This window comes from Brachypodium distachyon, chromosome 4 (genome assembly GCF_000005505.3).
Source record: "Brachypodium distachyon strain Bd21 chromosome 4, Brachypodium_distachyon_v3.0, whole genome shotgun sequence".
Classification (NCBI taxonomy): domain Eukaryota; kingdom Viridiplantae; phylum Streptophyta; class Magnoliopsida; order Poales; family Poaceae; genus Brachypodium; species Brachypodium distachyon.
Genome location: NC_016134.3, coordinates 39,771,654 through 40,045,270, shown reverse-complemented (window position 1 = coordinate 40,045,270; position 273,617 = coordinate 39,771,654). Strand labels below are relative to the sequence as shown.

Here is a 273,617-nt window from a genome sequence, read left to right as displayed (position 1 = left end):
GGGATGTCATCACATTTTACACCACATACTTGACAAACAAATATAGCATGCCGTTTGCTCCTTTTGTTGGCGTAAATCATCATGGAGAATCAGTTCTATTAGGTTGTGGTCTTTTGTCTAATGAAGACACTAAGACTTTTGTTTGGTTATTTAAATCTTGGTTATGTTGTATGTCAAACAAAGCACCTAATGCTATAATCACATACCAGTGCAAAGCAATGCAGAATGCTATTGAAGAAGTTTTCCCTCAAGCTCGTCATAGATGGTGTATATGGCATATCATGAAAAAGATTCCTGAAAAGCTTAGTGGGTATGAAAAGTATGAGAACATTAAATATACGATGTCAAATGCGGTATATGATTCCTTGACCAAGCATGATTTTGATGAAGCTTGGCTGAAGATGATCAAGAAATATGAGCTTTAGGACAATGAATGGCTTGCTGGTTTATACAGCAATAAATATCGATGGGTACCGGCGTATGTAAAAGATACTTTTTGGGCAGGAATGTCTTCAACACAAAGGAGTGAGAGTGTGAATGCTTTCTTCGATGGCTATGTCAATGCTAGAACAACTCTGAAGCAATTTGTGGAGCAGTATGAGAATGCACTAAGGGACAAGGTGGAGAAAGAAAACAAGGCTGATTCTAAGTCGTTCCAAGAGGTCATTCCATGCATTACTCACTACGACTTCGAGAGGCAATTTCAGGAAACATATACCAATGCAAAATTTAAAGAGTTTCAAGAGCAATTGAGAGGTAAAATCTATTGCTATCCAACCCAAGTGAACAAAGAAGGGTCACTTTTTACATTTAGAGTCAGAGAGGACCGCAAGATTTTTTTTGAAGGAGAGGATGGTGAGATTAAAGACAAAAGGATTATTTCAGAGTTCGCTGTCTTGTTCGACCAAGGGGAATGTGATGTGCAGTGTGGTTGTAGGCTTTTTGAATTTCGAGGCATCTTGTGTAGCCACATCCTTTCTGTTCTTGCTCTCATGGAGATCACAGAAGTACCTTCTAGGTATATATTGCAGCGATGGCGAAAGGATTTTAAGCGCAAACACACATTTATTAAATGCTCCTATGATGATATGCTGAATACACCACTTGTGCAACGCTATGATAATCTGTGCAAGCGTTCCCGTGAAGTGGCGGAGAATGGGGCAGAGTCGGATGCATTGTATGCATTGGTGATGGATGGTCTTGGTCAGTTGCAAATAAAGATTGATGCACACCGTGCTAGCCAGGAAGTACAGGAGGAGGATCAAACTAAGAAGCATGAAGAAACAATGTCAAACAAGGAAAAAATCGTACTCAGCCCAATCCCTGCTCGCAGGGTAGGTCGCCCTCGTTCAAAGAGAAAGGAATCTAAAGTAGATCAAGTGGTCAAACGATTGAGAGCGAAGAAGCAGCGGGGACCGAAAAGTTTAAAAAAAATTGTTATATTATTTCTTGCTGTTATAACATGCTAAAGTGAAGAACTACCTTATAGCAAAAGTGCAGCAAGAAATCTAAAAATGGGAAAGACAATAATCTCGGGAGTTCACAGCAGACAAAGGTGATATTTCATTCAGATGTAGCAACTAAATTGTTTTAGCACATTTCATTTTATGAACAAACCTTTTTCTTTAGGGAAATACTCTCTGTGAAGGATATGAGGCTCAAAGTGCTTGTTTCTTTCCAAATGAGTTTCAGGCATTTTGATTTGAGCAGTTGCAATTATACATTACTATACTAATATATGCGATACTCAAGCATTGCTGCTTGTGCTTGTTTCAGGTACTCCAAACAAATGAACCTGCTACACCAATTCAGATCAATTCTTACATTGATATTCTCCAGGTGCTACACTTATGCTATTAGTTATTTATAGTTGACAGAAAGGTTTTATTGATGGCTAATTATGTCATTTAATTTTTTAAGGGAAAGAAAGATGTATTGGATCTGCTATCTGCTACCCTGAACGACTGAGAGAATGCATGCTCCAAAGTACTTCTAAATGAATTGGACAGCCTGATTGATAGCACTGGATGCTAATTTTATTTTTATTAATGTAACCGTGGTTTTATATGACTGACATTAGCATGTATGCTACATGGCACTGAACTATGTTCTCTAGTTCAATATATATATGACTGAACGAAACTGATGACTGAAAAATGTTCTGAAATTCTCGTTCAATCAGTAGCTCTAATTGGAGGGGAAAATGTAATCCCGCACGGACAGATCATGGTCAGAGATTGAGTGCCAGGGTTGGTCCGGAGGGGAACAGATCCTAGCCTCACGCGCGCAAGGTACCTTAGATTCGTCCTGGGCTCGTGCTTAAATTCGTCCTGAGTTTGGTACGGGAACGGGAAACAGACGGGAAGGAGATCGATATGGACGCCACACAGCGTCGTACGCAGACGTACGACGATTTAATCGTCGTACGTATAGCAGCGCCGCACCTGAATATATCCACCAGAGAGATCTCCCGTCCCGTGTGTCAGTCGAACGATCAATAAATCTCTTGTTCCAAAAAGGATCGATGCATATGCTCACCATTTGGTCTACTTCCTGGCGCTGACGTGGACGGCCCGCTTGGACCAGTCGAACTCGTCGTCCCACTCCGTGGTGTGGCCGTCGTAGTGGAACAACGCCACGTCGAAGTTATCCCTGGCGAGGAACTGCATGCATAACCACCACCAGATCTGTGCATGATGAATGATGATGTCACAAAGTTCCTAAAGGGGAACACTTGTTAATTATAAATTACCTTCCGAACAGTTAAGTCGACATTGGCTTTCTGCTCGAGCCCTACTCCCAGAGCCAGGAGGTATTTGCGAGCGGGCTCGTCCTTCGCGGATCAAAACACCGTAGGATGATGAAAATCATCTAGTGCTATGCTAACGCGACATAAAATTGGAGTGAAGGAAGTAATGAATTGTTTATTTCGTTATCTTGATGATAGCGGAACAAGGTCGCGGGATTGTACTATAGGAAAAAAAAGGTAGTCTCTCCGATCTTAAATTGTTGTCGAAATATTACATGTATCTAAACGCTTTTTAAGAATAGATACATTCATATTTGAGCAAATTTGAATCAACTATTTAGTATGAGAGATAGTAGTACGTAGAGTAGTAAATTAACTAAGATTAAAGTCCCTGCTAAAAGAAAAATAAGATTAACGTCACAATCAGGGAAACACGACATACCTCGCTTGGGGCTCCCCACAGCCGGCGCAGGTGAAGATCGTGGTAACCTCCTCTCCGTACCCTTAAGATTTTCTTGCACCTCGAGATTCTACAGCCGGCCACAACAAGACACATTTTGGTCAGTTTTATTCCTTAATCGTTGCATACTTGCACGTATGAGCTATGAATTTTCAAATTTATTCATGTAGTGAGGATTGTTTTTTTTTCGAAAAAGAAAACACTCCCGGTCTCTGCATAGATCAATGCACACAACCATTAATGTAGTGAGGATGACAATCCTCTCGCTCCCTTTCAAAAAAAAAAAGTTTCCTAAAAAAAGATGACAAGGATCTCACGTATTCTCGAGGAAATTAAACAAGGGTTTGTTTTCTCGTTAGGGGCTTTCTTTTAATTTAGAAAGACTCGTTGATATCCAGTTTTGCACCAGCGAGCATTTGGACATTCAGAAGTTCAGAATTTATAGGTACCACCTCTGAAAGTGCGATTTATTTAGAATTTCCGGGTGGCACGTGCCCACGTACCTCCGTAGTACCGTTTGAGCTGATGGAACTCAGAGAGTTGTTCGTGAATGGCGCCCAGAGTCTGCCTAATATGCTGTAGTCACTGGAGCTCGAGTTTGCCGTACTGCCGCCAATGCAAGGGAACACGCCGGGACGTAGCTGCATGCATGCGTTGTTCCGCAATTGTAATGAAGTTTATTAGCTCAAATTAAAATTGACCTGTGTAATAGACAATGAAAATATATACAGTACGAAATTACACACACACACACACATACATATATATATATATAGAGAGAGACGCGCGCGCGCGCGCGCCCCTTGGGTGATCTCTATCGGAAAAGAAATGCCGATGAAGAATCCAATCGCCGCGGCGGATAACACCGTCAGAACCGGGGCTAGTTTCATCCTCGCTGTTCACTAATCAAGAAGGTAATCGTAGATGCATGTTAGTGTTTCATCATCAGGAAAAACTACGTCCTGTGTGTCTGAGTGTCTCTGGCTGCGATCTTTTGTTCATCTTGCATTGGTTTCGCGGTTGTAATAAGGAGAAGATGTACGAGAGGAGAAAGGTTGAGTAGGACAGGTGAAACCGTGAAAAGATCAACCTTTGTGGACGGTTCAATGAGAATATTTACCTTCGACTTGCATTCGAAGCCTCCTTGCAAGCAGGTGACTAAAACTCACCGTATGCCTGTGCACAACTTCGTGTTTCATATGCATGCGTATATGGACAAGAGCTAAATTAATTGTTGGCCACGTCTAAACTTATCAAAATAAAAGGCTAGTCAGACGCCCAACTACTGCAAATATTTCCTCTCTTGCGCGCGGTGAAGGGTGGCATTGACCAGCACAGGATCCAAGAAGGTCAACTATATACGTGAACAAAATACTCCAGTCGGAGTAGTATGATGTTCCGTATGGATCGATCGCAAAGCTGCCCATTTCCACGCCGCAAGTTCGCTACTACCACCAGGCTAGAGCTAGCTAGCTGGCCATCTTCCGGGTCGTCGTGTCGAGTTAAGTAGGTCAATTTTATGTGGCAAACAATTTTGTTTGGAAGGAAATCGGAATGGACTGAGCTAGGCTGCCTCATGGGCTTCTCAACTTTTCTTTTCTTATACCAAAAAAATGCATTGAGCTGAGCGGTGCTCACCACCAAGAGAAATAAAGACAAAACAATTCATAGCCCAATGTATGATAAACAAACAACGGTTATGTAGCTGTGAACCGAAATGGACAGCTTTTTTTTTTTGTTGTTAAGAGGAACCAAAATGGACAGCCTACTCTTTTACATATTGCTCAACAAAAAATCCCAACAAACTTTGGTAGTTACGGAAACGGGCTAACAAACTGAAAACCCACCTAAGGAAATACAGACTAACCAAACTCATGGGTCAGCACAAAAAAGCCCAGATGGGAGACGCTCGCAATATCGCTTCAATTCCAAACAAACGAAACAAACAGTGTGACTCAGTACGAATCCTGACGACACGACAGGATTAGACGGTCAGAAAAACGACTGAGACATAAAGAATTTTTGAGAAACTGCAAGGGCAAAGTTGTGTGCCGATTTGTTTTTCTGAGCACGCTGCGACGCCTTGTACTGCGACCCGGCCTGCTGCCGCATGCAAAAAAAGAAAACGAAAAAAAAACAGTCCGAAACATGCCTTCCATACAAAAAGAAAGGAAAAAATTCCATATTTGCCACTGAAAATTGTCCATATGTTCAAATGCCACTCAGAATTTACATATCCAAATATGCCACTTAAATTTTGCATGGAGTACAAATATGCCACTACCGTTAGTTGACCGGTAAGTCAATTGTCAATTTTTTCAGATTGGCCGAAATACCCTTGGACACTGGACTATTATCTTTTGAACATTACGTTGTTCAAATGCTTGTGAGCACGTATGCTGAAATGCGATTCCAGACCACGACATGCGGCAGTTAACATGCGGGGGCATGCAGTACTTGCGTTAATGTTCGCAAAAATTGTTTTACCGCCTTATATAGGCGTTAAGTAAAATCAAGGAAAGCGTTGCTGAAATTTTTATTTTTTTCATGCCAAAATCATTATGGCTGAAACTTACTTCAAAATGTCATGTTACTAGCATCTTATAAAACTGGAATCATAAGTTCTCTAAAATGAGTACTTTGTTGTAAAAGAAAAATCAACATAATGTCTGGCAGCAAAATTGTCTTTTCATCTCTTACTTAACGGTCAACTAACGGTAGTGGCATATTTGTTACCCGTGCAAAATTTGAATGACATATTTGGAACAGCCAAATTTTAAGTGGCATTTGATCATATGGTCAAATTTTGAGTGGCAAATATAAAATTCTCTGAGAAAAAAGAGAGGATGAAAATGACTCCTGCATACCAAAAACAAAGATGACGTTCCTTTGCTCCCATATGCTTATCGATCGGTTGTAGTATTAAATTCGAAAATCGGTTGTATGCTTAAACCGATTATATGACTTATCGGTTTCATCCTTCCACTTGTCTCCTTTGCGAGTGTAGTAAAGTTCAAACGGTTGAATTAAGCAATTGCAAGTTGCTAAATTCTGCTTTCCGTGCCCAAGTAGCTAGCCAGCATGCATGTCTGACCGGTTCATTAATGTATTTTATCCTAAGCTAGAGCTAGCCTATACACCCATATAGCCAGAGGCGGAGACAGGACCAGGCAGTTCAGGGCGGCGGCCTTGGGCGTCGAATGTTTTTCTTTAATTTTAGTGATTTGTCATGGGTCTTAACTTGGTAATTTTCGTGTTGGCCTAGGGTTTGATGGATTTCTGGCTCCGCCGCTGCATACACACACGATCTCTTAAAATTTCATCTTTCGCTTGCTGGCATCAGTAAAGAAAATTGCAAGTTGCCCCTAATAAATTTGATTTTACTTAATATGTACTGATCAACTCAATAAAAATCCATTGAAAATAGATCGTCTCTCTAATTCTGCCCCCTCCCGCTCCTAACCCCAAATGGCTTCCCACGTGTTGAATTCCTGCCTTCGTCCCTGCCCTGCCGGCGTCTCATATATATCTGCACGCGGTGTTGCGATTGCTTTGCTGTGAGACAGTGCAGGGATTAATTCGATCGATCGATCGGTTCGCCATGTTCACCTTGAGCAAATTGCTCGATGCTAGATAGCACGCGGTCGCTGGGTACAAATTCGAATGGCAAAACGGTAACTAAGCAATCGCAAGTTTTTAAGTGTGCTAGACTAGACTCTCCTTTGCGTGCCCAAGTAGCTAGCCAGAGCATGCATGTCTGACCGGGTCATTATACTTTATCCAAGCTAGCTATACTCCATATAGCTGCATGCATGAATGCCCTTAGTGTAACTTGCACACAATCTCTTAAATTTCATCTTTCGCTTGCTGGCATCAGTAAAGAAAACTGCGAGTTGCGCGTCAGAATCGGATCAGCTGGTTATTCACCGTGGGCCGGAGTCTCATATATATCTCAGCACTGGGTGTTGGGACACCGCAGGGGAGTTCCATCGATCGCGCGCGGTTCAGTCATGTTCACCTTGAGCAATTTGCTGCGTTTCGTCCTGGCAGCGGCGCTCGTCGCGGCCTCCGGCGTGCTGCTGTTCTCGCATTCGTCGTGCCCGTGCGACGTCGAGGCCACGCGCAACTGGACCCAAGCACATCCTGGGATAAGAAGTCCCGGCATGGTACGTTTAATTACGTGGGGTTCCAGACTTCCAGTGCTTTTAAACTGTTTGGTTCATTTTACAGGGATGGCCTATATGTGGCCTTTTCGTGTTTTTCCAGAGCGCGGAGAGGTTTATGCATGTTTGCAAAATAGAAGGATTCCTTAATTCTCAGCTGCCCGATCGACTAGCCTCACGACTAGGTTTTGTTTTAATTCAAGTCAAAAAAATTATTTATTTTCACCAAATGTTAGGGCCCATGGCTTTGAAAGAAATTTTAGAAAGAGGTTGTCCATTTTCGTTTTGTTGAGTTGCCTGAAATTTTATTTAATCTCAGACACTTATTTTCTGAGGACTTTTCCTATCTACTACCTCTGTTACTTTATAGGTTCATGCATAGAAAAAAAAAGCCTGAAAGAGGATTAATTTTATAGGTTCATACGGAGTATGTTATAGCATGAGGTGCATGCTTAAATTTTCAAAAACTTTGGAAGCTTCGCAATTTCTTTATCGATATGGTGAACGTCTAGATAAATGTTTACGCAATTTGCAGTCGGCATGGAGGCTAACAAATCCTCGTAGTCCTATCCGGCGGTCCTAATAAACAAAGACACACAGTCCGTCGCTAAAACAAATCCCCAATCACAACATTCGGTGTAAGGCTTGCTTGTGTGAACCGATGCGTGCTTGAGTTGCAGGCGACGGCTGCACGCAAAGACGACGACGACGACCTTGCCGAGCTGCTGAGGAAGGCAGCCATGGAGGACAACACCATCATAATGACCTTCACCAACGAAGCATGGACGGCGCCCGGCTCGCTCCTCGACCTCTTCCTCGAGAGCTTCCGCGTCGGGGACAAGACGGAGCGCCTGCTGAAGCACCTCGTCATCGTCACCGTGGACGGCAAGGCGTTCGAGCAGTGCCAGCGCGTGCACCCGCTGTGCTACTCGTTCGACGCCGGCGGCGGCATGAACCTCACCAAGGAGCAGGAGTTCATGTCCGGGGACTACCTGGAGATGATGTGGGCCAGAAACAGGTTCCAGAACCACGTCCTGGAGCTCGGCTTCTCCTTCGTATTCACGGTGAACACCACCCGCCGATGCCAACTAATCCAAAACAAATCTTTTTAAAGCTGAAATTAATTGAACTTTTTGATTTGTACGTCTTCATCAGGATGTGGACATCGTGTGGTTCCGGAACCCGCTGCTGCGCATCCCGGTGGGCGCCGACATCGCCATATCGGCCGACAGGTTCGGCGGCGACGACCCGTACGACGTGTGGAAACAGACCAACGGCGGGTTCGTGTCGGCGAGGTCGAACACGAGGACGCTCGCCTTCTTCAAAGTGTGGCACGAGGCGAGGAAGGCGTACCCGGGCCAGAACGAGCAGGACGTGTTCGAGAAGGTGAAGCACGAGCTGTCGACGCGGGTCGGCGCCGCGGTGCACTTCGTGGACACGGCGCACTTCGGCGGCTTCTGCGAGCCCAAGAAGGACTTCCGGCAGCTCTGCACGTTCCACGGCAACTGCGTCAAGGGGCTCAAGTGGAAGCTGGAGAAGCTCCAGGGCGTCATGGACGAGTGGAAGCAGTTCAAGGACGCACGGGACCGGCCAAAGAATAAATAATTATTTAATGCAACTACAGCTAATTAAACATTGATGAATTGGTAATCCACTACAGTTTACATGAGTTATGTACGTATAGCATCTGATCTATACAGGAGACGTGCTGTAACTCAAACGTCACGACTCAGAAATCAGAGAGATAAAGGATGATATGATTGCCGAAAAGGCGAAAGGATTCATTGAGGATAACCAAGGTACCATATGGTTTAAGAAACGTATTTGTGTACCACAGAACCCCGAGACCAGAAAGCTAATACTTCAAGAGGCTCACGATTCACCGTACTCGATTCACCCCGGGAACACAAAGATGTACATGGATTTGAAAGAAAAAATTTGGTGAACAGGATTGAAACGAGATATCGCTGAGTACATTGCTCTGTGTGATGTATGTAGCAAAGTCAAAGCTGAACATAAGAAACCAACTGGATTACTACGACCGTTGCCAGTGCCAGACTGGCAATGGGATAAAGTAGGCATGGACTTCATCACCGGCTTGCCGAAGACAAAATCTGGTTATGATTCAATATGGGTTGTAGTTGACCGTTTGACTAAGGTTGCCCATTTCATACTTGTGAAGACCACTTATACAAGTGCTCAGTTGGCCAAACGCTATATATCTAGGATTGTGTGCCTACACGGAGTTCCTAAAGAGATCGTCTCGGACAGAGGTACTCAATTTACTTCAAGATTTTGGAAACAATTGCACGAGTTTCTAGGCACGAGATTGGAGTTTAGCACAGCGTTTCATCCACAGACGGATGGACAAACTGAAAGAGTGAACCAAATCCTCGAGGATATGTTAAGAGCTTGCGTTCTGGACTATGGATCTAGCTGGGATGAGAATTTACCATATGCAGAGTTCTCATACAACAACAGTTTTCAATCAAGTATTGGCATGGCACCTTTCGAAGCTATGTATGGCAAGAAATGCAGAACACCTTTACTATGGGATGGAGTAGGAGACCGTAGTTTATTCAGACCCGACATGATAAAGGATGCCGAAGAGAAGGTCAGGCTGATTCGAGACAGACTCAAGATTGCTCAATCCAGGCAGAAAAGTTATGCAGATTCCAAGCGTAGGGAAGTCACCTATGAGGTTGGGACAGAGCGTATCTTAGAGTTTCTCCGATACGCGGAGTTAAGAGATTCGGGATTAAAGGAAAACTAGCACCACGCTTCATTGGACCTTACAAGGTTCTAGCATGCCAAGTAGAGGTAGCTTACAAGTTGGAATTACCTGAAGTGTTGACAAGCGTCCACGACGTGTTCCACGTGTCGCAGTTGAAGAAATGTCACCCGGAAATGGCCGATACGCCACTGAGGGATACAATTCCACTTGAAGAAGTCAAGATTCAAAGCAATCTCACTTATGAAGAGAAACCAATCAAGATCTTGGATACAGCTGAGAGGCATACTCGTTAGGTAACTTTAGGTAAAAGCTTTACCTACTAACCGCACTAGGGAAAGAACCCTAGGTATAGTATGGTGGGAAAAGAGGGCTTTTCCTAGTGGCATTTGTATAACTCTAGGGGAATATTTCTTTCCCTAGTGGCTGAAACTCTAGGTAAAGAAATCACATGGTAGCTATGTGCCAACATGGAAAGTTATGATCCCTAGGGTCAATTTAGCTCTAGGGAAAGGAGTGGGACCAATATTTGAATCAGATTTGCCACATCATCATCTTTCCCTAGAGGACTTTACCACCAGGATCTATACTACACTCTAGGGAACCATATGTAATTCATATTGACCATACATAAATTCATGTTGACAATATTTGAATTTGAAATGACCATAATTCAAATATGTTCGAATGGAGCCAAAATTAATAACCAACAAAAACTTCAGAAGACACATTATATTCACTCATTCTAAGTCTTCATTCAAATAACATGTCTGATCAGTAGCAAGCAACAAATGATTACAGCCGTGACAGATCATACATGGCTAGACTTAGCTATGGCCAAAAAAATATGACACGCTATGTCAACTATTGTCACATATCAGTAAGTAGCTAGATTTTGCTACTCCAAAAATCTACATAAGCAAGACCTATTCAGTTGCTGGCATTTGCCTACTCATGAGCAGCGATGAGAAAGTAATTGTGCCTGTTGCAATCTCATTGAAGAAACCTCCAAACGCATCTTGATCTGCAGCATGCGCAGGCTCGTCGGCAGAAAAATTTGAGCTGGCATTGTGCTCTTGAAAATAACACAACAATCATGTGGTAGCATCAATATATACAATGGTAGTAATTAACATCTCATTAGAAATCGAGTCAGTATATACCTTTAACTTAAAAGCAACACTACATGTACTCTGTTTAGATGTTTGGATGCATTAGAGTAATTATGTGGTATAATCAATATATTCAAGCATGCTCGTACTAAACTTACGTTTACATGCATTGGAGTAATTATGCTAAAAGGGCTGCAATCTCTCGAGCTGTACACACAGTTAATATGACATCCTAAGAAAGCTAATAGTATTTCTCTATTGTGAGAAGAAAGCACAGGACAGTGTGTCGATCAGTGTATTGACAAACAAAACTCAAGAGTGCAGATCTAGAAGAAGGCATCAGATTATATGACAACTAGATTCTAGTATTTTTGGGGAGAAAAAGGAACAACCAGCAAAGCACATATGTCCAATTAGCAAACCTGTCCATGACCACAGCCAATAGGGACAGAGGGAGGATAAGCATGCATGTATACCACTGAGCCTACCGAAAGAACTTGACAAAGACGAGGTTGCCAGAGTGCTAGACAATCAACCAACTTAATTTGTAGCTAGAAACAAGTGATAGACAATCAACCAACTCACAATCAGCCAATCTAGAGCACCAATCAAAGAAAAATTGGAATTGTATGCCAATTGAGTTATTGGAGACAGATTTCCCTAAAAAGATACAAAACTGGAACTGAAACATAGAAATACCTTTTGTTTAGATACAAAATTTGGACAGCGTAATGACTATGTTGGAGCAGCTAGCCGCTCCTCCTCTTCTTCTTCCTCCTCGAGCTGCCTCAAGCACCTGCAGCCTGTTTTTCTGCCGCAGCAGAAACATTCCTGCTTTCAGCTTTCATCCCAACCATTGTACATTTAGTCATGGAATTGTTCAGAAGACATGGAATGCTTACTTGACTGCTTTGTAGCTGTAACATCCCAAATTTCAAAACCTTTCATATGCATTGCATTTCATAGCATCATGTCACCTTTGCATTTAATCACATTTAAAAAAAACCCTAAAGTTTAAGTCAGGAAACTCATTAACAAACGTACTTTTATTTGAATCTGGCCTTCTTCTTGATTTGGTTGTTTGCACTTTAGCCCATGAGGGTTTAGGCATAAAAAGGGGTTTAATGCATTTATAAAGCTACCCCATACCTTGACATTTGAATTTGATTTGAAACACTAAATATTTTAATAGCTAGAAAGCCCTAAAGGCTAGTTTATAGGCAAAAGTATTTTAAAATATTTTATTTTGAGGGAATTCTTGTCCCAAAAGTTGAATCATATGAAAATATGATTTTATAATTTTTGTTGCAATTTATTTGGTTTGAATTGGAGCTTTGAATCAAAATTTGTATTCAAAAACAGAAAATAGAAAAAGAAAAGGAAAAAAAAGGAAACAGCGGCCGGCCCGGCCAAATGGGCCGAACCGGCCCACCTACCTAGTGCGCCGACCGCACCAGGCCGCCGCCCAGCCCGCGCGCGCTGCTTGTGCCGCTGACAGGTGGGCCCCACCTGTCAGCATTGTCCTCCTCCTTCAACGGCCGAGCAGAAAACCACGCGCAGGCAACGTCCACGCCGGACACGATCTCAACCCGCGTCGCTCTCGCCCACGACCCCCATCTCCGCAACCGACCGCGTCATCTTAAAGCCTCTCACCCCCGCAGTCTAGTCCCTCTCTCCTCTCGCTCAATTTCGCTGCCAGGCTGCCCGAATTCCTCGCCGGAGAAGCTTCGGACACCGCCGTCTTTTTTGGTCGCTGCCGACTAGCCGGTGAACTCTAACCGCCACTTTTTGGTGCTTCCTTCTCCTCTCTTCATTGCGCACCTCGTGACGCGCTCTTTTTCTTTTGTTGTGCCCCGTAGCGCCAAGACCCGACCCGCCCGAAGCTCATCGCCGGCGCCGCCTCTTCCCGTCGTCCTAGGCGTCGTTCCCGTCGCCCTCGAGGAAAACCGCCGCCGCCTTCGAGTTCGTCTCGCGGAGCCGCACCTTCACTGCCGACTCCCGAGCTCCGAGGATCACCGGAACGCCCATGCCCCTGTTTCCCGCACCGCCGCCGTCGCCGGAACCCTAGCGCCGCTGCCGGAGGTAAGGCAGATGCTCCCCGACCGTCCGATCTCCTTTCCACGGTTGAGATTAGAACACTTAAGTGAAGGGCTATCCGTGGATCTGGGCCATCCATTTTATGTGGATCTGACGGCTGCCTTTTATTCCAATCCTGAACCGGTACCGACCAGTAGGATAGCGCCACGTGTCGCCTTATAAAATTAAAACTTAATTCCCGGCCGAAATAATTAGCAGTTTTGAAGAAAAGCCCCTGAAACTTCAAATCATCATATTATTAAACCATTTGACCAAATTTGAAGTTCTGCACCTTTCTGGAATCCTCACAATGTGTAGAATCTTTTGGCATAGTTTAATTTTGACTTTGAACAACTTTTACAGAAGCAAATTGCAGAATGCTTAATTAGGGTTTAAAATTCATATGAATTGTTTCAAACTAGTTTTGAACATGTTAGCATGTTGAAAAATGTTTTGGGTATATTCTCTGTCCACTAGGCCAGAGGGGAAATTATTTTGTAAATAATATTGCCACACAAATTTAATCTTGCCCCATGCTTTACAAAAATCTAATAAGCTTTTAATTAAAGCTCATCTTTGTTTCACACCAAGTAATTACCTCTTTATTAGTTATAATCTGTCCAGACTTTTTGTAAAGCTCTTTAAAACAGAAATTAAACTTGTTAAGTTTAGAACCAATCTAAATGTGCATCATCATGACTTTTGCATCATGGCATGTTTTTGTTTTGAATATCATGTTTATGTGTGTGTATTCTTTTATTTTAGATTGTGTGGATTGTGAACCTTGTTGTTGCGAAGAGTGCGAGAACTACCACAACCTTGGACAAGGCAGTTCACTTTGATCACTTTCCAAATATTTTTACTATGCACTAGTTGTTTTATTAGTTGCATTAGGAATATTACTTGTACCTCTATGCTAGCTATAAATCTCAGGTAATATAGTTTTGCCCTTGCCAATACCTTGCTACCAAATTGCCATCGATTGTAGTTGAATGCTAGGCTATGGTACTATCGTGGGGGAAATTGTTATGTCTATGGCGAAATGAGATGTTTTATTAGAGTAAGGCAAAACAATTAATTTAATGAACCATCCTGGGTGGACGGCTTTGAGGATTTTGATGTTATGCGGCGTCAGATCCATTTCTATGGGTCCATTTCTATGAGTCGTCTCTCCAGGTCTATGGGAGCGCCTGCGTCGCAAATGTGGAATGCCACCTGGGGTAGCCGAGACTGAACTAGTTTTCTATTTAGTAGCTTCTAGTACAACCACGGTGCAAAATGGGCTCTGGCGAGAATAGAGTATGTTGTATGAACCTAGACCCGAGGAGTTCTACTGAGGTAGCCTGTGTAGGAGGAGCGTGATTCTCTCGTGATTTAGGGAATTACTTCTGAAAATCTCGTAATCGACGTCGTTGCTACTCTACCCTGAGGACAGCAAGGGATTAACCCGTCGGTTTCTTGTGGGGAATGTGTACAAACTCTCGAGAGCGTCAAAACTAAGTACTTAGCCGTGTCCCCGGTTATGGACAAATATGAGCAACTTGATAGTGGAGCTGTAAGGAAAGTCTCACTCATTCTAATTTCTTAATAAAATGAATGGTTTGAACTTGGGTTTAGGAGCATTGATGTGTCTACTCAATGTCTTTAGTTTAATAGGAGCATGGGTGTGTCTACCCCATGTCCAATAGTGTTAAAATTATTTGATTAAAAGATAGGATTAAACAATTAAGCTTTTATGCAAATAGCCTGAACCCCACCTTGCCAGATTATGTATATACTTGATAGGTTTTGATATAACTCCTAGTGATCTTGCCAATATATTCAATGTATTGACCCTGGTGGCTGCATCGTTTAATGATGCAGGAAGCCGCCGACGAGTAAGGGTACGTTTTGGTCTTTGGGTTACGGGCCTACATTCCAACACGCTCTCACCATGGTGTTGATGTAGCCCTTGTATCTTTCGCTTTTCGCTGTTGAACAATTGTTCTATTTCCAGCTAACCCATAGGGTTATGCGAGTTTGTAAGTACTCTTAAATTCTGGATGACACGTTCTAATACTTGAGACTTTTGTTCTATGATATTACATCTTGAAACTGTGTGTGCTAGTGAGTCGATCCAGGGACTAGCACTTAAAGCACAGAGATCGAACCTATGTACGGGGGCGGTCGCTTCAGTAGCACAGAAGATCAGTTTGTTCTTTATTCCTTCAATCTGGCTAGCAAAAACTTGTATTTCTCTAAAAAGAATCGATGTACAAATTAATTAGACAAAGCAAAATAATGCTATAATTAGTACTGCACTTAGTCGTATCTATATTATACATACCTCTGAACGGCAAGCCTTAGAAACACAAAGCTTTCAGAACATTTACTTCTGAACAGCATGCTTCACACAATTGTTCCTTCAAAATACATACAAGAACATCAATACATTATCATTTTAATATTTTTATCAGTGCAAAACAAGGTTAAGAATGCAGCAGCATGTGCAGGGGCGGATCTACGCCCAAGGCACCCTGGGTTGTAGCCCTGGTCGTGGTGAAAGTAGTATAGGTAATCATCACAACAAATCTCTGAAATTTAGTAGTACCAACACCACGGCCTTGGGCTTTACTACAGATCGATAAGATGATAAGGGTGAGACAGTTTCTCCATGTGTTCAAGTACTGAATATACTTCCATATCAAAGTGTAAATGGTGCATTTAGATACAAATTAGTTATATACTTTGGCCATTGAAATTGAGCCCCCCTCATGACAGCATCCTCGCATTGGCCATAGAAATTTAGCCCCCATTGAAAGTTGGATACAAATTAGTTATATACTTTGGCCAAATCGTTGCTTCAGACAACCAAATCAATCGACTGAAATCATTACAAAGACACATAGAACATGACACATAGCAAATAAAATTAGAAATTAGAGCGGGAGAGACAGAGCGCTAGAGAAGATTTAGATGAGAGAGGACGGACCTGAAGGGGGATGGTCAAGGGGCGGCCACCACAAGGAGCCACTACGGACGGCACAGACCCGCTGCAGCCCAGATTCCTCGGCGAATCCCTCCAGAAACGGTCACTGCGACCACATCCTCGCAGGCGGCACGCCCATCTTGACAGCGGAGGCGGCAGTTCTCGGCGGCACGGATATGGCGGGGAGGGGCGGAGACTGCGAGTATGGCAGGGAGGGGCGGAGACACAGGAGAATCCCTCCAAAAACAGTCACCGCGACCGCATCCTCGTAGCGGCACGCCCATCTTGACAGCGGAGGCGGCAGTTCTCGGCGGCGCGGATATGGTGGGGAGGGGCGGAGACTGCGAGTATGGCATGGAGGGGCAGAGACAGAGGAGAATAGCGGCGCAACGCTGGTACGGCGGGCGGGGGAGGGCGGGGCTGGCAGGGGAGGGTGGGGCGGCGTGGGTACAGCAAGAGGAAGAGGGCGGCGAGAGAAGGGTTGCGAGAGGAGGAGGAGACTAGGAGAGGGGAAAGAGAAGCAAATCGAGGGGAGAAGATTATCCAGAGCGGGTCCTTCTCCACGGACCAGAAAATTTTCGCTCAACCCTCTCGCTGTCGACCGGGCCCACGCAAAGCGTCGCGTGCGCGATGGGAAAAAAAGCGCGGGATGGACCCGAGAAGAGAAGCAAATCGCCCGCCATGAGCTTCTTTTCTCAGCCAGGGTGGCATTCTTTACCTAGGGGCCAAATAACTCAAGGGAAAGTTTACTTCATATTTATTTTTGGATGCAAATTTCCTTTACCTAGAGTAACACTATTTGCAACTTTACTTTACCTAAAGTAAGTAAAATCGGATCTAGGGAAACACATGTACCCTAGGGAAACTTGTGATTTCTAGTAGTGTCTACAGAAGATAACCTAGAAAGAAAACCCTAGCCGCCAGCCATCCTCTTCGAGGAAGTTTCAATCTCTAGCGGTTTTCCTCGTCTCTCACGACCGATCTGACCTCTAAGAGATAAGGGAAACCATAAATCAACATCTGGCATCAAGTTTTGCTACCTTTTTTTTGTTAGGTTTTTGTGTGATTCTCGGCGACGTCTTGGCAATGGAGACGACAACGTCTAGAAGATTGGTGTCATGTCTCCTTCATCGTTCTGGTGTAGGTGTTGTAACCTATGACATGGAGTCAATGGTTCTCATGGCACGTATTTTCGTGTTTTTGGCAAAAAAAAATCTCGTTGATTCATCGACGGAGTAACAGTTTTACAGCTTGTGTTGCAAGGGGTATGACCCTGGTCATGGTGCGTTCAATGATTCTAGGTTCTCACCGTTTGAGGTGGGCGGCTCATGCGGTTTTTTAAAACCTCTGATGTTAGTTCAGCTTGTGCAAGCATGGTATTCTGCAATTTTGTCAACGAATACTTGGAGAAGCATCAAAATGCAAAGAATGAATCAAGAGAAGTTCACTTCGAAGGACTACAATGAAGTTTTTAGTTTTGTTGAATATCTTTGTTATCTTTGTTCTTTTTTGTACTTTGTCTCTTGAATCAATAAAGCCACATCGTTCCTCTCAAAAAAATATAATTCGCCCTCAGCGTACTTATTCTTTTTTTAGAAACACAGTACAAACGCAAACGCTCACAACACGCGCGTACACTCACCCTTATGAACGCACACAGTCACACAGTACCCCTGTACGCGTACACTCAGCGTCCTTATTCTATATTGGGGATATCTCTCTGCCATGCAGTTGACCAGGGACGTGCCAAGTAGATCGATCAGTAGTACTACTTTTCTTTTTTGGTGAGACAATGCAGATCAGCAATTAATGACCGATCTAGATCCTTTATAATTTCATCAGTTTGCTCGAAGGAAAACCTTTTCCTTTGCGATCAACCAATTTTTTTAGGTGAAGGTCCACAAAAATTCAGAGAGGGCATGTGCACGAGAAGGGTTCCTGTTCATACTCTATTCCTGATTTTGCTTAATTAATCGAGTACTATATGATTGTAAGTCAGGCCTGAATTGTAAGTAAACGTCGCAGGGCCAGATTCCATCAACGGGCAACGGCAGTGGTAATTTGGAGCAATGTCTCGATCTTTTCTTTTCTTTATTATGTCCTGACAAAAGAAGATCTGAAGTCTTGGCATCGGTACATTAATGGTGGCACATGCATGCAGGGCTCCTGCAAGTTGTCTGTCGAAGCTCAGTTCACCGTCTATTATACTCTTGGCAACACAGTGTGTGCTCTGCACTCTTCGAGGTTGGACAAGGCCCAAACAGGAGCAATTTCTCTCTTCACCATGTCCATGCTGCTGAGAGTTTTCTTGGGTTTCTTCCTGGGAGCAGCGCTCGCGGCAACCTCGGTCGTGCTGTTGCTCCCGCCTTCTCGGTGCCCATGGGGCGTTGAGCCAGCGGATCAGGGTCGGGCGTTGGACAGTGCAACCCAAACAGATACCATCATGGAGAAGCTCAACACGGTGCAGGTTGGCATGCATTTATCTTCTTCTCTTTAACTTGTTTCTTCTCTCAATTGAGGTTTCCCTTTTGGTCGCGTCGTGAGTACGGCTTGCATGCATGTCGGAATTAAGTCTGAACCTTGGCACGTACGTGCATGTATGCGGTGCAGGTGGCAGCTCCTCGTAATGAAGACAACCTGAGCGAGCTGCTGAGAAGCGCGGCCATGGAGGACAAAACCATCATACTGACATTCACCAACGAGGCGTTGGCGTTGCCCGGCTCGCTCCTGGAACTCTTCCTCGAGAGCTTCCGCCTAGGCGTGAACACGCAGCCCCTCCTGAAGCACCTGGTCATCGTCGCCATGGACGCCAAGGCGTTGGAGCGGTGCCTGCACATGCACCCGCTCTGCTATTCCTTCTTCAGCCGCCGGATCAGCACCGGCGCGGACCTGGCGGCGGAGGTGTCCTTCATGAGCAAGGACTACCTGGACATGATGTGGGCGCGGAACCGGTTCCAGGCGCGCGTCCTGGAGCTGGGCTACGGCTTCGTGTTCACGGACGTGGACATCGTGTGGTTCCGGAACCCGCTGCTGCGGATCCCCGTGGCCGCCGACATCGCCATCTCCTGCGACCAGTACTACGGCGACAACCCCTACGACATGAGGAAGAACGCCAACGGTGGGTTCCTGTTCGCGAGGCCCAACGCCAGGACGCGGGCCTTCTACGAGGGCTGGTACGAGGCGAGGGCGAGGTTTGAGGGCGCGCACGAGCAGCACGTGTTCGACCAGGTCAAGTACGAGCTGGCGGCCAAGCACGGCATGGTGGTGCATTTCGTCGACACCGCCTACTTCAGCGGCCTGTGCGAGCCCAAGAAGGACTTCCACAAGGTGTGCACCTTCCACGCAAACTGCCTCCTCGGGCTGCAGAACAAGCTGGACAAGCTCAATGCCGTGCTCGACGAATGGAAGCAGTTCAAGGCACAGCAGGAGCTGCTCGGCAGCAACAGCACCGCGCTCACCTTCTGAATTCTTTTCGGTCGCTGCGTGTTGCTCTTTTTGTGTGAGAATTACGTAGCTTATAGACAGTTTGGTTCACGACAATAGCAATTCCGAAGCGAAAAGAATTCAGCTGTGTCATATAATTAGTACTCCACTGTTTTGATAAAAAAATTCTTTTTCTTTTTTTGGTGTGACTATATATCTTAGGAGCTTGATTGTTAAGCAAAAGTCTTAAAATCTGGGTTAATGTATCTGAACCGTTATATTAATCCTAAATCATAAGGAGCTGATGTTCTATATTTTGTTGTCCCGTGCGTACTGTTTTCATTGGCCCGCGTAATCCGTAGTAATTGCAATGTAATTGCCATTCTATTCTCCTCTTTTCATCGTTCATTCTGAATCTTAAATCTTGAAGCACAAACCATATCCAATGTAATTGCAATTAAGGACAACAAAATGTAGTCATGCTCAGTGTGACTACTCGATTTTTAGTCATCTTGAGAATCACTTCTTCATAAAAAAATCAGTTCTCTTCTCTCTCTTATTTCTCTTACTTTCACATCAGCAAACTCCGAATAAGAGTTGACATATCACATCAGCAAACTCCGAATAAGAGTTGACATATGCAGATACTTTTAGCCAAGGGATGACTAAGAGTCCAAATAGGAGCCAACAATTTTCTACTGTACACCATGGCATTTAATGGTAACAAATTATATAGTCAGTTTAAAACACAACTCATTGTATGTGTTATTTTATCGTCGACTCCACGTCACATTAAGAGATAATACTCTACCATTGTTGATGCTCCAGGAAGCTAACTCTTGGTAAAGAGTAAGTTTTGTTTCTCTCTCATATTTTTCTCACCGGCACATCATCAATTGTTAAATACGAGTCAACTAAGTTTCGACCTATGTGGGGACCCACTTATGGTATAAACGAGTATGTGCACCCATGAACAAGTGCATCACTGGGATGTTCAAGGCACCGTGGTATGGAACACACAAGAGAAGCCGCTCTAAGTGCTTTTTTCATTCATGGGATAGGAAACGACGTGAATGGAAAATGAGAAAAAAAACACAAGATTGCAATGTCATGCCCATTGTGGTTGCACCAAAGTTTGTTTGATTGAACAAGGGGAAAATAACAAACAAAATAATAATAAAAGGTTGGAGTTGATGAAAAAACTTCTTTGGTATGTAGTGCAAGTAAATCTTTAGGAATATTTTTCATGGGATTCAGTATATCTCACAAATCAATATAAGAAAAACCTTAAGGATACAAAAATTCTCCAAGATTCCTGTAGAAAACCTTTGAATCAAATAAGCCCTAAACACTGAAAAAACATATGGATATTCCATTTCGGGTTGTGCCCTTTCAGTTGGTGAGCACAGTGCTGTTGCTGCCGAGCAGCTCCTGCTGTGCCTTGAACTGCTTCCACTCGCCGAGCACTTCCACGAGCTTCTGCAGCTTATTCTTGAGCCCGACGATGCAGTTGGCGTGGAACGTGCACACCTTGTAGAAGTCCTTCTTGGGCTCGCACTGGCCGTTGAGGTACGTGGTGTCCACGAACTGCACCGTAACCCCGTGCCGCTCCGCCAGCTCGTGCTTCTCCTTGTCGAACACGTACTGCTCGTGCGCTCCCGGGATCCGGTTCCTCCCCTCGTACCAGTCCGCGAAGAAGGCCCGCGTCCGCGCGCTCGACCTCGCGTACAGGAACCCGCCGTTGGTCGACTTGTTGAGGTCATACGGGTTGTCGCCGTAGAACCAGTCGCAGGAGACTGCGATGTCGGCGCCGACGGGGATGCGCAGCAGCGGGTTCCGGAACCACACGATGTCCACGTCCGTGAACACGAAGCCGTGGCCCAGCTCCAGCACCCGGGACTGGAACTTGTTCCGCATCCACATCATGTCCAGGTAGTCCCCGGCCATGAACGACTGCTCCCCCGCGAAGTCCACGCCGGTGCCGGCCGCGGCGAGCAAGTAGCAGAACGGGTGCACGTGCTGGCACCGCTCGAACGCCCTGGCATCCACGGTCACGATGACCAGGTGCTTCAGCAGGGGCTGCGTCTTCACGCCGATGCGGAAGCTCTCCAGGAAGAGGTCCAGGAGCGAGCCCGGCAGCGTCCACGCCTCGTTCGTGTAAGTCATGATGATGGTGTCGTCCTCCATGGCCGCGCTTCTCAGCAGCTCGGCAAGGTCGTCTTTAGGCGCATTCACGGCCTGCAGCTGGTTTCAGACATGCAACAAGCCGTACGTGACCACCACGAGCAAAATTAGAAACCCAAGAGAAAAGAGAAGATAAAATGACATGAATAATGTACCATGCTGAGATTCTTTATGCTGGGATCTGCTTGGCTTCCGTTGTCCAATAAGGCCAGCTCCTGACCTGCCGGCAGGACGCCGCTGCACGGGCACGGAGGAGGGGGCAGCAACAGCACGACAAAGGCTGCCGTGATCCCTGCTCCCAGGAAGAAACCCAGGAAATCTCTCAGCGTGTACATGCTGGAGAGAAATTCCCAATATTCCTCGACTTGGACTGTTCGATTTCCCCTGCTTCCGAGACTCCAGACTGCAGAGCACGCTATGCTGCCAGAGTGCCAGTGAACTGACCTTGTGATATATAGACGGTTTGGGGGACTAGCTGTCTAGCTCCAAAGCGCACACCGACTTTCAGGGCCGTGCATGTGCCGTCATTTACTGATGGCGAATTGGCGATCCCGCAAGACTGAATCCTTCTGCTGTCAGAAGAAAAAGAAAAGGAAAATCGAGACGTTGGGCCACCTAACCATCCTACCGTTGACAAGAATGTTTAATATGAGCATGATCGCTCCCGATTGGTCGACCGCATGGTAAAAGATTGTTGCCGCGTTCGAGCAAACCAATGAAATTAAACGATACTCTTATACGAATTGGAGCTAGAGGGCTGACCGTTCATGGTAGCGAATCTAGATAGAAGCGCACCTACTATACTAATTACAGATGCCGAGGTGGAGATATACGGATACGATTATTGAGCACTCTCTTCGGGGATGCATGATGCGCATGGCCGAGAGACGGTCCATGCGCCTATAATAAATTTCGGGTGTGCGCTCTCGGTTGCCAGTGTAGCCTAAAACTTTCAAAAAAACTGTATCTGTAAAATTTAGTTGAGAAATCAATTCAGTTATAGACTGAGCAAAAAGGACAAATATGTGCAGCTATTTGCTATGTAAAACAACAAATTAATTTATATTTTTGGTTTGGCCCAAAAAAAATCATATTTTTGGTGTAGCTGGCATGTTAAATTGTTTGTTAATGAACAAAAATATATAGTACACATCCAAATGTACATACAGACTTGTTTCATAATTTTTTGGAACTTATAAATATCAATATCTCATTATTATTATTGGAAAAAAAAAAGAATCCGCGCAGCCGAGCTCCAAATGTCCACGCTCATTCTTTTGTCTCCCTATTAAGAATTGCAAATGTTGTAGGTACCTTTCTATATTACACATATACTTGTTGACGTCTTCGGTTTTGAATTAGTGGAAATCCTCGCCCTCACCGAGACCATTCGTAGGCATTGTTTGGAATAAAAGACTTTCACGGGAATTTCGCAGGAAAGGAATTCTATAAGAATTTTTTCCTATGCTGACATTTGGATTATAGGATTGTATCTGAGAATTCCTATATGAATGTTTTTTTTCCTTCATGTTTAATTTAGAGGATTCCAAACATCTGCTCAAACCTCATGTTTTCTCTTCTTTTTTTAAGAAGTCCAATGCAACATGTGACTTTACATCCCCTTTTTTCTCCACCGAAGAAAAAATTTCCTGTCAAATTACTGTGAAGCATCTAAACAGTTGTGTTGTTTTAAATTCTTATAGCTAGGAATCCACAAAACATGACATCCAATTCTTGTAATTTTCCTATTCCTGTGTTTTTCATCTACAATGTTCCAAATGAGGCTAATGAATCGGTTGATTTGATTAATGCTTATGTTGAGATAAAGAAAGGTTTAAACAACTTGTGCAATACACTTTCATAGCAGCGTATGAGCATTTATCTGTTAACAATTTGATTCATCTTTACCTCGTTGTAGATACGGATGCCTTAGGCATTCGTAACTTTAACTAAAACAATAGAATAAAGAAGCTACCATGTTCAGCTTCATAGGCTTACCACGGCCACACTGAGATATATACTTCATCCGTTTCATATCAAGTGACTCAAATTTGTTTAAATATGTATGATTTACAAACTAAAACATGTCCAGATACATGTAATATTTGGAAATTTAATATGGGACAGAGGGAATATGTGTTTTCTGATTGGAAAAGATAGGAAAAGATAGATAGATTGTTTTTTTGTACACTGGAGATTTTGAAAAGGGAAGACTGACAGACTATGTTCTGCAGACAAAAGCCTCGCAGTCGGGCTGCCACGGTCTACTTCGCTAGGTGGGCCTGTAGCTTTGTTCTTACAGTTAGCCCATCAAGTTCTGTAACAAAAAAGACCATAGAGTTCTAAGGTGACGTAATGTTACAGCATAACATATCCTTAAAAAAAATGTTACAGTATAACAACCTTTTTTGTATGATCCATCCGTATTCTTGTAAATGCTTGTGCTACAGATTTTTTATTTGTTATTATCTACAGGAAGAACATGCAGTGTTTTTTTTTTTGCTTTATTTTGTGTCTAACCAAATAACTTGTGCAACGTTTTCACATAGGTACGGACTTGTCTTAAAATTGGTATACGACATTTATAAGTCTTATATAAACACTTCCCGTGCTCATAATCATGCACAAATATTACATCAAATGATGCTGATTCGCGCTGTTGCTGCTGCTGTTGCTGATCTAATCGCGAAGTTACTTTATAATTCCTCTGAGATAGACGACACTAAGCATTTGGTTCTCTGATGCCTAATTTTGTTCACGAGAATATATACTGGCTGTGTGTACGTACATGCATGCAAGTATGCAACCCCCTCCGTCCACCCATGTAAGCTAGGCACAAAGGAAAGGGAAACGGCTCCGACCGCGAAAATCAAACATCACACCAGCATGTGGGTCGTGACAGAGGAGACGAACATATATATACCGTGCAGATAGCTAGCTAGCTCTCTCAATAGATCGGCATTCACGGCAAAGAGTTAAACTAAGAGTGCGGCCGGGTCGGAGGAGGGAGATCATGATAGGATGGGGCGACGTGTACAAGGTGGTGGCCGCCATGGCGCCGCTCTACTTCGCGCTGGCGCTGGGCTACTGCTCGGTGCGTCGGTGGAAGCTCTTCACCCCCGACCAGTGCGACGCCGTGAACCGCCTGGTGGCCTACTTCGCCGTGCCCTTCTTCGCCTTCGACTTCTCCGCCCGCATCAACCCCTACGCGCTCAACTACCGCGTCCTCGCCGCCGACGCGCTCTCGAAGCTCGCCGTCGCGCTCGCCCTCGCCGCCTGGGCCGCCGCCGTCAAGGCCAAGCAGCGCGGCGCCGGCGGAGATAAGCTGCTGGCGGCGTCTTCGGGGTGGTGCATCACGGGGTTCTCGCTGGCGACGCTGAACAACACGCTGGTGGTCGGGGTGCCGCTGCTGGACGCCATGTACGGGCCCTGGGCGCGCGACCTCGTCGTGCAGCTCTCCGTGGTGCAGATCATCGTCTACTTCCCGCTGCTGCTGCTGGCCTTCGAGGCCAGGCGGGCTTGCGCTGGCGGCGCCGGGAATAAGCCGGCCGCTCCGCCGGCGAGCGATGATGACGTGGAAGGGGCTGCAGGGAGGATCGAGCCCGTCGACTATCAGTCGGCGTGGGCGTTGGTGAGAGCGGTCGGGCTCAAGGTGGCGCGGAATCCCAACGTGTACGCGGGCGTCCTCGGCGTCGCCTGGTCTTGTGTCACCAACAGGTGCGCGCTCTTGCTCTTCGATCTCGGCTTCGTTCTTACATGTAGTATGTAGGTACACCACTGCGAGCACTAGGTGCGGAAGAAGTAACAACTGAGATGACGGAGCTGCTAGGTGCCACGTAGTGTTTTTGGGTTGGCTGAGGGACAACAAACGTACGTTTTGTTTAATTGATCATAGATAATGGTAATCTTATTGCCAGATCATCTTCTGTCTATTTTAATTTTTTTTAGCTAACCAACTTTTTTCTCGGCTCATAAGTTTTCGGTTTTGCTATATCTAAATCCCTTGATTTTTAGTTAGAGATAGGTTGATTTTTCAGCTGTTGGATGTGATTTGTGCTTTAAGATTTGAAACGGATGAAGAAAAAAGATGGATAAAATAAGATCTAGATATTAATCCAACAACTCTAATTCATCAACTTAGATTTAAACCTTTTACTTAAAAATATATAGCCACAGCCAAGTTCATTGTAGCTAGAAACAAGTCCATGCACGGTGGTGCAATTGTAAAAATCTAATAGCCTTTATTTACAGAAAAATCTGCTCCCTCCGTCCCTTTATTAACTGACGTGGATTTGTATAGATTCCACGTCAGTTAATTTGAAATGGAGAGAGTAATTACCTTTGTCTAGGGCCTGTGAGTGGAACCCTGCCTTTTGTCATATGGAGAAAAGTACAATCCAACAACCGCCACTTAGCTATAATATCGCCGACCAAAGTGAGCATTTGTAGTAAAGATTGACCAATATGAGCATAATGCAAGGAATTCACGGTGACGGCTGTAGGTTGTAGCTATCAAAATATTTTGTCATCCTTTTTCATACTCCATATCGTGTCATATTAATTGTCACGACTTTGTGTAGATATACGTGTATCTAGACGCGTTTTAGTGTTTAGATACATGCGTATGTAAATAAAGTTGCACACTTAATATGAGACGGAAGGAGTATGAGTTTAACTAGATTTTGAGTGAACCAGTCCGGTTTATTGGAGTTAGAAAGTCTTAGTTTCAAAACTCTCAGCAGACACAGTATTTACAAAATATATGTCCAGCCTACATCGACCTTATGTCCAAATCCCAAGGAGTCTAGACGTGAGAGAGTAACAAGCAGCAAAGAGGAGTAACAAGCAGCAACAACCAAATGCAAAAATAATAATGTCTCGACTTACCATTAAGAGATCGAAGTATCATAATCTCGTTTGTCTGACTATCTTTTACACTCTGTCCAAAAAAACATGACAAATTTGAGGGTTGAAGAAACCAAGGAAAAAAATTCTCCTATGAACGAAATTGCTGAGAGAGAAATGCAATTAAGAATCAATTTGGAAAGGAGTAACTTGGACATAAATTGCTGTTATGGGAGCTCAAGGATCAATTTGTCCTTATATATTTTGATTTTTCATATTAGTAGATACTCCTTCCGATCAATATTAATTGTCTCAAATTTGTTCAAATATAAATGTATCTATTCATAAAAAACGTCTAGATACATGTAATATTCCAACAATTAATATGTATCGGATGGAGTAGTTGTCTTGTCACGATATTTTTTTGGATGAAGAGGACACCTTTAAAGCTACCGAACAGTTCGTGGCTATATTTTTCTACATCAAAACGTACACACACCGTTGAATTCTGTCCCTAGTAATTACACTAGTTAATCAAGTGAGTAGGTTTCTTAATTGTATTCCAATCAAGTCAGGGCGGATATGTGCTCCATGTCAAGTGTTAAAGCAAGATGAGGTGATTCGCACTATAAATGATCATTGAAGCAGAACAAATACCATGTTAGTGGAAGGGACGAATAAATAATTAAACATACTTTGAGGTAAAGTAGATTGATTTACTAATAGCATCCGGTGCATTCGGCGACGTTAGTGCAACCAAATAAAAAAAAACACATTGCGCTAGTTGGAGTATAGCCCGGTCGGGAACATTAGGAGAACAACTTTAGTATGCAGAATTATCGGCATGGATCGAGTTCTTTTGGTCTGATTCAAACTGGGAGAATATATGTCTGGTTGCCATAATCTGGTGACGATCTTTCTAGACACAATGATACTATACTGACATTCCCCTGTTATCAATTTATCATGCATGCGTGCGTACAGGTGGCATATCGAGACGCCAAGCATCATCGAGGGCTCCGTGCTCATCATGTCCAGGACCGGGGTCGGGCTCGCCATGTTCAGCATGGGTAAACTAGCTAGTAAAAAACTACTCAAGAGAATTAACGAGATAACCAGAATGCATGCACGTTATAAGCTAGTACTCCATAATCCATAATTTATACTGCTCCGTAGAACAACCTCAAGAGAATTAACGGGATGCGCATATCTGGTCGTCTATCGCAGGCCTGTTCATGGCGCTCCAGGAGAGGATCGTGGCGTGCGGGGCCGGCCCGACGGCGCTGGGCATGGCGCTGAGGTTCGTCGCCGGCCCGGCGGCCACCGCCGCCGGAGCCGTCGCCCTCGGGCTCCGCGGCGACGTCCTTCGTCTCGCCATCATACAGGTGCGTGTGTGTGTATAAACAAACGAGCTGTTCATCAATCGCTGGCACACGCTGTACACGCTCCTTGGTTAATTTGCGTTAGCTTGTGATTGACAGGCCGCGCTTCCTCAATCCATTACCACGTTCGTGTTTGCCAGGGAGTATGGCCTGCACGCCGATGTACTAAGCACCGCGTAAGTTGCTTCACATACATGTGCTTTTTAGACAGGCTTATAAGTAACTAAGTGAGGACCTTTTCGCTGCAGTATCTGAAAGTCTGAAACTGTACTCTGTTTCTCTTTTGTTGTTGAATCTCGCAGGGTTATATTTGGGACACTGGTGTCGCTCCCCGTGCTAATCGTGTACTATATTGCTCTAGCCTTCGTTGGATGATCATTATGCGTGCACAGTGGCGGAGAGATTGCATTGCATCTCAACACAGAACACCTTCATCCATCGGAGGGGTGAACAGACGATCTGCATGGAGCAACGCACACTGAGTGGCTGAAGATCGCCGCACTGCTACTTGATTTCCGTCATCTCCGCCCAAACAAGTACGGAGTACTAGTAACTGTGGTATTGGTAACACTTTATCCATTCCATAATATAAGACAGATTAGCTTTCGTTAAAGACGAGAATTTAAGCAAACAATACTCTATTAGTCTGACTTTAGTAGAAGAGCAGGGGATTGAACCAAGTAAATACGTACATATATGATTCCTGAATCCCGATCGTTGCCGGGTAATCGAACCACTTTTACCTGTAAGAAAACCTGAAGAAAGCAGTACTCCCTCCGTTTCTAAATTGTTGTCGTTGTTTTAGTGCAAACATGAACTAAAACTACGACAAGAATTTAGAACAGGGCAAGTAGAAGAGCAGGAACGGAGCAATGGCAACGATCCTTCCGAAGGTGGATGCCATAGCCAACTGTGGATGCAGAGGACCGTAGCTTCCAGGATGCACGACACTGACACGCGCATGTCAGCTCGCGTTCTTGGGATCTCGATCATATCGTACGCATCAGGTGCGCGAGGTGTCGCACAGTGGCACACGCATGGATCGGTCGATACCATCGAGGACGATTGGTGCCCATAGATTCACATAGCACATTCTAGATGCGTGCGCAATGCCTGGCGCCTAGCACGCCGCGTTTTCATTTCCTCCGGAAAAAGAACCTTGTGGCAATTGGTCTCTACTGCTGCCGAGACCGGCCATCGATCATCCTGTCTCCTTGTGCTCTCATGATGCCATCAACTTGTGACTTGTTTCTCCATGGGTCGATATATGTATCTATTTATTTCCTTGTGTGCCTCTTGCCCCATCGCCGTAACATTTTGAAGAGAACTCGGGCAGCTGGGTGGTCGCTCACTTATATTCATGCCAGTCAGGTACACGAACACGCATATACTGTTGATAGCTACTCCACGCGGCACGCCGTTAGTTGCAACTGTATCTTGACCTGAATGGGGGCAGCTCCGTACCGTTTCAGCATCAGCACTCGCACACGTTTAAGAGCTGCCAGGCCACTTGCATTTATTTTTATTTTTATTTTTGCGGGTGACTGCATTTCTGCTTTTCTTTCAGAAAGGCCTACGCTCTCCCAGGAGGACAGGTGGATGCGCGCCGTTCATCTGTCCCGTACGGCAAAGCATGCCAGCGTGTCGAGTGCTCCAAATTCGTTGTGATCAGTTTAACCCACTAAATGATTTCTTCGGTCAAGAGAGCCTGCAAAAATTCGAGCACCAGCCGAAAAAATATGCCGTGCTGCCAAATTTTTCAGCAAAGCACAATGCGCTCGAGAGTAATTCGTCTATCGCAGGGTTTTTTAGTTCGACTTCAATCATCACATGCCTTTGCATTGCTGCGAACACTGTAGATGACGCTAAAAATGTAGCCTATTTGCGTAAGATTCTAATGGAGATGATAGATAGAAGTGGTGTTATCCCTAAATAGCATTACTGTCCACTCTGTAAACGAAGATCGACGCAACAGTCCCCGAAAAAATAGAAGTAGATTGACGCAACAGTCGGAAGTGCACGACAGGGAGAGGAACGGAACGGAACGCGCTAGATACGCTCCACGGGGTTCGGCCCCTCCCTCTTTTCTCTCTCTGTCTGTTCCCATCTCCATCTCCATCTCCAATTCTCCATCCATCTTAGCGGCGGTCACCATTCACCTCACCACCGCGCGCGCCTGCCTCGTTCCTATCGCCCCCCCAGCCTCCAAGCCAGCGTACGTACGTGCGCCCGGTCCACCACCGCCTCGCCCTCGCTACTGGCCACCGCGCGACCAACCCTCGCCGCGCGCATCCCATATAAACCTCCCCCACCCCCGAGCCCTTCCCCTACCCGGCGGCGAATCTCGGACCCATGCTGCGCTGCCACACGCCGCCGCAATGCCGCCCGGCGCCGCTCGGCCGGCGCGGGCTGCCGCGGGCGGCGGCGGAGGTCGTGCGCTGCGCCGCGCGGGGCTCCCGGCGGCTGCCGTCGCTGATCGTGGCGTCGTCGTCGTCGGCGGAGGCGGCCGTGACTTGCGGCGAAAGCCTGGCGGAGCGGCTGCGTATGGGGAGCCTCCTGGAGGACGGGCTGTCGTACAAGGAGAGCTTCATCGTGCGCTGCTACGAGGTGGGGATCAACAAGACGGCCACCGTTGAGACCATCGCCAACCTCCTCCAGGTGAGCCCGCGTCCAATTCTCCGACTCCCGGGCTCGATTTGAGTCGGCCTCTGATTGGACGGAAGAATAGGGTGTGTTGTTCTCGTCCGATTCGGGGGTGTTTTGGATCTGAATTCTGGAAGCTGCAGGCTTGCGGTAGATCCAGAGCCCCTTTGCTGTACCGCGATTAGCATTTAATTTAGCTAGAGGAATTCCTATGCTCAAACATGTACGTGTCGTTCCTTGCGTAACTCGAGCTCAAGCTTCAAGGAGTTAGTTATCCCATTCTTATTCTAGTCAGTGTTGCTTCTGATTTATGTTGCTGCAAGTGAGAACTCTCCATCCCTAATTGTGGAAACCATGTGCCCAACTGCCCAAGATATCGCCCACAGAATTCTGCTCCCGGTGTGCATGCACTGCATCCATAGTGTGTCACTTTGGAGAAGTACAGCAAGTTCTTGAAATCCTACCTTGATAGTGTAGGGAATCCCAACCCAATCAACTCAGTTTAAGCAATTCTATGTGCTTGAAGAATGTGAGGGGGTTGTTACTAAATCCTTTGGATGTGCTTGCTCCAGCATGTAAACAAGTATTTTAAAAATAATCGAGTAACCTGCCTCCCTCATTTGCCTAAGAAATGCCATTCTAATGGGTTGTAGATGACCTGGAGCTATCTCTCTTGGGATTTGCTGACTTTAATGCAACTCATTCCCTCATTTGCAACCTTTGAAAATTTTACCCACTCTCAAAACTTCTGAACTCAAGATCATCGGATGTGAACGATATGCTCCGTAATCCCTATAAATTCAGAACAAATAGTACTCCGTCCCAAAATAAGTGACGTGGATTTGTGCAAGAATCTATACAAATCCAAGTCACTTATTTTGGGACGGAGGGAGTAGTACAAGTGTTTCCACTTATGTTAACTCGAGTGATATTTATCCACATTAGCGTTATTTATATCGAGTTTTCTCAATAATCTCGCTATTTTCTTTGTGACCTGATTGTGATTAGCTTTCTTGCAAGTACAGGAGGTAGGGTGTAACCATGCACAAAGTGTTGGGTTCTCCACTGATGGTTTCGCCACAACTACAACAATGAGAGAACTTGGACTCATTTGGGTTACGAATCGAATGCACATTGAGATCTACAAGTACCCCGCTTGGTAAATTTGCAGGATTTCAATGAACTTGTTTTCATGCCATTTCCCCTCTATTAAGATTTAATCCTGACTGTTAACTCTTGCTACAAATAGGGGTGATGTTGTTGAGATTGAAACATGGTGCCAAGCTGATGGAAGGATTGGTACTCGGCGTGATTGGATCATTAAGGATTTGGCTAGTGGTGAAGTTATTGGAAGAGCTACCAGGTACATACTGCTCAAGTGCAAAGCTTGAATTTTTGTTTTCTACTGCAAGTAGTGATTATGCTTGCATAGTTGAGTTCACAGTTAGAGTTTAGAACCATATTTGTGTCTATGGGGGAAAAGAATAATAAGGGACAAGTAATTGTTTCATACCTGTTTAACTAAATATGTTTCCTGACTTTTTAAACTTCATCCCAGGCAAATCAGCAAAGTAAGTTGTGTATGACAGATAGAACCCAGGTACTAGACTGTCAACAATCTAAAAACTTGTGTTCAAGAATCAAAATGCCCCAGTGGTCCTTCCAATGGTGCTTTCTGTATCCTCTAGTTGATGTGGTACACTGGACATATTTGTTCCTTGTTGACCTGCAGTTCATAGTACCCTTGATCATCCACGTTTATGAACGAAAATCAACTAATGGGACTTTGTTTTGCTGTTAGTCTGTCACTGTGTTCAGTACAAGTAACTAACAAATCCATATTACTTGCTTTTCCAGCAAGTGGCTCATGATGAACCAAAGTACACGCAGACTTCAAAGAGTCAGCGATGAAGTCAGGGATGAGGTTTTTGTCCACTGCCCAAAGACTCCAAGGTAAGCTGGTACTCATAGATACATACTTAGTTAAGGCTTCAACTGAGAGAAGATGCCATCTTTTATACGTCAAATGGGCTTCACTAAATATTCCCCGGTCTTAAGTTACTTGAAAATTGCTACTCCGTAGAATAGTTTTCCTTTGTAGTTAGTTACAAATAATTGTTTGGTAGACATAATGGTTGCAACAAGTTACCGCTGTGCAGATTAGCATTCCCTGAGGAAAATAATGGTAGTTTGAAGAACATTCCGATTCTCACAGATCCTGCACAGTACTCAAGGCTTGGGCTAGTGGTTAGTTCTTCAGTTCTTCCCTTCGGGAATTGTTATGCTCTGCACTTTGACAGCTTCAATGTTAACAGACCATAATTTCTGTGTTGCAGCCTAGAAGAGCTGATCTGGATATGAACCAGCATGTCAATAATGTCACTTACATTGGTTGGGTCCTCGAAGTAAGTATCCCACCGACCCTTTTTTACTGTAACTACCAGCTCACCGTTCTTTTTATGTGATATAGTTTCTAGCCTGCATTATCTTGTTTTTTAACTATTCTTTATTCAGTGTAGATATCTTGAATAGTTTATGACAAGTTATTTGATTATTCCTTAAGATCATAGTTTCCCTTCTTGATGGAATCATGTATACTAATGTTACCTTTGTAGTTTTGTGACAGTTTCTGATATCTATTTCATTTCCCCGTTTCAATCCACAGAGCATACCTCAAGATATTATCGATACGCATGAGTTGCAAACAATCACTCTTGACTACAGAAGAGAGTGCCAGCATGATGACATTGTCGACTCTCTTACTTACGTAGAGGAAGGAGAGGCGAAAAGTTCGAATGGATCTGCGTTTGCAGCACCACACCCACAAGAGCAGTGCCAGTTCTTGCACTGCTTGAGATTTGCTGGGGGTGGGGGTGAGCTCAACCGCGGCCGTACCGTGTGGAGGAAACTATCTAGATAGAAAATTATATGTATTGCACAAATGTATTCTGCTCTTCCATTCGTTTCATCATTTTGCTCTTTTTACCAGCTGGCTCAGCATTACCGGAGAATCGTTTGTACCCCAAATTTTGTGATAAAGCCAATTTGTGACAGTTCGCTGGACCTCAGCTTGAGTTGTGCGGGTCAACTACACGTTCATTTGGTACTGTAATCTATTGAATGCCTCCTTGGTGCCCACAAGAGAGGTTCAATTACATTCAGTAGTATGTAATTTAGATAAGCCTATTGGTTCAGTGACATTTTCGTAAATCATTTTGATCCAGTGCATTGTTGCAACAATTATACCTTTGCATCAGCGGTTCATATCACTGGTATATGCTGCATTACCTTTTATTATTATCTTGGACAACTGATTAACAAGATAGAGCGTTCTTCCTGAAAAAAACAAACACAAGATAGAGCATTGACTGGGACCAAATTTGCTACTTCATGTCTTCAGTATGGGACAGTTCACTCGCTCCACATGTATTCCATCTTGTAGCTTGAATGCCACAACTCTTAGATAGCTTGCTTACTTGCTTCAATGTTCCTACTCTTGTATGAGTTGCCACTAAAGAAATTCGTGAGAAATGGAGAAATATATTCGCCAAACTTCCATACTGATTCAATTCCGTGATCCCATTAGACAACCTGCTCTAAAATTTCAGTCAAAAAGTTACCAATTGACAATCAGTGCTCTTATATTTAAAAAAGGAAAAAAAAAGAGAGCAAGTGCTATCAGAAGCACTCGTGTAAATTTGCAAAACATGTAAATGTTCATTGCATCTTAACTCATGGAAGGATTGTAAATACCGTAACAACGAAGAAAATAAACAGATGATTAATACGAAATCCACATTTTTCTTAACAGCCAATAGTACCTTAAGTACATAATTCAAGCCTAAATGGTAGCCACAAAGATGTAGTGTACATGTTTACAACATGATCTGGGATACAAACAAGGAGAAGCCTTTTTTTTTAACTGTATATATGATTGCTGCTAAAAAAACAGTATATATGGTTGATGATGACCCGAACAAAGGGGCGGCTAGAATGGTGTCTGCCACATTCTATGGTGGGCAATTCGTTCTCCTGGACAAGCAAGGAGGCCAATGGAACTAACTCTGACGTCAACATTCTGCCCCTAGATTTGTATTGATGAGGCTATTTAGCACTGACTTGAGGAACGGGATTAGGGGAAAATTAGAACCGTTGAAAATAAAAGTGAGTTGCTTGGAAAACGGTGAAATTGTGTTAGAAGGGAACAACATTGTTCCGAAGATTTGGGAGGTGAAGAGAAGTGAAGCCGTCAGTGAGAAGTGAAGCCGTCAGTGAGAACAATCGGTCAAGCCAGCGGACTTGCATCCCCTGACTTAAAAGTTAGTGACTTTATGGTCACTGGCAGGTGGGGCCGGATCCACATGTGACTTTAAGTCAACCATCGGCTGGTGTTTCTTTATAGTATGAAAATAAATTGATTGGTGTGAGCTATAGTTTGTCTATATGTACATTCTTTATGTCCTTTTCTAAAATGACACTAGTCTTTTAGGCCAAAAGATAAGAGCTGTTCACTAATACTAGTATTTTTTTTAGGGAAAGACAGTAGGAAAAACCCCTAAAGTATAATTGTGAGAATCATGATTTGAACCCTGGTGTGTAGATCATTCACTAATACTGGTACATAGGTATGGGCCAGGATAGGCTTCTTATTTGCCGGCATCGAGCATCGCTCATGGCGCGTGCGAGTGCAGGAGGAAGACTACGATATTTACCTATAAGAACTTGCGTGTAATTTTATTTCACTTTAAAGATGGTTCTGAATAATAGCTATCATGTTCAATAGGTCATATACAGTATATGTTTTCAGTTTTCCTATGCGTTTTACAATTCATCTCCTATTCGTATCCGAGTCCAAACAAATGCTTGTCGAGTTCATATGAACTTTTGCCATTCAAGTTGTTATTTTCCCACATTTATTTATACATGTGTTAGATGAAAACCAATGTATGATGCATTCACTCATCAAAGATTCTTTCATAGAGTTGGATGTGATTTCCAGTTTGGTTTTGAACTCTTATTTTGATATAAAAAATATGACGTTTGGATGTGCTACACACAATGATAAAAAATGTCACCAATATCTTATATACTCTACTTTAGTTCTAGGACAAATCCTACTTAAATGGAGTAGAATATGCGTTTCTAGTTCATGTATATTATGGAGTTCTGTTCGTATTTGAGTACATTTGATCAGATTCTCACAAAATACATTTTTTTACATGTATTCTAAATACATACAATCACATGCATATTTTGGTCACCACTGAACTCATATGTGCTTGCTATGGTAGGGTGGACATATTAACCATTAACCAAGGACCGAGCAACCGAACCAAAAAACCGAGACCGAATCAGTACAGACAGAAACCGCATTTTTGTCACTAACTCGGTCATCATTTCTTAGGAACCGAAATTAGCCAGGGAAGTTCGGTCAATTGTCTCGCTTACTCGAAGAAACCTGTTTTTTTGGAATAAAACTCGAAGAAACCTACGAAACCGAACAAACATGCACATGTCACAATGTCAGCCCATGGTCCAACATCGCTAGCTCCCCTGAGTTGATCTCTTCGTTCTCTAGTAGGCAGCCTCATTCTCCACACATCTGCTCCCGTTCTCTAGTCCCGATTCCCCACACCCGTGGCCTAACAAGCAGTTCCCATGGACCGCCTCTTTTTTCTCCACCCCGGGAGGCGGCGGTGACCTGCAGCCTATACCCCTCCCCTTCACCCCGGCGGAAGGTGGCGGTGGTCGTCTGCAGCCGACAATCGTCTCCTCTTCCTGGCGGGCGGCGCATGCGGTGATCTTTAGAGTCGACGGTCTTGTCCACACCGACGGGCGTTGGGCTTCAGCCAACGATCCTTCTCTCCACCCGGCAGACGACGGTAGCAATGCCTTACATCGCGATGATATCTTCTATTTTTGTGATTGGAGAATTTTTTTTTTTGCGGATGTGACTTGAGATTTCCGATGATACGAGATGTTGATGTTCACGTGATCTTCTTTCTAGTAAAATTTGATTTTTCCATATAGGATCTTACTTCTCGTGTGGTACATCATGTTTTTCTTCCAATCAATTTTGGAAGTGTGTCTGTTTTTGTCTCTTTTGGTTAATCTATCGGTCAGTTTGGTTCTAAGTTCTAAACGAGGACCTACCGATTTCTCTTTCGACCGAACTCCTCGGTTAGCCTCACACGACTTATTTCTTCTGAACCGGATCTCTCAAAACCCGAAGAACCGAGCGGATCGGTTCGGTCTAACCGAAGTCCCACCCAAGAAGAGTCTTGTTCGTGCTCCTCTTTCTTATTTTTCCATCCTCACCATCCATGGCCGAGAGCGCTCGGTAAAAGATGGAAAACCTTGCTTCCCCACTTCTCCCCTCTTTGCTACTCCCCTTGCGGCGTCCTTCTACCGCTCTACGTCGCGGCGGCGGAGGGAAACACCCAAGACCAAGCCCCTGGCTGAGACGCCGAGCAGTGCATCCCGACTAGTCGTCCCCGACCTCTCCATCGGTAACTGTAGCTCATCTTTCCCATACTTCCCTCTTCCTCCTGACTTGCCCCTGACTTCTGTGCTCTGACCTACCAATCCAACGCGCGCGTCCCTACAGGCTACAGCCCCGTGTCCTACAGCCGCTGCCGTTCCGTGTTTTTCGCAATCGTCGTTCCCGTTATTCCACATCGTGTTCCTGCTGTCTCCACCCCGTCCGCAATCATTGGTTTTCAGGTATGAGTTTGTTTTCATCCAGTGATTTGTCCACAATATATGGGTGTGCCGGTGCACGCTCGGCACACTAACTAGATCCCCTCCTGAATGCATGTGCTCGCGTTCACACCGGTTCTTGTGTTTCACAAGGGATGGGGAAGAAGCTGAAGACCAAGACCAAGAAAGTGCAGCAGCAGGAGCCGCTGGCCGATGCTGAATCCGGCGATCTGGGGTTGCAGGAAGCGAGTAAGTCAACAGAGGAAGCGGCTGTGTCAGCCAGTGATTGGGAGCAATGCGGCCACTACAGCCGGGACAATCCCCACTTGGACAAGGTTCTCCTGGATTTCATGTCTTCCAAGCATGTAGCGTCGTGTGAGCATTGCCGAGATGATGGCCCACGGAAGAAAGGCGGTAAGCAACAGAAGAAGAAAGGAGGTGGAGGTGCTGCCAAGACGCAGGCTAAGGTGGAGAAGAGTGATATGTGGATCTGCTTGGACTGCGGTCGGCATTTCTGTGGTGGTGCGGTGTCTGAGACCAAGCCATACGGCCATGCCAGAAGGCATGCCAAGCAGGACCGGCATTGGTGGGCTGCACGGTATGATGAACCAACTGTTGCATATTGCTTGTCATGTGAAAATAAGGTGTCTATTGAGATGCCTATAGTAGAGTCAGTTGTGGCTGCGCCAGCCGATGATAAGGTGTTTGGTGCAGTAGATAGCAATGCATTGGTTTTGGCTAATTGCCATGGTAATGTGATTAAAGGGCTGCCAAATCTTGGAAATACATGCTTCTTCAATGCAGTGCTGCAGAGCCTCCTTGCACTTGATAGGTTGCGCAGCAAGATGTCAGGACCGGACGTTCCAACAGGAGCCCTTACTATGTCACTAAAGAAGCTCTTTGTGGAAACGAGTGCTTCAAATGATGCAGGAGGTGCACTGAGTCCGAAGAGCCTCTTCTCAAGTATTTGCTCAAAGTATCCACAGTTTAGAGGCTACCAGATGCAGGACAGCCATGAGTTACTCCGCTGTTTTCTTGATGGCTTACGCACGGAGGAAACTGAAGCACGGAAGCTACTGGAGGAGGCTTCCAGTTCAGGGGTTACTACAATTGTCGACTCCATCTTTGGGGGTCAGCTGTCTAGTACTGTGTCGAGCACAGAATGCACACATGGCTCTGTTAAATATGACCAATTCCTTGATCTATCACTACCTGTTCCATCAAGGAGGCCTCCATCCAAGAGTGTTTCATCACCACCAGCCAAGAGAACGAATCAGTCCATACGAGATAGGAACAGAAATCGCAGATATGGGAAGATTACCACCACCAGAGCATCTCCTACAGTAGTGGAGAATAGCAAAGAAAGAGTCGAAACAGTCGCTGAATGCAATGATTCTCAGATTCTGGGTTCAGAACTGGGACAGGTTGTCAATGAGAAAGAGCCTGAGCCCTCTGAGGGCAGTGAGTCATGTGCTTCTGTTTCCAACCAAGAACTGAAGGCTGCTTCATATGTGGAGGATGACATTTCCTGGTTAGATTTTGTTGCTGATGCAGATGAAACAAGGTCTGAGATTCTTGATTCTGTGTGTTTTACTGAAGCAGGACAGATCTGTGACAGCAATGGTGCGACACATGGTTCATATGACTCTCGAGATGATGCTTTGCCCAAAGAGCAGGTCTTGAGTTCTGAGCACTCATGTGAGAACATTGTTGATGATGCAGCTTGTTTACAGCCTGTTATCTTGCTTCCTTACAAAGAATTGTGTACCACAGCCAACGAAATTTATGAAAGCTCACAGAATCCAAAAGATGTTGGTCCTGCTCCAGACATTTCTCCAGTAACAGAAAATAATGCACATCCTTTATCTGGTGGAAATGGAGAACAAGATGACTATATTGGTCTTGGTGATATGTTCAATGAGCCTGAAGTAACTTCTGAAGCTAAGGAAGAAACTACAGCTGGAGATATTGATGTGATGGCTTGGAGTAGCAACAGTGCTGATGATGAGGTGGATGTTAGTAATGCTCCCGTATCAGTTGAGGGCTGCTTGGCTTTGTATACTGAGCCAGAGCTGCTATCTGAATCGTGGCATTGTGAGCACTGTTCCAGCACTGCTGCACGCCCAAATACCAATGAAGGGAAAGGGGGCGACAAGATGGTCGCTAGTGCTAATGACAGAAAGGACAGTGAGAAAATCATGGCAAGTGGCGATGCAAGACAAGGTGGTGACAAGGTTATGATGAACTGCAGCAAAAAGGAGGATATTGATCAGATTATGACAACTGATTGTTGCTCTGACAATGTAGACCCTGACTTGTGCTGTAACAAAGTGGGGTGTGCAAATCCTGATGCTGAAAACACCTCTAATGGTAATTCTCCAGACACTGGAAATGCTACTTTACTGAATACAGGGTTAATCGTTGAACAGCCAGACAGTAAACATGATGGGAATACCGCGGATATAGCTGCTCAAGAAGCAAGTGCACCAGTGAGTTGTGGTGATAATGACTCTCCCTCTTGCAGTACTACTATCGACAGAATGGTTGAGTCTGGTGCCAATGCTGAAGAAGTTGTCACTAGTAGCCTTTCATCGCAGACACAGAGCATCTTACTGAGTGCGAAAGATAATGAAGATGTCACCACGAGGAATATGGGCAGGGGGAAGCGAGTGAAGATGGTTGGTAAGGCACACAAAGGGCAGGATAACCAAAATAAACAGAAAGAGGATGAAACAAAAGTTTTCAGAGCTGCAATGAGAAGAATTCTTATCAGCAAAGCACCACCTGTATTGACGATTACTTTGAACAGATTCAGCCAAGACTCCCACGGTCGATTCAAGAAATTGAAAGGGCATGTGTGCTTTAAGGAGACGCTCGATGTCCGGCCGTTCATACACCCAAGGTACTAACCTTTTGTTACTTAGTTGAAGTTACCATTTTTGTAGTCGAACCTGCAGCCATTTGTTTTTAACTTGGTTGAAGTTGCCATTTTTTTAATCGACCAAACAGATTTCTGCTTACCTGCAGCTTTGTGTTTCTAAGTAATTCCTAGTAGCACCAAGGAGACACCACTGTACCTATGGTGTACTACATTATTAGTTGGCCATGTAGCACTTTGCCCCTATGATCTGAGAAAGATGAAAAACGACACTATACCTTTCCTCACTCAGTATGGTGGATCTTTCTTCAATAATGAAATCAATAGAACTGAAGGTTATTTTTTTCAGCCATAGAAGTTATCTCATATTTGGAAGTTCCAGCAAACTAGAGAACTGAAATGATAAATATTGTATGATGTTGATTCATGGGCTCTAATATTCTAGAATTTGTTCTGTAGGCATATTTTACAATTCGTTCACAATCTTATTGCTGGTTCAAGTCTGCCATGTTCTTATCCTGAAAGAAAGAGGAATGCGTAAAAGGCTGTTCATAATCAACGTCAATCAGGAGGATAGGGTTAAATTAGTAGCCCAGGTTCACATTCCAACTCATTGAGTGGTGCATACATGATCTAGAATTGAAGCTGTGCTGACTGCTTGCTTACCAAAATTTGGTTTTACACTAGGGACTCAAACTGAGTTTAAGCAGCATTGTAATGTTTGAGCATATATAGGAATATCATTTTGGTTCTAATTTCTAAGAATTACACAGTTTAGAGTAAAACTTGATATATGCCGTTTGATCTCTGTAGACACAATTATACACGTTTAAGTGCCTAAATGTGAAATCTTCAAGTCTGGTGCGCGTAAGTGTGTTATTCTTGACTTTAAAACCCAAGTGAAAGCTCACACAAATTTAGGGACGTATGGTGCACTTTGCTCAACAATTTGAAATTTCCATATTTGTGATTAATGGGTAGAAAGGGTCATTTACAGACTTTAAAATCTAAATTGGCTTGGACTTTGGAGATCACTGTTTTATTAATTATGCAGATCTAAGGAGAACGACAATACCACTTATCGCCTAGTTGCTGTTGTCGAGCACATGGGAACCATGACAGGAGGGCATTATGTTGCATATGTAAGATCTGGCAAGATTGGGGGTCGGCAGCAGCAGAGGCGTGCCTCCAAGTCTTGGTTTTATGCAAGCGATGCACAAGTCAGAGAAGCCTCTCTGGAGGAGGTTCTTAACTGTGAGGCTTACATTCTTTTTTACGAAAGGGTGGTTGAGTAAGATAATTTGTCTGGTGCCTACTCATGGAGCAGTGAGTATTAGGACAAGATCGACGGCAAGCAGACGGTGAGAAACAACAATTTTTTGGACAGGGAGTGTGGCTCAATGATTCTACATACTGCTATCAACCAAGTCTATTATGTTTGTTCGATCAAGTCACTCCATGGTTCCAGTTGGCTTCAGTGCTTTATGCTTGGTTTCAGTTGAAGAGAAGTTTGCAACTGGACTAGAACAGCTAATCTGTTAATGCTGCCTACAGTAATTTTTTGGGTTCTTTTTTAGAGCATAGTTGGAGGTGCTGAGAATGAGATTGTTCAAAATATCGGCGAATAGTTCATACAGATCTTGACAAGGGGCTTTATTGAGCGTTGTCAGTTGTTATTGTTCCACAATCATCATGAAAGATACATTTTTTTGGTATTTTGGGGGGTGCCCCTAAATTTTGAGTGATGAGGGCGTATACTGTAAAATACAGACCGTCATTGGAGGTGATAATGATTCTCTTTTCAGATTTTGCTCTTTTTTTCCTGATTCGCGGGCTGAGTAGCTGTGTGAGCCCAGATGGTTTAGGCACCTAAACGTGAAGTGTGCTACAATCTGTTCTTTGGAAGCGGTATAATACTACAATGTAGTCCAAACAGCGACAAGTATTTAGTAACGGAGGGAGTACTAGCTAGCAGTATATCTCTTGGGCTTTTTGTACACGTTCTGGAACTCTTTCTACTATAGCATGCCCCAAGAGGTCGACTGTGCAATGTCATCTGGATAGAACATCTTGACCCAGGCATTCCTAGGCATGCTGAGAGTCTAAATTGAAATGTTTGGTTGCGTTTATCAGTAAAGACATGTTAAAGTGAGAATATGTTTGACAATTCGTACCTTAGCTAGATTTGGTTACATTCTCAATGTGTTAGAGAAGACAGGATAAATGAATAACATATTGGTATAATCAACCATAGAGCATGTAAGCATTAAGCCATTAACCGAGGAGCACATGTAAGCGCAACAACATAATCATAAAAGCATTTTTGGTCTGCCCCGAACATCAAGGACGGAAGACGATCGTGACACGTATAATTGTAGAATGTACAACAGTGGTTAGAGCATCCTTGTATGGTCAAGTGTACAGCCTGACAGCTGGCTTACGTCTGGGCCAAGAAAAGTACTCTGTATGTTTCTTTCGTGGATTAAGTAAAGACCGACGATGATCACTTGTTGGCATAAACCTGCACTCCTGCAGTCTGCAGACTAATTACCGATATACTCGTACTACTACTGCAGACTAACTACCGCCATGACAGACCCGTAAACCCACGGTAAAACCCGGCATGCTTTGTCCTTCATGTCGCTGCCTGGAAACTGGATGTCATGTTAAGCGACAAGTCTAGACGTAGGTGTCCGTTTGACAAGTTCTATCTCGTCGACGCGGCATGGCATCCTGCATCCAGCCCACCACCGCTCTTCAGAGAAAACTTCCAGACCCCTGCCGCCGGAAGACGGCGCTCGCGGTCGCCGCTGCGCTGCTCCCGACCACACAAAAACTCCGCGCCGGAACCGGACGCTGGAAAAATTGTGGAAACCGTCGGCCGTAGCCGCCCGCCCGTGCTTGCGGTTTGCTTACGCCACTCAAGCGGTCGCCATGTGGCGCCGAGACCAGAACGGCGCCAAAGCGTGCGTACATGCTGGGTGAGACTCCAATCCAACCGCATCGGACGTTCGCCCTCCACAAAAACAATCCGCGCTCTCTCGGCCCGATCAGAAGCCGAACCCCGAGCCGAGTCCAAGGCAATCGGGAGTATTTGAGAGGCCCCCTTTTGCTCTTGCCACGGCACGGTGTCCGATATCAGAGTGAGTCCACATAGTTGCCGCGTAGCGTGGAGTGCTCCGCCCGGCCCCTGGGAAATGGAGCGGCGCAACGGCGGCGGCGTCACGCTCGCGCAGCAGCTCGCGGCGTCCTCCAACCTCCGCGACCTTCTCAAGCTCCGCGAAGACGACGACGACGACGGCACGCGTCTCGCGGCGGCGGGGAGGCGGCGCACGCTCCTCGACGTCATCCGCAGCGGCGCCGAAGACGAACGCGCCCCTACGGCTCCCTCCTCCTCCTCGCGCCGCCGCGCGTCCCCGGCGGCGGCACCGCCCACGCCGCCTGCGCCCGGGGAGGGGGAGAGGAGGGTGTCGCTGATGGCGCTGCTGGAGCAGGCGGAGCAGCAGTGGACGGCGGCCACGGCCGGCGGCGGGGCGTGGACGCGCGTGGAGGAGGTGGCGGCGTCGGAGGAGGGGAGGAAAGGCGGCGGCGCGAGCAGCGTGGGGGGAAGGTGCTGCGTGTGTATGGCGCGGGGGAAGAGCGCGGCCTTCATCCCCTGCGGCCACACCTTCTGCCGCGCCTGCGCGCGCGAGCTCCGCGCCGGCCGCGGCCGGTGCCCGCTCTGCAACGCCGCCATCCGCGAGGTCCTCAACCTCTTCTGACCGCGCAATTTCTCCCTTCAATTCAAGGACCCGGCCCCAACGTCTTCCGAATCCATTGGTGCTGAATTGCTCGCTTTGCTTCGAAGCTGTAAGCCTGTAACCCACCCGTCCTGTCGCTTCCAGACTCCAGAGTTCCAGACAGCATTTGGTGTAGATAACTTTCGGTGTTCTTCTTCTTCCATGTTCTTGGAACTGAAAAGATTCAATCATTCAACACAGCAAAGCAAATCATCGTCTTGTTGAATTGCGGATATGAATGCGCGCGACAGTGAAGATGGGTCCGATTACCGGTATGAATGCGCTCCCGGATTGTATGCTAGTACGGCATGCGAGCACGCCGGATCTGGCTCGTGCATCCACAGTGATTAGCCCGGGAGTCAATGCCGTCATTAAACTCTGCCCGCTAATTTCCTCGGTTCAACGCAACGGAAAATTCTAGTAGTCGCGGCGGTGCTATGATGTCACCGCCGGAAGATGATGGTACTCCAGGTAGATATAGATTGGGGGCGATGAGTTGAGTTGCAGGCCATCTGTCCACCTGACCTGATACGTTCCGTTGATGTTGACTTGGCCGAACGTTTAGCGTACGGCCAAACTGCTGCGCTGTACTACTGCGAGACTGATGCCAAATTGCAAGACCTCTTCTCCTCTCTTCTCGCCTTGTTTTCGATGCTGCCAATTCTACTACAGTACCAGTGACGGATTCTGGATAAGCTAGCTGGAAATGACGTACGGACCCACCGTAACTGAAATGGGAGCGAGAAAAGGGTGCGCTGGGGGACGGCTTAAAAATTGAAAAGTGAAAAATCCATCGATCCTGATTCCTGACAAAGCTGCCCGGCCATATGTTCCTCCGCCGCTATTGGACGCAACATGCATCCACGCACCGCGCACGGTGTACTTAGATCTCGTTGGATGGGTGAGCTAACTTTACCATATCTCTAATTAACGGTGTTGTGGTTCCAAATCTATCGATCTAGCTAGCTAGCCGGGGACCAATATCTCTTTCACCGGCGCGCCGTTAACGGACAGTGACAGCGCGCGTGAAGGCGACGACCTGCATGCAGGCGGCAAGCGGCCAGACGAGGATGGCTGGAGCACGAGGGCCGTGACCTGTAATGACGGCGTTCTGTTGCTTGCAGTATAGTGTTCTCGAGCAAGAGCGCATATATCATGGAGCGGATCAATGATTCTGGGCATAAATTTTGTTTGCTAATCAACGTTTATTTATAGACTTTGCTAATCTAAGTTGCTTGAGATTTTCTATGTCTAAATCGACGTCGTCTCTGCATTGAGATTCAGACAGGGATGGAGAGAATCACGACTATATTCACACACCTAGCACCATCGATCTAGACATGATAAAATATCCGTGAACTTAGGCTTTATTAGGCACGATTGATTTTGCTGGCAACAATTCAGCAACCTGCAAGTGTGTTATGCCGGTCCATATATAATGGTCTCATGAGACAGTCATCCATGCATGCTGCCCGAGTATGAAGGCAACGGAACAGTGCTGTCATGATTAATTAGAATCTTTAAGCCCCAGGGCATCTTAGCTCTCGCATGCAAGCTTAAGTTTTGAGATTTGTAGATATAGCGTACGGAAAATAGTAATCTTGAAGTGTTATGCCAAACAGTGCGTCGATTAACGGATTTGTTAGGGATCAGTCGCCTGAGAAATAAATTGTTTTTCTAAGTCGACGCGGAAACTTAATGAAATAAGCAAATAACTGAAAGAATATAGGAATGGTTGGTTAGTGTAGTGGTTTGTGGATGCTATGCCCATAGAGTAGAACGCATGTTCAAATCTACTTTTGGTTCTAACTATAACTTGTTTTGTTTTCGTTTGTAATTTTTATTTCTCTTGACGTAAAATAGAAGTATAGGATAATTTGTACATTTATTTTATTTTCTCGCGATCCGATTTTCTTTTGGACGAGTTGCATATTCCGACAATTTCAGTGCAATTTAAAAAAATTCATCCGCAATTTTAAAAGTTTCACCTGCAGTTTTTAGAATCGCGCATAATTTTCACCTGCAATTTTTAGAATCGTGCATAAATTTTCACCCGCAATTTTTAGAATCGCGCATAACTTTCACCAGAAATTTTTAGAACCGGACATAAAGTTTCACATGCAATTTTTAGAATTGCGCGTAAAGTTTCACCTGCAATTTTTAGAAATGCGTATAAAGTTTCACATGCAATTTTTAAAATTTGATTGTTATTATTTTTGTTGCCTTTTTCCTTTTTCCATGGCGTTGGTTGTGTTGTGCAAGTGTGCTTTTGTCCGGATCGGTTATTTTTAAATTTTAAGTTTTTAGCACCGTTTTAAAATTGTAGCAATACACATGAGAAGCATATAAATTGAGATTGGATTTATGTTAATATAAGGACGAATGCTTTTTATCGTGATCTCAAACTCCGAAACATACGCACACAATCACACATGCATGCATCCATGCACCGACGGGACTCACGCACAAACACATGCATGCATGCACCGACAGGACCCACACACACATGCATGTGCCTGTCCGGTTGACTGCGAAATATGATTTCTCGGCCGACTGAGCAGCAGGCAATCCCGTCAATAAATTAGGGTTGAAGGGAGTTTTTTTTTTGTCCTAGGTTGAGTAACCAGATGACACGGCCAGAAGCCCAGAATGTTTGCCATCGTGGCAAGTTTTCAGTAGAAGCCTCTTAAGCTGGGAAGGGAGGAAAACAATACGATATTGATAGCTGAGAGACTAAATTTTCCCGATTTCAGAGTTGAATGACCAAACCAAGACTTGTATAATAGTTGAGGGACAAACAAACATACAACATACTTTTTTGTCAATATATTCGTAAACGCTGACTCACCTTGTTCCTATAGAAGCTCCGCCGCTAAATGCGTCGACAGTTTGATGAACGTTGGTTGGTTTTGGAGTTCAGTAACATCAACTACTAAAAAATACACCTTTTCTAATTTGATCACATGCTCCCCAGAAAAACCGTTGCGCCGAGTTGTTTTGGGTGTTGCCTTGGTCGCTAGGATGACTTGGTCTTCAACCCATGACGGGGCATGGCACGGAGCTGGCTGGGTGCGTTCTTTGATGTATGGTTTTCGGATTTTTTTTATATGTACAATTTTTTTCACCTTAATCAATCAATAGCACTGCCTATGTTTGAAAAAAAAGAAGTACGAAGCGCATGGCAAACGGTCTCAATATGTTTTTTTTAGAATAACAGGGGTCTCCCCGGCCCCATTTCTTATTGAATGAGACCAAAGTCGTTCAAACGCTTACAGATATCAAAAGCAAAGAACGGCACGCAGGCCAAATTAACAGAGTTTCGCAAAACGGCCAAATATGGTCCAGACAGCAAACAACATACTCGTACAACATTCAACATCATCAGCTCTCAGACCGACATCTGCCGCCCATCAGAGAACCAATTGGTCGTCGACAGCTGATACTGCAGCTCCTCAATATGTTTGCAAGAAGCTACCACGCATTGCATATGGAGCTGACGAGGCGAACAACTCATCAGTGGTTGATAGCTATACGTATTTGCGAACCGTGCATCGATCTAGGAACTTGACGTCAGGATCTGTTCTGGAGCTTAGCTTAGGTTTGTTACCTGGGAGGAACAGGGGAAATAAAGAGGCCTTTCGCCCTTCAGTTTTCGGTATCTCACCGTTTGAGTACGGTAGAGACTAGAGAGAGTGTCGAGGAAACCTGGTGGTGGTGCGGACGGAGCCTTTCAACGTGCTTTTGCTTGCAATTCCTTCGCGTATCACGTGGTCTTCGGCTTTAGTTTGAGTAACACTCTGACGAATACACGAGTGTGAGCAAGGTATTGTTACACGTTACACAGCAACTTTAGGCATCATGCCATCATCGATCAGCTTCCAGCTACGGAGAGGATACCACTCGATTATACCAGCTGCCCACAAGTACGTGGGAGTGGGAAACAGTGAAGAACTTAGTAACATTGGGAAGAGTATCCGCGTGTGTAAGCAATTCACAGTTTTTCTGTGGTATATATGACCAGAATGTTTTAATTTGGGGAGAATCTCCGTTGTTTAGATGAGAGTTGGGATATATTCATCTTTTATCTCTTTTTTGCTCAAAAAAATCTTGGGGCCCCGCTTGGGAACTTGGTACTCCCACGTGGATCTCTGGCTACCAATGAAACTACTGTACTCCATCCGTTTCATAAAGATTCGAGCTAGTTCAAATCCGTGCCAATCTTTAGGGAGTAATTTATTTTCGCACGTAAAACTGATGTTTGGGAGAAAACGATGGGGCAGGAGCTTGACGTCGAGTAGCTCTGGCCTTCGTCGAGCTCCATCAGGAGCTGCACGATCCACACGGCGGAGGAGCGCCGGATAAAGCACGGGCAAACTGGGTTGAAGGCGCACGCACCACCAGAAAACTCATCGGCGGCAGAGAGCTCTCCTAGCGGGCATGCATGTCGTGCGGCGGCGGCGCGCAGCATCATGAGCGGAGGAGCACCGGACGGGGTACTGGCTAGTTGGGATCGAAGGAGAGCAATCCTCGCCATGCACAACCCAGAGAATCCGCCGGCGGCCGAGAGCTCGGCGGGCGCGCATGGCGTGCGGCGGCGTCGCCCCTTGTTTTGGATTCCCTGTTTTTCTTTGCAGGCCTCTCAACCTCTGTAAATAATTCCGCGCATATTCGATCGAAAGTAGGGGAAAATAAACGGAAACGACAATTCAAGCGCCGTTTTCGGCCGTAGTCAGAATACTTTCAGGCCCCGTATATTACACCGGTATTGGGCCCTACAACGTCAATCCAAGCGGGGCTTGAGCAAAAATAGTAGACTAACTCAAAGAGAACAAAGGTATACGCCACAAAACAACTAACTTGACCACTTCCCTGAAAGTAAGGCTAACAACGAATTTATGTGTATCGTTATTGAGCTTTGGGTCATAAGCTGCTGTACTGTGTGTTTTAAATGTTTTTTTAGTAAGTGTTTCGGTGTTTTTAATGTTCTTTTTAGAGCCTTTTTTTAATGTGAAAAAAATTGAGCAAAATGTAAACTGTCATTTTTTTTAGAACCATCTGGCTTTAGTTTTTTTTTAGGGGAAATGCCAGCTTTATTCAACACCAACTTGAACATGAATACAAGTAATGTCTGGGGTACTTAAAAGCCGAATACGACGGCCAACAGAAAGCGGTAACGCCGCTCTAGTTAGATTATGAGCATCTATATTAAGAGTTCTCTTCTCATGTCTGAAAACAGCATCACGGAACTGCTCCTTCCTCGCCACAATATCCTTTATGATCGCACTATAATAACAAAGATCATCTTGCTGTAGACTCTTGATAATCGTTAAGCAGTCCGAAGCAACACAAACTTTTGAGATGTTAAGTTCCAAGGCCAGAGACAAGCCTTCATTACAATCCAATGCTTCAAGTACTGTAGGGTCAGTCATGCCCTCGATCGTCATCGAAGAGGCTCCCATGAATCTTCCACATTCATCACGACAAACCGCAGCACAAGAACCTCCTGCACCTGATCTTGCAACTCCAGCATCCACATCTATAAACTCTATAAAGTTGAAGCCCACTAAGTGCAGTTAATTTTGCAAACTCAACATGCAGCCTGTCCACGTCACCCCTATTCCTGCGCTCCATTCCCCATTCCCCGTTCCGTTGACGCGTCACAGCCTCAGTTCCGTTTGGTTTTCATCAATATGGGCTTGGCCTGGTCCTTTGCAGCCCACCAGAAAGGGGAAATACAGCCTCTAGGCTCCACCTATGTGGCTTCTGCAGGGGAAAAAAATTCCTGATCGATTTGTCCCGTGATCCCGTTTCTCCGGCCAGCTCCCGTTTCCCCTGCGCCTGTGCCGCTGCCCGCCGCCCCCCTGCCCGCCGCTTGCCCTCCCAAGCTATATGGGCGTCCCTTCCTGGCCGTTGGGCACGCCGTTCCCCGTCCCCCTCACGCCGCATGCCCTTGCCGCGCCCATTTCTGGCCCATTTGGCGCCCACCTCCCGTTCGTCTGTACCAGCGGCTCCGTTGCCGCGACCGATCCTCTACCGACCACCAATGCTCCAGAAACATCCCTATGTATCCAAGCATTCATCGGCCATGATTGCGCTGCAAATGCGGCACAAAAACTGCTCGGGTGAGCCGAACCGTCACCTTCTTCGTCCTTTAAATCCCTCTCCATACCACCTGCGTGATTCGTCCTCTCGCTCACCAGGCCTCGCTCTGGTAGGTGATCTAGCCTGCTCTTTGTTTGCCGTTGTATCTTTCCCAATCTTTGATATTGCCTCCTGACTACAACATGTTTGATGTTTTGCCGGCCTAGGTTTTGCGTTGGTTCTCTGTACTCCTAGCTGAAATTCGGAGGCAGCTGTCATCGTTACATAGGGCCCAAGATTCAGACCTGCTTGCATCGGTAAACAAGTCTCCCTCCTCTAATATGTTTTGTTATTCTTGATGTTGTTCCTGTTGTACCATCCTTGATTGCATTGGATGAGCATATATGAATTGTTTGTTGAAATTAGCTCCTCTCGATCATGTTCTGCAAACCAAAACACGTGTGCTTTCTTCCCTTGATGGCAATCTACAAACAGAAAGGAAATTGCTTGCTTTTGTGTGTGTGTGATTTGCAAATATGGATAGTGCCAAGAATTGCGGGATTTTTCAGCGATGTGTAAGAAAGGAACAACCTGCTTGCATCGGTACACAAGGCTCTCACCTCATAAATTTTTTTTGTTACTCTTACTGTCGTTACTGATGTACCATCTTTGGTTGCATTCCTATATTTTTAGAAGACCGGTGTCTTGCTTTTCTAATTCTTTTGTTGTGTTTATCATAGAATGTTGTTTTCCAGTTGCTTTGGTGATATGAGTCCGGTAATTTTTATGTGAGTTTATATACTGTTTAATACTACATATTCAAATCACTCAAGTAACTTACAAGATTCCCGTTGCAACTAGCAGAGCAAATCAATGATCACAAATGTGTGGGTCGCAGGGAGATGGCAGTGGAATCGAGAATAGTTAGGATCCAGTGTAGTCGTGCAGCGGGAAGTAGAAAAGCACACAAAGATCAATCAGGTAAGATGAGGTCCCTCTCACTCCATCCCTGTCACCAGGTTCATCATGTTCTGTGAATAAATTTTTAGTCTCATCAGCTGTGAATAGTAGCACTAGATGGAAAATGTTGCAATTAAATCATATGATTAGAACAACTGGGTGATTTCTTCAAGGGCAGCTGGCAGAGAGATAGGAGGGAGGTAGGGGATCAGAGTGTTGAAGTTCTACTTTTTTACAATCTTAGTATTATCTAACGTGCGGCCTTTTTCAGCTTTACCTTTTTGATAATTAAGCAATAACCAGCAAGCCAAAACTATAGGATTATAGAAGCATGTGTGGTTCCAGTTTTTAGCTCCAGACTTTTTTTACCGGTTTGCCATTCAAATACCTTTTTGTTTGTCTCAGGTAATATTAATTTCCTATCATGCCATGTTCCCCTTATCATTATTCACATTTTTTAGTTGCCTCCAATGTATTCTGCTCAGTATACTACTATGTTGTATCGCTGATTCTGACATTTCAAGAGGTAAGAGGCGTGACTATAGAGCTCTGGAGAGTAATTAGAGCTTTGGGGTTTGCCGGATTTGGAACAGTGCACTCCGAACTCATGGGAGTGGATTTGCAAGCTTCTCTCCAGGTTTTCTCAGCAACAAAATGCGGTTATAATGATGACCCTTTGGCATATTTGGCACGTTCACAATGATCTTACTCACAACAAACCTGCTCCTCCGACTAAAGCCTCGCGACCGTTCCTAAATCTGATGTTAAAAGTAAACATGTGACTATGTCTAGGTTTCAGAAGGGAAGACACAGGAACCGGGAAAAACCTGCCACTAAAGCAACCTGGCTCTCCGTCCTGTTCGTTCTGAACTGAAACTCAATGTTGATGGCTCCTTCTTCTTCGAAGATGGTTCGGCTGGGGCTGGTGTGGTCCTTCGCGAATCGCGGCCGAGATTGTAAGCCAATTTTCATGGCGTGTAGATATATTTTCCATTGTCCGAATCCATTAAGCGCAGAGCTGGCTGCATGTGAGGAGGGCATCCATCTTACCCAGACCTGGACAAGTCAGCCTTTTCTTGCGGAGAGTGACTGTGAGGCCATTTCTCTTATTGAAGCTACTGACCAGAATCTTTCAAGATACAACAATTGTGTCGACTATTAGCGAACTCATCTTGCTAAGACCAGGTGTTCGAGTAGCAAGATCACACAGGATCAAAATATTGTATCTCATCTTTTGGTTAACTCTGGTAGAATTGATAATTGCACTTTTTCATGGCTTGGGGAATCCCCCTCTTTTATCCGCAAAAGAAAAAGAGCTATAACTATAAACTCAGTGGTTTCGAGATATAGTTAGCAATTATTTTTGTATTCTAATGCAACGATTTTCTCCCTATTTTGCCAATTAGTAGAAGGCATTCAGCTAGGTGGAATATCATGGCATTTTTTAGATTTTGCTTGCTGTTATGTTGCACCGTAGATCTATTATCTACTATGTCCAGTTTATGATTTTCATGATACTTTTTAAATAATTTGCATGTGTTCTAATTTTGATTTTCAAGAATTTTTCAGCAACGCGCACAGCAACGCGCGGGTATCGTCTGGTTAATTTTACACATAGCAGCCGGCAGCAGCCGGCGGAGGAGACCAAACCGTCTGGCTTTAGTAAACTGTGAATAATTGGGAGGCATCTATGTCGATTGTCCGGCCCACTTCAGGCCCTGACGGAACAAGAAAAGGTGGGCCAAAAGCTCGGACAGTTTTTCAAAGCTGCCCTTCGGTTCCGGGCCTAATCCTACGCGGCAGGCTTCCCTGAGCCCCGTTCGTTCCGTAGCTAGAGCCTAGAAATCGACTACTCGACCGCGCCGCCCTCCGCCGGTCCGCCCCCCGTCCGCCGCCATCTCCATCGCATCCACCACGGCTACCAAGCCCGCGGTCGGCATGGCGCAGCGTCAAGAGAGTCCAGGGGAGGAGGGGGAGGAGCAGCGGCTGCGGGCGGCCGTGCGGCACCTGCAGGCGGAGGCGGGGGTGCTGGAGCGCCTCGTGTACAAGCACAGGAACCAGCACCGCAGCGCCGCCTACTTCCAGTACCTCCTCAAGGTACTATCTATTCCTACTTGGTATACCTAGGTGTAAGCCCCCCCACGGCGTTCAGGTGTTTTGGGCGCGCAGGTGAGGAGGGACCTGAAGCTGCTGCTGAGCGCCAATATCGTGGAGGTCCTCAACGCCACGTTTCCCGTACTCGCCAGCCGCAAGCCACCCAACACGATCCTTGTGCCCAGCAGGTCCGTCAGGCTTCACATCCGCCGAGCTATATGACTTTGTGTGTATGAAACACTATTATGGCAAAACTACGTCCTCACAAGCAATACTATTTTTCGTGTTTGAAACATGTGGTTTTGTCATGATAAAATCCTGGTCCTTGCAAGGTAGGAGATGTAGTAAAGGAAAGTGGACTCGCTAATGATTTCTGGGCTTGGTCCTGCTCTGTAACTAGAAGTTTGCATTTGTAACTTTGTATGCACCTTGACTAATTGCTTGGCAGTTCATATCATCTCATCTCATTTGATTTTATTCTTTTTGAAGGGATGCTATTATTTGATTAGGTTGGCTAGTTGGCCAATTGTTTAATGTCCTATTTTACAGGCAGGCTAAGAAGAAGCCTGGTGCAAACCATAGTCACCATAAGAGGCTTTTAGGGGTTGCCCGTTTGTTATCTCAGGTATGTTTTTTGTCTGTTGACTCTGTTGCAATTTGCAAATGATCCTATTTTAGCTTACTCAAATACCTTGGTAGAATCATAAATGCAATGTTTCAGTTGATATAGCACAGCCAGATGTTTCTTGCAAGTAACCGAGTTTGACAATGCTGGAATTTGAAAGTTTAAAAGAGTCTATTAATATTGCCACGTTTTGTTTTACTTCTGTTGTTTAGCTAACGAGGATTCAGCAGCGACGTGTTGTGATTATCCTTGCATGTTTGGAAGATTTCTAATGAGTCTGTATTTAGTATAAACCCATCCTTTCAGGTGTTGTGGTACATGAAGTTCATTACTTGAGAAACTCTGTATTGTTTTAATTCAATGATATGTACTGCTGGAAGAGTCATTGTACTTTACAATCGATTCTTGATCAGTGATCAGCTTCAGGAGAGGAAATGGCTAAGTTGGTTTTCACTTCAGAAGGAAAACACTAATGTTTTGTCTATCCTGTGCAGATGGCTGAACCAGTCATGAAGGGAGCAGTGTATCCTTTTTTTTTTGTTCCCTTGTTTCTGTTGTTTTCCTATGCACAGAAATAAAAGTAAATAAAACAAGGTGTATGCTCACACTTGAATTGCCTTAACGCAGCATGTTTCACCTTACCATCTGTTATCTTTACAAAGAAAAGAGAAACAAATCTTCATAGTTACTTTCATGCCAATTTGGTTGCTAGCTATGCAGAATTCCTTAATCCATACTACAGTCAGATCACATTTTTACTTGCTAGATCGTTTTTTGTAGACCTTTGCGCAGCACTGCTCGCTTTGCTTGCTAGAGTGAGGGTCCTGATCCAACAGGTGAGTGACATAGTGTACAGGCATGTATGTGATTGTATCAAGCAAATTCAAATAATAAATCAGCCACAAATTTGTATACCAACTAATTTTGAATCAAACTGTTACATGTAATATTCTAGGAATCTAATAAATGCCAACTTCGAACTGCAGACTGCAGAGATTTTGCTTAAGACGCTGACCCATCTGATTACCGTGTTCGCAGATGTTACTTGATGTTGTATCAATATATAATAAGGTTACTGATCTTACGGATAGGAAGCAGGCTGTTCGGATCAGTATTGATAGGGTGCAGGTATGTTTTGCTTCCACACTAGTAGCCTGTTTCTTTGTCGGTCATGAAAAAATTGTACTAGAAAAATCATGCTTTTACACATGTTTAGTGACTGAAACTTGTAGTTAGCTCACTACATAATTTTGACTCTTCATTTCCACAGGCTTTCAGAGAGTATTACCCCTCAAGCAATGATCCCAATACTATCCTGGAGTGTGTATGGGTGAAAGATAAATTTGTTTTGAATGAAAGGACCAAAGCTAGCTGTCAGAAAGCCCAAGATGACATTCAGAAGTCTTGTACTCCAGATTTATCAATCCAGTATGAGACTCTTGGACTTGTTAGTGAAGGTTTGAATGCTTTACCTGCTCTGATTCATCATGTATATGAGCATTTGGAGTTAGCTCTTGCATTTTTTTCACGTGACTGCCTGCTGATAAACATAGTGCATCTTTAAATCAAATTTATATGAAATATGTGAGACCCTTGAAGAATCTATCAATCTGCTAAATCGTTCCATTGAAATAGTTGCCAATGGGCACATGATATATCAGCTATCTAATTTTTACTCTTGAAATGGACTGTTATATACAATGATGTAATATAAAAATGGTTAATAAAAATATAGTCCTTTCAAGCAATGTAAGGTGCTATTACTTTCTATTCTAATTGCAAGAATTATAAGGTGCTCAACTGATCATGCCTCTTCAACGGAAAAGAAAAGAATAATCATTGCAATTATGGGCCAAATTGACTCTTCTACTCTGACCATACCTCTCAGATTTTCTCACGGGCATGAGGGGTGATGTACTTTTGTACTGTATGGCCCACAATTTGGTCACTCGTGCAGAGATAATTTGTGTGGAACAGAACCTGTGGCAACAATGATGGGCCCTTCATATACATCTTTGGAAGAGGGCACTGGATAGAGGGAAATGCTTTATCTCGAACAATATCTCACGATACACCTACTTACATGTGGGGTATCATTCCTTCTGGCCCATAAATCAGTGAGTGCCAATGGCCCCTAGCTAGTCTCTGGCAGAAGATTCTAGAGCATCGCTGCACTGCTAGTACTAAATACTCCGTCCCATATTAAGTGATGAAATATTACATGTATCTAGACTCCTTTTGGGTACAAGTACATCTATATTTGGGCAAATTTGAGTCACTTAATATGGGACGGAGGGAGTATATTTTTTAGCAACTGCTACCACCATCCGTCAGGAGGGCATGAAATTATTGGGGTCCCTAGGACTGTTAGATTGCCAAGTCGAAAGGTACTTGCATCTCCATGCAGTTCCAAACTGTATAGTGGTAAAGATTGTTAGAGCATACCTCCAATTGCCTACCTAGAAGTTCTAATGGCACTTCAGTGTTTCGTGGTAACATCTCCATGTCTCTTATGGCAGATGACATTTGACAAGACACTTAAGAGTATGCATTTGGGATATGTAACTTACCGGTGGACTACTGGTGTTTAGCATGATATTTTGGTATAATAGCATTATCTTGATATGTCAGATAACATACTGACAGTTGTTGCTATACTAAGATAGGTTATCCTAGCTGAATAATAGCTGAGATTATGATTACTGGATTACAACTATAGTGTGACTTGTGATCAGTTCCCTTTTTACATTTTTTGTAGGTTGCATGCTCCAATTATAAATTAATGTGCATATGTTGTTCTGGGTGACCATTCCAAAATGATATGTCTTTTGTTACCAATTATTTGTTTTGTATCTCAGAGAATAGGAATGCAAGCAATGCTTACTTATGGTTTTATCACGTCATGCTTTAAGGTTTCTTAAATTCTAATGCTGCACTTGTGGCATATAGAGATGGAAAATCTTGAGGGATCAAACTCCCCAGCCAAGCAACAAGATGCTTCCCTGTTAGACCAATCAGATAAAACCATCCATCACGGTGGCGATGCTGGAGATTCTCATAGTGGGGGGCAATTACCAAATGAAAACACTGTGGATTCTCTTCCTGACACGCTCGCCGCACCTGTGCATTCAACTCAAAATGCAGATTCCAAATCCGAGACGAAGAAGAGAGTGGCATTCATCGCAGTCGGGAAACCAAAAGTTACGGTGACACCACCCGAAACAAGATCATACGTAGTAACTAAGAAGCAAAGACTGGACACGATTTGACACGCCATTGCTCAATCCTGCTTTGTTACTTCGAAAGAACAGCTACAGTGATGAGGCAAAGAAAGGGAAATTTATACACTAGATGTCTAGATCAATGTATCCATTAGATGATTTGATAGTCTTGGCTAGCCTGACATGAGGTGTTGCCAGGCTGCCGCCTGGAGCTTGTTTGGTGCCTGAAAAAAGAAGTTTCTGTGGTGTAGCTATTAAACATCCCGACAAATACATTATCACCATCGTGGTAACTAATACCAACCACTATGGTAACTACTCCCTCCGATCCTAAATTGTTGTCAAAATATTACATGTATCTAGACGCTTTTTAAGAATAGATACATCCATATTTAGACAAATTTGAGTCAAGAATTTAGGATCAAAGGAACTACATCGTTTGGTAAATTTTCCACCAAATGGTTCATCATGTTTTTTTTTTGACTAAAAAGTTGGGGAAACCCCTACAACAATTTATTAACCAACACAAAAGAAACGAAAGACAAAAGGGTTTACACTGTACAGAAAAGAAACCTACCTAGCTTACCTACTGATACAACGAAGAATCAATCCAAGCGACCAGACGATTAACTAAATTAGGCGTAACTCTATACACAAGCAAATAGATGTCATGGGTAAAGTACAGCACGCCAGTAAATAGTGCATCGTTGCATCGTAACTGAAAACTAACCAGTATGATAACTTTTTACCAAAGGTGTATATCACTTAGTATTGTAGTAACTTCATTTGCAATATGAGGGACACAAGCTAGGAATATAGTTGTAGCTCTTCCCATGTTGGTGTTTACACACATAATGCCAAAAAACAATGTGTTCACGTGCCTTGAACTAAAAGTAAGACGTTGATCTCTTAAGCTAACCAAGAAAATTAGCAGGTAATTCCTCGCAAAAAAATATTAGCAAGTACTTGGCCATAACTTTTAAACATGATACAGGTTGATAGCATAAGTTATTTGGCGATAACTTTTAAACGAAAAAAGCAAGTCGTTGAAATACATCAATATAAGATCGTAGTTTCGAAGATCTCGTTGAGACAAAGTTAACAACAAAAATTGATCTTAAATAGCCTACAGCATTTGAGTGATAAAACATTTCAGAATTCACTGGCTATGAAAATTGTTGTCATTTTAATTTACTCTATTATACTCCCTATCTTTCACAAAGGTTGGTGTATTTGATTTCGTTAAAGCAAGCTTTGACAAAGACTTGCTATATTAATGTGTTTTTTAAGACATGAAATTTATCAATTGATTTGTCTTCAAAAGTTCTTGCTGATAATTATGTTTTCCTATCATACAAACTACATGTTCAGAGAGTATCCATGTATTCATTTTTGTTCCTTTGTTACATCCGTGCAGGTATTCATGAAAATCATAGATTGTTAACACCGTCCAGAAAATTGACGGATCAGGATGGGACCAGTTCGAGCCGAGACAGGGGAAGCAAACAAGTTATGTACTAAGGATAAGTGTTCAGCATATTTTGGCTGGCAACCATTAGTTCACTACAACCAAGAAGAAATACACATCCGCATGCAGGCTGAGTTAATAGCTTACAGCCAGGACCAGAGCAGGTGAAAACTAACAAACATTCCTGCTGCTGTCTATCAGGGCAAACTAGGAACTAAAACTTTGTCGAAGGAGAGAAAGCTGACGCGTCCATTATCAACATGGCAAAATTTGAGAGCAATGCCTTCGAACTTGTTTTCCACAGTTTCTAGTTCGGACCTTGAGGGTGGCTTGTCTCTGCACCAAATTGAAGAAAAAAAATATGATGGATGGAAATGCGAGTCAACTGAATCGGAGTAAATGAAAACAACCATAAACTGCTAGACTTCGACCCTATATTGTTGCGAAGGTTATTAATATAATGTCACCTTCTGTGCAGCTCTTTACCTGCTTTTATACCTTATGATAGTTCTGTTCTCTTCAAACTACCAAATGTATGCTTAGAATCAGTTGTTTCTTTATTTGGAAAATGAAAAGAACTTGTGATTCAACTAATGGACACATGATCAGCATATAAATGAAAAAATCATGACCAATTGTACAATTTGATTGCAAGACATAGTTCTGTTTAGAAACGACATATTTCCTTTCAGCTCCGATAGTACTAACTTAAATTACCTCCATTCATACAGCTCAAACATGATACCCGTTGTGAGTGGATATAACAGAGAGAATTAGGCCATGTTTGTTTGGGCTTCTGCTTCAGCTTTTGATGCTTCTAGCCCTCTAAAAAGCACTTCTCCCCAGAAGCTCCTCCGGACGTGCTTCTCAGTTTCATGTGTAAACGGGAGAAGTGCTTTTTAAAGGGCTAGAAGCATCAAAAGCTGAAGCAGAAGCCCAAACAAACAGGGCCTAAATCTATATCCACAGAACACATGTTATGACAAGGAAAATATACTGCCAATGTGGCCATGTGCACAAAAAAAAAATTAATAACATGTGATTCACACATCCTGCATGCCTAAATACAAAAAGTTCAGACCATATATGTGCAAGGGGCAATCGCATACATTTTAAACAAGACGAGCTTACTAAAATCATATCAAACAGACAACCAAAAATTTATGCAGTCATGTCAAGGATAATTAATTAAGTCATTCTAGGACAACCTGAATGAAGATAAACCCTGTCATCCTACACTAAAATATTAAAAAAAAAAAGACATGAACTACTGTAACACAAAAATGCACTAGTTCATAAGCGTGAATGTGTGGTGTTTAAGTGATGGGAGAAGTAACATTACTTTAACAGACATAGGAGGAAACTAGGGAGTCCTGGGGATGACTTTTTAAATTTGCTGTTTGGTAGGTGCACTTCAAAGGATGGATATATATCATCTATATGCATTTCTTTGAACAATTTGGTGATGTCATTGCAGGCACCGTTAGCTCTATCAAAGCTCCAGTCAGTGTCAGTCACACTCTTGGATGAGTCAGTAATTTCAGAAGTACAGCTATGCTTCAGTGTCCAGGGAACACCATGTCGTCCAATAATGTAGCCAAGCAATTTCAAGTGCTTGTAAGCTTGGAAGGCATCCCAGGAGCACCCATAATTTCCTCCAGCAATCTTTTTGTAGATATCCTGCATTCCTATGGTTTCATCCTTGTTATCGAGAAGAACCAATGCCCCTCTTTCTGCCAAGAACCTGCATAGTTTTATCAGTCAACTTGCAAGTCGAAATATTTGAATACAGAAACCCATGACATGCGGTTCATGCATAATCCCTAAGCAATGAGTTCTGGACTTTTAACGAGTCCAAATTCCAATCTGTGGCTAAAACACATGCACAATCAAATATGAGAAATCCGGGACATGCTGCATCGTTACGACATTTCATCAAACAGGTGGTGTACCCGATCTCCTCGACGTTGTAGTACAGCTTGACGCCACGGGTGATACCGGTGGTCAGCCAGAGCTTCCCCTTGCTATCGACCACCTCCGCTGCGCCAGCCTCCTCCATCCAGCGCGCACGCGACGCAACATTCCTGCTCCACACCGTATACAACCGGATGAACTATCCAGAACCAGAAGGGCAGCAGCAGAACAAGCATCACATTAACCGCAAGACGAGCACGCACCTGAACTGGACTCTGGAGGAGGAGGGAGCTGCGTCCAAGAGGAAGGGGTTGAGGTGCTGCTCCTCCCCGTCGTCGTCCGCCGCAGCGGCGGAGGCAACCCCAGGAGCGCGGCCCCTTCGCCGCCGCAGGTCCCGTGCGGCCGCCGCCATGGTTGTTCTCAACTTTTCTTTTTCCTACAAAAAACTCCACGACAGCAGTGGGCCCCACAGTCAGTACTTTACAACCTCGTCGGCCGTCGGGGTCAAGGAGTCGTCGTACAGACTGTGGGGCCCACTGTTTCGTGTTCCCACCTGCCAGTTACTTCCTGGCGGGACCCACAGGTAGGAGGAGAAAGATCGCCTCCTTTTGTTCTCTTTAGGGTTCCTTCGTTTCAAACAGGGGGAAACCAGGGAGGAGAGCAGTCCGGATTAAAATTTGAGTGCGCTAGTGGCGGCTGCCTCTTGTGCTCCTCCGATCGAGCTGGGGATTTCCAGTAAGTGCGATCTCCATCTCTCTCTCCGTCCTCGTGCGTATCTTCCCCTGTTTCGTGTCGATTTGTGCGGGATGAACCTGTAGGCGTTGATTGAACGAAGTAATCCCGCATGAGGACTTGAGGGATCGTTCTTCGATCCGGTTGCTCTGCCAGTTCCCCGGTTCGTAGGTCGAATTCGCTCGTCCCTAGGGGGAGTTCGCGCCCTCAGGCTAGGTTGATTCGGTGCGTTTCTCCTGGGAATCGAGAATTGGGGGTAACTGTTTCGTTTGTGCTGTAGTTTTTCTTCTTCAGGTGTTCAGTTATTCTGCATACAGTTTGCCAGCTTAATCCGTTGTTACGGGTGTTTTGCTTGCTCGATTCGTGGTGATCCCGGTGTCGGATTCAGCAGGTCGCTAGGTTTATGCCCCAATTTCGCTACTCTTTGTGATTCCAGCTCAATTTCCGAAATGCTTTGTTTTCCCATCTCGAACGAGCTTTTAATGGTGGAATTCTGGAGAAGGATTTTTATGTTTGGTTCAAAATGGTGTTGCAAGATGGTCGAAAGTTTGATCCGAGTATTGATGTCCTTGATCAATTATACATATTCTGTACTGCTTTAAGATGGTTGCAGGTTAAAATGTTTACTGATAGTCGACACATAATTGTCAGAGCTGTAGGTAACAGTTAAATCATACCCGTTTGAATTTGGGGTCGGTTCTGAGCTGTAAGGAGGTAAGGGGAGCTCCAGCATCAACTGTAACATGAGTACTATCAGTGGCGCAAGGCGTGCCTCAGGAAGGCAAGGTAGGTCTGCTGATAAGGTTGTTGTGAACTTGGACATGAGCTCCCAAGAGCTGGGCAGCCGGCGTGGGGTATCAACATCGTCCACTGGTGCACGCACCTCACCCATCGACGTGGAAGCTCTCGATGATGAAGTGCAGGCCATATTGCCTTCGCAAGTGCCTCCTCAGGTACATTGCCTTTTGTTTTCTTGAATTGAAAATTCTACCACTGAAAATTAGGAGAACGATGTTACTGTGCATATCGATGTTCTGTCATTGGGGCCATAGTGACATCTAAGGAGCATGGCAGCTTTTGGTAACTTTTGTTGTACATTATCCATGCTTCTGAGGCACAGCTAGCTTTTCTTTTATGGAAGACTTTTGTAACTTGGTAATTATAATAAATAAATAAATAAATATGATGCATCAGTAATGCCATTTATATTGAACTATCTTGCAATTTGCAGAGGAACGGGAGAATAAGGAGGCAGCCTGTGACAGTAGTTGATTTAGAGGTAGATGCTAGCCAGGAAGGTTAGTTGTTATTTTCATAGAATTGATTTGGCTTCTAACGTTACAGAAATTGGGTGATTGATGATCTACGTTGACAGATTCTTCTGAAACTGTCTAACTTATAAACAACACCAATAATTTTTGGGTCATTACTTATATCATGCTGCTAAGATGACTGCAGATGTTGATTATACCATGAGGACTTCAGTTTACTTTCTAGTGGTAGCAGACATATAGGCTATGCTGAAATTAGACTTCTAGCTTTACTTGTTTCTAATTTCTCATTGTAATTTCTTGTTACAAGGTGCAGAGTATTGCATAGATATTGAAACTGACTCTGCAAACCACAAAATGATGTAAAAATGTTTGCCATTATGCTATCTAATTTTTTTCTCCTGTCATTTAAGCCTCATCTACCTTGTGATTTATTCAATCAAGAGTGTTTCATGATGGTAACGCAACTGTGCATTCTCATAAAGCAGGGAACAAACGTCGAAGAGTTGCACCTGTGATAAACATCTCTCCAGAAACAGGCGAAGGGTCCAGCTTGCAGGTTTTATTTTCTACACTTGGAATGAGTAAACTTTCTTAGCCTTAAGGTTCAGTTTGATTACTGATAGTTGTGTAGTACTCTACTCTTTGTTTTATGTAACTACGGAAAAGCAAAAACGCTTACACAACCACACGCTTACACTATCCATACCGTAGATGTGTGCTTTGAGATCCAGAGAACATTTTGGATCCCGACTTGTTTTTCACCAGTTTTTTCTTTTTGCCAAAAGGCGCCCATACGCATACTGAGTTACTGACAATGTATGGACATGTCAGTAACTCAGTATGCGTAGGTGTAGCGTATGGGCCAGCAGTCCTAGACGGCGACAAGACAGACGTGACAAATATAGCCTTGCCCAATTTCTACTGCAGCTCAGGAAAGGAACATCACCGATCTAAAAGCTGAAATGTGCGGTGTGATAGTGTAACCGTGTGGTTGTGTAAGCAGAACATCCGGACTCATGTAAATAGCAGCTGGTACGGTAGACAATCTTCCCTTTATCCTTCCGATATCAGTTGTGGATTATGTTGTACTTTTAGTGGACAAAAGGGGTTAATTATTTATTGATGATGTCATATAGATCTGTCCATATTGTTCTGATAACTGCCAACAGTTAAGATGGCTGGCAATTTTGCAATCACCAAATTTCTGGCAGCATCTTGCCTTCTGCTATATAGGTGCTATGCACAAACATGTTTGTTCTGAACAATATTGTTCTGATATGGTAGAGGATATTTCCATCTGAAAAAGCCACTCTATACAGGCAATCTTTCTGTCCAGTTGCTACTACTCGTGGCTTATTTGCTACCTTGTTTTTTTTGCGAAAATTATTTAGTACCTCGTGATTTGTCTTAAACTCTGACTCCACGTTTCTTGTGGCAGTCAAAAAATGCGGTGAAAACTACCAAAGAGCCTGCAAAGGTGGCTCCGAAGGAACCAATATTTACCTGTCCAGTGTGTTGGAACAAGTTGGAGGAGCCCTCCACAACAATATGTGGTCATATCTTCTGCACAAGTTGCATCAAGCAATCCATCCAGGTCCAGAAGAAATGCCCTACTTGCCGAAAGAGCTTGAGAATGAACAATTTCCACCGTATTTACCTTCCAAACTCTGTTGCTTCCGGTTAGCCCTTTCAACTATCTACCAGCCTCATTCTGGTCAATTTCAGTTCAATCAAATATGGTCTCGTTGGATGTGCCAATGGAACTTCTAGCAACATGTAACTTTTTGATTGTATTGTCAGGGTGAGAAGCTCTCTCAGGGTGTATGACGAGAACAGTGTACAATCACCTAGATGTACCTATGCAAATGCATCCTGATGACAAGCGGAATGGATAGCCTTCTGCCTAAACGGATAACAAATTTGTCTAGTCTTCTATTATTGTTTGCAGCAACTTAAAAATGCTCTTACACTCTGTTGTACACCCTCCGTCCCATGACTCAAATTTGACCAAATATGAATGTATCTATGCCTTAAAAACGTTAAGATACATGTAACAGAAAGTCACTTAACATGGGACGGAAAGAGCATGTATTAGGCTATTAGCCGTGTAACCCCTTTCCATGGCTGGTAGTTGATGTATCTAACGCTTGTTAAATATCTCTGAACTCACTTGTTCAGTGGTGTACGACTGTACGTTCTTCTTAAGTGCCTAACCTGGCATTCTATTGCGATTTAAATTGGCTAGTCAGCTACTATGCTGCTGGAGGAGACATGTATGAGAAGATAAACTCGGTACTTGTTGAACTTTAAATTCATCTCAGTAAGCAGAGACATACTGAGATTATTCTACTTATGTACAATAGACAGATGTCAAGCACTATTACAAGCACATCCAAACTATTCCCATCATAGGGTTCTTTGTTTTGGAAATACGTCACAATCAGATCCACTGGAGCACATCCAATATCAGGCCTTCAAATTTACAAATGTGGTGACACAAACTCCAGTCATGCATGTTGCAACGTGGTTAAACGACGGTACTGACATAGCTAGAAATAGGCACCAAATCTGTGTTAGGCCTTTGCTGGCAACTTGTTCATCACCGGGGCGATTTTGTCCTCAGAGAGGCCTCTTTGAGGGTCAACCTTGTAGGTTTCATAGAAGTCCAATATTTCCATTGATATATTCTTAACCTACATGTTGCAAATGAATGTCAATGAAACAACAGATGAATATGATAAGAGAATCAATCGGTGCAAAAATATCAATAAAAAGGCTTACAATGTTCATATCAACACGGAGTTCTTCAAACCACGTAGTTGTGTCCTTATCTTTAAGAACACTTGCAATGTATATGCAGGCCAATGCAATCATATAGGGAGGGTATATGAGAATAAGATCCATCTTATAAGTATCATTGACAAGTCCCCTGCAAAAAAAAAAACAATGGCTAATCATGATAGAATTGTCAAGTTGAAGATTGAGCATATCGTACACCAAAAAATAGTACTATAGGCATCTCACTTATATTTGTTTCCCATGTGGTTTTGGATAAAAGCTATTTATCTTAGCAACCCACCGTACTTTAGTAATGTAAAATTAGAAGGAAAACGAAGCTGAGGTACTTGCATCATATATTCATATGTGCGGCTCCTTTAACGTACGGTACCTGCTGTGGTGGTCGCTGATACGTTTGACCCGGACCCACACCACGGCAGGTGCCGTACATCAGGCGGTCTGTTTCCATTCATATGTCCCCTACAGGCCTACAGGCTACGGTCTTACCAAAGATATTGCATACAGCATTTCCAAATGTAAATACCCCTTATCATATAAAATATACAGTTCAAAGACATTAACATCCTCATGTAGTAAAATGTTTCAAAAAAGTTCTAGATTTTAAAAACTACTAAAAGCATAGATAACAACATTTCTTGCATAGAAACCTAAAAACCCACCAATAGAATAAAAGGACACCGTGGAGGAATTATAAAGGCCTACAAGTTCCATTCCACAATAACAGCATTCTCTAAACAATTTAACGCTACATTGCATAGTTGCAGCCATAAAGCAGTTCTTACCAGGCAAATTGTGTCAGATCTGTTATGCCAGCATCCTGTAATAAACTGTAAAACAGAAAATCTTTCAAGAGTCAAACACCTTAACCATTGCAGACTCTGTGGAAAATACTTGGGTTCTAAATTAATAGAATATGAACAATAAAAGGCATATTCCACTAATTCCAGTGGAAAATACCAATTGTTACGCTGATATCATGGGAAACAGGATCTTACTGTAAAAGAGGACGATATGGATGGTAAACAACCAAATAATAATCGAGTGCTTCCAGGAGCTTCATTTCCATTTCGAGGATATCCTTGATTTCAAATCGGTACTTATCATCAGAACCTGTAATTCAGGGGAAAGAAAATAAATGGTTAGTGCAGTTCTTCTAGGTAAACTGTATGTCTGTATAAACATCAGACCTACCACACATCTTTTTTATGTAGAAGACAAGAAGCCTTGCTTGCACTGTGCTCTCCTCTACCTTTGATGCCAAATATAAACAAGCCGGTGCTACCAAACGTGGATCATACTCAGTCATGCTTTTTCTGTAAAAAGATTCAGCATTGGGATAAAATTCTAACTACTTACATTCTATTAGAAAAAAAAGAATTAAATGTTCAAGGAAATATGTCGAAACAAGTAAAAAGATATGAACCTTCATGCCCAACTTTTGGTGACAGAAAGTATAGAAACACGAGTTTGATGCTCAAAGTTCAGAATATTCCATGGTAAAATCTATAGTTATGGTTGAGGTTCGATCTAATAGTTGTAGCTGAAGCACATGAGTTCTCGTTGAAACAAACCAAGAAACAAAAACATCTTACAGTCACAAAATACTAGAGCAACATAGCATAATTTCATTTCTCCAGATGATTAAAACAACAGTAAAATAAAAAGAAATTACATATCCCACGAATCCTTCTAGGTAGAAAATGATACCTTGTGTAGACACGCCTGAAGTAAGTGATGGCAGTAGCTATGACTCTGAAATAACAATGATTTAAGATAACCACTGTCATGAGTTAATGCCAGATAAATCTGGTGAAAAATGTACCGGATAACATAACCAGGAGAAGTGAGTGACTCTATAGCAGACATGAACTAAATAATACTCCAGTTCGACTTGTAAACAATACAGGACTACAGGTAAATGAGAACAAAGAAGACGATCGAGTCGGTGACTTCATTTTTTTATTAAAGCAATTAGCTTTCAATATCAATCCTGAAGTTCAAACAAACTAGGTAAAAACGTTAGAAGCAAGATGAAACTGATGAGGGAAACAATAAACATGTTCCAGGTAATAAGGCAAGAGTATATACGCTAATATGTATCAATTCTGTAGATATAATAGTAGCCACTTCAGTAAGTGACAAAAAATATCTATCACAAATAGAAGCAGCCATTTTTTTTCTTTCTCGGCAACCATAAAGTACTATGGAGATCTCCTTGGTTGTGTCTTTGCTAGAGTAAACTACAGCATATACGAGTGCAGGAGGAAAGCCTGCTAACTACAGTAGAGCTATTTTCAGTTTTTGCTTTAGTGCCAAATGAAGTCCATCGGTCGGGAGCTCGGATGGATAAACTTGGCAAAGGGCTGAAGAGACTGGTGCCAGTTGGCATATCTGCAGTATCATGGGCCTCGATGAAAACTAGGAATTATGCTTCTCTTTGGCAATAAATTTCCTGATGATCCCTTATCTGTCATTTACACCATTTGTTTGCTGATGGATTACTGGGGTGGATTGCAGACAATAGCGGTCCAAGACATTGTTCATCAGGGGTCACGCCAGCTGCATCTGATCACAGTTGAGGCATTTAACAGATTGAATGGATGGGTGCAAGCGAGACTTTGACCTGAGTTAATCAGAGGAAATGGAATGGTGGTGTGGACAGGGAGATCTCTCAGGAAATGAACTCTGCTCTTTGTTGCGTTTGGTTGTGTGCTGTAATCCTATTTCAAATTGGTTCTATAATATTTGGCGTTGGATTCCCTATCTGTCGTTGGCTAGTTTTTAAGTTATTCAGTCCTATGTAATGCACTGGTATGGTTGAGAGTATGCCATTACACAGTAGAAAATAATGGTTCAGAGCAGGCAATGGAAATAAGGTCTAACCTTTGTCTAACTTTGACCTGCTGCGCCAACCGCCAAATATCTGAAGGCAGCAAATGCTTCACTCAGTAAGAAAAAATAAATGTAAATCACTTCTAAGAAAGAAATTACGACCGCTCCAAACCAATGCCCTAAGATATAGGGATTGTTTAACATTTGTGTTACAGTGAATTTTATCATAACGGTAATCAAACTTTGCACGGTAAAAGAAAACTAAACTATGTTTCATAATTTAATTTCTCGCGGTGGAATAGGGGATTTTATTAGATTGGAATAATGTTCTTACAATCATGAGCGAGAAGCTCTGCAATAGCCGGGAGGTGACTCTAGCTGCAAAAGCGCAGCATCTACACCTCCATTAGCAAATTGAGCTAAGAAATGAGCAACTCTATTTCCTCCCTTATTCACTACAGATTCAAAGAGAAACCTAACTATGTTTCATTAATACTAAACGAGTAAGGAAAGGGAGGAGGAGCTCACGGGAGGACATGTGGATCTTGACGAGGCGGAACTCCTCCGCGGTGATTCCCCGCTCGCGGTCCGCCGCTGGAACCACATCCACCTCCTCCGGGTCCAGCAGCTGCTTGCTGCTCGCGTCGGATCAAGCACACATGCCACGCAATTAGCAGCTTCAATCCACGGCATCTCAGGAAAAACCAAATCGACTGGGACCGGGAGATGGAGCCTTACGAGTGCGAAGAAGCCCAGAAGTTGGCGGCCATCCTGGGTTGGCTAGTCCGGCGAGCCTCGCCGCCGGAGGGGAGGGGTGGAGTCCGCGAGTCGGAGTTTCCTTGGAGAAGAGGGGAGCACGGCAGCACCCGAGTAGGATTGCGACTCGCGAATCGTACGCGGAGGAGAACAAGTTTCTCGGGCCGAGCCCAAAGAAGCAGGCCTCCGATCCATATGATTCAGCCCACGCAGGAATTCTGCAGTCACTTTGCCCGAATTCCTTCTTCTTTTTCGGGAAGAACTTTGCCCGAATCCGAATACAGCCACTTTGCAGAACTGCGCTACGTAAAAATAAAAAAACTCTATACACTCCATGAATGCAAGAAAACGTTAGCTAGGAAAATGATGATAGGAGGCAAAGAAAAGGAGCGATTTGTCGTAAATCGAAGTGCGGCTCAACTCTCAAGACACGCCCTCGTTCTAGGTTTCCTTAACCTCTCTTGGAATATCAGGACAACAAAAACATGATATCTTTACTCTCAGAAGAAGCATCGGTACATTATAAGCTGCGTCGTCATCTTGTAATGAACGTAGTCGCCATCGTCGTTCCTGAATCTTGATCTCGACAATAATTCGATATCAGGTTCATGTCCAAAAGGCCGGCGAGACCGATCCATCGACTGCCTGTCTACCTGTCGTCGAATGATGCCGGAATTAATTAGGGGAGTCGCCCCTGCACGTTGACGCCTCAACCACCAGTCCACGCTTGAGACTGACCGGTACGGGTACTGCTGCCCAATCCCGGTCCATGCATGGGATTAGATATCTAGTAAGTATATCCCCTATCCAGTTTTACGTAGGTTATTTGTTGGATTGGATGATCCAACTTGGTTTTGACAGAGTACGTTGACATGGAAATATAATTTGGTATATCTTGTTGTTGTTGTTTTTTTAAAGGAGGACGTCCGGCCTCTGCATTGAACATAATCTTAATGTTGAAGACATAAAGACCGTTCAATTATTACTGCTCAAAATGATAACAAGCTAGAGAAAGAAAAAAATCATATTCCCACTAACCTATTGTCCTGGTGTCACCTCATAACTCATCGAAAAGACACCCTTAAGCAGCTTCGACCGAGCTAGAAGTCCCAAGACACTGGTGTTCCTATGTCACTTGCCTGACCTGTCGTCATCGTCATTCTTCACAGCAACGACGCCACCACACCGGTCGCCGCCACGTTGCCAGAAGTATCGCCAATAGTATCTCTGCCTACATGTTTGAGACCTCCGCATGGCCTTCAACTTGCTGTTGACATTGCCCGTTCAGCCGCACCACCAACTCCTCTTGCAAAGTTTATGTTGCTTAAGTAGGAGTAGTTATTGGATTGTTGTTTGCTCTCCCTTAACTTTATATTCCAGAGCCTCTATGATTCATATATAGTACTCCCTCCGATCCATATTTATTGTCTCAAATTTGCCCAAATATGAATGTATCTATGCTTAAAAGTCATCTAGATGCATGTAATATTTCGACAATTCATATGGATTGGAGGGAGTAGGTAAGAACATGTAAATAAGAAAATTTCTATTGGTGGAACTACTCATCCGTTTGATTTAAAGAAATAGAACAAAGAAAAAACATAATAAAATTTCCCTAGATCTTATTTTTAAAGGAGAAAACACACGATTGCCTTTTGTGTTTTTATAGCTTTTTCTAGGTATGTATTTTAAACTCGTGTTGACAAAAAACACTGAACTAATAAAATATATGGATGTGCCATTTGTGCATCCACGAGTCAATGCAGCCTCTTTTTCAAAAATAAATCTTAGTTTTCTGTTTTACTAAGACATTTTCTATATCCCGCGAACCATCCATATTTTAAACGGTTTTGCTATTTCTTAGGCGACTAAGAAATAACTATTTTCTTAGTAGATGATAATAACCTTTTGATTTAATCATTGAGATTCGTGTAAAATTAATGTAGATTCGATGGATAAAAAAATCGCCATTTGATGGATACGATTGTTGACCTAGAAATAACTATACGCTCTCCTATTTTAAAGTTTCAGCACTGCTCCGTATGTTTCTTTTTTACTTTATTCTTATCTGACGGGTTGGAAGAGATGCTAAAGCGTGCATGGTCGCCGGATTGAATTGATTGGACTTGTCTGGATTGGAATATGACGCACGAAATGACCAAGGAGACCGATCGATGGCTGGCCAGCAGAAACATCATCACGTGGATACATGCATATCCACGCAGCGTTCTGTAGCCAATTAAGTTTGAATTCGATGAACAATGTGAAGGAAAATGGCGCTCTCCGTTCGTTCAGAAGTCTGAACTTCTGAAGCTATACTCATTACCCTGAAAATCCAGATCAATACTGCACCGGTGCACCCCCACTTACGGTGCAATGCATGTATACGTGAATCAAGTCTCGTGGTGTTCAGTATACACACATACATGTTTCTCCTATAGAGTTTTCTAGCAAACTCATTCTGAACTCTTATCCACACAAAAAAAAACTAATTCTGAACTCCACGAACAATACATGTGAATGAAAATGGTGTTTGCCGTCAGGTCATGAAGTCTGAATTTCTGAAGCTGCATGCTCATTGCACCGACAGTTCAGACGAGCTTATTTGCCAGACCAAATTAAAGGAAAGTTTGTGGCGTACGTATACGCAGCTCTTGAATGGGACCCTGCGGTCGACAAGCACATGGAACCAGTACCTACTGGGGTACTGGCTACCGGCACTTTGGCTCCATAGAATAAATTTCGGTGCATACATTGATACATATATGTCGAATGTATAGTCGCATTCATGGCAGGAGTGCATCTCAATGAAGAAGCTGCTGGCGCAAATCGATCGATTGACGAGCGTTGTTTACATGCAATGCAGCAGATCTTTGCCATGCCTTGCATCTCCTCTTGATACGTGCATGGCCGCATGTACACTTGTTTTCGGACCAAGGGAGTATACTCCAGTTCTGGTACGGAGTACTTCAACATGATCTGAAATCCGTGGTTTACTTCGAGGTCTTCGACGAACGCACATTCGTCACATTACTGATGATATAGGTTTCGTGTGATATGAGTGATGTTTTTGTAGCTACCATCTACGTCCCCGATCCATGATGTACGTACGTTTCAGCCAAGAAAATCGCATGCTGTCGGCTGTCCCATCGGGGCAGCTGATGGAAAATGACACAAAAGGATTAACCAAGAGCATGATTTGATGGATGCTTCTTGCTCGCCCCCGACTCCTATTGGTGCGGAAACAGAAACATGTGGACCGATCCGCTAGAAGAGCAAGATTAACAGTCATGGTCCTGATGCTGGCTGTAATCGTTGTCATGTTATTTTTAAGCAGTATAATAACTAGCATGTATAACAGCAGTGCTATACGTACGACAAAATTTCATCGGACTCACGTACGACACTACGTGGCAAACATGGGTTGGGTATTAACATATATGGGCTGGACCTTGAGCACGGGGTTCAAGGCAGAGAAAACGAATGAACCCAGCATTGTAAGACTATCGGACGACAAAAGCATCGTATGTGAGGCAGTTTCGCATGTATAATAAGTTGGCTATAAGAAACACTACTTTATTAATAACAGGTCTATATTACAGTCTCACAGGGTGTCTAGGAGCACGTGTTGCAGCTGGCTACTAGTTAACCGCCCACTTTTTTTCTCTTTCATCTTCTTTTTCCTCCAACTAAATATCAAAATAATATTTTAATTCTTTTAACCAGCTTATAGCACACTGTTATTCTTGCTCTAACTTGCTCCTATCCAGTCGCTGCTGCTGCAGAATCTTCGATCCAGAAACTGAAGAAACTGAACTGTTTCTCCAGCTGCTGGCTAAAATTTCTATTGTACGTTCTGATAGAGCATCGAATTTGAACGCGGTACGGGATTCAGACGAGATGTTGCCCTCGACCGATCAGCCCTGTACGTCTGCGTGCATGTTTCAGTTGTTTCTCATCTGCCGGACCACTGGCCAGTGAGGCAGCGATTGTGATGCCCATTTATATATTTTATATATCTTGAAAGCCATATATCAGGATTTGTCTTCCCTCGCAGAAAAAAGTCCTCTCTTCTAATTAATTCCGCTGCATTAACAGTGCACTTGACATTAGGGATAATCCACGCACTCGAGATCAGTTGGCGAATGTAACAATTGTGTCTATATAACAATTGTGTCACAGCTACTATGGTGTCTGGTAACCGATGGCGTAAAAAAATCATAAAAAACTAGTAAAAACTATGGTCTTGTTTTGGAGCACTTGTTGAGTCGAACTCAACCGTCATCTCTGATCTTTAATCAGATTAATGATCTGGGAGATAAATTATTTTGAAGCTTCAAATTTAGCACATGCATGCATGCCTCCCCCTTATAGGAGCTGATCCATTAGACTCTGCCGCACAGCAAAGACAAACAATGCAGTGGCGGAGCTCATATACAACCATTGGGTGCAAAATGCAATAATTAAACCCTTCGCTAATTTTGTCTTTGTGTTTGCTTATTATAAAATAATACACAATAAAAATACTCTGGTTGTTTTGGCAAACACACCCTCTGTTCAAAATTAAAAGATGTCCTATCTTTCTCCTTGGTCAAAGTTCTTAAAACTTGATCAAGATTATTTACAGAAAACTATATCAACATATACACTCTAAATTAGTTTAATTCCGTTATGTTGTATATCTTCGTATGTTTATGAAAAAATTGTTATTTGATATTGTAAATAGTATATATTAGTGCATTTTTCTATAACTTTGCTTTTTTTAATGCCCAAAGATAGAACATCTTATAATTTGAGACGGAGAGGTGCAATAAAAAGATCTGTTAAATTTAACTTTGGTTAAGTACCGATTTCATTTAGGACCTGATTAAATGCAAATGATTTTATACAGCTGAGCTTAATTAACACGGATACTGACAAGGAACTTAACGCGGGATAAATTGCCCCCTGCAGCATCTTTTGTCTGGCCTTACCGTGGACCCGTACACGGCTTCTTCCTCACGAATCACGACGTACCGTCGTACCGATCGTCTTCACACACAGTACGAACCGAGGTGTTGGCCCAGGCTTTGACGTAACAAGCGCAAGTGGGGTTTTGTGGGGTTAGCGAATATAGCGAGCCCTCCTCCTCATTGACGACGGAGCTCGCTCACCCAAGTTATTTGATCCGTGAAATGCATGTTCCCACGAGTCACACAAAGCATGATGGAGATCAAAAACGGACGTGCCAATCTGGCGTGCATGCATGTGTCTCTGTTCCCTGATCGACCACTAGCTAGTGATTGTGATGCGGCATTTACCTTGATTGCCCGTTAGGAAATTGTCTCCTTGAACTAATTGAATTGCATGTGCTCGCCGGCTGAATCAAAAGCCCGAGCTGATGAAAAGTTGCTAGACAATTTACTTCAACACTCATCCTACGTCTTTGCTCTTTGAAGCCGCATATATTTTATTTTAATATTGCGTTGGCCAAGAGTCGAACTTGAGACCTCCCGCTCTACCATATTGAATTGCATGTGCTAGCCATCTGAACCAAAAATCCGAGCTGATGGAAAGAGACTAGACAATTTACTTCAACACTCCGTACTATTCTCTCCGTTCCTAAATATTTGTCCTTTTTTTCATTATTTTGCTCCACGAACCCGGGAGATTAGGCTTTTCTCTCGCTTTTTTCGTTATTTTGCTCCTCCTTCTCTCCGAGGGGTCTTCCTTAGGGCCCCTCCTGTACAGCTATTTCTTTCTATCTAATCGAATGATGGAAACGACCATCTTTTTTCTAAAAAAAAATACTTGTCGTTGTATGGTTACAAAATTTTGCAACACAATTAGCCAGACAACGTGTATACGGAGTATAACAGTATGCTAGTTTTGATTGACAGTTAATTAGTCGGATGATTTTGAAACATGGAGTAGTCAGGAATTTTTAATTCGAGAGTGAAGGTAGATGGTTTCAACCGCTTGCATGTTTGCGTTGCTTTCAGCCACCGACAAATGTGTGTCGACCGGCCGTACGTCAGTACCAGGACCGTATGTGTTTTGTTTGTTTGCCTATGGACTGATCTCTTATACGTATCTAGGAGTGTCTGTATACGTAGTTACGTATACGTATGCACATCCAGACAATTAGGGATCATGCATGTGGTCGTGCGAATCGTCAGTACACTACTAGACTGCATCCAAACAAAGCACACTGGCCATGCATGCATGCATGGTACTACACTTTTGATGGATCGTCGTAGCATGGTACTACTACACTCTTCCAACCAATGGCCTGGTGTCTAGCTCCCCCTGTAATTGTCAGGAATCAAGCAAATATCGATCTTCTGCTGCTTGTGAGTCTTAGGGCAGTTCTTTTCGGCCGAAACGGCTTAAAATTCTCTAGCCTCAGAAACTGTGATGGGAAAAAGACACAATGAAACTGCAGTCCTTTTTTTTTTCGTTTTCTACGTCTCAACTTGTTGTTCGTGTATTCTGGTGAAAAGTCTTGTTTTGTTTTTACGTCTCAGCTTGTTGTTCGTGTATTCTGGTGAAAAGTCTAGAATGCCCTTAGACTGAAACATTGTTGTTTTTACGTCTCGGCTTGTTGTTCGTGTATTCTGGTGAAAAGTCTAGAATGCCCTTAGAGTGAAACATTGTTTTGTTTTTACGTCTCAGCTTGTTGTTCGTGTATTCTGGTGAAAAGTCTAGAATGCCCTTAGACTGAAACATTGTTTTGTTTTTACTAGTTGATATCAATTACTGGTACTAGTATTGTTTTACTGCACATTCATATACAAAAAAATTCTATTAATCCATCGCTACTCATCCACGGAGATTCCGTTCTATACATTCATATACACAAAATTCTAATAATCTGTCACTACTCATCCATGAAAATTTCTACTCATCAGTTGCTACTCATGTAAAAACATGGTCAAGAAGATCAAACACATCCGTTTCAAAAAAGAAAATGAGAAGATCAGCATGTCGTTTCGTTGACAGAATTGGAGCAGCGTGCAACAAGGCAGCAACAACAACGGGGAAGTTCAGGCAGCGGCCGAGCAGGAGTTCGGGGCGACGGCGGCTGAGTAAGGGCTTGAGCCGGCGGGGTAGCGGATTCCCGCGGTCGCGCCGCCATGACTGCCCGTAGGGGATGGATTCCCGCGGCGGCGGCGCCATGGCTTCGGCCCACAGGAATGGCCAGAGCGGCGGCTGACTAGCGGAGCCATGGCTGAATTGAACCAGAAGCGGAGGAGTAGAGCGGCGGCTCATACCGGAGCACGGACAGCGGCTGACTGCCGGCTCTGGGACGAATCCGGCGGTGTCCGGGGGCCGAATCCGCGGCGGCTCGGCTTGAGGAGAAGGCGGCGGCCAGGGACGAATCCGTGGCGGCGGAGCAGCGAAACAGCAGGGCGGCGGCCGGAGGAACCCTAATCGTGGCTGGAGAGGAAGAGGAGAGGAGATAGGAGGATTCGCTCGGGGCTGCACGGGAGAGAAAAGAACGAAGCGGTACGCGGTGGCATTCTCGTGTAATTAGAGTGCCTTTCTGAGGCAAAGAAAGGTGGGATTTTTCAGAAGCCCAGGAAGCTGCCCTGGACAAGTTTTTTCTCATATGAAGGATTTTTGGGGTTGGGCTGCTGGTAGAAACTGATTGGAATTGAGTTCTTTTCGGCTTCACCTGTTCTGGACCTAGAAGCTGTTTTATAAGCCGAAAAGAATTGGCCTTTGCTCGATTGTGCCGTATATATCTTTTAAGTGCAATCTTACTTCTTACGCTTCTTATGCCAGGCCCAGTGCTCGACTCTTAGAGACGTGGCGTTGCATTTAAATAGAAAAACGAATAAAGCGTCTTTTACCGGACATACGACCTCAACGCGTGAACATATGCAAAAGAATCACCCGTGCGCCCTAGCTCCCACCTCCCTTCTCTCTCACTCGCCCCTGCGCTCCTCTCTCCCTGGTCTGCTACCCAACAAGCTGCTCGTTCCAAGCGGCGAGCCACCGTCTCCTCCAAGCCAAAGCTCTGCCCGCTGTTGCATACTCCCAGGAGCAGCGACCAGATCATTGTTGGAACTCTGGAAGAGTTGATTCTCACGCACGGCGTGCGGCATGCGCACCCAGCATCATGGACGAGCCACGGCTGCCCCTGCTGTCCAGAGCATCCTCCAGGCGCCAGCTTTCCTCATGGACGTTGTTGTTCTTCTTATATCCTATCTTTTCAATTTTTCCTCTTTCAGTATTCATAATCCACGAGCTGTTATCTTCAAATCCCACTCTTCCTCGTTCACCTAAGATCAATACAAATCTATTTTGTCAATTCATGAGTTCGACGGCCCTCCATCGTGTCTGGATCTAGCAGGCCAAATTTCCTGAGGTGTGAGGAGAGAGAGAGAGAGAGAGAACGCATGGCTGCTTGGCATATGCGCGGGGAATGGCTGAAGAGAAAACCTTGTGTGTCAAGACTCACGAGGATGCGATAGTGTAGAAGATCCCGGAGATAATTGAATACATAGATGGTAAAAGAGACAGAAGCACTCGTACCATCTGACGTGGCCAAGATGGGACGGCTCATAAAAAATGAGCGCTGGGACTGGCCTTAATTGTTTCCTATTTTGATCTCTTATTAATTGGTCGGAAGCTCAATATAAATGCACGCAAATTAATTAGCGTCGCACTGCATATCTCACTACTCTTTAGTTTTAAGGATATAGGATAGGGAGAAAATTGAGAACTATTTTTGCCCCTTCGCCAGCAGCTTCTCTATACTCCATTTCCTATTTCTTTTATACATCACACTTACATACGAGTACGCCATGTCAGTGGTAAAGTCTTCTTCTTCTCTCTTTACTCCCTCCTTCCCCGTGACCTTGATCCCGGTGCTCCCCTGCCCATCTGCCTCGTCTGCATGGTGTCTGACTTATCGTCTGTGTTGCGCAGCAAATCTGGCCCGAGCACTGCTTCAAGTACGACAATAATTTCACGATTTCCGTACTACAGAAAGTAACACCCATCAATAACACAAGCTCTGAGGTGCTACTAGAGTTGGCCAACAGGTTGGGCTTTTCCAAAAGCCTGCAAGGCCAGCCATCGTGTTCCGTGCATTCCGGGCACGAGACGATACTACATGGGTCTTGCTAGCCCACGACCCGTGTTGGGACATGTCTGGGCCTCAGCCTCGAACCCGTGGGCCAGCACGACAGGGGCACATGGTCCATTTAGCATTTTTTATATATATTTCTCTTTGTATGTTCTCACGGCCCACCAGGCTAAACGGGCGTGGGCCGGTCCGACCCGGCCAGGCATGGGACCATGCCAGGGCTTGGGATTCGTCGGAGTGGGCTGACACGACATGTCCCACTTAAAACGGGCCAAGCGAGCCCAAGCCCGGTTAGCAGGGGTCCGGCCCAGCCGGTTGGCCAGGTATAGATGCTACAATCATCAATCAAAATGTTTGTACACCTTTCGAGCGTGTCTTTTTCCGGCCTTTTCCCGTTCCCCGCGCACGCACGCCTTCTTCCTCGCGATCGATCCACTCGGTCCGGGAAGGTGCTTGTGTTGCGAGCGAGCGAGCATGCATGTGCCACGGAGCAAATTCGTTCCGGTGTGGCAAAGCTTGATCGTCATAAATGGAGATCTCTCGTAAATGGTAGCTGCGCTGCGCTAGCCCACAAGAACCAACTTGGCAAATTGGCTTGTAGGTCCAAGCTGGAGCCAGCGCCTCGGGCTCTCAGTGCATGCCAAGGCGAGCGACCGCCGCCCGTCCTCCGCAATTCATTCAAGTACGTTTTCACGAGCTCGCGGGCATCTCCGATTCTCTTTCAATTCGATGCGTACACCAGCAGTAGGGTTCGGTGCACTACTAGAACGCCGCCCATTGACACGTTTGTGTTATCCTGAAATAAATAGGTCTACGGCTAGCTTGGGCTAAAAATCGACCGCATACTAAAAATGCTAGTCACAAAAGATTGTCCTGTCCCGTGAAAAAACTGCCGCATTCGATATCTGGATGAGTGAACGGAACCCCAAAACCACACCGCACAATAGAGACGGCTTTCTTGCTCTGAGCTGCAACAACCGATCAAAGACCCTGGAAGAAGAACAACACATGCTGCCAAGTTTAAACCAGAATTTGGCCTGGAACAGACGATTCACGGGGTACGTACATTGATGGGTACGACTCTGTTTCGTAGCGCAAACATAGCAGCGTACAACAACGACCGCGTCACTGGAATCTGATGGCCCATGCACGCATGCAAGAAAGAAGCCGTGGTGTAAAGACAGGAGAGGACAAGAATCGTACGTCCTGGAGAGAGGGGCCAACGGCGACACGGACACTGGCAGCGGGAATAAATCGGGTTTACAAGGGATCCAAGGTTCAGCTTCTCTTTACTTCACTGAACCCTACAATCTTTGCATAATTGGACCCATTGATTCCAAATTAGTTCCCCCCAAAAATACAGTATCACACACGTCTGCAAGTGTCTCTGTCACTACCCGCCATTACATCACTAATGCTCTTGCTAAATTCCGTGCAACTGTAGGCTCGTGGCATCGTGCCGACATCCTACTAATTGGCGTCGTCAAAATGTATAATATTACTCCAGCTGGTGCTGGAGTGAAGTCCCCGAGCAAGCATAAAATCTCGCAACAGTGGCTGAACTGGCAGCTAGTCGGCGGGCAAGAACAGCAGCAGCGGCTTTCACCAATGGGCTCATATGCTATGCAATCCTGCCCAATAATAAAGATGCAGTACGCTGGACCATGCAGATGATCGATGTCCACCGCACCAACCAGCTCCATTACTTCGCCAGAACTGCTGGATGAACACAGCCACACAGGCGCACGCTAACAACACAAGTAGAAATGGTCCATGGATAAAGAGCCGAACCAAAACGTAGCAGGAAATGGAAAGCTTGGATTTGGATTTCTACGAATATGGATTCACTTGAGGGAAACAACATGCATGCTAGTAGAACACTGCAAGTCATTGGGCAAAGCTGTGCGGGTTTGGATCCATTCGCCACAGCATATAATGATGGTTCACATGACCAAATGACCGAGAAGAACAAAAGAAGTGACACATTTATGCCCAGAAAGAACAAGAAACAATTTTGACTGAATGGGAGCCAGTGACTTCATCTTTCTTCAGTCCTGGCTCCTCTGTTTGCTCTTATCTATACCCCCCCATCTTATCTAGAAACAGTTATTTGCAGTTTTGCATATGATCCTATCCCTTGCTGGATACCCCCATTATTCACTAACTAAACAGCTTGAGATCAACACTTCTTACATGGTTGCAGACAACTTTAATGCCTCCAACAATTAGCTAGGGATCGAATACACACTTTGGTGGTGCTCTGGCTCTTATCGAGTTCACGACGACGCGGACATGGCTGCGGCCTTCTTCTTCGTTGGCTTTTTGTCGGTGCCTGCCCGGGCGGCTTTGGCGACCTTGGTGTCGAGCTTGTAGTACTCCACGAACCAGTCGACGAAGTGCCGGAGGCCGGCGTCGAGGGAGGTGGTGGGGCGGTAGCCAAAGTCGTGCGCCGCGTGGCTCACGTTGGCGTGGGTGAATGGCACGTCCCCGTTGCTGGGCATGGCGATGACTCGCTTGTTGGCCTTCTTCCCCAGCAGCTTCTCCAAGATGGCGACCATCCGGGTCACGGGCACGGGCGAGGTGTTGCCGAGGTTGTACACGCGCAGCGGCGCCGGCCCGGTCTTCTTCCCGGACCTTGAGCTGCTGCCGGTGCTCTTGCCGGCGGTGTCGAGCGCGCCGAGGCAGCCCCTGACGACGTCGTCGATGTAGGTGAAGTCGCGGCGCGCGTCGGCGTAGAGCGTGATGGGTTCCCCGGCCACGATGGCGCGCGCGAAGGAGAAGTAGGCCATGTCGGGCCGGCCCCATGGCCCGTAGACGGTGAAGAAGCGCAGCCCGGTGATGGAGAGCCCGTAGATGTGGTTGTAGGTGTGAGCGATGGCCTCGCCGGCCTTCTTGGTTGCCGCGTAGAGGGACGCGGGCCGGTCCGTGCGGTGCTCCTCGGAGAAGGGCGATTCCGTGTTGAGCCCGTAGACGGAGGACGATGAGGCCCAGACGACGGCCGGCTGCGGGTCGGCCCGCTTGGCGGCGGCCTCGAAGACGGTGACGAGGCCGGCAACGTTGGAGGCCACGTACGTCTGCGGCGCCTCCATGGCGTAGCGCACCCCGGCCTGCGCCGCCAGGTGGAGCACGTGCGTGAACGGCACGGCCTCGAAGAGCGCGGCCAGGAGCGGCGCGTCGTTGATGTCGGCGTCCAGCACGACGACCCCGCGGGCCGCCAGGACGCCCTGGCGCGCGCGCTTGAGGGACGGGTCGTAGTAGGAGTTGAAGTTGTCGAGCCCCAGCACGCCGTCGCCGCGCGCCCTGAGCGCCAGCGCGCAGTGGGTGCCGACGAACCCGGCCGCGCCCGTCACGAGGACCGACATGCCGCCGTCGGCCTTGCGCGGCTTCGCGCTCTTCTTTATCTCCTTCTGCCACTTCTCGGACCCGTACACCGACGCCGCTGAAGCAGCCGGGGTGGAGGAGGACATGAGAAGGCTCCGGTGCGAGGCGTGCTGCAGCGGCGTGGGCGAGGAGGAAGAGGAAGAGGAAGAGAGGGAGAAGGAGCGGGAGAGGAGGGACGGGTAGTGGAGCGTGAAGAGGAAGACGAGTGCGATCGTGGCGAGCACGGTGGCGCGGAAGAGCAGGTGCGACGACGCCGACACGAGCTTGCCGCTCGCCACGCGCCGGAGCAGCAGCGCGCCGCCGCTCGCGTACCGCTCCAGCTTCACGCCCTTGGCCGCCGCGTCCGCCGGCATTGTACTGTATATTTGTATGTACTATCTCGCGCCTTCGGCGACTGTGCGTTCGTTCGCGGGTCGCGGCGTCTGTGGACGAGTGTGAGTAAAGCTAGAGGCGGGCTAGCTGAGGAGGGAGCAAGGGGGAATGAGGTGGGATATAAAGAGCAGGGGGGATGCGAGGTGGGGGTGGGGGTTTTCACGTTTGATTTCGGTTTGGATGCCACTCGAGCTTCAGCCCTCAGTGCCTCACTTCCTAACCCGGTCGACTCGATCTTGTGCTGGAGTAGTAAACAAACGAAGGGTGACTGACCGGACTAGCTTGGGAATTTCCTTTTGGTAGGGTCGCGGAAAAGGTACTTACATGTTGTCCCTACACGTACGGCTGGCCAATCCAACTTGGGCTTCGCTAGGTGCGCGCACAGTCTGTTCTTGTTCATCTTTCAGTTTTGTACACACAGCACAGTGTTAATTGCCACGGGTAAAGACAAAGATGTTAGACGCAGAAATCTCATGTGAGCAAATCCAGAATGAGAAACTGATGGAGGAGCACATAACATTTTTCGACCGGCAATTCATCCTTGGCGTTGCTCCGATGCTGTCCCGTTCCGTGGTCGACCCGGGGAGATGCATGCATGCACGCATGGGCATGGGCGCACCGGCATGAGAAATCACTGTCGCGCGCATGTGGTGCGATTTAAGTGTTGGCGGTGCGTTAGATGCGGCCGGCGGTCGGTCGATCTCCCGTCGTCCACTGTGTTTCCTTCTCCACCGCAGCCTCTATCAGGAATTCAGGATTCAGGGCGCGCGTGGGGGGTTCCCGTTGAATGCTTGTCGATGGAAAGAACGGTGGTCTAATCAGGGGAGCACCCCCCGGCTCCCGAAAGGAGGTTGGTTAGATTTCCTTTCGCTCATGGATGCATGCGCGACTCGATACCAGGACCCAAAAACAGATATCCTTCCTTGTTCCACGCTTAATAATTGCCAATTTGCAGTTTCATTACAACCAATTCATGCATGCATTTAATCACACCCATATATATGGTCCAGGTATCTCTGCGCTTGAACAATTAACCGGCCAGCTGCCTTGAAGCCTCTGCTGCGCACGATTCTATCCTACTCCGATCCTTCAACTGGTACTAGTACGGAACGCAACAAATCCGGTCCCGTGGACTTCGGTTACCCCTCTTCAGCACTTGCAAGAAGTTACGAGACCGGAAAGAAACGGACCAAACCATGACCATGTCTCACTTCTTCGCCACTTGCAAAAAGTTTGTTCCTTGCCCTCTCATTCCCCAAATCGATAGAATTTTCGTTTGGCCTATTGGACAGTTGCATGTCATGTACGCTAATAAAGCACTCCGACCGTACATGACTAGGTTTGGTTCCTATTCCGGCTTGCTTCCATTACGGGGGTCAATTACCATATATCTAGCCTCGTGTGAGCAACATCCAACATGCATGTTCCCATCGTTCCGGCTTGCTTCCATTACGCGTTAATTACCCGTTCTAGCCTTGTGTGAGCCCCGTGAGAGACCGGCGTGTCCGCACATCTTTTTGTCCTCAGCTAGACTGGGAGATCGATGTGGCTAACTGCCAGACCCATTTGTTTGTGGTTGACCAATGCAATTTACTCCCTACCTTCCACGAGGACTATATGTATGCAGGAGTAGTGCAAGCGTGCCCAAGACTGACCCAGGCCCGGCTTTCTGAAGCAAAAATGGAAGAGGCGTTTGCCCGAAGAAATCGATCAGGAACGGGATTACGTACGCCCGGGATGCCTCGATCCAACACAGTTAATGCTCTATTGATCAAGCTTTCCCTTGACGGGTTAAATCACACACGTACTAGTCCAAAACGGCGCCACTCTCGCCGGCACTGCCAAGTCCATGGTGGTTACCTTTTTTTTTTTTTTGAGGGAAAGTCCATGGTGGTTGCCTTGCGGCAACGGGATGAAACCGGACGATCGGAGTCCCGTTTCGCCAAGAAGACGGGGTGGGAAACCGGGCTCTGCAGAGCAATGGCCCCGGTGGGCCAGAAGCGGTTGCTCTGGACTGGCTGGGCTTTTCAATACAGCTTCTTGGGCCACTTTTCACGGCCGTCGATCGTGCAGCCACGAAAAAGAAAAACCGTCGCAAGAATGCCTACCGTTTAAGTCTTGTCACAAACCACGGATCAGTTCATCTAAAAAAGATCCACCGGATCAAAGCATAGCGTGTTTGGTTCATACTTTTTTCTGTTAGCTTTGTGTATTCATTCATGACGTGACGTTTCGGCAACGGAGACGATGGATGTTGAACCAAATTTTTTTGGTCCTAGTTCCATTTTTTTTGAGTTTTTTTTATGTTTCTTGTATTGTTTCTCGTCGATTTATCAATGGAGAAACAATTTCACCTGGATTTTTATTTATTAATCGATTTATCTTGTCGCACCAGTGGCACCCGGAATACCACCGTTGCCCAACGCGTGGGTTGCCTCGCTCGCTCCCCGCAAGAATGGCACCCTGGGCAGCACAGTGCGAGCTGCCCGGGAAGTTACCAGCCCGGCAAGAGCCTGGAAAGGGGGTTGTCTTGAAACAGGACTAGCCGGGCTGCGGGGGTTATCTCGGATGACAACGTGAATCCCCGTCAGGACGCCCCCCGGGAAGCTCACTTGCCGGGGAAGCTGATCCCTGACGCAGGCGCTTACAACAGGGCCAGTGCCTAGTGCAGGCAGAGTATCGGCGTCACGTGGCCGCTCGGCAGGCTCTTTTCGTACAGGGCTGGTTGGAGCGTAGAGTGTGGCACAAGCCGAGCATTAAATGCTCAGACAGGGTGGTGGTTTCCTGTCTAGTCAACTTATAGTGTGTAGCCCGCAGTGAATTTATGGCACGTATGGTCCTAGCTACAGTGCGTTTTACCGAGCATGCACGCCAGCACAGCAAATGCAAGCCGCCTTGGGTCTTCGTTCGGCGCGTGTCCGGAGGCGCATCCCCATGCAGACCAAGGCACCTGTGGTATCCCCTTAAGTATAAAAGGAGGACCAGCGTCACTGATCAAAGGGTTTGGTCCCGATTTTCCTAAGGTTAGACTCGAGCTGAGGTTACGATCCTTAGAAATTTAGTTCAGAAGTAGCAAGTAGCCACTGAACAGAAAGGAAGAGAGCGCAACCTGTAAACACTTGTTCATTGGTTAATACACGCTCAGAAGCAGGACGTAGGGTTTTACACCTCCGGGTGGCCCGAACCTGGGTAAACCGACTTGTGCATTGCAACGCTCGTCATTGGCCTCGCCGGCGATCGCTTGCCCACTGCCGAACCTAAAAGGGATGCCTAGCATCCCCGGTGTCTAAGCTTCGGGCTACGACAATCTGAGTTTTCAAAACCACGGTGATGTTCATTCAGTTTTCGAGGGATTAAATCTAATCTCTAATTAAAGTAGCATAAATTTTACGGTCTAGATTTTACAAAATTTATCCAACGGTCTAGATTAAACCAATCATCTGATAATAGATGCAGTAAACCAATCAGCCATGACACGGACTCCACATTTGGTACGCCTGATAGCAAATCTAATCCTTTTCCTATTTTACCTCCTCTCGGATACTAACAACCGGAGTAACAAATCCTGCATGTCCGGAGAAACAAATCAATCTGGGGAATCAAACATGGAAACCAAACAAATCAGTCCAATCCGACTGCTATAGCAACAAATCCTGCCTGTCCGGAGAAACAAGGCAAAAAGCAAGATTATGGTCCAGATTTGTCATAACAAAATCGAACCAATCTGACTAATCCGCGTGGGAACAGGTCCAGATTTAAGAGTCCAATATGAGTTCAATTTGGACAAAAGCTATATGCATGATTCAAGAAGGAACTAGATAGATCATATATAGCTGCCAAGTTACGGTACGCAGCAGCCAGTTAACATGCCCTCGGAGGCATATGTGTGTACGCGATGGCACATACATGATCACGACGCGTCTACGGCGCGATGCTCGGAGCTAGACTTCATGTTCCTTGGGGCAGGCCGACAAGCTACTCCCGAACATGCATGCGCGCGGAGCTTCTCCGGGGCTGCGCGCCTCGACGGCCTTCTAGTGGAGGAACGGAGGAGAGATGACGATCGAGGTGGGTGACGACTGACGGGCGACAATGAGTGGAGGCCGGGAGGCGGGAGCTATCAGGCAGCGGAGACAGCGTCCCACTACTACAGAAAAGCTTATTAGTAACGGTTGAAAAACAACATCAGTAACGGTCGGGGCGCTGTTACTAACTTCATGTTACTGATGATACCCATCATCAGTAAGGGAGCGACCGTTACTGATGTACATATACATCAGTGTATATCTCATCAGTAACAGTCGCGTTGCCACATCAGTGTCGGTCGAGGGACCGACACTGTACATTTTCGGTATTTAAAATAATAATTAAAACCACAGAAAATTATATACAGCACAGCACAGAATGTATCTCATCACAGAAAAATACATATAAAGCCGCATCACATCACATCACATCACGTCACATCACACCATTTAAAGCATACAAATGTATATAAGCCGCATCATATAAAGCATATAAAGAATACAAATGTTTCTCACTTCACGACATTGATTCCAAAGTGTCAAAATTTCATAAAAGCAAAATTACAAAGTGTCAAAATTTCATGAAAACATATACAGAATACAAATGTATCTCATTTCAAGCTTAAATCTATTGTCGTGGGTGAACCCTAGACACGACTTGTTCCACGCGTTCGAAAAAGTCCCCACTAGGCTTGATGACCTCATTGTTTATGAGATGGACGAACTCCCTTTGAATGTTATAGACGACCCATTTCGGTCGGTGTCCCATTGTCATTCGGGGCCGCCAGTACTCTTCCATCGCCGCGACTGACCCCTTCCACTCAGGTTTGAACATGCTGGCATTCTCCATAAAGATGTGACAGCAGTAGTACCCACAGAACACACTGCCTGACGGCTGTTGCTGACAAGGGAACCTGTGGTTGTGGTGAGGCTCGTCTTTATATCCTTTACCAGCTGGTTTTCCATTGGTCGCCACTTTCCAGGCAGTGTTAATGAGTGATTTGATGAGTTTCCAGAACCTACCTCGAACACCCTTCTTTGGAAGTAGTGAATTGAAGTAGTACACCGCGGACCAAGGCAAACAAATGAGTAGTGTCACCCAATGGTCTCTGTTTTCAAAGAAACAAACTTTAGTATCTAAGGGTGTCTAAGAAAGACTGATTTACAAAAAACAAACGGTTCCATATATAAAATTCCACTTACTCCAAATTAAGGAAGAAGATGATGAAGTCGTGGTCCGCGTATTTCTCGAGACATGCCACCAAGTATTTAGATGTCATGGTTCTTGAAGCATCCTTTTCAGGCTCAAGACCGATGTCACGGTAGTTGAACATCGCGGGGTCTAGAATGGCTACTTTTTTGACCTCCAATCGCCGCAGTTCTCTTATTTGTTAGGCAGACCACAGCCTTGAGAGGTTGATATCAAGTTTTTGGCGGTTGAAGAGGTGGAACAATTCGTTGAACTCCACACCAAAGGTGATAGGACATTGAATGTTCCCGGTTTCTTGGTCAAAGAAGCCATAGTCTTTTGGGATTCTAACATTGATCTGTTGGGCATGCTATTGAGAACCAGCTGATGCTTGCATGTAGAACTGATGAAGCTCTTGCATCTCTCTGGACATGGCATGCAGGGAATCTTCGGTGACCATCGGTCTTCGGGGATAGTAAATAAGCACCCGGTCGAACTCCCTACCCACGAAATAGGATCCGTCTTCGAATCTCTGGCCTTGATATGGGTTCTTAATGAGAATGCCAGGCCTATTGTCCTCCCAGATTCCAGTTATGTCAGGCACATGGTGCATCTCATCTTGAGTGACATTGGAGGACTCCTTAATGATCTTGCCGCCGCGCCCCCTCTTTTTATGCCTTCTCTTACTGTCCATGCTTTCTGCTCCTCTGCCTTGTACTTGTCATCGATCTTGTGGCCACCCATGGACTCAGCGGCACCCAAGAGAGAGAAGGTGGGAGGGACGCTTTCAGCCTGTGCCGACCCTGTGGTCTGGCTATCTTTGAGCTGTGCAGGCATCGACATTGCTCGCTCTTCATGTCCGCCGGCATCGACAGGAGGAAGTATCCTAGGGGAAAGGCTGAGCGGCGAATAAGAAGTACCTTTGTGGGCGGAGGGAGATGGAGTCATAGAGGGCCGACGCTGGTTGTAAAGAGATACCAAGCTCCTAGGCCACATAATTCGGTAGTTTGGACAACCGCCTGGGATATCCACGCCTTCCTCCGGAGGTAGTGGGATAGCATAATCCCGATGCTCCTCGATGACGGAGTCCACCATCACACTCACTTGTGCGTCGTTCATGAGAATGCCTTGCACCAGTGGCGATGATTGTTTGGGCAACAGGCGGCCAATGGCGCCTACAGGCTTCCCAGGCTTGTCAACGTGGATACGACACTTCACCGGTGCCTGCGCCTAACAAGAAGAAGGCATATGTGTGTAAGATCTTTACTCATGAAGGTAAGGAGTGAAAAAGAGTTTGAAAAGATTGCTTACAAGGATGTTGTCGCTCGGACCCGGCTCGTTATCTCGGCTGCCCTTGCTTGGGGAAGGTTGGCTAGTGGGGGGGTTGTGCATGCTAGGAGCCAAGCTGTAACCTGGGGTGTAGGTGTCTTCGTTCTCCATACGTGTGTCGGAGGCGGCGCTGCTCTTCACCGGGGTGCTCTTTCGCGGGGGAAGAGGAGGAAGAGGAGGAAGGAGGTTCCCCTTCCACTCCTCCCCCGAGTATGGCACCAAGGGCGGGGTGGTCTTTGGCCAATGTCGACACCAAATGATGGACGGCTTGTACTGCAGATTCCCGCTTGAGACACGATAGATGCCTGCTCTCGTGCCTCTGCCTTAGCTTGTTCTATTATCTCAAAAGAAGTGGGGAGCTTTTTCTGGACCCTGCTCTCTTCGGAGCAGGCGGGAAATAATCATCCAAGCAGGCCCTTTCGCCTTCTCCTAGAACACGGCCCGTGTGCTCCGCCTTTTGCAAGCCGGCAGTCACAGCCGACTCCCACCTCTTGCTTTGCACGGAGTTGTCGGAGGTTTCTGACCTCTTGCTCTCCTCCCATTTGTGGTCATTTTCCTATTATCATATAAGACATGACGTGATTCTATATGAATCAGGAGTGTCATAATTAACGCCGAAAACACTAAATGCACGTGAACCCTTACCGTAAATTTTTTAACAGGCGGCTGCATTGGCTCAATGCCCGCCCACTCCTCGGGTGTCATGTGCTGACGTGCATATTCTCTAGCACGTTGGTCCTTCAGCATGTCATGCACTGGAGGCACCCTGCCTGCCGCCTCGAGAATTCGGTCCTGCTTGCGCCAGACCTTCTTCTTCCCCTCTTTCCCTGCACTCCCTAGCCTGTGGTTCAACGGCTTCCTCAAGCGCAGCGCCCTCATGCGTTCACTCTTTGCAATGAAGGCAGGGTCAGACGATTCCTTCTTGAACTTTTCCCATTCGGCCTCATCAGTTACCGACGGCCATTTCTTCTTGATGATCTCGTACAGTTTGTCCATCCACTTTCTAGCGGTGGTTTTCCAATTAGCAAGTCCATTGCAGACTGCTATGTTGACGACCGCTAGGAATCGCTCGCGCCACTCGTCGGTGACTTGAAACCTCTTTGCAACGTCCGTGATGCACGTGTCTCTAACGACTTGGGAGATGTCACTCCACTCGTCGGTGATCTTGCAATACTTGCGTGCAACGGCTCCATAGGTCATTGCGAAGGCCTTCTGTGCCCTCTCAGGTGACTCCGGGCGGCCTCTCTCAGAGTGCCGGGTGACCACGTAACATAACTCCTTCAAGTTGTGGCTCCCCCTCGGCATCTTCTTCCTTTGCTTCTTAGCAGGTGTTTCAGAAGGCTGCGGGTTACTCTCTTCCACCCGTCGCTCGTTGTCGCGCTCTTCTTAACGAGAGCTACCTGAGCCAGAGCTGTCAATTTGCTCTCCCGATGAAGACTCTTCATCGACACGATCTACCTCCTCCCGATCAAGAACTGGTTTCTGGCTACTCTTGCCTCATCGTACCACGTAGGTAACGAAGGAGACTCTTTACTGCCATCCAATGATAAATTCCGGGATTGCTTTAGTATCGACTCACCATACACATCTTCTACCTCATCACTGTCATCATTTGCCGGTGCAGATAATGACACATGCTCCTCAAGGATATCAATAGAACCAACCTTTTGTAGGTAGCAAAACATCTCACTCAGTAACGAAATTAGAGTTCGATCTTTTACGTTTGTGTTGTCTTTTTGCATTTTTGTTTCGATCCGACATCAGATCTGAGTTATTGCTCACTGACTATATCTTAAACCATTGCGATCTCTTTCTTTCGCTTGGTTTTTCTTCCTTCCCTTCGGTACTCCTTAACTCGGGGATACTCCTTCGGTAATACTTGGCTACTACTTGAACAGATGGGTTTAGTCCCTTCCTTCGGGCAACGTTTTCTCCGGGTACCACCGGCTTACCACCGGGTTGAAAGAAATCACTTACTATTAGGACTGTTCGGTACGACTTAAGGCTACTGGATTTACTTTCTTTAATGTTGCATCTGCTTTCAACTATTTCATAGCCTCCCGTCCCGAGCAAACGTCGAGAGCAGGGTGTTGAGCCAAAAAGTAAAATCCATAGAGTTGGGGACTAAAGAGACTCTTTTTTTACAGCTAACCATGAAGAGAAGAGATTCTCAGAGTAGATTCGGTAATGTTGAGTCGATCTAGTATGGAAAATTCCTCGCTGTGCGCTCGCCTTTTGCCTGCTTCTGCTTCATCTGCAGATCGGATTCCTTCCCCAGAGTTCTTACTTATAGGCTTTATAGCCAAGCAGTCCAATAGAATAGCTGCTTCTTCTAAAGCGGATTAGAGTGTGTAACATCCCAAAATTTCAAACTTTTACATGTGCATTGCATCCATGAGCATCATGCCACAATTGCATGTTTGAATTCAAATTTTGAATCACAAAAGGCTTTAAGAGATTTTGTTTACATCCCTGTAACCTTTGGATTTTCAAACCAATAGGGTTGATGTATAAAAAGGGTTTAGTGCATATATAAACTATCCCATAATTTTTGGATAATTATTTGGAGTTGAAAAAGTATTTTATTTAAACAGATATATGGCCCTAAAGGCATTTACAGGGCAAATGTATATTTACATATTTTATTTTGAGGAGAAACTACTTCCAAAAGTTGTATCATGGTAGAACATGATTTTACAAATTTTCTGGATTTTATTTGGGCCAATTTGAATTTCAAAATCAAAAGCTATCAAAGGATTGAGAAAAAAAAAGAAAAAAAAGAAAAGAAAAGAAGAAAACCGGACCGAACCGGCCCAGCCCGACCGAACCGGCTCGGACCGACTGCGTCCGACCGAGCCGGACCAGCCCGGTCCGCCCGCGCGCGCGCCCGCGCGCGCGCCCGGGCCGCTGACAGGCGGGGCCCGCCTGTCAGGGCCTTCTTCCCCGATGGAAGGCGCCGCGATCCCCGCATGCTTGCCGTTTTCGCCACCGCGCGCCGTCTCCGCCGCAATCCCCTCACTCCGTCCCGTTCTCGCAGCCCCGAGCGCGTCCCTATAAAGCCCTCGCCCCCGCCGTTCTTTTCCCCCTGCTCGCCCCCGCTCGAACGCCGCCAGGCCGCCCCGATTTCTCGCCGTTGAAGCTCCGTCCGCCGCCATTTTTCCTCTCTCCGACGACGTCGCGGTGAGACACCTTCGAAGCGGCCGCCCTCTCTCTGTTTCCCTCTCTCTCGCGCTTCTTCTGACGCGCGCGCCGACGTTTTTGGTCCACTGCAGCGCCCGCCGACCGCCACTCGAAGCCTCGCCGGAGTCCGCCGCCCGCGCCGTCGCGTCTCCGCCGTCCTAGGCAAGCCCTCCGGCCTCCCGAAGCCGCACCGACCCCGTCCCCGTCTCCGCCGTGCCGCGCTGCGCCGACCACGGCCATCCCCGCGTCGCCCGCGTCGCCGGAGCACCCCGCGCCGCCGCCGCCCGTGCCGCGCCGTCGCCGGAGAAGGTCGCCGGAACCCTAGGTAAGCCCGAGAGCCCCCGTCCGTCCGATCTTTGATCAACGGCTTGGATTAGATCGGGTTAATTCCCTTAAGTGAACCGGTACGCGCCTATCAGAAGCTGCCACGTGTCACCCGGTTTCATAAAATAAAAATGTAATTTTAATTCTCCGGAATTAATAAAAGGCACTTTTGCAGATAGGCCCCTGTAACTTCAAATGATCACAACTTTAAATCTGTTTGGCCAAATTTAGTGATCCACACCTTTTTGGAATCCTTAGGAAATGTAGAATATTTTGGCACTGTCCAAATTCAAATTTGAATATTTGAATCACATTCAAATTACAGATTAGGGTTTTATGCCATTTAAATCATAACTAATTATTTAGAAGTCCTTTTTGAATGAAACCAGTGCCCAAAATTTTGTTTTAATGTCCTCTGTCCAATGGGGCAGAGAAATGAATATTTTGAATTAAATTGTTTTGCAGATGCAAATAAAACCTCATTTTAGGTTTTAAACCCTAGATTTTGCTTTTGCTTAAAAACCCTAATTACATGTGTTTAATTCTCAAGACATTGGATCAGCAGATCACCCAAATAAAATAAACCAAACTCATGTCACATGTTTTGCATTGCATCATGACATACATATTCTTTTGCTTGTGTGGTGTGTTTATGTATGTGTATGTTTGCCTGATTGTATAGTTTTCTCGGAGAGCGAACTGTGTGACTGTGAAGGGTGTTTGAACTCTAACTACTATCAAGGCAAGTTCACTTTGATCATCTACCCTATTATCTTATTATGCACTAGATTTTATTAGTTGCATTGTCAGGATTATTATTGTATCTATGCTAGCTATGATCTATCCTACTAGTATATGATACCTTTGCCATGACTTCACCACCAATTGCCATCGTAGTAGTAAAATGCTAAGCTATGATAATATACGAGGGTGGTATTATTACAATGTGATACTATTGAATTACAAATATAGTTTTCCTAGTGTATGGCAAAACAAGTAATTCAATGAACCGTCCTGGGTGGGCTGCTTTGAGCTTTCGGATGTCGTGACGTTAGGTCCATTTCTATGGGGCCCGCTGAGTCGTCTCTCCGTGTGATTCGGGAGCGTCCATGGTCGCCTCCTCGTGCGATTCGGGGAGCGCCTGCGTCACAATGTGGGATGCCACCCGGGATAACCAGAGACTGGACTAGTTTCCTGTTTAGTAGCTTCCAGTACAACCACATGGTATTATGGGCTCTGCCAGGATGGATGTAAGAAATATGAACCTGGATCCGAGGTGACATCGGTATGTAGCAGTGTAGGTTGGAACGCGTCCCTCAGGTGGTTTGGGGGAATATGTTCTGAAAATTCCTGTAATCGATGCCGTTGCTACTCCATCTGGAGGACAGCAAGGGATTAACACGTCGATTTCTTGTGGGTAAAGTGTACCACCTCTCGAGAGTGTCAAACTAAGTACTTAGCCGTGTCCCCGATTACGGACGATTTTGAGCAACTAGATATTGAAGCTGTAAGGAAAGTCTCACTCATTCAAATTTCCTAATAAAATGAATGGTTTGAACTGGGTAGGAGCATTGATGTTTCTATTCAATGTGCCTAGGTTAATAGGAGCATGGGTGTTTCTACCCCGTGTCCAATAGAATTCAAAACTATTTGTCTAAAAATGATAGGATTTGAATAATGATGCTTTTATGCAAAATAGCCAAACCCCACCTAGCCAAACTATGCATGTACTTGGTAGGACCTTTATAACTCTAGTGAGCTTGTCAATACATTCAAATGTATTGACCACGTAGTGGCTGCAATTAACAATGCAGGTGGATCCGACGATGAGTGAGGTTCGTCGTTTTGACATGGGTCATGTGCTTACATTCCAACATGCTCTCACCTTGGAGTAGTGTGGCCCTTATGTTCTACCCTTTTCCGCTGCAGTATTTTGAAATATTGTTTTATGATGTTGAAACAGTATTTGTTTTATGATGGCCCCAGAGGTCATGCGAGGTTGTAAGTACTATTAAATTCTGGATGATGCGATGTAATAAAGTACTTTGACCTTTGTTTCTGTATATTTCATCATGAAACTGTGTGTGCTAGTGAGTCGATCCAGGGACTAGCACAGTAAGCACAGAGATCGAACCCTTGGTGAAGGGGGGGGGATCGCTTCAGAGTGCGACGACCAAAGCTACGGAGCGGCCTCTACCGCTTTCCCTACTGTTCTGGTTGAACTAGGGCTTTGGCTGAGCGACCACCTTCTTCCAGTATTCTTAGCTTACCGTCTGCTTCCTGCTTGATCGGTGCTGACTGACTGTTCTTGCTTGTCTTGGGCCTGCTCTAGTTTTGGTGCTGCTAACTAAGGGTCGAATTTCATGACTTGATGAAGAGGAAGCCGAGTATCTTTGGTCTTGAAGAGTCAGGCCAATCCAACCGCTTGCTCCTGCCAAACTCAGTCTCAGTCGTACCATAATGCGCCTGGGCTCAACACTTTTCTTGCTCCAAGACCACCATCTAGCCCTCATGTCAAATAGATGACAGAATTTTAAACAATCATAGAATGATTTAAGCTGAGGAACATAGAGGTCTCTCCCACAATTTTTGTCATATGCCTCTGGAATAGTGTTGAAATCACACGCCACTAAGCAGGGGCCTAAACCAAGTGGTTTATCTTAGTGTGCTAGCCGCTGCTTCATTTCGTATAGCGATAACGCTTTCTCTTTCTTAGTGCTCCACCCCGCGGAGAACTCTGGTTGCGCTTTGGTTGGCTTTCTCTTTTTTGTCTATTTTCTCTGACTTGACTCAGCTTGACCTACTTGACTCAGCGGTTAGAGTATCGCTTTCATACGGCGAGAGTCATTGGTTCAAATCCAATAGTAGGTAAAACCGGCCAAAACCCCCGCTTTTGCCAGCATGACAGCAAGCACAGACTGGCATCAAGGAGTCGAATGACCAAAGCATCGGTTGCTTCCACTTGTTTGTTGCCTTCTTCGACTGACAGACAAGGTACCCCCCCCCCTCTTTTTCTTTTCATGTATGTGGGCTGCCTGCCCCGTCCCGAATGGACGAACAGGAAGAAGCAAGCTGAAGAAAGGCGCGAGAGAGAGTTGATACTCCCCTCTTTCACAATTAGGTGAAGACCAGGAGGGCCGTCCACCTCACGTCAACCTTCCACTTCCCTCCCCTCGATAGGTCCCAGGTGGGCGGACGAGTGCGACCCGGAACAGCCTCTTGAGCCTTGGCCTCCAAACGCTCTGCTAACAGAGCAGAAAATCCGGAAGATTATTTCAAACGAATGACGCGCGTCAGGCGACGATCCCAACCAAGGCTATCGTAAGCCTGACCCGCTACCACAGCATCCGTCCGTTTTCATTTGAATGTTGTTATGCCCCGGATCTACGATGGGACCGGAGACCCGGTCGAGTCAGCTTCGCTCCTTTATTAGTTCAAATTCTTTCAGAAGCGAATGCTTTGGAATATTCCATTATCCAAACTAAGCTTCCGATAAGAATAGTGGATTGATGTTGAGATATCTTCATTGGATTGGAACAGCAGTTTTGATAGGATTTGGATTTCTCGTGGGTTACCGAGTGACCATGCCTCCAGTAGGAAGATCGAGGAACCGGTGCTGGCGCTCCTGGTTCATGGGATCCTAACCGCGATGGGGAGAGACGATATTATTCTTTCGTAAGTCCATCCAATGGAGATAGGTTGAGGAGAAAGAAAGGAGAAAAGGAAAGAGAAAGATGGACAGTATCCGAATCAAATAAGAAAAAAACGTAGCTATTTCATCAAATCCAGATTGTGTGGGTGTTCAGTGGAGAAATCCCTGGAGGTTCTGACAGCGCGGGACTGAAAATCCTCTTTCGCTGGTCCGTTTGGACAAGAAATCCAAACATGGTTCGAATCCACCTCAGAACGAACAATGAATGAATGCCTTTTCGGGAAAGTCAAAGGCCGAAGATTGGAGTTGGAAAAGCGGAAGCTAAGGGCAAAATAAGAAGTGAATAAGAGGATGTGTCTCACCCATCTTCAGAGCCTCTATAGACGCCGGTTTAGTGTGATTCCAGACACGTATTTCTGGCGTATGTAGAGTAGTGTAGTTTTGCTAGTAAATCTAGTTGTTAGCAAGGAAAGATAGATAAAAGATGGTTTCAATTCTCCATCACTAACATCCACAACAAGCTAACACTTGTATAAATCATGCTCTTTAATTTCAGTGAACCCTAATGTTTGTAAAACAGGGGCAGAAATTAGCAAGCTAACACTTGTATAAATCGTGCTCTTTAATTATCAAATTAACATGCTTATGTGGCTCGGGGAACAACTACTAATCCTACAAACTACAAACTACAATGCTAATCCTAAATTAACATGCCCATCTAACTCAATTATCAAATTCACAAATCCTAACCCTAACCCTAAATTAACAGCAACAAATCCTAACCCTAAATTAACAGGAACAAATCCTAACCCTAACCCTAACCCTAAATCAAGCTAAATCAGAGGAGAGGGAGGGAGGCAGAGGAGGCGCGCACCTGTGGGGAGGACGGAGACGGCTCGGGCTCGGTGAGGAGGGAGACGGCGGCGCGGTGGCGTCGGGCTCGGCGGCAGGTGGTCGAGGCGGGGGCGTCGGGCTCGGCGGCGGCGGGCTCCGGGCGCGGTGGCGGCGCTCGGGGCGAGGAGGACGAGGCGCGGGCTCGGGGCAGAGGAGGAAGACGACGCGGGGCCGTTGAGCTTGGCGGCGGCGGGCTCGGGGGCATCACGGCTCGGCAGTGTCGGGCTCGGGGCACCGGAGGAGGTCGACGGCACGGAGGAGAAGGACAGCAGCGGCAGCGAATCCGGCAAGGCTTCGCCCGCGGGAGGAGATAGCCCACTGCTGGTCGGCTGTGAAAGCGATGCGCTGGCGACAGGAATAACGGGCTAGGGTTTCGGCCGCTCCTTTCATACGCCGAAGCACATCAGTGGCGGTCGCGTAACCACGCGACCTTTACTGATGAGCACCTACACATCAGTAACGGGCGGGTGGCTCAGCAACCGTTACTGATGTCCGGGTGGCTCAGCAACCGTTACTGATGTAAGCGTACATCAGCAACCGTTACTGATGTAAGCGTACATCAGTAACGGTTGCTGAGCCACCCGCCCATTACTGATGTGCTACTATACATCAGTAACGGTCGCATAGTAGCTTACCGTTACTGATGTGCTACAATGCTTGTTGGGGCAGTTGTATTTCTCTAGTACTTGTTGGGGCGGTCGTCGGATCATGGAAACCTTCGTAGTCTTCTTGTGAAGTAACTCCGTCCACTCCAACAATGCTTTTTTCCCCTCTTCTTACTACGACGCGGCCTTTATTTGCCGGGTCGTCTATGTAGAAAACCTGCTTGCATTGTTTAGCAAAGACCCATGGTTCCTCTCTTGCCGGGATTTTTCTCATATCAACTTGTTCACGAGGGATCTCAAGAGGTAGCACCATCGTCGTGAACCTGTGACTTTCTTCTTTGTCACCTTTGGTCCATCTTACACGGAACATTAGGATCTTTGTGATTGAGTACTCCAATTCCCAGATCTCCTCGATAACGCCGAAGAACGCTTTGGTTTTGCTGTTGTCGTCGGTCGCGGTCTCAGAATTCATGACTACACCACTATTTTGATACGTGCTTTTACGGTCCTGAGACGCAGTGTAGAAATTATAACCGTTGATCGCATATGATTGCCAAGTAGAGACGTGGTAAGCAGGTTCCCGTGATAAACATGCAACCGTCTCTTCTGATACATTGGTCGTCTCCCTGCCGTACCAATAATTCTTCAGCCACGCTGCGAATGTTTTATTGTGCTCCCAATGGATCCAGACTTCTCTTTTAGGGTTTTCATTTAGCAGTTGTTCCATGTGCATTTCCTGATAAGGCCGGCAGCAACCGACAGTTTGCAACACAACCAAATATGCTCTTTCAAAGTCAGCTTCCCTTCCTCTTCCATAGACATTAAGGTATGTAAGTCCAAGGCCACCTTCGCCATCGAGCTTGCCCTTGTGCCGTGATTCGGGAACACCTATTGATTTCTGATCGGCCAACCAATCCGTGCAGAACTCGATGCACTCTTCTGCCCAAAAGCCTTCCACGATGCTACCTTCCGGACGCGATCTGTTACGAACGTAACGCTTCAGAACCCCGTTGTATCGTTCAGGGCCATACATCTTATGCTGTAACGAGGGCCCTAGGGACAAGATTTCATCGCATATGTGGATCATTAGATGGACCATGATATCAAAGAATGATGGAGGGAAGAACATCTTGAGTTCGCACAGAATCTGTATCATACTATTCTTCAGTATCTGGCATCGTCTAACGGTGATTGACTTCTGCGAGATGCTGTCAAAGAAGTCTGAAAGCTTCATGTTTGTCTCCCTTACGTGCGGCTTCATGATACCTCTGATTGCGATTGGAAGTAATTGAGTGAGTATGACATGGTTGTCGTGAGACTTAATGCCAGATAGCTTGTGACTCTTCATGTCAACTAGATGCTTGATGCTCGACGAGTAGTTCGATGGGACTTTAATGCCCTGCAGGCACTGGCACATCCTATGCAACTCGTCTTTGTACAAGTTGTAACATGAAAGACGACACCGCGTGGTCACCGTCATGAAACCATTCTTGTCGGCTGCCGACACTTGATCTTTGCCCCACAACTCTTTCCTGATAGACATGAGTTCCAGGTCCTTCCGTGCATTGGGTCCATCTTTCATCTTCTCTGGAATGTTCATCAGCAACCCCAGCACGTTGTCGCATACATTTTTCTCCACATGCATGACATCTATGCTGTGGCAGCATTCTAAATGTGCCCAGTACTCCAGGTCCCAGAATACGGATCTCCTTTTCCACACGACGCCTTCAGGTTCCTTATATTTCTTCGCAGCAATCTTTCCGGGGACAAACTCAAGATCATTCACAATTTCAAGGATTTACATACCAGACTTCTCCTTCGGCGCTATCACGTGCTCCGTCTTCCCATTGAACCTTTCCTTGTCATCCCTCCAAGGGCGTTTAGCATCCAACCACTTTCGGTGGCCCATGTAAACAATTTTGGATGAAGCGGGCAACTTCTCCGATGTCGTCTTTTCCCCGCACTTTGTACAGGCCTTGTAGCCATGTGTCACCTGGCATGAAGTATTTCTATTTGCGGGGTAGTCATGCACGCATGTCAGAAGCGCTGCTCTCATCGTGTAGTACTCACTCCTGTTTGCGTCCCAAACCACTCTGCCAGGGTTCCAAAGCTGCTTCAGCTCATCCTTCACTAGCTGCAGATACACATTTAGGTCAGCTCCCGGCTGCTTTGAACCCTGTATGAGCATGCACATGTGGATGTACTTTCTCTTCATGATTAACCATGGAGGAAGGTTGTAGACAAACAAGATCACTGGCCATGTGCTGTGCTTGTTGCTCATGTTTCCGAAAGGATTTATCCCGTCAGTGCTGAGACCGAGCCTCAGGTTTCTGGGCTCTGCCCCGAAATCCGGAAATGCCGTGTCGAAGTTCCTCCACCGAGTCCCATCGGCAGAGTGTCTTAGGACCCCAGGTTCCTCCACACGGTAGTGCCCGTCAGGATCGAATGCAGCCTGCGTCGGATCGTGATGGACGATATACCTCGCGTCCTTAACGTTTTGCATCCAACGTTCAACTTGGCCACCTGCCGTAAGATACCAAATAGTCTTTGCCGGCCGACCTTCATCACTTCTTCCCCATCGTCTTCGCCGGCTCTGGCGTTTTTCTTCTTGTATCTCGATGCACCGCATATGTGGCAGCTCTCATGGTTCTCATACTCTCCAATGTATACCATGCAGTCGTTTAGACATGAATGATGTTTCACGCAATCTAATCCGAGCGGGCATTTAATCTTCTTCGCCTCGTATGTGCTCTTGTGCAACTTGTTTGGCTGTGGAAAAACCGAAGCAAGGTAACTCAACAAGTTCGTGAAGCCCTTGTCTGACCAGCATGATGCTGCCTTCAGCCTCAAAAGTTCGAGCGTCACTTCGAACACGTTGTTTTCTTTGCCAGCTCCATCATACAAGGGTGTGTTTGCGTCCTCCAACAATTTTTTGAACTGAGCAGACTCTGCCTCATCTTCGGGGTCCCCCAGCTGGTCCCGTAGGTACGGGTCATCTAGCATTTCGGCAATCCTGCCACGTGGAGCTCGTTCACCTTCCACATTAGCCTCCTCATCGACCCTTGTTTCTTCCTCGGAATCATTCGCCAGATTATACCGCAGGACATTATCATTTTCGCTACCGCTACCGACATCAACCGCATCCTCCCCGTGACAAGTCCAGCGAGAATAACCTTCCACAAAACCCGATGCCAGCACGTGCATCTGAACATCTTCAGGCTTCATCATGCATGTGTTTCCACATTTGCGACATGGACAACGCATCATCAAAAGTCCTTTTCGTTCCATATCACCTTTCGCGACTCCAAAAAAGACCGTGCATTCGGTTATCCATCGAGCATTGATTCTTTCCTTGGCGTACATCTAAGAACGGTCCTTCGATCTACAACACAATACACAAGAAAACAAACAAAACAAAATAGTTAGCCTAATCATTGACAAGGGGATTAAGGTGTTAATTAACCGAAGCAAACTAATAATTTAAAATCAGAGACATTCGGAGAGAAATTGGAGGTCGGCGAGAAAGATCGGGAGGGAGAGAGAGCTCGCAAGCGAGAGGGAAGCTCCAGGCGACGACGAGGAGGCCGCATTTTGGCCGGCGGCCGCGGAGCTCAAAAATTTGAAATTGGGGAACTTCAGTGTAACATCCCAATTTTCAAAACCCTTCATATGCATTGCATATCATAAGCATCATGTCACCCTTGCATTTGAACACCTTGAAAACCCAAGATTTTGCCCAGAAAACCCTTTTACAGAAACGCCTTTATTTGATTTTGGTCGTTGATCTTGCTTTTGAGTATTTGCATTTTAGCCCATGAGGGTATTGTGATAAAAAGGGATCTAATGCAAATATAAAGCTATCCCATCATTGGCTTTTGAAAGTATTTTGAAAAATAATTTGTTTGGATAACCTAAGGGCCCTAAAAGCCATTTTATAGGCAAATGTATTTTTAAAATATTTTATTTTGAGGAAATTCTTGTTCCAAAAGTTAGATCATATGAAAATATGATTTTACAAATTTTGTTGCTTTTTATTTGGAGTGATTTGGAGCTCCGAATCAATTTTGAGGTTCGAAATCAGAAAATAGATAAAAGAAAAGGAAAACCGAAGAAAACCGGTCAAACCGGACCGGACCGGACCGAACCGGACCGGCCCAGCCCGAACCGGCCGGCCCGCTCTCCCTGACCGGTGGACCCCGCGCGTCATCTTCTCCAACTGCCTCATCCGGAGTCCACGCAGAGCACGCCCCGCGAACTGCCCACGAATCCGTTCTGATTTCTTCGCGCACGAACCACCAAATCCGAAACCCCGTGCATCATATCGAAGCCCCCGAACTCCTCTACCAATTCCCCCAAACTGCTTGCCCAATTTCGCATCGGTTAGGATTTAATTTCTCGCCAAAGTTCTTCACGGACGTCGCCGTTCTTCGCGTTTTGCCATCGTTCCGGTGAGCTTCCGCCCGCGCCACTCCCCTAGCCTCTCTCCTCTCCCCGTCCCGAACGCCGTGACGCGCTCGCCTTTGCGTTTGGCCGCCGCCGCCGCCTCCGGCCGCCCGCGCCGGCCAACTTCCTCAGCGCCGGCCGCCGCCCGCTCGTCGCGCCACCTCCGGTCGCAGCCCCGCGCCGCCTCCGCGTCGCCCGTGCGCCGCCTGCCGTCCGTGCCCGTGCTCCGCCCCACGCCCGTGCGCCGCCGCCGCCGGCCGCCCTCCGCGTGCCGCCCGTGCCCGCGCCGCCCCGCTCCGCCCGCGCGCCGCGCCGCCCGCGCTGCTCGCCCGCGCCGCCACCGGCCGGAACCCTAGAAACCGGCCAGTCCCGCCATGCCACGTGGCAGGGTTTTTCTTTTTATTTTAATTCGGCCGGATTGGATAATGCAATTTTGCAGAAAAGCCCCTACAACTTCAAAACCCCATATCTTTTAAACCGTTTGTCCAAAATTTACGATCCACACCTTTCTGGAATCGTCACAACTTGTAGAATATTTTGGCACTGTTTAAATTCAGTTTTGAACAACTTAGACAGTAGCTATTTACAGAATGGTTGAATATGGTTTAAATTCCAAATGAATTGTTTCAAAATAGTTTTGAGCATGTTATCTTGCTGTAAAATTATTTAAACTTGTTCTCTGTCCATTAGGACCAGAAAATAAATTATCTTGTGTATAATCATGGCATACAAGTTAAATATTGCTCTATGTTCCAAAAGCCGCACAATCTTTTCTTTTAAACCCTATTCATGTATCATGCATATTAATTACCACTTTGATGTTGTATAATCTGTCCAAATCTTTTGAGAGCCTTTTCAAAACAGAAACGAAACTTTGTACGTTAGAAGTAACCTTTGTGTGCATCATCTTGGCATATGCATCATGGTATGGTTTTTGTATTGAATGTTGTGTTTATTGTGTGTGTTTCTTTTATTTTAGATTGTGTGGACTGTATTTCTTGTTGTTGCGAAGAGTGCGAGAACTATCACAACCTTGGACAAGGCAAGTTCACTTTGATCATATCCCATTATTATTGTTGTTTTAAAATACTTATGCATTAGTGTTGTTGGTAGAGATGCATTGATAGGACTATTACTCGTACTCTATGCTAACTATAAATCCCAGGTAGTATAGTTTACCCTCGCCATTACCTTGATACCAAATTGCCATCGATTGTAGTTGAATGCTAAGCTATGGTATTATCGTGGGGGAGATAACTACATTATGATATTGTTATGCCTTTGGCTATATGAAATGTTTTTGTTAGATGTAAGGCAAAACAACTAATTCAATGAACCATCCTAGGTGGGCTGCTTTGAGGATTTTGAGGATTAGCGGCGTCAGGTCCATTTCTATGGGTCCCTCTGAGTCGAGTTCCTGTGGATTCAGGAATGGATCGTCCATGGACGACTCTCCCGTGGATTCGGGGAGCGCCTACGTTGCAAATGTGGAATGCCACCTGGGGTAACTGAGACTGGACTAGTTTCCTATTTAGAAGCTTCTAGTACAACCACAATGCTATATGGGCTCTGGCGAGACAAGAGTAAGTTGTATGAACCTAAACCCGAAGAATTGTACTGAGGTAGCCGTGTAGGGGGAGCGTGATTCTCTCGTGGTTTAGGGAATTACCTCTGAAAATCTCGTAATCGATGCCGTTGCTACTCTACCCTGAGGACAGCAAGGGATTAACACGTCGGTTTCTTGTGGGGAATGTGTACAAACTCCCGAGAGCGTCAAAACTAAGTACTTAGCCGTGTCCCCGGCAACGGGCATTTTGAGCAACTAGATGTGGAGCTGTAAGGAAAGTCTCACTCATTCCAATTTCTTAAGTAAAATGAATGGTTTGAACAGGGTAGGAGCACTTGAAGAATCCACTTCAATGTACTCTAGGTTAATAGGAGCATGGGTGTGTCTACCCCGTGTCCATTAGTTAACATTACTATAACATCCCTTTGTAGTAGGGTAATTTATGTTCTGCTTCCAGGCAAACAGCCTGAACTTCACTTTGCCACATTATGCATATACTTGGTAGGTTCTGTTATAATTTCTAGTGAATATTGCCAATACATTCAATGAATTGACCCTAGCGGCTGCATTTTTTAATGATGCAGGAAGCTCCGACGACGAGTAAAATGTGCGTTCTGTTTGTTGGGTTACGGGCCTACATTCCAACACGCTCTCACTGTGGTGTTGATGTGCCCTTGTAACTTTCGCTTTCCGCTGCTAAACAGTTGTTTTCTTTCCAGCTAACCAGTGAGGTTATACGAGTTGTAAGTACCTTTTTAAATTCTGGATGATTCGTTGTAATATTGAGACCTTTGTTCTATGATATTACATCTTGAAACTGTGTGTGCTAGTGAGTCGATCCAGGGACTAGCACTAAAGCACAGAGATCGAACCCGTATACGGGGGCGGTCGTTTCATTCGGAGAGAAATTGGAGGCCGGCGAGAGAGATCGGGAGGGAGAAATAAGTCGGGAGGGAGAGGGAAGCTTCGGGGTCGAGAATCGGAGCTCGGCGGTCATGGCCGCCCGCCAGCCATGGAGGCGGCGCCGCCGGTGCCGGGGGGGGGGGGGGGAGGAGGAAGGGGGAGGGAGGAGGGGCTACCTAGGGGGCTCGCCGGCGGCCATGGCGCCGTCGAGCAGCACCTCGCCGTCGTCGGAAGTGAATGGGCCGTAGCTGGTCCGTTACGACGTGTGGCGCGACTAGCTGCGGCTCTGCTCACCGTATTTAAATCGCGACGATTATCAGTGTCGGTCAGCGTTTGCGCGACCGTTACTTACTAACAATAGTTGGCACATCAATAACGGTCGCGCTAGCGCGACCGTTACTGATGACTTGTTCATCAGTGGCGGTCGCTTCTTAGCTGAGCGCCACTGATGTAACTCGCGAGCTATGATTATTCATGAGTGGTGGTCGCCTCGCGCGACCGCCACTGATGTGTGGCTGGGCGGGGACGGGCAGAGCCCGCTCTGTTCATCAGTAACGGTTGCGGCCGCGACCGACACTGATGTTGTTCATCGGTAACGGTCGCGCTGGACCCGTTACTGATGTTCTGTTGCATATAGACCGTTTTGTAGTAGTGCCGCAGACGGTCAACGAGCGGCGGCGGCCGAATCAGTGATGAAGAGGAGAATAGATCAACGGTATGGATATATCAAGTCGACTGGTTTTAATTAGAGATATGTCGATTTTTTGACCATTGGATATGATTTGAATTTTAAAATTCGGAACAAGGACAGAGAAAGAAGAATAGAAGGATGTACAGATATTAATCCAACAAATCTAATAAGCCAATTAAGATTTAAGTCTTTTTTTCCTTAAAAAATCAAAATTCGATATAGCCACACCTATAGATCAATCCTGTGCAACGCGATACTATTAGGTGGTAGCTGGCCATACCATAGTGAGGGATGAGGAGAATCGACTTATTTTTAAAAATGGTAAATTCGGTGGAAACGTGTAAAATAACTATAGGGTGGTAGCTGGCCATACCATAGTATCGATGACGATACGCGGCCTCCACGCCATATCCGTGCGATCTTATATAAATCAAAGCAAACAAACTTCGTATGTACAATTGACATACTCAGCGAAATAAGGAAGATTGTGTGTGGACGTCGTCACGTCGAAAAGAAACCCTGAGAAGTCACACATGACAATGGATGATGGGCCTAACAAATACAAATTAGGCTAGATAAAAATAAATGCTTATGGCATTATTAGTAAACAAATAATAATTTTAGATACTTTTGTGTGTGTTCTTGTTAGCCTTCCGGCGGCAAGTATGTATGGACATACGTGGGTGAACTTGGGTGTATTCCGTTATCTCATGATAGTGGAATCCGACCGTATGATCGTTTTTAAAAAAAGTAGATGCGTCAAAAAACTTTATAAAATTATCTAAAATAAAACATTACGACACAAATTTAAATGCAACAGGCGGGCGGCTAATAGACGAAAGGCATCAACCGACAATGAAGGGAGGCAGGGATGCTGGCACCGAAACGCTAGGTGAAGAATGAAACAAAGAATTGAATCTACTGAGTCCCATAGGAAAATTAAATTCTTAAAAAAACTAATATACTCGCGAAATACGGACAAAATACATATGAACCGTAGCCGGACCGACCATATTCGACGGTACGTGACCTAATCTCCCGGACATGTAATGACTACCTAATCTGCAATATACTAATGCGTTATGAATTTCTAGAAATTGAAATGCAGCGAAAACACATCCGTGCTAAAACATATAACGGGTATCTAATCTACAACATAATGTGCTATGAATTTAAACCAGTTTAACCATTCAGAACATTCGGTCTTTTAGCATCCAAAAGATCTATGTCACCAAAAACAAAACAAGTAGTAAAAAACTATATATTTTGGTTAGGTAAAAATATAATTCAAAAAATCATTGAAGTATTGCAAATAGAATACATCTTAAATTGCATAGAAAACGAAACTATTAGAAAAGGAAAATGTACGTGCATAAAAATAGCATTTAATAACATCTAGCCGCGCAGATTGCGCGGGTCACCCCGCTAGTTTCTCTAATTTACAGAGAACCATCGATCCAAAATGTAGACATTGACTACAAAGAAATTTCGATGGAGCTTTTAGTTTTACCGCGGTTCTTGTTTTGATCATTTTGATCCCTTATACTTTCACGAATGTACAGGTCATATCTGGGAATGAAAAAAACGACCGTCTATTGTGTTCTTGCTCGGTGTGCCATACCAGAGGAAAAATCGACCAAGAGCCAATTTATGTTGTTGATAACAGACTAACAGAGTATTGGAAGCACATAGTAAATTCGGGATGTATAAAGGAACGAGGTGTGACAACATCCAGCTAGAGAACACAAACAAAACTGACATTATCAATCTGAAAAAAGTGGGCATCATCCCCTTTACAAGCCGAACAAGCAAAGCTAATCACATGGCGCAAGCTCCACTTTGCATCTAACCGCCTATCTCAACAAATGTGTTGCGTACAGCTTAAAAGGAGGGCAAAATAAAATAAAGTACGAGTAATGTGGCATTCTAAACTCAACAATGTTTTTTCATATATATGCAGAGTATATATATAAACACACATTTCAATGGTCCAATCCCATTGACCACTATGATTACAAGAAAACAAAATAAACAAAAATTCAAACTGCTAGAACCATGCCGTCGAAGTTCCTCTTTTCTTTTTCTCTGGATGCAGCAATAATAAATTAATATAAATAAACGGCCCTCCTCATTATTGTTTTTTGCACTAACAGGGGACAGAATCGACAGACAAAAAACGAGAGAATCCAGCACAGAATACACGAATTCAAACCTTAATTTAGGTTGCCAAGGCCAACGCCGCGACGGTGGCCGCTGCAGCCGTGACCCACCTGGCAAGCATGGGCGGTGCGGCGCCGGCCTTGTCGGCAGCGTCAACATCGGACCCGGAGTCGTCGTCTGGCGAGTCCGCGGCTGAGTCGTCGTCGTCGTCGGAGGGCGATGAGGCGGCAGAGGGCTTCTTCTTGCTGCTCTTCTTCTTGGGGCCCTCGGGCGCCGGCGCCGGCGCGAGGTCCTTGGCGACCTTGAACAGCTCCTTGGGCTGCAAGAACTTGGACACGGCGTAGACGGCGAGCGGGTCGTCGTCCTTGACGGTGGCCGTGACGGACGCCGTGATAACCTTGGTGTCGAGCGCGGCCGTCTCGCCGTCCTTGGACACGTCGAAGCTGTAGTCCTTCTTGGCGACGCTGGACGTGGCGAGCGTGCTCACCTTGCCGCTGTTGGACGTCAGGAGCTGGAGCGAGTAGTAGTCCGGCACGGCGTGGTAGAGCAGGATGGCCGTCTTGGCCTTCGCCGTGAGGTTTTTGTACTTGGGCATGAAGCTGGCCACGGCGGCGTCGACGGGGCAGAAGAGCGTGAGCCCGTTGTCCTTTGTGGCGTTGACAGTGCTGAAGGCGTCGGCGTCGGCGGCCAGAAGGCCCGCGAAGCTCTTGCAGTACTTCTTGGAGAGCAGCTCCGTGATGTTGACGGGCGCCGGTGCCGCCACGGGCGCCTCGGCCTCCGGGGAGGAGAGCACCTTGCTAATCTGGAGCACCGACAGGTCGTAGGGGATCTCCTTTACGGACTTCACAAAGCTCACCGGGGACGCGCTGTCCGACGCGTCCTCCGCCGTGAACGTCACGTGCCCGCCACGGTGCTGCGTGATGTTCACGTAACCTGACATGCCGGGGGCAGCGCCGGACTCCTGCACAAACCATTTGATCGATTATTACTGCCACTGAATCATTTTTGAGCTACGGCAAAACCAGCTACAAGTTTTATTTCTTTTTCAGAACAAGCACGGCTCGGTGTAGCTCACCAAATTCATGCCTGGGTTGATGCAGATCCATTCAATGCAACATTTAATTGCCATACTAACAAGGAATTCATGTCGGTTGAAGTTTGTGGATTCCGCGCGTCCAGGCAGACGTGTACTACTAGTACTACAGTTAGTGTAGGCCATCAGTGGCTAGTCACAGAATTAATTGTTGCGTTTAATTTACTCTCTGAATGAGAAAAGCAGGAGTTAGTTTTTACTGCTCTAAAGCTAGGCATTTTGGTGACATGACATGACAATAAATGAAAAAAGAGAGGAAGGTGGTGACTAGATATGTTACCATAACATCACACAAATCAAGATAAGATGAGTTTACAAAACAATTAATGACACAATACATGACACCACACATAACTTACTAACCACTGCGAAGGTAGTAACATAGACTAGCAAGGTATCCACGTTACTAATCTAAAATCTAAGTTACTCCCCACTCTAAGTTACTCCCCACCCCACTATGACCAGCCAAGGAACGTGTAGTTTGTTGACTCGATGGCAAATTGGCAAGCAGATGCTCTCCGTGCAGGCAGGTTATAAACAAAGCAATCTATCAATCCAAGGTTCAAAACGCCCTGATCTAGCCTTGGGGGTTTCAATTTTCAAATGACCCGATAATAGAGGGGATTGGATGACTATAAAACGGAGGGAAGTCACTTGACTTGCGGCGACCGTGTGAGGAGTACACTGGACAGCATCATAATCGCGACAAGGTCAATAATTTTTATTGTTAATGACGAGACTGGCCGGCATGCGCATGTGCATGTACCTTAACCTTGCCGGCCTACCTTCCAAAGCGACTCGTGTCATGTCGCCATCAAATGAGAAATTGTTTTAACGGAAACGTTCACAAAGATGCATTATTTCTGCCTAAAAGAGCACCGTTCCATATTAGTTTGGGGGGTATACGACATAACTACACTACCATTTCCGTTGTAAACTTTTGCTAGTGCTGGTGGAGTAGTGGGTAGGGTCCGGGCATCCACAAAACCATGGAAGCTTCACTATTCTATCGGAAACCCCACCAACTTGGTTATCAACGTACAATCATGAAGCAGCACTCCAGCTTTTTGCAAACAGCAAAGAACAGGTAGTCAAATGACCCAAAAAAGGGCTTTAGGATGCTTATTTAATTAAGAAACCAATCTGCACCAAGATAGTATTGGCACATCAAGATGTTTAGTGCTAAAAGCAGAGCAAGTATGAGTAGCTTAGCTGGGATGCAAACGGTTAGAGCTGGCTAAACTGCAGTCTCAAGAAAGGCTCAAGCTGAAGCTCAAAACTGTCTGAAGATGCTGCAGATCTAACAGTATAGACTGACGGAGTGTGTGGGGGAAGAAATGGCAACAGAGTATATATGTACCTGGAACATGGAGGAGGAGGCGGTGACGCCGTGGGCGAGCTGGTGGAGCTTCTTGGCGCCGTAGTAGTCGACGAGGACGTGCATCTGGAGGATGTGGCGGATGGTCTGCAGCGTGCGGCCGGCGGCGAGCGCGCCCATATCGCCGTTGGCTACCACCAGCACCGTGATGGTGCGCCGCTTGTTGATGTCCGCCGCCAGCCGCGTCTGCGTCAGCAGCTTGTTGAACTGCGAGTACTCCGGGTGCTCGCCCAGGATCTTGGTGATGTTGTACCCCTCCGCCGCCGCCGCCGCGGCGAGCAGCACCGCCGCGACCAGGCACAGCCGCCGCCGCGCGTCCATTGGGTGTCGGCAAGCCGCTGCCGTTGGCGTGTCGGCGTCTAGGCCTTTTTTTTTTCTTCGCTGCTAGCGCTAGCTAGCGTTGTCTGACAAGCGAATGGAGCGGGGAGCAGAGTGAGTGAGCGAGCTCCGATTGATGGTGTAATAATGATGGGAAGCCGTGGGGCGGTAGTGGATGGATATGTAGCGTGGTGGCATGGCAGCGGCGAGATCTGGCACTGGCAGCAGGAAGTCGGTGCCGTCAGTGCCCTCCAAGGTGTGCCATAATTACGAGGGTGCCATTCTGGTCATCCGGTGTGTTGGTTCTGCTAGGCACGCTCTGTTCTTCGCGAATCTCGGAGGCGTGTTGGGGTCGGAAAGGGACAATTTTGGGGCGAAAAGGAAAGATTGCGGGGCCTCGAACACGTGGACATGGACTGGCTTGTTGGGTGGCGTGTGCCGCCGGAGTAGGTTTTGAGTTTCGTAGACGTTTTATCGGCCATCTAAGTTAAAGCATCGTTAAAGCATCGTGTCCATGCTAACTGATTTTGGAAACTTGTCACAATAGCAACATTTTATTTTTAGTGGTAACAATAGATAAACGAGTCAGTGACCATTTGTTACTTCTCAAGTCTTTTTCCGCAGAAATTCCAAAGGAGTTAGGTACGCTAACCCCTTTCAAGGTTTTGAAACCGGCTAAACAGAGCATTCATTGGCCTCCCTGCTATCTTCAACGTATGGTAGCAGATGGCGCTTCCCAGAATCATAGAAAACCAGCAACATTACCTCATTTTTTTTTAGAATAACCAGCAACATTACCTGACCTCGTCGGCGACGCTGGGCGGGCGGGGGATACGGGCCTATGGCCGTTCTTCGGCAGAGGGAGGAGAGACCGACGGAAACAAAGACGGGGCTAGGAAACCCAGGAGTTCGTTTTCTACTTTTCTATGGGCTCCCTGGGCCGTATGTTTAGCTTGACGGACCATTTTATTCGCTGCGGTAACAAAGCCTGATCGGCTCCTCCTTGTAGTCCTTCAAGCCTGCCGGCCCGCCAGTGCTCCTGCGGGCTGCGGGGGTGTAGAGCTGGGCTTAGCTAACATGGGCTCCTGACTCTCTTGCATGCGTGATCTTTCCGAAACTGTTTTTTTTAGAGGTTTTGGAAACTGCTTTGCGTACAATAAAAACCGTATGATTTACGTTTTTTTAGAGGAACCGTACGATGGAATCTAGTACTGATTTGCTCAGCCCCAAATCCCAAGACCAGATAGTTGCTTCTCGTTCAACGGAATCAGTAGTTATACGCCTGATCTATCTACTAAAAAAAATCTAATCGAATAGAGATCTTTCATATGCTTCTGACTCCTGTTATTGTAGTTTCACAAATAACCACGCATACACGAGCAAATCAATGTCTGCATGATTCTACAATGGTTCTAGTTCTACGTTGCCATGCTCATACGGCGCCTCCAATCTCTACAACGATTTTGCCAGTGGCATGCCCGTCCATGCTCTTCGCCCACGCCTCCTGTGCTCTGCTCAGCGGGTACCTGGAGTCCACCACCGTCCTGAGCTTCCCCTGCCTCGCCACGTCCACCAGCCACTCCATCTCCTCCGTCTTGGGCGCCAGCATCAGCGGCACGAGCCTCTTCTTGGACAAGGTCACCTTCTGCAGGAACGACGTGACGGCGGCGCCGATACCCGGCGTGACGTCGGCGACCGTGCCGCCGCCGTCGTCCAGCGCCGCCCTGAGCACCGACCAAGGGACGCCTGTCGCGCAGTGCGCCACGGCGCCGTACCTCCGGCCGGACGGGCCCCGCAGGGCCGCGCCCTCGGGCGTCCTGTAGTCCAGCACCTCGTCCGCTCCCAGCCCCGCGACGAGGCCCGCGTTGCGCGCGCCGCAGGTGGCCGTGACGTGCTGGACGCCCGCGAGCTTGGCCAGCTGCACCGCGTAGTGGCCCACGCCGCCGGAGGCCGCGGTGACCAGCAAGTTCTTTGGGCCGGACGAGCCGGACGGCGGCGGCCCGCCGTCGAAGCTGACACCGACGGCCTTCAGTAGCTGGAGAGCGGTGCCCGCGGCGGTCGGCAGGCAGGCGCCCTCGACGGCCGACACCTCCGCGGGCCTCGCCACCGTCAGCGACGCCGGCGCCACCGCGTACTCTGCGAGCCCGCCGCCGTGCTGCCATTGTTTGCGGCCCATCTCGAGCGTGTCAGAGATCACTGGATTTTGACTGCTGGGTATAGACTATAGAGACAGAATTGAATGTTGGGCATATGCCAGTGCGCTCGATTATCCTTACCGGGAAGCAGATGGAGATGACCTTTTCTCCTGGCTTGAAGTTGCTCACGCCGCTGCCCAGCTCCACGACCTCGCCGGCCAGATCGCTAACTGCTTGTCCATTGCGAGAGAGGTATCACACTGAATTTGCCAAAGCAATTTGACATTTGACAGCAAACAGTTGAATTAACCAGGCACCTGGGGTGAAGGGGAACTTGCTGGGCATGCGGAAGAGGCGGAGCATGCCCTTCTGGATCTTCCAGTCGATGGGGTTGATGCTGGCCGCCTCCATCTTGAGCAGCACCTCGCCTTCCTTCGGGGACGGGACCGGCACCTCCACATGCTGAAATTGACAGAACCCTCATACCGGCCATCAGATCGAAGAACACGCGATTTCCAGTTCAATTAAGCTCAGTTTAATTCGTCGGGACGGATCCTTGGTCACGTGTGCGTACCTTGAGGCCGTCTGCTCCTCCGCCGTACTTGTCGTACTGCACGGCTCTCATCGTCCTCGGCGTCGCCATGGCCGTGCTGTGCTGTGCTGCGTTCTCCTGCAGGGTGAGAGAGAGAGAGAGAGAGAGACTGGTGGCTTGTGTGGTGTGTGTTTGATATGGTTGTTCACTTGCGTGGATGGAATTGCACTGATGCTGTCGGTACCTGAAGAAACGGCCAATTCATCCACTGCTGCTGCGGTGCTACCCCACGATAACGAGAAGCGTCACGGCATCATCAAACAAACAAACGGCACTCCTACGTTTCTTGTGGATCCTCAGAAAGAAAGAAAAAGAAAATGCGTTTCTTGGATTCTTGCACAGATGGATGGACGTACAGTTCACTAGTTTCATCTTCGACGTAATTTTTTCAGCAGTAGGCGAGAAGATACGGGAACTTTTACAACAAATTCAAAGGCACGAACAGATGAGAGGAGGATGTACGGCGGGTCCGCGCTCCCTCTGTGACACCCATCTCCACGACGATCTTGCCGGTGGCGTGCCCGCCCATGCTCTTGGCCCAGCCCTCGTGCGCCCTGCTCAGCGGGTACCTTGAATCAATCACCACCCTGATCTGCCCCCGCCTCACCAAGCCCAGCAACACCTCCATGTCCTCCTTCTTAGGCGACACCAGCAGCGGCACCAGCCTCTTCCTAGCGAACAACACCCTCTGGAGCGCCGCGACGGCGACGGACGCGACGCGCGCGGTGAGGTCCACGACCACGCCGCCGGCGTCCGCCAGCGCCGGCTCGAACGCCGACCAAGGGAACCCCTCAGCGCAGTGAACCACCGCGTCGTGCTTCCGCCCCGCGGGCCCGGCCCGCCGCAGGGCCGCGCCCTCCGGGGTGCCGTAGTCGAGCGCGTCGTTCGCGCCCAGGGCCCTGACGAGGCCTAGGTTGCGGGCGCCGCTGGTGACCGTGACGTGGTGCTTTCCTGAGAGTTTTGCGAGCTGCACGGCGAAGGTGCCCACGCCGCCCGAGGCCGCGGTGACCAGCACGTTCTTGGGAGGGCCGCGGGCGTCGAGGCCGACCCCGGCCGTCCTGAGCGCGGCCAGAGCCGTGGCGGCGGCGATCGGCAGACAGGCGCCCTCGGTCGCGGACACCTCCGGCGGCCTCGTCGCCGCGCACGACGCCGACACCACCGCGTACTCAGCCAACCCGCCGCCACCCTGACAACAACCACAACAACCACACGCGTCATATGAGGGAAACGGATTAAACTGGAAAGGATCGATTCAGCTTCCTTGCGCGCGGAGTCGTGACTTATGAATGCAGGCGCAATGGGCTTACGGGGAAATTGACGGCGATGACCTTGTCGCCCGCGGCGAAGCCGCTGACGCCGCTGCCGAGCTCCACGACCTCGCCGGCGAGCTCGCAGACCGGGGTGAAGGGGAACTTGCTGGGCAAAATGGGCCTTGCCTTGCCTTGCTGGAACCTCCAGTCGACGCGGTTGATGCTGGCGGCCTCCATCCTCAGCAGCAGCTCGCCTTTCTTCGGCGACGGGATTGGCACCTCCACATGCTGCACGTACGATACACATTGTTGTGAGCATTTGCTTGCAATACTAGGGAGATTATTTGTTTGTGTAGTGAAGTATATATACGTGTGTTCCTAGTTTCGTACCTTGAGGCCTTCCGCTCCTCCGCCATACTTGTCGTACAGCACGGCTCTCATCGTCCTCGAAGGAGAAGACGACGACGACGTCGACGAAGGCATGGCTGTGAACTTGGCCGCCGCTCGCCGGAAGAGAGTGCTACCTGCCACGACTATCTTCGGAAGTGCACGAGCGCCGTGATGCTTTTGCATGAAGCTGGTAATGATCGTGAGAGCGTGCTGCAGCGTGCGGATCTCTATATGGCAGCAGGCAGCTGACAAAATCGGTGGTGGAACGTCGGCCGGATATATGCAGCAGTATTTATTTGACCCAGCGACCGGTGGCTGATCAACGCACGACGGCGCGGCCAACGAAAACGTCCGCTTATAATTACGTGGCCAGACCCCGCGCCGCACGCCGGTCGCCGGTTTCGCCAGGAGGCAGAGATAAAGTCTGCGGAGCGTGATGGCACGGGCGCAGTCGCGCAGAACGACGAGACATCTCGGGGCATCTGGACACCTCGAGAGCTGCCTACATGCATGTATATCTCCACGTGGGAAACCGCAGTCGTCGAGCTAGCTTGACGAGTCTCCGCTCCGTATCGATCGTTCTCCCTTGGACCGGCCTGTTTTTTTCTCGGACGGCTCGAGAGAACGAGATTCGCTACGGCGGTAGCTGATCGCGTTGAACTTGCTGGCGAGTATCATTGTCACGTCACCCGGCCGTGGTTTACGATCTCGATCTCTATCTCGTCTCTACTAATTACAATGGCACCGATATTTTCTTTTCTAAAACTACTCCACAAAACGTACGCAAAACAATCCCATCTCACAATTACCAAACAGTTAGGCCCACAAAATCAGGTTTAACAACGAACATTTGGCCTGGTAATTGTTCAGCCGTGTACGTTTAGCAAATAATTTCCGTCCGACGGCACTCTTCCACCCGATCTGACTGGCCTCTTCCTCCGCGTGTACATAGCCAACCAATTCTTCCAATCAAGCCCAATTATTCCGCTGGCTTCCTCTCTCTTGCCTTCCAGCGCCCGCCGCCGTGCCCGCCTCCCGCACCCGCCGCCGTCGCAGCCTAGGCCCGCGTTGCTGCTCCGCCCAGCCGCCGTCGAAGCCCTGCCCCGCCCCTCCGCCGACGTCCTGGCCCGCGTTGCCGCAGTCGCAGTCTCGCAGACCCGCTCTGCAGCCGCCGCAAAGACCGCTGTCGCCGCCAGTCACTGGGAGGCGTCGGCGCTACTGCTGGACCAATGCCAATCCTAGCTGCCATCACCCCTTCTTCTCCCGTCCGATGCCAATCCTAGCCGCCAGCACCTCCACCAATGTTCCACATCTCCACACGGGCCTGCAACTATGTGATTCTGAAATAATTACTATAAAAAAATTAGGCCACCCGTGGTGAAATCAGAGGAGCTATTCTCTCGATCAAACATCATGAGTTGCCCTGAATCTCATTGATGTATATTTTTAATATAAACTACTTCATTTCTTACGGTCACAATAATTTTGAAGCTGAACTTCCCTTAGTTTGGCGATTCCCATTGGAGCAACATTTTCATTGATGTTTGGATCCATTCTCTATCCAATGGCATTTTGACTGTTGAATCGTTTGCTGCATCAGCCATGGGTCTTACTGTTGGAGGAATCGCTCCTACGACTAAAGTTGCAATGGCTCTTGGGTCATACCTTATCACGGTATTGTCTCTGGAGGATACTATGTTAACCCTGATAATACCTCTGTCATATTTCGCTGGATCCCGAAGGAATCTCTGATCAGATGGTAATGTTCTTTCTTGTGGTAATTCAGTTGGCTCCTGGCAAAGAATTGGGCTGCTAACATCTTACATCTGAACGTACTTTCACATTGATTTTCAGGGCCTTCAAGGACTTGCCATGAGTGAGTTTAAGGGTCTGCAGTTCAAGGAACATCATTCTTTACTGAAATTTTCTCAATCTGATCCCAAATGCCAATTCCTGTATAAGAATTTGAAGTTCGTACCAGAGTTACAATTGGCACTAAATATAAAGAGAAGGGGAAAAGACCATGGGATACTTAGTCTGTAATACGATAATTAAAATTTTGATTGCTCACATATGGTGCATCATGAAATTAACTATTTATACTCATCATTGATTTACTAAAATTTTAATTTGTTCCCTACATTACAGCAGTTCGCTTTTTTTTTTATGCAAGGCAGGGAAGGATTAATTTGTTTCCTATATTGCAGTAGTTAGCTTTGTTTTTTATTACTCCAGCGCGTGTCGTGGCTCCGTCCCCACCTCGCCCCCACCAAGTCCGACGTGTCGGAGAAAACCCTGCCCAGCAATGATTCTCAATGATTTAGCTTTGCACAACAGGCAACAAGTTTTTTATGGAGCTCATTTCCTTGTAATATGTGATTGATAAGGTCAACCGAAAAGCAATAGAATAGTTCAAATCTGACCTATGCTTGTCACACACTAGAGAGCAAAACTACTGCTATGTCATGCCCGCCGTGCCATGCCGCCGCCCCTCGGATTTCTTCTCTGGTATGTTTGATTTCTCCATTAATTTCTGCATAGTGTTGCTAATGGGATTCAGTGGGCTGATTGTTGAGAAAAGCGATATATTGGAGCCGATGCTATATTCTGATAAGGATGATATGTTTTGTTAAATTCAGAATAGTACCGTGAGTTTCATCCCGTGAGATTCTTCGCTTGTGAGATTTAGAATATTTTGGTTCAGTGTATGTAACTTTTTCTTGTAAATTCCATTGTAAACTTTAATTCCGTATCCTTAATTGGTTCAAATTAGATGATTTTGAATATTGTCTATGTTCGAGTGAGATTGACTCGACTTCAGTGTGTTAGGGTGCATTTTTTTTAAGGTCATTGTGGTTCGGATTTGATGATTTTATGAAAAAAAGTGTGGGCATTTTTGCAGGCCCAATTTTAACATTTTGGCTTAATAATAAGATAAGAAACCGTAGAAAGACAAGTCATCATATAGAAAAGGTAGAATTCAAGTTGTCACATGTTGTGGTAACGCACGTGCAAGCTCACTGGTGAACTAACTAGGCGCTATGTATCTGGAACGTGATCCATTTCGTTGATGGAGTTTCCCTGCAAACTAAACCACGTACTCCTTTGTTTCCTTCCATTTGACGTGGCAGTGTGTTACAAGGTGAAAGGCATGTCATATGACTCGTATCCAGAGTTCCAGCCTTCCAGGCATTGGCTAACTTTCGTTTTCCTAGATTTTTTTGTTTTGAACCAAACTTTTATTTTCTGGTTTGACTTTGACACACCTGAGGAAGGAGAGAGCGGAGGAAGAAGACTGGTCTCAGTTTTGTTTGATGCCTTCTCGGATTCTCCCAGCAGCTTTGTTTCTTCAATTTTGTTTGATGCCTTCTCGGATCCAAGCCAACAGATGTATGTTTGGCCAAAGGCACAAGAAGACCCAGCACAATCTGCCACGGTTGTTACGGGCTTACGGCCCCGACGAAAGATTGCTTGCCTACAAACTATGGCTCGCACACATGCATAAAGATCTTCTCTCACATGTTGCAACACTTTGCAGCGCCAACATATGGGAGGAACTAATTGGCGGACGACCGCCCGGCGCGGACGACTGGTCGGCCACCGTTCTGACCGGGTGAGTCACCGCCGCTGCCCTTGACCGGCCGGCCGGCCTTGGCCCAATCGGATATCTCCCGCGACGCCTCGCCGCCCTGCCCTGCCCCAGCCGCCGCCACCGCCGGTCGGCCGCCCGCCCCCGACCATCCCTTTAAGCCCGGGAACAACCCATCTTGTCCGACACCGGCCAACCCACCCACCCCCAACCCTAAGTAGGATCGCCGGACTTATCTCGCCGACTGCTCCTCTCCTCCTCGCCTCCGCCATCGCCGTCGCGGCCCGCCGCGCCGCCGCCGCTTCGGGGAAGTTGCCAAAGAGGGAATCCGCCAACATATGCATAAAGATCTTCTTAACAATGAAGTACGGCCACCAGCATCTGCATCCCTCGTTCCAGAGGCACCAAAGTTTTGCGGCTTTGCCACTGCATAAAGCATGTGTATTTTTGAATATCATTTGTTCGCCAACTAATTTTTGTATGCACACTTTGAGATCCATGAAGTGTCATACTCCGTCTCTGAATTTCGCAATAAAAATGTCCGTGTGTATTGATTGATGCAGACCTAACCTCCTTTGCTCCAAATAGTTTTTACATGATTTTATTTCAAGGCATTAATAATCTTTCAACAAAAAGAATTTATAACGGAAAGAATGTTAAGCATTTGCCACTATTTTTCGAAAGACAAATATCCATTGTAAAGGTTCACCAAAAGTACAAAACAACTCAAACATAATAAAAACTAGCAGAATGTCCCCGTGCGTAGCTACGGAACAACAAAATGAAAAGATGCACTCAATATATATCTACTTCCTAAGAAGACAACAATGCATTCTTTCCGAAATTTATATAACACCACCCAGTCAAAAAAGTTTTTGAATGAAATGCTCCGCTATGTAGGATCCCACACTTCAGTTGAACTTTAACCGATTGCAACATTGAGGAGATAATTTTCCACCCCTGTGTTGCTACAAACAATAAAATACATGATGTGGACCGATGGTTGAGAAGTTTAATAATTTTCAAAAAAAGAAAAGGCTTGGGGGGTTTGTGGGCTGGTTTGGCTTAGGCCAAACGAGGGAGGGAGTGGCCTAAGGCCTTTAGGGTTTTGGGGAGGCAGTGGGCCTTGGAGGGTGGCCCAGGTAGGAGGGCACGAGAGTTCCTTCCGTTCGGGAGAAACAATGGTAGCTGCGGCTCTACTGGCTGCTGCTCGCCAGCGATAGAGGGAGGAGGAGGTGGCGCTGAAGTGACGATGATGGTGGGCGACCCTGGTTTCGAGGCGGCGCAGTACGGTGATGGAGGTCGGTGGTGGCGTCTTCCGACGGGGAGGCGGTGGCGTAGTTGGCGTCGTCCGCGGAGGTGGTGGCGGAGTAGACATCGTCATCAGAGGGGGTGAAGCATGGAGCCGTAGGGGTCCGATGGCTCGCCGGAGTGAGGTTCGGGTGTCTTTCCTGTTGGGGTACCGTCACGATCAATAGAGGGAGACGGCGCAAGAGGAGGAGCCGGAGTGAACAATGACGACGACAGCGACCCGCAGTGGCCGAGCGCCGGCGCGGGCGGGTATGGCAGGCTGGGCCCATCGGGTTACACAGCGGGGGTGGCCGTGCTCGTGAGCTTGCTGGGCATCGCCGCTGTTGGGGGGCCAATGCTGTGCCACGGGGAGCTCGTCAGCGCGACTGGGAGAGACGCTGCCGCGGGGGTGCCGCGGAGGGCTCGGATGCAGGAGGCCTTCTTTTTGCATGGATTGTCAATAGTTAAGTGAAACGGGTTTTTTTCTCGTGCGGGAGTGGCATATCCCTCGTAATTTTGATGAAAAGACCTACCGCCACGTCCGTACCATCTCCACCAACTCCAATTTAATATATTGGTATAGGTTACATAGAAATTTCTCGAACACTGGACGACCGCTACCGCCTCCAAAATAAAAGCCGATGATGTGCCGCTCAAATACCAAAAGTTAACCTGACTTTGTCGATGATAGCAAGAAAGTCCTTGTGCACTTGCCCTTAAGGACTAGCATCGCCAAGTCATAGTCGTCGTTGTCGGACACTTGAATCGATATGAAGAACGTAACGCCATATCTTGCTGGCTCGCACGCACGCCAAACCCTAACCTTGTCGCCTCAAGGGGACAATAAGAACCTATGCCTGATCCGTCCTAGGAACTAACTCAGGAGGAAAAATGAGCCTAATAGACCATCTCGACGACGAAACATCTCCATCCGCCAAGCGCCGCCTCCGTGAGGACCACACCATTTTCCACATGCCTCCCGGTGATGGTTGTTCGAAACGGCACCGGAACTGAGACCAAGTGGGGAGACCATACGATGAAGAAAAGATGACCACAGAGATGAAACTATAGTCTCCGGATGGATTTTCTATGGAGAGTTTGTTTGTTTCTCGTATGTGGGCTGTTTACTTCCACGGCATCCACGAGACGACACCTCGGGAAACAGAGCATCTGATGACAGTGCGGTGGTGACGGCGTCCATTCCATGGCTTCGTCCTTTCGTTAACTCTTAACTGATGCTAAGGCGAGCTGAGAGTGGCAGAGCAGGTGGCATGTTTGCATGTGGCCGATCTTGCCTGTGTGACTGTGCACGGTAAATGCGTTCACGCGCGCGGAGTATACGGCAGGGCTAGAAAATGGTCGACGTGCATGCGCACCGTACCGCTACATTAGTAGAGGAGCTAGCGCCTAGCGCTGATAAGGAGGGCTGGGAAATGGTCAGCGTTTGCTGAAAAGAGAAGGGATAAAGGGCAATATAAAAAGTGAAGGAAACTTCGTGCAAAAAATATCTAGGCATCTCCATCTTCCATCAGTTCCATGAAAGGCACCCGAGTATACTTTACTCGTTTGCAACCGTTGCAAATTATCCTACTCTGCAGCTTCGGTCGACTGAGCTGGTACAGAAAAGAGAAGAGTAATTTCCTGTTACCTTTCGATACTCGCAACTTTTTTCGTGTGCGACAGTATTCGGTCACAATTTCACTAGTCACAGCAAGCGAAAAGAACAGGTCGGTCGACCCGGTCCGCGAAGACACCGGAGCAGGAATGCAGGATCCGATGAACAAAAGCCAAAGAAGCAGGCGCGTGCGCGAGCAACGGCACAATTTCCTCTCGCCTTTCTCCCTCCCAAAGCAGAGTAGCGAAGCGTCGCAGCTCACCACTTTGTCTTCGACGCGGGGTGTCGCGGCCACTCGAAAGCCGCATCATTTCTGCCGACTGATTTGATTTGATTAGTGCATCCGACTGTTTGTGCCGTTGCTGCCGTCGTCAAATCTTCAATTATAAACCTGCTTAAACCCTCCGATACGTCAACGGCTCAACGCTCTCGCTCCAAGGACGACTCCACCACACGACCCACACGCCGTGGTCAGGGAACCGAGCCAGCTATGGCTTCCATCCCCATCCCCCCTCTCCTCCTCCTCCTCCTCTTCGGCGTCTTCGCCGCCTTCGCTTGCCACGGTAAGCCGGTCTTCCATTCACTGGATGCTAGGTGAGCTGAGTTGATCTAGCGACGGACGCGTTATTTACTGTGTGTGTTTGCTCTTGCAGTGGTCGATGGGAGCAGGACCCCCCACGGCCTCGGCGTCAACTACGGCAGGGTCGCCGATGACATCCCGTCGCCCCGCCGCTCGGTGCAGCTGCTGCGCGCGGCGGGGGCCGGGTCGGTCAAGATCTACGACGCCAACCCCGCCGTCCTCCGCGCGCTGGCGGGCACGCGCATCCCGGTCTCCATCATGGTGCCCAACGAGATCATCCCAGACCTCGCCGCGTCCGCCGCGAAGGCCGACGAGTGGGTGGTCCAGAATCTGCTCCCCTACCTCGCGAAGACGCGGGTCAAGTTCCTGCTCGTCGGCAACGAGGTGCTCTCCGACCGCTCCATCGCCACCTCCACCTGGCCGCGCATCGTGCCGGCCATGGAGAACCTCCACCGCAGCCTCCGCGCGCGCCGCGTCAGCAGCGTCAAGCTCGGGACCACGCTCGCCATGGACGCGCTCGTGTCCGGGGCCTTCCCGCGCCCGCCCTCCGCCGCCGTGTTCCGCGCCGACATCGCCGAGGCCGTCGTGCGCCCGCTGCTCCGCTTCCTCAACGGGACCAACTCCTACTACTTCGTCGACGCCTACCCGTACTTTGCCTGGGCCGGGAACAACGAGACCGTCCCGCTCGACTACGCGCTCTTCCAGGGCGGCAGCCGCTACGTCGATCCTGGCACGGGGCTCACGTACACCAACCTGCTCGACGAAATGCTCGACGCGGTGGGCGCCGCGATGTCCAAGCTGGGACACGGGGAAGTGAGGCTGGCCATTGCGGAGACCGGCTGGCCCAATGGCGGCGACTACGACCAGATCGGCGGCAACGCCCGCAACGCTGCCGTCTACAACCGGAACCTGGCGGCGCGGATGGCCAGGAACCCCGGCACGCCGGCGCGGCCGGGCGCCAAGATGCCGGTGTTCGTCTTCTCCCTCTACAACGAGAACCTCAAGCCCGGCCCGGGCACCGAGCGGCATTGGGGCCTGTACTACCCCGACGGCACGGAGGTGTACCAGATCGACCTCACCGGCCGGCGGCCGCTGTGGGCGTACCCGCCATTGCCGGCGCCGGAGAACAACACGCCGTACAAGGGCCCGATATGGTGCGTGCTGGCCACCCATGGCAGGAAGCTGAACGAGACGGCGGTTGGGGACGCGCTGACGTACGCGTGCGGGCAGGGGAACGGGACGTGCGATGCCGTCCAGCCCGGCGGCGAGTGCTTCCAGCCGAACACCGGGGAAGCGCATGCCAGCTACGCATTCAACTCGTACTGGCAGCAGTTCAGGAAGATTGGAGCTACGTGCTACTTCAATAACCTTGCGGAGCAGACTATTAAGGACCCAAGTAAGCTGCTCAAACTCAATACCGCTCCATACATTGTCAAATTACTACTTGCAGTTACTGCTCCATTCTTTGATCTACTCCTAGTGCGTTGGGTTAATGAAACTGTTTACCTTTTGGTTTTGGTTATCACCTGGTGAATGGAATAGGTAGGAGTAGTACATTTTGCAGATCAGCAAAATAAGTGATGTATTTAGGACTCTTTAGCTGGCCGTGGTGATGTACAGTAGACAAGGCTACAGTTTTGGGAACTAGTACTACAGGACCAGGTCGCTTCTAGGTGTCTTTTCTAATGATTGGGACGTGATAAAATTAAACTGTCACCAAGATTATGTTGGGTTATTCAAACGACCAACATAATACAAAATGACACACACTGTGCTCGTTTCTGAAAATAAACTAGGAAATCCATCTGGTGTCGTGCTGAACTACTATGTAGGGTTGATTTATGTATGTTGGATTGATGGTAATCATAACATGAGGATGATAGCCGGGATGTGCTGTCAATAAGAGAACTGTTTAATATGACAAGAGAGTAGACCCTAGACTTGTGTTGATCTTCACAAGATGTGTATGAGATTGTGTTACTGAGATTTAATCAACAGCATATATTGTGGTTGACCCAATGCATATGGATCTCGATTGTTTTAGATATTGTTTTAAGCATGATTAGAAAAGTTGTTTTCTGATGGCTCCAGCGTATCGAATCAGATGAGCATCTCTATAAGACTGTAACTATATGGCGCAGAGAATCAGGTTGTAGTTGCACACTTCTAAAAGATTGATTCAGATAGCACGGTAGAGTTGGCTGGCATTACCCCACAGGAACTGTTGCTTTCCGATGCTTTACTACATGTGCACTTTGATTGACCGAGTCAAAGGATCGCTTCAGAGCATGCCATTGCTATCTGCCAACTGCATGAGCTGATGAGCATCTATGCATTTGCAAGGTTATGGTTGTATGAATCGGTGTCATAAGTGCATTTGGGCATTTGCACTAGAGTGAATACAAAAACACAATTTCTGCGCAAGTATTATCGTAGGTGTTAGCACATATGTATAAGAGTCTATGTATAAACTTTAGGCTTTACTATGCAGATCATCTTACACGTTTTTATAGGAACAATGATAGTCTTTATGTCTAATTGCCATTTGTGGCGCTAGTTTGGTTTCTGAAACCCTTGCTTCAGTGCATTAGCGGTTTCTGCATAAGCAGAAGAAGATGGATTTTTGCAGTTGTAGGCGAAACGTCTGCATATGGTTTCCTTTCAGAGCTGAACTTATCCATCCCTTTCCTTTACTTCTTTTAGCTTCTCACTTTAGCTTAACATGGTAAAAGTCTAAAAGACGTTCTGCTGGATGTTACTTTGGTCTCGAAGTATAGAAGGCCTTTCCATTATTGCTCAAGTGATAAATCAAAATCTCCAGCTACAAACTACTACTCCATTTTCTGGGAAGTGCAAATCAATCAGATGGCATTTCCAGAAGATTTACTCGATTATATTAGTGCTTCCTGCTTGCTCACGCAACTGACTGTTTTTCATATGATGTTGCCATGCAGCTGCTGTTTTAGTGCCTATTCGGTTTGCATGAATCTCTTAGGAATTTTACAGGAATTCAACCCTTAGGAATTTTTCCCATGTGTAGCATTCGTTTTATAGGAATGAGAGTGTTAGATTTCTAAGGATTGAGTCCAAATTGGCCTAATTCCTAAGGATTTTAAGCACTAGGTAGAACCTCATTTTAAATTCCTAAGGATTAGAATGTCGTGCACACTCCAATCCTCTACTTTTTTTATGCCTATGGTTTCAAATTCCTATGAACCGAATAAACCCTTAGTCTTTAGTTGTTAACCTGCTGTGCTAATTCTGCTTTTTGCAGGCCACGGATCCTGCAAGTTCCACAGTTCCTTGGGCTGATTGATTACAAGGGAGGAGTACGGCAGAGGGGTGTGTGATCCCGATCTGTTAAGGGAGGACGGCAGTGGGGGATGTGATCCTGATCTGTGATTACTCTCGTTTTGTCAAAACCTGAGCACGTACTACCTAGCGACGTGTCTGTCACGGTTGAAGTTCTCACACTTGTGATGTAACAGGCGAACAGTGATAGCTTACTGTCGGTTTGACTGTTTTGTTGTGGTTAGGGGCTTAGGGCATCGTACACGTCATCTAGTGACAGATGAAATGATAGCCGCTGTAATTCGTTGGCTCTAGTTATGCCGTAACATTGTTTTCACTGGATATCTTCTCCGCACAAGCGCAGCTGCTCATCACATGTTGTTGCTAGCTATGCCTACTGACAATCTGTGCCCATGTCCGGATAATGCACAGGAGACTTGTTTGCTTGCGGTTACCCTGCAAGCACTCGTCGATAACGACGACACATTGCTTTGCTGGGAAGGAGGTGCGAAGGATTGCAGATTTACACCGTACCGAAGATGATCGGTATTAAGTACTGACTAGTGACTAATGGTAAGATTACTAATGGTGAAAAAAATAACACGATGGGTTTGCTTGCCGTGCATGTTAAGCATGGCAAATACTTACTTCCATGCCCATTTGTGCATTATTGATTTTTGTAATTTAACAACAACTAACAAGGGCAAAGGTGCTTCCATGCCCATGAGACAACATGCCAACACTCTTTGTTGTTTTTTCCCCTAGAGTTTCTTAAATTTGCAACGGGCCGCTGGGTGTTGCAAACTAATTGCTTTTAGTCGTCTTGATCTTGTTACCTTCTATTTGCTTGTTACTACATTTTTATTCTACCTTTGCTGCTAACTAGCACGATGTCGCTCTTTGTTGTTTTTCCCCCAGAGTTTCTTAAATTTGCAACGGCCGCTGGGTGTTGCAAACTAATTGCTTTTAGTCGTCTTGATCTTGTTACCTTCTATTTGCTTGTTACTACATTTTTATTCTACCTTTACTGCTAACTAGCACGATGTCGTGCGGGCTCGACCTGATGATCGTTGTTGTATTATTATTTTTGTACATGTGTCGTTGATGTTTTTTATTTCATTGTACCTCTTTTGATTTCCTGCCATACATGTATACTCTCTTTGTTCGGATTTATAAGGCCCGCACGGGATGCGGAACTTTAACGAAACATTACTTTGGTAATACGACGATATTGTGACACAACAGAGATATCTATCAATCTATGTATTAGTATTGAAACTGTATCAATAGTATAACGTTTATATACATACTTTTTTCTTTCTTATAATTGACTCAAAGTTCGTCACAAAATTCAATGAAGACCTTATAAATCCGGATGGAGGGGGTACAATTCATTGATATTGGACTCTGTCCGATACGTATCTATTTGTAATTTTAAAATCGAACACATGAGATTTGTATACCTAATAGCAACTCGAGTAGATTCTCTAAATTTAAGCCCCCAAATTTCTATATGGGGATCACCTATAAAAGAGTCTTTCCGTGAATTTGTGTTTATTCCGGCAAACTCCTTATCTCACTCCCCTTATTCAACCGCTTTTCTAAACTCACGTGCTTCAAACGACTTATTCATATAACTTAAATTCATGTTACTTTAATCCAACCATCTATTCTATAGCACTTGAATAAACTATATAATATGGAGTATTATAACGATTATAATTTAATTAACATAGTTTTTTATTAGCGGTATGTGTTTTACAAATTGTTCTACACAAGCGTATTATCCACGTGAATGAGTACCAAAAACACATCTGTCAAACTGCATCTACGTCTCTACTACTACTCGAATTGCTCTCCCCTTGATCTCTACATGAAAAAATATCCACATGCAGCAAATGGCTGTTCCCCTTTTCTCCTTCTCCCTCTCTTCCATTTTTCTCATTCTCTTTCTATTCCTTTCCCCGTACAGGCTGAGGCTCACCCGATGCCCAAAATCAACCGCCGCTGCCACCGGCAAGGCTACCGGCCGCCTCTCCCCATCCCTAACACCGCCGTTGTCTCTCCCTCCCCAACACTGCTGCCACCGACTGCCTCAACCAACGCCGCCGCATCATTGGTCGCTGCTGCGCCAACCTCGACGCCACTCGGCACTACCTTCCCCCTCTCCTGTCCAGCAGCTCGACGACGACCCGCCCAGATTCGGCAGCGCCCAACTGCTTCCTGCTGCTAGTTTGGCACGCCAGCTCCACCAGCGGTTTGTTCTTAGGAAGCCTTAACGTGACATATTTAGACTCGGTGTTTCCTTTAAGAGGTTCAACCGAACGTAACATCAAACGAGCCGATTGTAGGACGTTAACATCAAATCAACGTGTAGGACTCCTAGCTCTCATATCTAAGCTAGGGCTGAAAATAATTGGAGTGATGTGAATCAATGTGGAGGCTCCACTCGGTACCCCTCATATTATCAGTAATTGTAACATATTGGGCCTTAAACTGCTTTAATGTTTTATTTTACCTCATCAAATATACCTCTCTCATTAAATCAATCTCGTGTTAATAAATTATAGATCTCTAGAGAAGATGCGTGCAAAGCATATAAATGCAAGATTTTGTTTGATATAAATTGTGATGTAGTGGGACGTGCAAAGCATATAAATGCAAGATTTTGTTTAATATTATTGTGATGTAGTAGGACTCGATTTATTTGTAGCAACCATACGTACGTGCAAAGCATATATATGCAAGATTTTGTTTAATATAAATTGTGATGGAGTGGGACTCGATTTCTTTGTAGCAACCAAACGTGACATGTTTCTTTTTCTCGGTACGGTTGGGATTTGGTTTCCTTTTAGCAGCCACGTCACATGTTTTCAACTAACATGTGTTTCTACAGATATGAATTCTGAATTAAACGTGTGTACATTTTTTACGTCTCTTAGATCTCAGATCCAACGACCAGAATAATTGTAATGGTGTGGATCAACATGGTGTTCCGCGTAATCGCACAGAAAATATCTTTACCCATCTTTAATATTTTGACTCACAAAGATATATGTGTCGTTGTATTATTCTAAAAGCACCAAATAAATGATAGGTGTGTCATTTGTATGCGCTATTAGACCATTGTTAAAATAAATTTTCGTCCAAGATCATGAGCATGCATGATTGGTTGTTACGGAAGTAGAATTAGTAAACTGCACTACACATACACTCAAATAAAGTTCGGACAATGCATTTCTACAGAATCAGGGATAAAAATCGTGCATCTAGAAAAAAGAATTAACTAATATCACACTACATCTAGAAGTACGGAAGTATATCGTGTTTTGAAGCTGACACAATATTTTAATTCTTATGTGGTTTTAGATCATAGTCCATAATTTTAAGTTCACGGCACATTGGTTCATCAATGTACGCATTGAACTAATTCATTGTTTGAGGTGATATTAGTTTTGTATCTGGAATTAAAGTCAAGATCACGTGCGTGAACATGGTCCTTATCTAAGATGATTGATCATTTGTGGTCTATAAATCACACATATTCACAAAAATAAAGCTCGCAAGCTGAATTGGCTAATCACTTGATTGCACCGATAGGTCATGTGTACGCCAAGTTATATTAATAGGTAATTTCTGTAGGAAATCATCATGGAGAGTAAGTGCTTTTACGTGATTATGCTATCAATACTTTGTACCAATATTTGATCAGTAACTGCTTTTTCATTTGCTATCTAAACAGTCGCTCGTATACAATGTTAATTAGTAGCCATATATAAATTCATGATCACGTGTTGGTATATGAAATTATAATTCTTTTAATGACCTTTAAAAACGTTTATAAAATATAGATTCTGGAAAATTCTATAAGCTTTCAACTTAATATTCTCGTTAACCGTGAAAATACAATAAAAATATTGTTGTGTCAATCATAATTATCGTGTAGCACACTATGTTGCGTTAGACACCATACAAATAAATATTTGGCTTAGTTAGCATATCAGGCTTATGTGGGCCTCGAGCCACTTTGATGTTTTGTCCCTAGCCCATCAGATATACCCAAATCATTATATCTTAACCATCAGATATAATATCTAACGGTTTAATAATTCAGATTATGTAGATCATCATGAAGCTTCCCCTCGGTATCCCTCATATTGCTTATATAATATCGGATTAAAATTCTACGTGATTATACTATCAAAACCTGCACTAAAGTTTAGATCCTGAGCTAGGCATTTACGTTTGGACTTCCGTAGCAATTTCATTTGCTATCTTGCCAATTGTTTGTATGCGATGATAATTAGTAGCCATAGATAAATTTAAGATTGCATATTGATATATAGAATTATACTCCCTCCGTCCCATATTAAGTAACTCAAATTTGTCTAAAAAGGAGGTATCTATATACCAAAATACGTCTGGATGCATGTAATGTTTCAACAGTTAATATGGGACCGAAGGAGTATTTATTTTAATGCTCGCTTATAAATCATGTTTACAAAATATACGTTAGGGCGAATTCAGCGAGCGTATTACATAATATTCTTGTGTTCCTGAGAAACAACGAAAAATTTGTCACGTCATAGCATATTTATCGTCTAACGCAGTTCGATGTTGTGTTTGAAGGCATACAAACATTTGGCTTAGTTAGCACACTGGGCCTATATGAGCCTCAGACCACTTTGATGTTTGTGCTTATCCCATCAGATATATACCCACCTTATTAAATCTTAACCATCAGATATAAAATATAACGGTCTTAATATTCAAAATGATGTGGATCTTTGTGGAGCCTCCGTTTGGTACCTTTAATTGCTTTTAGTATAATAGATTTTTTTAAGCATATTCACTTCAATTTATTTTTGTATTATAACCGATTGTTGCCCAGTACAGGCCTGTCAGTAGAGCTGGTTTTGGGCTAAGAATCGATCTCTGTTTATCCAAAAGTCCAAAGCACAATTTACGGTAACATGTTTTGGAGTACGTGGGCTTCGGTTTCTCAGCCAACGTGACATGCGTACGTAACATATTTTCTACGGATCTGAATTTGAACGTGTCTGTGAGGATAAAGGCAAATGTTTTTCACGGCCCTCAGATCTCAGATCTAACGATCAGAGTAATTCTGATGATGTGGATCAACATGGAGGCTCCCCTCGGTACCCCTCATATTGCTTTTAATATATAATAGATTATAATGAATTAATGATCCTCTAAATAAACTGGTGAGCCAGCTGTTTTTGATTACATCATTTCTGTCTCTTTAAGTTCCTCTAGTCTTTTGTACTCATTCATTGCATTATGTTAATAATACATTGAAATTTTACTGCTCTTTTATAGTGAGGCTCCTAATAGAAACATTTAAATGCCTTATTTCAGTTTGTACTGAACCATTTTAGTGGTCTATTTCAAATATCATTGAATGTTTGTTGATTTGTTTATTTGCTGTTTTTAATAGAACATGCTTCTCTAAACAATGCTGCAAGCTGCATTGAAACCGGCCTTGTTGATTGCACCAATAATTCTTCTGAAAATGTAAATGAAGGCAATGGAACCAGTTTACCAAGGACTTGCACGAATGGAAATCAACATAAAGTGGTGAAACATTGCTCTGTAATTGCACCACTTGCAGTTGCACACCTAGCTGAACGAGAAGATAGGATGAGTATCAGGATGCATCTCCTTTTCTTCAGCAATCAGATCGAGATGATGGGGCAGCAGTGACGCCTAAGACATATATTCCTACAGAGATCAAGAATAGTGTTCCATTGGGTACAAGTGTAGCTGCAGATTTAACCTCTGTTGATATGAATGGATTGTGCGAGGATCATTTATCAAGAGAACCAAGCATGACTTATTTCCCCGCTGTCTCTAAATTTGAAAATGTAGTTGAGTGTTTATTAGCGGATAGAGATCCTGAATTGGCTGGTCCTGAAGATAGTACAAAGTTTCAGAGTACAGATGAATGCTCAGTAAACATTGACAGCAATGGTACAGATGTTGAGGTAGACAGAGAATCTGATAAAACATCTGGCTGTTGTGAGTTTGTTGGTGATTCATCTCTTCAGAAATGTTCTCCACTTATGTCCGACACGGAATCACAATCCACGTGTTCCAGAAAGGTAGAAAGCTTCACGGAAGATGGTGTGGATGTTCTGCATATCATGTCTGAAGTATCACCAAGAGCAAAAATAGTAGGAGCGGATAATATTGGATCTGAAACAGTATCTAATTCTGGAACAAACTTTGTGCCGGTTGAAGATGAGTTGAAGCTCACTTGCACCAAAAGTACTTCAACAAATTGCTCCGCAGAGTACCCACGGAACTTGTCTGTTGTAGATACTTCTGGTGCTCAGCAGCCAGTTGAAAATTCATGCCTGGGAGATTCAGTATGCTCTGTACTTGGTTACCAGAATGACCTTGCTGTGGCTAATGCCGATGGCATGCTTAAGTTCATTGCTGAGGACAACTGTAGTGAAGGCATTTTAGTGAAGGGCAGTGAGTTGGATTCCTTTTATGAGGAGAGGCCACAACAAGATGTTAACCACACTATTACTGTGGCGGAAAGAAATCCCTCTTTAGAAAAGCATAATGGATTCTCTAAAGAGGCATCTGCAACAGAGAGAATGATACTGGGGTAGGAAAATATCAAGTTTCTACAAGTCAGGAGCATGTCACTTTACTAATGGATCAAGCGGCTTGCAACAAGAATCCATTTATTCTAGATGACAGCAGGAATGATGATTTATTTGAGCTTGCCTCTGACAGTTTCCATCTAGAGGCACCAAATGCTTTGGACTCCAAGCAGCAAGTTGACTCTACATCTCCGACTGCTTCAACCAAACTATCATTGCTGGAGGGCAACACTGTCTGATGTCAGGTGAGAATTCTGACTATCCACTTTGTAGTAGCGTATTCTCTGCCACAAGACGGTGATTATTATTTCTGTTGTAGCATCGTCCAGTTTGAAGTTCAGAAAGTTCAAAACATTACTCTTTACTAGGCATATTTGATATCATTGTTTGGTTTTGCTCTGCCCATCCCCCCCCCCCCCCCCCCTCCCCCCCTTCAAGTTTTTGGTTATGAAGAAGAACAGTTAAGTGCTAAGCCGAGGAAGGCCATCTAAGTTGTTTAGTCTAGTTTTGGTTGATTGAAGTATTTGAACACTGTAGGTGGTGTTTGTGTCTATACTCCACTTAAAAACATTAAAAGTTACTCCGATCCATAACAAGTGTCAGTGATTTAAAGTCTAACTTTGTACACTACATTATGCTTCCTGCACTAATGTCTAGACGCATCAATAGCCTGAAGTGCTTGCTTGAATGTATCGCTTTGAATGGAAATCTCGTTTATTAATTTTGTAACGGGGTCACTATTGTTTATGAAAACACCTTTTTAGCTACAAAAACGGTCATCACCTTTTTCCTCCTTCCACGTACCACATGTCCCTTGCTTCCCACTTCTCATTATCAAAAAAAATTCCCACTTCTAGGAGGAATAGTGGATGATGGTGATGGTTAACGTGTATGTGAAGTGTGTAAATATAAACACAAGGACTGCAGTCACTTCTTATTTTCATATGTTCAGTTACTTCAAGCCTTGTTGTCGCAGTCTAATTGTATACCTTTTCCCTCCTTCATATCGTAAAAGATTTATATATTTACATGATATTATGCACTGAAATTCATTGAACATTCCTGGCAGATGTCTGCATGCATGCTGTGGCAAGTGAAAATGTGTATGCAGTTGGTGAAGAAGACATGACAGTCAGTACCAGTGCAGATCTCACAAAGGACAATTCCTTGCATGATTGCTCATTGAACCATAGGATGCAGGATTGTGAATCACAGACAGGCAGTACCCCTCCTGTACCATCTCAAGTATTTCTGACAGAGTTTGGCACAGTGCCTGTTTCTCAGGAAATCAATTCACTTGACACATATGTTGAAGAAAAGATTGAGACTGAAGACACCGGTGCAAAAGATATGACGGTGGTTGGAGGCATAAACAAATTTGAAGAAAAGAAGGAGACAGAAGACACTGGTGCGAAGGAGATGAATGCAATACTGGATTTAGATAATATTGAGGAAGAGACGCTGGCTCAAGACACTGGTACAGAGATGGATGCAGTACAACATGCAGATGATGTTGAACAAAAGAAGCAAGCTGAAGACAGAGGCGCAAAGGGAGTGAGTGCAATACGAAGTGTTGGGCCTGAAGGAGCAAAGGTAGTAAGAGCAGTAGGAAGCACAAAAAAAATTCAGAAAAAGAATCAGACTGAAGACGAGCCAAGAAGATGGACACATAATTTAATGCAGATGATGTTGAAGAGAAGAGACAGGCTGATGACACCAGCAAAGAAGAGATGGATGAAGTGCAACACACAGATAGTGCGGAAGAGAAGAAGCAGCCTCAAGAAACTTCTGCAAAGGAGATGAACTCCGTACAAAGCACGGATAGTGTTAAAGAGCAGAAGCAGACTGAAGGCACCTCAAGGTTGAATTCAGGAAGGGTTCATGTCCCTCTGAAGGTCCTCCTCGCCGAGGCGAGCTTGGAGAGTAAAGAAAAGAGGCCCAGCACGAAGGAGCGCGTCCTGTCATTCAGACGACGAGTATCTAAGGATGACAAGCTGGTTCCGAAGACCAATACTGGGACTCACCTGCCAAGCTGCCTCATGACAACATCGACAAGAGGTCCAAAGCAAGGAAACAACCATGGATGCCGTTCATCTGCTGCCACTCCGTGCACTAATGCTGCCTTTCTTCGGCTCCAAGCTCCTATACGCCATGCGAATCTCGTTGTATCCGTGGAAACTTTTAGTATTTGTGCGAGGATTGGAAAACGTTTTGTATTGCATCGGTCATCATCATGTGTCACCTGAACTAATGTTGTGATTGCTGTCATCTTCGCCTCTTGGGTCATCATCATGTGAAGGAGGCCACCGCCCACCGGCGCCTTGATAAGGCGATCCCAGTAAGCTCGAGGAGCATTACCGGTCCGACGTTGGTAAACCTCGGGGGGCGCACCCACGGATCACTACATATCGCCGTTCGCCGCCTAGTCAACCTTCCACCCTTTCCTCAACTTCTTCCGCTTCCCGAGCGTGTTAGGCGGCGGCGCACGAGCGTCAGTGTGATCCTGTCCAGAGTGTAACATCTTTTGTGCGTGAGTGCGACTTAGGCTTCTGAGACTGGTCCCTGACTTGTGGTTAAAGCCTTTAAAGGTTTAAGAATTAGTAACACAACCCGAACTCCCCAGACCCAAACCCGGGCAGGCCAACACTGCCGCTCTATAAACACAACACATCACAATTTGGGACGCAAGTTCGGCCAAAAAATCCTCTCCCCTGAACAAACTCCTGCTGCATCCATGGCGAAGCCGCAGCTTCTTCTCTGCCTGCTGGTCGCCGCCGCCGCGCTGCTACTCGTCGGTGAGTGCGCCCCCTCTGTAGCCTCGATCTTGGGGGCGCTCCCCCACCCGTACGCGGCACTCTCTGATCCGATCTGACTCTGTTCCTTGCAGCCTCCGCCAAGAAGTCGGCCGACGTGACGGAGCTCCAGATCGGCGTTAAGGTACCTGTCCTTGGGCTCTTGGCTCTTTTGTCAGGAAGGTATTTCGTTCAGAATTGTATATTTTCTGCCGGTTTTTGTTGGCCGGGATTCAGTTCAAATTGAGTGGTGTCGGTTTAGGTGGTATGCAGGCGTGGTTTCATCAGATCCAAGTTGTAGTTTACGCAGAATATATTAGACTAGATCCATTATTCCCTTGGATTGTTAGAATTTTGAGAAAGCAAGTCCTGGTAGGAGTGATGTTTCTATGGCAACAAAAACCTATGGCTTTGCTGGCAAAAGAATTTGTATTAATCTAAGAATACATTGAGATCGTGATTTGTAAAGTGTTCTGACTGACTCAACATGCGTGTTGCATTTTCAGTGTAACTGTTTACACTGTATTTTCTATTCCTATTTGAGTTATCTCACAGCAGAGTGCACCTTCTAATTCATACGGTCCTAGAAAATTGAGGCTTATGGTTTGCATTTGGAGCGTAATAGATCATTGTTTTTGTTTACTTTAGGCAGTTAACAGAACAAGGTTTCACACAACCAATACCCTAAGATATTAGCGTAGTGAGCAAACACTACTGCCTCCCCCCCATAAACTGATTATGCAATAAGTGCAGGCTGAATCCAATTTGCCTGAAAGATTTACCGAAGCCTTGCTATGAAAAACAGTACCCATCAGCATTTAACAATAAAATTTGTGCAGTGCTGATCCCAAAGATGCATGTTGATGAATCAAGATAATTTGAAGGAAACAACAGCTCTTAACAAAACAAATGGTGATACATACATATGGAATTTAAAACTTAACCGTGATAGAGCATATATAAGCATTTCGCTACATTCAGTTTCTGTTTTTGATTTAGTCATACCCTTGCATTGATATTATGTCCTTATTGCAATTTTCAGCACAAGCCAAAGTCCTGCAGCATTCAAGCACACAAAGGTGACAGGGTTAAAGTTCACTACCGTGTAAGTTCAATATTCTGTTGTATGACCTGTTTAATTTGTTTTTCTTTGCAATAGAGATCATGAATATTTTCTAGACAGTTTTGACTTGGCAATAACTGTAACACCTTTTTATTTTCTTGAATTAGATAACTGTATTGTCTTCTTTCTCTTCAGTTTGGTTCCCACCAACTTGCATGCCTTAATCCTGGTCTTTTGACTCACATAAGAACTTTGCCAATTATAATTTGTGTAACATTTCTTTCAGTGGACACAAATTAATTTTCTTTGTGGAAGCTACAAGACATCATTTTAATCTGTCCAAAAATAGCATTGTGATTAGTGCTTCTCTGACATCAATTTTCTTCTGAATTATGTTGTTGACCTGTTCTTCTCTACCACATCTATCTACCAGGGAAAACTTACTGATGGCACAGTTTTTGATTCTAGCTATGAGAGGGGTGACCCGATTGAATTTGAATTGGGCACTGGTCAAGTAATCAAAGGTAAATGTGTAAACGGTCCATTGGTAACAATTTCCATCATTTTCGATTTGGTTCCATGCTTGAATTTCTATACAATGCTCTGTAGGATGGGATCAGGGAATTTTGGGGATGTGTGTTGGTGAGAAGCGGAAGCTGAAGATTCCTTCAAAGCTTGGCTACGGCGATGGGGGATCACCACCTACCATTCCTGGTATGACATTTTATGCTCCTTTTCTTTAGAGTTTACTGTTGCATTCAAGTTAGCTTTTTCATAATCATCCAAGTAGATTGCTTCAAAGCCCTCCTCTAGTCAGGCCTTTGTTTCTCTTGCAGATTAACTGAGGCTTTTACTTTTCCTTTCGGCGTGCAGGTGGAGCAACTCTCATATTCGATACTGAACTCGTGTCCGTCAACAGTGAGCCAGCCACCAAATCAGACGATGAAGATGAGCTTTAGACAGCCAGGTGCAGCAAGATCATCTTCCGGATCAAAGAAAGCCTAGTTTTCAAATCACATAGATGAAGAAACCATGAGACTTTTACTTTAGTTGGGCAAAAGCAGTGCCTCAATAGAGACAGGAACGTTCTCTTACCATGATCAAACACAGTCTAATTGTCAAAATCAGATAGATCAGTGACTCTTGTTAGTCTTGTATCTGGCGACCACTTGGTCCTTGGGAACAATTATCCGTCCAATCATATTTCTTACTTGCAGGTTTACCACTGTTACTTCTACTTTTGTTTGTGGAATGGATCTAAATGAAGATGTCCATGTCGGTTAGGCACAATGGATGTAACGAGTAGCAAAAATTAGCCTTTTTATTAGCAAGTATAAAGCAATATTTATATGTTGCGTGGGCCCTGCCTTGTCAATTTTCGTGTGGTACTATCTGTAAACAGGTCGCCCTAAGATTATGTTCAACGGGATACCCAAATTTTGTCCTCACCCCGTTTTGGGGAGGAGGGAGAGTGGACTTAACATTTTACTCGGTACACGGAGAATACTTTGGCTCGTTAAGCTAAAGAACCGAGTAGAGTATCTCCTGAAACTCATAAACGAGCTTAATGAGCCGAGCTAATGAGTCTCGCGAGCATGCTCGTTACCTCGTTATCTGGCGAAGCATTGATCGAAAAAACCCATAGCTGGTTAGGCCCAGCGGCTCCCCTCCCGAATAGGCACGCACGAAGACGGAGTTCCCGCCGGCGAGCACCAGAACCGGATCTAGCCGCAGTCTGTCCGCAATTAAGGTAAGCACTGTCCCTCCTCCTGCGTCCTGCCTCCCTCTCTCTGTCCAGGAAAAATCGGGCGACGGGCGTCACGGCTTGCGGCCTCGTGCGGTCGCGCCGACGGCCTGGTCGCCTCGGCGCCTCTCCCGTCGACGCTCTGCCACTGCATCCTCGCCCACTGTTATTGTGTTGTGCTGCTATTAATCTATTACGGTTTATTATATAATGATGTATAAATGTTTTGATTGTCATTTTTTCTACATACATGATGCCCCTTAGCGCCCGTCGAACGCTCGCGAGCAGTAAACAAACCGAACCGAACAGACTTTGATGTTCGTTAAGGTTAACGAGCATAACAAGCCGAGCTCTTAACGAGTCGAGCGTGCTCGTTAGCCAGGCCTCAAGCATCAGTGGACCGTCCGCCTGGTGTCTGGACGTTTGCGTGGGCCATCATGACTGCTCATGGCTGAGATCGAGGTACAGCTGGCCTGGCCCGGCCCGGCCCGGCCAAAATTAGCTTGGTGGGCCCAAAACCAAGAAAGACGGAGTAGAAAAGCTAAACGGGCCGGGCCATGTTGGCTGACATCGCAGCCGTCCATCACACCAGGACTGAGCCCACCATTAGGGTTTATCTCTACTCGCGGTGCCCAACATCACCCTCGCACTCTCACCACCTGTCCACCTCCACGGACGACCCAACTCCGCCGCCGCCACCGCCACCGCCAGACGCGCTGTCTCCGTCGCTCGATTGCAAGGTACTGCCACCGCGCCCCCGCCTTAATTATATACAGATCTCGAAAGTAGAAGTGACACCCTCCCTCCCTTCTCCTGTTGCAGAATGGCGGTGCCGCTGCTGACTAGGAAGATCGTGAAGAAGCGGGTCAAGCAGTTCAAGAGGGCGCACAGCGACCGCTACATCGGGCTCAAGGTAGCTTCGCTCTCGCAACTTGCCCTGCTTGCGATTGATGAGTGGATCTGATTTAGATGTCGTGTTAATTTTTGCTGCGAAGTTGTCTGGTGGTTGGGGCTAAGTGAGCATAGATGAGATGACTTTGTTGTCTAATGAACTGTAATCCATTGAGGCCATTCATGGTGTTAACTTTCTAGTATACACAACGGATTAGTGTTGCCCCTGTCATGGTCACTACAGATTTCCATCGATGCCCTGGGGTTTTCGTTCTTCAGAGTTTGTTCTGTATGTTGCAGTTATCTTTTGTGCTCTATTTGTGAATGAGGTTGTGTGTGATTGCAGTTAGATCAGTATGATAAAAGGTATTTTACACAGGGCACTCATTGGATATTTTTGGATAAAGAAGTCATATGCCCTCTAATTTACTCATTTGTTGTTTGTATTTGGAGTTTTGGACAGCCTCTTTAGCCAAAATTGGCTGCTGCGTGAAGTTAGTGCGGAGGTCCTTTAATGTGGAGGTCTTTTATTATGTCCGTTTAACAGGTTGTGCTGCTTTGTTATAATTATTCTCGTGAGCTGGGAACATGTAGTTCATGTTGGGATGGATTCTGAATTTCTAATGACCCCTCACACCTGTTTATTCATGTGGAGCCAGGCGATTTTTTGCAACCTGCACTGCTTGCGGTTGATGCTTGGATCTGATTTAGATGTCATGTCAATTTAACAGTACCATCTCCGAATCCTTGGCTGCAAAGTTGTCTGGTGATTGGGGTTTGGTGAGTACAGAGGGGATGGTTTTGTTGACTAATGATCAATCCATTGGGGCTATTCAGGGTGTTAACTTTCTTGTAGACACTAGACACCATAGGTCAGTATGTTGCACTGTCATGATAACTACAGATTTCCATTGATGCCACATTGTTTTCGTTCTTGAGAGTTTGTTTTGTTTGTTGCACTTGGCTTGCGTACTCCTTTGTGATGATGTTGTGCATGCCTGCTGTTAGATCAGTATGGTCATGACGTACTTTAACCTTTGGTACTCAGGGTATTTGTTCAATATTTAAATTAGTCACATAGCCTCTAATTTATGGATGATCTGATCGTGTAAGCTCTACCCATCTGGTGATTGTACTTGGACAGCTTCTTTAGCTGAGATTGGCTGCTGCTTGGAATTAGAGCAAAAGTCCTTTATAAATATGTCCATCTAGCTGGTTGTGCTATTCCTAGTTGCTTTGTCATAAAGGATTATTCAGTTATTCCTTTGCAGTTTGTGCTTGCTTATGTAACATTAGCCACCAATAGCAAGGATTCAGTACAATTGTTCATCTACACACCATTGCTGCTTCTCTAATTTTGTTGTGAATAGTTTCACCATTCTGGTAATACACCAAATGCTTGGATGTCATCTACTTTTCTGTCTTTCTGTACTTATCTTGCTATAGTTGGTCAAGCTGCTACCCTTTGGGTTTATTGATTCACTTGTACCACTGTTATGTATAGACAAGCTGGAGGAGGCCAAAGGGTATTGATTCTCGTGTCAGGAGGAAGTTCAAGGGATGCACCTTGATGCCCAATATTGGATATGGCTCTGACAAGAAGACCAGGCACTACCTGCCCAACAAGTTCAAGAAGTTTGTGGTGCACAATGTATCTGAGCTGGAGCTGCTTATGATGCACAACAGGTATGCATTTCTTAACTCACCGGGCTGCAGTTATCTTGCACATCCAGTGCCTGATCTAGTAGCATTTGCTAATACTAGCACCTTTCTGCAAATAGGACCTACTGTGCTGAAATCGCTCATAACGTGTCCACAAAGAAGCGCAAGGAGATAGTGGAGCGTGCTGCACAACTCGACGTCGTGGTCACCAACAAGCTTGCCAGGCTTCGCAGCCAGGAGGACGAGTGAAATATTCCCAACAGTAGTAGTTTTGGATTGGTTCATCTGTAGGAGACTTAAGACCCGTGTCAGGAAATCTGTTCTCCTTTCTGTTTGCCTGAAGGATTTGGTACTATTAACCATATTGCTATCGATAACGACTATGTTCTCGTGCTATAAGAACATCAATTTTGAAGCAAAAGAATGTGGATTGTTCTTGATTATCAGCAGTGGAAGAGTATTATGGTTGCCTCATCCCTGCCTTTGCAGCTGTTAGCTGTGCCTGTGTGGTTAGTCGGGTGCTGCAGTGTGGGATAAGTGCAGGAATTATGTGGTCATGCTCAAGCATTCCTGACAAAATAAGTTAATGAAGTTTAGAGTAGGTCATGGAGTAGTTTGCAGGGCAAAGTAACCTTGCATAGGTTCATGTGCAGAGGGCCTGACCCTTGCTTAGCAAGTCTCGCTCTCGATTTTCCAACTCTTCAACGTAGCAGTAACGTGTAATCATGCCGATAGCTCGCTGTTTGGATTTGGCCTCCTTTTTGCCTGCTCCTTGCATTTTCAGAGAGGGAATACGCACAAATCAAAGTACACGTGGCAGAAAGACATGTTTAGAAGATGGGTATTTCTTGACTTTTTTTGGTGTTTAGTATAAATTTGACTTGAATACCAAAAAATTACAAGGAATACAGTTTCCCATACAATCTTCAACCCAAGATGGAAGAATCTTGTCTTCGAAAAGGAGAGGAAGATAACCTGAAAAAAAAAGGAAGAGGAGAGATGTCTTATCGATTATCATATGCTGATACAGGAAGGCACCAACCTATTTTCTGTTAGTTCAGATCCAACCACCACTGAGCCAACGACAGCGACAAAGCTGAGAGCACACCACATCAAAAAGCACTATTTACAGGATCTTTTTTTTTATGTACAGTTGCCGATTTTTTTACAACAAAAAAATATCTTGTGATGCGGTAGCAAAGGCCATTAGTTAAAGCATAAATTATTTTGCAACACCAGAGGGAATTAGGGCTAATGGGAACCACCATTTAATCTATTTTATGGCCATGATCTCTCCTTCCCTTCCCTGCCTGCCGAAATGATTGAGCAGAGGAGTGGCGATTAATCAATCAGCTAGCAGCCTGTCCTCTCGCAGGGTCATACTAACTCAGAAGTAGGCGCTATTACGACTTGGTTAAACAAGTACAGTACGTGTTAATAATTGTACCTACTTAACGAACCCAGAATAGGGAGCCTAAATATCTGTACTATATTCCCGGCAGTTGTTTTATATATATATATAGCAGTATAGCAGTACCTAGGCGACCAGTTCTTCCCTAAGGCTAGCAGCATCACGGTTAGTCAAGTCCATGACATTTTGATAAACAAAATTTATGCGAGGTCCATGATTAGTGGCCTCCTACGAAGATCCATGATTAACCAAGGACGGTGGTACGTACGTAGTTGCGCCATTCGTAGATCGATGCTACCCGGCCCCTCGGTTAATCAACGGAAATTAAGCGCACAAGCTTTTTCTAGATTTTACTAAAGGACAATACTATTTTCTGCAGTTCGACTTTCTACAAAATTTTACAATGTAGAGATAAATAATAAAATCAGTAGACGCTGCCAGCTGACGCCCATTAGAACTGAGCGCGTGTGAACTCATCACACATATCGGCTTGCTTGATTTTTTTTTTTGAAAAGGGGACAAATATGTTAGCCAGAGCCAGGAATACAATTGTCATCCAAGACCTTCAAAACAGGACCTGGCAGAGAACCAGGCAGCAAACCCCTCGACCTAGACAACCTGGCAAACTTTGCCAATTCATGTGCGACCTCATTGCTCGTCCGATGAGCCCAGCTACAATTAAAATCAACAAAGAGGGAGCAGGAGTATTGAAGCTCCCGAAGCCTGAAACACACCGCAGATCGATCCGAGCCAGCGTTCTGAAGACCCGAAACCAGACCCAGGCAGTCGCTTTCCAGGTGCAGCCGCTTATCTTGATGGAAGATCATAGCCTGAATACCTTGGCAGCACGCCATAGTTTCAGCTTCCAAAACGGAGTCGCAACTGTTAGCGTCCCCCCAAGGCAGCAGTGATGATCCGCCCATCGCTTGATCGGACCACTGCTCCCCACCAGGTTTCACCCGTATCAGGCAGGAAGCTAGCATCTGTGTTCAGTTTAAACCAACCGGGTTCAGGCGGCGTCCAGCTCTGGGGCGCCCGGAGGCCAGCCGGCTGGTTAGGGGAGGCGCTGGTACTAGTGCCATTGCAGGCCGTGCGGTCGGGCATGCAGTCGAGTTTGGTACCATCATGCTCCTCTAATTGATTAACAGGGCTAAGGTAGCAGTGCATGTGACCCGATCGAGGCTGACTCGGTTTAAGATACCGTATTTACTAAGGACGCATGCGATGATGCATGCAAGGAACTAAGCCGAGCATGCCACCACGATCCAAGTCTAGAAGAACGACTCGACAAGGCTCGAAGAACGACTCTAGCTAGATTGTACCGATTTGCCTCGATCTGTACACGATCGATCGATTGTATACAAAATCTTATCGACATTGACCGTAGATGACGTTGAACACGATTTTTAGAAAAAGTGATCGATCGACCAGCTCTGGACGTACATGCCCTAATTAAACGTACACGGGCCGGTCCGATCGAATTGCAATACAGTAGTCTCAACTTTGTACCCACTCGCGAATCTGCTCCTGTTAATCGAGGCCAAATACACGGCCGGGAACTCTTGTACTACTACACGTACTGATTGCTTGATCGACCGACATGGTTCAAAATAGAAAGAAATATCTCCGTACTTACTGGTTGTACGTACAGATGCCTTTCTCTGCGAACACTAGGTACTAAGCTAGCTAGCAGGTAGTACAAATTAAAATGCCCAAAGGGAAACTCAAGTATGCTACTAGTAGAACAGCGACGTGTATCCAGCCACCGGCCTACGACGTGATGGTTCATGGCACATATTTGCATATGTTTCAGCTCCGTCGACCTCATTTGTATAAGCAGAAAGATAGTACAGTACAGTATATATCTTCCGTAGCACTGACTGAAGGTGCAAGCCAGGGCAGCGCAGGGCTGCTGCTTGACGATCGGTGGCACGCCGGAATTCGACAGGGTCATTTCATTTTGTTTGCTTCTGAGTGTGTGCGAGACGTCGTCAATTTCGGCTTTGCTTTCTTATAAATATCATAAACTTTCTTTTTCGGGGAACTATAAAAACATCAGACTAGTGGTGTAGTAGCGCCTCAGAATCCATGATTGATCGATGAATAGTGTCCGTTGAAAACAGTTCGCCCTTGCTTTCTTTCTTATTCTTATTGCATTCAAACTGCATGATCGATCGTGTTTACACCCATCGATCGCTGCGTTTTACTTCCTCCCTGCTAAATGTGGGATGTCACCGCCTTCGGATCTGGCCGACTTTTCGGATTTCGGGCGAATCCTTTGTGTTTCGGTTGGCGTTTTTATTTGTTCACGCGTGTGGTTTGTTCTTCCGATTTATGTTTCTCATCTCTGATGCGCTGGTTTCTTGAGACCTTAGCATCGACGACTAACCCACCGTCTACTATCACAAACTCTCTTTTTGCAAGTTCTGAATGGCTCCGGTGATGGAGTGGCAAGGACGGTGGCCCGCCTTCGGCTCGTTCTAGTGTTTGCTGCTGTCGCTAGGTGGTCCATTGACCTATTTGTAATTTTTATTATATTTTTAGGAATTTTTTTTACTGCTATTGATGATTACTAATAGATCGGTGATCCTTCGGAAAAAAAAAGTTGAAATAATTAACAAATTAATGTAGGTCACGTGACACGAAAATCATACGGTTAGATGTTTAGTTATATAATGCTTCTTTAACACTAAATTTGTATTGTTATGACAAAGAATTAGACAAAAATAATACACATTTACTTATATATGCTTGGTCTGCCGTGACCATAGTGTCGTGTTGTGCTTATATTCACGATCGTAATGTGGAAAATTAGCTACAAAAGTAGTAAAAAAAGGTTAAACAAATGGCGACCCTGGTTTTGGAGCGCTGGTCTTTAATTAGGGGCAGATGTATGCATGAGGACTTCCTGACTGCAATCGACAAGGAGTATCAACATCGGCGCACCATTGGTTCGTTCTGGTGACGGCAGTGATCCATTGATTTAGATGTAATTTTTATTATTTTGAGGTGATTTTTTTACTTCCAGTGAACCTTTATAATAGATCTATGCCCTTTTCTTAAAAAAAATGGTTAAAGAAACACTAAAATATGCAAAAGTTGGTTGAGTAAAAACCGAAATATATTATATTTGTTGACCACAAACACAATCTTCTAAGGTTTGTCAAGATGTAGATATTCAATGCACCGGAATTGAATTGGCGCCAATATCAAATTGTACCCTTGAATTGAAATGGGCCATAATATGGAATCAAGATAGCAACTGATTCCAATTTTTCTTTAGATGTCCATGCAATCGTATTCAGGCGAAGCTCGCGGGAGTAGTTGTTGGAGCTGGCTAGCGTTCGTCGCAGCTCGCCAAAGTGGTTGCCAGAGTAGTCGTCGGCAGTGGCCAATGCCAACTCCAACCAGTTCAGAGGGGTGAGTTTCCGAACTAGGATGAGTAGTACTACCTCCGTTTCTAAATACTTGTCGTGGTTTTAGTGCAAGATTATATTTTAGTTGATGGTCAGGTACCAAGAAACTTTTTAATTCTATTTGAAGCAAAAATAAATAAATCAGAAGATTCAATTCTAATTTCAAATTCCAAGCTTCAGTATCTACGTCCAAACGAGGATACTTGTAATCGAAAAAAAAAGGATGTTCATATATACAACACCGCCGCCAAATTAACGCCCCCTTTAATTTCCGACTGTTGACCGGACTAGCTCGCGGACCTAAACGGCTAACCCGGATTGCGGAGTGCCTTGCACGAGCCGATAATGCGATCGAATTCCGTGGAAGAAACGAGGGCATGCATGCTAACCAGGGCAAGGACATAAAAGCCTATCGGCTTAATGAGGCGAGCTCTACTCAATCCACTAGGCCACAAGCATGCATTGATTCTCATGTACGTATAGCTTCCTCGTGCGCTAGCTTTTGCATCCGAATTCCATTCCGAGTGAAACAATCGGTCCGGTGAGCGCCCGGATCTATTCAATTCTGTGTCAACCAAGCAGCTTAGTAGAAATTTTAATAGTACTACTAATGCTACAGACTAGAAAGTGCTAATTAGGCTAGTTAATGAATAGAATAGGGGTAATATAGTCTTTTCCGTGGGGTGTCTTAGTGGAAGCGGTCCGTTTGGATCTCTGGCTTGCCCTGCTCAGCTAGGCTAGAAAAAGCTAGCTCGCTGGTCATAGCTAGGAGGAGCAAGGAGCAAGGCTTTTAGTTTGGTTAATACCCATTGCAAACACAACGTCAACGAACAGTTTGCATTGAAGAAAGCAGCGACGTGCGCTTGCCCGCACGGGAGAGCCGAATTGGCTCTTTTCCAATGAAATTCGGCTCTCCTTCAATGGCAAGCTTTTTGAAGCAGTTACGGGCTATCTTGCAAGACAAAGCAAGACTTTTTAACTACTACCAAACGATTATCCTAGCCCAACAAGCCTACGGCTCTCGATATCCAAACGCACCGTAAAACTCAGCATGACACAGACACAGGGTGCTGGCGTGCTGCAATCATGCGGGAGGAGCCCACGAATTTCCCGTCCCGCTCCTCAAATCATGGTCCTAATCACACGCTGCTGTTAAGTGTTAACTTCAATCCCGGAGCATTGTCTCCTCCCTCCGCAGCTGCTTACGGGCAAGGTTACCGCCCCCCGGCCCGTTCCAAGTTTTTGTTTTGTTTTGACCTCCACGGTAGCCCAACGCCGCAAGCATCTCTCCGCGCTAGCTCTAGCTGCCCTCTCCCACCGCCGCAGCCCCAACCTCCAACCCTTTTTTTTTTCTATAAATCGATTCCGCGGAATCCCCCCCCTACCTACCGTCTCGTCTCGCGCAGTACCCACTTTCCCCAAGTCCACTCCTCGGCCCGCTTCATCTTCAGCTTCCTCGCTTTGCTTTGCTTTGCCTTTGCCTTGCCTTGCTTCCTGCGGAATTCTCGCGGTCTGTTGGGAGCGGGGAAGCGGATCGATCGGTCAAGTCCATGGACGGGGACTACGTCGCTAGCCTGCTGATGGGCGGCGGCTCTTCGGGGCTCGACTTCGGCGCGCTGGGGATGGACGGCGGGTTCCTGGAGACGCTCTGCGGCGGCGGCGGCGGAGTGGGGTTCGCGGGACGGGCCGCAGGGATGTCCGGCGCCGTTGGCGGCGGTCAGTTCGGGGTGGCGGAGGGGAGCGGCGCTGCCTCCCGGGAGGGGTCGTCGGTTTCCGACCCCGCGTGGGCGTCCTACGCGAGGCCCGACGGCGCGAATGCGAAGAAGAGGAAGGCGCCAGCCGGGGCCAGCGGGAAGGGCAAGGAGGCGGCTGCTGCTGCTGCCTGTTTCGGCAAGGTAGGGGGAGCAACGCCGAGGAAGCTCTGCCTCTTCTGCCATGGTTTGGTTTAGTTTGCTGCTTCTAGCTGAAAAATCGATGACGCTGGATTTTGGTTTGCAGGTGGGAGAGGCGACGGGGCCGGAATCGAAGAAATGCAAAGTGGAGGTGGCACCGGTGAAGCCCAAGGTGGAGGAGACGGCGAGCGATGGCTCCGCCGGTGGGGAGAGGGGGCGGAAACAGGCCAAGGGGAAGAGCTCCAAGTCCAAGCAGGCGGATGATGAGCCGCCTAGGGACTACGTCCATGTCCGGGCCAGGAGAGGGCAGGCAACCGACAGCCACAGCCTTGCAGAGAGGGTAATATTACTGAAACTACTCTTGTTTTTTGGTCATCTCGAATTCAACTTTAGGAAGACTTCTGTTACACATTTGGGCTTAAGGTGGAAAAGTACTCACTGTCCTCCATTATGGGTTAATAGGTTAGAAGAGAGAAGATAACCATCAAGATGAAAATGCTCCAGGACCTGGTGCCAGGATGTAACAAGGTATCTAAAGCTTTCAGAATGGGGAATTGTTGTGTCAAAGTGTCAGTTGTTACCATAATTTATCTAATTTAAGAAATTCTCTGTTGTAGGTCATTGGCAAAGCACTCATGCTTGATGAGATCATAAACTATGTACAATCGCTGCAGCAACAAGTTGAGGTTAGACACTGTTAGTTGTGTCACGCATTCAAAACTTGTAATTCTCACTGAATCCTAATCTTATCGCTATTATATGTTTTCAGTTCTTGTCCATGAAGCTTGCGACCGTGAACCCGCAGCTTGACTTCAGTACTTTGTCAACACTCTTACACAAAGATGTAAGCTTCGATTATCCAATTTCTCATGCTTTGGGTCTACGAAACAATGTGCCCCTAACATGTTATTTCCTCTGTTTATTCAGATGAATGAAGCCTTTGGACCTTCACCAAGTTCGGTCTTTCCATTGGAAAGCGCTGGTGGAGCATTTCCATTTTATGAGCAAGCAGATATTTTCCAGTCCTTCGGTTCCGGTTCCATGGAGAACCAATGCCCCCTAGGTTTATTAGACACAGTTCTACCCCACGCGAGCAACCCGCAATATGCTTTTCACAAGCAGGTGATTATTGCCTGAAGAATTGCGAGCATTAAATACCTAACTAATGAGAGTTAATTTTCACCTTATCATAACACTCCTTGCCTCGTTTTTTCAGCAACAGAATTTCTGGGACGAGAATCTCCAAAATGCGCTGCATATCGACAATGAGCAAAGCCGAGGGAATGGGGTTTCAGCACCGAATGTTGATGGTTCGTATGATGGATGACTGTTCACTTGTCGCATGCCTTGGGCCTTGGCAATTACCTTAGGCTGACAAACAGACTGTATGTTTCAACTAATGCAGGCCAGTTACAAGCAGCAGATCATACAGAGACCGAGTTCTAGACGATGACTGATAATGACTGAAGGCGCATATTTTTGTACATAGGAGAAGTATGGCAAGTGAAGCTCTTAAGCTAACAGAGAACTGATTGATTTATCATATGCTGAATGTACTAAGACGGTCAGGATCAGGGGTACTACAACTCCGACTGAACCAGCCGACTTTATTCTTCCCGTACTTATGAGATTACATTGTCTCAGCAAGTTTGTAGATCATGTACTAGACATGGTGACAATATTACAATCACCATTTCTCATCTCTCTTCTAATATGTAAGAGCTGGCAGACATTGTCATGAAATGGAAAGTATGAAGATATATATTTATCCTCACAATGCTACCAATGCTTCTGCTCTCTCCTGTTAATTACGATGGAGCTGCCACATTAGCTAAAGTGGTCCTTTCTTGCAATAAGATTACCATTGAAGTAATTCCAGTTGTACATACTAAAGGCTCATCAATCACATTGAACATTTTATCATCAAATATGAAGAGCTTTGCAACCTGCAGCTGTTAAAAACTGTAATCCACAGCCGAAATTCTTACTACTTCATCAGTCCATCACCACCATGGGGTGGTGCATAGCCAAGCCAGCTGCATTCCTTTCTCAGGCCAACTCAACGTCAGGGTTTCATCTAGGTAGGCGAATGGTGCTGCTTTTTTGGTGTCCTGGTCTACGTAGAAACAGACGGGCGTCATTGTCTCCCAGCTTTGGTAGGTTAGCCATCGCTTTTTTCCGCTCCTTGCTGGATCTCACCTAGCGCTACTGGACTGGACTACTACGCTGCCGCAGCAGAATCTCGACCAGCTCCGGCAAAAATGTCAATATATAAAAGTTTCTTCTACGAGAAATTTCCCCGTTTTCCGGCGGGAACTCAACTGTTTCTTCCGAAATTCACGTGTTCTAAACAGAGCGTCCTATTATCTATAGCTGACAATGGGCACCTTGGTTTTAAATAATGGAAGAGAGAAACTCTGTCGGTCTATGTAAATCTGTAATCGAACTAAGTAAGAAAACAAGGGGAAGCACTTTTCCTGCATAGTAACTGTAATTTCTGCGAGGTTACGTGACATCAAAGTCTCTCAGTGCAGTGTCAGCATCAGGTTCAGGCTTTTGCTGTCTCCCTATTCTGGTGCCTAATCTCTACAGGAACCCTAAAAAGACTGGTGTATCCTATACCAATTTCTGCAGTTAGGTTCCATGTCGCGCTCGCTCTTTCTTCCTCCCCAATCGTTCTTATTTACTCTCTGGAGAAATCCCATTCAATTGTACAACTGTTGTAATTTTGTCCTCTCTGAAGAACAGGCTGTTTGGAGATTGATGGCTCATGGCTGCAAGGTATACAGCTCATGAAACTGCATATATATATCTAAGCTGGGTACACTGCACCAGTGACCCCAGGATGGATTAATTGGAAGCCCTTTCGTACAAGAATGGAATACCTGGAGCATGGGCCACTATTCGTAATTGGGAGGATACCTTCTGTCAACAACTAGTGTACTTGAGTGAGGACATTTCGCTGAACTTTTTGGCTTGGCAAGACTGGTTTTGCGCAGTTGAGAAATGAGTTGTAATTCCAGTCATTTTTATTATTCATGGCAACATTAGGGAAGAGGAATGGAAATTTAGAGGACTTTTTTTTGTCAAACAATTAGACATGGGGTACTGATTTTTAATTCCAATCCCCTATTTAGTGTTCGACAAGAAATATACATGAGAATTAGTAGAAAGAGTGTTCTTGTGCTTGGTTGTTAGGAATTCCTGGAAAATTAACTTCGAGAGGGTAACATAAGTTGTGACAAAGGGTCAAGATCCTCTAGCAAACATTCTCACTCACAAACCAAACATTTGATTTAATAACTTAATAACTCACGAGCCTCAAACTCTCGTCTCACCCTCTAGTTTCCTCCAACTAAACAAATATACTTGCAAATTGTCATAATACCCTAGCCACTCACAGACTGGCAGTAGTTACTCCGAGCTCCTCGGTAGGCTCTAGATTGACCTCACAGATCAACATAAGTTTTTCCGGCACATTTTGTCCTAACTTGTATGTACCCTTCCTCCAATAAAGAAGAACGGATGCGAACGAGTCTTTAGCCTAGTGGTTGGAGGCTCTATGAGCACCACTCTAATCTTAGGTTCGACTCCCACTGGAATATCTACAATAACAAATCTGTGATACATCTATGATGCGTCTCGCTAAATATAAGACATGTTTAACTCTATCTTTTTCCTGTCTCCAATGCACAACTTTGATTATGATTTTGACTTATATATAATATGGCTACAAAATTATAGAATTATTCAATAGATATATGACATAAAATTATCCTTTCATGTTCAATTTATATGTTTTCTAATAAATTGGTGGCCAAACTTTTAGAGCAGAGGCCAGAGGGAATAAAATGCTTCTTCCGTCCGGAATCGTAAGGCCTACGTCAGTAATACGAGATTATTGTGGCACAAAAATAATGTCTTTGGATTCACGGCAGGATGCACCGGGCATCACCATCTCCCGCCAACCTTGCCGATCCTAAGGGATAATATGCATATCCGTTGGGCATTAGATGTCCGATAACTTGAAGGCCAACACCAATCATGGCAAAACGGTACGACCGTCGCTAGCAATAGCATTCTTCTACCGTCGCTAGCAATAGCATTCTTCCTCCTCTTCTCGCGCTCCTCATCTCGTGCAGGTCTTCCGCTAACGGCATTACACAGGTCCCTCTCCCTCCCTGGATCGGACTCTCCTCATTCCATGGTTCCATGGAGCGGAAACGCGCGACGTGCCCCATGGAAGGACCAGCGGCGTTCCATCAGCACGTCCATGTCTATGCGGTTGCGCCCCGCGTGGGGGGGCTGGACCGAGGCGAGGACGACGATCGGTCACGGAACAATATTGCAAAGGCATTAGGCATATGATTATGATGGATGATCTAAAATGATATACTCCCTTCATCCAACAAAGGATGTCTCGGCTTTGATTAAATTTGAATGCATTTATACACTAAGTCATGTCTACATACATTCAAATTTTGACAAACTTGAAATATCTTTCGTTGGACGGAGAGATTACATGATCATCCATGTTATGTTATGGTCCATGGTGGAACTGTAGCAAACTGATGAATGAATTGATCGTGGTGCTTAATTTGGATCTGAAGCTCTAGGAGAACAGGCTGAATGTATATATGGCTGCCCCCTGGCCCTCTCTTGTTTCGATCCGATCCGATCCGATCGCTCATCATGCATGCAAGGGCCCGTCGATCACTGATCGCCCATGGCACGAATGAATGCATGATAGGTAAATTAACTGAGCTGGCCCTGAAGCGTCGAGTGAGGCAGAAAAGATTGGGGTTAACAAGGACAGCGTCGAAGAGGATAAGGAGCAATGATTACGAAACGAATGATTCGAGTTGCTAGTGTGGATTTAAGCAGGCCGTCGCCGTCGGAACGATCCTCCCGGGTCTCCCTGAGAGTCACTCAAGCTAGCTAGTTCCCTGGCCTAAATGGACGCGAACAAGAAGAAATCATCCATGCCTTGGACGCCACACACACACACGACGCATGGCGCCTTCTCCCCGTTATCAACGCACGGAAGTCGGAAGCAGGCCATGGGGTTCCAGTGATCCGGCCGGGCTTCATCTTATCCTCCCCATGTGAATCTGCCCGGCAAATCACTGTCGGAACCGGTCGCCGTCTCTGCCCAATCTCTCTGTCTGCCGGCGGATGTTTCATTCTCTCGGCCATTTAAGAAGCATTCTACGATTGACGGGGATGAGTTTGCCCCTTTGCTCGCTTCGTTCCAACTTGCAGCATGGTCCCGGACCTGAGACGATGGGCGCTGTGAATGCCCCATCGTTGGACCAACAGTTCTATAGACTCTGGATTCACCAGTAGCCAAAAGATTACGAGTAGTATCTTTAGAGATTCTTAACTCGAGTGAAATCTGCTCTGAAAGATACTGAATTCTAGCCAGCCAACACCAGGAAAAGACACCGGTAAAACATTTTAGGTACAAACTCTATCATCCAAAACCTGAAATTAAATGCACAGGAAAAGCACACATGCAAGCAAAAGCTTGTGATCGATTTTCAATTGAGACATGTCGACAGATTTGTTGCACAACTCATGAAGAGCGACTGCTAAAACCAGATAGCATTCGCCGTTGCTCGTAGCAAAACGATTGTTGGTACATTAAATCTAGCAGGGACGCAAAAACGGTGGTAAAATTTCTCAAAGCAGGTTGTACTGCCTACAGACAAAGTAATCAGGACTAGTAGTAGGCTAAGTAGAGTTTCACTCGTCCTCTTGGCTGCGGAGCCTGGCAAGCTTGTTGGTGACCACAATGTCGAGCTGCGCAGCACGCTCGACGATATCCTTGCGTTTGCGGGTGGAGACGTTGTGGGCAATCTCAGCACAGTATGTCCTGCATGAAGAATATTGTGCATTAGCAAACAAGGTATTTCAAGAGCTCCAACAAGAGCAGCATAGGAAGAGCACAAAAGTAGAAGCAACAGAACACTAGCATTGATCCCCTCCGGCACATCAATTAAGTAACAATGACTTGCAAAGAAGCCCGAGATGATGGCTGATGTACTCTTTTTGCTTGACAACCTAACCCTAACACTAGCATTGAGCCCCTTCAGCACATCAATCAAGTAGCCATGACTCGCTGAGATGATAGCGGCTGTACTCTTTGTGCTTGACAGCCCAACCCTATCACTAGCATCGAGCCCCTTCAGCACATCAATCAGGTAAAAATGAATCCCTAAGACATTTAGAATAAGCTGTCTTAAGTCACAAATAATCTTCCTAATGTAATTCTCAAGTGAAGCTCCCAGTGTGTGGCACCTTAAACTGCCTATAAAGCTACTAAAAAGTGGGTCAAAGGCAAAAAATTACCTGTTGTGCATCATAAGCAGCTCCAGTTCAGAGACATTGTGGACAACAAACTTCTTAAACTTGTTGGGAAGGTAGTGCCTAGTCTTCTTGTCAGAACCATATCCAATGTTGGGCATCAAGGTGCATCCCTTGAACTTCCGCCTGACACGGGAGTCGATACCCTTCGGCCTGCGCCAGCTTGTCTACAGAAAACAAAATGACTAAAAAATGAGCCTTTTCAACAAGCCAAGCAACAGATAATAACGATGCCACATGAAGCGACTCAATCGCACGAGAAAATATAAGTTTATGTCAGTGTTCTCTGCACTACAGGTTATATCGACACATTTAAGGATGATGGGTCATCTCCAGATACAGCATGGGAAGAAACATGGCAAGGTTATACTTCAGTAGAATAAGTTGAATTTACGCATATATGCATATTTTCATTCTTTCAAATTCCTACAGTACAGCTGTAGAGCTTATCAACCGTCAGTCGCGTAACCAGCAATAGTTTATCACTATATCTCCCAAAATAATTAACTAGTGCGTTAAGACTATGTTGTCATAACATAAGGGAACATCCTAAATAAGCAAAACATCAGTGACATGCCTACAAACAATATAGCTCAAATCAAACTGAATGAACAATTAAAAAAAAATCAGACCGACTCGATGTCTTGCTAACATTTTCGACTGCAAGTAACAGCTTCTGAATCTACAAGTTAACGATCTGCTAGTAGGATCCTCTTGGACTAAAATTGGATCAACAAATACGGACTACAAAACTGAGCACTATGACCTTGGCAGATCCGCCAGATTAGCGAACGCTACAGGATCAAACTAACAGCACAGGCCAAGAGCTTGCGAATCCAGGCCAAGAATAGAAAGGCTTGGGCCACCTTGAGTCCGATGTAGCGGTCGCTGTGCGCCCTCTTGAACTGCTTGACCCTCTTCTTCACGATCTTCGTCGTCAGCAACGGCACAGCCATCTACACATCCGCAAAGCAATTCGAGGTGATAAGGTCCCAATCAAACAACGTCTTCGTTTCGCAACGACGTGAGTAGCGCAGTTACCTTAGCGAGCGAAGTCTGCGGCGGAGCGAGCGTAGAGGCGAGGCGGCGGCGGAGCGAGGAGGAAGAGAAGCCGTGCGTGGGGTGTGACTGTGAGGGCGTCTTATCTCATGGGCCACATGGCCGACGGAGAAGAGAACCCTAGGTGCTGGGATCGGCCGACGGGACACCGTCGCGTTGGGCTGTGGCCTGTGGGCTGTGCTGTGAATTTGTTGGCTGGGGGAGGCTGAATCCTACAGCCCAACGAGACTACAACCGCAGCTTTTCCTGGCCCATCACATGTTGTGAAAATAGGCCGGGTTCTTCAGCCCAAGCCCATGAGAAACCCACCAAGTTCAAGCCCAAGCCCCACATTGTCAACGACAGATTTCAGGTATCCTGCCATGATTCCCTAAAAAAAAGGGTATCCATGACATGAATCTTATCGGGAGGCGGATTAACTGTCTAGCTAACCCTGCTGTCAAAAGAAAAACTGTCTAGCTAACCCAACTGGTAGTACTAAATCTAGCAACCGTTTCTTCGAGGAAGTTAAGTCTAGAAAACTTGAGGGCGACGTAATCCATGAACTGGCAAATCTCGGCGAGGTCGAGACACCGCACGACGGGCTAGCTCGGCCAGCGATCCCCGTGGTTCACGGGTCAACTCGCGGAGCCCCAAGAGTTAATTAGGACGAATCAACCTTGATTAGCTTGGAGGACGGAGTACAGCATATATATGGTTCACGCATGGTGCATGCATATGTATTCTCGGGGTGATGTATCCAACACTCTGCAATGCATGATTAGGCCTCACGTTCTCATCGAGTGGCCAAAGAATGAGTCTTTGTATGTATGCTCGTTTCTCGATCCCGAACTAATTATTGTGAAATCTGTCGGAGCAATGTGCATGTCAAACAAAAGTAGTACGTAGTCTTCATTCAGGCTACCATTGGTAGAAAATGAGGGATGAGTATGCTTCGCTCATTCCCCGACATCTTCGTTGTGATCTTCTGAACACTATCTTGGTTGTTAATTACAATGATTTGAGTATATTATTTTGCTGAATTTTTTTGCAAAACCATGATGTTATGCTAAATAAGGAAATATGTTGCTGAAATTTTCTATTTTTCATATCGATTTTTTTTTGCTATTGTCTCGATGAATTTATTCCAAACTTGTTTGTTAAATTCATGGTGAGAATTATGTAACAACATAATGAATTGCTGTTGTTGAGCATGTTAAAGGTGCTACAGGCAAAATCGTCTTTTTATCACCCACTTGACGGTGAATTAATGGTCAACTAATGGTAGTGGTTTCCTCGCAAAAAAAAGAAAAAACTATCGGTAGTGGTTAATTTGGACAAGGTGCAAAATTTGAGTGGTGGACTATATTCGGGAAACGAAGATTCTATGTGGTATTTGAACATTTGGATAAATTATGGATGAAATATGGAATTCCCTCCTACTATAATACGTGTGCCTTAAGATATGAAACCTCCTTCCTGCTAAATATGTGTACCGTAAGATATGAAGCCACAACTACTGCTACTAGTGAGATATTGTGACGAAGCTTTATTTATGCGGTAAAAGAAATTGTTTGATATAAAATTGACATTAAATAAAATGTGATTGATATGTAGGATTTTGGGCTCCGAATGTACCAGAGCCGGTAGAAAAGTCGTTTTAGTTACAATCATTGTACCGAATGTTACCTCAACCTCACCTTGTTAGCTACGAAGAATTAATGCGTAGTTTTACTTTAGTTAACGTAGGAATTACGTACGGAGTAACAAGAATCTTGGGGTGTGACGCATATGCTTAGGTTCCCATTTCCATTCCTTTTGCGCCATACACTAAACTTCCTTTAGCATATTAAATGGCTGTATTAAATGTGCAAATAGGTTTGGGAGTACGTGGCGTTCTAGGGTTCGATCGTGTACTTTTCGATGTACTCATCAGATAGTTTTGACCACCGAACGTTGAGAACGTGAGGTCTCGGGTCAACTGCATCCTCATACACTGCATCCTCCCATGCCATGGCCACCCCCGCTCGACGGGTTCGTCCCCGGCATAGTTCCCGACCTATATAAACAACACACCTATGTCCGCTTCACCTCGCGCTCCAGGCTCCCAAGTTCAAATAAACCTCCAGAGCCTCTTCCCCGGCCGACCGCGCACCGCGTTCTACGTACAATGGCCTCCGCCACGACGACGCACCACCGCGGCAGCCACGCCATTCTCCGCCTGGCCGCATTCCTTCTCCTGGCCTCGGCTTCGGCCACAGTACTGGCCGCCGGCAGCAGCAGCGCCTGCGAGAGCGAGAAGTTCCCGGCGGGCCGGAGCTACGCGACGTGCGCGGACCTCGGGGCGCTCGGGGCCACGCTGCACTGGACCTACGACGCCTCCACCTCCTCCCTCTCCGTGGCGTTCTCCGCCAAGCCGCCGCCGGGCTCGGCTGCCGGGGCCGGCTGGGTGGCCTGGGGCGTCAACACGGCCGGCGACGGCATGAAGGGCGCGCAGTCGCTCGTCGCCTTCAAGTCCAGCGGCTCCTCCGCCTACGCGGTGAACACGTACAACCTCACGGGCTACCGCCCGCTGGGCGCGGCCTCGACGCCCATCGACTTCAAGGCCACGGGCCTCGCCGCCGACGCGAGCGGCGCCGACGGGAAGGTGAGGATGTACGGGGTCCTGCAGCTGCCCAAGGGCACGGAGGCCGTGAACCACATCTGGCAGGTGGGGGCCGCGGTGAACAACGGCGCGCCGGCCAAGCACGCGTTCGCGAAAGAGAACCTGGAAGCCAAGGGCAGGCTCCTGCTCGCCGGTGCCGGCGCGCCCGAGGCCGCGCCGGCTCCGGCGGCTGGGGGAGAGGCCGTCGAGGCTGCGGGTAGTAACGGTAACGTAGGGACGGGGAAGGCGTCGCCGGCGCCGTCTGGAGGGAAGTCGTCGTCCTCGGCTACCGCGTGCAGCACCTTGGCTGCGGCGGTGAGCATGCTTCTGGCATTGGGGGGTTTCTTGGCCATTGTATGATCGATCTCGGTTGGATTGATGATTTGTCCCGGGAAGGAAGAAAGTAGTGGTAGGATCGAGCTAGTTTTCATTGTTTGAACACTGATATAATTTTCCTTTTGGTTTTTATTGTTTCTCTGGGTTGAAATAAAAGTGATTGCCGTATATTGTGGGTGCGTGGTGTTGATTCAGGGGCTTACGTGTTCAGTCACGGTGTTCTTTGAGTGTTTGTGAGAGAGTGGTTGCTGGATCAGTTTTGGTCAAACCTTTGACCTGCATTCAATTTTAAGCTAAGTGAATATGTACTGTATTCCTTTTCATTTGATCGAGGGCGTCCCTACGAAAAGAATCCATTGATAGATCCGATGTACTTCGTGTACCGATGCTGCACATTAATTCTTTTCTCCTCGACGATTCCGGTTTAGGCTACTGTGATGTTCCATCGCTGAGTACTCATGGAGTATATATACAAGTAACGATCCCATGTGATGATCCAATCGAGGCCAACTGGAATCATGGATTTGGCAGGACGCGTGTATTCCGTTAAGGCATCGATGCAGAGGAAGACAGATGGAATCAAACCCACTCAAAATTGGTTAAGTTATAAAGACAGGTGGAATCAAACCTAGTAATCCCTCCGTTTTATATGAGTGATTCAAATTTACCTAAAAATGAACATATCTATATATTCCCTCCGTCCAACAAAAGATGTCTCAAGTTTGTCAAAATTTGGATGTATCTAGACATGACTTAATGTATAGATGCATTCAAATTTAATTAAAGTTAAAACATCCTTTGTTGGACGGAGAAATATACTAAAATACGTTTAGATACATGTAATATTTCAGCACTTAATATTAGACGGAGGGAGTATGAATTTGACATCCCGCTATAGTTTGGTGATTTAACATGGATTAGCCTGAGACACTTATTATGAATAAGAGGGAGTATTAAAAGCATAATGAAGGGTATCGGAGGGGAAGTAACACATTTATCCACTTTATGTAAAAAAATGGTTCTTTATATCTTATATTTAATGGTCAAGATTAGTGAGAGGATATGCCCAAGATGTTACAGTTAGTTTGGTAAAAAAATGTTACAATTAGTGCTAAATGAACATTACTTTTATAATACCAAACATAACATATTCTATTAGACGATCAATATATTACGTCTCTCAACTTTATTTTTCCTTGTTTTTCTTTCTGAGCAACGAGAGTATTAAGCAGTATGCTCCTTTCTAGTCATAATAATCTACATTCTATATATTTTCAAGAATGAGTTATAAACGGAGAAAAACGTAGCTTGCTATCCAAAATTTAATCCGTGTATCGGTAGTATAATACACGCTATATATATATCAGTGCAAACAACCAATTGGTCAATTCCACATGGAAATTTAATTCACGCATGATAAGTTCGTCTCAGTTACACACCAACATGGCAGATGATCTGAACTTTAGTTCTGCATATATAACTAATATCACCACAAACCAAAATGAAGCAAATAAATCTTGGAAGCAAAAACGTTAACAGAACTAAAAGACAGGCTTGCTAAAACATTAACCCACTCCTCTACTAGGTGGCGACTCCATCGCCGCCATATTACTTGTTATCAAGTTGGGCGCTAACGAAGATCGACTTCTGATGGATGGAATTTATTGTACCCATCATGAATCACCGCTACTACTGCTCCTGGATGTAAGGCGGGAGCATCCCTTTCAGGAAAGCGCTCAACATAACCAACGCTCTCTCAGGCTGAAATGACGGAACCAGATGGCCAGCTCCTCTCACAGATAGAAAGGTGAATCCCCCGGCATACTGCTGAACATAGCCTCCAACCTGCATGAATCCGTGTAGCCATAAGTTTTGAGGCGAAGAATCATTTGAGGAAACTACTGTCTCAAGACCAATAGGAATTTACCTCCTCCTTTGATGTCCATGGACGCCATGGAGTGGTGACAGGGAGGCCGAGGTCTTGAATAGTAAACCTCGTCGCTGGAAGAGGGCACACAGAATCGAAATCGCCACTAAAAAATGTAGCCAGTTTGTTAGTCCTACAATGCTCATTGAAGCACGTGTCTGAGAATACTACTTGAGTTGAGATGATCTGTTACCTGAATATCCAAACAGGAAGCTGGCTCTCGATTAAGAATTTGAGGGTTGGGAGCATGGACATCGGCCCATCTTTCCATGGCAAATTTCTGCAATAATCACATGATCGACTACTGTGGGTGAAAAACAAGACGGTTTCTTAATCAATTAATGATATATTCACATGCAATTAGGGGATCTTACCCGCAACCTTCCCACTTTGTCGTTCTCGCGTGGAGAGCATACTGCACCGCCGGATCGTTGAGGTAGGCATGCGTTGGATAATCACTGCATGGATCATACCCAGGCAACTGCAATATGAAGAGAAAAACAAAGTTTGCAATTCAGAACTTCACTAGTAATTTCGCGGAAGTAAGAATTCTTGCCAAAAAAAATCTTTAAGTAAAAAAGTAGTGTTGTCTTACGTAGCCAATAGGGTAATATGTTCCATTAGGCGCGTCAATGCAAACTGGAGCGTATATGTTGTAACCATCAATTTGGCCTGCGTCGAATAGATCCAAAGCGCCGATGCATGCCGGCTCTGCCAACGTACTGCCACCCAAGCCGTCAAACTCACAGTTTTTGGTGACATTTGCGTAGATCTCGTCCGACATCACCCCGTGGGTCCAGAAGAAGTCAACCTTCCCCATTACATTCCTGTTGGCGTCAAGATACGGATTTCCAACCTTCAAAAGAAACATGATTTTTAGCCCCGTTTTTGTTTTTGTGCGCCATGTTTCGTATCATTACAGGTTGTAAATTTAACGTACCAAGATGCCCCGTAGGTTTACGATGGTTCTATTGTGGTATGTGTTGTGAAATAGGATGGTGGCTGCGAGCTCTGGCACATAGTGCCCAGCATAGCTCTCCCCGGAGATGTAGAAGGCACGGTATTGATACTCAGGGAATCTTTTGAGCCAGTTGACTAGGAAGACAAATCCATCGTCCGCGGTTATTTCGTCTCCGCTAAGATCGTAGTCCGAGGGCGTGTTTGAGTAGGAGAATCCCACGCCGGCGGGTGACTCCAGGAAGATCACATTAGCCACTGGCATGATTTTCGCAAGTAATTAAAACAATCAAATAAGTGCATTTCCTGTGGCCATATCCAGTGATCAATCGAATCTGCTAATTAATTAAGGCAGGCCCGAAAGGGAATGATTTAGTTACCGTTGTTCCAGGCGTTCATGTTTCTAATTAGCGTTTTGTTGTCTTGGCTTACGCGGAACGGGCCGAGCTCTTGCATTGCTCCGTAGCCTAGTGACGAGCATCCTGGCCCTGCGGATAGATTCATATCTCTAGCATGATCAACAACACTCGTAGAATTAACAGAGGCCCATTGTTTAGAAAAAACAATTAACGATGTGCAGAATTTGATACACAAGAGACATGTACGTTTATCGTTCTAACCTCCGTTGAGCCACAAGACGAGTGGCTTCTCGGAGGCACCGGAAGGCGATTCGACGAGGTAGTAGAAGAGCGCGCGGCCGTTCTCCTCGTCGACGGTCACATACCCACTGTACTGGTCGAAGTCGACGCCTTTCGGCTGCCCGGGCAACGCCGTGATCTTGTCGGCCGCCTTCATGGAACTCTGGTCTGAAACAGAGCTCTCTGCACTCAGGCTGGCGGCAAACCTGTCGGTTATATCACGGGCTTTAAACGTGCCGCCGCTGCTGCTATCGCCGGTGATTCTAGACGATATGAACGCCTTCAGGCGAGCCTCCTGGGAGGCATTGGCTGCGTGCAGATGCAGTGCTGCTGCCGCCACGCAGATGAGAAGTAGCTGGGAATACAGGCTCTTCATCTTTGATAAAATCGATGGTTCAATTGTTGTCTGAGGGATATATCATTGACGGAGTTTATATATATAGGCGCAGGAGGAAGGGATCATCAGCGTACTTCGAAAACAAGAGGTTTGGGTTTTTCCCTGTGTGTGTATATGGTTATCGGGTACTTCATACATTCCAAAATACGTCTCATATAAATTTGGAGTTCTTTTACAGTACCCTTAAATTAATGTGGTCCATCAATTACTCCCAATCTAATGGGTGTGATAAATTTGTACTCCCTCTGCAAAATCAGGGAGTACCACCAACGAAAATTGTGGAGTACCAAGTTTTGAGGGGTATAATCGTAATCATGCAACATTAGACCATTACGTAGTGGAATACATGGACCAAATCTGCCGTTAGCTATGCAAGTATGGAAAGTAAAGACTTGCCCGATTTGTTTAGAACCTATTGCCGGGAACTAATGATCTCACATCGGTGATTGAAGTTGTTTTTTGTTTTCCCCACTTCAATTTTTATTCTTTTCTCGAGTTCTTCCCATTAACAGACGGTTAATCATTTGCATGCTTGATCCTTCCTCAAATTAACAATCCAAAACGATCCATTCTGTTAGAAAAAACAATCGAGATTGATTCTAGATGATGATGAATTGAAAGGATGCCCAATTATTGCTTGATACAGATGTGATGTATGAAAAGAGATTCGTATAGAAGAGAGATTTCTTTGCGCTTAACATGTAATTAGAGTCTTAGATAGTTTCCTCGGGCCGCTCCCTTGAGATGATCACGGTGACTGGCGGCCGCCATGAGGAGGCAATCACACACCTAGTACCTGCAACCATGGTTTCAGAGATAGCAGCCACGGATGCATCAGTTGCAAAGAGACTCTGATCATGCCTAATCGATTGATTACACGGTGGAACGAGTTAGATTAAATTAGATTCTTGAAATATTTGTGTGTTGGGAATATGCCCTAGAGGCAATCACGTATGATGTAATTCCCAATGTATTCATAAAGATTATTAAGTTGTCCTTGTTTGAACATCTGATATGTATCATTGAATATGTGATTTGATTGTGGAGCTATGTATTCATGTTGTTCATACTAAATTGTCCTTAGTCATTGAGGTTGTGCTGGACACATAATCTAAACTAATGTGAAAGTTGGCTGATGACTCGGTTCCACTTGTCATGGGCATGGTGATGTCATTCCAGCTTACACGGACTCGGCTAGCGAGTCGGACTGACCCATATTGAGATACAACGAGTAGGTCGTCATTTGCATGTCTCAATGTAACATCCCAAAATTTCAAACCTTTACATGAGCATTGCATTCATAAACATCATGCCACAATTGCATATTTGAATTCAAATTTTGAATCTCAAAAGGCTTTGGAAAGATTTTTTATTTCATTTTAAACCCTAGGGTTTACACCCATTTGAGCTTTGGATCTTCAAACCATTAAAGTTTATATATAAAAGGGGTTTAGTGCACATATGAGCTATCCCATAATTTTTGGATAATTGTTTGGAGTTGAAAAAAAGTATTTTATTTAAACAGATATATGGCCCTAAAGGCATTTACAGAGCAAATGTATTTTTACATATTTTATTTTGAAGAGAAACTACTTCTAAAAGTTGTATCTTGGTAGAACATGATTTTACAAATTTTCTGGAATTTGTTTGGACCAATTTGGAGTTCAAACACAAAAGATATCAAAGAAATGGGAAAACAGAAAAAGAAAAGGCCTAAAAGAAAAAAAAAAGGTAAACCGGACCGGCCCGGCCAAAACGGGCCGAACCGGCCCAGTCCAACCGCGCCCGACCGGCCCAGACCGCTCGGTCCGCGCGCGCGCGCCCGCAGTCGCTGACAGGTGGGGTCCACCTGTCAGCTGCGTCTTCCCCGAAGGAAAGCGCCGCCGGTCACGCGCGCGAATTTCGGTCGCCGTCCCCGCGCGCCCGCCGCCGCAATCCGCTCCTCCGGCCTTCCTTTTTCACGCCCGAGCTCGTCTATATAACCCCCGCGAGCCCCTCTTCTTTTCCCCCCGGTTTTCCCTCGCTCGCACGCCGCCAGGCCGCCGGAATCCGTCGCCGGAGCCGCGCCCGCGCCGCCGCCCGTCTTCGTCCTAGGCGCTGACCGCGCCGTCCCCGAGCGCCGCCGACCGCACCCCCGTCTCCGCCGTGCCGCGCCGCGCCTCCCCGTGTCTTCCCCGTCGCGCCCACGTTGCCGGAGCGCCCCCGCGCCGCCGCGCCCGTGCCCGCGCCGCCGTCTCCTCCGACTCCGGCAGCCCGCGCCACCCGGTAAACCCTAGAACTCCCCTCGTCCGTCCGATCTAGATCGATGGCTAGGATTAGAACATTTATAAACCGAACCGGTACCGTCCAATAATAATGCGCCACGTGGCACCCGGTTTTTATAAAATAAAAATGTAATTTTAATCCCCCGGAATTAATAAAAGGCACTTTTGCAGATAGGCCCCTGTAACTTCAAATGATCATAACTTTAAATCTGTTTGGCCAAATTTAGTGATCCACACCTTTTTGGAATCCTTAGGAAATTTAGAATCTTTTGGCACTGTCCAATTTCAAATTTGAATAATTGAATCACATTCAAATTACAGATTAGTGTTTTATGCCTTTTAAATCATAACTAATTATCTAGAAGTCCTTTTTGAATGAAACAAGTGCCCAAATTTTTTTTTATTGTCCTCTGTCCAATGGGACAGAGGGACAAATATTTTGAACTAATCTATCTGGCTGATGCCAATAAAACCTCATTTTAGAGTTTAAACCCTAGCCATTGCAATTTATTTAAAAACCCTAATTGCATGTGCTTAATTATCAACGCCTTGGACCAGTAGATCACCCAAATAAAACCAACCCACTCATGTCACATGTTTTGCATCACATCATGGCATACATATTTTTTTGTCATGTTTGAATTGTGTGTTTATGTGTGTGTATATGTTTGTTGTTTGTATAGTATTCTCGGAGAGCGAACCTTGCGATTGTGACGAGTGTTTGAAATCCAACTACTATCAAGGCAAGTACACTTTGATCATCTACCCTATTATCTTATTATGCACTAGATTTTATTAGTTGCATTGTCAGGATTATTATTGTATCTATGCTAGCTATGATCTATCCTAGTAGTATAGGATACCTTTGCCATGACTTCACCACCAATTGCCATCGTAGTAGTAAAATGCTATGCTATGATAATATACGAGGGTGGTATTATTACAATGTGATACTATTGAATTACAAATATAGTTTTCCTAGTGTATGGCAAAACAAGTAATTCAATGAACCGTCCTGGGTGGGCTGCTTTGAGTTTTCGGATGTCGTGACGTTAGGTCCATTTCTATGGGGCCCGCTGAGTCGTCTCTCCGTGTGATTCGGGAGCGTCCATGGTCGCCTCCCCGTGCGATTCGGGGAGCGCCTGCGTCACAATGTGGGATGCCACCCGGGGTAACCAGAGACTGGACTAGTTTCCTGTTTAGTAGCTTCCAGTACAACCACATGGTATTATGGGCTCTGCCAGGATGGATGTAAGGAATATGAACCTGGATCCGAGGTGACATCGGTATGTAGCAGTGTAGGTTGGAACGCGTCCCTCAGGTGGTTTGGGGGAATATGTTCTGAAAATTCATGTAATCGATGCCGTTGCTACTCTACCCTGAGGACAGCAAGGGATTAACACGTCGATTTCTTGTGGGTAAAGTGTACCACCTCTCGAGAGTGTCAAACTAAGTACTTAGCCGTGTCCCCGGTTACGGACAATTATGAGCAACTAGATAATGAAGTTGTAAGGAAAGTCTCACTCATTCAAATTTCCTAATAAAATGAATGGTTTGAACTGGGTAGGAGCATTGATGTTCTACTCAATGTGCCTAGGTTAATAGGAGCATGGGTGTTTCTACCCCGTGTCCAATAGAATTCAAAACTATTTTGTCTAAAAATGATAGGATTTGAATAATGATGCTTTTATGCAAAATAGCCAAACCCCACCTAGCCAAACTATGCATGTACTTGGTAGGACCTTTATAACTCTAGTGAGCTTGCCAATACATTCAAATGTATTGACCACGTAGTGGCTGCAAGTAACAATGCAGGTGGATCCGACGATGAGTGAGGTTCGTCGTTTTGTCATGGGTCATGTGCTTACATTCCAACATGCTCTCACCTTGGAGTAGCGTGGCCCTTATGTTCTACCCTTTTCCGCTGCAGTATTTTGAAATATTGTTTTATGATGTTGAAACAGTATTTGTTTTATGATGGCCCCAGAGGTCATGCGAGGTTGTAAGTACTATTAAATTCTGGATGATGCGATGTAATAAAGTACTTTGACCTTTGTTTCTGTATATCTCATCATGAAACTATGTGTGCTAGTGAGTCGATTCAGGGACTAGCACGGTAAGCACAGAGATCGAACCCTTGGTGAAGGGGGGGGGGATCGCTTCACTCAATCAATGTAATCCTTAGACCTGAGGTTATCGCACAATCCGAGTTGTGGATCACCAACTTAGGTTCTGTCAAACGTTGTTCCGTAACAGGGCAGTTATAAAGGCAGAGTTCGGGTTGACTGAGAATCAAGCTGTGTGATGTGGATAACCAAGATGGGATTTTGCCCCTCCGACTGGAGAGATATTCTCTGGGCCCTCTTGAGTGATATGATTCGGGAAGCATGGCCATGCGCGACTCGGTTAACTGTTAACCGGGTCGATCGACTAAGAGTTAGTCGGATGAATCGTATATCACGGATCGAGAAGTGAGTTGAACTATTAAAGGGATGACGATTAATCGCCTATAGTTCAACAAGGTATATTGTGAGGCAAAAAGGACTAAGACGTATGTCACATTGGAAGGTACGTCGTCATGACTCGATGGTAATTGGGAGTCGGCACGTTCTGCTAGGAGCCGCTACCGATTGATCGATTGAGAGTCGGACTCCAATCGTGTCCAAGTCGCCATGAGCCTACGGGGTCACACACTTAAAAGCGGGAGCAAGTATTTGGTCGGGTTGGACCCGAACCGGAAATGGACTGACAATGCGAGTTGGACTCGCAGAGTGGATGGGCCACAAGTGCTGGAGCCCACTTCCACTCGGTATATAAGCAGGGGCGTGGGATGCCCAAGGGGCACGGTTCGCCACTCTCATGCGTTGAGATCTCTAGCCCCATTCAGTCCAACCGTCGCACCGGACCTAGCAGTCCGCCGCCGGAGCTCCTCCTCGCACGTGTGGATACCGGCAGAGGTGCTGTACATTCAGCACTTCGACGATCGCGGGATTGGATCGGCTGAATCGGATCGAGGGACTGCACTGCATCAAGGCGCTGCATCGATAATCCGCAACTGCGCGTCTAGTGGTAATCCTTGTGGCCTTCTACCTCGGCTAGATCTTGGGAGTTCGCGTAGGAAAAGTTTTGTTTATCTCTACGCGCCCCTTCATTGTGATCCTTATACCGGCCACAACAAGCGCCAAGAGTTGCTCCGACGGAAGGGGAGGTGACCGAAGTGAAAATTAGGAAGTGCTTTGTCTAAATAAAAAGACCAAATTATCCCTACAAATGGATGGCCAGATTTGTCTAGTACTCCCACAGTCTTTTATGGAGTACCAGGTATCATAAAATTTCTCTAAATTTGTGCACTTGGACCAAGACAACTCTCGTTTCTAGTGCCTAACCACTCATATTAGGTTAATACTAAATGGATGTGAGTAGTTATTGGCCGGATGCGGGTACCAAGAGAAAATGAGGTGTATTATGGAATTTTCTAGAAAAATCTATACACATTATATTCTGCAACAGAGAGAGTACTTAATACTGTGCATGTGCGACAAGTTTTGCTGGCTTTGGCGCCTGCAGCTGTGTGCGATTGTACTCCGTATGTTTAGTTAATGAGTATATCTGTATATGCTGTCGTGCCTTGTCTTTGCTGGTGTTTTGCTTGATGAAAACAGGCCCATGATCTGGTTGAATTTACATGCAGCCGGCTATTGAAAGCGAACGGTGCATGCACGCATGGTTAAGCCGTTACTTCTGCTTCCAGTGCAGGTTTTTAGCAAGTTCTTTATGCGCACTTCTCTTAGATACGACGACGATTTGGAAGGTAACCCATCGCAACTTGTGTGTGTACGTACTGTGTGTCCCAAGGTTTTTCTCATTGGGTGATTTTTTTTTCCGTTGGGTTAATTGAGTCCAGATCAGATGGTTTGGTTTCTTACGGCGAAAACTTGAACCTGGGTGCTTACATTTACTTGGATTTATTTCAAGATTTAACCCGGCGGTATTCTTTCAGTGGTAGGTGAGTATCCATCAACAGCGAGACGTCTGTGGTGACTTCGTCAATATGTCAATATCCGCTGGCTCAGTATTTCGGATGTGCTCATAAGGATAGGATGTGCGTGTGCGTTCGTAGTAATGATTATACGCAAATGTTGTGAGCGTCTGCGTTTGTACTGTGTTCCTAGAAAATATGAGTTGTACGTCAGCGAGGAAATTTTCATCTGAATGTATATTGGTGTGCCAAATGGAAGTTTAGGCGATCGATGATTTTAATGTATACATCGAGAAAAAATATAATGAACGCGGTTCAGGTGTAGTAACTGAGTTCATGCTTTGACGGGCTTCCCGAATTCTATTTTTATCTCGAGGGTAGCACACTATCAGTCTTCAGGGCCGTCACCGTCTCTTTTTTTTACAGCCTAGGCCGTCACCATCTCGGTCTTCCTTTTGTTCACCTCCGGATGCTCTTCACAATACTTCAAACAAAAAAAGAATGCTCTTCATGGAATAAAACGTGCATTACATTCTTCAGATCCCACATCACCTCTCTCTCCCCGAAAAGATCACCCCTCTCAGTTGTCATACAAACAGATTATTGATTGGCGAGTACTTTTCAGTACTTCTCGGTACTCCCGCAGGAATTAATTCGGCATTTTTCAGATGGCTTGCCTATTCCTGTTCTCTATTTTCATCCATGCGCACCTCGCATCTAATGGTTCATATTGATTTGCTCTCATCCTTATTTTTTCCCCAACTTCTCTTCTCCCGCACGCCTCCCCGTCTTCACTTTCCCTTAACTTCCTCCTCTTCTGATCTCAAATTTACCATGGTGCTTAACCCCTCGTGGGATCATCCGCTCGCAGTCAAGACTAGCCCATCGATTGGTTGCACCACTCACACTAAGGTTGGAAATTAGGGTCGTGGGGGCTGGTCCATGTCCCGGTCATATTACGCACAAGTTTCACATTTCCTTGACGAAGATAGAAGTAGATATCAAATCCTTTGAACTTGCATACTTGCAATCGATCAGGATGTAGTAGGACCGACAATTGATTGTTTGATGGCTATGGAAAAATAATAATTCTAAGAGGTTTGTCGTTGGATCATAGATCTCGCCTGTCATCTGATTTATCCTAGCGCAGACATCAATCTCTATTTTCTTAATTACGATCAATTGTTCGATGCATTCATGCATAAGTACGAACTCCACGACCATCTTAGCGCCATGGATCGACCATCTTAGAGCGCCATGGATTGGGCAGGCAGGCGACCAAAGCGCTCAGGAGCTTGCACACGACAGCCTCGTCGTGCCGGCGTCTGCGGCATTGCCCGGGAGGGAATTCGCCCTCCATCGCGGCGGCGGCGGCGGCGGCATGAACTCTGCTGACTTGCAGAGAGCATGCACCGCGGCATGGCACAGCCAGGGAAGACAAACTCCGTTAACTCTGCTCCACATCCAGCTTCTCCCTGCACCTACACAGCGCACCTAAGATCTCCAGGAGATGCGGCGACACCACAACCTTCGACATGAAGTTGGGGCGGCCTGGCTAAGAAAATCTGAACCGTTGATACCGGACGGGAGCACGGATGGGAGTACGGAAAGGAAACAGGCAAGCCGCACCCGTACTTTTCAGTACTTTTATTTTAGTACTTTCTACTACTTCTTATTTCCCTACCGTTGGATCAACTGGGTTTGACGGTTCATAAAATCGACAACCATTGTAAAACTTGTATTGTTCTTATTGTTCTCTGAAATTAGAAGCCACAACGAAAAAGGTGATAATCCACACAAGCAGCACTTTGTGTTCCTGTACCCTGCTGAAAAATGAAATCAAGGCGGGACTCATCCACGCTGAAACTTAGCAATCAGTTTCCTGGGCAGGGCTGTTTTGTTTGAGCGCATAGTTGCCATGTCAAAAAATTGGTTCTCAAGGTACTGGTAAAATTGGCTTATGAATGAGTTGACCAATTTCGATAAAAAAATTGGTTTACCAAAAAAGTTATTTTTTATCAAAAAAGGAACAAGTATCTTGATCAATGACCAAAATTTTAATACGGAGTAAGTTAAAATTTGGCCACCGCCCAAAGATACCCTATGTGCGAGAGGATCACACTATTCCTAGGTTCTGCTCCAGGTTATTTTTTTACTTTTAGAACAAGCTCCAGGTTTTCCTTTCGTGTGATTTCTCAGACCTGGCCGCGCGCAATTGATTGGGAGGTCCAAAACATTCTATTTGGGCCGAATTCATCGTAGGCCTCTCCTCTTTTTCCTGTGCTCCGTTTTTTTTTCCCAGTGTTCTCGTGTAATCGGGATGTGAGCAATACCATATCGTTCGAGAGAAAAAAAAACTGACCTAAAAAAACCTGACCGTGGTTAGTTGCGACAGTTTTGCTTTACAAAATCAACGTACGTGCGTCACGGGGACTACATGCACGCTGGAAACGCTCGATGCTCCCATGGGAAAGTCACGCCGGACCCTGCCGTGTGCCGTCGGCCGGCAAACAACGGGTCTCCAACTCCGGCCAACATGCCAGCCCATATCCAAAGTCCAGATCCAATAACGAGCCTAGATTCAGCCCATATCCAGAGGCCATGAGGATCCTCCCTTGAGTCTCTTCTCGTCCACACTCATAAGCCACATCTCCGTCCAACTTGGATAGTACGAGACGGGTCGTCAGCAGAGTTGGATACTTGGATAGTACGAGGAGAGGGAGATGAGCAGGTCTGCTGCCGCTGCTGCTCCGTGGTCGTGGCCACCTGCCACTAAGAAAAACCTCGCCCGGGAGGCCTCCATCGATTTTCAGGGACGCTGCTGCCTGCCGACAGGCCCGAAACTGTAGGTGGCACGAGAGGAGAAGATTCGAAGGAGAGCGCAGTGATGACAGGAAGGTGGAGAGCCCGGAGAATCCCATAGCGGTGGCATCACCTAGACACGACCGCAGAGCGCGACGCACTGTCGCTGCAGCCATGGAGACGTGAGGAGAGAGGTCTCCATGGGAAAGAAGAAGAAGACGTGGCACGTGGGGAACTAGGTTCGCGGGGTAGAGAAGCTGAGCTGCCTGGGTATCAGGGTCAAGGTTATGGGCTTTGTGGGTATCCAGATGGGTCTTAGGTAGGATTTGATCTCTAATCAGAGTCTTTGTTCCGCTTTAAAATTCGTGAGATTTTTTTTCCGGAAATCACATAAGCACTACTCAAGAAAAATCAAGAAAAAGAGAGAGGAAAAACTCGTCTGGTTGTTCTCTCCGTGGGATGGAAAGTGATATTTGATTGCACAGTGGCATGGTATCCCAATTAGCACCGCTTTCGTTCCAAATAACCCCGATACAAATAATGGAGTCGACAGCGACCATTTACCGGATCCGCCACCGACCCATGCATGCCTCTCATGCGCTGCCATGTGGCGCTAGTCCAAATTATTCACTCTTTTGTTAGGAAATGAATATATTTGCGGTAATTCAATATGATAGATATACGTATCACTATTTTTTGACTACAATTGATTGGATTGATGTCATTCTTTTTCTATATGTAACTTAACTGTAGGAAAAACGGTACGTGCACAGTTAAGAAAAGGACGGAGAAATTAGTCTCGACAGGGGTAAAATTGTCTAGAATTGAGAGGTTGGGAAGTTTTTTGGTCTTTATGCATGGAAAGAAACACACCACTCTTTTAGAAAAGGAGGAATATATTGTAAGATAATTGTTGTTCAACGCTAAATTTGAAAACATAAGAGCATAATACATGCGTACATTCATCCATATGAACGCACATACGCACACCCCTACCCCTATGCTGTTGATGGGTATGTCATCTACCACTGAAAAAATAACACCAATTAAATTCTGAAATAATCTAAAAAATGTGACACACACGTCAAGTCTGTGACTTGAGCCTGTGTGGCCTGGTTCCACCACAATAAACCAGACCCCCGTGTAACCACGCCACCTTCACAAGCCGTGGCTCGTTTTGGTTACGCTAGAGTTGGCAGCATGTCTTAGTCGTGCTTGAACACAAGATCCACACTATACTGTTTTTCTAGAATTCATCCAAGCGGATCCACACTACGACCCAGTTTGTTTGTGCTTGTGCTTGTGCTGCTTCTAGCCCTCCAAAAACACAATCTCAAACAAACAGCAAAAAAGCTGTTCAATGCTTATGGGAAGCACTTCTCTCATTGCACTAGAAGCACCAAAGCACCTCCTGAGGTGCTTCCCGAGCTTGCCACCTGCTTCTGGCTCTCCATGCTAACCCCTACCCCTCCACTTTCCCGTAATTACGAACAGAATGCCATGGCCTTTATAAGTGAAAACCCTTCTCTTTTTCCCCCTCTCCCCCACCCCCACCGATTCCTCACTCCTCACAGCCCCTCTCCTCTCCTCTCCTCTCCTCTCTCTCTCTCTCTCTCTCTCTCTCTCTCTCTCTCTCTCGTACGCGCATGGGAGGCGACGGCTAGGGTTCCTACTGCCGGTCTCCTCCCCGCCCGCCCCCGCCGGAGCAGCTGTCCTCCCCGCCCTCCCCCGCCGGCGCCGCTCTCCTCACCGCTCTCATCCCCGCCGGCGCCGATCTCCTCCCTGCCCTCCTCCGCCGGAGCAGCTCTCCTCCCCTCCCTCCCCCGCCGGAGCAGCTCTCCTCCTCGCCCTCCCCCGCCGGCGCCGCTCTCCACTGTCAGATCTGAGTCCCCTGCCCTCCACCGCCCCTCCCTCTGCAGTCCCGTGGAACCCGCCACCGTGGGCGCCCCCGACAACGAGCGCTCTTTTGGTGTGTTGAAGATGAAATGGCGCATCTTACTACATGTGCCTTCTTATGCAATCGAGAAGCAAACCCGTATAATAGTTGCATGCATGGCGCTTCATAACTGGACTAGAGAGAGTGCTCTACATGATGACGAGTTCTACAAATGTGACCGAGATGAGAACTATATGTCGGGGAACATAGAACCTACACCATCAGTGGGCCTTCCTGGTCTTCATCAAGGAGTCCATAATGCCAACATGGATGTGCTTCGTGAAAGGATTGCTAATGGTTTGATAGGTCGATAGGAAAGTTGTACGCTAGAGCCAGTATGTATTTTGGACCTCATATGTTGGACTACTTGTTATTATATTTCCTACTAGTGGTTCGTGTTAATGTATGTGCACTTCATATTTTGGACTATTTGCTATTATATTTTCTACTAGTGCCTGGTCTCAATGTATGAGCACTTCATATTTTGGATTACTTGTTATTATATTTAACTAGTCGCTTGTGGTAAAATCTATATGCAATTGTGTGTATTGCACTTTATGTTCGAATTCATTTTTGCGGTTTATTATTTTGCTCTTGAACCCAAATAATATTATTTATTTATTTTTTCGAATCCCAAATGGTACCGAGATCAATCAAAACAAATAAACTGTGTTAAATTAGTACTTAATCATTACATTCAGCATACAATGGCATTTTAGACTTTCAGCACCAGCTACAGCCCCACCAGCTGTTCTCAGAAGCAGGTTGCCAAACAGTCGTTCAGCACCAGCACAATCTGACAATCTCCAGTTGCTTCTCAGGTCTAAGAAGATCCAGCTGACTCAGGTCTAAGAATCTCCAGCCCAAACAAACAGGTTGCGCTAAACTCCTTCCTCATTTGGATACGGAGCAACAACTATTATTGGCACCGGAAGCGCCCTCATCATACCCTCCTAGCTTTTGTTCTCTTTACCCGAAAAGGGCCATCGATGGCAACTGCCCGTCTGGGGCGTCGGCCATATGATGTCCATGCTCGACGCCGGCAAGCGGCTGCTCGCCCGCAGCGGCGGCGCCCTGTCGCTCACGGTGCTCGTCATGCAGGCACCGACGGAGGACTACAGGTCCGAGGTCGCCGGCCTTTCCACATACGCCGAGTGGAAGCTGCTGGACTGGACATCCGCTTCCACCAACTCCCCGCCATTGAGCCCCCCAGCTTCGTGGGCATCGAGGATTTCGTCTCCCGTTTCGTGCAGCTCTACGCGCCGCACGTGAAGGCGGCCATCACCGGCCTGACTTGCCCGGTGGCCGCGCTCGTCATCGACTTCTTCTGCACGACGCTGCTCGACGTGTCCCGCGAGCTCGCCGTGCCGGCCTACGTGTACTTCACCGCCAACGCCGCCTTTTACGCGCTCTGCTTGCGCTTGCCGGCGCTTCACGAGGAGATCACCGTCGAGTTTGGGTAGATGGATGGGACGGTGGACGTTCCAGGGTTGCCCCCGGTTCCGCCGTCGTCCTTCCCGTCGCCGCTGATGGACAAGAAGAACCCGAACTACACGTGGTTCGTGTACCACGGCAGGCCGAGCTCGAGCAGAGCGTCCTCGCTGCCATCGCCCACGGCCGGTGCACGAGAGGGATCCCTGCCCCGACGGTCTATCCAGTGGGTCCCGTGCTCTCCTTGAACTCGAGCCCGGCAGCGGAGCAGCAGCAGCAGCCGCCGCACGAGTGTGTTCGGTGGCTCGACGCGCATCCGCCGGCTTCCGTGGTGCTCCTCTGTTTCGGGAGCATGGGGTGGTTCGACGCCGCCAGGGCGCACGAGGTCGCCGCGGGGCTGGAGCGGAGCGGGCACCGGTTCTTGTGGGTTCTGCGTGGCCCGCCGGCATTATTCCCCGGCGCGCTGGAACCCACGGACGCGAACCTGGAGGAGCTGCTCCCAGAGGGGTTCTTGGAGAGAACCAAGGGCAGGGGCCTCGTGTGGCCGGCCAGGGCGCCGCAGAAGGAGATACTCGCCCACGCGGCCACGGGCGGCTTCGTGACGCACGGCGGGTGGAACTCGATCCTGGAGAGCCTGTGGTTCGGCGTGCCGATGGTGCCGTGGCCGCTCTACGCCGAGCAGCACCTCAACGCCTTCACGCTGGTGGCGTACATGGGCGCGATGGAGGTGGACAGGAAGAGGAATAACTTAATTTGTTGACGCGTCGGAGCTGGAGCGAGCCGTGAAGGCGCTCATGGGTGGCTCTGGCGAGGGGAAGAAGGCGAGGGGAAGAAGGCGAGGGAGAAGGCTGCGGAGATGAAGGCTCTGTGCAGGAATGCCGTCGGGGAGGGAGGGTCGTCGACTCGTCGTACTCTGCGTTGGAGAGCCTCTCCCGGGAGATGATTAAAGACGCAAACAAGTGATCGCCGAAGCGAAGGAAGATCAGTTGAATTAATTGTTGTTACGTGTCTTTTCCCTCAAAAAAAATTGTGTTGTTACGTATCTTCGTTTTTTTTTGAAGCAATTGTTACGTAGGAGTATCTTCTTAATTGTGAATTTAACCTGTATGCCACGCTGACCATACAGTCATGCACGCGATGGCCGGACATGGCAGGTTTTTGCCGAATATCGCGGCAAGGTTGATCCAGATGATGGATGGCCTTGCACTGGTTGTGGTTGAAGTTGCTGCCTGCTGATGGCATCATCCTGCAGCGGCAGTCGGCAGTCTTGCCGCACGACATCTCAGGCGCGCTCCCTGTACAAAGCGTTCTGGACGGACGTAAGCCAAATAGCTGATTCAGGGCATGGGCGATTATTATTGCTGATTCAGGGCATGGGTGGCCATGATATATTGTTTCCCTGTCCACTCGTGAAACCAGCCAAAACCGCCGAGACCTCACCGCCAAAGCCTATCGATATATTTATGAACTGCTTCGCTCCGTATTAGTTGGCCGGATTTAGTAGTACGAGATTTAGTACACAGGGAGTAATGGCTTAGAACAAGTGGAAGTTTTAGAAAAACAGGTTGCTATATCTAAGTCGACTGATTTTTAGTTAGATAGTATAAGTCGATTGCTCAGTCATTAAATTTAGCTTGTGCTTAAGATTCGCATCGAATGATGGAACGATTGGAGTGGATATGCCACATATATACTAATCTAACGGTTCTGATACGTCTACTGAGATTTAAGTTTTTTCTTACAAATCAAGCGACTGAGATATAGTCACACCCTTAGAAAAATCATGTGAGTTCATAAGGTATATGTATACAGTTTTTTTTTTAAATACAAATTTATTATACAAACAAAATGACAAGTTTAGACATGAATAACGTTTGGAATTTTGTATTTTGTGTTTTTCTTTAATGACACTATTCACATCTAAATTTCTCGTTTTTTTCTTCATGTTGGTGGAGGGGCTACAAAATTAAAAGACCAAACATTTTTGGATGATTTTGTGTAAAACATTATCTATGTTGCTGGAGTCAACCTGTCTTTGGTAGTTGGGTGCCAATCAAAACTGACCCTGACTACGTATGACGTGTAATGAATGACTTAAATACCTAAATATGCAGTTTTAAAGAACCGGAACTCATTTGACACCACCAGAGAAGATTTAGGATCTCAATGCATTTTACTGTTTTCCGGTTGTCTCCTCCAGATATATATTTTTCCCAACAATGGCACATGCACGGGATGGTGAGGTGGTGTTCGGCTCGATTTGGGTGGAGAGGAGATGGCCAACATCTTGCGCTTCTCGGCTTCTCCCGTGTGGATCTTTCCTCCCTTCTCCACAGCCACCCAGCACCGCCCGGCCATTATTAAAAAACCAGAAAGAAAATCCGGAGCCCGCCGGAGGATGCAGAGCGGGAACTTTGGTATATGAACCGGTTTGGGCAGCCAGGTTATTAATCTTTGGGCTGTTTGGGCCGAAGTGATCCCGGGCCTCTTCGCCCTTTCCCCGACTCCGTTGCCATCTCCTTTTTGTTTTCTTTTTTTGAACTGGATCATGTTCTTCTTTTTTTTTTGTTGATGACTTGGCGATCCGAGTCGATCATAGCGTTCGAAAAAAGCAAATTTGAAGCCAGATCGATATCATGTACGCATCAGGAAAATATGGTATGATTAGATTCATGTGCCGGCGACTTTGGGAGGAGCGGGGCACACTGCTTTGTTCATCCCGCTAGGATCATGATGGCACAATCTTTTGCGCTTGTCCGGTGGTTAGGTTTCACTGCACGCACACTGGTATAGAAGCTTTCCACTAAAGTTGACGTTTCTGATCCTTCCTCAGTTTTTTCCGTTGTGCGTGCGTGCAGTGCTCTTGTGAGTGATCGATCGATCATATATGCATGTGCACAATAGATAGACTCGCTCCTTCTTGGTTTGGCCTCGATCAGTCGTCGTCATCCTCAAGCAGTCCGTATGAACGGACAAGCTCCATATCTATACTCTTATAAAAAAAAGCTAATTGGTGACGACGGTCCATCAACTCTTTCTGTTGTGAAGAAATAATCTCATCATCTTTTTTTGTCAAAAAAACAAACGTTCCTCTCTTTCTAATGCAAACAACTAAACATATTTGTTGCTGTAAAAAAAAACTAAATATATTTGTTCCGTTATCCGTGTTTGCGGACACGATCATATTTTGGTCGAATGGGAAAGAAGAAAGAAAAAAACTAAACCTCTTGCAAAAGATTGACACGTGGATAATGTTTGTCACCAAAATTGGAATAAGATGGGCAGTGCCGCTAACATGTAATAGTGATTTTAATCTAATTTAGCGAGTAGTCTAATTTTTTCATTCATAGCAACGCATGGGTATTTAGCTAGTACATAGAAGAGGAGTAGTTGACTTATTGCGAGTTGCAACAGTTTGCGGTACACAATTAATTCCAACGTAGTAGTACCTCCATCACGGTGGCTGCATTGCACGAAACGCCCGATGTTCCCACTGGAACTCACGTCAGTGCCACGACCAAAACCAGGGGCGGAGCCAGGATTTGAATATGAGGGGGGCGAAAAACTAAAAACACAAAGTATAGATAAAAATACCAATATATAAAGTCTCAATATAAAGAGTCTCAATGTAGTATATCGATAGAAAGTATAGCAACAAATGTGTGCAAGAACAAAAGAAACTAAATTTCTATGAGCTTAAATTTAACTCTACGACTACCAAGCTCATCGAACAAGTCAATGATCTTATCGGAGGTGACTTTTCTAGCTAATTCCTTCCCAATATAGACGATCATGTAGTGTCGAAGAAAGTCATCTCCCATTTTATTTCGAAGACGCGTCTTGATCAGTTTCATAGCTGAAAAAGCTCGCTTGGTGGTTGCGGTTGACACTGGTAGAGTTATGACCAAGCGCAATAACCTATCAACCATCGAGTATGCATCAGATTTACCTGTTTTAGCTAGACCAACTGTCAAATCAGCAAGTAAAGGCACGCATTTTAGTTCCGGATGGTTGCAGACATCCAATTGGAAATGTGGCAGCTGAGACTCCAGTTGAGCTCGTTCTTGGGTAGAAAAATCAGCCGGATAAAACTTTTCCACCAAAGAACATATATTTGATATGTCAAAAGAGTCAAGTCTTGGATCCAAGGATGCACACAGTGTCAGAAGCTCTGTAATTTGAACACCAAATTGATTATTGAGCTCCACCACTTGTTGATCTATGGCAACGTTGAACACATCTACTTTATAGTGGTGAAGTGTTGTTGTGTTATCATGCTTGTTCCGAGACTTAGTCACATCAGCATACCTGCAAGTCGTATTGTATAAAAATATGAGAAAGTGTACGATAAATAGAATGCAATAGAAGACAGGCGGAATTAAAGAGACATACTTGTTGTTCAAATCTAGGATATCAATCTCATGCTTCAGACAAAAAGATTTAACCTCCTTCATAAGAGGTTCCCAACCATCTTCCCTTAGCTTACCAATAAGCGCCTTGGTGTTTGAGACAGAATTTAATGCATTCAATATGTCAACAGATTTCTTTTGGAGTATTTGACACAAGACATCTGTTATCTTCATAATTTTCTCCATGAGGTGCAGAATAAAAACAAAATCAAAAGAGATGATTATCTTTAGGGCTCCTGCAGCATCTCCTCTAGAATATTGTGAGACGGAACGATCCGTTGCTATACTCCTTAGGACTGCAATTGTAGCACAAACATCTTTCGCAAGCTGTGAATTGACTTGAAGTGAGAGCTCCATCTAGTGTACCCTGGTCTCTGTAAAAAGCCTATTTGATTTGCCCCTTTGCCTCTATCAAGCTCTCCCAATTCAATTTCACGTGCAATCTCAATAGCTTGTTTTGCAAGTAACTCATCATTGCGTTTAGACGACGCACGAACCACATTTATGATGAAATTTGCATGCTGAAAAAAATTGTGCACATCAGGCACTTCTCTTGATGCTGCAACAAGAGCCAACTGTAACTGATGAGCCATGCAATGGACATAATATGCATAAGGGCACTCGTTCAGAATAAGAGCCTTCAGTCCATTCCATTCCCCTCTCATGTTGCTTGCCCCGTTGTATCCTTGTCCTCTGATATCTTGCACATTCAGATTATTATCAACAAGGACAGCACAAATTGCATCCTTCAGAGTCGATGCAACTGTGTCTTTTACATGAATAACATCAAGGAACCGCTCCTTTATAAACCCTTCCTTGTTAACAAATCGAATGACCAATGCCATCTGCTCTTTTTTGGATTCATCTCGAGTTTCGTCCACCATTATACAGAACTTGCTAGTACCAATTTCTTCTATAATATTTTTCTGCACTCTACAAGATAGTAACTGAAGAATTTCTTGTTGTACCTCTCCAGATGTGTACTTAGCATTGCGTGGAGCATTTTGTAGGACAACCTCATTCACCTCCTTGTTATACAAAGCCAATGACTTTATCAGTTCAAGGAAATTACCCTGATTTATGGATCCTGGAGATTCATCATGGCCTCTAAAAGCACAAGCTTGGAATGTTAACCACCTAGTGAAATCATAAAAGAACAGGCTATTAGTACCTTGTTATAGATTTATACTACAACATATGAAGCTGTAATGTTGGACAGTACAAGAATGAAAAATATATTTCTTACTTGATGGAATCAATTGTAACTTTAAGCCTTTGCCTTGCATTTCCAATCATTTTTGCAGATGCTAGTACAATCGCCTTGTCGATATGAGTCATACTATTTTTCAGACTATGAAACGATCGAACCGAAAAGTTATGAGCAGAGTTTGAATCTTTGCCCATGTGAGTTAAGAAAGCACAATTTTTTCCAGCATTCACCTTCTTCCAGTTCGAAAATCCATCGACTGTGAATGTATCCGAGCCACATCTACCATTTGGCTTTCTTGTGAAGAGGAAACAAGGCAGGCAATATGCATGATGTTTAACAAGTGAATACTCTAGCCAAGGAAAATTAGTGAAATAGCTATATTGGAATCGACGACGATGTTCATTATACGGATAATTGGCCACGTATGGCTGAAAGGGGCCCTCTGAAATATAAAATCGACGAGCTTCTTCTTGCTTATCCAGAGGGAGTTCCCAAATCTGTTGGCGTTTATCCGGATCCCGTTCATATGCTGTACTTCCTACTCTAGCCTGTTCTGAAACTCCACCGATGCTACAATATTCTGATCATCAGTTTGCATATCAATTGGATTATCAGTTGAGTTATCATCTACAGATGGATGCTCTTCCTCAGATGGGTTTGCGTTTTCCTCTTCAGATGATACTACAATATTCTGAACAGCAGGAATACTAGAGCTTGAATTTGAAGCAACTGGTACTGGTTTGTACCAACATGATATTGATGGCGTCTTTCCAGACCATTGATTCTTCCTCTTCATCTATTAATAATAGGAATAGTTGTTGATGAATTGATGATTAGTTGATTACCTAATCATCTAAATAATTAAAGAACGAGCAAGTTACTTACCTGTACGTGCGTCCGGCTCCGGCCTCCGGCGACTCGATCAATCGATCGTCTCCCAAGCTGCAGTGTCCGGTCTGGTCGTCCGTCGTCTGGAGATGAAGAAGAACAGAGGAAGAGAACTGGTGACGGCAGGGAATAGATCGATCACGTACCGGCCGGATGCCCTGCTGCTGCCGATTACCCGATTCTCACGTAATCAGCCGTAGCGGGCACTTGTGGGCTTTTTTTCTTTTTCTTGGCCTTTTTCTGGGTATGTATTGGGTTAGCTACTTAATTAGTTCCGGCCATTAGCACCTTAAGTTCATTAGTTTAGCACCTTAAACTCATTAGTACTAGTATATGCACCGTGGAAATCTGTTGGGGAGGGGGGGGTGCATTGGGGGGGGTCTGACCACCGCCCCTGACCAAAACGGACCAGAGTCTCCGGCCACGAAGAGAGACAGGGAGAGAGACCTCGTCAAGAGTCAAGACCTCACCTGTACGTCCATCTCCTGATCTCCCTCGCCCGCGCGCGCGCCCGCCAACTCCCCACCAAACGCCCGCAAAAACTCCACCATTTCATCCCCCAAGCGCCGCTTTGCCCCGGCCCGCACTCTCACCACCCACCACCACCTGTTCAACTAGTCGCTCGCTCACATTCACCGCACACTTGCGCACTTCTACTCTAAGTAGGAGTACAACGCATCAACTGCTGCACAACCCGAAAGAATCAATGGCCATGGCGCTGCTTCTCGGGCTCGGGCTCGGGCTCGCGCTGCTCCTCCTGCTCGCGCCATCAACAACATCCGCGGCGAGCTGCGCGGCCGGCGGCCTTTCCGCGGGCAGCCGCACCTACGCGGCCTGCAGCGACCTGCCGCGCCTGGGCGCGTCACTCCGCTGGACGTACGACCGCGCCACGGGGGACCTCTCCGTCTCCTTCGCCGCGGCCCCCGCCGGCCCGGGCGGCTGGGTGGCCTGGGGGCTCAACCCGTCCGGCTCCGGCATGGCCGGGACGCAGGCCCTCCTCGCCGCCCCTTCCTCCTCCTCGGGCTCGGCCCAGTGGGCCGTCAAGACGTACAACATCTCCGCCTACGCGCTCCCGGGGCCCGGCCCGATCGCGTTCCCGGCGTCGGACCTGGCCGCGCAGCTCGGCGCCGACGGGAAGGTCACGGTCTCCGCCACGCTCAAGGTGGGCCCCGGCGCGGGCGTGCTGAACCAGGTCTGGCAGGTGGGGTCCTCCGTGTCAGGCGGGACCCCCGCGCCGCACGCCATGGGCGGCGACAACCTCGGCGCCAAGGCCAAGCTCGACCTGCTCAGGCAGACCACCTCCGCCGCCTCCGGCTCCAACTCCGGCAACAGCCTCGCCATGAAGCGCAATGTGAGCTGAGCTCCCTCTCCATCGATCATCACCCCTTTTACTTAGTACTTCCTAGCTTAGCCTCGGAATCGAACGCCTCGCTGACTAAACCATTTGACTCAAAGATTCATGGAGTGCTCAATGCCGTGGGCTGGGGGATTTTGCTGCCCATGGGGGCCATCTTCGCGAGGTACCTCAAGGCGTTCAGGTCGGCTGACCCCGCGTGGTTCTACCTCCACGTCGCCTGCCAGCTGACCGGCTACGCCGTCGGAGTCTCCGGCTGGGCCACCGGCATCAACCTCGGCAACGAGTCCGTGGGAGTCACCTACGCTCTCCACCGCAACATCGGCATCGCTGCCTTCGCTCTAGCCACCCTTCAAGTAAGTATCCAAGAGCTTCCAATCCAATGCTTGCTGCTTACTTGGTTGCCATTCTGAATTTTCTTCCATGCATACTTATGATGTTAAATTTTGTCCAAACTGTATTTTTTCTTCAGATTTTTGCTCTCTTCGTGAGGCCGAAGAAGGAGCACAAGTACCGGGTGTACTGGAACATGTACCACCACTCGGTTGGCTACGCCGTCATCATCCTTGGCATCACCAACATCTTCAAAGGCATGGCCATCCTCGGTGTCGAGCAGCGGTGGAGGACGGCTTACGTGGCCGCTGTCTTAGTCCTCGGCGTCGCCGCTGCGACCCTGGAGATTGTCACGTGGAGCGTGGCCGTCAGTCGGCGCAAGGCCGAGAGCAAGACCTTCAGCAGCGCCTCCAATGGGCACCCCATTTGAGATTATCGTTATGCTCTGGCATCTATCCGTCGTCCCTGCTTGTTATAGGTCTAGTGGGTTTTGTGATTTTGGCGCGCCTATTTTTGTACCGTGAGTATGTGTATATGCGTATGTACATTGGAATGTAGATTGACATGTAGCGAGCATGTGTTTGCGAAGGCTTTGTTTGCAGGTTTGCGAGATGTGTTCCATCAACATTCAGGTCAGTTTGATCTGTACTGTTCTTCTTGGAGAGCTTTTACAGACCAGTTGCCGCCGGAGCTCTGAAGTCTGAACATTGCCAATCACGGCGTTGAGCTGAGGCCACCTTTTTTTGCGTAAGTCGGGCGATCTGCTCCCGGTGGATCATGGTTGGTGAAGTACAACTTAGAAAGGAAGATATGGGAGCCGCAGGAAAAGACCATACTGTGTTGCTGTCTGAACTGCATACGCGCTGATTTCTTCCGTTTCCGAGGCATTGGATCAAAACCTTTTCTTCCTCCTTGTAAGGAAAGACCCGAGCCATTTTTGACAGGGCGAGCGGCTCGAAGTGCAATTTCAAAAGCTACTTTCGATCGGACAGCATTGGAATTCTAGGTAAAAAAATGTACTGCCACTGGACCCTGCTCATTTTGATCAGCACCGCTGAGGACAGTGCAAAGGAGGGATGCTCTTGCTCTATCCAGAAAGTAATGGCATGATTAAGGTCGTATACCATTATTGTTCTATATTCTTCTTTCTGGGATTGCTCTTGGAAAATGGGAAAGTGAAAAGCATAAAGTGAAATTTGCTTTGGTGCCACTTTATAATTTTGTTGCCTGGGATATCATCTACTGATTTATCCGGTAAGCTGGTGCTCTTTCGGATGGTGACGAGGGCTGGGGTTGCCTCTTGTTGGCTGTCGGCATTGATCGAAGCTAAGTACTCCCTCCGATCCTAAATTGTTGTCGAAATATTATATGTATCTAGACGCTTTTTAAGAATAGATACATCCATATTTGGACAAATTTGAGTCAAAAATTCAGAATCAGAGGGAGTAGCAAACTGTGTGAATTGCCAGCATCATCTGCAACAACTACAATATGCATGCGCAAATGTTGACGCCACTGAGCATACACACATCAGTGCATCAGATTCCACCTAATCTAACGAGGTAGCTTACCAAATACTTTCCCCTTTCCCTGTCAGCTTTCAATTGCCAGTCTGATGCTTTGTTTCATCGGCCAAGTGACTGCGGGAATTGGTTATATGAACGTGACACTTCATTCATTATGGTTCACATACTTAGTTTGAGTTGTACTCTGCCCAGTTTCCTTAAACATGAAACAAAGCTTTTAAGTGACTATCTTCAGTTGGTTGGTGTAGGGACTCTGAGGCAACCTGAAGCAACTGCAACTTTGCAAGTCAGAGGAAGAGTTGAGCTGTATAACTGAAAAATGTGCGGTTGAGGTAAAGCATCAACCAACAAGGGACGCTTGATATCTCAGACCCATATGTGTGCAGTAGAGCGAAAAACACCAACCATATAGAAACATAGTTATCTTTTATTTTATTTTCAAAGATAATAATCTTTACTCCTGTAAAGGTTTCAATTGGTGGTGGCAGCCCGTCTATCTCACATCCTCCCTTTTTTACATGCAAAGTTTTTTTTTTTTTTGCAAAACATGCGTGGATATTCTAGTAGACATCCTTTTCTTCCAACAATGCAAGAGTCAGAATTAATATCTACTCAACGTGTTGTTGCTCGCAAACAACTCGGAAAAACCAGGCAAGAGTTAAAACAAAACCAAAGATGTGATTGAACGCGGCAACAGTGACTCCGCGTGTCAGAGTTATCTAATTTGTTGATCCGTAGCAACTCAGATGTGTTTAACTAAATCAACAAGAAGAATCTTCACAGCTCAGGTGGTGCTATCGGTTACCAACTACATTGCAAAGAAAGCAGTCATTTGTTGTCTAGTTAAGCTGCATTCTTTGTGCGATTGGCATTTTGGCAGGTATTTTGGTTGATGGCTTGATGCCCATTTTGTCTCTTAGCTGACATTGCAATCACCTGCTGTGCTGCTGAAGATGTTCTATTTGGTGCCAGCTGAACCAGGGAACTTGTACGTGCAGAACGACATGTCCCGGCCTGACCAAATATTGCAGCAAGAGTGTTCGTCCGTTGAGCTGCATTCTGCCTTGTGGGATTGGCACTTTGGCAGCAGGTCCCTGATAGTCAGTTCTCACCAATCCCAGAACTGTCGGCTGTATTATCAACTTATCATTGCTTTGTACCTGGTTTCAATCTTGATATATTCGAATAAAACACTATCCTCCTTGATCCTGAATTCCTGATAGCAGTAGAACCATCCTCCTTGATCCATGTCACTTATTTCCGTCCCAAAATAAGTGACGTGGATTTGTACAAGAATCTATACAAATTCAAATCACTTATTTTGGGGCGGAGGGAGTACTTATTTCTCAAGCCAAAATTAAGGTAAATATAAAATTCACAATGAACCTACAACTGCACTGCTCTGATTCATGTAAGGTGACTAAAGCATAAGACATAGGACATCAGCAATAACTTGCATGCGATTTAATGTAAAAGCCTAACTAGTACTCCGTACTTAGTAACTACATCTATCGACTTGTAAGACATTTTGGCAGTCTTATAATTCGGAACAGAGTGTAGCAACAACTAAGAATTGGGACCATTCCTGCATAAGCATGACTTAGGATATTAAAAGGCCATAGTGGCGAAGAAAAGAGGACGGCCGTAAATGAATATTAAGGACTACTATTCTCATAAAAACAGTAAAAAGGCCAAGCTTTCAGGTAGATATACTTAATTCCAAACAAAAGGATATCGTCAAGGAATATTGCCCCTTAAAATTTACACAAGTAAATACAAAGAAATATATGCTCCATAATGCTTGTTAATATATTTGCCTAGTTCTTCTGGATCTTCAACAACATAATTCAACATTTCAACAATAATAAATTTGACATTTTAAACCAAAAAGACCTGCGCAACATAAACCTTTATGACATGTAAGTTGGGTCATGTGCATGACATGTGCAAATGTGGAAAACATATTTGTGTACTATGCATATCAGTTTCTAAGCCTTGACAAATACTCCCTCCGATCCTAAATTCTTGTCTCACATTTGCCCAAATATAGACGTATCTATTCTTAAAAGGTGTCTAGATACATGTAATATTTCGACAACAATTTAGGATTGGAGGGAGTAGAAGATAAACAACATAGGGCGCATCTCTTTTCTGAATAAATAGTGCTCCCTTCATTTCTTTTAGAAAATGGACAATGCGCTATAATTTGCTAGAAGCAACAGAAGATAACGTTATATTGATATGTAAAACCAAAGGTTCCAAACTAGTATTACAAAAGTTGAAATCCCAAACCTTCAAAAATCTCTGAAACTCATCTTAGGATCGTCATGCCTTGAGTTCCCCCGTCGTCCCCTGCCCCGGCTGCCTCCTCTCCCACGGGCTCTACCCCTACCTCTCCCTCTGCCTCTCCGCATAAAAAAGGATTTCCCATGCTTCATCTCAATGAGTGAATGTAACAGCTCATCACACAAGATGCAACCCTCATGCAAAGTAGCTCCATCTTCAAGAGGGGTAGCTTTCTTATTGAAGTCAACTTCAATGATAGTAGACTCACATGTTGAGCACTTCTTATCTGTAGTGGTGATTCTATGAGCGGCATGTGGGAGTAAGACAACACAGTTACACATATTGCAGAGAAGGCGCCATTTGGGCGCACTAACTGGATCAAGAATTAGGGTACCACTACACTCTGGACAAGCACAAACTCCTTGAGTTATCATTGATTGTTTGCATGTCGGGTGTGGGCAAAGGAAGCAAGGCATGCCAGCTCCTTTCCCAAGCTTGCCGGTGTCATCAAGCTTGATAGCACCAAAAAGTTTGTCGATGCCTTCGAATGGAGGACTATTATAGCAACAGGGGCATAGTGGGAAAGATTTTGCATCAGGGCCCACCATTGAGAACAGAAGCAACTCAAAACCATCAAGCGGGCAAATAATTTCCTTGTAAAGCTGGAAAGAATAGTCTTATCAATCACCTCAGGATACATAAACTGACGCTTGGCAGAACAAAGCATAGAACATTGCACACTTCTATGACTGATAATTGATGATAGTACCAAAGGTATTGAACATGAAGCACAGTCATAAAATATATTCAGCATAAAATACTGAAGTGGGGAACATAAAATAAAGCAAGACAATAATATACAACAAGTAACAAACAAAATATAGCAACTGATTATTGGGAACTGGAAACTGCAAATTGCAGGAGATCAACCAGTCTATATTTTACTGTCAATAAAATATCTATGAGGGCCTCTGTAATAGCATGTTCTTTGCATGATTCTGCAATAGTGTGTTCTTGTGGGAAGTGGTTCAATTCAACATGCTTGACCAAACACCCAATTTACTCAGAAACAAGGAAATAGAATAATAATAAACATGAAATTCACCCGCAAAAAAAACATGAAGTTCAAGCAATCACCTTAATGGTACCATTCTGGGGAAGATAATAGACCTCCTCACAAGTTATACAATACATTCTCATTGGCTGAGTGGAAATATATTTCATATACCGACCACATTTTCCACACTTGCTCAATAGACGCCCAGAGTCTGCCAGAGGTGAAAACTGTGCTTCAAACAACGCATCCATGTTTTCAATCTGCAAGTAATGTAGCTCATTATAAGCAACTAGAAGAACATGATACCAGCAATCACGGAATAAACTCACTACCTTTGTCAATCACTATGGCCGTAACTAAAAAGCAATTAGCAGGAAATGCTATGAAACTGTAGTATCTCAGAAAAACCATACCTTGCAGTTGTACTTTAACTGAAATTAGGTACGAGTAACATTTTTTGTGTATGGGTTACACGAGTCGCTCATTACTGCATTGGAAATGCAATGTGAAGAGGAAAATAAGCAAATCCAACATGGAAGTTTATCGTTGCCAGTCAAATGATTGACATTTGCAAAGTTCGTTGTGCTTTACATTGTAACTGAGGACTTGCCACTCCAAAGACTGAAATTACATTGGCAAATCATCAAGTGCCAACCATAATAGTTCTTGAAACCTAGTCTTAACTAGCGTGTTACCGACAAGTAAAGGCCAGCCCAAGCAACTGAAGGCCAAAAGCTAACTCACTTACTCACATGTACAGAACTGAAACAGTTAAAACTAACCAATAGGGGCAATAAGAGCTTTCGGCTCCTCTCATGCTGTCCCGATGAATTTTGGTTGATACAAACAGGATGGAATACTGAACAGTGTTTAGTAAGGCAAAATGAAGTTAAATCTGAGAGTCATGAGTTCCTTTTTTTTAACAACAGCAACCTACAGGTTGGTGGCCAGCTTAAGCATATGATAAAAACTGGGGTCTACGAACACATCTCCATATGTGAAATTCAAGAAAGTACAGAAACTCTTCAAAAGTTTATGCTTGATGTGGCTTTCAAAAAGGCTTGATAACCCAATCAGCTAATTAACCAGACTTTTTCCGATAAATATGCAAAGGATGCTGGATGTCGGGGCCTCAGGGGAAATTATATAACATATTAACATAATAGACTACCTTCTTCACAAAGTAAGAGTACTTTTTCATAAACTGCTGAATAACATGTTGAATAACTTGAAGATGATCAGCTTTGCCTTTTGCAATTAGAGTAATCTGTTGCTCAATGAAGCTTCGAATATCTGGCAGGCAGAGATCAGCATCAATACACTGATATCCTCTTATCAAAGTAGTTCCCAGGGCAGTTGGTACTAATCTTCTTCCAGAATTTACCTTCAACAAAGAAATATAGATGCAATTAGGCAATTATATATTTACATATTTAAGCATAGACATGCAGTGTAAAGGTCTGCTCCATAAGATGCCGATGAATATCGGATATAGAAGACTTCAACTAACCTGGACATAATTACGTTCAGAAATGTTGTTTATATGCACAGGAATTGATGCATCTGTGCCTATGCCATTCTTCTCCATGAGAGAGATCAATTCACTCTCACTAAGATAATCAGGAGGTGTGGTGCTTCCCTTAATGAAGATTGATAATTTGTCAATAATTTCATATCCAAATAAAAAGATAAGCTCGGGTGATGTGCGCTAACTCATAAACCTTACCTCATATATGTCAACCTTATGAATACTAACAGTGTCTCCATTTTTAAATGTAGGAAGATTATTCTCGGCCACAGCAAGCCATGGCATAATAGATGTAAATCCTTTCGAAGTGACTCGATGGCCAACACAACGGAAAATCTCTCCACCTGAAGTGAACTCAACTGCAGTCCTGAAAACCATTTTTCCAGAAAGAAAGATATTAATTTACTAAGAGTTCGATTGAGAATCAATAGTGCAAGAGCTGGAGCGATATGATCACATTACAAAATAATAATACATAATTTTGAGATATCAAGATCAGGAATAATGCATGAGATGCCGATGGGACAAAGATACATATAGTTTAGACATTTCTGACATGACCATAATGCAAGCATGAATAATCTTGCACTGCACTACCTTGTATATCTACAATCAGGACTGACGGTGCCAATAAAATGCTGGCATATGTACTGGTACAGCCTCCACGCATCAGTTTCCAAAGCTTCCTCTGATGCTGATCTCATTGGAGTAATTGGGGGATGGTCCCCAGCATCATGACCTTGACGAGGCTTAACGAAACCAGCATCCATTAAGGTACGGATGTTATTAGACCACAACGGATTATGCACTAGCGCAGAAAGCACACTTCTAAAATCAAATGACGCAGGGTATGCAGTGCTCTCTGTACGCGGATAACTGCACAAAGATAATTATTAGAACTTCAGTAGCAAATTGGAAAAACTAACATTATTCATCAACTAATTTTTTCAGCTGTAGTAAAAAACTGTTTGTAATTCTGGCAACAATCTACACTCACAAGTCATAACTACAACAACTTTTTTTTTGCGGGTAGATAGCTACAACAAGTGAACTATGGATTTACAGAATTTACAAATTATCCCATGTACTGTATACAGCATTATAGAGAGTAGTACAGCCCGTAGATGAGGCCTAAAATATATCTACTATAACACAATTCACAAAACTAACACTTCAATTCTTGACCTTTGACTAAGGCCAGAATACATGTCTACATCAGTTCAAACAAAATGGTCTTAGGGTTGTAGGTAAACTTCTAAGGAGCACACAGCATCACTACTGTTCTAGTTGTAAGACGAGGATAAGTCAAACCACCTACAATATTTTCCAATTAACCAAATTACTTACTCCCTGCGATCCAAAATAAATGTCTCAGTTTTGAACTAAGCCTAGTTCAAAACTGCGACACTTATTTTGGATAGGAGGTAGTATTTGGTAATCCTTTTTCATAGCGCCAACAGATAGAATGAATCATTGTATATGGTAAAGGCCATGCCAACTTCAAATTAACTAACATTTTCCATAGAAAAGGGAGACCCATTTCTGAAACCTGATGTATCCTTGAGTGTAAAGCCGTTCGGCCATGTGCATAGCTGTCTGGGGTCCAATACCTAGCGCACTCGATGCAACCTGATAAGAGCAATATTCATTAAACTAATAGAATGAAACTCAATTTTAAGCATACCATAAGCAGTATCAAATAGATGCCCTGGTCCACATATTATGATTACTAGCACAACACCCATGTGTTGCTATGGAAACAATATGTGTGTTAAGAAAATGTCCAATTGATGTTTTATGTCTTATAAAATTGTTGTGTGGTCTGAAGGTGATGGACCGCGGCCACTGATTGAGATCTTGATAACAGTAAAGACTATCACCCAGATCATATCCAACAAAACAATCTTGGTATTAAATTTCACTCATGGTCATCCTAATGTAGAAAATGCAGTCTGTACGGACTACTATAATGTTGCAATATCAGTCAAGTAAGGTTTTAATGGAAAGGAGCAAACATGAACCACTTAAAGATAAACACAAAGTGCACTTTGTAGAAAACAAAGTGAAATGGCAATCTTTACAAACATCACTATCCAATGAAGTATGTAACTTAAAGAAAGAAAAATACTGCCAGTCATAGCTATGGGCTATGGCACCTTAAGCAAATTCACTGTATTAAGACCAGATGGGCGAGCTTTGCACTCTTCCTTCACAGATATATCTGTTACTATTAGAGTTCCATCATTGGCTACCATCTTCTGGAACATTACAGTGACCTGCAAAATTGAACCATGAACTCAGTGAGAACACGTGAAATGACAAATTCAAATCACTAGGTACGGGATCTTACATCGAAATCAAAGAGTTTCTTCCTGTCCCATTCTAGCTGTATTTCATCACCATCTTTGATAACATAGGTTCTCAAAGACCAGAATTTCTCTGGCTTGAATGTGTTAATTTGCTGATAGCGCTGTACACAGAATCCAAGTGTAGGTGTTTGACAAGGACCATACCTAATTAAGAAAATAGAAACAATTGTATGACCAAATTCTACAGAAGATTACTAAAACAGAGGGACCAGTTAAAGCATTTAGCAACAGAAAAGTGATTGGAAACTGCAATTGAAAGCTCCCCATTCAAACTCAGATGAATTGTTCAAACACCAAAAGCATACAAATGATACTTTTAAACATAAAAACACTAACAAAACCATACTTGCACTGTCAAAAATTAGTTGTGTGAAAAGCAGACCAATTGATAAGGTGGTTACCAAACTAAGAGATTGGGCAAAGGAATTTAAATATTGTCATATACTCCCTCCGTCCCATATTAAGTGTCACAACTTTGTCTAGATACGCATGTATCTAGACGCGTTTTAGTGTGTAGGCACACACGTATTCAGACAAAGTTTCGACACTTAATATGGGACGGAGGGAGTAGATAGTTATGTACAAAACCTGCAATAAGTACTTGAAGGAGTAGATAGTATTTGTTTTGTTATAAATAATTAAATATGAAACTGGTACCAAATTTTATAGCTAAAGGGAGATAGAGAACTCACGAAATGACTCTAGAGTCGAGATTTCCATATTTTCCTTGAAAATATCGGGTCTGAAATCGAGTAAATGCTACTCCTACCTTCAAGTCTATTTCTTGGCGAGCATCCACAGATAGTGCCTCATCTTTGTTTGGCAACACAAGATTATCCATAGCATTCGATATGTCTTTCTCGGTTACAGATGAAAATTTGGCTCGGAATATTCTTCTGCCAACCTCATTTTCAGGAATCCCAGTGCAATTAATTACTGCAGGATAGGATTGGCATTGTTATTACATTGGTCAACTATGAGATAGAACATATCAAGCCGTCTATATGTAGAAATCATGAATGAAAATTCCGTGCATCAATTACATTAACACAGATAAAATCTCATGTACACCAAGTAATTTTCAAGAGTTACATAGAACTGTATATGTTCATTGGGAGAAAGAAGAATTAAGTATAGCTTGGAGAAATCAAAGCAACCTAATCGACCTAGTAGTTAATTCAGTCCAGCAGCATTTCACCATCTGAAATTTTCTGAATCTTGGTCGAGTTGTTTGAACTTACTGCTTTCTAATTTTATAGAGTCCAGATTGTAGAAAAACAAACATCTAATAGAGTTCTTTGTACGGCACCTAAATTTCTGGTACACAACTGGATAGGACCACATGCACAGATGTTCCAGAACAGGATACTATACCTTCATAGCAAATGTTTTCTCCTTCTCGGTCGCAGTCGAGCCAAAGTATTAGATACGTGCAGCCTCGAGCTTCCTGGGCTAGATGCCTGCGGATATGAACCTTCATGGGATCCATACATCAGTTTGTATTTAGACATGGAAATGACACTCATGTGACTAGTGTTTGTGTGTTTGCTTTCATAAAACTTAAAAAGAGGCAGTTCAGTATTTCACCCACCATTTACTTTACATATTTATGCAGTACAAAAACAGGGAGTTTTTTGTGGTAGGGTGAGCCATTTGTCAATTTCGGTTCTCAAAAAACTAAAACGTACATCAGAAGGCCAAGTAAACACTTTTGACTCTGTTTGATGTAGAGTTAGTCGAAGTTGTTCTTATGTAGAGAAAAAAATTGAACAAGATGTCCGTGGGTGAGCTAGTGCCATCTACAGGTAAACTAGAACTCATATTGGAATATGCAATATTTATGTAGAGTTAGTTGAAGTTCTTAAACTTCTGACTGTTTGATTACTTGAGGCTGCTAACTAAGTTGTATTCTGTAATCAGAGTAACTATAGACAAATGCATTACCTTTGGATTGCACTCAGATCTCAGAACTGGAGCATTAAAAAGGTCTACTGGATCAGTCCCTTCCCAGTTTTGATATGCAGGTGGAAAATCTACACTGCACAAAATTTGAAATCAGATAAACAAAATGCACACCCAAGGACTTGGTGTCCAAGATTAGAATTGCACTGAGTAGCTGCAACGTCTGTTCAGCTAAAATGGAACAAATAATTAAACATTTTGTTTAAAGTAACAACTTTGCAAATATGCAGTGGTCAAACATCTAGCCATGTCTATAAATACCAGCAGTGACATACAGAAGGTGTGTGGACATGAATTCAGATGCATTGCATAGTTCACAATTGACATGCATTAGAACTAGTGTATCAAGTGATGCAATTGTAACAAAAGCTCTTGAAATAACTTAAGAAGAAATGCACGACCTGAAGACATGTCCAATGACTGATGTCACTCTGAAAAATGCCTGAGAACCCTGAAACGTCCCATCAAACTCGTGGACATCTGTACTTCCCTTCCGCGTAGACATCTGCCCAAATGTTAACAGTTTTGAAATGTGCCGTGAGCGCGAAATCTTAGAGCAGCAAACATTCATATGCTTTCAAACCATCCAAAATGTGCATAGCTCCTTCATGCCGGAAGTGATGGCCGGTTCACTAGTACAAAACACTTTGCAATAAGTTTGCTTATTTGCAAAATGGGATCCTTGATTTACAATGCAGTGGAAGCAATACAATCAGTTCTGTTCCAGCCCTGGACTCTCCCTGGAGCTACTCTACTGAGAATCTGAGACAATGACTTCAACTACTTCTAACACAGAGCCATTTACATAGGGCTAAACTTGATCCGAGACCAAACAAACTATCCACACAGACTATGCGAACCAAAACCTCTTCCCCAACACACGACCTTTGAATTCGAGCCAAAACCACTGCCAAATTTGTCACAGGGAAGCAGAGATATCACGGCCGAGAGAGGATTCAGCGCGGGGCGGCGGCGAGGGGGGAGGAGGGGGGGTGGGGCGCGGGGCGCGGGGGAGGAGGGGGGAGGCGCGGGGGAGGGAGGGAGACTTACGCGACCGCCGGAGATGGCGGAGGCGATGGAGAGCGCGATGCTGGGCTTCTCCGCGACCTGCAGCGACGGCGAACCGAGCGTTAGAAGGTTTCGAGAGGTAGGGTTACTGCGGCCGCCATTACCGACGGCGCGGTAACGTGAGCGGCAACGGTGGCTGCTGAAGTGCTGATGCTGCTTACCATCAAAACCTTGGGAGCCATGGCGACGGACGGAAGAAGAGGAGGATGCAGAAGAGCAGGGAAAGAGAGCAAGGCTTTCAGTGGGTTGGATCTAGCCGTTTAGGCCGGCCCCGAGCCGACTGTGTCGAAGGCTTGAAGCAAATTGGATACGGGACATACGGTATTTCACTACTTTTTCAGTCTCTTAAAAATCGCCCCGAAGGCCCCCAGCCCAACAAAAAAGAAGAAAGAAAGGCCAAGGCCGAGGGGCGCAACGGGCCGCCCAATAAAAATTTCGGCGAGGAAGAACTGCGAAAACGCCCTTGGAGCATTGTAGAATTACGAGCAGGACTCCTGGTGGAGAGAAAACCTTGCGGATGGAGCCTGCGCCCGACGAAACCGACGTTAATTCGCACGAGGCACGGCAACGGTTAAATAATTGGCACCGCCTGACAGAGAACCGGAAGATTAGCAAGCGCGAAAAGTTCCGTTCTGACGAGCCGACTCGACCCACCCTTGTAGCAATCTCTCCGTTTCGACTTGTCCCCGCCGCATCGACTAGGCCCAATGGCGGCGGCGACGATGCCGAGGGCTTCCACGTCCCGGCGCGGCCGCGGGATGGCGACCTCGCGGGGCGTGGAGGTGGTCACCAGCTTCGAGGAGATGGGGCTCCGCGAGGAAGTCCTCCGCGGCATCTTCGAGTACGGGTACGAGAACCCCTCCGCCATCCAGCAGCGGGCCATCCTCCCCATCATCAGCGGCCGCGACATCATCGCCCAGGCGCAGTCCGGGACCGGCAAGACCTCCATGATTTCGCTCGCCGCCTGCCAGATGGTCGACACCACGGTTCGCGAGTACGTGCGTCGACCTGTACTGATTTATGGCATGATTTGTATCTGCCTGCTGGTATTTACTTTGCTGCAATTAGGGCAACTTATTTACTCTAATCATTGGAGTAGTTCTGTTTTTCTTATGGATATCTTATGCCGACCGCAATGGAATTAATGCAGATATTGGAGTGTAGTTATCTTAGACACGGTAGCATGAGTCGACTACGTTAAGCAACTTATCGATCTGCTGTAGCTTTTCAAACTTACTCTAAATCAAACTATGTTAATTATGGAATACCGCCTATCCTTAGAAAATATGACTGTCCTTGTAGATTTTGGAACCGCAGATGCATCTAATTAGTAGTAGATCCTTTGTGCCTCAGTTCTGTCAGTGGTGTTGTTAGCTTAGTGCGTCTCACCACATTTATTGGAATTTTTCCTGAAACAAATCAGCTTAATAATTTTATAATCTGCGGAGCATTTGTTCCAAAAGAATAAAGCTTAATTAAGTTGCATTTTGCAGAGTGCAGGCATTGATATTGTCACCAGCGAGGGAACTTGCTTCACAGACAGAGAGAGTAATCCAGGCTATTGGTCAATTCATGAGCATACGAGTCCATGCTTGTGTTGGTGGAAACAGTGTTGGCGAGGATATAAGAAAGCTTGAGCATGGAGTGCATGTTGTGTCAGGAACGCCAGGCAGAGTCTGTGATCTGATCAATAGAAGGACCCTGCGTACAAGAGCCATCAAGCTCCTAGTTCTGGTTAGTTTTTACTCTTCTCATATTGCATTTATTTCTAATTTGTGATCAAGTTATGTGTGGTTTATGCTTTCGTAATACATAGGATGAAGCTGATGACATGCTTGAGAGAGGGTTTAAGAGTCAGATATACGATATCTACAGATATCTCCCCCCAGACCTTCAGGTTGGTGCCAGATAACTCTTCCAGACAGATCTCTTCCCTTCTGCATGGTTTCTCAGTTCTCCTCTCAGAGTGTTGATACTTTCCAGTACCAAATTTGATTTGTTACTGAGTGCATTTTAATATTTTATTCTTCTTTACCTTTCCAACTGAATCATTTCTTACACTTTTGCATGTTTTAGTCTCTCTTCCTTGCATGTAGTCTAATTGTGTATTATTATACTGTCTGCAGGTTGTTTTGATCTCTGCAACTATGCCGGCTGAAATCTTGGAGATAACTAGCAAGTTTATGACTGATCCAGTTAGGATCCTTGTAAAGCGTGATGAGCTGACTTTGGAGGTATATATATCATTACTACTTTTGCTTTCTTACATTTTGTGGTCTTAGCATTTACATTTTTCATGCAGGGAATCAAGCAATTCTTTATTGCTGTTGAGAAAGAGGAATGGAAGTTTGATACACTTTGTGACCTTTATGATACACTCACGATCACCCAAGCTGTCATTTTCTGCAATACTAAGATTAAGGTAATGTATGCAGCGGTTGATTGTTTTTAAATCTGTCCAGTCATGTATCAGCTGATGCTTTGAGTTTGCTATTGTTGCATTGTTAAATTGCAACAACGTGCTTTATATATTAATGGGTAATTTTCTTTTGGCCAGGTGGACTGGCTGACTGAAAGAATGCGCCGCAACAACTTCACCGTATCATCTATGCATGGTGACATGCCTCAAAAGGAAAGAAATGCCATCATGGCTGACTTCAGGTCTGGTGCAACTCGTGTTCTAATCACAACCGATATTTGGGCTCGTGGGCTGGATGTTCAGCAGGCAAGTCTTGTTTTTTTAATGAAAGTGGCAGTGCCGATTAATTAATTAAGAATTGGAATATACACAAGTCTGTTATTTCTTAGCTCCATTTTTTTGGTGTCTTTGTAGTTGATCTTGCATTGTCTTACTATGAACTATTTTCATTTTTCAGGTCTCTCTTGTCATAAACTATGATCTCCCGAGCGATCGCGAGCTTTACATCCATCGCATGGGTCGTTCTGGTCGGTTTGGGCGCAAGGTAAAGTTGCATGTTTTTGTTGCAATACCTGCACTCCTTTTTCATTCCACTGCTTCCTTATATAACTCGGGTAGTTAAGTTTATGCTAGAGATTTTTGTTCCTCATGCATTGGGAGTCCTTAACACAGTGAAACCAAAAATAAAATAGTCATAGACTCGCTAATAATCAAATTAAATCCTTGCAAGCATATGACAGCCAACAAACCTCGTTTGTTTCCATAAGTGGACATAAACACATGGCTGATCAAAATTAATGTTGCTGTACTAGCTCTTTGCATCTCGGATGTTCCTCATGTTCCTCATCCATGTGCTTGTGAAAATAGCTTTTGAGATCACAACATTGTTTCCTGTTATATGATTGGCATTTTCTCGAACACGAGGTATATGATTGGCTTATTCTGATGATGGAAATAAGATAAAATTTGGTGTGTGCTATTGCAGGGTGTGGCGATCAATTTTGTCCGTGAGATTGACATCACGATACTGAGAGATATCGAGCAGTTCTACAGCGCACAAATTGATGAAATGCCAATGAATGTTGCGGATCTAATCTGAGTGTAGGAGATAGAAGAATGCACGCCCTCCTATGTTTCATCACTGTGTCTCGTGAACTACTGGAGTTTTTTTTTTTAATGTTGTTGGGACTTCAACTCTGGAAGGGTTGTGAATATTGGTGACTGACGTGAGCTGTATATATTTTAGCACCCGCTCATGTAACAGTGTTATTGCATTTCTTCCCTGGAAATGATACTTGTGTTCATCTAGTGTGAGATCGATTTGGTAGGCATCATGGAATCATATATTTCTTGTTTTTACTGCTGCTAAAATGTGCTGAAGAAATTGCAGCGTTTAGCTTCAGCATACTTTTGTTGTTTCAAATTTGACTGCTGCAATAGAACATGCAGCACAATTACAGTTCACATTTGGAAGTCAGAGACACTATCAAATTGATTACTAACATAGACCATGGGATATTCTTGGAAAGAAATTTATGATGTATGATTCAAGAGAATAATGAATTGATCTCTTATATTGATAAAAATGAATAGGTCATACAGTTACAAGATCATTAGCAGGAAAAGAACAAGCCTAAGGTAATTCTATGAAACACATTACATTGATTACTGTTCGCTCACTCTCAACATAAGGCAGCTTTCCCTCGTCTCGAAAAAAAGACATATGTCCCTGAATTGAACTCTCTAAAGGACACTCTTTAAGAATCAAGAGGATAGATTCAACACTAAACAACACTCATCAGTAAACAAGGAGGGGAAAAAACAACTTATTAACAGTGGCATGATTCTAGACTCCTTGTTTGGGCTAAGAGCAGTTGGTAGAGGTAAGCGAAGCATATGTACAGAACTGGAGCAACTCCTTCCTGATTTATGTGAGACATCTAAGACTGTACTCATTCTACAGGCCTCATGGGCAACGCATGCGGCACAAGTCATGTACCTCTGAGCTCCCGAACTGTGCATAGTCCTGTTGTTGGCGATTCGTCTGGCTCTTCTTGGAAGAACGCTTAGAAGACACTTCACTAGTCAGAGCATTGCTTGGTGGAGTGGCTGACACTGGTGGGTTAATGATAGTTGGGGGTGCTGATGTTGCTGGGCACTGATGCCGGATATTGATCCTGTGCGTCTTGGTTTCAGTTGAGGTACTACCAGTTATGTTTACGATAAGAACAGCTTCCTTGTCCCTGGTGTCTTCACACCACCAGTTTTGTGGTATCCCATCAACAAATTCTTCTTGTGTGTAGAAGTCTTCATGATGGATTGTAATCTCCATGCTTTCTCCTGGTTTAATAAGACCAACAGCTGGTTGAACCTGTGTGACACAGTAAATTAGAAGTCAAATACATTCAGCATGAAAGGAAAATTGAATTGAGACTGCCAAAGATCAGATTAACTGGTTCCTGTTGAGAATGACTTCTGTTTTGCGACATGTTAGTCAGCACTTGGGCAATGATTCAGTACTGAAGTATTGGTAGATATGGACATAGGGCTACTTGACTTGGTTTATTTGTCTTCCCTAGAAAATTTATGGACTAACAATCAATGGATCATATGGTCCCTATAAGTGTTGTGAGAACCTGCTTTTAGACTGAGCTTCAACAACAACAGTTGGGTGAAGGTTTATAACGAAGTAGTGCTGTAGTATATTTGTTTATTCTAATGGGAAGTGCGATCATGATACCACTGATATGGTTGGAAGAAATAAGCATGAGACCAAACATTGAATGAATTACGATCCACATACAAATGGGTCTAAAATTCAATTGTATGCAAGTATTCATACCTCAAGCCAAAGGGGAAATCCAAACGATGCCCTTGGAACAATCTCCGATTTAGTTCCATCCTCTTTTTTGGTTGACTGGCCTTCACATAGGATTTCAAAAGATGCTTTGCTTGTTTCACAATTATTGGTAATTTGGAAGACAATATTCTCTTGATTTTCCAATATAATTTCATCTGTGCTAACTGTGGTGTCTGGGACAAAACAAGACTCTTTGAGCATAGAACGTACTTCTTCATTTGATTCGATTATTTCTCCATACTCTTGTCTTCTTACTAGCTCATCTACTCGTGCAATATCAACGCTAAATGTGCACCTCACAGGTTTATGATCACTCTCTGTGACCTCCATGCAAGCTACATACCTACCAAAAGAGAGGGAAAACAAGATCCATATGTGAGAAAGAAGGGGTGGGATATCATATCATAAGGACAAAAAAAGAAGAAGTGTTGTAGTATCTGACGATGTAATTGCAGCAACTACAGGGCACTCTAGTGAGCATTCAGCCACTGATACAGCACGACTGTCGCGATATAGAACTCTATCGCACCATGCAGGTATCCGCTTCTTCTCACCCGAGTCATACCCTACAAGGAAGTTGATCAAGAAGCTTCAGCACCAATGATTTTATTTCTATGGTCTAGAAAATTGCAAAGTGATTACACAATAGAGCTTTCTAAGTGAGCCAGTGGAGAGACATTTCACTTGTTGAAAAACTGATCAAACATTTTTCGAATGAAGATAGACATACCTCCGAGGCCTGGCTGGTGCTTTTGGAATTTGTAAGTTGGAGGAAATTTGATCAGACCTTCACGCATTCCTTGAAATACTTTTCCAGCTTTCATTTCTACTCGAAGCTGATCCTTCTCTCTTAGCCAATCAAAGCTTCTTTGGGAAACCATGTCCCTTGCTTCATCATATGTGATGCCATAAAGCCGGTAGTTGAAATCACCAAGAAAGACAACCATATCAGCTTCAGCCAAGTCAGGTCTAAACTCATCGACCTGATTTCCATTGACCTGTCATTACCACAACATCTGGACATCAGTGTACTTCATCAGTATGGGATAGTTTTAAGGTTAGATAACACATACATTCACTGTTCTGTGCAACTGGACAGATGTAGCAGAACCTGCAACAAGACAAAGCACCCGGGTTACAGAAAGCACTTTTTCTGATATTGGAACATTATGTAATATAAACAGCTCCTAAAGTTGAATGCAAAAACACGTAGCGCTCAAATAGGAAATGTGAGAAAGGAACCTGTGGATCCATGAGGTTTATTGAAAGCCATTGTCCGATAAATATGATCAAAGTCAGCATTTCGCCTGCCAACAGCTTCCAGATGTGCAGCAAAATGATTGCTCACAAAACACATTTTACGATCATAGACTCTTATTCTTAATCCTACACCACCCTGCACAAGAATCTATTGTCACGACACAGGAAAATAACTGGGAGGCATGACTTAGATGCATGTAACAGAATACAAATTGGAGAAGTGAGTAATGACTGCAATCTGTTGCTCCTTCATGCAAGCATTTCATCCTACTCAGAGAGACTCGCTTAAGAAATCGTCACTGAGATTTCATGCTCCTACATTTATTCCTATTTACAGAGGCTTGCATATAAATCTTCACTGGAAATTCATGCTGTTGTGGGGAGTAAACAACAAAAAGATCCCTGGATATTTTCTGATGCGTATTGACTACAGTCACTCCGACTTTGAATTCTTCTTGGTTGGAAACTTGTCATCATGGTAAGTTTTATATAAGGACATATCTTTAGGAAATGGGGGCTCGAACGGGGAACAGAAATGCCAATATATCTATATTATGTACCTTATTGCCGATAGTATGTAGTTTACATAAGACATAAACCTTAGGAAATGGAGGATCCAACGGGGAACAGGAATGCCAATACATCTATGTTATCATGTACCTTATTGCCGATAGCACGTCCAAGACCACATGGAACTGCTGCAGCATCAACATCACCAACATATGGCTTAAGGCTCTTTCTTGCCCTTGAAAAGTTAATTCCGTGTTACGCGTATGACATGAGAACAGAAATTCAACAAATTATAATTATGTGGCAAGAGATATTTGTACTGTAACTCTAAGAAATAAGCCATGACAAGCCAATACCATGCAGCAATAAGCAATGCAGCCAACTGCCTAGAACCAACTCGGTGGAATGATGTCCCCTCATCAAGTGCTTTGCCAATATTGTCTATCCACCATTGCCCGTTAGCACTGCCCTCAAGTCCTACCTAAAACCATGAACAACGGAAGTTGAACAAAGTGTGTGATTGAAGCAACAATAGGCGACATTGTGGCAATCTTGATTTGTAAGTTACACAAAGATGGTAAAAGAAAATCATAATAAGTTAATCCCGAAGAAAAGATATGATGCAAGTGACATTTATGATTTATCTCAACTCCCAAGCGATGAATAACATAAAAATTAGTGAAACACTAAATGCCATAGAAAGTATAGAAGAAAAATGGTAGTAGTCAGGAAACAATACAAAAACCATGTTGTGTTGCTGATTGGCAACCAAAAGCTTGGCTACTGGCAGAAGCAGTGAGTCAGTGACTAATGACTGTATTATACATATCAGGATAGGATAAGTGAAACAAGCAAATCCGTGACAATAAACGCAAAACAAAAATTTCAATGGAAGTTCAGTGAATAACATTACAACTTAGAACAGTATTGGCATGTTTTATTGAATAATAATGGCGGCAATTGCTTAGAAGTTATGTAGTCAGAAATGTAAACTAATCTTGGATCAAACTTTTAAAGGAGTTTGCAACTAAATCGGAGCAAAAAAACATAAAATCAAAAGTAAACAACCCTAATGAAACCTCATGACCTGTGAAATATAAATTATATACTCCCTAAGATCCATATTAGTTGTCGAAATATTACATGTATCTAGACACTTTTTAGGCATAGATACATCCATATTTGGGCAAATTTGAGACAATTAATATGGATCGGAGGGAATAAGTAAATAAATTGGTTTACTAGAATAGCTTGAGTCATATACTTTGAAAGTTACATTCCTAAACAGAAATATTTTGTGTATTGCCAACTATTTGAGGCTTCCAGTTCTTGACTGATTGAACAACAAAAGAATAAATGACATGAAGTAAGATCAAGTATCTTACAGTTTCTTTAGCTGCAGAAATTGCAAGAAACCCCGCACCCATCTCGACCTCTTGTAATCCAACAACAACTAAGCCAACATCAGATGATACGCTACCCAACCATGCTTTAAGTGACTCAGCAGATGCTTTCCCCTGTGCTACATTCCAACTTCCAACCATTATGTTTATCTTCTCCATTCTAGTGTATGATAATTCTCTATTTGCCAATTCAGTTCGCAAAATATCATCAAGAGGTCCAGGGGAAGTCAGTGGCCAGCCCCGGATACCACCATGATGTGCCAGTGTGTAGATGTAAGAACCACCGATCGCCATCCTTATGACTGGACAGCTATGTCCAGTCCATCCTGCAAGAAGGGTACCTTCGATATCCATGACTTGAACAGTACCACTGGCATAACCCACCCACACCCTATCTCCAAGGGACTTTATGCACTGCACAGAAGAAGTATGATACTGGAATTCTTGCATTCGGTTCCCATTTCCATCCCACTGGATAATGGAACCATTTGTGCATCCTGACCAAATTGTTCCATCATTTACTTGAGCAACTGCTCCTGTTCTGCGGTTATCTTCGACGAATGTCCCCTTTGTTGCAACCCTGCGCACCGCATCGGCTGCTCCCATTAAGGCATTCCTAGATTTCTGGAAGAAATTTAAAGAACCACCTTGGGACTTATCCTTCTTCGAGGGTTTTACTTTGACCTCTACTTCCTCCATAGGTTGCTCTGGCATGACCGGTGTCTCGAGCCGAGCTGACTCAACTTGGCCATCCATTCCAAATACTTTCAGTAACTCCCTTGTACGAGCATCCCTGTTGCACACATTTCAGCAGAATCTGTAAGTTAAAGGAGCTACTGGGCCAATAAATTAATCTAAATACAACATTACATTGACGTTTCTGAAGGCATACCAGAGAGCAAATGTCATGCTTGTCACGGTCCAAACTTTCGCCCGAGAATGATCGGAAAGCATGTATTTCACATCAGAGGCAGGGAGAGAGCATACATTACCAACTGTGCAATGGTTCCTGAGGTCAATGTATGCTCTCTCAACCAACAATGCAGCCATGTGCCTCTCTTCCGGTGAGAGTGAGAGGGACTTGGCAATGGCATCGTAAGGCCATGCCTTTATGACTCCACCTTCTGAACCCGACCATATCTCACCTGCCAGATTCATACGAGGCATATACAACTTGGTCACGCTTCACATTTGCCATGCGCATGCGTCGATCGAATCTTAATGTGCAAATGTAACAAAAGGTATGCTTTGGCAACACACGGTCGTAGATTTGCATGCATCTCACCATATGAAGTCACGGCCATGGAGAGGACGGGCGTCCGGCCGTACGCCTGCCACGTGAGGGCTTCCCTGAACACCGGCGCGCTGTTGGATCCGCCGTGTGCGCTTCCCCCAACGCTCCCACCGCCGTCACCTGAACCAGGAGGCGGAGGCGCGGGCGCTGTGGCGGCCGTCTCGAGGTCCATGCGCCACGATCGGATCCTCCCGTCCTTGTGCCCCGTCCACAGCAGCCCGTTGGCCCTGTCCAGGGCGACGCAGAGCGCGGGAGCCGCGGGCACGCCCTCGCGGAAGGGCGCGCTCTCCTCGTCGCCGCGGCGCGCGCCAGCGCCCCACCCGGCGAACACCTCGTCGAGCGCCCACACCCTGATCCCGGACTCGGCCCCGGCCCAGAGCTGCCGGCGCTGCGGCTCGGCGGCGAGCGTGCGGAGGAAGGAGCCCGCCTGCGTCTCGCGGAGCGGGTGGGGCCGCACCTCGAGCGGGGGAGGGCGGAGCGGGTGCATGGCGGCGCGCAGCGGCACGCGGAAGATGCCCTTCCCGCCGCCGGCGCCAACGAACTCGGGGAGGGTGCCGTGGCCGCCGCCGTACTCGGACATGGCGCGCTCGAGCGTCATGGAGCCGTCGCTGGCGCCGCCCATGGAGCGGCGCGAGCTGGGGCCGGAGGAGTAGGAGGCGCTGGGGTGGTGGTGCTGCTGCTGCTGGTGGGGCGGGAGCGGCGGGTGGTAGCCGGCGGGCACCCCGGCGGAAGGGTCGTGGTGGGTGTAGGAGAGGGAGTGCGAGGCCGGGAGGATATGCTCGTCGTCGAGGCTGTGGTTGCGGAGCGCGGCGCGGCGGGCCGACGCGGCGTCACCGCGCGAGAGCGGCTGGCTGTAGGAGATGCCCCTCCGCTGCGGCGGGCGGGAGGCCGAAGCCGCAAGCTCCTTGAGCGCCTCGTCGTCGGGCTCCATTGGTGATCGCCGGCCGGCCGATCGATCGATGGAGCGATTGGTGGCCTCGGTGGCGGACGTACGTAGGGCCGGTTGGATCGGTGAGTTTTGGGATTGGGGCGTGGAATGGGAGTGGGAGGGATAAGATGGAAATGGTCAAGATTGGCGAGGGAGGAAGGCGCGGCGAGGGAGGCGCGGGAGGGAGTGGTCGGGGTCGGAGGGGCGCCACCCGCGCGCGGCCGTGGGAGGCGGGCCGCAGAGAGAGGTCAGGGGCAAGTGTGTGCCAGCGTCTTCTTGTTCTTGTCTATGGACAGGGCCCATCGTCAGCACCCAACTCTAAGATCCATAGGTGCCAAAAATGAAGCAAGATGAAAGAAAATCTATGTGATTATCTCTATCGTAATTGGTTCATTTTTCATGATGGATAGTCATTATCATTAGTTTAGTGGAAGATTATCTAAATCTATTGGAGTCAGTTAACAATAAGACACCAATACATGACAATATTGTCCCTGCAGGGGACTCATACTATGTAGCTCGTAATTCTTGTTGATGTCAAGCTCGTCATTCTTTTCTCACTCTTTCCCCTTATTCCACCTTCACAACTCCTCCCGCCCCTCGCATACCCTCTAATCTAGTGGTGCCAAATGGTTCACTCCATATGTCTATCTACGTACGTTTGGTAGTAGAAATTTTGAAAATACATTTGGATAATACCTCATATTAACTCTAGAAACATCATTAAAAGTATATGTGTCGCGCTCAAATAGGGATTAATTTCGAGACAGTCGCCGTGAGCTCATGTGATCTATGTCACATAAACACAAGTGAAAAGTAGTACTACAATTTCTCATAAAGGAGCACCAAGGAGACCAGGTTCCATTTTATTTCATCATACAAAACATGTTACAGAAGTTACCCTTAGGCTAGCTAGTAGCAAAGCACATCTACCAGTAGCATACCCAACACATTCCGTGGCTATTTCTGACTTGTTGATTACTAGTAGTCCATTACATAACATATAATCATCGATCTATTTCTTCACCTCTCTCCAACTCCTCAAGTTTCCTATTTTCCTCACCTTCAACGCATGTTAGAAAATAATATAGATAGTTAATCATACTTGTTGTTGTTCTAGAAAACAACAGGAGTACGGGGTACCAATGCTCGATGGCACAAATGCGAGAATACTATGTAGGAGGTGTACGCCGGCCTTATAGCGAAGTTCGCCGTATACTTGGACAAGTTGACACGTCGATATTTTTTGAATAGGTTCAGTCGACCCTGCGGGCACGACTTAGTCCTATGTTAGGAGAGCCTTCGAAGTGGTCGTTAACCGGGTGTTTGGGCTGAACTCGTCTTCCCAAATCACCTATGGGGAGAGATCTCTAGGGGCCGCCTCGAACTTGGGCCGAACTTGTCTTCCCAAGTAGCGAGGTTGGGATACCCTTGAGACTCTAACCCGATCCCTCTACTTCGAGTCGAGGTCGTACTAGACGGCCCGGAACTTCAAAACCGGGGTGACGCCGGCGGCCACGTCTCGCGCGGCCAGAACGGCTCGGACGCTGGTCCCTTCAGCTGGGCCGCCCCTTTTCCCCCTTTTTCTCTTTTGCTCTGTGTCTCCTGTTCCTTGGTCGGCTTGACCTTGTCTTCTTGCTGTGACCGACCCGACCGGCGAAGGGCTGGGCCTGGACGTCAAGGGGAGCTTCCGCCTATAAAAATGGAGCCATGGAGCGTGAGAGGGGCACAGCCCACTCTCGTTTTCCTCCCCTCCGGTGCCGAAGACATGTTTTGGCGGCATCCGAGGGCGGAGACAAGACCGGTGGCTCCTAGGTGCTCCACAGGGGCTTGTAGCCATTCTTACGGGCTTGCCAGCCCACCGTCGGTGTTGAAGATCGTCAAGTCCTCGTGGCGGACGCGATTTCGCCGAGCTTCGGGTTTTGAACGGTGTCGGCATTGCCTGCAATTTGAGCCGAGAAAAGCGGGTGCCCGGGTGTACTCGTGTCCCTGCCGAGGTGAGTCACGTCCGGAGGTCTTCCCCTGTCCCACGGGAGTGTGTAGGGCGCGCTACCTTGCGGCCGACGGTTGTCAGAGGCTCGGGGCATTTTGTCGGGCGGCTTTGGTGCGCGGCTGGAGCGGTGCGAAGGTGCGCGCATCGCAGCCTAGGCACGCACCCGGGGGGTGCTTGGGGCGCAGGCGCGGAGCCAGGCACGTCTTGGCATCAGAAAAGGGGAGATACGGCCATGGAGCCGGCGCTGCGCAGGGCACGGTGTCAAGGCGTGGCGTAGCAGGAGCGCGCCCGGCGCGAGGAGCGCGCGCGGTGGGATGCGGGGCTGGGCACGCCGGAGGTGCCAGTCGTGGGGCGTCACGGAGCCAGGCGTGTCGGGGGCGCCGGTCACGGCGTGGCCAAAACGCGCGCGCGCGGCGTGTTTCGGGGTGTCGGTCATTCGGCCGAACACCCTACGGGCGTGCAACCCCCTTCTGTCCTTCCCCTCTCCTTTTTTTTTACTGGACCATCCGAACCGCCTCGGGGACTTGGGCCGTGGAAGAGCGCGGGTCCTCGAGCCCATCCTTCTGTCGCCCGAGGTGGGCCGGAAGCGTGTAGGCCGCGTGCTGCGGAGGCAGGTTGGAGCGGAGACGCCATCGGGGGGAGCTGGGCTCATCCCTTCTCATTATTATTATTTTTGCTTCGCCATTGCACTGGGCTTGGGCCGACGGTATCGTACTCGGGCCTGGGGCCGTTTCCGAGGGGGATTCTTTTCCTCCCTTTTTTTTTACCGACGGTTGTACACGATCTTGCGGCATAGATTTTCCCTAGTTGCTTCCTTAGGAATTTTCTTGCAACTTGTACTAATCTTCTTGCATCTTCTTGTAGGCGAGATGGCGGGATCCGACGTGGAGCGTCGCGATGGCGCCAGCGGGAGCGTCAAGAGGGAGGCGTCCCATGGGAGCGGGGCCGAAGTGCGGGCGTCGGGAGGCAAGCCACGGAGGTCGAAGAAGGTCACATGTCCGGAGAGAGGACCTCGGCCGGAGCCGTTTCCGGCCGTGCCGGGACGGGTTCCCGACATCCTTCCGGCGTCGGTGACGACCGAGAAGCACTTGTCGGACCTTGTGGAGGCGGGCTACTTCCACAAGGGCCTTGCCTCACTTCCTGACGAGGGTGAGCTTCGACTGGAGCCGCAGAGGCGTCGAGGGCACATCGTCGTGTTCACCAGCTGGTTCCACGCCGGACTGTGCTTGCCTGTACACCCGTTCTTGCTGGAGTTCCTGGATTCCTATGGTATCGAGTTGGCGCAGTTGCTTCCTTTGGCGATCCTACGTCTGAACGTGTTCAGGTGGCTTTGTGAGACCGCCTTGAGGGAGCCTCCGACCATGAGGTTGTTCTTGTTGTTGTTCATCATCCACGTGGAGGAGCGTCGCACCCCTGACGAGAGCACTTGGAGTGCTTTTGGTCGGTCGCCGTGAGGCTCCGTCCCGGCTTCCACGACGAGTTCCGCCTAATGCCGGCGAAGAGCACGGTGCGTCTGTTCGACGGGTGGGACTCGCAGTGGTTCTTCCTCGACGTTTCGGAGACGAGCTTGCGTCTCCGGTAGGCTCCCTCGACACTCTGGCCCTGGGGGGCTTCGGGATGTCGTCCGTCCCATGGGCACGTCCTTGGTCGAGGAGTGGGAGCTTGCCGGGATCAAGTCGGGTCGTTCGGAGCGTAGCTTCCGCGATCTTCTCGAGGAGATGGTGATGGGGGGCCGCTTCATGATGAGGGCGCGACCACAGGCGGAGTTGGGGATCCCCTTGGCTTTTCATCACCCACGCCGTGCGGCCAAGCATGAGTTTTGTGACACTTGAGTCGTTGCTTCAAGTATTTTTGCTTGCTTGACACTAACCCTGGTTAGTGTTTGTGCTTATTTTTCAGCGAGTGGGCTTCCCAGATGGTTGGGCCGTATAACTTGGTGGAGCATCGGGCCTACGTCGATACCATTAGCGAGGGAGGATGCCACAACATCGTGGCAGCGTGCTTCGACGACTCGGTACCGATGCGCCCGGATCCCAAGTTCAGGAAGCTCATCAAGGCCGGCGAGCGGTAGTCTCGTCTTGCGACTCCGTCGATGATCGCCGTTGGTTCTCACCTCAGAGATACTTGTGGGAAGGTGAAGCCTCAGGTTGTGCTTGGGTTGGGTGTGCCGGTGGACCCAATGCCCAAGATCCCTCGTCCTCCAAGTTCACGCAAGAGGAAGGCTCCTTCTCCTGACCTAGCCGATGTGGCTGAGCCGAGGTCTCCCTTGAGAGAGTCCATGGACATGCACCTAGCCGGGAAGATCGACATTGAGAAGATCTTGCCTCCGTCGCCTCACGAGCGTGCGGTTTTCGCCCAGAGGATCGGGCTTCAGCTTGTGGTGGATACCTCCTCGGAAGCTAGCGGTGCGGGTGTTCCGGTGTTCTCTTTGGCTCATGGGCCTGTCGAGGAGGAGCTTCATGCCACCGGTGAGTGCGCGCGTGTTGAGCGTTTTAATTCCCTTTCGGGAATGTTCTCACGGGGTTCTCTTGTCTTGTTTCAGGTACGAGGCCTGCGGCGCCTGATGCTCCTGAGGCCGAACCCCCGATTCCGGAGGAGGGAGAGGTGCTTCCAAGGGCCGAGGGAGGAGTGAGAGACCCGCTCGAGGCGTTGGAGCTTGTGAGTCCGCTTTCCTCGTCTCCCTTCTTGCTAGGTCCATTTTACCGGTCAGCGCTCATGATTTTTCTTTCTTTGCTAGGTGAGACGCTTGGTCGAGGCCGTGGGCACTCTTCCCGCTCTCAAGGCTCAGGTTGGGGTGCTTTCGGTGGCCTTGGATGCCGAGACCTCGAAGGCTACCCTTGCCCTGAGTGAGTTGGCTTCGGAGAAGGCGTGGCGGGAGGCCGTCGAGACTGAGCTTTCTCGGGTGTCGGCGGAGCTTGCGGCCATGGAGGCGAGGGCTCACCTTGCCGAGGAGGGCCAGAAGGATGCAATCGCGAAGACCCGTCGTGCCGAGGAGGACTTGGTGGTGGCCAGCCTCAACGTGGAGCACGCTCGAGCGGAGGTCGCCTCCGTCAACGCGGAGTCGGAGGACGCCAGGTTCGGACCGGTGTTTGCCCCTCGTGCCCGCGCCCCCTCGAACAGCCATTCGAAGGTGGTCTCGCTCCTGCTCGCCCAGGCTTCGGAGATTCGAGAGATGATACTCTATTTGAAGGGCTCCCCTCAGCCGGATCTTCCCCCGTGTCGTACGACGAATGAGGCGAGTAGGGTGCTCACTTCACAGGTGGAGCTCCTTCAGCCCGTCGTGAAGAGGTGCCTTCTGAGTACGGGTGCCCCACTTGTTTCGTCGGCAATCGCGGCCGTCCTGGACGACGGTGCCGGGATGAGTGGACTTGAGGGTGAGATGACTCACGGGGCGAAGAAGTTTCTGGCGGACCAGGGAGCTCCTCTTCGTGCTCTGGCACAACGCTTCGTGCATTGCCTTGAGCCCGCTCTTCAGGAGAGCGACGATGGGGCTTGAGTCTTGTTGCCTTTTGAGGCGGCAAGGTACCCCAGCTGCTTACTTATGTGATGTTGCATATCCACTTATGACATAGCCTCATGACTCGCATGTTCTAGGTTTAGACATAGAGGTTGTAAGGCAGCTTTTTTGATGTGTTTCATGCTTTGCTATGTAGTTAACATTGTCAGAAATGTCAACTTAGCTCGGCATGTATTTTCTTATGTTTTCACCATGTAGTCAACATTATCGGAAATGTTAACTTGTCTCAACATGTGTTCTTTGGAGTACTATATTTCCTTCTTGGCGAAGTACTATATTTCCTCAGTTTATACAACTAGCGATCATTCGCTATGATCACACTTTTGTGTAATCAATTGCTATTGCCGTTGGGATACGACTTGGCTTCGGTGCCTTAGGCCATGGTTACGAGCCATGGATCCTAGTACCCTGGTGGGGGTCGCTATCGATATGCCAGTAGTGATCCGGTCATTTCGACCTGCCGTTCGGGGAAATTCATGCGGAATTTCTCCTCTTCGGACTTCAGGAAGCTATGCTTTCCCGCGATTATTATGGAGCCTTAACTCGGTTACTATCATGCAGCCCGCGCGCGACGTCTCGCACGCGGGTAGCATGGTTCTCCGAGGTAAGTAAGCTCATGCATGACTCGCTTATTTGCGGTTCTCCTTAAATGCGTTTTAAGGAGCCTCCGGCCCTCGGGGGACTTGGTTCTACTTGGTGGATGGCCTCGAGGCACGCTAGGATCCTCCAAGGAACGGGTCGCTGGTGGCGACTTATGTCCGAAGACATTTTTAGGTGATGCCTGAGCCAACGTAGGCCTTTCGGCGTCCCTTGGTGAGCGGCACTAGGGCAGCGACTTGGTTTTGTGGATCGTCCCTTCGTGACATTGCTGCTCGACGGAGTTCCCTTTACGACGGTGGGTCGTATGAGTGTCTTGTGTCATTCTTTATCAAGGACATGTTTTTATTGATCCCTCGCTTGCTTGTCTTAAGGTATGGCCCGATGGGTACTTACAAGCCTTATGCAGACATGGCCTCGTTGGCGCTTACGATCCCCCGAAGTTTCGTAGGGAAGTGGCCGGTTGGGCGCTAATAGTCTTCTTTCGGGAGCGGCGAGGATCGTCCTTGAGATTCCTCCTTAGGCGTAGAAACGCCGAAGTTTGTCGCCGTTCCAGGCATGGACGAGGTTTTTGCCTTCCATGTTCTCGAGCTGGTATGCACCATTGCCCAACACCGCGGCGATGCGGTATGGTCCTTCCCATTTAGGGTCGAGCTTGCGCTAGAGTTTTGGGTCGACGTTCTTTTTCAGCACGAGGTCTCCTTGGGAGAAACCTCGTTCCCGCACCCTCGTGTTGTAGAAGCGTGCGGCGCTCTGCTCGTAGACACCGTGCCTCATGAGGGCTTTGTCACGAGCTTTTTCCATAAGGTCGACAGACGTCCTGTGATGCTCTTCATTTTCAATGAAGGCGAGTGGAGTAGCTTCTTGGAGTCTTTCGACCCGAGGTGAGCGGAACTCTACCTCCGCGGGAAGAACTGCTTCGGCGCCATACACCAATGAGAATGGTGTTCGGCCCGTGGAACGACTTACAGAGGTGCGTATGCCCCAAACCACGCTGGCGAGTTTGTCCCCCCATGCTCCTCTTGCCTTGCTGGCCGTGTGTTCTATCCTTCGGCGGAGTCCTTGGAGGATTAATCCATTGGCTCTTTCGCATGCGCCGTTGCTCTTGGGGTAGACCACGGATGCGAAGTGCAGCTTGATCTCGAGGCATCCACAGAATTTGATGAATTCCGCACAGTCGAACTGTTTGCCGTTGTCCACAGTTAGCTCTCGTGGGACACCATATCGACATATGATGTTTTCCAAAAAAAAAATCTGGATTGCCTGTGACGTGATCTTGCTGAGTGCGCAGCTTCTATCCATTTCGAGAAGTAATCAATCGTCACCACAAGGTATTTGCAGCCCCCGATGCATGCGGGGAAAGGCCCGAGAAGGTCCATTCCCCAGCGTGCAAATGGCCAAGTTATCGGGATATTCTTCACGGTCGTCACCGGCGCGTGGATTGACTTAGCCATTTTCTGGCAAACTTCGCATCTTCGCAATATTGTGATTGCGTCTTGCACCATGGTGGGCCAATAGAATCCCTGTCGTAAAGCCTTCGCCGCGGTGACTCTTGGCGCAAGATGATGGCCACACACTCCGGAGTGGATCTCCTGGAGGAGCTCAGCCCCCTTGTCAGGGGTTATGCACTTGAGTAGCGCGGCCGCACCCTTCTTGTAAAGGATGCCGTCGAGGAGGACGTACATTTTTGCTTTTGCAAGCAGAGTTTTAGCGCTTGGGCCTTCCGCCTCCTCATCCACCTCTCCTTTCAAGGCGCGGATGATTGGCATCATCCAAGAGGGTGAATTGTCGATGACCATGCTGGTCTTCAAAGTTTCGTCAGAGCCATCAGCTTCTTCTCCTATGGATGGGGCACGGATCACCTCGAAGAATGCGTTGGGTGGCAGAGGTTCCTTGGAACCGGCCGTTCGGGCCAACTGTCGGCGAGGTGATTTTCTCCTCGTGGGATGCGTCGTGCCTCCATGCCCAGGAAGTACCGTTCCATCTTGCGAACTTCCTCAATACACTTCTTCATCCTTTCATCAAGGCATTGATATGACTTGTCCATTTGGTTTATCACCAGTTGGGAGTCACCTTGGATGAGAAGGCGTCGAACACCCAATGCCTTAGCCAACCGGAGTCCGAGAAGGAGTCTTCGTACTCCGCCATGTTGTTGGTTGCGTTGAAGTCGAGATGGGCGGCATACTCCAAGATCTTCCCTTCGGGGCTGATGAGTACGACTCCAGCCCCAGCACTGTTGAGGCGCTTCGAGCCATCGAACCTCATTATCCAATGTGGTTCGGGGGGGGGGGGGGCCTTTGGGCGACATTTCTTCGGGCGGGGCTAGTGGCCGCATGCCACTCGGCCACGAAGTCGGCGAGGACCTGGGATTTTATAGCCGTTCTCGCGGTGAACTCCAGCGAGAAGGGAGCTAGTTCCGTTGCCCATTTGGCGATTCTCCCGGTGGCCTCCTTGTTGCCGAAGACTTCTTTGAGTGGGAATGCCGTCGGCACCATGATGGTGTGCCCCATGAAGTAATGACGGAGCTTCCGAGAGGCCATGAGGAGGGCGTGCGCGATCTTTTCGATCTGGGTGTATCGACCCTTTGCTCCTTCGAAAGCTTCGCTCACGTAGTACACTGGGCATTGCGACCCATCTTCTTCCTTCACGAGGGCTGCACTCACGGCGACCGGAGTAGCAACGAGGTACAGGAATAAAGGTTCTCCCTGCTTCGGGCTCGTGAGGAGTGGAGGAGTCGACAAATAGCTTTTGAGTTCCTCGAAGGCCCTTTGAGCTTCGTTGGTCCACTCAAAGTTGTTAAGGCCCTTCAGGACTTTGAACAAAGGAAGACCTTTCTCGGCTGATCGGGCGACGAATCGTCCTAATGCCGCCATCCTCCCTGCTAGGCGCTGCACGTCTTTGACGGAGCGAGGAGGCTCCATCTCTGGGATGGCCCGGATTTTTTCCGGGTTGGCCTCAATCCCCCGTTGGGAGACGAGGAAACCCAAGAGTTTTCCTCCTCGAACTCCGAATGCGCACTTCTCGAGATTGAGCTTCACGCCGTATTTGCGGAGATTGTTGAAGGTTTCTTGCAAGTCTTCGGAAGGGTATTCGCCACTTGACTTTTGATGACGGCGTCATCAACATAGACTTCGGCGTTTCTCCCCAATTGCTCTTTGAGGATGAGGCTGATGAGGCGTTGGAATGTCGCATCGGCGTTTCTCAAACCAAAAGGCATTCTGCGATAGCAGAAGGTGCCAATGGGAGTGATGAAGCTGGTCTTCTCTTCGTCTTCCTTGGCCATGTGGACTTGGTGATATCCCGAATAGGCGTCCAAGAAGCTCAACCTCTCACATCCCGCCGTGGAGTCGACTAGCTGGTCGATCCGCGGGAGAGGGTAGTCTTCCTTGGGACACGCCTTGTTCAAGTCGGTGAAGTCGACACAAATCCGCCACTTGCCGTTGGTTTTCTTCACCAAGACCGGATTGGCCAACCACTCGGGGTGCCAAACTTCTCGGATGAGTCCGGCCTCGGAGAGCTTCACAATTTCTTGCTTGATGACCTCGCTTCGCTCCGTGGAGAGTTTCCGGAGTTTTTGCTTCACGGGCGCCTTACGGCGAGTCGATGTTCCGTGACGTCGCGTGATACTCCTCCCATGTCGGAGGGAGACCAAGCGAAAAGGTCGGAGTTCTCCCGGAGTAGGTCGATGAGCTTCTTCTCGAGTTCGATCGAGAGGTCGGCCCCGATCTTCACGATGTGCGTGGCATCATTGCCGGAGAGGCGTACCTCCTTAAGCTCTCCCTCGGGAAGGGGCTTAGGGACGTAGCACTCTGGGTGGTCGGCCTTGGACTCCCCCGTGCCCGAGAGCATGTGGACACTTTCGGACGCTTCTCCCTTCTCGGCGCACTTAGTCTCGTGGCGATATAACGTCTTCCTATCGGAGGATTGCTCAGCACGGACCGTGATCACGCCTTTCGGGCTTGGGATCTTCATGCACACGAAGTTGTGGTGGACGGCAACGCAGAGGCGGTTCAAGGTCGTTCTGCCAAGGATGGCATTGAAGGAGGCCTCCATGTCCACCACGTCGAAGCGCACGAGCTCGGTCCGGTGATTAGTGGCATCTCCGAAGGTCTTGAGGAGCTCAATTTGGCCGAGCGGCTGGATGGACTTGCCTGGGATGAAGCCGGTTAGGGAGTAAAGCGACGGTTGCAAGGAACCGTTCTTGTATCCTCCTTGTGGCCTCATCAGTTTCTTTAGCGTGCTCAGGTACAAGATGTCGGCGGAGCTTCCGCCATCCACGAGTATTTTCTTGAGCTCGCAATTTGAGACGATGGCCGTCATGAAGAGGGCGTCATCGTGCGTGAAGCGTGTCCCCTTACCGTCTTCTTCGGTGAAGGAAATGGGTACACTCACCCACTTGGGTGGTGGTGTTGGGGTGAAGGTTCCAACGACGTTGACTTCGCGCACGTACTCCTTGCGTTGCCTCTTTGACCCCCAGCCTGTGGCGGAGCCCCCGAGTATCACCCCGACATGGTGAGCGGGTTCTTGAAACGGGAGGTTCTCTTCCTTGGGTGCAGGGTCGGCAAGGAGGACGTTGGCGGGGCGCGGAACCTCGGGCGCCTTCTCGTCCCTGCGTCGGGATTGCATTCATGCTTGGAACTCTTCACGAGCTGCGACGAGGGTATTACACTCTTCGGTGCTATGGCTCGCCGAGTTGTAGATAAGGCATCTTCCGGCGCCTCCCTCGGCGGGGCGGGGAGGCTTCTTGGGCTGCCAAGTCTTTAGGGACGAGTTTTGCCCTTCAACGGTGAAGATCTTTCGAGCTTGATCGCCGGGCGCCTTCTTCCCCCGCCTCCTCTTCCTCTTGGAAGATGGTGCGGATGCTTGGGGCTGATCTGATGAAGGAGTCCCTTCGGGAGCGCCGCGTGGTGCGTCCTTTTTGGCGATGTCTCCATCTTCGCCTCGTGCGTATTCTTGCAAGATCCGGTACAGCTCTTCGGTCGTCTTTGGAGGGTTGCGACTTAGAGCACGATCCACTTCTCCTTGGAGAAGGCCTTGCATGCAAGCGTCGATCACAGTCGTCGACGGCGTGTTGGCGATTTGGCTTCGGACCTTCGCAAAGCAATGGAAGAAGCTTTGGAGAGACTCTCCCGGCCTTTGTTTCACAGCGTAAAGCTCGTGAGCTTGCACGGGTTCTTGGAAATTTCCCTGGAAGTTTGCGATGAAGACCTCCTGGAGACGCTCCCATGAATGCACGGAATTTTTTCGCAGGTTATAAAACCAAGTTTGTGCCATCCCGGTGAGCGCGAGCGGGAAAAGGTTGCACATCTCGGTGGGGCCTCCACTCGCCGCTCGTATGGCGGTGGAGTAAACGTCCAGGAAATGAAGAGGGTTGGACTCTCCGTCGTATGGCCGTATCGTCGGCGGCTTGAACCTTGGCGGGAAAGCCGCGTTTTGGATCTCCCGCGTGAGCGGGTTAAAGATGGTCGGCCCTTCTGGTTTTTCCGACGACGAGATCCTCCTTCGTCGGGGTCGCTCTCATCGCTAGAAGGATCACTCGGAGAGGGATCTCAACGTCTTCTTGGGGGGTCAGAGCGTCGGCGAGGATTTCTTTCACCGCCGGCGAGGGCTCCGGACTCCGCCACTTGCTCGTTTCCGTGTACGCTGGGATCTCGTTCTCCGCGGGGCATACCTTGAGGCGGAGCTTGGTTGCCACCTTGTTCGGCCTTGGCGGGGGGAGCAAGGGGCGCTTGCGGGGCGCTCGCAAGGCGAGGTTGGTTCGGAGCGTGCGCGACTTGGAGAGCACCATGCGGCGGAAGTCCCCAATATGGGTGGTACCAAGGAGCTCCATGGGCGAGCGCTAATGGAGGTAGTCCCGGGTTGGAGGGGTCGTAAGCCGGGACTCCTTGGTTTTTCCGGCGTGGATCCTCCTGATGCCACATTGTTTCCCTTGTAGGTTCCGAGGGCAAGGTTACCACCGGTTGCAGGGGAGGTGGCGCGAAGCCCATCAAACGAGGCATACCAAGTTCCGCGTCCCTTGCGGGGGCGGTAACCGCAGGTAGCTCGCCGATCCTTGCCACCACGTCGGTGAGGACCGAAGGACCGCCTACGACGGTCCCGAGTGCTTCGGCTCCTTCGGGGACGGCCGGGAGCGGGGGTGCGGCCACGACTTCCGTCGTCGCACCCATGCTTGCGGTGACGTCCGGATTGGTGGGAATTTCTCCTTCCTCGGGAGCCCCCGAGGTGTTTGTTTTCTTCGTTTGTAACCGTGTAGATTTCGCGGCAAGTTGGACACCCGATGAAGTAGGTTTCGTCGGTGCCATCAAATCTTCAATTGCGGCGAGGGTTCCCCACGGTCGGCGCCACTGTTGTTGTTCTAGAAAACAACAGGAGTACGGGGTGCCAATGCTCGATGGCACAAATGCGAGAATAGTATGTAGGGGGTGTACGCTGGCCTTATAGCGAAGGTCGCCGTATAATTGGACAAGTTGACACGTCGATATTTTTTGAATAGGTTCAGTCAACCTTGCGGGCACGACTTAGTCCTATGTTAGGAGAGGCTTCGAGGGGGTCGTTAGCCGGGTGTTTGGGCCGAACTCGTCTTCCCAAATCACCTATGGGGAGAGATCTCTAGGGGCCGCCTCGGACTTGGGCCGAACTTGTCTTTCCAAGTAGTGAGGTTGGGATACCCTTGAGACTCTAACCCGATCCCTCTACTTCGAGTCGAGGTCGTACTAGACGGCCCGAAACTTCGAAACTAGGCTTCCTAAGTTGCGTCCCCGAGGTCGAGTCGAGACTAAGTTCGACCCAAGCACTCGAGAGCGGACTCCTTAGGTTGCTCTAGCCCTCTCCCCTTTGATCTTATTCCAATGGAGAGTGAATGATACATGCCCCATGGGGGGGTATTTATAGCCTAGGGGTCCATGACAAAAGACCATGGCTACCCTTGAGGGAGAGGGAAAGTGAGGGTAAAGTGGTAAATTCATCCCTAGAGCTTTCTTGGCCCCTACTCTAGCTCCTTTGACCATGGCATGAGAGGCTTGACTCTTTGACTCTTTTGACCGGTGCTTAGTTGGCATGGCTATGTCTTGTTGGCGATTTGACCGGTCTTTGGGATTTGTTAACTTGGTCGCCGCCACGCAGGATTACGGGCCGGCCCATGTAAGGATTTTATTATATTACAACAATACTCAACAAGATTAATAGATGGGTAAAATACATCAGAGGTCCTAATTGTTTGGTAAAGGTCCCAAGTTAGTCCTACTTCTTTAAAACTGCACGTTTTAGTCCTAATAGTTTCATAAGTGGTTCAGCACAGGTCCTATTGTGGTTCTAGCACGTGCCCCTTGCCGATGTGGCTATTTAGGCCCACATGTCAGGTGCCAAGGTGTACAATTTTTTGCAAAAACACCCTTGCCTCTTTCTTTGTTCTCCCCCGTCACCCCTCTCTCCTTTTCTAGCTTCTCCCCCGGCCCCCTTTCCCGAGTTCCTCCTTTCTCCCCTGCCGCCGCCGACCTCCCAGAAAATCTATGGCCTCCACGTCCTCGCTCCACTTCTCCAAGCACCTCCACCTCCCCAGAAATACCCACCGCGCCAGGCCTTCCTCCTCGGGGTCTTCATCGTCCTTTGTCCCCGCCACGACCAGGAGGGTCAACGGCGCCGCGCTGCGCGTCAACGGCCCTGCGGCGCCCAACAGCAAGCACATCCACGGCCGCGACCAGATCCAGGTGAGCACGGGCGGTGGTGGCCAGGACGGGACGGGGCTGCGCGTGGTGTTCCAGGGCGCGCTGGGGCCTACAACGAGTTCGCGGCCAAGGAACGGTGGTCTTCGTCTCCGTGGCCTCGGCTTCTCCCTTCAGTGACGATGGACAGTGGTCGGGCATGGAGTAGGGGAGCCGCCTCTCCTGGTCGGATTTGCAGTGCCTGGCGCGGCGGAAGCCAGCGAGCTCCAACGGTCGATGGAAATGGCCGAAGCCTTGCCAAGGCGCTCTCTGTTCCCCATCTCATGATCATTGGGAGACCGAGGACACGGGCAGGCTAGCTCGCCGGGCGAGGCAGGCGTCGGAGCGAGGGCGCGGGCAGGCTAGCTCACCGGGCTTCGGGAGAAGGAGCGGGGGTGGCTCGGGAGAAAGAGAGAACAGAGGCAGAGGGAGAGAGCTCGGGGAAGGGGGAAGAAAGAGGGGAAGAGGTGAGAGTGAAGGGTTGATGGGGAGAAGAAAGAAAAGGACAAGGGGGTTTTTGAAAAAAAAAACAGTCTACCATGGCACCTGACATGTGGGCCAAATAGCCACTGACATGTGGGCCAAATAGCCACGTCAGCAGGGGGCACGTGTAAGAACCACAATAGTATTTTTCAGTTGGGCGTTTTCCACTTGGGTAAGCAACCCATAGGACTCCCGTCTTCTCCCCACCGGTTTTTCTCCCAGCCGCCCAGCGACGGCCAGTCCCCTCAGGCCTCGGCGAACCAACACCTACTACGACGGCGGCGCTGCAGGTCGACGCGGCCACGCGGAGGTACTCCCTCGATTCCACAATACAACGGGTATATATTTTTCTCATTTGTTTCACAATACATCTCATTTTTCTCTTGGTGTCTGCACCCGGCTAATAACTATTGGCATCCTTGGTCAGACACTAAAAACGAGAGCTGACTTGATCTATCTAAGTGCACAAATCTACACGAGTTTGTATAAAGTCGTATCGTGAGTTCCTGACGTCCACGGACCACGATTAACCTGTGCATTTGCTAGAGTTCACCTGAACACACTTGCCCTTACCCGCACCTCTTCTCCCCATCCCCAAATCCTCCAATCCTTCGGACGAGGAGGCGGCGCGACAACCGGTTCCCCGGCGAGTCGGCGAGTGGGCAAAGGCGTAGCGATGTCGAAGCGGTTGATGGCGCGGATGCTGGAGATGTTCCGGTCGCGGACGCAGATTGGCGTCGACAAGGCCGGGAACCACTACTATTCCCGCGTCGAGGAGGTCGACGGCGCCAGTATGTGTCCTCGCGTCCGTCTCTTGCCATCCATTCCTGTCCATCTTTCTTTTTTTCCCTTCGCAACAAGTACCTGCCATCTCGATGCCCTTGTTCTCCTCTGTGAGCATGATCTTGGTGTAACGGTTTTGCTGCTTCTTGATTGTGTGACAGTGAAGGAGAAGCGCTGGGTGGAGTTCAAGGGCGACAGGGATCCGACTACTGTTCCAGGTTCCGGCTTCTCCTGCTTGTTTGGCCTGTGAAGATCTGTAGTTTCCCAATTTGACATGTACTGACCTATGTTTTTGCAGGCATGTATGGTCTACGGCCTTGATTTTGAGCTGATATACTTGGATTTTTATCAAGTGAGTGGACACCATCTGATAGTTGTGCCGTGCTTGTAGTTGAGTGGATTTGCTGGTTGAATGGCCAAAGGAAGAAAGCTCCAACACCAGAGGTGAGGAGTAAGACCATGCCCGTTACATGGTTATCTGAAAATTTTGTCAATACTATTTACTTCTCCATACTTAGTAAGGGAAGCAGCATGTCCATTTCATCTGGTCCTGATGTATTGCTACTGACAGGAATTGGCTGAGCTGGAGGCCAGACGTGAACGTGTCAAGCAAAATGTTGAACGTATGTATCTTGTGATTCCAACTCCTAACCGTTCTTATGCTTTTGATCTTAAGCTCCACTCGCTGCCCATTATGTGTATTGCTTATTCAGAATGTTACTTCATGAGAAAGAGCAATAGCTCTCAACATTTTCTTTCTAAGTATGTCATGGAGTACAAGTCTATCAGTAGTGATATCTATGTTCTCCATATATTGGTAATTTATCTTATGTCATCATTGCAAAGCTTGGATTTGCAAAAAAAAACATTAAGTGAATCAAAGATGTTTGGTGACTGCGTGAAATTATTTGTGCATCACTCTCATAAGTACTGCCTACCACTCCTTCGGTTCCTAAATTTAAGAAGTCCTAGCTTTGTGTTGATAATTAGAATGTCAATACAGATATTTCGCTTTCTTGAATGTTCAATTGATTTCAAAGGAGTAAGCAACAATGTCGTTGCCCCCTTTCAAACAGGAATAATATGCACCTGAAGTTGTTTACTTGTTTATTAGTGTGAACCCTCTAGAATTGGGGACCAGGGAAAGGAAGGTCGATATTGAACTTTTCAGGTTTATTCTGTAGTTTTCCATTATCATCTCACTGACTCTGACCACACTGTACAACCAGGCCCACTCGAATGCCCAACTTGAAAGACTCTGATCTGATAGCGCTTTGTCACCCCAGGTGTGACACATATCTCTAGGTCCACCCGGTCATATAGAAAAGGAAGTGATGACCCAATCTGTGTGTAAACTAACTTTCTGTTTTTATCTTTAAATTCAGTTATAAATGTATTCTTAGATACAATTATACTGGATGCATTTTGCTTCTGTGAAGCTTTTAATCTAGTTTGCACCACTGTAGATCTTATTCATGAGTTCTGTTTGTTCAAGGTCCTCGTACGTAATTCTACATGTGTGTTACTTCTTAGATTTTCTCCACTAATGCATTTAATCTATGTTCAATCAAGTTCTCAAAAAGAAAGAAGAAGAGGAAAGAAGGTCTGGTATCCGTCCAGTCAAGACAATTGGTATGTTTCATTGCTTATTAGTTTCCATCATTGTGCATCAGCATTTATATATTCCCTTGGAATTTTCCCCATTGACTATTTGGTATGTGAAAACTCTGATTACCATTCATTTTGTTCCACCTACACCACTTTCAGGCCTGTGGTTATTTGAAACTTCCTAGTTTCCAGCCTTGTTTCTGGGAAATTCGATGACAGAAAACTAATACTCCCTCCGTCTCATATTAACTGACTTTCTATTTCATGTATCTATATGCTTTTTAGGCATGGTTACATCCATATTTGGACAAATGAGTCACTTAATATGGGACAGAGGGAGTATTTGGCATCATGCATTACTCTCACATCCTGTATGTGATTGTCAAATCGCTCTACTTGACAGTATACACCATCATTAACTTTTCCTGAAGAATTTGATCTATGTGTTAATAAAGGAGTAAACTAAATACTGCCATATTGCATTTTCTTTTTCTTTTGGTTGTTTGCTATTGATGTTTTCTTGCAAATATAGGGAAAACTGAATCTCCAAATCTGAGAAGTTTTACACAACAATTCCCTGGTACTTCACTAGATCAAAAGAAAGGTAACATAGTCTATTCCGTATCCATTGTGGTTGTGGTATAAGTGCTGCTCAACATGCACAATGACATTTCTGTTGCACTGTTTAGGATCTGAGAAGGTGTCTAATCCTGATGTTGCGACTGATGGAGGAGATGCCATGGGAGCTAATGACAGGTGCTTTTTTTTATCCAAATGTTATGATTGGTGATTAGATGTTATTTATTCTCTAGCTATTTCCTTCTAGTCTGTAATGCCAATTATTACATAGCATATGCTCTTGTGTTGTTTATTTGGAGAGCAGTGCCGGACTTTCTTTTTCTGAAACTTGCTGTCATGGCCTCATGGGTGGAAATTAGTAGGACATCAGTTTTGTGACTATGGCTGGCTGGCTACACGAATGGCTTATTGGCTATAGTAGCTTACTAGCTTGTATGGCAGCTACGGCCATATCTATCTATTTGTCATGTCCTTACAATCTACTAAGGTTAGGTTTCTGGTATTAGATAAGCTTTGTTACCTTAAGTTGGAGATTGCTTTCTGAGGGCTAAGTTGACCATCCCTATACAAGAGAAACATGCATTCAGTATATTCAAGCAATGAAAATTCAATCAATTCCTTCCCAAACTCATATCTCTTCTCTATCATCGAATCTCTTCCCCAACCAAGCCAACTCCACCCAACCATCTTCCTGGTGGTGTTTACCCTGTTGTGTACCCACACCATGGCTTCTGCTTCCATGATATCTAGTATGAGATGGAGGTGAGAAGAATCCACCATGTTAGGATCCAGTACGTCACATGTCATGTCTCTGGGGATGTGCTTCATCAAGTCTTTGCCTTTACCTCTTCGCCAAGGAGTATGAACTTGTTGCCTTTATCACATATGGATCAGCCCATGATGTGGCACGAGCACTGGAGCAGCTGCAAAGACTGCTGCATCTACAACAACTGCTGCTTGATGAAGATAGCGCCGCTTTGGGATCCAACAACATCTACAGAAGCAATGGAGGATGCAACTCCGAGGACTGCGGTGAAATCGGCTCCGTTGGCAACATTGACCATGACTATACAAATCGTTTCCGTTGAGGCACCTCCTCCAGCAGCGTTGGAGGGCGTGTGATCAGTACCACCCCTTCCAACAGCGGCAGCGATCGCCCTACCCTAGCCAATATGGGACGTAAAAGAGAAGACAGCAAACTGCTGCCTGCTATTATCTTCATTTAATTTTGTTGATTTGAATTCATGTCCATTTTATTTCAGGTCTTCCGAACCAAAAGGATCTGGTGCCACTTTTAAGCCAGGGACTTGGCAACCACCATCATGAATGCCAACCTATAATTCCAGCAGATGGAGATTGCTGTGCTTGAGCATTTTGGCCTATCTGCAGATAGCGGACCCATTAACCTTTGCTGATAGATTCTTTCAAGATTATGCTCTCCTTTGCCATTTGATGCCAGAATTGGAAATTTTGTATGTTGTGCAACAATATACTACTTTTGTTAGTTGTTACAATTCAGAGATGCATTCTCTCCTTTGACGTCTGCCGAAGTCTTGGGTGCTACTTTTGATGGACAGTGCCTGTTCAGCACCTTATTAGTTCGTGGAAGACAAATCATCACTTTGTATGATTTTCTGAAGCTACGAGGGCTGCTTTTGGTTTGCATTGATGTATGCTCAACAGCTGAAGTTGGTGCAATATCGTGGTGATATAACTTATAAGAGCAAAGTTTCCGTTGTATGTTTCCAGTAAAAATGTGAGAAGTGCGGTAGATCCATGCAAGAAACTGAACAAGCTGTACTCTTGTTGATTGCTCGTATGCGTAATATGATCGTCGGAAAAGCATTGTACTCAATCCCTCCTGAATTAACTAACGTGGATTTGTATAAGAATCTCCACATAAATCCACGTCAGTTAATTCCGGGCGGAGGGTATTATTTTTCGGTTTTGAGTTTTCTCATGCATGTCAATGAATTCTAGTGACATTTACCGTCAATAAAAGTAGGATCGTGTCTTTTTTTTTTTAGAATTCATGGCTGTTAAAAGGGAAAAAATATCTACTGGAACCCAGAGTTTGTTTTACCGGAATACAAGAATAGGATCAGGGGTTTTGTTTTTTAATTCAGCGAGCGGTTGGTAAATATGGTTTTGACTTCCCTGATCCTATTCTTTTTTGACTGGAATTCAAAAACCAAATTTACCGACCGCTCGCTGAAAGGCCTGAAGCCCTGAAGCGAGTACTCTGTGGCCATGGGGCATTTGGGCCATTCCAAGTTCAGCTGTCCACATTGAATTGGGCTGCCGTTTCTTTTCTTTTCTTTTCGGATCCTGACGGAAGTGGCAGCCACATCCCCCCGGTAACCGCCGGATTCCATGGAAACCTCGCCGATCTCCGCCGGTAGCCGCCGCCCGGTCCCACTCCCACCCTGAGGCCCCGACCGCGGCGCTGCGGATGACTTCCTGTTTCCTGTTTCTCTTCCAACTCCATCCAGATTCCTCCCGGCATCTCTCTCTCGGAGCTCGCCGAAAGAGTCCCGCCGCCTGCGAGAGCGCGCCACCAAGGAGGAAGCCGTGGATACCGGCGAGCTCGAGCTCGACTTAATTGACCGGTTGGTCGACGAGAGGTGGACCCATGCGCCCTACGCTTTGTCTACTATATTCATTTTGATGCTTGCTAAATTCCTTTCCGTTTCATTAAAAAGCATCGTTATTAACGTGGGTTCAGTTTGTCTGAAACTGGCGTTTTAAGATAAACGACGCGGTCCGGATTGCCGGTTTCCACCGGGAGTACCACCGTGCTGTGCTTTGCGACCTTTGCTGCATTGCTGTTTTAACTATTCCTCCGTAGTTAGTTACAGTACAATGAAGCAACTGGAACCTGCAGGTTGCTTTTTCTCTAGCTGGGTCCATTGCTTGCTCTGTTGCGGATCTTGAATAAGAAAGCTGTGCTGCTTAATCGTGTAGCAAGCAAAATTACATGTTTCGGTCAGCGTTTTCAGTCTTAAACTGGACAAAATTGTGCTAGCAATGAACAAGATGTGCATGCTTATTTGCTGATATGCACTAGATATACTGGTGCCATCAAACTGGAAAGCTATTGCGCTCGGAATTTTACTGGTTTTGAGTTTTTCCCGTGTATGGTTAGCCACGCAACAAATGTGCAGTGGTACAGTTATTATGGAGTAATAGTTCTTGCAACATCTCTAGCAGATTTTACTTTGGTTCCCTGTGTTTTAGAACCGAGGTACCCGGTGCTTTGTCAATTGGAGGCACCTAAAATGGAATCACAGTCGGCTTCCTCAAGAGCACTAGATCCTGCTTCGAGCCATGCAAAGGCAGATGCCACTTCAAGGAATGCCATAAGTTGTCTTTATTGTGGAAAGAAGATTGGTGGCGATGGCATTACGCGGTTCAAATATCATCTTGCTGGAATTCCTGGCCAAGTTGAATCTTGCAAGAAGGTGCCCAATGATGTCAAGCGTCATACATGTCAAGCGTCATATGAGACAAGTAGTTGATGATCTGGGGAGCAATGAAGAAAGGATGCACAGGGTGGGGCATGAAACTAGAATTGGACACATATCACGTTTTGAATATTCTTCGGATGCTATTTCTCGACTGAAGGAGGCTCCGCATTCCAATTTAGACTGTCAAAGAAGCGAAGAACTGGGTACTTTCTCCACAAGCTGTTATATAACAAATCAGTGCCGGACCTGTGGCTCCGGAAGACATTATTCACTATAGCATGGATGGCTTAGAAGCTCCAAATGATCCATTACACGATGCTAAAATTGCTATGGCAGGATGCTAATGTACCCTTTAGTGCAGCTAGATCTCCTTTCTATCAGCCAATCATACACGCCATAGCATCTGCTGGACTGAGCTTCAAGGAACCATCATATCATGACCTACGTGGGCCACTATTAAAACCTATTACTGAGGAAATTTGTGAATAACTTCATAATTTGAAGAGAGAATTGAGTCTATATGCAGGGACGGAGCCAAGAATTGGAGATGAGGGGGGCGATCTGGGCTTAGGGGGGGCGAATTTAGAGAGTTGAGCTATCTTTAATTTTTAATTAGCTGATTAGTATATATTAAGTAAAAACAAATTTGTTAGGGGGGGCAAAGCCCCCCGGCGCCCCCCTTGTCTCCGTCCCTGTCTATATGGTTTCTCAGTCATTGCTAACAGACAGAAGGATCATGGAAAGTATAATATGATAATTTTCTTGTATGCTGTCCACGAGGTCCCATGTTTTTGAAATCTGTTGATACGTCAACAAAGGAATGATATTTTCTTGCGATCTTTCATCAGGTTGTTCGAGAAGTTGGGCCAGAAAACATTGTTCAGTTTATCGCTGACATAGATCCAACATTCAAGGCTGTTTGTGTTTCTGGAAACTTCCTTCTCATGATTTACATCTTTGCTTATTAGTTGCATGGCGGTAGAACTTTGGCATTGGAACTTTAGAACTCCAAAGTCTTGGGATGCGAGCCCTTAGCCAATGTTGTAGGCTTGTAGCACAGCAGGCCGTGAAAGGAATTGGGATGTTTTTGGGTATCTCCATTCCAGAAAGCTAAGCAAGTTTGAACAATCAAGGCTAAGTGATGTTATCTTTGTTCACTATAATGTGAAACTTTGCGGAAGGTGTAACAACTGGAACTTGTATTCTGTGTAAATTTTCCCGGTGTAACCTTCACTCACTCTTACTATCTTGCAGGAACTTACACAAGTGCAGACATGCCACTGATCCTATCAGCCTGGAAAACGTCGATGTTTTGGACGAATGGATCTGTGAAGAGCCTAGCCTTCTTTGCAGACCTGAACTGGGAGAGCATAAACACACCATTTGCTGAACCGACTTCAGATGATGAAAAACTACTTGCTTTTGGAGATGCCGATGAGGCCCACTGCCCTGGTCAGGAGCTGATGATTCCTGCTGCCCACATCCAGATCAGGATGCTTACCTCTATGTGACTCAAGATCGTGAATCATATGCCTATATCATGACAACTGGAAGCTATGTTGCATAGCAAAACGCTATTAGGACACATGCACCAGATTCTGAAACTTTACGGAATGATTGGTGGTGGTTCAACTGTATCTGTTTAGTTTTGAATTCAAAATATAGTGCTGAAACCATTTCCTTGTTCAGTTGTTCTAAGCTGTAGCATGACTAGCATCTACCTAATTTCTTCCCCTTATTATCCTTTTTCTTTTCTTGCCTTTGGGGCTAGTGTTTCGCATTTAGAATTGTAGACTGCAATATATGTGAGCTGCCAACAATTTATAGCAAGCTAGCAATCATTTCTTCTAGGTCTGGATCAAGAGTGCGGAACTATAGAAATACAGGCAGAAATATGTGAAAGGGAAACCTTGCCCTTGTATGGGTTTTGATGAATGATGACAACATGGTTAAGAAACTAATGAGTTACACGGAGTGTTTCAGGTTTTAGTTCCTCAGAAGAGTTGGTTTAACCAACATCGATGACCCCTAAAAATTGAAGTACAGGTACTGGCGTGAAGTATGAAGAACTCGGTGAAGAACGGTGAAGAACATGAAGCGTAGCATTCTTCATAAGTCTTTTCGTAGCTTTTTCCTTCATTTGAGTATAGGAACACCGTACTATTAAGAGAGGTTTGAAGTGTGGAGCTGGTTTAGGTGAAATCTATTCTTCATTTTCAGCTTAGGCGAAAACCATTGTCTGTGTGTGTGTTTTTCGTCGGAGTGAAGAATGAAGCATTTCAGGCTTCACAGAAATTTCCGCGTGAAGTCTTCACTCTGATTTCAAATGTGTTTGAAAATCTGTCGCTTTCGTGCTTGACCACCTAATCTAACCATTGTGAGACAAAGTGATAAAATGTGAGCTGGAGTCTCAAAGTTCACTTTATCCAACGGGTCACAACGGCTAGATCAGCCGTGGCCAAGGCTATATAAGACGACCCACCCCAAAAGAGTTCGGTGGTGATCCACAGTGAGTTGTTTTGAAGAACACCTGATAAAACCTTTAGAGCTGAACTGAGCGTGAAGAATGGGATCCCCTCTCTAGCCGAGCCCTTGAAACTTGTTACTCTTGGTGATTGGTATCACCTAGACGGCTAGAAGTCAGTGTTGAAGAGCAATCGAAAATTGTGATTTGCCATCAACCAGTCTGTGAAGATCCGGAGATCACTTCAAGATCTACCACGAGTAACTGGGCGAGACTTCGATCTTAGCTCAGGAGAATTGGGTGGACTTGTGTGTCTGCGAGTCTTGTGTGACTCAGCCCCCTCAACGGAGACGTAGGATTGCGCCAATAATCTGAACTTCGAAAAACAAATCCCTGTCTTCTGTCCTGGTGATTTCGTTCCTCAACGTTTACTCTCTGTTGAAGTATAACTGATTCATTGTGTTCTGTCTTCACTGCTGCTGCTATAAACTTGTTCATCTTTCTTCTTTCTGCTGCAACTCTAAAATTGTTTGTATAATCCCTGTTGTTGTACTGTGACTGTTTTCAGTCTTCAGCCTTCACTTTTGAAGAAAGAATTAAAACTGGTCACATTCATCCCCTCTCTGTGACATACTCGATCTTTCAATATGTCATTAACCCGCTAAACGGAGGTCGGTTGAGGACCACCTCCTAGAACTTTCTTTTATGGCACTGGATGCCAATGCATCATGGATATCTAGCCAGGTCTGTCATGGGACTCTCATGCTTAGGACAGGGGTCAGTCAGATATTGTCTCATCAGTTCTCTGCATCTTGTGTAGATAACTGGGCGTGCTTCAGATCATGGTAAGGCTTTGCTACCATTTCCTTCTCAGCATTCTTAGTGATAGATTTGCTGACTTGGATCCTAGTGCTGAAATATATTTACATGCAGGCATGCAGCTAGATTCAGCCCTATGCAATTGCAAGTATGCAACCATACATCTCTTTCACTTGGGGTGAGGGGACCCTCCACGACACACAGGATGGGAGGAAGAAGGTGACGCCTGACTATCTAGCTACAAGACACTCTGGAGTCTGTTGGACTGATGGCCTTGGCATCCTATGAATGTCTCCTGGCTCCCTCTGTCCAAAAGGCCTAGCAGTGGTCAAAAAGCCTTAAAAGGAACAGTTGCTTGCACATCAAGGTTCGAACTTGTCATCATTCACATTCCTATCAATTATTCATATAGTGAAAAAAAATATTTTAAAAAAATATGCAGAAAACAACCAAATCCAGTCTATGTGATGATGATATATCATCTCCACGGTTTGATTCTAGTCTTCTATATATATCAGTTTATCACCCTGTTAACTGGACCAACATCATGCCAAAATTTCTATCAGGAACTTTGCATGCAGGAGCAATAATGTGGCGTCCTCAATCTGTGATTACTGGACCTTGTTGGTTTATTTTCATCTTTGTTTCATTATTGCTGTATCTTTCTGGATTTCTGAGGGAATGGAAGCCTAACATGTAGGGCCCAGAAAGCAACTGCAGCATACTCTTGTGTCATATGGATATACGTTTCACCGTTTTCTGAAATAGAAAAAGCAATGACAGAGGGTTGCAGCTGTTTGTGCCATTTGGAGCCCTGCTGGCATTTTGGCAGTAGATGGATGGATTCAACATATGCATCAAGTGTACAAATTTCCTATATATGTTATGTTAGTTGAAAAGAAAGACAAAGTCAATAAAGTTAAATTTCCTATATATGTTATGTTCCCAAAATAAATAGCTTACATGCAAAGCAAAATAAACAGTGACAAAAGAAGAAAGATAGAAACTGTGCATCTAATGAGAGAAAGATACCTTTGGCCAGCTATTAGCTTATCTAAGAAGGAAGGTGGTTACTAAAGCTTATTAAAGTAGCTAATGAGTTAGTAGCAGTAAGTGTGTTAGAAATAGCTGGCTGGTACATATGGTTGAGTAAAGTGGCCACATTTGGATCTACCAGCTAGCTGTCTAATTAACCCAGTATTCATTGTCTGATTTTGATCATGTGGAATCACTGTTCAATTGTGCATGCAATGACTGCCCATAACAAATAACCCAAAGGGTAAATCTATGGCCTCTTATTGATCTCTCTCTCTCTATCAGAATATAGGAAAAGAACAATTTGCTGGGAGGAAATGCCGACCCAAAACTGGAAAGACGTCGTCCAGAACTGTGCCCAGATTCCAGCAGAAGGAAGGTGAAAAATGTTGCCGCTGTTACCATCCACTGTTCTTGTTCTTGCTCGATAGTGGCATTTTTTGGCTGGTATTAAATTAGTGGGTGGGAATCATGCAATCAGCTACTCCAGTATAAACTAGGCGGAGCAGCTGCTGACAGGCCGCATATTTTTATACTGATCTTGTTGGGTTCAGAATTGGACCGGCCCTGACACAGAGCGTCCAATCCATGATACACCTACCAGTACGACTTACGGATATACTCCAGCAGTAGTAATTAGTTTCAGAGTTTTGGTTACAGGCATTAATTACCAAAGAAAGAATCTTATAGTAAGAAAAAGGTCCTCTGCATCTCAAACAACATGCCTCTTGATGCAGGCAGCTACGCCAGACCTGACATGTACAGAATGGAAAAGAAATAAAGAAGAAGAAATATTGCAGTTAATTTATTAACCGACACGAACCACTCGACAGTCAATTACCCAATCGCATAATAAATTAACACACTACTGTTACCACACAAGTCAGTGTGTTGTCACAGCGCTCTCAAAAGGAAAGCACTAGTGTTAGTTACCGCAATGCTTACTGCCTTCCGTAATAGTTTGCCTCGGCTTTTAATTACATGCGAAAATGCACTACTGGAGAATTTACTGCTGCGAATTTCAACGGATGGGAGAAACCGTCAAGAAGAAACGTATACATTTACCCCAAAAAGAATCCGAAGAATCCTTGAGTGCTCATGTTTTTTTTACACGAAAAATCCTTGCTTGTTATGGGGCCCCTTTTGACTTCACCGCTGCCCAATTTTTATCCCCCTCTCCCTTATTCTAAAACTCAATTGGGTGCCCAACGTGTTGCCACGACGTGCACGATGGGGCCAGTATTGTAGTATGACTTGCTGGTATTAGCAATATCATATCATCAACTGGTGACCAGCGGGGGTAAAAGAAAAACTCGATCGAGGACATTCTTAGCTTGGACCAGAAGAGAAGTGAAAATTATTCTGGGAAAGAAAGTGGCCTGGATTCTGGAAGGGGAAGAAAAGGCTGGCGTGATGCAGAACAGCATGCAAGTCCTGATCTGCCGCCGACGCCGACGCCGCCTCCTCCATCACCATGGGGATGGGATCATGGGATAGATAAAAGCGCGCTGCGACCTGTTCCTTGAAGCTACGGCACAGGCCGTAACTGCAAGTAACAACCCATGTGACACCAACTTTAGCTTTCTTGCTTCATCTTTCATCACTCTCTTAATGGAGACAGGGCCATGTTTTGGGTGAACTGGAATGTGAGCAACTCTAATTAATACTAGCTTTGATCGAGTTGAACATTTGCATTATGATCAAGTACTGTGACTGAATTAACAGTAGGTAAATTTTCTGCGATTTGAATATGACCAAGGTGGTTAAAGAAACAGTAAAACTTGTAGGGTTTTTTAGCTTAGATTTCCATGGAAATAGGGCAGTTGGTAGCTACCTTATTAACTGTGGTGTGTGGCTGACAGGTGGCAATAAGTATCTGTATCACTACTGCTATGGAGCTTGTAACAAGCCAGATTTGGACTGACCAATGCAGCAGAAGACAAAAAATCCCTGAGTGCAGAATTTGGGGTCTGACCCTGTCATGATCCATGGACTGCATGCCTGTTCTTGTATTTTTGTTCAGTTTTCAGCTGCTGATATAACTGTTCAAATGTTCAGAGACATAACAGGATTTATGTGATCATTTTGATTTGTATGGATGAATGTACAGAGCTTCATCAATTGAACAGTTAAATTGGATTTTTATACTTGTACAGTACAGACAAAATAAGATTTCTAGACTCATCGGTGAAAATATAATTTAATTACTCTTGGAAACAAAAAGGAGGTGGGAAGCTAGCTATGTCATGTCCTGGTGAATATGGAAGATTCTCTGTGTCTGTTCTCTCTCCAGCATTTGGGACAGCACCACCGAAAAGCACACTCACCATCAGAGGTACTATTTCCTTGGAATAGCTCTGAATTATCCAAATTAATTAGCAACGACGGTGGATCTATCTACCCAAATTAATTAGTCATTTTGTCTCATTCCCGAAGCCACATCCACCGAGTTCTGAAGGGCGATTAACAAGAGCATTCTGACTAACTTTGGCCAAATCGCATTTGCAGATACGGCATCAGAAAACAGAGAGGAACTGAAGATATACACAATTCAGATAGCTAGCTATCATAATGACCAAGATCTTTGTGAATTTTCCTTGCACCTTTTTTTTGCTGCCTTTAAGCACTTCCATCCAGTGACGAGAAGCTCTTCAATAATTCTACAGCTGCAAATTCTCCATCACACAAAGGCAATTTTCTTTGAAAAACACGCACGGAAACAACATCTTATTTATATATAGCATCATAATTTATACCATGGCCGTGAATACCATCTACCCAAGAAAGGAGAAGAGAGAGAGAGAGATTAGGAAGGCCAAGGACCGGAAGAATTCTCGAAGAAATTAATCAACCAAACCAACCAAGAGGTTCGTACTCGTACTCGTACGTGGCAATTGAATTCCGCCCGGATCGATCGATCGCCGCAGCTAGCATCACGACGCCCGGATCCGCTTCTCGGGCGGCGGCCGCATGGGCATCGACCGGAACACCGTGGAGAGGTCTCGCGGGACGGCGACGCACACCCGCGTCGTCCCCGTCGACGACGGCCGCCACTTCCGCTTCACCGCCGACAGCCGAGGCGCCGTCGCGAGCGCCGGCTTCCGCGGCGCTGGCGGGCACTCCGCCGCCGGCCGAATCTTGCTCTCCTCCGACTTGGGCGTCGACGGATCTCGTTCCTCCGCCGACTCCTGCGTCGTCGCCGTCGTCGTCTCCCGTGACGGATCAGCGGCGGGCGGCGAGGGGGGCATGAGCAGAGGCGCCGTGTTGATCGGCGGAAGAGCGGGTAGGGCTTCTTCGTCGGCGAAAGAAGCCATTGCTGTCGGCCAAAGCCGGCTGTGAATTTGCGGGGACAAGTGGGTGGAGAGTGGGATCGAATTCTTGTTCTTGGATGCGTGTAAGAAGCGGGTAAAAAAATTGTAGGGGGCAGAGAGAGAGGTTGGGCGGTAGCGCGAAGGGGTTGTTAAATAGCGTGTCGTCACTGAACGGAGAGAGACGGGGAGGTGAAAGAAAAGAAAAGCATTAATGAGGGGTGTAATTGCAACTTTGTGGGGGGTTTGCCATGAATTGTTCTTAACTGCTGACAGCCAGTAATGCTGGTTAATTGGGTAAATTTCACTTATAATCGGAAAGCCAGATTTTTTTTGCTGTATTTCACATGTGGATATTCAAATCCTCAAAAAGATGTCTCTAACAGCTCGATTGGCACCTTTATTTCATTTCATAAAAATAAAAATAAATCAAATTTTTGATACAATTTTATTTGGTTGTATTTGAATTGCGTATTAAAATAATTCATGTTTGTTTGTCACATGGATTTGTAGAATGAGAGCTAATTCCAGAAAAATAATGTCTTTTAGGGAGAATTTGAGATTACGTATATGTGTGATTTCATAAATTTCAGATTAAATTCATTTACCCAATTCTATGCTAGCCAAATAAGTTGATCTCTGAAATCCAAAATGAATTCTAAAGTTTCCAAATCCAAATGGTGAGATCCAAACGAGTTATTTTCGAAAAGAAGAGAGTCTCCGGTCTCTGTATCGATTGATGCACACAGCCAAACAAGCTGTAAGATAATGGGGCACAACTGCACGGCAGATATTACGGACCTATAAGGACACAAAGATGAAACATTATTGAGTATAACATTATTGAGTATTTAGTCTTTCCGAAATTTATCTCTGTACACGTAATTCATGGACCATCTGTACAATTCACCCCAGCTGTTTGGGCAGCACGATACTGTACTTCCTAGTGTTGGTCCATTCCGACGATCGAGCCATGTAATAATCATGCATATCCGTCCAGACAGTGTGTATGTAGAGCAAGAATCCGAAAAATGGAAGCAATATTGGACGACCGAGAAGAAGGAGCCTCCCTCCGGTGGCCTAGCTGCGCGAGATTAATATGCTACAGTGGAACGTACAAAAATGACGGAAAAAGCAGGTGGCCGCCGGGGACGACGCCTGCCTGGACGCTACAGCGGCAGCAATTGGAAGGTAGCCAAAAGGGCCAGGGCTAGAGGCCGAGGAGGAAACGGACAGCGCGGCGATGCCCCTTTTCTGCCCTTCTAGTTCTGCCATTTCCCCCACCCCTCCACCTTCTCCGGTCTGCCTTCTGCGCCGTCTCTGCCCACGGTGGCGGCCGGCCGTGCACACGGTCCCGGGATTGATAAGAGATAGCGTAGATGCGCGGACCAACCAACGACCCCTTTGCTGCCTGCCTACGCCTTCCCTTGCCGTGGGGTCAGTCAGGGTCAGGGGTTCCCTCGTGGGGGTTTTCGGTCATCAGCGACAGGGCAGTGGTAGTAGCAGCAGCGGCTGGCTAGCCAGGGCCCTTCTCTGTTTACTCATTTTGTGTATTGATCAGGAGATATGTGGTGTGGAAATTAATGCGCCGTACGTACGCATCGAAATGCGCAGGAACAACCGGAAATCGGATATATCATGCTGTTTTGTGTAACCTTCTTCATGGCACACACACACAATTTGAAATTTAGTTGCTCCAATTAATGTGAGAAAGAAGTAGAGAAGTTTCTCTTCAAAAATGTGTGCAGAGTTACGTCAGAAATGGTTATCGGAATTAAAGTAGCTAGGTGACTCGACGACCATCGCGTGCGCAAAACAGAATAGGCTGCCTTTTATCTTGTGATGGTGACCGCTGAGTGGGGGACATCTATGGAATGCATTGTAAGTTTCCTTTTTTTTTTCTCTTTCCTTTTAGTGTTCGTCAATTGAGATTTTTAAAGGACACGGGAATGGGAAATAGTAGTAGGTGGGATAAGTTCGATCCGTCGCTTCATCTACCAGTTTGGGACAATCCCAATCCCAAACTCACAGTTGGCATCCCATTCCTATTCCCAAGCTCCAAGAGGCCAGAATGCACCCAAATGCCTGCAAAGGCAGCAGCTATACTGTACAGGCGACGGTGGAAAGCTAAGAAGCCCTCAATTATGGGAGAATCACGGGCGAGTGCCACTGGCTTGCGGTAGAAGGGAAGGTAGCAGCAGATCTGCGCTCCCGCCCCCCGAGTTCGAAAGCCGATTCCTTCACATGGGTCGTGCTGGGTCGGAAGCGTCCTCTCCCTCTTTTATTATTCCCAATCTTGGATTACTGGTTCCGCTTCATCAATCAACCCCGTCCCGAAATCACCTTTTATCACGTCCCGCGCCATGCATATCTTCCCCACATTTTCTCCTTTGTACGTACGCACGCACGTCCCTCCACGCCTCCGCGCCAGAATTCCCACACTTGGCAACCGGTTCACCCACAAGCCCCCAAGTCGTCGGAGAAATTAAAGCGAGCAGTACAATTTCTACCACACAAGTGTACGTAAAAATAGACTAATGGGGCTGCCAGTATATATATATATATGTGCCACTTGCTAGATACGGATGGATATACGCACAGTAAATTAATGATCAAGGCAGTGTAGAAAACGTACTCCGTAGAATATATACCGTCTTGGAAGCATGCATGCACCCTCCGCTCGAGACACCTCATGCGTGCAGCAATCATGCATGTGGGCCATGTGGCCGGCTCCGGGGGTACGTGATCCCATGCACATGCGACTACGTGCAGCTAGCAGGCCCGTCCCGGCCTCCATCCTTATTCCTCTCTCTCTTTCTCTCTCGAGATATGTATGGAAGGATCGGATCCATGGACGACGTGCATGTGGACAGCCGAGTTGATTAATTAAGCGGTGCCAAACCTAACATGGCAAGGCCGCAAGGGACGTACGTACGTGAAAGAATATGTTTTTTCTTGGTTGAGAAATAAACCCTATATATAGAATTCGTGTGCGGCGTACGTGGCCATCATATCGTGTAAGACAAGTGCTGGATCGTGGCATGTTCTCTGGCTCTGTTGGCGCATGGCAGATCGAGCAAGCGCAGGGATGAAAAAACATTCGCGTTAAAAATATGTAACCGCGGGAGGGCTGGGGGCCCGCGTTACCGGTAACCAGACGGTGGTGCCGGTCAGCTGCCGAAGATACATGCTTAATTTCCCCGACGGCCTGAAGGTGATGATACCGTAGCTAGGGCGCCCTAGGGGCGACCGAGCGAGAGTATCCCCTGCGGCTTTTAATTCTGTCAGATAATAAATACCTCTTCCGACTAAAATTACATCTCGTTGATTTAGTACAACTTTGTATTACATCTGAGACAAATAATTCCGGCCGGAGGGAGTACATGATTTTCATGGCCGCGTAAGCAATTAGGGTGGGGGTTTGAGAATAAGAATATATTTTCTAATTAAATTGGATAATGTAACTTTATTGATTTAATTTATGTTTTCTTATCAATTGCAGGATATCTTTCATTCATGTTTGATTCAAGTATAAGAAAATGGTGCATTATTCATATCAAAGTTTTGTATGCAATTTGATCGATGGGTACAACAATAAATTTTAGTTGAGCTATTTAGGTTCTTTACAAAGGACCCCTACCACCTATTCGCCTCGCTACACTTAACACAATTTATTTTAATTAGTATCATCTGTCGGCAAAATCTGGACTGGTGGTCTGAACAAACTCGCCAAGTATAGGTTTTCGGTGACAGAAGACACTTGGTATGTGGACATTTGTATTGACTTTACCGACACATGATACCTAATCTGACAGTTATACCCACATTCTTCACGTAACTCGATCGTTGCCAACAGATGGGTGTGATGCTGGGTTTCAAATAATTAGACGACTACCAGCTTGTCCCTCTTATAACTTTTTTTTTGTAGATATCAGATTCAGTCGGAAAAGTGCTAGCCTTTTGCCTACACCAACAGACACACAAGTACTTTGCAAAACTGTCGGGAAAATATTTTGGCGACAGGTAGTTTGTACCGACGGCAAGCAAGCTTATCACACAGATGACAATAAGCAGTCAGCACTCGGCAGGTTGTGACATTTTCTTCTACCGTGACTCGTACTACAAAACAATAAGAATCAAAATGGCCTCAACCGATCTGTCAGAAAATAGATATATATCCAAGTGAGTAGGTGACAGAACCTTCTACCGGAACGTTGCAACCCGCCAGACCCGTTAGGAATATTTAGTCCGGTAAAAATTTGCCGATTACAATGAATCGGGCCGGTTGTTTAATCAATCCGACCCGATCCCCGTTTGTTGGTTCCTGTACTTGGATCGTTCGATCGACACATCTCTGCTCCCGCACATGTCATGGACCTAGCGGCGAGCGCGCGCCGTATCGGCCGGCGGCCGCCGAGCTTGCTGGCGGGCTCATCCATGGGCCGGGCCAGGGAGGGAGGATCCATATCAAATGAATTCAAAACAACCCTGCTACATCCTTGACGATCGATTGATTACTATCTGGTCGGCATTGTGCAAGACTGCGGCTGGGTCGTAAAGAAAGACATGCGAGGCTGGACGTACGTACGTATAGTAGGTACATGTGCCCATAGGGGCATAGGCCATAGTGTGTACATGAATATCTACCTAGTGCTTAATTTAATCAGTTGCAAAAACACCCTCGAAAAAGCGCATACATGCCACGCAAATTAAAGAAGGTCGGACTGAAATCCGTCCATCCACGAGGACCGAACCGACAAACTGTAAGCTACTAGCTCTAATTATGATCTACGGAGAGCATCTTCTGATCGATCCCTCTTCGCTGTCCCTCTCACTCGATCAGCAGGGAAACCCTAAAAAGGGGGGCTTCATGTCAGTACGTAGGTGATCCTTGCAGGTACACACGCAGACACAGTACGGAACTTCCTCACAGTACTGCTAGCTAGGCCGCTTTATTAATGTTCTGTCAACTAGCAGCCCATGCATGGATCACGTACATATAATTCACCGCTACATGAGTAGCTAAGCTAGTGTATAGCAGCTATATCTCTAGTGATCCCCCCAAAATGATCATACCATCGACATGGTCTGGTCTCGATCGATCTTGGAAATGATCCCGTACGGGTACGGCTGGGCCGGGGGCCGGAAATTATTGGCGCAAAACCGAGGCGTATGGGCCGGGCCCGCCGACTGGCCAGCCATTGATCGATCAACCTCTGCAGCGCCGTCTGGCCGGCCGGCCAGCCGCCGGTCAGGCTGTGTCAGATGATGATTGGGACGTCGACAGGGGCCGGCCGGATCGAGGGAAGATCGATCGGTTGACGATGCATGCAGGGCCTTGGCGCATTGCAGAGAGAAATTTTAAGGACCATCTGACCAAAAGGCAAAGTTTCGCAGCTACTACGTACTGTACCTCCCCTTTTCACCTGCACCTGCATGCATGCAGGTAGCAGCCGCTGCTGCGTGTTCTTGGGGTCACTCTCCTTTCTACAGTGGTGGTCGGCCCAGCTATGTGTGCGCGCAGCAGGGAGGAAGACGATCCGGATATATAGAGGATCCGATCCCCGAATACCCGATCCCGCATGTGCTTGAACGAAATGTTCATTCATTCAGACAGTCGATCTGTGAAATTTGTCCCGGTGATACATGCACAGAACGACTGCAGGCTGCGTTCGCGCAGCTCTTCCATAATTTTGCCGTGATAGCAAATCGATTCGGTCTCCTCGATCGCTTTTCTTTTCTCTTGCAGCGAAACCGATGATTGGTGCCGGATTGTCGAGCCCGCAGCCCGGCCTGGCTCTCTCGTTGTCTCAGACACACTGGTCAGATTGATTTCTTTTGGTGCAATGAACGTTGCGGCCGTCTCTTTTTACTTACTTACCATTTGCTGGGGTCTGGCGCGCTGCACTAGCTAGCTACGAGTTCATCAGGTACGTGTCTCCATTAATTTGACCTGCAGCTGCGGTAAGAGAGCCAGTAACTTAGCAGGCGTATGTCAGTGTGCGGCTGAAGTTTGAAACGAGTTACAGTTTGGATTAATCTTGGGAATCTGCAGCTCTGCGCTGACATTGATGATTGATCTGACGCCATGGTCGATCGCTTTAGCTGACCACTGCTGAATCGTGGAGCCACACAGGAGCAGGGCCTCTGCAGGCTTCAGAAAACCGTAGTAGTTTTTTTCTGTCTTTTTTTTTAGAGGAGACAACAGATAGGTGATAGCTACTCTCTACTGATTTTTTTTTGAGAGAGGAGTAACACAAAAAGTACAAAATTTAGGAGTCAAACTAAATCACAATAATCAGTGTATACAGTTAACTTTAGGTCAAAAAAAAACAGTACAGTATGGTTTTTTTTAGGGGAGAACACACAGTATGTTGTTTGTAGGGAACAAAAATCAGTAGTTTTTTTTAGAGGAACAAAAATCAGTAGTTGTCATTCTATTCTGCACTGACCCAGCCCAGCCCGTCACAAGGCCATTCGGCCCATCTGTCCGGGAGAATTACTCTACGGCCCAATGTGTCGTTCCACCGGCACCTAAAATAACCGCGCCCCTCAATCAAGGCCGGCAGCCCAACTAGCGTTTCCGAGGAACTGAAATGCTAACGCAGCACTGCACACTTGGTTAGCCCAGAAGGCCAGAAGGCTCCTTTAAGTCTCGATGAGATGGCGGTAGAGGCAGCCCACGACCAACGTGCGCGCCTGTCTCCCGAGTCCCGACTCCCGATCGAGTCAAAGTTCGAGGCTCGTCTCGTAGCAGTAGCACGTCAAATTATCGACGGGTAGCTCTTCCGTCATCTGGCATTCTGGCCCAGAACGGCCCTGCCCATGGGAGGAAAGACATCTCTCAATAACTGACGACGATATCTATTCTCAAAAAAAAAAAAAGGACTGACGACGATATCAACTCAAATGCACCATGCCCAAACAGCCATCGACATCAACTCAAAAGCAGACAAACTTGCAGCTCAAACTGTTCTCAAAAAAAAAAAAAAACTTGCAGCTCAAACTCGATCGCGGCCGTCAGATGATTTCAGGAAGGGGTGTTTGGACGAGCGTGATCTCTTCAATTTTTCTCCTTCCCGTGGTCCTGCATCATCAAGATCCCCATGTCTAAACGGGGCATGCACCGCATGGATCACGGATGTACGCAGGTCTCCCAACTCCCAAGTGCGGGACACACGACGTCTGCCTTCGTTCTTCGAGACCTAAACTTTTTGGCTGGTACTATTCACACTAAGACTTTTGTAGATGCCACAAACCAAAGAATATGTAGGTTTGCAGTGACATTTTTCGAAAAATCTGTGGATATGCAATGATATTTTTCGAAATGAAATCCCAGTAACATGTTTCGGAATCGCCGAAATTACAATGGCATATACCAAATCAACTTTTTAGACATTGTTTGGTGTTAGTGTATTTTTTAGTCACTAGTGTTTTGGTATTTGAGAACCCTCAAAAACTAAAAACACCAATGTTTTAAAAAAATAACTAGTATGGGAAGTGTTTTAATTTGGGTCCGCCTACGGCTCAGTCGACTGAGAAACACAAATAATCAGTCGACTGATCATGTGTGTCCAAAGTAATGATCGTACGGTCGAGAAGGCGTCGACCAAGAAAACACAATCTCAAAAATGATCGTACGGTCGAAAAGATGTCGACCGAGAAAAATACAATCTCAAGCGACTGAGCCCAAACTATATAAAAATAAAGTGTTTTGTGGGAGAAAACTAAGGATAATACTCTCCTATCCCTTTCTATCAACAACCATTGAGACTTTTATTTTTTTCAATTTGAAGTAGATAATACTCTGAAAACACCCAAAGAAAAAACACTATTGCCAACGGGCGCGAATGGGAAAAGGAGAGGCAGAGGGCGGCATCATCATGTCCTGCACCCAAGTTTCCTACCCAGCTAGCTACAGCACATAGGTAGTACCATCAGCATGTTTAATCCAAGAAATGCCACTTGCATATTCTCCATGTTGGGCTATCATGTGCGGGCTGTACGGCTTAAGCATATCTCGACCCAAATCAGGGATATGCGAGCCTAATCTGAGTGGAGTCCAGACTCCAGACAAGGGCTTAATTTATCAGAAATGCCGTTCGATCTCCTAGTCAAAGGCGTGCATGCATATGCGTGCACAAGATTATCTTCGTCGTCAGGCCAGTACGTGTCCAGCCATTAGTCAACATGTGCAATGCAAATCCAAACTTTTAACGTCCGCGTACATGTTCTCTCGCGAATCGATCTCGATCGGTATGTCTGTGCGTGTTTTCTAGCTATATATACGACCGTTTTGCAGGAACTGGAATACTGGATATTTCTGGGACGTCCGTTTCTGCAATGAATGAAATGGAGGGGATACCGGATACGTAGTACGTAGCAGTATACGTCCAGTTGTTTTTTATGTTCTTTCTGAAACTTCACGTCGAGTAGTTCCAACCAGAATCGTGGAGGTGTTTACTTTAACCTGTAGATCGAGATATTCTGTCTTGTGTGTAGTTCCAACCAAAAATTGTCCCGCTCTAGACATAGATCCAAAGCAACAACCGGAGTTACCAGCTGTGTTTTAAATGTCTCACTCGTCATCCGTCTGAGAGCTGCATCGGCACATCTTCCGCCGCGCGTATCTGTACCGTATAAGTAAAGAATACACAAAGTATTTGGAGCAGTTGTTGGTTCGTTCGTCGTCTGGTTGCAAGTCGCAGCGGTAGCCGCTGGGGGTCACACACAAAAGTACTGTACCGGTGGAGTCCTTCATTAAAATCTGTCCAAAACGCCTCTCCCTCCTTTGACCAAATCACTGCTGACACACCCCAAAAATGAAGTTACTGCCCTCTAAGGATAGGATAAACATGAGAACATGGCCCATCCACAAATAAAGCTGATGGTAATGGCCTAATGGGCAGATGGCATTCGCCACTCAAACAGTATGCACCAGGGGCATTTTGGAAATTCCAGATAGCAGTATACGGAACAAACGAAATTCTACGAGCTGCTGCGGGTGGTATCGAAAACGTTTGGCACTAGCATGGGCGGGCCGCGGTATTGATGAGACCAGCAACGTCAACAGCGAGCCAGCAGCAACCTCGTCCATCCGGCGGGCGGCCCCCAAGGACTCACCAGGAGGAGGTCGCTGTCCAGCTGGGCGAGTCGCCTTTGCTTTGCCTAGCCTGTCTCCGTGCCTTCTTTCCTTCCTTCCTTCCTTCTCCTGGTCCAGCCAGCCCACGCGGCCACGCTGCAGAGGAACGTGTCAAAACGCCTCGTCTCATCTCATCTCATCTCATCCCATCCCATCCTAATCCTGTCCCCTGGGCCCACTTTCCCAGCGAGCGAACCTCAGAGGGGTTGGATAGGGATAGGGGACGGGCCCACTGGCTCCTCGTTTTCTGAGAGAGAGAGCACACGGAGACGAGGGACGGAAACCGCGGATGGAGTGATGGACCCGCCCGACCCCGTCCACGCACACCACCAGAGCGGAGGAGGATGGAGCTCATCCGTTTCCCCTGCCCCTGTGGACGGGGATCCTCTGCGGCCGACACGTTCCTAGGCACCGATGTGTCATTAGCCGGGAAAATTCAGATTTGTCCGTATTCGCACCTATCTCTACACGCTAAACGCGTCTAGATACATATGTATTTAGACAAATTCGAGTCACTTTGTATTTGGACGGAGCCAGTAGTACCAATATAGTTGGGCAGTTTTTTAGTGAGATTTGCAGGCCTCTGGCTGAGCTCATGTCTTGCTAGGTGAGCAAAGATAAAGATATCAGGTCTCAATGCATTGATGAAAAAAAAAGACAAATACAAGCAAGGTCCGTGAGGGACGACACTCAAATACAACACCATACTCTAACTGCTGGTACTCATTGGGCAGGAGCACCCCTAGGCCATTTGCCCGAATGGTGTTCGGGAGCCCAGCCAAGCAAATTTGGGTGTCGTCGAAAATGAGGGCGTTGCGGTGATTTTAGACCCGCCATGCTATGAGCACGATTAGCGAGGAGGTCCTCTTAGGCGAGGTGCGGCGTGAACGGAGTTGCAAGGCCGTGACCTTAACAACTTATCTTATGGGCTTGCATAAGAACATGTTGCCTGTTAATTCCTCATAGGCGATGCGCAATGGTTTTGCATGTAATGTTTTCATAAGAACGAACATATATCACAATACTACCAACGTTGGTTAGTTTAGAACGGACAAAAAGGTGCTGCGCGATCAATTATAATTGTTACTAGTTGTTCCAATGGTGACACCGCAACAAGACAAATGACAAAAGAGTGCTTTTCGAGACTTCTATTTAGTTTGAAATAGACAAAAAAACATTGCATGATACATAGAAAAAATGTTACTTCCTATTTCGACCCGTAGGTAGAAGATACAATGAATGCCCAAATATCATACTCCCTCCGTCCTATATTAAGTGACCCAAATTTGTCTAAATACGGATGTATGTATGCCTAGAAAACGTCTAGATATATGTAATAAAAAATCACTTGATATAAGACGGAGATAGTATGTTCATTCCTGACATTCGACAATGGGTCAAATATCATATTACTATTAGTTCTTAGTTCTAGTTGTCATCTAGATTTCACAACCGTTTTGATGTATCTTTAAATAGATATACAATGACATCCTTATGTTCGTCACTTGAAGTCGATGTATAGCAAAGCGTAAAATGACCAAATATCTCGCCCCTCACTTCCTGTGACACGTCTGGTTTCAGCAGCGGTGCATCTCGTTCCAGACCAGCCCGTAGAGGATCCGAGTCGCTCCCGGCGCCCATGAGCCTACAAAGACCCCGCCTACCCAACGCCCCTTGCCCTGTCGTTGCTCTTATCTTATCCCCATCCTTACTTCGTTTCCCCTTCTTTTTTCTTTCTTCTCCCCCTCTCTTTCTCTCTCTCTTGCAACTTGCTGAGTTGGTGTGTCCTTGTTCCTGCCTCCTGGACGGATCACGCATATCCAATCCATCCCCCACGCGAGATTTGCGATTTTGCTCCGCCTAGCTTACCCTGGCACCGCCCGGATCGCCGGTTCCTCCTGCCCGGACATGTCGACGGCGGTGGCGGAGGCGTTCGCGCCCTACGGCTTCCCCGGATCGGGGACGAAGAAGGGCGACCACGGCAAGGTGATGCTGCCGGGGAAGAAGATGAGCGACGGGTTCTTCATAGAGGAGGAAGAGGAGGAGGCGCAGGAGGTGCTGACTGAGACTGAGAGCTCGTCGATCGGCGCGCCGTCGCCGTCCAGCTCGTCCATCGGGGAGAACTCCTCGTCGGAGGCCGGCGAGGCGGAGGAAGAAGAAGAGGTGGAGAGCAAGCTCAAGGTGGAATCTGGGCTCGGCTGCTTGGAAGCCCTGGAGGACTCCTTACCCATCAAGTGAGTCAAAAGCTTCTTCCTCCTGAATATGCTTCTTGTTTTTTTTGCTTCACCCTCCTTGTACAAAAGAAGAGAGTTTTTTTTATTTGAGAAAGTTCATAGTACTTGCTTGCGAGGTCAATGGATCGCGTTAATGGCGCGGGGAAGTAGGAAATTACTCCTCTTAATTTAGAGACAATAACTTGCCACCAGCTCATCGAATCAACTGTCAATTGATCCTTTTTATTTGCCGTGTACTTAATTTCCTAATTAATCAGGAACGGGCTGTCCAGCTTCTACGCCGGCAAGTCCAAGTCCTTCACGAGCCTGGCGGAGGCGGCGGCGCAGGAAGCCGTGAAGGAGCTCGCCAAGCCGGAGAACCCGTTCAACAAGCGCCGCCGCATCCTGGCCTCCTGGTCGCGCCGCGCCTCCTGCAGCTCCCTCGCCACGGCCACCTACTTGCCCCCGCTCCTCGGCCCCGACCACGCGCTCCACGAGGGGGACGAAGGCGAAGAAGACGACGACGACGAGTACTCCGGCGAGGACTCCGACGAGCAATCGCGGCAGCACCGCGGCAAGAACGGAAGGGAGGCGCCGGCATTGCCGCCGCCGAGGCTGAGCGCGCACGCGCAGCAGCAGCAGCCGATGGGCGCCGCGAGGAAGAACGGATCCTTCAGGTCCCCGAGGTCCTACTCGCTGTCTGATCTTCGAAATAGCGGTGGCGCTAGTTATAATCAGTAGCTGCAAAAATTTCGCAGTTAGCCTCTTCGATCTCTCTCCTCTCACACCCCTTCTCTTCTTGGCTAGTAGAGTTTGTTATTACTGCTACTTAATTATATATATGACTATAATTACCAGAGCATGTGTAAGTGTCTCAAGTCCGATCTGTTATATCTCTTGGATTTCGTTAAGAGACATGTATGAACTGCTACGATGAACTGACCTAATTACCCCCCCCCCCCCCTATGGCTGCCATTTACTAATGAAGGTCATGAAGATAAGCTGTTTGCATTGCTCTTCATTTTTCTCTATACGTAGTTTAAGTTGTTGATGCTGCTACTCCCCTCCGGCCGGCCGGAATTACTTGTCGGACGCTTTAACCGATGACCAGTGATTTGTGTTTTGTGGGATGAAATGTTTGAAATGGCCAATGAGAAAGAACCGAAGATTCCAAATCTAATCCCAAGAAAGAGAGACACTTTTGCAGGTAACTTTGTTCTGAGAAAGCATCAAACAGTATTAGGATGCATCAGTCCATGCTTCTTTCCTGAGCAATCTGCGTGGTGCGTAGATCTACCACAACGGAGTACTTTCTTTTTCTTAAAAAAGATAAATTTTTGCAAAAGGACGCCCCTTGTTTGCGCCAAACAGGCGGGGGAAACAGCAACGGGTTGCCGCATAAACTACCGTCCAAAAATGAAGTGCGTTTCGGTTTCGTTTCTTGTTTCTTGGGGAAGCAAAGCGGGTGAAAAGTGAAAACGCAGCAGTAAATTAATCACAACGTCTCTGTAGTTACTCCTTTTGACATTGTTTTCGTGGATCAGCGTCGGTGCGTCGCACGAGCCAGCGACCTTGCCGATAGCTTCCTTTCCACTTTAAAATATTTTCTTGGTGGCAAGTTTGGTTTTGGACAGCAGACAAAGGCACAAAATGTGTTGCGATGTAAGGTCCTATGCTATTAATCGATGCTTAACGCTGATGGCTTTGTTCTTAATTGTTGGGCATTAGATCATGGATAAGTTAGGTAGACAGAGATGGAGAGACGATAGGATAGGATATGAAATGATGACTGTGCATGTGCAGTGTGATCTTATCCTGTTGCGCCATGGGCATTCCAAAAAAAAATGTTCTGAGTTCGTACTATCTTTATTTTATTTTAAGGTATGCGTTGCTTGGAGGTTTTAATGCTTGGTCGTTGGGGCAGCCTGTCTGACCGTCTCTCCAACCAGGGAGGGCACTGGAAAGGTTGGGAGTAGCTGGACGGAAGAGCTTAGATTTTTCTGAATGATATTTCTGTTGTTTTTACTGATTATAGCATCGAGCACGATTTTTTTATTAAAAAAAGATCATGACACTAGAACAAAATACTTTTCGGAAAGACCAGAGGAACTCTATCCGTCATGCAGTCGGGCTTGAAGCAAGAGAGGGCGAGTCACATAAGCATGTATAATCGCTTATGAAGTTTTGTTTAGGAAACAGTTAGTTTACAAGTAGTTGTAGTTCCGGGGATCACGTAGTTCTGTGCTAGTAATTTTTTTTATCAATACTACCTCCGTTCCATAAAAATTTGTCTTTAGTCCAAAACCGTGCCAATCTTTATGGAACGGAGAGAGTATAATAAAAAAGCATGCTAATATCTACAATATCAAATAAATACTCCGATTCATAAGTGTCTTGAATTGTACAAAACTAGTACTACAATTTTGTATTGAATTCAAGACATAATAAATATTATGGATCAGAGGAAATATGCTACAAAGATATATAGACCTATGGTTTAGTAAAACTAATTTAACGCTGTTGATAGACTTTTTATAAACTCTAAAATTTTAACCAATATAATCAAAAAGCATGCTAATATTTACAATATCAAATAAATATATACCATGAAGGATTAGTAAAACTAATTTAAAGTTGTATATGTTGATAGATTTTTATAAACTTGATTAAACTTTTAAATTTTGACTTCGAACCAAGCTAGGACATCTTATAATTCAGAACAAAGCGAGTAGCAACTGATTTTGCATGATCTACACCTCACAATTTGTCGGAAGCAACTACCAAATAGACACAAAATTGGAGTAGCATCCGATGGAACAATATCATATTTGAGTCGGTAATACGGAGTAGATTTGTAGCATGTTCAGCTAAGAATGGTCCAATTTCATCGAATATAACTCAAGCTTATTTTTTCCCCTTGTAGACGGTGAAACTTTTAACAACTTTTAAATGCCCACACCGGCTGGCCACACAGCCACACTAGTTCTAGAAAAGCTCCCCTCCGACCTTGCCGTCATGGATGAATATGCATACATGTGAAATATATCTGGATTCATGTCAGCATGATAAGAAAATTCTGATTCCTTTTTTGAAAGACATTCATTGGAATGGCAAGAGATAGATCATATATCTACCATCAGGCAAAATGTCAACTCTGGGCCTCTAGCTAGTTCGACGCACGCACCGAAAAATGCTGCTACGAACATCACCAACATCGAATGAATTATTCGGTTATACTATTCATTTCTTTCTTCTCAAGTGTGAATGGAATTTGGAGGTCAGATCTTGAAGAATTGCAGCAATAACTTGAGCTACCACTTAAACCTATCGGCACATTTTGGTTATGAATAGTGGTTGTATATATACAAACAGTCAAACACCATAAACCACGTTATAACCACCGGAAAACAGCCAGTAGAACATTACTTTCAACAGTGACCACTATCGATCCACAGTGTGAAAAAAGGCCGGATGGGTGGTTGAGAATGGAACACGAAACACACGATCTTCTAGACGTACGAGAGTCACTTTCGTTGGGTGCATCATCCGAAAAGGCAAACGAACGCTGAAAATGAAAGACAAGCTGCACGATACTATATGCCTGATCTGATGATCATTTCCCGGAAATGAAGCATTGCTACGATAGCGCTATTTTCAAAACATATCACCACACCAGCACATTGTCCTTATGCTTATGGTCTCGGCAAAAGCATTTTTGCAAGTTGAGCAGACAGTTTGACCGAACTAAACAATAAAACAAAACAGGGAACAGTACAGATGTGTAAGTAACAACACACTTTTTTTTGCGAAGGCATGAACCGCAGTTTCCTAATGCCTATTTTTTTACGTTGATTTTTCACGTGTACTATTCGTAGTAGTTACTATTAATTTGACCATATCTTGCACATCTCATGACCAGTTACTACAATCTCTTTCCCTTTGGAAAAACGAGTGCAAGGTTCTGGCTGAACTGTCATCCACTACATCCTGTTACAAATTCAAGGCCGGATGAATTGAAATAGATTATGAGATACAGCTACGTTTTCTTGTGTGCTCGAAACCAGAAAAAAGAATGGAAAAGAAAACGTCGGTGGCTTGAGGCCTGAGCATGTTCAAGAGAGTTGGATGCGAAGGATCTCTCTTGTACTACCTCCGTTACACAATTCTTGTCTCAAATGTTTCCAAATATGGATGTATCTATTCTAAAAAATGTTTAAATACATGTAATATTTGATAAGAATTATGGAACGAAGAAAGTAGCTTTATCTCTAATTCTCTATCCATGTTGCTACTGGAGCCTCCCTCTGCCCTCGCGCGCGTTGGATGAAGGAGAGGCGGTGGGCGCCATGGTCGCCATGGCAGGGCTGGGAAGAAGATGATGGGGGAAGAAGAAAGGTCGTTAATGGGTTGGGTTGGGTCACATCGGACCCAACTCTTCGCCTGACAGGTGGGCCCCATCTGTCGGGAATCCTGTCAAAGCGCTGAACTCGTTTGTTTTGAGCTTGCTGTTACACTTTGTCCGAATGGTTGTGACGTAGCGGACAAATTAGCAACAAGCGTGGTTCTGTGAGACATAAAAAAAATATGATTTTTTGAAATTTAGTCATTTTTTACGTTGATTTTCACGTGCACTGTTCTAGTAGTTACTATTAATTTGACCATATCTTGCACATCTCATGACCAGTTACTACGTACAATCTCTCTTTCCGTTTGGAAAAACGAGTGTAAGGTTCTGGCTGAACTGTCATCCACTCATCCTGTTACAAATTCGAGGCCGGATGAATGAAATCGATTATGAGATACAGCTAGCTTTTCTTGTGTGCTCGATCGCAACGAGAGAAAAATAGAAAAGAAAACGTCGGTGGCTTGAGGCCTGAGCAAGTTCAAGAGAGTTGGATGCGAAGGATATCTCTCTCTTGTAGCTTTATCTCTATGCACGTTGCTACTGGAGCCGGCAACGCGTGCACGTACAGTATACGTGCGGCCCAACGATGTATCGGTATCGCATCCGGCCCATTTGTACGTGCAGTTTCCAGCGTATCCGTCTCCAGTCTATTTAATCGAGACGGCAGTCGTTGGTGCCAACCAATGCAAATTGCAAAAGATATCTCTGCTTTATCCATCCATGTATGTTTGTTTTTATAAATCAGGCAGCCTTTTGTTAACTCAGACAAGTGCTGGAGTACATCATTCACCAGAAAAGGGAGGCGAACTTGGGGGAATCGTTGAGTCAAACATCTGGAATGGGACCTCGCAAAAAAAAAAACATTGGAATGGAGATGATCAACCGTACTAGTACCAGCCAGATCGGGAGCTACAAGATTAGCCTCTCGAAGGCAATATATTTATAAGTTGTCTGACTGAGATCCGTCTCTCTATCCTCCATGTTGCCAATGGGGTCTGTACAGTACTCAGTAAAGCTGTGCCGTTTTGCCTCGTTTTGTTCTCTTGTTTTCATTTGGGAAAGGAAAATTTGTTTTTTTTTGTTTTGTTTGTCCGCCGATGCCAATTTAGCCCAGCCGCTCCGTTCATGCGGGCTGGCGGTTTCCAGGCTCTGCTCTGGACGATACGGGCCGCCAGTTGCTGCTAAGCCTGGCCAGGCCCAAAAGACCTCTACGATCCTACTGGGCCACGTCGGCGTTCATTTCGGCCGGCCAGCTGTGCCCCACGCCCGCCCACGAGGCCGACAAGAGAGGACATCCGGCCGGGTGCCCACTGACGGGCCCGTCGGCGCTTTGATGTCCTGACCCGCGGGGCCTGCATCTCGTTTCGGCCCTGGTGGGCGCGCAAGTACGAGAAGCGGCCAGGAATCGCTGGGTGGACGATTTCGGGCCGCGAAGTACGGCGGAGTTGTGCCGACCGGTCGGCCATTTCGGGCCCGCCGCCGCTCGGCACCGACACGAGCTAGTCCGCACCGCATGATTGGTCGTCGATCCAGGCGTGGCAGCTCCATCTCTTGCTCTGGCTTCTGCCCGAGTTTCCTGGGAACAAATATTGCGATGAATGCGTGTGCATTTAATTTTGTAAGGTTGTAATGCTCGCATCCAGAAATATACCCTCTTCGTTCCTAAATACTCACTCCCTTTCTAAATACAGCGACAAGTATTTATAAATAAGCCATGCAGATGTTTTTCTTGTATTTATTTAGTTATGAACTAATTAAGTCACAAGAATGGAACCTTCTAAAAAAAAACTGAATGGAACCTTATAAGCTTATAAGGGGTCTAATTTCACTCTCCCCTCCAGGGTAACGGAGTACAAATATCTCATAAACAAGGAAAACACCATTGCATAATGGTTTTACAAAGCCGTGGTAGTCACATGCCCGTAGAAACGGAATCGAAGATTTTGCTAGCAAAATTACCATAGAATCCGTTTGCGTAAGCAAAAAAGTCAATGAATCGTGGCTGCTGCTCGTAGTTAATGTAGACACTAATTTTTTCTCAGATCTTTCACGGCATCTCCATTGATTGCTCCATCAATGACAATTCGATATGATCATTCACGGAAGGTCCCAAGTGATAGTAGGTCTTTGTTCAATATATACTCTTACGAGTGAGTACGTGTAGTTCCGTGAAACGAAAGCACAGAAATGCGGCTTCATCTTCTGTCAGCATCTGCGAAATGGTCTAAAAACAACTGTCTTCGAGTTTTTACCGTAGAGCAAGCCACGGCCAATAGTAAATCATTGATCAATCTCGTGTTCAGAATAATACTACTACTACTCCAACACCATTGATCGATCTCGAGCCCCATTTCCTGTGGATCGGGACAGGCCAGAGAAATGTATCCTACTCCGGGCGACCCGGCCCGTGTCAGGATAATACAAAACTCGGCCGGCAGTTTTAAAGCTGTGCAGTCCCCTCCCAGCTGCGTCGGCACTCCAAACAGAGCACACACCCATCCAAGCGGCAGCACACAGGCCGCGCCTGGCGTCTGCGGCTGTCGGTGCCCGTCTCCTCTCTCTCGCCCGCCGCCGGCCGGCCGTCTAAGCGGCGTCGGGGGCAAAAATGGTGGACCCGAGGCAGGTGGTGGCGGGGTTCCTGACCCTCTCCATGTTCGTCATGCTCGGTAACATGATCAAGCACGACCACTTCACCCCCGCCTCCGAGGTAGTAGCGGCTTCTCCTCCCCGAGATCTACTCGCCTTTTCCTTTTCCTCAGTTCACGGGGTTGTTTGGGGTGACGCTGGTGTGTTCATCGTTCTTTGGTTTTGGCTATCAGCAGCCACTTGATTGATTCCACAGTGTCTGCTCCAGCGAGAGAGAGAGAGAGAGAGAGAGAGCGTGCTGGATGTGGATGGGATGAACGGTTCTGCTTCTGTAGGGTTTTCTGTTTTCTTGTAGTACTAATTCTTGCCAAAAATCTCGACGGATTTCGCCGTCGCCGACACCAGGAAACCTCGGCTGAAAGTTCAGTTGAGGTTTTTCCAGTTCACTGTGAAGTGGATGGCTCCAAAAATCTCAAGTGGTCTGTGGATCTGGCGGTGAAGGGGGGTCTCGACAGTTGTGTCAGACTGTCAGTGTGGCCTTGACTTTAAGGGCTTAGCTAGGGTTTAATAATCCTACCCTAGTTAATCAGCACGTTGCGCCAAGCTTTTGCAGTCAAAGAGGAATCACAAGCTCGATGTACTGGTAATGATGGATAGATTATTTATGAGCTTTCCCTAGAAAAAAAGGGCAGCTGGTGGGGGCACATCAGTCAAAAGAAAATCATGTGTTGCAAAGATAAATTGCAAAAGGGGAAGCAAACACCTTTAATTTATTTAGACAGAAATCACTATCATTAACCACATTTTAGAACAAGAGCTAGACAGTGAAGAGTTATCCATGTCATGAATCACTATCAGACATAGAGGTTGCTTATATATCTCTCTTTTTTTAGATGAAGTTACTTCTCTCTGTCTCTCTGAAGAAGGAAAAAAAAGTCAGGAACTAGCCTGCTGCCTCTTGAATGGGAACCACTGAGTCGTGTCATGATTCAAGTACATGGACTAGAGGTTACTAGATTCCAGTTTCGCTTGGTCGAATGCTCTGCTGCAATAATTGACAACATTTAGCTTTACAATGATGGGGGAACCGCTAGATTTTTAACTTATGTGTCCATGCTATAATTGCTCCCAATCTGAACATGAACAGCTGAGCTTGGAGGCAACAGGTGCGGAATTCAATGCAATGAAGATCGCAGATACCGCTGAAATGTCCAAGGTCGATGGGGATGGAGTGGAGCTCCTTAAGGAGACTAATGAGGAGATTAAACCTTGCTGGACCAAGCCAAGCCCAAGTAATCACATATTCTTAATTTGAGAAGTTTTTCTTTACATCCGAGACTCTTGCTGATTAATTTGGTTACTCATACTCATGATTTCTGCAGAGGTTCAGCAGTCTAACGGTTTTGTTACATTGTCGTTGACTATCGGCCCTGAATACCATACATCACAGGTATACCCACAGCTTGGAACTTGCCCACATGAACATATAATTGCATAAACAGAAAAATCATTTTGTGTTCTTGTTCTTGACATTTGTTTGCAGATTGCTGATGCTGTAGTTATTGCAAGGTATCTGGGTGCAACACTTGTACTTCCAGAAATCAGAGGGAATGAATTAGGAAAGATGCGGTATGTTTCTGGGAGGACACAATTTTAGTCAATTCCATAAGATATGGCTTCCCACAGGCACCTACCAGTGGTGCAAACATGTGTTTCACCACATGAACCTCTCGAGATTTTTTTCTCTAACGAAGATGAAAAATCTTTTTTTTTACAGCAACATGAGCAATCTCTTAAGATAACACCAACGACACTGTTTGCCAATAAGTGATTAGTTTTATTCTAATACTGTATTTTCGAAATATGGATAAACAATGAAACAAAGTTTCTTTTAGTAGCTGTACAGATATCCATTATTTCCCTAATTAGGTTACAACAGGTTAGGCACAGAAATAAAATAAAATTAATACTCAACGTGTCTAAAGATTATAATACTCCCTCCGTCCAACAAAGGATGTCTCAACTTTGATAAATTTGAATGCATCTATACACTAAATCATGTCTAGATACATTCAAATTTTGACAAACTTGAGACATCTTTTGTTGGACGGAGGGAGTAATGAATACTCAACTCTTAATTCCCCAAAATCATTGGACTTCCATTTGATAAATGCTGATGATGTTATTTCAGAGAAAATGCTGATAATTGTTATCTTTAGAGAAAATTGGTGATGATTGGTGACATCTCAATCCTGAACTAATGATTTAAAATTTCATGAACAGAAAATTTGAGGACATGTACGACGTGGAGAAATTCACTAGCAGCTTGAATGGTGTTGTCAAAGTAGTACATAAACTTCCTGATGAATGGACTGCTAAGAAGCCAGCAGTTATTAGAGTACCAAACCGGGTGACAGAAGAGTTCATCCTGGAAACCATTCAGCCCATCTTCCAAACAAATAGTTACTTACGACTTGCGATTATTTTCTCTTCAGTAAGTTTAAAACCAAAAGGAACGAATAACAAGGACCTGGATTCAACTGCTTGTCATGCGATGTTCAGTGGCCTCAAACTGAAGCCGGAATATTCAGAAGTATCCAAACAGATGTTGGACAGGCTTAAAGAACTGAGCAAGAAATCAGATGGCAAGGTGTTGGCTGTTGATATGCGGACTGACTTGCTAGGGAAGAAGATTTGTAAAACAAGTGGAGGTGCAAGAAGGAAAGGCTGTTATAATCCCCAGGAGGTTTTGAATTTTCTGAAGAAGGTTGGGTTCGCTGCTAATACAACCATCTACTTGACAGAGACATGGTGGCACAAAGGCCTGAATAATCTGAAGAAAGCATTTCCAAACACTTATACCAAGGCAAGTAACCATTTACCATTCGACTCATGTGCATCATATTTTGTTCAATCCTAAACTATTTTAACTAGTGCTACTTTTTCAAAGACGTTCTCTTAGCCCCCTTATATTGCATTGGAAAACTTACAGAAAGCTCTAGAGGTCTAGTCAATTATATTGTTGCCTTGTTCTTGCAACGTGTAGCGCAGAATCATTTTCCCTAGGTAAAAAAGAGTGGCACTATCATGGGGTTCTTGACGTGGTCTTGTTGTTGAGCAGGACGATATAATGCCAACGGAGAACAAAGGTGAATTCCTGAATTCTGGTGATTCAGATCTATCAAGAGCTCTGGACCTTGAGATCTGCTCAAAGAGCGATATCTTCGTCCCTGCTATTGCCGGCATGTTCTACGGACATGTCACTGGCAAGAGGATTGCGTCAGGCCTGACCCAAATCCTTGTTCCTGCTCCCATGGCTAGCGCTTCATCACAGGCTTCAGACTTCATCTCCACCTATATCTCGAAGAAGAGCCACTTTGCCTACTCATGCTACTGTTAGTACTGTTTAGTGTTTATTGCCATTAATAAGATAAACTGAGTGCTGCTTGACCATGCTTTGGGTACATATGTAAGTGCTTTTGTTGTATTAGTAATTAGGTTTTGTTATGAGAGGCACAGGATTAGAATGTTGTTTGGGAAGAAACAGCCCCAAAACAGAAGTAGAGTGTGCTTCAGAATGAACCATGAGACTAAGCATGTGAAAAGAGTATGCTTCATGCACCAAGTTACATTCTAAATCATCTTATGTCAGCTCACCAGTTATGGCAGAAATGTCTCTAGAATCTTCACATGAAAAATGTGTTTTGTTTACTTGTCACTTTCTGATCACATGAATTTTTTGCAATTTCTCTACTCAATCGAGCCAATAGCTCAAGATTTATCTTGAAGGAAAGGTATCAAGATTCAAGAACAGCTAACCCAATTAAGAGCAACTCCAATGGGATCCCCCAAATTTTGTCTCAAAATGTCCTTTTTTTTTGTCATTTGAGGGAGCAAGTGGACATATGTCCTTCCAATGTCCACCCTCATCACCCAACCACATTTCCCAAATTCCTCTCCCAAATTAGCTTTTCCTTCTCTTTATCCTTTCTCATTTCCTTTTCACTTTTTCTTCTCCTTTTCCCATCTCTTGTTGTGGGATTGGGGCGGACAAAAGAGAGCACCGGACAATGTCCGGACACCCCAAACCTCCCCCAAATTTAGGGCAAGTTTGGGAGATGTGTTCGGACAAACATGCCATTTTGTCCGTTTAGGGGATGCTATTGGGAGATGATTTTAGAGACAAAATATCCATATCCCCAAATAGGACATTTGGGATAGCTTTGGGGAATGCCATTGGAGATGTTCTTACAGCAGCGTCGGATACTTACCCAGGTCACCAAGTGTGTGGCACTTTCAAGGTGTCCTAAGTGATTTGCGGTTTGATTAGACCCAACCGGTAGCAACGGAACAATCTTGCTACCATGACCTCTTTGTAGAGCATGCAACCTAGGGTTAGGGATGGGCCGAGGCATTTGCAGCGCCGAATGTAGTGACATGTGTGACGGTTCTATAATGGTTAGGGCCAAACAAAGCTACTCCATCCATTCCATAATATAAGACGCCCACGCATTTTGAGGTTCACCTTTAACCATCAATTAGACTAACAAAATGTGACTTATGTGTTATAAAAATTATACCACTAGATTCATATCTGTAAGAAGTTTCCGACGGTATAATTTTTATGATACATAATTCACATTTTGTTGGTCTAATTGGTAGTCAAAACAAAATCTTGAAATGCGTGCGTGCCTTATATTATGGAACGGATGGAGTATTACTTATTTGGGCGTGGCGTCCAAAATCCGGTCAATTCTATCTGACGAGTGGGTCCCATCTGACAATACACTACAATAAAATACACCAGCAATTTTTTTCTTGCATGACATTAACATGTAGCCATGTTGCATATTGGATGGTTATTTCGTACTTCTCATCCTGCTGACCTGTTCCTTGTCTGGATAAAATCTCATGGCAGGTACCTAACTCCTATGCTCGATGTCACAATGCTGACCACACAATGCTTGAGGCTTTGCTTTGTGACTTAACCCAAAGCACGGTGATAATTATTGGGTACAGCCTCAAGCAAATACCAACAAGATCCTACGGGTGCAAATCTTGAGTTTCCAAGAAGTTCCTTGGAAGACCAAAGCCAGATTGATCTTGCAACCAAAGCCTAGCGTCTTGGACTCTTGGCTGTCCGTTTCTCCTTGCAGGACAAGGTTTCCATCCAGTTGGTTCGATCTATAACACACACATTCAAAAATGCCATGCTTTCCGGTGTTCCCAAAACACTGCTTTGCCCATATATATAACACACATATCCAAGAAGTTACATTGGCTTCTGTGTCCAGCCATCAATTCAAGAACTTACAATGGTGCTCTGTGTCTAGCAATAAATTCAAGAACATACATTGGTGCTATGTGCCCAGCCATCAATTGAATTCTATCTACACTCATCCCAGCTACTATTGTACATGTACATGTACATGTACATACATCCTGTCAGGAGTTGAAACTCTCCAAATGTAAACTCCAAGAAGGATTCTCACTTCATAGATGGTGTATCATTATCGTCACTGATTATTTTTGGTAGAGACCACAAAAGATGAAAGCATGAATCAGGCTCTGTGCCTTCTTAGTTTGTTCAGGATCCCCACATACAAAAACTGATGCATCTGTATCTCCAGGTTTTGGATCATGTACTGTAATTGCAGCGCCCGATATCTGAAAGGTATTCAATACTATGTGAATTTTATCACTGTAGAAACTGCGAAAATGAATTACAGTATCAAAGATGAGCACATGATTTTGGTAGATTTATCTATGACTAGAGAGCCACATCCCACATGTACCAAGATTCGAGCGGACTATTTGAAGTGAGTTTACATTACAAGAGTGAAATCGAAATAGTACAACCTCATATACTCAAATATGTACAAGTCATATGTGTGGACTGAGTTTCGGCAGCCAACAAGGCCTTTCACTCAGGATGACAATAAGTCAGAACAAGGCATCCTTGTTCCCTTGATGAGCACAAGGTAACAAGGGATAAATATAGGTTAATTTGATGTTCGGTAAACAATAGGGAAGAGTATAAGTACCTTTTGTATCTCGGCAAGGTCACTGCCATTGGTTCCACAAATAAACCCTATGTACTTGCAAGGAATAACAACTTCAGTTGTTGTACTTGTTGGTGTAGCCACTTGGTTTTCACTGCTGATGAGCACAAGTCAGACCTATGGCACAGCTCTTGGAAAGAAAATTTCTCGGTAACTTGGGAAAAGAAAATGTCATTTAAGGATGGCAATGCTACAGAGTTAGTTATATATGGCTTCAAGGCTAGAACATTCCACACAGGTTGACATGCATGTATTTCATGAACTGTTTAGGACAAGAAAAACATTTCTTCTGAATGAGAAATCCTAGTTCCATAGCCAGAAGTGTGGGGATTGGATACAAAAGAATGAGAAACGCTGAATCAAACACTTGGCGTTCAACTTACCCCGCCACTGATCCCTTTCTGGAATCCATTGCCAGCCCCTTGTCAGGTATGCTTCTTGGAGCATCAGCTGTTTGTGCCTGCACATGATAAGGACTTGATTCTTAGCCAATTCAACCACAGCGTCCGAATCAGCAATGTGGTGTGCATACAAATACTATTATCCTTTTACAAAATCTGATGGTAGGCCCTCCTAAATTGCACCCATTAGTGCGGCCTACCTGACAGTGAAAGTTCTTAAAGAGCCATGTATGCTACTCCCTCCGTTCCTAAATATAAGAAGTTCTAACTTTGTCCGAAGTCAAACTTCCTTTTTTTTACAGGTAAAACAGCAGAAGAGGCTCCTACTGCATAATTATGTTAGCAAAAAAGGTTACAACATATGTACAGAGGGGATACAGAAAAGGTAAGAGAGCAGAAGGTGCTCCGAAAAGAATAAAAAATTACAGAGAGGCTAAGATGCAGGCAAGCTGGGTCTTGTGTGAAAAATCTACCAACATCTACGACTCTAAATTAGTTTTATTAAATCCATCATGATATATATTTTCATAGTATACTTATTTGATGTTCTAGATGTTAATACATTTATTTACGAACTTGGTCAAAGTTTAAGAAGTTTGACTTGGGAGAAAGATAAGACTTCTTATATTTAGGGACAGAGTTAGTACGCACCGATACATCCAGGGCCGCCGTATCTGCATGCTGACACGCCAGGATACAGGGATACTCCTCGATACGCCAGGATACTTGTGTCCCCAAGTATCCCACGAAATTCAAATTAAAAAGAAAGGAAAGAAAAATGGGATACGGGCTGACACGGGAGGATACAGGCTGTGAAACAGAAGCATCAGGATGGCCCAACGAGCCCACCAAAAACACTAACCTGCAGGCATGGAAGAGGGCAGTTCGGTCGATCCGCCGCCATCCTCACGCACACTCCTGTGAGGCTGTGACCGCGTTGCCAACGGCCGCCGCCCCGGACTCGCCGGACATCCCTGGACTTTACACCCAGTTCGCCGCCCTGGACTCGCTGGAAGCCACCCCGGACTTGCCAGCAGCCCCTGGACTTTACACCCAGTTCGCCGCCGCCACGCTTCTTTGTCTGCGCCGCCGATCCCCTCTGGCCTCCAGTGGATAATCCTGGGCGAGCCTCAGCCTCACCTCTCCGACTAGTTAAGCTACCGCTATCTCCCAGCCCCCCTCACCAAATCCCTTCTCCCTCTGTTTTTCTTTGCTGTTGCAAGTTGCGACCTATTAGACAAGCTGGCTACCTACTGCGGCTGATTTTGCTACTAATTAATTCGGTGCTGTGCTGTGCTGTGCTGTGCGCTGTTGCTATATGCTGCTGCCAAGTGTCGTGTTTTTACTTTAATTTTTTTTGTCATGTCTCAAAATTATTCTTTCATATATGGCATTTAAAAAATTTATTTATATATATTCGACGTATTCCCGTATGACTGTTTTATGGAAAAAGCCCTATCCCGTGTCCCCGCATCTGTATCGCCGTGTCTGTATCCCCGTATCAGTGCAACAACGTAGGTTAGTACCAAGTAACAAGCGAAAGAACTTATATGCTTAAGTAACAAACCTCAGGAGCCCAGGTTCTGGGTGATGGCTGCTCCAAAAAAGGCCGAGGACCTCCTTGTTCACAACCATAAGAGTACGGGATCCTATCAGCACCCATGTGTTCCATTGGATGCGCGGGATGTTGGCCAGGTGGTCGATGATCTGCCACGTCAAAAGGGCCCATAGGATGATTAGGTCTGAAAGGATGCATAGGATATGGAGGCATGCCTCCACTGTGATGTGGCGGAGCTGGGTCTTGTCTAGATGGGTGATGAGGTGTGCTTCCAGCAGGTGGATATGGAGACATGCCACCACTAGGATGTGGCTTTGGGGGAATGATGACATCCCTAATCCTTCCAGTGATATGAAGCAATGCATCCTGGATGGATTGAAAGTTACCAGTGACCTGCAAAAAGGGCTCTAGAAGTTAGTCTGAATCGGATCTACTCAATAATCATCTGTAGGTGTTCTCCTATTTTTCGCTCTTCTGAATGATCATATATTACTTCTTTAGTATGATAATAAAATATGTGCATAACACAAGCATGCGCAATCAGTACATCTTAAAAGGAAAGTTCAAAGTAAATAAGTAGAAAGAACTGACTAACTGAAATCTTTTTTAAAACTGAAAATTTTCCAACTGACTACTTGCGGCACAAAATAGGTCGTTAAAAAATTACCATTAAAGAATTACAGCATAGCTACAGCATACGAACAAAAGAAAATATTTATGTTTTCTTGAACTTCACAGGACAAAGATAATCTGTAGTTCCCTTTTCTAGAGCAAAATGCATTCTGTAGTTCATTAAGAATCCTGGTGTACCTTAAAAAAACTACTCCTTCCGATCCATAATAAGTGCCTCAGATTTAGTACAACTTTGTACCAAGTTAGTACAAAATCTGAGACACTTATTATGGATTGAAGGGAGTATTGATATTCAACAGAAGACTTTTTCCTAGTACAACTTGACGTTGATGCCTAGCTTTTTATTTAGAACCTAATTCCTCCTGAGGAAGCCATCTATTGCGGATAATAAGTCCAAGCTAACAGCTTTGATTGCACGTCTCTGTTAAGGAGCCCCACATAGTCTTCCTCGCAGGAGTGGCGAAAACTCGATCCATGGAGGACAAATAGGAAAGGTTTTCTGGTCTGCGGGAAGACGCAAATCCTCTGTCACCCCCACCGTGCTAACGGCTCTATACCCCAACCCAACTTGCTCTGGCCCTGGGTCCTCCCGCATCTCTTCCTCGGTAAGTGGACTGTGGAAGCTGGGGGGGGGGGGGGGGGGGAGGGTATCCGCTGGGGACTGATAGAAAACAGCATATCTTTATTGTCCCTCCTGACCCCTGAAAAAATATAGTTGAAGTCCGGTCGCGTCGGAGACATCTCTATCTTATTTTGAGGCTTCGTCGTCTGGCTCCTAAAAAATTACGTTAGGATCGGCTGGCTCATCCTCATCATCCGAAAAGAAAACAGAGACCAAACAGATTTGTTTAAATGACATATCTAATCAGACTGAAATTGATGTGGAAGGCACGATCATTCACATCAATTGAAGCAGGCAGGAAGGGCGTGGACTTTTCACCTTTGTAGTCCTATGCATAGTCAGTACTATAGCCTCACTAGTCCTCGTCGAGGAATCTCCTTGCCGCCCTATAAGTTTGAGATCGTGCCCGATCCGACTGTTGCCCTTGCCCATGCCATCTTACACATCATATTTTCTTTGCTACAACGTCAAGTTGACACCCGTTGCCCATTTCATATTACACATCATGTTTCCTAGGCTGTGAAAGTCATTGCTGGTAAACCAAGTTTACTTCAATGATGAACCTTCAGGGCTTGGAAGGAAAAAATTGTTTGGAAGACTAGCAAATCGATCTATTACATAGGCTCGAGGTCAACATATGTACATGTACATGAGAGGAGATAATACAAAAAGAAATACGTAGGAGAGTCCTACTACAGTACAGCTATCTCTCGCGGTGGAGGTGGTGGGGGTGCAAACACGATCGATTTGTAGATCAAGATGAGATCGACCAAAAAGGCGATCAGGAGAATCTAACTCTAAAACCTGCTCCTGATACCATGTTAGGTGGAAGAACCACTTGATCCATTCCATAGGCTCGACATTAACATATATACATGTACATGACTACATGAGAGAACATAAGGTGGGACCATAGAAATCTGAATACAAAAGGAAATACTCCCTCCGATCCTAAATTGTTGTCGAAATATTACATGTATCTGGACACCTTTTAAGAATAGATACATTCATATTTGGGCAAATTTGAGACAAGAGTTTAGGATCGGAGGGAGTACATAGGAGAGTCCTACTACAATACATAGGAAACGGATTTTGTAGGCGAAATTTTTTGGTTTCAATTTTCGCTCGATGGAACTAAAATTTGGCGCGATCATCAGTTGCCAAAAATATGGCAGAATGTATTCATCGTTTCCATCCAAAACTGACATCTGAGAATTCTAAAATCTGGCCACGATCCAATCTCCAAAACATATCTACGGTCAAGACTAGCTGCATGGCTGAAACAATCACCACGGATCGGCCGTGTTGCCAAAAATTGCCACGGATCGGTGTTTCTATGGAAAGCTTAAACGATTGCATGCGCAACAGAGGGAGGCCAACTGATTGGGCAACAAAAATCTCTAAGACATGTGAATAATTAACACTAATCAAGGCCACACTGGTGCGCTGTCCTTGGCTGATTTTTTCGTTCGAATCGATTGCCCCGCTCTGATTGCCAGCCTTGGTTATGGTGAATTGAGAGAAAGGCCCTGTGTAAGGGAAAGGAGGGAGTATCTCTCTAACAAATATAGCAGGATAGACGAACCATCTAGTGTGATTTCATTCAGGTAAGAGTTGCTTGACATTTTACACCGACCACCTTTAGTAACAAGCATAGTATTTTTCCTAAAAAGCTAGATTAAAAAAATGATTCATCAGGCGCACCTAGTAGCATCCATGCATCCGGAACTTTAACATGGTCATGTAGACCTAAAGATAACCGCGATGTACAAAAAGTAAATCAAAACATACAACAAACGAGAAGTTGGAAACTGAAATGGTAGATTAGTAGAGCTGTAACATACCTGAACCAGTTCATCATTTCGTTGTGCACATCTTGGAATTTGTTCATTCCCAAAGATTCGAATGCTAGCTCCTGTTACATTCCTCATCTCTGCAATTATGGATCCGCCTTTGCCTAGCAGGCAACCAATATGCTGAGATGGAACAAGAAGCCTAGCAGGTACAGCAGAACTCTTATCCATAGATGCCTCCGAGATTCTGGAATACACCCGAAGCACTGCGTCCTGAGCTGGTGAATGCATCATCTCAGAATTCTGCACCAAAAGTAATGCATCACCAAACAACATTCTGGACAACATACAATATGCCAGTGTTCAGCAAGATGCAAATCCATCCCATTTAAAGAACATGTTTCCCACAGGAAAACTAGGTTTTTCATCACTTAAAACTTAAGAGGAAAATTACCAAATCTTTGTAGGTCTAGAGCCATACCTCACGTGCAGATATCACAATTACACGTTCATCTGAATCAGCAACAGCGTCTATAACCTTGACTGAAGCACCAGTGTCACTCTGCAATGCCCGGATAGTGGCACCACCTTTTCCAATTATGCCGCCTACCATTTCATTTAAACATATCATTCTGAACACTATCTCTTGTTCAATAAAGAATCTAGGACCAGGGGCAGCAACATTGCTTGAAAAATTCCTTGCATGATAATCAGGTATATGTGGTGGTAAATAGCTTCTTTGAGAATGAGAATCCACACCAGGTGGACAACCAACTCCACTGCCTGGAGGCCCAAATGATCTTCCAGTCGAAAAATTGCTCGTCTCTAGCCTAGGATTATCTTGGAGGCACGTTGAAACTAATAAAAGTGCTTTCCTTGCTGCAGAAAAGCTCCCGCTTATCTAACAGGAACATATTAATCATGTTAGAAGGAAGTGAATTTAAAAGATCAGATATTCAAGTTGATTAAGCATGCCTATGTAACACCAAATCTTGATTTCCTAAGGATAAATCACAAAAGTCATCACCAGTGAAACAAAATAACAGGTAGAGATGCTAAATATTCATATAAGAATTTTTGGAACTGCTTGCTGAATGTTTCGAAGGCAAAAAAAGAAAAAGAAATAAAACTCTGGTTGCCTAATTAGAGGGGTTGGTACGACTGTCATAAAGAATTCAGCATTCTCCAACAATTTATTATTGTTTCTACGTTTCAAGTTTTCAACTATTCATCATCAATAAAAACGTGTTCTTCATAAATCATATGAATGAGCTCAATTTACGTGCCCTACTAAGGGATTAAATTAGAGCAAGTACAAACCAGGAAAGATTGGCTCATTTTGGACTCGTCTGGTCAGATGCGCACATGTATTTGTGCTACATGAAAAACAAGACCCTTAACATACCTAACAACAGCTTGTGAAAATGATCCCAAACTTACCCTGCTATCTATCATCAAAATCATCGTGCTATCATGGTGTTGTGTTTCCAGCATTCGAACACATTCCAGTTTGCAACATAATGTCAAGTTCATTCACAAGAACGCATATGCATTTTTGAGCGAAACAATCACTATGACTCAAGCACACGAGCCGCATTTGCTATACCTATACTAAGTCTCGTTCTAAAGTTGACAGGTTATATGCACCCAGCTAGGGATGCAAACGGGATCCCGCGAAAGTCCCGCTTCTAGTTCATTTTTCAAATCTTCTATTCAAATTTCGTTCAGAATTTGAATAGGAGATTTGAGAATTGAACTACAAGCGGGACTTTCGCGGGATCCCGTTTGCACCCTTACACCCAGCTACCAAGCAACAACCAGCACTGATATTTGCATCCAAAAGCCCGAGAGAGTTAAGATGTGTACATGGATGAGCTCGTCCCCCTGCAAGGCGCAGGGGGGCACCTGGTCCTTATTCCTGAACACTCTGATCTGGGCCCCGCTCTCCTGCCGCATGCGCTCCACCGTCTTCCCGCCCTTCCCCAGCACGCACCCCACCTGCCCTCCGGCCGCCAGCATCCGGCAGCCCACCACGCCGGTAACCTCTTTCTCCTCCTCCCCTTCCCCAGCGTCGTCGCCCCCGACCCTGTGTCCCACGACCCGCTCCCAGACCCTCACGGCCGCGGCTGGGGCATCCGGCCCAGAGACGACGAGCACGACCTCGTCCCCCACGGGGGGATGCTCCACGTGGAGGTCGCGCGCGGGGCGGAGAGCGGCGGCGCGGCTGGAGGGGCAGAGGAGCCGGAGCGTGGTGCTGGGGCGCTTGATCGGCGGGGACAGGTTGGCGGAGGAAGCGGAAGCTGCAGCTGCAGCTGGAGCCACGCCGCTATCGCCGGCGGCTGCGGGATTGGGGGAGATTTCCATGGGTCGGGCAGTTCAGCTAAACCCCTATTGCGGCTGACAGAGAAAACCCGCTGACCATGATTTGAGTATTTGACCTTGCTGACGTCAATCATATCCTCCTCGCCCCTCCACATTGATGATCCTGTCACTTGGGGTCCACTTGGGTCGATTAGGCAATCGCAATGCTTGTATCTAAATTATCTACTACTATCTATTTTGGCACGTCAATTAGATATAACAACAAGTACTACTACTCAATGCACCGTATCTAGATGTAGCTCCTCTCTCTCATGTTCACGGTTTGCATCGGTTTTCTCAGCGAGATTGTATCTTCTTTAGGATACGGTAAAAATAGAATGATAAGAATCACTAAGGTAAACACGCATCACCATAGAGCAGGTGGAAAGGAGGATGGTTGAATGTCCATCCGTGTGCAATAGAAATAGAAAAATAGTGTCTTAGATAGATAAAATCAAGGGACATTTATGTCTCTGCTACTATGAAAGTGCAAAATTATGCTTTTGCCACTGCGAAACTCAGAAGTTCACTTTAATTTCAAGTATTCTATTATCTAGCTTTCGCGATATGGTATCAAATCTTTACGACAGGTTAGGACACCCATAGTACGACACCATGCCAAAAATCAACAATTTCCGACGGAATTTGCTTATTATTACATTCTACTAATATAAAATTTGAGATAATTGTAATAAATCTTTTTTACATGGAAAACTGTGATTTTAACACAGTTCTACTTGTAATAAATGTATGAAGGTCTAAAAAATATATCAAGTCAAATGGAGTCCATATGTTTCATAAAAAGTGAACTTTCAAATTTCGCACTTTGATAGTGGCACAAACATAAATGTCCCTAAAATCAAACAGGCAGGGTGCTTCCAGTACGACCATGACAATATGGACTGAGCACAAAACCATGCAATATGAGAACAGAATGCCAGAGCTCGGTGAAGATTTTGTAAGAAATGAAGAACCCATAAAAAGTCACAAGACCTAAACAACTGACAGTTGTGGTAACTTGATGAAGCAAAAAAAAGTTGTCAAAAAGCCACCTATTCTTTCTCTGGTAACATTACATAACTAAACACTTTCTCGCAAAAAAATAAACATAATACATAAACAAATGGTGCAGCCAGAGGAAAATACAAAGCCAACCAGGTAGCTGGCTTAGAAGTCACTTATTCTTGCCAAGAGGAAATTCTTGAGCTGACTCCGATTGGGCCGGCTCCACAAGCTTCCTTTCCTGAACCAAAATTTCAAGATCATTGCACCGGCTGCAGGGCTCCACAACTTTTAACTCAACACTAGAGGGAACTTTCCCCAAGATGTATCTTTTCACAGCCAAAAGCGCTTTATGCGCCTCCATGATCATATCCCTATTCATTGGGAGGCATTTACCGTTTTTGCTGTCAGAACACAGAATTGCAGTGTAAGAAGTGTCCAGTGTAAGGGACTCGAGCGACGTTGCATTCTCAAGAATGTGGCATGTCAGCTCAATGATGCTCTTTGTAGAATAGAAGCCAAGGATCTGCACATCTTTGATGTTGCTATGCAAATGTCCTGGCATCTGCCTTAGATCATGAGAAAAATCTCCCAAGACCAATTCATCCTCCATGAAATCGTGTTCTACCTGCACGGGATAGACGTCAATGTCACTAGTAACGGAGAAAAGACAAGACTTGAACTAACTAATGAATGACTCCACCAAAGATATGTAGTTTATACACACTAGAAGTCTTTGGCAAGATTAACATGACTTACAAACAACCTGAAGGTCTCCAAGTAAGGACAAGCATCAAGAAAAGAAACTAGAGAGAAATGATCATAGTCTGGCCGGCAAAAACCATCAATAAAAAGGTGCCGGAGGTGGAGGAATTTGCCAGCTGGTACAACCAGTGTATCACTCTGCATAAAAATGCTTCAGATTAATTATCCATGGAAAATGCACGTTGCTATTGTTTGTTGCATAATGATGGTAGCTAAGAAGCTGTAAAGTTTAAGAGTATACCAAATAAGATGTAGATATCTCAAGAACTTCAAGATTTGGCACCATGCACGGAAGCTTGGCCCAAGCATAATGAACAATGTCCCAACCCCGACCTGAACCGTTAATGTAAATGTCTTGCAATGAATCTCCAAGTGATAGCTGTACTTGGGGGCCCATATATTCAAAACCGGAGAGATTAGGGGCTTTGCTCTCTATAACTTCCAGATTTTCGCAATCATGTACCACCAGGTTGCTGAGCCGCTGCAGCAGGCTAGGTATCTTCAGGAAAATTAGCTCTTCGCAATCAACGAGTCTCAATTCCTCCAAAGCAACTAAACTGGAAAGAAGGCACCTTAAGTCGTCCTCGGTGACACGCACCTCATACAATTCCAGACTAGTCAGGCTTCTTAAGCAGTCAAGTCCAGCCGTGGGACGGAAGGTACAGGAGCTGAGATGAAGGTGCCGAAGCGACTTCCCACTCCCATTAAGTAAAAGTGAGCATGGAAAGTTGTACACAGACACAGCTGAAAGAATCGGACGCAGCCAAAGGTCAAGTTTTTCAATCCCTGGTCTAACAGCAATATGAAGCCAGCGATCGAGATCACCGTATGTGCAGAAAACCGGAAAATCATTTATTTCAAGCTTGAGTGCCTTCACGCCAGTGCCTGAGTGGTTTCTCAGAATGTGGTCAATTTTTGTTGCAAGATCACACGATGTTTCATATGACATTCCGTCCTTTTCGTCTTCCAAACGGACCAAACCCAACGTTTCCCTAGTTATGGTGAGATTGGGATAGCATCTCCAAAAACCTAGAAATGTACGGGACACGCAGGCTGTGCGTGCAGCATCTCGTAGTGGAAGCAGAGAATGTATATGATGCCAGATGTCCTGCATGCACAAGCATATATTGGAGAAAAGTTCAACATCAGAGTTGCAAAGCCCAAGGTTCAATTTGGAAAAGGAAAAATAATATTCAAACGTCCAGAAGACCATGTGTAATAGAATCCAGCAGCTTTAGCAGCTACATTGTGACATGAATGACACCAGCATTGCTAACTGAGATGAGGGGATAATAGGTTGGACAGAGAAGATAGAATGGCACCACACAAGTACAACTACAACCACAAGAATATGCAGTTCAATCCTTCATCTTTTTGCTGGAACTAGGAAGCATATATTATACTAATGAAATCGACGTCCTAGTCTGAACCGTGAAGCCAATGAAAACATTCAGAGGTAGCACTTGTATAGATATAAAAAGAAGATCCATGTGGCAAATACTCATGCACAGTTGACATGCCCCCAATTTGCCCCCCCATTTGGCTTGCCGAATTTTAGCATGTTTGAAAACACAAAAAATGGGAATTATACTAAGCAGGCCATGAGCCCATGACACGACACTTCATGATGCAGAAACATATCCCACTTATGCTATATGTTCAGAGTTTGCTTAAGTATAGTGGTCTGAATCAATATCAAGAACTGCTTAGGAATTTAAAAACCAATTGCATAAGTAATAGATATAAACAACCAAATTCTGGACAGAAGTGATAGTGGCCACATAAGGTGATACAGGAATCTAAGTCTAGCAGACTCGAATCACCACAAACATCATTCTAAATTTAATATCATAGATCAACACAGCATACATTCCCAGTTGCAGTTCACAAAGTTGAAAATCATTCCTGCTAGTTGCAGTTCCTGTTAGTTGCAGTTCACAAAGTTGCAAAAGCATCCTGCTTGAGATCAGTTGTGGTCAGCAATGGACAGATTTGATTCATATAGTGGAAACTCTGGTGCCAAGCGCAGGCCTACTGGGTTGATGTATCTGTGGACTGCGGGTGCATATGGCCACATTGAAGGTGCTGCTAAGTATAAACAGCAGGACGGGCACTGAATATTGACCACAATCACCGGGGAAGAAGTACAAACCACTACTAAGGGGCATAGTCTGTCCCTAGGAATTAGCAAGTCTACTCTTTATCAAGTGAAGTCTATCTTTATTTAGATTCTATATCGATCCACCAATTAGTGCAGCTAGAACAGTCACAATTATATTTATTTGCAATATAGGTAGTTTGGTATGAGCATCTAACGACGAACCTCTGGAAGGCTTGGCATTGAATATCTCAATTTTTTATCACTCCTAGAATTGTCATCTTGTAGGCATGGTGAGCCCTTCCTTTTAGCCGCTGAAGTCATCAATCCATCTGTTGTACATGATGCTTGTTATGAATAACAGAGATACCGAATTTACTGATGGAAGAAAACACCAAGGACAGGACAGGCACAGCACATGGAAAAAAGAGACCCCGATTTGTCTCTCCATTATCCAACTTCTGGCCAAGAACACCAACTTAAAAAGGAACCAGAGTTGTTTCAGTAATAATAGAAATAAAACTTCAATCGACAATAAGTATATATTTGCAAAAGTTGGAAAAGAAGCTGTCAACAGCAGACTCTCATCAGTAAATAAAAATTCTGTCGAGAAGAAACATGTAGCGATCAACCGCCGAATTCTGTTCATAAGACCATCGAACACGTTATAGATTCACCCGCAGAAAACAAGGAGCCGGTCATAGATTCATGGCAAAAAGATCAGGTTCTACAGATGTCAGGACACAACCGGCTGAACGAACTAGTAAGAGGCAGTGGCTTACTACGGGCCTGAATTGGCCGGCGAAGCCGACCCCGCTGCATGAACATGAGCCGATTGAGTGCCAGCAGCCCCATGATCGATGCGACGACGCCAGGGGTCAAAAGACGAGACGACAAATCAATCGGACCTTCTCTCTCGGCCGGTTTTTTTAGGGGGGCTCTCTCTCGGCCGGTTGATCAGCGGCCGACAAGGCGAGGCCCAGATTTGAATTCAACTCGAATAAAAAAGGCGACGCGGAAGTGAGATCGCGTCCGCGCCGCCACGGGGGTTTCCTTATTGATGAGTCTGGGCAGGGCTTAACAGACGGAGACGGAAGGAAACCTCAGCCCGGAGTACTCTGAGTAAGATAACATGGCCCAACACCGACAGCCAAGCCCAACCCATATATACCGTTGATTCTCCGGAGAGATTGCGGCAACTCTGGTGGCAGCAGAGCGCTCTCCAAGTTTCCGCCTGTGGACCGGCTCTGTGTGGGTTTTCTTTAACTCGCAACAGAATTAGTCAGGGGCATTTTTAATGGGGCCGGTAGGCTTACAGGGTGCGCCCCGACAAGGCCACGTGCACGTGCTTTACCCCTTCCGTGCGTGATGTCCGAAGTCCGAACGCGTTTTTTTCTTGCCATCGTGATTAATTTCCCATCCTTCCGTACACTGCCCCAGGTTTTTTCTCCTCGACTCCTTGAGATTCACTGTACCGTGACCAGCAGCTGGCTATGCTCCTCCATACTACCACGCATCTTCCCCACATAAGTACATGTAGCAAGAATTCCAAATCACAGATCCTCCCTTCAGGGATTACGTCCACCCAAAAACGACGAAAAAGAGTACAACCTCCGTTACTAAATATTACTTGTCACTGATTTAGTTGCACTATTTAAGAACGGAGGGAGTACATCGCAATTCTTTGGGTACACAGGTCTGTCACAAATTCAGTTCTAAGGAAAAATTCACTTAAAAGCTACTCCCTCTGATGCTAAATTCTTGACTTAAATTTGCCAGATATGGATGTATCTATTCTTAAAAAGCATCTAGATACATGTAATATTTTGACAACAATTTATGATTGGAGGGAGTAAGTACCTAGAACAAACGAAATGCATGGAGAGAATGTACACAAGTTATCCTCCATACAGACTAGCAAATCTGCAAACGAGGAAAAGAAATCCACCAAAACAGTTAGACAACTCTTGAATCCCCACTTAGCATCACATACAATTGGCAAGAGCAAAATTGACCATCTTCAATGCCTGCATGAAAAAATTAGACCAAACACAGCTCCAAAACCAAAACTCTTTCCAATTATCTAAAATTTTGCTGAAATGGTGAATATAAACAATATGAACACAAATTCAAATTGCTAGAAGGATTGATAGATGTGAAATAATTTCACATGTAAAACAAAAGAAGTTATGTCTAGCAATCAGCCAAAACTAGATCATTCAAACTTCATTTGACTTGTTAATCTGGCCATCAGCAACAATATCGCTTAGTTCAGTATCCACTGCATTAGTTAAATCATTTCTATTTGAAAACAGTGTTACTGCAAAGCAAAGGTAAACATCCTGATATGACAAAAACTACATCCAATATATTAAACTTATTGAACATATCTACAACTATATAAGGTAAAACTACATCCTATCGTAAGAAAACTACATGTTATCTCCATTTGGAAAGAAAAACTACATCCTATCTTCCATTTCCTAACCTGTCATGTGTGGTCCCCAAATAGCAGGTAACACATGCTTTCTCTCCTCTTGTTGTGGTCTCACGTGATACGAAAAAAATCCACCTCTTCATTTCCATCGCCGCACCTCCTCTGCTTTATCAGATCTCCCTCTTCTTTTGTTCTATGAGAACTCCACACAACTACCAAAATTTACTTTTTCCTAGGTCACAAGTAGATGTAACTTTTAACGTCGCAATTACATCTGAAAAATCAGGACCCTCTTCTTTTGTTCTATGAGAACTCCACACAACTACCAAAATTTATTTTCTGCAAGCTCACAAGCAGATGTAACTTTTAACATCATAATTATATCTAAACAATCAGGAAAGTAACTTTTAACCTTAAAACTACATCTACCGAACTCATGAAAATAACTGACATATGTTGAAACTACATCCAGTAGAATCGTAAAGTAACTCCTAACCTGAAATTTACATCTAACTCACTCAAATGTAACATTTAAAAATTGAAGTTACATCCAACAATAAATGGGATCCAATTCTTTAGTTACACAAAAAAAGAACATTGCAGTTCTATATCACCAGGCATTGCTTGGGAAGTGGAGGCGCAAAAACATGGACAAAAAAACAGGCGGCTAGGGATAGGGGAGGATTGGCACCTTGAACAAAACATATACCCCCTCCAATCCATAACTGATTTAGAACAACTTTAGTACAAAGTTGTACTAAATCAGCGACACTTATTATGGATCAGAGGGAGGGAGCATTAAAAATTCTAACTAATACCTACAATCAAAATAACACCCAAAACACTACAAAAAGCATAGGAATGATGCTCTCTTGGATCCAACATAAGTCTGACATCCTTTTTATGAACAAGCACATGTTTATCTGGACTAGCGGTTATTTCCCCTCTCTCCGAGCACTACTAGCAACGGTACAAATTACTAGTACAGAAATCCAAAAAGGATGGAAACTAAGGCATATCAGATAACTGATTAACTAGACAATTGCACAAATGCTCACCAATGTCAATCTGGTTAACAAAGGTTCAGTGCTCTGTCCAAACAAGTGCATACACAAATCTACTCTGTAAGGAGGGAGTTCATCCTTCATATACATGGGACACCACCAGAGTTTCAGATGTGCAAGAGTTTCAACATGTGTTGTCTAAACACTAAACAAACATATTGATTCAGAAAACAGATCAGAAAACTAAAACTCAATCTATTTATGGCCATAGTTGCAGAAATAATAATCACGTGTGGAAGGATGTTGCCTACCTTCTCCCCCTCTCCATCCATGCAGTTCTAAGCTTATGTTACATACTATTGCTGGACATTTTTAACTCCGTGAGTACAGTCTACAGAATATATGTTCTCAAACGCAGTGTATCTCTCTTCTCTCACCTGGAAAGACACTAGTTTCAGATGTACAAAAACATTGTCCATTGTAGTATATGCAATAAAAGACTGCTACCTTTGCCCCAGTCAAAACAATCTTGCGTGAAACAAAAATCAGAAGAACCATCTTCCGTTGCTCTGTCATTAGATCAGGCCAGGGAAAAGTCCAGGCTCATACTGTAAAACAAAACGGAAACATCATTCGAGTTACACTTCAAAATAAGTAAAACATGTGCAGAGAAATTCTTACAGAGACATAGAGCCGTTCGAATTACACTTGAGAAAACACCATGAGAATATGCGAAGCCCTCCAGTCTAATTGGAGAGTGCGGGGGGAGGGGGGAGGCAACGCCGCCCGTGGGGAAGACCAGCGGCAGGAGTTGCAAGATGCGCAAAAGAGGAGGGTCTGGCCGGAGGAGAAGATGCAGACAGGAAAAGTGGCGGTGGAGGTGGGACGAGGCGGCAGGGAGGTGTATGGGTGGGTGGCGCCGGTCGGGCCAACGACGGCGCCGGTGGCGGATTTCAGGAGGGGATGTGGCGCCGCGGCGAACCCTAGGTTTGGTCGAGGGAGGCGAGAGACGGTCCGGCAGCTGGGGAGGAGGCGAGGGACGTACGGCGTCGGAGGGGTAGGGGAGGCGGTGAGCGGAGCGCGTGCAGCCGCCGCCGCCGGTTCCATTGGAGACGACGGGAGGAGAGTGGGAGAAGACCGAGAGGTAAGTAGGTAACCTGAGTGGATAAGGAAATGCGTGGGAGTTTGTTCGAGGCTATCGTGTCCATTGGATCCCATCCGACGGAGCAGCGATGTGAGCACCGTGGAAGACCAAATCGTGCGCAGGCACAGAATAGACTAGACGGAACCGCGCTCTCCGCCGGCGCCGCCGAAAGGGTCTCCCTAATTTTTATGCTCACGCGATGCTTTTATTACTTTTCCATTTTTAACGCTGCTATTTATGTCAAAAATGTTATCACGAGAGATGACAGAAGATTAATTGTTATTGGACTCCTTGTGGCGTCGGTATCCAATACGAACCGACTAGGGAATCCTTGTTTTAACTTTTTTTTTAATACAGTGGCCGCGTGTCAACGCACTGGTCTGCGTGCTTGCGCGAAGAATCAACGTGTCCTGGCACCGACGTCCCTGTCGCGTGGTGCAACACGCGACCTCCTAGTCCCGTGTGGGACCCATCAGCGAAGGCGGCAGCTTGCACAATGTTCCCGTATAAAGAGACTCACCCGTGAGTTCATGCCTCCTTAGCACCTCTCCCTTCTCATACATAGAAAAAAAAACACAAAGATCTTAGCTCTGCGTGCTCTTGTCGGTAGGATGCAGCCCGCCACTGCCGGTACGGGTAATCAACGTGTTCTTTATTTCTGTTTCTGGAGTGCTCGTGTTGTATTGATTTCGTTTTGCCTGATTGCAACATGTGATTCGTAGTTAGGCACAATGTACACCGTAATATCATGCCATAAAGGTACTGCAAAGGGCAGCATCTAACACTTCTTGCTTGCAGGCCCCGGGCATAACATGCAAAACACGAAAGTCGCCTCCAACAATCACAGGAAGACCACCAAAAGAAAGGGAGCCATTCATAGGCTGACTTTCGGACAAAAGGTCCTTTAAAGAGCGATCCAAACACTCAAGAACTTTCTATGAGACATAGGTACCTCATCCCACAGTATAAGAGCAGTATGTTTCACCAAATCCACCAACATAGTACCACGCCCCATACCACAAACAGAAGTATCGTCAATATCAACAGGAATGTGAAAATGTGAATGAGCCGTCCTGCCTCCCGACAACAACAATGCAGCAACACCTGAAGAAGCAACTGCAAGAACAATCTTCCCCGGGGACCGAAGCCTGGCAGCAATAGTTCTCCACAAAAACTTCTTGCCGGTCCCACAATGACGGACACAAAAAAAACACCAGGGATACGATTGTCAACAGCAGCAATTATACTATCGTAAACAGCCAACTGATCAGAATTCAGCCTCCCATGCATGGGCTCCCACTCACGAGCAAGAACAACCCTATCATAAGACGTCTCCTCAGCAACGAGCCTATTTAGATGAGAACTTTCGACCACTGCATCAACATCAGGAAGATTGTAAGAAAAAATCGATCCACCACTTTTATCAAAAAGAACAGCCAATTGCTTCAACAAACGATACCGAAGAAGATTATCGGACATCGAATAAGACTGATTACGTAAGGCCTGTTTTACACCATATAAAATATCTTGGGCCATATAGGACTAATACTTTTCAAACAAATCAGAAGCATCCCCAACATCACAAAACATCAATATAGTAACAAACAGATTTCTGAGCTGGCAAGGGGTGGCCCACAGCAAAGTCTCATCAAACACAAAAGACCACTCCTTATCATCACCAAGAAGTCCACGTGCCCGACAAGCGTCACGAAACGTGGGGAAACTCTGGTCACGATAAGTCCTAAGGTCCTCAAAACTCCGAGCACCTTGAGCACACATCAGCAGCATCCGTAGATAGAATAACTCGCCTGTGGTAGGATGTACATACCTAATGCTACCCAACTTAGCATTACCGCCTCGACGCTTCCAGCACTTCTTAGACTTGTACCAAGTGTACCTTTTAGTAAATTCACAATAAGTAAGATCCCGGCATATCTCGTGTTTTTTAGTCATCTCAAACCACTCAGTCAAAGAACTTTTCCTGACATTACGT

At 45.9% G+C, this 273,617-nt stretch overlaps 33 protein-coding genes, 1 long non-coding RNA gene, 1 other non-coding gene and 3 pseudogenes across 64 annotated transcripts; 22 read left to right on the top strand and 16 right to left on the bottom strand.

The window, feature by feature from the left end:
* LOC100843903 overlaps positions 1–3,305 on the bottom strand; it is a 6,639-nt pseudogene extending 3,334 nt beyond the window's left edge.
* Positions 3,306–7,200: 3,895 nt separating this feature from the next.
* LOC100843593 (uncharacterized protein At4g15970) lies at positions 7,201–9,191 on the top strand. Its single transcript, XM_024454981.1, has 3 exons — positions 7,201–7,375; positions 8,053–8,436; positions 8,528–9,191. The coding sequence occupies exons 1-3, from the start codon at positions 7,220–7,222 to the stop codon at positions 8,975–8,977; spliced, it is 990 nt and encodes a 329-aa protein (XP_024310749.1). The 5' UTR covers positions 7,201–7,219; the 3' UTR covers positions 8,978–9,191.
* A 9,255-nt stretch (positions 9,192–18,446) lies between these two features.
* On the top strand, positions 18,447–19,999 carry LOC100843291 (uncharacterized protein At4g15970). The gene is made up of 2 exons (XM_010241115.3): positions 18,447–18,726; positions 18,870–19,999. Exons 1-2 carry the CDS (start codon positions 18,544–18,546, stop codon positions 19,722–19,724), a joined length of 1,038 nt encoding a protein of 345 aa, XP_010239417.3. The 5' UTR covers positions 18,447–18,543; the 3' UTR covers positions 19,725–19,999.
* Positions 20,000–20,895: 896 nt separating this feature from the next.
* Positions 20,896–22,306, bottom strand: LOC100840571 (uncharacterized protein At4g15970). The gene is made up of 2 exons (XM_003578334.3): positions 22,022–22,306; positions 20,896–21,926 (listed from the first exon to the last, which is right to left on the bottom strand). The coding sequence occupies exons 1-2, from the start codon at positions 22,199–22,201 to the stop codon at positions 21,075–21,077; spliced, it is 1,032 nt and encodes a 343-aa protein (XP_003578382.2). The 5' UTR covers positions 22,202–22,306; the 3' UTR covers positions 20,896–21,074.
* A 2,386-nt stretch (positions 22,307–24,692) lies between these two features.
* On the top strand, positions 24,693–30,030 carry LOC100842986 (probable auxin efflux carrier component 5b). 4 transcript variants are annotated; one of them, XR_001407998.2, is made up of 5 exons: positions 24,693–25,583; positions 27,939–28,096; positions 28,193–28,269; positions 28,396–28,629; positions 29,665–30,030. XR_001407998.2 is itself a non-coding variant. In XM_003576662.4 (5 exons), the coding sequence occupies exons 1-5, from the start codon at positions 24,880–24,882 to the stop codon at positions 28,466–28,468; spliced, it is 1,098 nt and encodes a 365-aa protein (XP_003576710.1). In that variant the 5' UTR covers positions 24,695–24,879; the 3' UTR covers positions 28,469–29,383. The 4 variants fall into 4 exon arrangements, 2 of the variants coding, with proteins under 2 accessions (XP_003576710.1, XP_014758724.1); XR_001407997.2 differs by having other exon boundaries at positions 29,661–30,030; XM_003576662.4 differs by lacking the exon at positions 29,665–30,030 and adding an exon at positions 27,696–27,781 and having other exon boundaries at positions 24,695–25,583; positions 28,396–29,383.
* A 224-nt stretch (positions 30,031–30,254) lies between these two features.
* On the top strand, positions 30,255–33,949 carry LOC100840264 (oleoyl-acyl carrier protein thioesterase 1, chloroplastic). The gene is made up of 7 exons (XM_003578333.4): positions 30,255–30,751; positions 31,762–31,895; positions 31,986–32,099; positions 32,594–32,689; positions 32,896–32,983; positions 33,073–33,141; positions 33,402–33,949. Exons 1-7 carry the CDS (start codon positions 30,446–30,448, stop codon positions 33,654–33,656), a joined length of 1,062 nt encoding a protein of 353 aa, XP_003578381.1. The 5' UTR covers positions 30,255–30,445; the 3' UTR covers positions 33,657–33,949.
* A 3,060-nt stretch (positions 33,950–37,009) lies between these two features.
* LOC100839956 (ubiquitin carboxyl-terminal hydrolase 2) lies at positions 37,010–42,123 on the top strand. The gene is made up of 4 exons (XM_003578332.4): positions 37,010–37,245; positions 37,344–37,459; positions 37,589–40,337; positions 41,368–42,123. Exons 3-4 carry the CDS (start codon positions 37,591–37,593, stop codon positions 41,606–41,608), a joined length of 2,988 nt encoding a protein of 995 aa, XP_003578380.1. The 5' UTR covers positions 37,010–37,245; positions 37,344–37,459; positions 37,589–37,590; the 3' UTR covers positions 41,609–42,123.
* A 1,220-nt stretch (positions 42,124–43,343) lies between these two features.
* LOC100842680 (E3 ubiquitin-protein ligase RNF19B-like) lies at positions 43,344–44,318 on the top strand. Its single transcript, XM_010240033.3, has one exon. It carries the CDS (start codon positions 43,511–43,513, stop codon positions 44,072–44,074), a length of 564 nt encoding a protein of 187 aa, XP_010238335.1. The 5' UTR covers positions 43,344–43,510; the 3' UTR covers positions 44,075–44,318.
* An 8,601-nt stretch (positions 44,319–52,919) lies between these two features.
* Positions 52,920–58,612, top strand: LOC100842375. Of its 5 annotated transcripts, none has more exons than XR_732641.3 (9): positions 52,920–53,230; positions 53,303–53,415; positions 53,777–53,852; positions 54,347–54,375; positions 54,595–54,688; positions 54,891–54,980; positions 55,123–55,309; positions 55,741–55,969; positions 56,802–56,941. XR_732641.3 is itself a non-coding variant. In XM_014903329.2 (8 exons), the coding sequence occupies exons 1-8, from the start codon at positions 53,072–53,074 to the stop codon at positions 56,815–56,817; spliced, it is 801 nt and encodes a 266-aa protein (XP_014758815.1). In that variant the 5' UTR covers positions 52,920–53,071; the 3' UTR covers positions 56,818–56,954. The 5 variants fall into 5 exon arrangements, 3 of the variants coding, with proteins under 3 accessions (XP_014758815.1, XP_003576708.1, XP_010238333.1); XR_002966044.1 differs by having other exon boundaries at positions 52,921–53,230; positions 55,810–55,969; XM_014903329.2 differs by lacking the exon at positions 55,741–55,969 and having other exon boundaries at positions 56,765–56,954.
* LOC100839648 lies at positions 58,565–60,992 on the bottom strand. The gene is made up of 4 exons (XM_003578331.4): positions 60,719–60,992; positions 60,494–60,625; positions 59,884–60,285; positions 58,565–58,877 (listed from the first exon to the last, which is right to left on the bottom strand). The coding sequence occupies exons 1-4, from the start codon at positions 60,865–60,867 to the stop codon at positions 58,739–58,741; spliced, it is 822 nt and encodes a 273-aa protein (XP_003578379.1). The 5' UTR covers positions 60,868–60,992; the 3' UTR covers positions 58,565–58,738.
* A 46-nt stretch (positions 60,993–61,038) lies between these two features.
* LOC100839348 (E3 ubiquitin-protein ligase RNF4) lies at positions 61,039–64,698 on the top strand. Of its 3 annotated transcripts, none has more exons than XM_024462917.1 (6): positions 61,039–61,190; positions 61,839–62,140; positions 62,419–62,485; positions 62,947–63,042; positions 63,900–64,140; positions 64,262–64,666. In XM_024462917.1, exons 2-6 carry the CDS (start codon positions 61,931–61,933, stop codon positions 64,335–64,337), a joined length of 690 nt encoding a protein of 229 aa, XP_024318685.1. In that variant the 5' UTR covers positions 61,039–61,190; positions 61,839–61,930; the 3' UTR covers positions 64,338–64,666. The 3 variants fall into 3 exon arrangements, with proteins under 3 accessions (XP_024318685.1, XP_003578378.1, XP_024318686.1); XM_003578330.4 differs by having other exon boundaries at positions 61,041–61,190; positions 62,947–63,017; positions 64,262–64,698; XM_024462918.1 differs by having other exon boundaries at positions 61,056–61,190; positions 61,847–62,140.
* A 41-nt stretch (positions 64,699–64,739) lies between these two features.
* On the bottom strand, positions 64,740–68,997 carry LOC100839042 (cyclin-C1-1). Its single transcript, XM_003578329.4, has 9 exons — positions 68,831–68,997; positions 68,621–68,727; positions 68,144–68,183; positions 66,968–67,012; positions 66,452–66,573; positions 66,256–66,370; positions 66,043–66,087; positions 65,243–65,390; positions 64,740–65,154 (listed from the first exon to the last, which is right to left on the bottom strand). The coding sequence occupies exons 1-9, from the start codon at positions 68,860–68,862 to the stop codon at positions 65,035–65,037; spliced, it is 774 nt and encodes a 257-aa protein (XP_003578377.1). The 5' UTR covers positions 68,863–68,997; the 3' UTR covers positions 64,740–65,034.
* Positions 68,998–79,814: 10,817 nt separating this feature from the next.
* On the bottom strand, positions 79,815–81,817 carry LOC100838738 (UDP-glucuronate 4-epimerase 6). The gene has a single exon (XM_003578328.4). The coding sequence runs from the start codon at positions 81,656–81,658 to the stop codon at positions 80,201–80,203; it is 1,458 nt and encodes a 485-aa protein (XP_003578376.1). The 5' UTR covers positions 81,659–81,817; the 3' UTR covers positions 79,815–80,200.
* Positions 81,818–94,522: 12,705 nt separating this feature from the next.
* TRNAM-CAU lies at positions 94,523–94,595 on the top strand. The gene has a single exon. It is a non-coding gene; the product is annotated as a tRNA-Met (tRNA).
* An 11,803-nt stretch (positions 94,596–106,398) lies between these two features.
* LOC100842066 (fasciclin-like arabinogalactan protein 2) lies at positions 106,399–109,599 on the bottom strand. The gene is made up of 2 exons (XM_003576659.4): positions 109,093–109,599; positions 106,399–107,600 (listed from the first exon to the last, which is right to left on the bottom strand). The coding sequence occupies exons 1-2, from the start codon at positions 109,429–109,431 to the stop codon at positions 106,698–106,700; spliced, it is 1,242 nt and encodes a 413-aa protein (XP_003576707.1). The 5' UTR covers positions 109,432–109,599; the 3' UTR covers positions 106,399–106,697.
* Positions 109,600–110,734: 1,135 nt separating this feature from the next.
* Positions 110,735–112,352, bottom strand: LOC100841463 (chloroplast envelope quinone oxidoreductase homolog). The gene is made up of 4 exons (XM_010240029.2): positions 112,138–112,352; positions 111,881–112,025; positions 111,705–111,793; positions 110,735–111,583 (listed from the first exon to the last, which is right to left on the bottom strand). The coding sequence occupies exons 1-4, from the start codon at positions 112,204–112,206 to the stop codon at positions 110,861–110,863; spliced, it is 1,026 nt and encodes a 341-aa protein (XP_010238331.1). The 5' UTR covers positions 112,207–112,352; the 3' UTR covers positions 110,735–110,860.
* A 110-nt stretch (positions 112,353–112,462) lies between these two features.
* LOC100841159 (chloroplast envelope quinone oxidoreductase homolog) lies at positions 112,463–114,234 on the bottom strand. Its single transcript, XM_003576656.3, has 3 exons — positions 113,796–114,234; positions 113,463–113,693; positions 112,463–113,341 (listed from the first exon to the last, which is right to left on the bottom strand). The coding sequence occupies exons 1-3, from the start codon at positions 113,976–113,978 to the stop codon at positions 112,574–112,576; spliced, it is 1,182 nt and encodes a 393-aa protein (XP_003576704.2). The 5' UTR covers positions 113,979–114,234; the 3' UTR covers positions 112,463–112,573.
* Positions 114,235–120,484: 6,250 nt separating this feature from the next.
* Positions 120,485–124,534, top strand: LOC100840853 (probable glucan endo-1,3-beta-glucosidase A6). The gene is made up of 3 exons (XM_010240028.3): positions 120,485–120,852; positions 120,943–122,265; positions 124,144–124,534. Exons 1-3 carry the CDS (start codon positions 120,780–120,782, stop codon positions 124,179–124,181), a joined length of 1,434 nt encoding a protein of 477 aa, XP_010238330.1. The 5' UTR covers positions 120,485–120,779; the 3' UTR covers positions 124,182–124,534.
* A 4,769-nt stretch (positions 124,535–129,303) lies between these two features.
* LOC100840553 lies at positions 129,304–133,014 on the top strand (annotated as a pseudogene).
* A 383-nt stretch (positions 133,015–133,397) lies between these two features.
* LOC100837933 (peptidyl-prolyl cis-trans isomerase FKBP15-1) lies at positions 133,398–135,998 on the top strand. The gene is made up of 6 exons (XM_003578325.4): positions 133,398–133,590; positions 133,683–133,732; positions 134,630–134,692; positions 135,084–135,174; positions 135,260–135,364; positions 135,524–135,998. The coding sequence occupies exons 1-6, from the start codon at positions 133,530–133,532 to the stop codon at positions 135,607–135,609; spliced, it is 456 nt and encodes a 151-aa protein (XP_003578373.1). The 5' UTR covers positions 133,398–133,529; the 3' UTR covers positions 135,610–135,998.
* Positions 135,999–136,976: 978 nt separating this feature from the next.
* Positions 136,977–139,393, top strand: LOC100837622 (60S ribosomal protein L32-1). Its single transcript, XM_003578324.4, has 4 exons — positions 136,977–137,134; positions 137,217–137,307; positions 138,790–138,971; positions 139,067–139,393. The coding sequence occupies exons 2-4, from the start codon at positions 137,218–137,220 to the stop codon at positions 139,194–139,196; spliced, it is 402 nt and encodes a 133-aa protein (XP_003578372.1). The 5' UTR covers positions 136,977–137,134; position 137,217; the 3' UTR covers positions 139,197–139,393.
* A 5,735-nt stretch (positions 139,394–145,128) lies between these two features.
* On the top strand, positions 145,129–147,448 carry LOC100837321 (transcription factor BHLH089). Of its 2 annotated transcripts, none has more exons than XM_003578323.4 (8): positions 145,129–145,669; positions 145,773–146,006; positions 146,129–146,194; positions 146,284–146,352; positions 146,436–146,510; positions 146,594–146,788; positions 146,883–146,976; positions 147,072–147,448. In XM_003578323.4, exons 1-8 carry the CDS (start codon positions 145,325–145,327, stop codon positions 147,110–147,112), a joined length of 1,119 nt encoding a protein of 372 aa, XP_003578371.1. In that variant the 5' UTR covers positions 145,129–145,324; the 3' UTR covers positions 147,113–147,448. The 2 variants fall into 2 exon arrangements, with proteins under 2 accessions (XP_003578371.1, XP_024310948.1); XM_024455180.1 differs by having other exon boundaries at positions 145,325–145,669; positions 146,889–146,976.
* Positions 147,449–151,180: 3,732 nt separating this feature from the next.
* LOC100837015 (60S ribosomal protein L32-1) lies at positions 151,181–153,231 on the bottom strand. Its single transcript, XM_003578322.4, has 4 exons — positions 153,074–153,231; positions 152,899–152,988; positions 152,018–152,199; positions 151,181–151,541 (listed from the first exon to the last, which is right to left on the bottom strand). The coding sequence occupies exons 2-4, from the start codon at positions 152,986–152,988 to the stop codon at positions 151,412–151,414; spliced, it is 402 nt and encodes a 133-aa protein (XP_003578370.1). The 5' UTR covers positions 153,074–153,231; the 3' UTR covers positions 151,181–151,411.
* Positions 153,232–155,118: 1,887 nt separating this feature from the next.
* Positions 155,119–156,373, top strand: LOC100840248 (auxin-induced in root cultures protein 12). Its single transcript, XM_024455221.1, has 2 exons — positions 155,119–155,853; positions 155,894–156,373. The coding sequence occupies exons 1-2, from the start codon at positions 155,241–155,243 to the stop codon at positions 155,947–155,949; spliced, it is 669 nt and encodes a 222-aa protein (XP_024310989.1). The 5' UTR covers positions 155,119–155,240; the 3' UTR covers positions 155,950–156,373.
* A 1,173-nt stretch (positions 156,374–157,546) lies between these two features.
* On the bottom strand, positions 157,547–159,948 carry LOC100839940 (putative serine carboxypeptidase-like 23). Its single transcript, XM_003576653.3, has 8 exons — positions 159,555–159,948; positions 159,315–159,422; positions 158,918–159,192; positions 158,573–158,833; positions 158,352–158,458; positions 158,171–158,257; positions 157,978–158,083; positions 157,547–157,895 (listed from the first exon to the last, which is right to left on the bottom strand). Exons 1-8 carry the CDS (start codon positions 159,946–159,948, stop codon positions 157,740–157,742), a joined length of 1,494 nt encoding a protein of 497 aa, XP_003576701.1. The 3' UTR covers positions 157,547–157,739.
* Positions 159,949–171,066: 11,118 nt separating this feature from the next.
* LOC100839632 lies at positions 171,067–173,461 on the top strand (annotated as a pseudogene).
* A 3,619-nt stretch (positions 173,462–177,080) lies between these two features.
* Positions 177,081–178,253, bottom strand: LOC100839332 (zinc finger MYM-type protein 1-like). The gene is made up of 3 exons (XM_010241114.1): positions 178,231–178,253; positions 178,037–178,141; positions 177,081–177,927 (listed from the first exon to the last, which is right to left on the bottom strand). Exons 1-3 carry the CDS (start codon positions 178,251–178,253, stop codon positions 177,081–177,083), a joined length of 975 nt encoding a protein of 324 aa, XP_010239416.1.
* Positions 178,254–179,280: 1,027 nt separating this feature from the next.
* On the top strand, positions 179,281–181,705 carry LOC100839027 (cytochrome b561 and DOMON domain-containing protein At4g12980). Its single transcript, XM_003576651.4, has 3 exons — positions 179,281–180,239; positions 180,344–180,598; positions 180,715–181,705. The coding sequence occupies exons 1-3, from the start codon at positions 179,595–179,597 to the stop codon at positions 181,003–181,005; spliced, it is 1,191 nt and encodes a 396-aa protein (XP_003576699.1). The 5' UTR covers positions 179,281–179,594; the 3' UTR covers positions 181,006–181,705.
* Positions 181,706–183,443: 1,738 nt separating this feature from the next.
* On the bottom strand, positions 183,444–192,688 carry LOC100836701 (DNA topoisomerase 3-beta). Of its 3 annotated transcripts, XM_024455124.1 has the most exons (16): positions 192,533–192,688; positions 192,354–192,410; positions 191,705–191,808; positions 191,286–191,379; positions 190,716–190,815; positions 190,034–190,277; positions 189,323–189,485; positions 189,129–189,248; positions 188,522–188,601; positions 187,570–187,848; positions 187,171–187,339; positions 186,955–187,083; positions 186,616–186,828; positions 185,525–185,704; positions 184,394–185,049; positions 183,444–184,009 (listed from the first exon to the last, which is right to left on the bottom strand). In XM_024455124.1, the coding sequence occupies exons 1-15, from the start codon at positions 192,551–192,553 to the stop codon at positions 184,396–184,398; spliced, it is 2,607 nt and encodes an 868-aa protein (XP_024310892.1). In that variant the 5' UTR covers positions 192,554–192,688; the 3' UTR covers positions 183,444–184,009; positions 184,394–184,395. The 3 variants fall into 3 exon arrangements, with proteins under 3 accessions (XP_024310892.1, XP_003578369.1, XP_014757392.1); XM_003578321.4 differs by lacking the exon at positions 183,444–184,009 and having other exon boundaries at positions 184,249–185,049; XM_014901906.2 differs by lacking the exons at positions 183,444–184,009; positions 192,533–192,688 and having other exon boundaries at positions 184,249–185,049; positions 191,286–191,374; positions 192,354–192,381.
* A 286-nt stretch (positions 192,689–192,974) lies between these two features.
* LOC100838725 (eukaryotic initiation factor 4A-III homolog A) lies at positions 192,975–196,161 on the top strand. Its single transcript, XM_014902486.2, has 8 exons — positions 192,975–193,365; positions 193,865–194,105; positions 194,188–194,268; positions 194,498–194,605; positions 194,674–194,793; positions 194,929–195,096; positions 195,248–195,334; positions 195,776–196,161. The coding sequence occupies exons 1-8, from the start codon at positions 193,079–193,081 to the stop codon at positions 195,887–195,889; spliced, it is 1,206 nt and encodes a 401-aa protein (XP_014757972.1). The 5' UTR covers positions 192,975–193,078; the 3' UTR covers positions 195,890–196,161.
* A 179-nt stretch (positions 196,162–196,340) lies between these two features.
* Positions 196,341–203,299, bottom strand: LOC100838416 (type II inositol polyphosphate 5-phosphatase 15). The gene is made up of 11 exons (XM_010240026.3): positions 202,109–203,299; positions 201,716–201,968; positions 200,806–201,616; positions 199,777–199,901; positions 199,571–199,655; positions 198,893–199,046; positions 198,724–198,761; positions 198,381–198,648; positions 198,093–198,216; positions 197,633–197,993; positions 196,341–197,161 (listed from the first exon to the last, which is right to left on the bottom strand). The coding sequence occupies exons 1-11, from the start codon at positions 203,046–203,048 to the stop codon at positions 196,757–196,759; spliced, it is 3,564 nt and encodes a 1,187-aa protein (XP_010238328.1). The 5' UTR covers positions 203,049–203,299; the 3' UTR covers positions 196,341–196,756.
* A 14,395-nt stretch (positions 203,300–217,694) lies between these two features.
* On the top strand, positions 217,695–222,147 carry LOC100836394 (NADH dehydrogenase [ubiquinone] 1 alpha subcomplex assembly factor 2). Its single transcript, XM_003578320.4, has 8 exons — positions 217,695–218,126; positions 218,280–218,336; positions 218,510–218,562; positions 218,690–218,741; positions 219,691–219,750; positions 220,259–220,330; positions 220,416–220,482; positions 221,568–222,147. Exons 1-8 carry the CDS (start codon positions 218,012–218,014, stop codon positions 221,629–221,631), a joined length of 540 nt encoding a protein of 179 aa, XP_003578368.1. The 5' UTR covers positions 217,695–218,011; the 3' UTR covers positions 221,632–222,147.
* Positions 222,148–226,859: 4,712 nt separating this feature from the next.
* On the top strand, positions 226,860–227,952 carry LOC112272490. The gene is made up of 3 exons (XR_002966334.1): positions 226,860–227,081; positions 227,170–227,422; positions 227,622–227,952. It is a non-coding gene; the product is annotated as an uncharacterized LOC112272490 (long non-coding RNA).
* Positions 227,953–230,568: 2,616 nt separating this feature from the next.
* On the bottom strand, positions 230,569–231,544 carry LOC100837514 (histone-lysine N-methyltransferase 2D). Its single transcript, XM_003576647.4, has one exon. It carries the CDS (start codon positions 231,402–231,404, stop codon positions 231,024–231,026), a length of 381 nt encoding a protein of 126 aa, XP_003576695.1. The 5' UTR covers positions 231,405–231,544; the 3' UTR covers positions 230,569–231,023.
* A 10,657-nt stretch (positions 231,545–242,201) lies between these two features.
* LOC100836084 lies at positions 242,202–243,700 on the top strand. Its single transcript, XM_003578319.4, has 2 exons — positions 242,202–242,774; positions 243,032–243,700. Exons 1-2 carry the CDS (start codon positions 242,449–242,451, stop codon positions 243,492–243,494), a joined length of 789 nt encoding a protein of 262 aa, XP_003578367.1. The 5' UTR covers positions 242,202–242,448; the 3' UTR covers positions 243,495–243,700.
* Positions 243,701–249,606: 5,906 nt separating this feature from the next.
* On the top strand, positions 249,607–253,455 carry LOC100835779 (protein MANNAN SYNTHESIS-RELATED 1). Of its 2 annotated transcripts, none has more exons than XM_003578318.4 (6): positions 249,607–249,865; positions 250,892–251,036; positions 251,127–251,194; positions 251,288–251,373; positions 252,028–252,610; positions 252,866–253,455. In XM_003578318.4, exons 1-6 carry the CDS (start codon positions 249,764–249,766, stop codon positions 253,142–253,144), a joined length of 1,263 nt encoding a protein of 420 aa, XP_003578366.1. In that variant the 5' UTR covers positions 249,607–249,763; the 3' UTR covers positions 253,145–253,455. The 2 variants fall into 2 exon arrangements, with proteins under 2 accessions (XP_003578366.1, XP_024319168.1); XM_024463400.1 differs by lacking the exon at positions 249,607–249,865 and adding an exon at positions 249,902–250,752.
* A 1,503-nt stretch (positions 253,456–254,958) lies between these two features.
* On the bottom strand, positions 254,959–263,252 carry LOC100835469 (KH domain-containing protein HEN4). 4 transcript variants are annotated; one of them, XM_003578317.4, is made up of 7 exons: positions 262,680–263,247; positions 261,295–261,714; positions 260,865–261,116; positions 257,775–258,158; positions 256,190–256,266; positions 255,789–255,903; positions 254,959–255,411 (listed from the first exon to the last, which is right to left on the bottom strand). In XM_003578317.4, the coding sequence occupies exons 1-7, from the start codon at positions 263,175–263,177 to the stop codon at positions 255,268–255,270; spliced, it is 1,890 nt and encodes a 629-aa protein (XP_003578365.1). In that variant the 5' UTR covers positions 263,178–263,247; the 3' UTR covers positions 254,959–255,267. The 4 variants fall into 4 exon arrangements, with proteins under 4 accessions (XP_003578365.1, XP_010238327.1, XP_014758776.1 ...); XM_010240025.3 differs by having other exon boundaries at positions 255,789–255,900; positions 262,680–263,245; XM_014903290.2 differs by having other exon boundaries at positions 255,292–255,428; positions 262,680–263,252.
* Positions 263,253–264,098: 846 nt separating this feature from the next.
* Positions 264,099–271,629, bottom strand: LOC100835160. Of its 14 annotated transcripts, none has more exons than XM_024463386.1 (10): positions 271,162–271,629; positions 270,988–271,088; positions 270,792–270,917; positions 269,528–269,815; positions 268,900–268,962; positions 267,458–267,517; positions 267,265–267,371; positions 265,183–266,049; positions 264,936–265,079; positions 264,099–264,804 (listed from the first exon to the last, which is right to left on the bottom strand). In XM_024463386.1, exons 4-10 carry the CDS (start codon positions 269,532–269,534, stop codon positions 264,349–264,351), a joined length of 1,704 nt encoding a protein of 567 aa, XP_024319154.1. In that variant the 5' UTR covers positions 269,535–269,815; positions 270,792–270,917; positions 270,988–271,088; positions 271,162–271,629; the 3' UTR covers positions 264,099–264,348. The 14 variants fall into 14 exon arrangements, with proteins under 14 accessions (XP_024319154.1, XP_024319156.1, XP_024319159.1 ...); XM_024463388.1 differs by having other exon boundaries at positions 269,528–269,708; XM_024463391.1 differs by having other exon boundaries at positions 268,900–269,066; positions 269,528–270,917.
* Positions 271,630–273,617: the final 1,988 nt, after the last annotated feature.

What these genes read in the sequence shown, in the direction of transcription:
- LOC100839042 (XM_003578329.4), bottom strand. Translation starts at nt 68,862, where the DNA reads ATGGCCGCCAACTTCTGGGCTTCTTCGCACTC. An exon ending in TTCTGGGCTTCTTCGCACTC is followed by an intron (nt 68,728 to 68,830) that starts GTAAGGCTCCAT and finishes CGACGCGAGCAG; the next exon opens with CAAGCAGCTGCTGGACCCGG. An exon ending in CAAGATCCACATGTCCTCCC is followed by an intron (nt 68,184 to 68,620) that starts GTGAGCTCCTCC and finishes TGCTGCCTTCAG; the next exon opens with ATATTTGGCGGTTGGCGCAG.
- LOC100835160 (XM_024463386.1), bottom strand. An exon ending in TCGGGGTCTCTTTTTTCCAT is followed by an intron (nt 267,372 to 267,457) that starts GTGCTGTGCCTG and finishes CATGTACAACAG; the next exon opens with ATGGATTGATGACTTCAGCG. An exon ending in AGATATCTACATCTTATTTG is followed by an intron (nt 265,080 to 265,182) that starts GTATACTCTTAA and finishes ATTTTTATGCAG; the next exon opens with AGTGATACACTGGTTGTACC.
- LOC100838725 (XM_014902486.2), top strand. Translation starts at nt 193,079, where the DNA reads ATGGCGGCGGCGACGATGCCGAGGGCTTCCACGTCCCGGCGCGGCCGC. An exon ending in CCATCAAGCTCCTAGTTCTG is followed by an intron (nt 194,106 to 194,187) that starts GTTAGTTTTTAC and finishes CGTAATACATAG; the next exon opens with GATGAAGCTGATGACATGCT. An exon ending in GTGATGAGCTGACTTTGGAG is followed by an intron (nt 194,606 to 194,673) that starts GTATATATATCA and finishes TTTTTCATGCAG; the next exon opens with GGAATCAAGCAATTCTTTAT.
- LOC100839027 (XM_003576651.4), top strand. Translation starts at nt 179,595, where the DNA reads ATGGCCATGGCGCTGCTTCTCGGGCTCGGGCTCGGGCTCGCGCTGCTC. An exon ending in GCCTCGCCATGAAGCGCAAT is followed by an intron (nt 180,240 to 180,343) that starts GTGAGCTGAGCT and finishes TTTGACTCAAAG; the next exon opens with ATTCATGGAGTGCTCAATGC. An exon ending in TCGCTCTAGCCACCCTTCAA is followed by an intron (nt 180,599 to 180,714) that starts GTAAGTATCCAA and finishes TTTTTTCTTCAG; the next exon opens with ATTTTTGCTCTCTTCGTGAG.
- LOC100840264 (XM_003578333.4), top strand. Translation starts at nt 30,446, where the DNA reads ATGCTGCGCTGCCACACGCCGCCGCAATGCCGCCCGGCGCCGCTCGGC. An exon ending in CCATCGCCAACCTCCTCCAG is followed by an intron (nt 30,752 to 31,761) that starts GTGAGCCCGCGT and finishes TTGCAAGTACAG; the next exon opens with GAGGTAGGGTGTAACCATGC. An exon ending in ACATTGGTTGGGTCCTCGAA is followed by an intron (nt 33,142 to 33,401) that starts GTAAGTATCCCA and finishes TTCAATCCACAG; the next exon opens with AGCATACCTCAAGATATTAT.
- LOC100842680 (XM_010240033.3), top strand. Translation starts at nt 43,511, where the DNA reads ATGGAGCGGCGCAACGGCGGCGGCGTCACGCTCGCGCAGCAGCTCGCG.
- LOC100838738 (XM_003578328.4), bottom strand. Translation starts at nt 81,658, where the DNA reads ATGCCGGCGGACGCGGCGGCCAAGGGCGTGAAGCTGGAGCGGTACGCG.
- LOC100836701 (XM_024455124.1), bottom strand. Translation starts at nt 192,553, where the DNA reads ATGGCTCCCAAGGTTTTGATG. An exon ending in CCGCCATCTCCGGCGGTCGC is followed by an intron (nt 191,809 to 192,353) that starts GTAAGTCTCCCT and finishes ACATTTGGGCAG; the next exon opens with ATGTCTACGCGGAAGGGAAG. An exon ending in TACACTCAAGGATACATCAG is followed by an intron (nt 187,849 to 188,521) that starts GTTTCAGAAATG and finishes ATCTTTGTGCAG; the next exon opens with TTATCCGCGTACAGAGAGCA.
- LOC100837514 (XM_003576647.4), bottom strand. Translation starts at nt 231,404, where the DNA reads ATGGCTTCTTTCGCCGACGAAGAAGCCCTACCCGCTCTTCCGCCGATC.
- LOC100838416 (XM_010240026.3), bottom strand. Translation starts at nt 203,048, where the DNA reads ATGGAGCCCGACGACGAGGCGCTCAAGGAGCTTGCGGCTTCGGCCTCC. An exon ending in AGCATGACATTTGCTCTCTG is followed by an intron (nt 201,617 to 201,715) that starts GTATGCCTTCAG and finishes TGTGTGCAACAG; the next exon opens with GGATGCTCGTACAAGGGAGT. An exon ending in AGTTGCACAGAACAGTGAAT is followed by an intron (nt 198,649 to 198,723) that starts GTATGTGTTATC and finishes TGGTAATGACAG; the next exon opens with GTCAATGGAAATCAGGTCGA.
- LOC100836084 (XM_003578319.4), top strand. Translation starts at nt 242,449, where the DNA reads ATGTCGACGGCGGTGGCGGAGGCGTTCGCGCCCTACGGCTTCCCCGGA. An exon ending in GAGGACTCCTTACCCATCAA is followed by an intron (nt 242,775 to 243,031) that starts GTGAGTCAAAAG and finishes CTAATTAATCAG; the next exon opens with GAACGGGCTGTCCAGCTTCT.
- LOC100839332 (XM_010241114.1), bottom strand. Translation starts at nt 178,253, where the DNA reads ATGGATTTTCGAACTGGAAGAAG. An exon ending in GATTTTCGAACTGGAAGAAG is followed by an intron (nt 178,142 to 178,230) that starts GTGAATGCTGGA and finishes ATCGTTTCATAG; the next exon opens with TCTGAAAAATAGTATGACTC. An exon ending in GTTACAATTGATTCCATCAA is followed by an intron (nt 177,928 to 178,036) that starts GTAAGAAATATA and finishes TGATTTCACTAG; the next exon opens with GTGGTTAACATTCCAAGCTT.
- LOC100839348 (XM_024462917.1), top strand. Translation starts at nt 61,931, where the DNA reads ATGAGTACTATCAGTGGCGCAAGGCGTGCCTCAGGAAGGCAAGGTAGG. An exon ending in CTTCGCAAGTGCCTCCTCAG is followed by an intron (nt 62,141 to 62,418) that starts GTACATTGCCTT and finishes TGCAATTTGCAG; the next exon opens with AGGAACGGGAGAATAAGGAG. An exon ending in GGTAGATGCTAGCCAGGAAG is followed by an intron (nt 62,486 to 62,946) that starts GTTAGTTGTTAT and finishes CTCATAAAGCAG; the next exon opens with GGAACAAACGTCGAAGAGTT.
- LOC100843291 (XM_010241115.3), top strand. Translation starts at nt 18,544, where the DNA reads ATGTCCATGCTGCTGAGAGTTTTCTTGGGTTTCTTCCTGGGAGCAGCG. An exon ending in AGAAGCTCAACACGGTGCAG is followed by an intron (nt 18,727 to 18,869) that starts GTTGGCATGCAT and finishes TATGCGGTGCAG; the next exon opens with GTGGCAGCTCCTCGTAATGA.
- LOC100837622 (XM_003578324.4), top strand. Translation starts at nt 137,218, where the DNA reads ATGGCGGTGCCGCTGCTGACTAGGAAGATCGTGAAGAAGCGGGTCAAG. An exon ending in ACCGCTACATCGGGCTCAAG is followed by an intron (nt 137,308 to 138,789) that starts GTAGCTTCGCTC and finishes TGTTATGTATAG; the next exon opens with ACAAGCTGGAGGAGGCCAAA. An exon ending in CTGCTTATGATGCACAACAG is followed by an intron (nt 138,972 to 139,066) that starts GTATGCATTTCT and finishes TTCTGCAAATAG; the next exon opens with GACCTACTGTGCTGAAATCG.
- LOC100842375 (XM_003576660.4), top strand. Translation starts at nt 53,072, where the DNA reads ATGGCGCAGCGTCAAGAGAGTCCAGGGGAGGAGGGGGAGGAGCAGCGG. An exon ending in ACGATCCTTGTGCCCAGCAG is followed by an intron (nt 53,416 to 53,776) that starts GTCCGTCAGGCT and finishes CCTATTTTACAG; the next exon opens with GCAGGCTAAGAAGAAGCCTG. An exon ending in CCAGTCATGAAGGGAGCAGT is followed by an intron (nt 54,376 to 54,594) that starts GTATCCTTTTTT and finishes TCCATACTACAG; the next exon opens with TCAGATCACATTTTTACTTG.
- LOC100839940 (XM_003576653.3), bottom strand. Translation starts at nt 159,948, where the DNA reads ATGAAGAGCCTGTATTCCCAGCTACTTCTCATCTGCGTGGCGGCAGCA. An exon ending in CATATTACCCTATTGGCTAC is followed by an intron (nt 158,459 to 158,572) that starts GTAAGACAACAC and finishes TTCATATTGCAG; the next exon opens with TTGCCTGGGTATGATCCATG. An exon ending in ACAAAGTGGGAAGGTTGCGG is followed by an intron (nt 158,258 to 158,351) that starts GTAAGATCCCCT and finishes TGATTATTGCAG; the next exon opens with AAATTTGCCATGGAAAGATG.
- LOC100835779 (XM_003578318.4), top strand. Translation starts at nt 249,764, where the DNA reads ATGGTGGACCCGAGGCAGGTGGTGGCGGGGTTCCTGACCCTCTCCATG. An exon ending in CTGGACCAAGCCAAGCCCAA is followed by an intron (nt 251,037 to 251,126) that starts GTAATCACATAT and finishes TGATTTCTGCAG; the next exon opens with AGGTTCAGCAGTCTAACGGT. An exon ending in AATGAATTAGGAAAGATGCG is followed by an intron (nt 251,374 to 252,027) that starts GTATGTTTCTGG and finishes TTTCATGAACAG; the next exon opens with AAAATTTGAGGACATGTACG.
- LOC100837015 (XM_003578322.4), bottom strand. Translation starts at nt 152,988, where the DNA reads ATGGCTGTGCCGTTGCTGACGACGAAGATCGTGAAGAAGAGGGTCAAG. An exon ending in ACCGCTACATCGGACTCAAG is followed by an intron (nt 152,200 to 152,898) that starts GTGGCCCAAGCC and finishes TGTTTTCTGTAG; the next exon opens with ACAAGCTGGCGCAGGCCGAA. An exon ending in CTGCTTATGATGCACAACAG is followed by an intron (nt 151,542 to 152,017) that starts GTAATTTTTTGC and finishes TTCTTCATGCAG; the next exon opens with GACATACTGTGCTGAGATTG.
- LOC100843593 (XM_024454981.1), top strand. Translation starts at nt 7,220, where the DNA reads ATGTTCACCTTGAGCAATTTGCTGCGTTTCGTCCTGGCAGCGGCGCTC. An exon ending in GGATAAGAAGTCCCGGCATG is followed by an intron (nt 7,376 to 8,052) that starts GTACGTTTAATT and finishes CTTGAGTTGCAG; the next exon opens with GCGACGGCTGCACGCAAAGA. An exon ending in GCTTCTCCTTCGTATTCACG is followed by an intron (nt 8,437 to 8,527) that starts GTGAACACCACC and finishes CGTCTTCATCAG; the next exon opens with GATGTGGACATCGTGTGGTT.
- LOC100837933 (XM_003578325.4), top strand. Translation starts at nt 133,530, where the DNA reads ATGGCGAAGCCGCAGCTTCTTCTCTGCCTGCTGGTCGCCGCCGCCGCG. An exon ending in AGCTCCAGATCGGCGTTAAG is followed by an intron (nt 133,733 to 134,629) that starts GTACCTGTCCTT and finishes TGCAATTTTCAG; the next exon opens with CACAAGCCAAAGTCCTGCAG. An exon ending in ATCACCACCTACCATTCCTG is followed by an intron (nt 135,365 to 135,523) that starts GTATGACATTTT and finishes TTCGGCGTGCAG; the next exon opens with GTGGAGCAACTCTCATATTC.
- LOC100835469 (XM_003578317.4), bottom strand. Translation starts at nt 263,177, where the DNA reads ATGGAAATCTCCCCCAATCCCGCAGCCGCCGGCGATAGCGGCGTGGCT. An exon ending in GAAATGATGAACTGGTTCAG is followed by an intron (nt 258,159 to 260,864) that starts GTATGTTACAGC and finishes CCCTTTTTGCAG; the next exon opens with GTCACTGGTAACTTTCAATC. An exon ending in ACCTTGCCGAGATACAAAAG is followed by an intron (nt 255,412 to 255,788) that starts GTACTTATACTC and finishes AATACCTTTCAG; the next exon opens with ATATCGGGCGCTGCAATTAC.
- LOC100837321 (XM_003578323.4), top strand. Translation starts at nt 145,325, where the DNA reads ATGGACGGGGACTACGTCGCTAGCCTGCTGATGGGCGGCGGCTCTTCG. An exon ending in CTGCTGCCTGTTTCGGCAAG is followed by an intron (nt 145,670 to 145,772) that starts GTAGGGGGAGCA and finishes TTTGGTTTGCAG; the next exon opens with GTGGGAGAGGCGACGGGGCC. An exon ending in TGGTGCCAGGATGTAACAAG is followed by an intron (nt 146,195 to 146,283) that starts GTATCTAAAGCT and finishes TCTCTGTTGTAG; the next exon opens with GTCATTGGCAAAGCACTCAT.
- LOC100842066 (XM_003576659.4), bottom strand. Translation starts at nt 109,431, where the DNA reads ATGGACGCGCGGCGGCGGCTGTGCCTGGTCGCGGCGGTGCTGCTCGCC. An exon ending in CCTCCTCCTCCATGTTCCAG is followed by an intron (nt 107,601 to 109,092) that starts GTACATATATAC and finishes TGGTTTGTGCAG; the next exon opens with GAGTCCGGCGCTGCCCCCGG.
- LOC100840248 (XM_024455221.1), top strand. Translation starts at nt 155,241, where the DNA reads ATGGCCTCCGCCACGACGACGCACCACCGCGGCAGCCACGCCATTCTC. An exon ending in GAACCTGGAAGCCAAGGGCA is followed by an intron (nt 155,854 to 155,893) that starts GGCTCCTGCTCG and finishes CGAGGCCGCGCC; the next exon opens with GGCTCCGGCGGCTGGGGGAG.
- LOC100841159 (XM_003576656.3), bottom strand. Translation starts at nt 113,978, where the DNA reads ATGCAAAAGCATCACGGCGCTCGTGCACTTCCGAAGATAGTCGTGGCA. An exon ending in GAGGAGCGGAAGGCCTCAAG is followed by an intron (nt 113,694 to 113,795) that starts GTACGAAACTAG and finishes TCGTACGTGCAG; the next exon opens with CATGTGGAGGTGCCAATCCC. An exon ending in TCATCGCCGTCAATTTCCCC is followed by an intron (nt 113,342 to 113,462) that starts GTAAGCCCATTG and finishes GGTTGTTGTCAG; the next exon opens with GGTGGCGGCGGGTTGGCTGA.
- LOC100840571 (XM_003578334.3), bottom strand. Translation starts at nt 22,201, where the DNA reads ATGTACACGCTGAGAGATTTCCTGGGTTTCTTCCTGGGAGCAGGGATC. An exon ending in GCATAAAGAATCTCAGCATG is followed by an intron (nt 21,927 to 22,021) that starts GTACATTATTCA and finishes GTCTGAAACCAG; the next exon opens with CTGCAGGCCGTGAATGCGCC.
- LOC100836394 (XM_003578320.4), top strand. Translation starts at nt 218,012, where the DNA reads ATGTCGAAGCGGTTGATGGCGCGGATGCTGGAGATGTTCCGGTCGCGG. An exon ending in AGAAAGCTCCAACACCAGAG is followed by an intron (nt 218,563 to 218,689) that starts GTGAGGAGTAAG and finishes TGCTACTGACAG; the next exon opens with GAATTGGCTGAGCTGGAGGC. An exon ending in TGTCAAGCAAAATGTTGAAC is followed by an intron (nt 218,742 to 219,690) that starts GTATGTATCTTG and finishes TGTTCAATCAAG; the next exon opens with TTCTCAAAAAGAAAGAAGAA.
- LOC100841463 (XM_010240029.2), bottom strand. Translation starts at nt 112,206, where the DNA reads ATGGCGACGCCGAGGACGATGAGAGCCGTGCAGTACGACAAGTACGGC. An exon ending in GAGGAGCAGACGGCCTCAAG is followed by an intron (nt 112,026 to 112,137) that starts GTACGCACACGT and finishes TGTCAATTTCAG; the next exon opens with CATGTGGAGGTGCCGGTCCC. An exon ending in CAAGTTCCCCTTCACCCCAG is followed by an intron (nt 111,794 to 111,880) that starts GTGCCTGGTTAA and finishes ATGGACAAGCAG; the next exon opens with TTAGCGATCTGGCCGGCGAG.
- LOC100840853 (XM_010240028.3), top strand. Translation starts at nt 120,780, where the DNA reads ATGGCTTCCATCCCCATCCCCCCTCTCCTCCTCCTCCTCCTCTTCGGC. An exon ending in CGCCGCCTTCGCTTGCCACG is followed by an intron (nt 120,853 to 120,942) that starts GTAAGCCGGTCT and finishes TTGCTCTTGCAG; the next exon opens with TGGTCGATGGGAGCAGGACC. An exon ending in GCAGACTATTAAGGACCCAA is followed by an intron (nt 122,266 to 124,143) that starts GTAAGCTGCTCA and finishes TGCTTTTTGCAG; the next exon opens with GCCACGGATCCTGCAAGTTC.
- LOC100839648 (XM_003578331.4), bottom strand. Translation starts at nt 60,867, where the DNA reads ATGGCGGCGGCCGCACGGGACCTGCGGCGGCGAAGGGGCCGCGCTCCT. An exon ending in TCCTCCAGAGTCCAGTTCAG is followed by an intron (nt 60,626 to 60,718) that starts GTGCGTGCTCGT and finishes GGTGTGGAGCAG; the next exon opens with GAATGTTGCGTCGCGTGCGC. An exon ending in TACAACGTCGAGGAGATCGG is followed by an intron (nt 60,286 to 60,493) that starts GTACACCACCTG and finishes AAAACTATGCAG; the next exon opens with GTTCTTGGCAGAAAGAGGGG.
- LOC100839956 (XM_003578332.4), top strand. Translation starts at nt 37,591, where the DNA reads ATGGGGAAGAAGCTGAAGACCAAGACCAAGAAAGTGCAGCAGCAGGAG. An exon ending in CGGCCGTTCATACACCCAAG is followed by an intron (nt 40,338 to 41,367) that starts GTACTAACCTTT and finishes TTAATTATGCAG; the next exon opens with ATCTAAGGAGAACGACAATA.
- LOC100842986 (XM_014903238.2), top strand. Translation starts at nt 24,880, where the DNA reads ATGATAGGATGGGGCGACGTGTACAAGGTGGTGGCCGCCATGGCGCCG. An exon ending in TGGTCTTGTGTCACCAACAG is followed by an intron (nt 25,584 to 27,938) that starts GTGCGCGCTCTT and finishes CGTCTATCGCAG; the next exon opens with GCCTGTTCATGGCGCTCCAG. An exon ending in GCCGATGTACTAAGCACCGC is followed by an intron (nt 28,270 to 28,395) that starts GTAAGTTGCTTC and finishes TGAATCTCGCAG; the next exon opens with GGTTATATTTGGGACACTGG.